This window comes from Pleurodeles waltl, chromosome 3_1 (assembly GCF_031143425.1).
Source record: "Pleurodeles waltl isolate 20211129_DDA chromosome 3_1, aPleWal1.hap1.20221129, whole genome shotgun sequence".
NCBI classification, from domain to species: Eukaryota; Metazoa; Chordata; class Amphibia; order Caudata; family Salamandridae; genus Pleurodeles; species Pleurodeles waltl.
The window spans coordinates 1,343,847,499-1,344,135,856 of NC_090440.1; the positions used below are offsets into that span (position 1 = coordinate 1,343,847,499).

The 288,358-nt window shown below is 47.6% G+C and overlaps 1 protein-coding gene across 2 annotated transcripts; it reads right to left on the bottom strand.

Moving 5' to 3' along the window:
* Positions 1-80,568: 80,568 nt before the first annotated feature.
* TREH (trehalase) lies at positions 80,569-212,205 on the bottom strand. Of its 2 annotated transcripts, none has more exons than XM_069224786.1 (16): positions 211,982-212,205; positions 207,718-207,902; positions 203,511-203,611; positions 200,117-200,264; positions 160,564-160,651; positions 154,199-154,299; positions 150,587-150,679; positions 140,049-140,165; positions 139,691-139,813; positions 131,629-131,678; positions 126,858-127,055; positions 126,244-126,461; positions 115,105-115,216; positions 112,763-112,875; positions 91,019-91,072; positions 80,569-81,039 (listed from the first exon to the last, which is right to left on the bottom strand). In XM_069224786.1, the coding sequence occupies exons 2-16, from the start codon at positions 207,807-207,809 to the stop codon at positions 80,893-80,895; spliced, it is 1,755 nt and encodes a 584-aa protein (XP_069080887.1). In that variant the 5' UTR covers positions 207,810-207,902; positions 211,982-212,205; the 3' UTR covers positions 80,569-80,892. The 2 variants fall into 2 exon arrangements, with proteins under 2 accessions (XP_069080887.1, XP_069080888.1); XM_069224787.1 differs by having other exon boundaries at positions 80,745-81,039; positions 115,105-115,213; positions 211,982-212,117.
* Between the last annotated feature and the right edge of the window lie 76,153 nt (positions 212,206-288,358).

The following is a 288,358-nucleotide window of genomic DNA, read 5'->3' on the forward strand; positions in this document are numbered from 1 at the left end:
TCTACCAAAACTGTATTTGCGTCATTTTTTTTGACGCACAGGAGTGAAAATTAGCCCGCATCCACATAATAATACATGGCCTGTACAAATATCTGGATGCGGGCTAATTTTCACTCCTGTGCGTCAAAACAAATGACGCAAATACAGTTTTGGTAGACAAAAAATGACGCATAACGCTAGGAACGTCTAAATTTCAGTGCATTAACTGGTTTTGGGCAATTTTTCTGTTTTTTTGTTATGTTACATTTGGGACACATCAGAGATAGGCTGATTGAACACACTATGGTGTTGATGGGGTATGTTCACATGTGTGACATCATACTGCAGCGGACCATGATCTGCTACTCCCTTCACAGTATTTTTACGGTTGGCTGATGCAATAGTTGGTCATAAGTGTGGCCTACATATATGTGTTGCACAAATTGTGCATGTTTGGCATAAGGAGAGGATAGCAATGTGACGCACATATGTACAATACCTAAATGCCTTAGTTGCCAAAGCACACACTTTGAGCCAAATGTATTTGTTGACCAAGTGTGTGTGTATCACATGAAGCATTATTGCACATATGCTTGTATGAATGTGACGTCCATGTGTCCCTTCCTTAGATGCAAGTCATTGTGGAAATGAGAGAGGGCATGTGTTAGTCATACATGTAGCAAAATCTGTAATGTGGACTTCCAAGATTTAGGGTAACGTAGACACCACATGTGACATAGCATGCACCAGATAGGATGTTGAAAATGTGGACCATTGACATGAACAAGCGTCTGCCATCTATGTCCTAGAGTATTGGTAACAGCTTCCTAGGCACTCGTTGGTGAATCCCACAGTGAGTCATACACATGCATTGAGGAAGTGGGTACCATGTTGTTTGCACAGACAGACAAGGGTGAATCTCAAATGTATGATGACACCACAGTTGAGGCCATAGAAGTGAGCCCCAACTATCAAGTGGCTGTGGTGGACCAGCATACAAGACAGCACGTGTCCACATATTTCCAGTGAACTATTGCACATAGGTGTCTTGTTCATGTGTGTGGTCCAATTATGATCCTGTATATTGTTTGGGGTTTAATTTGTCACAGTTCGGTCCAGGACTCATCATGAGTCAGTGGCAGCTATTCCTGTATCTACTGAGTATCCTTGGTTGATCAATGTGAGTAAAGTGGATGAGGACATGTGAACCTACATGGGGATGGTCCCACCCTGTCACTAAAGACATGTAATGAGACAGTCAACAGGGCAACCTTGGTGTGCTGAGTGAGATAATGTCTCAGGTGTCATGTTCCGGCAGGTGTCATTACAACATTTGTACACAGGTTAGCCTCTGCAATTCCCACTGCATCTGGGAACATCATAGCCTCTGTGCTGATTATTATCGCAGCTATTCACCACACATGGCCAATCAATATGTTGTGAGCACTGTGATTCTGTGTGTGAACTGTCATGGTCCTGACGTGTGTATTTTTCATGGCCATTATCAGAGGTTGCTGGTTCTGCTGAAAGCCCCGTACCCAATCCTTGCCTATGGCCCTGGGACATTGTCACACTTTGTTATTCATGCATAAATGAGACCCAGACAAGGGATGGGCCATGAATTTTGCTTTTCCCAGAGGATTTTACTAAAATGGTACAGTTAAAAGGCAGATGATGCTATACAATGTATTTGTGTATGCATTGAAGAAGCCCATGCCCAATACCCCCTGATGAATGAGAGGTTTGCTAACGCAAGTGTGGTACATATGTAGACACAGGGATACTTTAGTGTGATGCACAGACAGATGCCAGTCAGGCTGACAGAATGCAGGGTGATTCAGGATCCAGCAATTTGACAAGTTACATAATCAGTGGTCTGACTCAGACTGTTTGGAGGACAAACTAGACAGTTGACATGTCAAACTGTGTATGTCCTGTGTTTTTGAAGGTGACAAATGAACCCAAGGGCTGTGTTACACAGCTTAATTAGTATCAATGCTTAACGGTGTAATTGACTAAATGGCAACTCCTATGCTGTTCCAGGCATCAGCAGGGGCAGTGCTTTTTGAAATGGTTGGTGTGCATGGAGGTGATCACAGGTGTGGGCTGCATCTGTTTCTCCCAATCCTGTAGGTGAGATTTGCATTCTAAGGTCCAACAGACATTTTCACACGGGAAGCAATCTACAGGTGCCAACAGGGCTTTGAAACTAGAAGATAGTGTATAAATTAACCTGACGTCCATGCAGTCAGATGTTCTATGAGAATGGCATACCATAGGAAAGGGTGTAGCACACTGGATTGCTAATGTTGGTCTGTGTCGGTAGAGGAGGGAATATCAGGGTACACATCTTAGTATTCCAGGGACCTCTTCCGACAGGTGGGTTGTGACCAGGTGCATGGGTGTGTCAGGAGTTAGGAAATGGGCTGACATGTACATGGAATGTCATGTGTGCAATGCTGCTCATATGTGTGGCACTTGCGCTGTCTATGTTCTGCTTATATGGAACTCTGGTCACAGATAGTCCTTGCAAATATTGGATGCAGTTGGACTTACTGCTGTCAAGGGTCTGGTCAGACATTCCTGTTACTGATGCAAAAACAAATTGACTGCCTCATGTATGAGGCTTGTTTTCCCCTTATTGAGTGATGGTGTCTTAGTTGTGTGCCATATGCTGCGTTGGACCTTGATTTCAACATGTATGTCCTCTGCTATTGGCCTTCAAAGGAGAAATGTACATGATAGATGTCATTTACAGTGTGTGTGTATGTGACCACTGTATGTTAGGCATCACATTAGCTCTGGGATTTTCAGTGTCCTAATCAGTATCTCAGCAATGCTCCATGAGGCAACACTATTATTCTGATAGTTAGAGATGAAGGTGTGCAAAAATGAATAGCCAGACCATGATATGGTGATTATTATAGGTGTTTATTTAAATTAGTTAACTAAAGTGGTGAAGGTGATTATATTCAAAAGAAATTGTTGACGATATGTTGCCGCCTGCGTATACCAGCGGCCGTGTTCTGTAGTTCCCCCTCATGTTGCAGGCCACCATCCTCCTTTTCCTCCTCTTCAGGCATGTGTGGCTCTGGTTTCAGGAGGGGAATGTTCCTTTTGATGCAAATGTTGTGCAATATTGCACATGTTAGGATGATCTTACAGACTATCTCTGGGGAATATAGGAGGCTACCACCAGTGATGTCGAGGCACCGGAACCTTGACCTGAGAATGCCAAAGGTCCTCTCGACTATGGTGCGTGTCCTCCTATGTGCGTCGTTGTAGGCACGCTCTGCAGCAGTACTCGGGTTGCCAATAGGTGTCATAGTCCATGGCTGGATGCCATACCCCTGATCAGCTGCAAGAGAAAATGAATGGGATCATGTTGATGTAGCTGGCCCTATTGAAATTACCTTTCATGGCAGTAGTTGTCTTGTGTTGTCTGTGACTCTTTTGTGTTGTAATGTAGCATCCTAGGCTTGTAGGATGTACCATCTGCATTGTGTTGTTTCCTTGGGTGAACGAGTGTTTGTCTGCTAACCGGTTGTCAGCAGTATGTTTTGAGCTTTGCAGTACAGTGTGCCCTCCCTAGCATTGTGATTTGTGATACAGGTGTCCGTGTCTTCACTGGGGGTGAGATGATAGTTCCATACACAGGTTAAAATTGACAGTGTTGTTAACACGTTCATATCAATGTACCCTGGACATCCCATACCTTTAGACTTATGCAATGTGTAGGAAGTTGGCTCTGTATGTACTATTTCAAACTAAGAAAGAGCATGCACAGAGTCCAAGGGTTTCCCTTAGAGGTAAGATAGTGGCAAAAAGAGATAATTCTAATACTCTATTTTGTGGTAGTGTGGTTGAGCAGTAGGCTTATCAGAGGGTAGTGTTAAGCATTTGTTGTACACACACAGGCAATAAATGAGAGACACACACTCAAAGACAGTTCCAGGCCAATAGGTTTTTAAATAGAAAAATATATTTTCTTAGTTTATTTTAAGAACCACAGGTTCAGGATTTACAATCAATACTTCAAATGAAAGGTACTTCACTCAGGTATCATAGGAACTTTGATTCAGCAGAATAGCATGTACAGTTTTGTCAAAAATGGCAATAAGCTATTTTAAAACTAGACACCTGCAAAACTAACAAATACTTACCTCCCCCAGGGAACTGTTGACATTTGCACTAAGTAAACCACCTACAGGGTTCAAAGTTGGGTCCAAAGTAGCCCACTGTTGGGGGTTCAGGGCAACCCCAAAGTTACCACACCAGCAGCTCAGGGCCGGTCAGGTGCAGAGGTCAAAGTGGTGCCCAAAACGCATAGACTTCAATGGAGAAGGGGGGGCCCTGGTTCCAGTCTGCCAGCAGGTAAGTACCCGCGACTTCGGAGGGCAGACCAGGGGGGTTTTGTAGGGCACCGGGGGGACACAAGTCAGCACAGAAAGTACACCCTCAGCGGCACGGGGGCGGCCGGGTGCAGAGTGCAAACAGGCGTTAGGTTTGCAATAGGTTTCAATGGGAGACCAAGGGGTCTCTTCAGCGAAGCAGGCAGGCAAAGGGGGTGCCCTTCTGGGTAGCCACCACCTGGGCAAGGGAGAGGGCCACCTGGGGGTAGCTCCTGCACTGGAGGTCGGATCCTTCTGGTCCTGGGGGCTGCGGGTGCAGTGTCTTTACCAGGCGTCGGGTTCTTGGAAGCAGGCAGTCACGGTCAGGGGGAGTCTCTGGATTCCCTCTGCAGGCATCGCTGGGGGGGGTCAGGGGGGTCAACTCTGGCTACTCACAGGGTCGCAGTCAGCGGGGAGTCCTCCCTGTAGTGTTGTTTCTCCGCAGGTCGAGGCGGGGGCGTCGGGTGCAGAGTGGAAAGTCTAACGCTTCCGGCGGGAAACGTGGAGTCCTTTTAAAGTTGTTTCTTTGTTGCAAGTTTTGGGTTTTTTGGAACAGGGCCACTGTCCTCGGGAGTTCTTGGTCCTTTTAGATGCAGGGTAGTCCTCTGAGGCTTCAGAGGTCGCTGGACCCTGCGGAGTGCGCCGCTGTTGCAGTTTCTCTCGAAGTGGGGAGACAGGCCGGTAGGGCTGGGGCCACAGCAGTTGGTGTCTCCGTCTTCTCTGCTGGGCTTCAGGTCAGCAGTCCTTCTTCGTCTTAGGCTGCAGGAATCTAGTTTCCTAGGTTCTGGGGAGCCCCTAAATACTGAATTTAGGGGGGTGTTTAGGTCTGGGAGGGCAGTAGCCAATGGCTACTGCCTGGAGGCTGGCTACACCCTCTTTGTGCCTCCTCCCTGAGGGGAGGGGGGCACATCCCTATTCCTATTGGGGGAATCCTCCAAAATCAAGATGGAGGATTTCTAAAGGCAGGGGTAACCTCAGTTCAGGACACCTTAGGGGCTGTCCTGACTGGTGGGTGACTCCTCCTTGTTTTTCTCATTATCTCCCCTGGACTTTCTGCCAAAAGTGGGGGCTGTGTCCAGAGGGCGGGCATCTCCACTAGCTGGAGTGCCCTGGGGCATTGTAACACGAAGCCTGAGCCTTTGAGGCTCACTGCTAGGTGTTACAGTTCCTGCAGGGGGGAGGTGTGAAGCACCTCCACCCAGAGCAGGCTTTTCTTTCGGTCCTCAGAGAGCACAAAGGCCCTCACCACATGGGGTCAGAAACTTGTCTCTCAGCAGCAGGCTGGCACAGACCAGTCAGTCCTGCACTGAAGGATTGGTTAAAATACAGGGGGCATATCTAAGATGCCTTCTGTGTGCATTTTTTAATAAATCCAACACTGGCATCAGTGTGGGTTTATTATTCTGAGAAGTTTGATACCAAACTTCCTAGTATTCAGTGTAGCCATTATGGAGCTGTGGAGTTCGTTTTTGACAGACTCCCAGACCATATACTCTTATGGCTAACCTGCACTTACAATGTCTAAGGTTTTGCTTAGACACTGTAGGGGCATAGTGCTCATGCACCTATGCCCTCACCTGTGGTATAGAGCACCCTGCCTTAGGGCCGTAAGGCCTGCTAGAGGGGTGACTTACCTATGCCACAGGCAGTGTGAGGTTGGCATGGCACCCTGAGGGGAGTAGCATGTCGACTTAGCACAGACACACTGCTTGCCAGCTTGTGTGTGCTGGTGGGGAGAAAATGAATGAGTGAGGGGTCCCTAGGGTGGCATAAGACATGCTGCAGCCCTTAGAGACCTTCCCTGGCATCAGGGCCCTTGGTACCAGGGGTACCAGTTACAAGGGACTTACCTGGGTGCCAGGGTTGTGCCAATTGTGGCGACAATGGTACATTTTAGGTGAAAGAACACTGGTGCTGGGGCCTGGTTAGCAGGGTCCCAGCACACTTCTCAGTCAAGTCAGCATCAGTATCAGGCAAAAAGTGGGGGGTAACTGCAACAGGGAGCCATTTCCTTACACAATGGATTAATGTAAACGTCATTGGGACACTTACATTTTGCAAGGTGACATTTAGGCAACCCACTCCACACGTTGTGATCTTTGACATCTTAACATTAGGCTGTACAGTAATTTCAGATGTGTGACAGGTTCACTGCAGACCTAAGAAACATGGCTAGCGATGTCACGACCTCAGTGTGTTCCTGTTCACATGTTGCTGTTGTGGAGTATGTGTTGTGTGTCCTAGAGGGTTGCTGTGCAGTGTGTATATAAGTAGGTTTTTGTACTTACCAACAAGTAGTCCATTGCCATACCGTCCATCCTGGAAGTGTTCATTGATGGTGCAGTGACGGAAGATGAAGGAGTCATGTACACTCCCAGGATATTTTGCCACGATGTTGGTGATCAATAATGGCCTGCACGTTGATGGAATGTGTGTGCTTCCTGTTGCGGTAGAGGTGTTCAGTTGCAGCAGGTGGGACAAGGCGTACATGTGTGCAGTTGATTGCACCAAGGACATGTGGGAAGCCACTGATGTGGTAGAACCCCTGTTTTGTTTCCTGCTGCTTCTGCAGTGTGTTAGGGAAGCAGATGTGGCGGGGTGTCAGTCCAATGAAGGCATCCAGTACTTTGGGCAAAAAGGCAGAGAATGACGGTTGTGATATTCCGGCAACCAGGGCACCAGTTGTTTGAAAAGAGCCACTTGCCAACAAATGAAGTACGGCAAGCAGCTTGGTTTCTGTTGGGATGATGCGGGGTGTCAGCAAAGTGGGGGCCAACTGCGGTTCAATGTTGCGCAGCAGCTGCTGAATGGCCTGCCAGTTCAACCTGTACCTCTGGATGATGTCGTGTTCCCTGAGGCCCTGAAGGGTTGTTCTGGGGTGGAATATCCTCTCCTGCCTTCTGCGCTGCCTTTGGGTTGCCTGCTGGTGTTGTTGTAGCTGCTGTTGTTGCTGCTGGGCTCTGCGTCTGCGTGCACGCTGAATTAGAATCACCTCCATGTCTCCCTGTTGCTGCTCTGCTGTTTGTTGTGTGTGTTCTGATTAAATACAGGTGTGTTTGCCCCATTTTAATGCCTGCCCTGACCCAGGCATTAATTTGTGACGCAAATCGGGCTGTGTGTCATTTTCCAGCTCCGCCTCCCGGCCGTGTGTCATTTTTGCCCGAAAGCATAAATACAACGCACGGCTGTTTAAGTCATATTTTGGACGGGAACGCCTACCTTGCATATGATTGACGCAAGGCGGGTTGCCGCATCCAAAAAATGACGCACACGGCGAAATTTTGTCATCCACGGGCGTCAAAGTTTAAATACGGGGCAACGATTGCGCTGAATGTGCGTAAAAAAGTTTGACCCACATTCGGGGCAGATGGAGTATAAATATGCCCCTTAGTGTTTTGCTCACCGTTCCTGGCCCCATACACGGCGGGGGAGGTTCTTCAGTACCCACCACACCTGTTCCACACCCTCTACAGGATCATGGGGGCCCAGGATGCTGCTTTTCATCTTTGGGATGGTGCATGATGGGAATTAGCTGTCCAGAGCATGGAGAGGTTGAGTCTGCTTCATTGCCAGCTAGCCATGGCCCCCTGATGCACCCTAACTAGGGTGAAACCAGTCTTGGGCTGCTTGTTTTCCTGCTCATTGAGGACCTGGCATGGCAGTTTGAAATGGCCTGCTCCCACTGGGTTGGGTCAAGACTGATTTGCATGAGGCTGGGTCAAAACTGAGGTGGCTTGGGGGCATATTTATACTCCGTTTGCGCCAAATTTTCGACGCAAATTCGGCGCAAAACTAACGCCATATTTATACTTTGGCGCTAGATGCGTCTAGCGCCAAAGTATGAGTAAAGAGCGTCATTTTTTAGCGTGAACGCCTTCCTTGCGTTAATGAGATGCAAGGTAGGCGTTCCCGTCCAAAAAAATGACTGCGACGCAAATGCGTCGTATTTATACTCCCGGGCAAAAATCACGCCCGGGAGTTGGCGGGGCAGAAAACCCTGCATTTGCGCCACTTTTTAACGCCTGGGTCAGGGCAGGCGTTAAGGGACCTGTGGGCTCAAAATGAGCCCACAGCTGCCCTCCCATGCCCCCAGGGACCCCCCCTGCCACCCTTGCCCACCCCAGGAGGACACCCAAGGATGGAGGGACCCACCCCAGGGACATTCAGGTAAGTTCAGGTAAGTATAAATATTTTTTATTTTTATTTTTTTTGTGGCATAGGGGGGCCTGATTTGTGCCCCCCTACATGCCTCAATGCCCAATGACCATGCCCAGGGGACATAAGTCCCCTGGGCATGGCCATTGGGCAAGGGGGCATGACTCCTGTCTTTACTAAGACAGGAGTCATGTAAATGGCGTCTGGGCGTCGTTAAAAATGGCGCAAATCAGGTGGAGGCGATTTTTTGCGTCAACCTGACTTGCACCATTTTTAAGACGCCCTAGCGCCATTTTTCCCTACGCTGGCGCTGCCTGGTGTACGTGGTTTTTTTCCACGCACACCAGGCAGCGCCGGTCTGCTTGCGCCGGCTAACGCCATTCAATAAATACGGCGCCCGCATGGTGCTTCAGAATGGCGTTAGCCGGCGCAAAATTTTTTGACGCTAAACTGCGTTAGCGCAGTTTAGCGTCAAAAAGTATAAATACGGGCCTTGGTGTGCAAAAATTGATGGACTGGGATGTGACCTGAGTAACTACCAGTGGCTGAGATTAATTGAAGCATTTCATCCATCATTTTTTGTATGCTGAGGGACTTATTTATACTCCATTTTCGCCAAATTTGCGTAATTTTTTAAATCAGATTCAGCACAAAACTATACCCATTTTTATATTTTGATGTCAGACCCGTCTAACGTAAAAGAATTGGAGTTTGCACCATTTTTTAGATGCGTGAACCTACCTTGCGTCAATGAGATGCAAGGTAGGCGTTCCCATCTACAAAATGGTGCTAGCCCCATATTTATCTCCCGATGCTAAAATGACGCACAGGTGGGAGCAGGGGCTAAATAATGGTTCAAAGCTTGCTTTGAACCATTATTTAACGCCTGGGTCAGACCAGGCGTTAGGCGACCTGTGGACCCATTTCCATGGTTGAACACCATGGAATGGGTCCACAGGTGCCATCTTCAAGCCCCAAGAACACTCCCACCCACACCAGAGGGACATCTGAGGATGGGGGACCCCATCCCAGGTAAGAAGGGTAAGTAAAGGTAAGTATTTTTTTTCTTGAAATCAAAGTGCCATCGGGGGCCCGACTTGGCACCACCCTTTGCGCCTGCTTGCACCATTCCATAAATATGGCACCCGGCTGGGGCTCAGGAATGGCGCAAGCTGGTGCTAAACTTTTTGATCCAAACTGCGTTAGTGCAGTTTTGCATCAAAAAGTATAAATATGCCCCTTAAATCTTAAAAAATGCATGGCATCGCACCTCAGGAGAGAGATGATATAGTCTCAACTAATTCCACTATCACAGGAGAACAGGGTGGAGATCCAGCAGTGGTTGGATCAAATGGAATCTTGCAGTGGGAGAGCAATATTCAGGTTCTTCTTGGATCTGACCATAGAATCCAGTGCCAGCCGCTGGGGCCAGGGAGCCAAGTGTGAGACATCTCAGTGGATAGCAGATGGTCAGAGGAAAAGCTAAAACTTGACATACATTGTTTGGAACTACTGGCTGGTTCCTTCACCATCAGACCCATGACGAAGAACAAAGTATTCTGCTGTGTTCTCCTCAAAATAGACAATGTGTCAGCGACCCTGATCCTGGGACTGGAATTTGGAGAATTCAACCATGGTTCGTTCCGATAGCTTTACCGGTCATCTGAGACAAATAGGAGGAATGCTGCTGTAAATCCAGATTCTATGGTCCTATGGAGACGCCTGTATCTGAGGGCATGGAGGATTCCAGATGGACAAACAATGAACTCTCTGAATTTGCTGCAGATTTCATCGGGCACACTTGGGCAGAAGGCACATCAAAAGCTATAGATGAGCCTGGAGAGTTTTGGTCTCATTAGTGAAACACGTGGATCCGCTAGGGCAGGAATTGTCCACATTCTGAATGTCCTTTTGGATAAAGTGAATTCAGGCCTGGCGTACAGAACAGTCAGCACCTTCAGATCCTCTATCTCAGCGGGACACGTTCTACTCAATGATACAGCTGTACATGAACACCCTTAGGTGTATAAACTGATAAAAGGAATATGTCTGTCTAACTGGCCGCAGTCCAGGTATTCAAATCTAGGACTTGAATGTGGTATTGAACATTTTTTTCCTGGCAGGATAAGAAATTCCTTTCCAGAAATGAACTGTCTGCCAAACTGGCTATGCTATTATGCATGATACCTTGTAAAAGGGTCTTTGATGCCAGGGACTTCAACATTTCTGGTGGTGTGTTCACACCATATGGAGTAACCTTTACAATTGTCAGGAGGACAAACACAATACCAGATCTGTGTCATATTGAGCTTTCCACAACAAACCTATGCTGGGCATGGTTAGATGTCAGAAGACATACAAAAATGACGGCAGAAGTATGACCACCAGGGGAAAGACAATTGCTTATCACACTAAAGAAACCATTCAGGGGTGTGTCCAAGATGGCGGAACGCTAGGACGTGCCCGTCCTAGCTCCGCCGCCCTGGCCCGAAAAACTGCTGTTTGGCCCGGCAGGGGGATGCCTGGAGGCCCCCCCCCCGAAGTGAGGAGTGCCCTCGTGGGCTTTGTGCTGCCCGGTGATGGCTCTAAGGTGAGCCGCACTGCTCCAGTAGCGCCAGGAGCGGCCGGCCCCGACACTCGATTGGGGCCGCGGAGCGTCGTGGGCGGCGGCCTGCGCCACGAGGCTGGCCCCTCTCCGGCGGCATCCTGAGCTTGGCCCCGGGGGGGCTGAGGGCCTGAAGGGCTCGTTTTCGGCCCGAGAGCAGTGGGACCGCTACAGGGGTTCTGACCCCAAGATACTCGGGCGCAGGGGATGCCCCCGCATACAGGACGCGATCTGGGGCTGGAAATTGGTGCCCTGCACCCCGGCGCCCATACGCGGGGCAGATTAGAAGACTTTGGCCCTGTGTGAAGACGGGGGCTCCGCCGCTTTGCCCTAATATGGTTTCATTTACTCACCTGGAGGTCAAATAAGTGTGGGCCCATACATACAGAGGTAGAGGCTGTACAAGTGGCGCTCCACAGGCGTTGGCTGCTGGGTGTTGGGCCCAGGCGCGATCTCAGATACGGTGGCATCTGGTAATCGGTCTCAGAAGGAGATTCTGGAGAGACCTGAGGGGCTGATCTGGCGTACCGAGACTAGACTATGGAGACGTCTAAATCCAAACGAGAGCGCTCGGTGAGAGAAATGCTGACAGGGGCCTGTCTGACACCAGGGGCTATGGCTGAGGACTCATCTGCGGCGAAACCCCTGGAGGGTCGGGTGGAGACGGACCCAGATGAGGGTTCACCCGTTACGAAGGGCTTTTTGACCTCCCTGTTTGACTCGCTTCGGAGCGACATCCAAGAGCTACGTAGGGACATATCTCACGAGGTGAAGGAGCTGCGAGGAGAGGTTACCTCCTTGGGAAAGCGAGTCTCGCAGCTGGAAGATGGTGAGATCCCCTGTGGTGAAGAAGTAGCGGGCCTGCAACAGGAGGTAGTTCGCCTTCAGGAGCAGTAGGATTTCCTCCAGATAGCGGTAGAGGATTTGGAAAACCGCTTGAGGAGACAAAATATTCGCATTAGAGGGGCTCCGGTGGGTGCTGAAAAGGATGACATTGGGGACTATGTGGAGGGCCTGTTCCGCTCTCTTCTGGGCCCGGACGAGACACAGGAAGTAGTCCTGGATAGAGTTCATTGGGCTGGCTGCGCTGGTGGCCCTGGAGATCGCCCTCCGGATATCCTAGCCTGTCTCCATAACTTTGTTCTTAAAGAAAAGATCCTACAGGGGGCTCGCAACCTTCAGCAGGTACTTTTCGAGGGCATGAACTCCAGCTATTTCATGACCTCTCTGTGCGGACCCTGCAGAGGCGGAGAGAATTCAGACCGATCATGGATTACTTGCGAGCGCACAATGTGTCCTATTCTTGGGGCCACCCGTTCCGCCTGGTCTTTTGCTGGGAGGAGCAGCTCCGGCAGGTGAAATCCGTTTTGGAAGCAAGCTGTATCCTGGGTCCGGAGGAAATAGGCCAAGAGGCGACCCTGCCTGTGGGGGGTCATCCGCGCTGGCGGCGGAAGGAGAAAAGAAGGAAGCTGCAACGCCCAACGGCCTCGGAGCTGAGGTCGGAGAGGGAATCTGTTTTGAACAGCATGGCCGCCGGAACCTCAGCTTAGAGAAGGGGGTCGGGGTGCCCCGGTTTGCTTTTGGCCTTGCTGTTAACGGCTTGTCAGCCGTCGAAGAGGGTTGGGGCGGCGGGGGCGATTGACCTTGGTTACTAAACATGGTTGGATATGGTGCCCCATGGAGACTATACCTCGTGAAGATGGATGTTCGAGGACTTCTGTGTTCTATGCACCTGTTGGGTTTCCCTGCAATGCTGGCTTTTTGTAGAGATATTCTCAGGCCCTAGTGTTATAGGTGGTCTAGATTTTGATACAGGGGGTGGTCCTCTTGCGTGCTCCCTTCCTTCTTGCATGCTTCCCTCAATATAGGATATGATTATTAAATGAACTAGCTTGAATGTTCGGGTGCTCAATAACCCAACCAAGAGGCTAGCCATCCTGTCTGCACTGGAGAGATCGGGGAGTCATATATGCCTTCTGCAGGAGACACACCTTGTCTCGAAAGATACTTATTGCATGCGCTCTAAGTGGTTCCCGGGGCAGTTCTGGTCTTCGTCACCATCAAAGCATGCAGGGGTGGCGATACTTCTAGTGCGCTCATTCCCTGGGGAAGTGATATCAAAACTGCATGAGGTTCCAGGGAGGCTTCTAGCTATTAGACTGAGGCTGTTTTTTTTCCTTCACTATTGCTTCACTATACGCGCCTAACTCCCATCAGGAACTCTTCCTGAAACAGGCCTTGACCCCTCTGCTGCAATCCCCTGATGGTGCCGTCCTGGTGGGGGGCGATTTTAATCTGGTGATGGACGGGGACCTGGACCGTTCGGGTCACCGGTACGGCCAGACAGGGTCTATGACGGTGGCCGGTCATCAGTGGCTGAGTGATTAATTACCGATACAGAGGATGCCGCGGGGGGATTTCGACCGCGGTCGTTGCCTTTCTTGATGATGGCTACTTACGTATACGATAGGAAACGGTTCTTGAATACTTCATTTGCATCCTAATGTTGGATATTATATATATTTTACTCAGACTCTGGACGGTTCTTAATGATACTGGTTATACATGTAGATATAATTTGAGTTAAGCCCTGATGAAGTCCGTGAGAGTACTGTTCTCATAGGACGAAACACGTGTTGGCTGTGGCTGTATGTGCTACATGGATACTGACTTCAATACTGTGTTTACTACATGAACATGGATGTCAAAGGACAATTCTGTGGTTACTATGATGAACTTTTCTGTTGAAGAATAAATTGAGCTTGAAACTGGCTGTGGCTGTATGTGCTACATGGATACTGACTTCAATACTGTGTTTACTACATGAACATGGATGTCAAAGGACAATTCTGTGGTTACTATGATGAACTTTTCTGTTGAAGAATAAATTGAGCTTGAAACTCTCCATGGTATTAATGCCATTATACATTACATATTGATACATTACTTACTTGGAATTATATATTCATGGGTGCCCTGACAGCTGTGGTTTTATCAGTGGCTGAGTGAGTGTGGCCTGGTGGATGTGTGGAGGTGTGCGCACCCAACGTTAGGAGATTATTCCTTTTAATCGGCAGCGACTAAAACATACGCTAGATTGGACCTTTTCTTGGCCTCGCAGGAGCTTCTTCCCCGGGTTAGGGAATCAGTGATTGAGCCGCGATCCCTGTCAGATCATGCCCTGGTTACAGTTGAGATTCACATGAATATCAAGCGCGTAGGCGCATCGGGTTGGCGATTTAGGGCATGAGCACTATGCCCCTACAGTGTCTAAGCAAAACCTTAGACATTCTAAGTGCAGGGTAGCCATAAGAGTATATGGTCTGGGAGTCTGTCATGCACGAACTCCACAGCACCATAATGGCTACACTGAAAACTGTGAAGTTTGGTATCAAACTTCTCAGCACAATAAATGCACACTGATGCCAGTGTACACTTTATTGTAACATACACCCGAGAGGGCACCTTAGAGGTGCCCCCTGAAACCTTAACCGACGTCTGGTGTGTGGCAGGCTGCTAAAACTAGCCAGCCTACACTGGTAATGTTGCTGGCCACATGGGGAGAGTGCCTTTGTCACTCTGTGGCTAGTAACAAAGCTTCTCACCTCCCCCTGCAGGAACTGTAACACCTGGCGGTGACCCTCAAAGGCTCACCCCCTTTGTTACAGCACCCCAGGGCACTTCAGCTAGTGGAGTTGCCCGCACCCTCCGGCCACGGCCCCACTTTTGGCGGCAAGGCCGGAGGAGATAATGAGAAAAACAAGGGGGAGTCACTGGCCAGTCAGGACAGCCCCTAAGGTGTCCTGAGCTGAGGTGACTCTGACTTTTAGAAATCCTCCATCTTGCAGATGGAGGATTCCACCAATAGGATTAGGGATGTGCCCCCCTCCCCTCAGGGAGGAGGCACAAAGAGGGTGTAGCCACCCTCAGGGCTAGTAGCCATTGGCTACTAACCCCCCAGACCTAAACACACCCCTAATTGAGTATTTAGGGACTCCCAGAACACAGGTTGCAGGAATCTATCTTGCTAAGAAGAAGAAGGACTGCTGAGCTGAAAACCTGCAGAGAAGACGGAGACACCAACTGCTTTGGCCCCAGCTCTAACGGCCTGTCTTCCCACTTCTAAAGACACTGCTCCAGCGACGCGTTCCACAGGGTCAAGCCTCAGAGGACTACCCTGCATCTAGAAGGACCAAGAACTCCAGAGGACAGCGGCTCTGTTCCCCAAAGACTGCAACTTTGCAACAAAGAAGCAACTTTGAAACAACACACGTTTCCCGCCGGAAGCGTGAGACTTTGCACTCTGCACCTGACGCCCCCAGCTCGACTTGTGAAGAACAAACACCACAGGGAGGACTCCCCGGCGACTACGAGACCGTGAGTAGCCAGAGTTGACCCCCTTGAGCCCCCACAGCGACGCCTGCAGAGGGAATCCCGAGGCTCCCCCTGACCGCCTGCTTCAAAGACCCAACGCCTGGTAAAGACACTGCACCCGCAGCCCCCAGGACCTGAAGGATCCGACCTCCAGTGCAGGACCGACCCCCAGATGGCCCTCTCCCTTGCCCAGTTGGTGGCTACCCCGAGGAACCCCCCCCTTGCCTGCCTGCATCGCTGAAGTGACCCCTTGGTCTCCGACGCCTGTTTGCACACTGCACCCGGCCGCCCCCGTGCCACTGAGGGTGTACTTTTTGTGCTGACTTGTGTCCCCCCTACAAAACTCCCCTGGTCTGCCCTCCGAAGACGCGGGTACTTACCTGCTGGCAGACTGGAACCGGGGCAACCCCTTCTCCATTGAAGCCTATGCGTTTTGGGCACCACTTTGACCTCTGCTTCTGACCGGCCCTGAGCTGCTGGTGTGGTAACTTTGGGGTTGCTCTAAACCCCCAACAGTGGGCTACCTTGGACCCAACTTTGAACCCTGTAGGTGGTTTACTTACCTGCAAAACTAACAAACACTTACCTCCCCCAGGAACTGTTGAAAATTGCACTGTGTCTAGTTTTAAAATAGCTATTTGCCATTTGTGTGAAAACTGTATATGCTATTTTGCTAATTCAAAGTTCCTAAAGTTCCTAAATGAAATACCTTTCATTTAAAGTATTGTTTGTAAATCTTGAGCCTGTGGTTCTTAAAATAAACTAAGAAAAGATATTTGTCTATATAAAAACCTATTGGCCTGGAATTGTCTTTGAGTGTGTGTTCCTCATTTATTGCCTGTGTGTGTACAACAAATGCTTAACACTACCCTCTGATAAGCCTACTGCTCGACCACACTACCACAAAATTGAGCATTAGAATTATCTCTTTTTGCCACTATCTTACCTCTAAGGGGAACCCTTGGACTCTGTGCATGCTATTTCTTACTTTGAAATAGTGCATACAGAGCCAACTTCCTACATTGGTGGATCAGCGGTGGGGTACAAGACTTTGCATTTGCTGGACTACTCAGCCAATACCTGATCACACAACTAAATTCCAAAATTTGTCATTAGAAACTTAAAAATTTAGAAAAATAGCTCAAATTTCAAAAATCAAAGTCCTGCTAGGGCCTTGTGTTAGTCCCTGTTAGCATTTCTTTTAGAGTTCAAAAGTTTGAGTTAAGTTCTAGAGATAGTTTTAGATTCTTAAAAAGTATTCCAACTTTTAGAAACATAGGGGGTCATTACAAGCTTGGCGGGCGGCTACCGCCGCCCACCAAGCGGTAACCGCCGTGCGGCCGCCAATGCGGCCGCACTCCCACGGACCCCATTACGACATCCCCGCTGGGCCGGCGGGCGCAAACCAAGTTTACGCCCGCCAGCCCAGCGGGGATGAGGCCGCAACATAGGAGCCGGCTCCTAATGGAGCCGGCGGTGTTGCGCCCGTGCGACGGGTGCAGTAGCACCTGTCGCGCTTTTCACTGTCTGCTATGCAGACAGTGAAAACCTGGCCGGGGCCCTGTTAGATGGCCCCTGCACTGGCCATGCCATTGGCATGGGCAGTGCAGGGGCCCCCAGGGGCCCCAGGACACCCCTTACCGCCAGCCTCTTCCTGGCGGTGCAAACCGCCAGAAACAGGCTGGCGGTAGGGGGTTCATAATCCCCAGGGCAGCGCTGCTTGCAGCGCTGCCCTTGCGGATTATCACCGCCGGGGCTAAAACGGCAGGAAACCGCCGGCCCCGGCGGTGCGACCGCGGCGCTACCGCTGTGGTCGTAATACGGGTCTCCGTACCGCCAGCCTGTTGGCGGTACGGACGCCACATTACCCCTGGCGGTCTCTGACCGCCAGGGTCGTAATGACCCCCATAATGTCTAATGCAGAAGAGAATGTGATGGAACTCGACGTCACCCCTTACCTGAATCTTAGAATGTCAGAGTTAAGGTCTCTCCGCAAAACAAAAAAGATTAGAACTGGTTCAAACCCTACCAAAATACAGCTCCAGGAGCTTTTGGCAGAGTTTGCAAAGAACAACCCCTCTGAGGATGACCTCCCAGAGGGGGAAGCTAGTGATGTGGAGGAAGTCCCACCTCCAGTCCTAGTTAGGGAGGCCAGGGCTCCCCAAACCCTGACTCCAAATGTGATAGTTAGAGATGCTGCTTCTCTCACAGGAGAGTCCAGCACCTCTGGAATCACTGAGGATAGCCTCAGTGAAGATGACCTACTGTTAGCCAGGATCGTCAAAAGATTGGCTTTAGAGAGACAGCTCCTAGCCATAGAAAGGGAAAGACAAGAGATGGGTTTTGGTCCCATCCATGGTGGCAGCAACATAAATAGGGTCAGAGATTCTCCTGACATGTTGAAAATCGCTAAAGGGATTGTAACTAAATATGAAGATGGTGATGACATCACCAAATGGTTCACAGCTTTTGAGAGGGCTTGTGCAACCAGAAAAGTAAACAGATCTCACTGGGGTGCTCTCCTTTGGGAAATGTTCACTGGAAAGTGTAGGGATAGACTCCTCACACACTCTGGAAAAGATGCAGAATCCTATGACATGAAGGCTACCCTGATTGAGGGCTTTGGATTCTCCACTGAGGAGTATAGAATTAGGTTCAGGGGGGCTCAAAAATCGTCGAGCCAGATCTGGGTTGATTTTGTTGACTACTCAGTGAAAACACTGGATAGTTGGATTCAAGGCAGTGGTGTAAATGATTATGATGGGCTGTACAATTTATTTGTGAAAGAACACCTGTTAAGTAATTGTTTCAGTGATAAACTGCATCAGTATCTGGTAGACCTAAGACCAATTACTCCCCAAGAACTGGGAAAGAAGGCGGACCATTGGGTCAAGACTAGGGTGACCAAGACTTCCACAGGGGGTGACCAAAAGAAAGGGGTCACAAAGCCTCCCCAGGGTAAGAGTGTTGAGACATCCAAGGGAAAAAGTAGAGTCTTCTATAGGGCCCCAAAAACCTGCTCAGGAGGGAGGGTCCAAAGCCTCTTCACAACCCAATTTTGGGTACAAGGGTAAAAACTTTGATCCCAAAAAGGCCTGGTGTCGTAGCTGTAATCAGCCAGGACACCAAACTGGAGACAAGGCCTGTCCCAAGAAAGGTTCCACTTCTAACTCTACTCCAGCTAACACTGGAATGGCCAGTTTCCAAGTGGGATCAACAGTGTGCCCAGAGCAAATCAGGGTTCACACTGAAGCTACATTAGTCTCTGAGGGTGGGGTGGATTTAGCCACACTGGCTGCCTGGCCCCCTAATATGCAAAAATACAGGCAGCAACTCTTAATTAATGGGACAAGTGTAGAAGGCCTGAGGGATACAGGTGCCAGTGTCACCATGGTAACAGAGAAACTGGTTTCCCCTGGTCAATACCTGGCTGGACAAACTTATCCAGTCACCAACGCTGACAATCAGACTAAAGTACATCCCATGGCTATGGTAACTTTAGAGTGGGGAGAGGTCAATGGCCTGAAACAGGTGGTGGTCTCCTCAAATATCTTTGCAGACTGTTTGCTTGGAAATGACCTGGAGTCCTCAGCATGGGCTGAGGTAGAACTAAAGACCCATGCAGCCATGCTGGGTATCCCTGAACTGGTGTGTGTCAAGACAAGGGCACAGTGCGAGGCTCAGGGTGAAAAAGTTGTGTTGGAGCCTGGAAAAATGGCCCAACCCTCCAAGAGAAAAGGAAAGAAAACTGGGGAACCAGTTTCAACACAACAAGAAAAAGAGAACCTCTCTTCCCAGGAAGAAGTTCTGCCCTCTGAGGGAACTGAGCCCCTGGAGTTAGAACCTTATCAGGTTGAGCTCCTAGGCCCAGGGGGACCCTCAAGGGAACAGTTGTGTAAGGGACAAGAAACCTTTCCCTCTCTTGAAGGCCTTAGGCAGCAAGCTGCTGAAGAGTCCAAAGGAAAAATAACAGGAAAAATAACAGGAACACATAGAATTGGGAAAAATAACAGGAACACATTGGGAAGATGGACTCCTTTACACTGAGGCAAGAGATCCCAAACCTGGTGCCACTAGGAGAGTGGTAGTGCCTCAGGAGTTTAGGGAGTTCATTCTGACCTTAGCTCATGATATTCCTCTTGCTGGGCATTTGAGACAGACCAAGACGTGGGAGAGAATAGTCAACCACTTCTATTGGCCCAACATGTCCCAGGAGGTCAAGGAGTTTTGTGTCTCCTGTGACACCTGTCAAGACAGTGGTAAGACAGGTGGACACCCAAAGGCCCCCCTCATTCCACTTCCAGTGGTGGGGGTCCCCTTTGAAAGAGTGGGTGTGGACATAGTGGGTCCACTTGAACCTCCCACAGCCTCAGGGAACCAGTACATACTAGTAGTAGTGGATCATTCTACTAGATACCCTGAAGCAATTCCCCTTAGGTCAACTACTGCCCCTGCAGTAGCCAAAGCACTCATTGGTATTTTTACCAGAGTGAGATTTCCTAAGGAGGTGGTGTCTGACAGAGGTACCGACTTCATGACAGCATACCTGAAGCATATGTGGAATGAGTGTGGGGTGACTTAAAAATTCACCACACCATACCATCCACAAACCAATGGTCTTGCAGAAAGATTTAACAAGACATTGAAAGGCATGATCATGGGGCTCCTTGAAAAACTCAAAAGGAGATGGGATGTCCTCTTGCCATGTCTGCTTTTCGCCTACAGAGAAGTGCCTCAGAAGGGAGTAGGGTTTTCCCCCTTTGAACTTCTGTTTGGCCATCCTGTAAGGGGACCACTAGCTCTTGTAAAAGAAGGCTGGGAGATACCTCTTCATGAGCCTAAACAAGATATAGTGGACTATGTACTAGGCCTATGTTCAAGGATGGCAGAGTACATGGAAAAGGCAAGCAAAAACCTTGAGGCCAGCCAACAACTCCAGAAGATGTGGTATGACCAAAAGGCTGCTATGGCTGAGTTTCAGCCAGGGCAGAAAGTCTGGGTTCTGGAGCCTGTGGCTCCCATGGCACTTCAGGACAGATGGAGTGGCCCTTACCCAGTGCTAGAAAGGAAGAGTCAGGTCACCTACCTGGTAGACCTAAGCACTAGCAGGACCCCCAAAAGGGTGATCCATGTGAACCACCTCAAACTCTTTCATGACAGGGCAGATGTGAATCTGTTGATGGTAACAGATGAGGACCAGGAAGCTGAGAGTGAACCTCTCCCTGATCTCCTCTCCACAGACCCAAAAGATGGTTCAGTAGATGGAGTGATCTATTCAGACACCCTCTCTGGCCAACAGCAATCTGACTGTAGGAAAGTCCTGCAACAGTTTGCTGAGCTCTTTTCCCTAACCCCTGGTTAGACACACCTGTGTACCCATGATGTGGACACAGGAGACAGCATGCCTGTCAAAAACAAAATATTCAGACAGTCTGACCAAGTTAAGGAAAGCATCAAAGTGGAAGTCCACAAGATGCTGGAATTGGGAGTCATTGAGCACTCTGACAGCCCCTGGGCTCGCCCAGTGGTCTTAGTCCCCAAACCTCACACCAAAGATGGAAAGAGAGAGATGAGGTTTTGTGTGGACTACAGAGGACTTGATTCTGTCACCAAGACAGATGCCCATTCCATTCCAAGGGCAGATGAATTGATAGACAAACTAGGTGCTGTCAGATACTTAAGTACCTTTGACTTGACAGCAGGGTACTGGCAAATCAAAATGGCACCAGGAGAAAAAGAAAAGACAGCATTCTCCACACCTGATGAGCATTATCAGTTTACTGTTATGCCCTTTGGTTTAAAGAATGCCCCTGCCACCTTCCAAAGGTTGGTGAATCAAGTCCTTGCTGGCTTTGAGTCCTTTAGTGCAGCTTATCTTGACGATATTGCTGTCTTTAGCTCCAGCTGGCAGGATCACCTGGTCCACCTGAAGAAGGTTTTGAAGGCTCTGCAAGCAGCAGGCCTCTCTATCAAGGCATCCAAATGCCAGATAGGGCAGGGAACTGTGGTTTACTTGGGACACCTTGTAGGTGGAGGCCAAGTTCAGCCACTCCAGCCCAAGATCCAGACTATTCTGGACTGGGCAGCTCCAAAAACCCAGACTCAAGTCAGGGCATTCCTTGGCTTGACTGGGTACTACAGGAGGTTTGTGAAGGGATATGGATCTATAGTGACAGCCCTCACATCACTTACCTCCAAGAAAATGCCCAAGAAGGTAAACTGCACTGTAGAATGCCAACAGGCCTTTGACACCCTGAAACAAGCAATGTGCACAGCACCAGTTCTCAAAGCTCCAGATTACTCCAAGCAGTTCATTGTGCAGACTGATGCCTCTGAACATGGGATAGGGGCAGTTTTGTCCCAAACAAATGATGATGGCCTTGACCAGCCTGTTGCTTTCATTAGCAGGAGGTTACTCCCCAGGGAGCAGCGTTGGAGTGCCATTGAGAAGGAGGCCTTTGCTGTGGTTTGGTCCCTGAAGAAGCTGAGACCATACCTCTTTGGTATTCACTTTGTAGTTCAGAATGACCACAGACCTCTCAGATGGCTAATGCAAATGAAAGGTGAAAATCCAAAACTGTTGAGGTGGTCCATCTCCCTACAGGGAATGGACTTTATAGTGGAACACAGACCTGGGACTGCCCATGCCAATGCAGATGGCCTTTCCAGGTTCTTCCACTTAGAAAATGAAGACTCTCTTGGGAAAGGTTAGTCTCATCCTCTTTCGTTTGGAGGGGGTGTGGGGGGGGGGTTGTGTAAGGAAATGCCTCCTTGGCATGGTTACCCCCTGACTTTTTACCTTTGCTGATGCCAAGTTATGATTTGAAAGTGTGCTGAGGCCTGCTAATCAGGCCCCAGCACCAGTGTTCTTTCCGTAACCTGTACCTTTGTTTCCACAATTGGCACACCCTGGCATCCAGGTAAGTCCCTTGTAACTGGTACCCCTGGTACCAAGGGCCCTGATGCCAGGGAAGGTCTCTAAGGGCTGCAGCATATCTTATGCCACCCTGGGGACCCCTCACTCAGCACAGACACACTGCTTGCCAGCTTGTGTGTGCTAGTGGGGATAAAAAGACTAAGTCGACATGGCACTCCCCTCAGGGTGCCATGCCAACCTCACACTGCCTATAGGTATATATAAGTCACCCCTCTAGCAGGCCTTACAGCCCTAAGGCAGGGTGCACTATACCATAGGTGAGGGCATAAGTGCATGAGCACTATGCCCCTACAGTGTCTAAGCAAAATCTTAGACATTGTAAGTGCAGGGTAGCCATAAGAGTATATGGTCTGGGAGTCTGTCATGCACGAACTCCACAGCACCATAATGGCTACACTGAAAACTGTGAAGTTTGGTATCAAACTTCTCAGCACAATAAATGCACACTGATGCCAGTGTACACTTTATTGTAACATACACCCCAGAGGGCACCTTAGAGGTGCCCCCTGAAACCTTAACCGACTACCAGTGTAGGCTGGCTAGTTTTAGCAGCCTGCCACACACCAGACATGTTGCTGGCCACATGGGGAGAGTGCCTTTGTTACTAGCCACAGAGTGACAAAGCCTGTACTGGGTGGAGGTGCTTCTCACCTCCCCCTGCAGGAACTGTAACACCTGGCGGTGAGCCTCAAAGGCTCACCCCCTTTATTACAGCACCCCAGGGCACTCCAGCTAGTGGAGTTGCCTGCCCCCTCCGGCCACGGCCCCACTTTTGGTGGCAAGGCCGGAGGAGATAATGAGAAAAACAAGGAGGAGTCACTGGCCAGTCAGGACAGCCCCTAAGGTGTCCTGAGCTGAGGTGACTCTGACTTTTAAAAATCCTCCATCTTGCAGATGGAGGATTCCCCCAATAGGATTAGGGATGTGCCACCCCACAAAGAGGGTGTAGCCACCCTCAGGGCTAGTAGCCATTGGCTACTAACCCCCCAGACCTAAACACACCCCTAAATTGAGTATTTAGGGGCTCCCAGAACACAGCAAGATAGATTCCTGCAACCTAAGAAGAAGGACTGCTGAGCTGAAAACCTGCAGAGAAGACGGAGACACCAACTGCTTTGGCCCAGCTCTACCGGCCTGTCTCCCCACTTCTAAAGACACTGCTCCAGCGACGCGTTCTACAGGGTCCAGCGACCTCTGAATCCTCAGAGGACTACCCTGCATCTAGAAGGACCAAGAACTCCAGAGGACAGCGGCTCTGTTCCCCAAAGACTGCAACTTTGCAACAAAGAAGCAACCTTGAAACAACACACATTTCCCGCCGGAAGCGTGAGACTTTGTTCTCCACAAGTCGAGCCGGAGGCGTCAGGTGCAGAGTGCAAACACCACAGGGAGGACTCCCCGGCGACTACGAGACCGTGAGTAGCAAGAGTTGACCCCCCTGAGACCCCACAGTGACGCCTGCAGAGGGAATCCCGAGGCTCCCCCTGACCGCGACTGCCTGCTTCAAAGACCCGACGCCTGGTAAAGACACTGCACCCGCAGCCCCCATGACCTGAAGGATCCGACCTCCAGTGCAGGAGCGACCCCCAGATGGCCCTCTCCCTTGCCCAGGTGGTGGCTACCCCGAGGAGCCCTCCCCTTGCCTGCCTGCATCGCTGAAGAGACCCCTTGGTCTCCCATTGAAAGCTATTGCAAACCCGACGCCTGTTTGCACACTGCACCCGGCTGCCCCCGTGCCGCTGAGGGTGTACTTTTTGTGCTGACTTGTGTCTCCCCCCCACCCCGGTGCCCTACAAAACCCCCCTGGTCTGCCCTCCGAAGACGCGGGTACTTACCTGCTGGCAGATTGGAACCGGAGCACCCCCTTCTCCATTGAAGCCTATGTGTTTTGGGCACCAATCTGACCTCTGCACCTGACCGGCCCTGAGCTGCTGGTGTTGTTACTTTGGGGTTGCTCTGAACCTCCAACGGTGGGCTACCTTGGACCAAACTTTGAACCCTGTAGGTGGTTTACTTACCTGCAAAACTAACACTTACCTCCCCCAGGAACTGTTGAAAATTGCACTGTCTAGTTTTAAAATAGCTATATGCCATTTGTGTGAAAACTGTATATGCTATTTTGCTAATTCAAAGTTCCTAAAGTTCCTAAGTGAAATACCTTTCATTTAAAGTATTGTTAGTTTATTTTAAGAACCACATGTTCAAGATTTACAAAGAAAAGATATTTTTCTATACAAAAACCTATTGGCCTGGAATTGTCTCTGAGTGTGTTCCTCATTTCTTGTCTGTGTGTGTACAACAAATGCTTAACCCTACCCTCTGATAAGCCTACTGCTCGACCACACTACCACAAAATAGAGCATTAGAATTATCTCTTTTTGCCACTATCTTACCTCTAAGGGGAACCCTTGGACTCTGTGCATGCTATTTCTTACTTTGAAATAGTGCATACAGAGCCAACTTCCTACAGCATTCATAGACTATCTTAGCTTTAATGACGATGGGACAACAAGCATTGTGACGCTGTGGGAGGCACTGAAGGCTGTATTGAGGGGTGAGGTGATGTCGCTCTCTGCTAGGGATAATAAGGCAAGGAGACGACTCAGAGAAGATTTAGAGCAGCGAGTGAAGGTGTTGGAGCGTTCACATAAGCACACTGGTGCACCGAGAATATGGCGAGAGCTTGAGAAAGTGAGGAAGCAGCTGAGGAGGTTGGACTGGGACAGGGCAGAGTACGCGGTAGTCCGCCTTAAACATAAGTACTATGCGAGAAGTAATAAGTGTGGGAAGCTACTGGCACATAGGTTGAGAGCACAGCGCGCGGCGTCAATGATAAAATTGGTTCGCTCTCCCTCGGGAGCGGAATCGCGAACGAGCGATCAAATAGCGGAGGCCTTTGCGGAATTCTATCGGGGACTCTACCGGGCTGAGGAGCCCGGTAATTCAAATCCGGAGTCCTTCTTAGAGGGTATAGCAATTACTCCCTTGACTGAGAGGGAGGAGACGTCGTTAGATCAACCTATAAGGGCAGAGGAGGTCATATCAGCAATTGCGCAGTTGCAGACCGGGAAGTCACCTGGCCCGATGGTTTCTAAGCGCTTTTTTATAAGTCCTTCTGTATGGCACTTGTACCCATTTTAGTGCGACTCTTTAACTCCTTTCGATATACGGGGGCTCTCACGCCTAGCATGTTAGACGCTACTATTGTGGTTATCCCGAAGCCGGGGAAGAACCCAGAGGAATGCACCTCCTACAGGCCGATCTCCCTCTTGAACATTGATGCCAAATTGTTCACTGGCATTTTGGCACATCGTCTCAACTATTATATGCCGGGGCTTGTGGATCCCGACCAAGCGGGATTTATACCATATAGGCAGTGTAGTGATAATACCAAGTGACTGCTTCATCTATTGGATAAAACTGAACGCTCGCGTAGGGAGGAGCTCTTCCTCTCTATCGATGCTGAAAAGGCGTTCGATAGGGTTCATTGGCCATACCTGTTTAAGGTACTAAAGCGCTTCGGGCTGGGCCCGGGCTTTATGGCATGGATTCGCTGCATCTATCAGGCGCCTCGGGCAGCGGTCCAAGTTAATGGGACGCTTTCTTTACCATTCTCAATTCAAAGAGGGACCTGGCAGGGGTGTCCGCTTTCGCCCCTCTTGTTTGCGCTTTATATGGAGCCTATGGCGCAGAAGCTCTGGGATAACCCTCAGATCATGGGGGTGAGGTTTGGGGGAGATGAGCATATCATATCGTTATATGCGGATGACGCCATTCTTACTTTGGCGGAGCCTGCGACCTCACTCCCGGTTCTAATGGGTGTATTAGAGAAATTTGTACGGGTCTCGGGATTCCGGATAAACATGCTAAAGTTGCAGGTTATGGGTAAGTTTATCAGTGCTGAGCATGAAAGGGATCTGAGAGCCCGATTTCATTTGATATGGTCTTCCTCTGGGCTTCCGTACTTGGGGATCGAGCTGGGCTCTACGGTCGCTAGTATGGCGACACTGAACTATGCGAAACTAATCCGGGAGGTGCAGCGTGACTTAGAGACATGGGGGAGTCTTAAACTGTCCTGGTTGGGCAGGGTGGCGGCACTGAAGATGACCATCCTACCACGTATACTGTATGTGTTTCAGGCACTTCCAGTTGAGCCCCCGCCGCGAACGTTAGCAACCCTCCAAACAGCAGTTCTAAGATTTATATGGGAAGGGAAAGCGCCGCGGCTACCGCGAAGGGTGCTGTACCGTCCTAAGCAGGAGGTACTTTCAAGCAGCACAATTGCATTTCCTCCTGGAATGGAGCCGTCCGTCTTCAAAGAGGCATTGGTGCTTTATGGACCAGGCAGTGGTTGGTTCTCACATATGGAAGGAGCCCTGGCTTAGGTGCCGTCATAGAGCGCGGGTGTTGTATGTATCCCCGGCCACGAAGGTGTTGATGGGGGTGTGGGATCAGGTGGCTTGCAGGGCGGGCTTGACGACCTTCCCGTCCCCAATGACTCCCTTGGGTGCGAACCCTGATTTTGGTCCGGGTCTTCAGTCTGAGTCATTACGTTGATGGCACGAGTGGGGCTGTAAAAGAGTAGGATAGCTATTCGACGAGCAGGGGGTTCTCCCCTTTGACCAACTGAGGGAGACATACAGCCTAACTGAGGCTGACAGGATGATGTATTATCAAATACGACACTGGGCCTTGCTACCAGCCAATAGGGCACTAATAGATAGGCCTTTAACACCGTTTGAAAAATGGATTCTAATGAAAAAAGGACGATAAGGGGGTGATCTCGGAGCTTTACGCTCTCCTGCGGGGAGAGGCTCGTCCGTCTAAGATGAAGGGCCAATTGAGATGGGAGAGGGAACTGGAGAGAGAGCTCACAGACGAGGACTGGGAGAGCATTTTCTATAGGGCACACCAGGTACAGAGACAGCCTATAAAATGGCTTCCTCTTGGTACTACACCCCAGCAAGGATTCACGCTTGGGATCCAGCTAAGCCTAGCCTCTGTTGGAAAGGGTGCGGGGGGTCGCTTGTCCATCTACTATGGCACTGCCCTAAACTTCATCCGTACTGGGAGAATATAATAGACATTATCGACACAGCGTTTGATACTCAGATTCCTAGATTTCCTGCATACATTTTGCTCGGCCTTCCCAACCCTCTCACTTCCCCCCTGAGATCATTGAAGGGAAGGCAGATGGCCTTAGCCTTAAATGCGGCACTACAGCTGTTGTTAACTGTGTGGGGGACTGACCAGATCCCAACAGTAATTTCATGGCTACATAAGCTTTGGTTTATCCTCGCTATGGAAAAGCTCACTTTGACTTCACAGCAGCGGGGGGGACTTTAAGGAACTTTGGCAACCATTCTTACAAATACTGTCTGGGGAGTTTGCAGAATTGACATGTCCGACCTATTTGAGGGTTCTGAACTTGAATTGAGTGATTGGGGGCGAACCTGTATTAGAGATGTAAATACAGGGCCAGGATTGCACTGTAAAGGGGCCTGGGTCTGTTTGATCTTCGTTTTGTATGCCAGCTGCAGGGAAACAAAGTTGAATTTTGTATTAAGGTTTCTATCGCTGCGCAAGGAGTAAGCTCTCTATCAATGTAATTGTATTATGCTGTTGCGTTGTGTATGCAATGTTTTTATAATTGAAAAGCCAATAAACAGATTTGATCCATAAAGAAACCATTGAAAGCAACGGCGACCATGCAGGTGGGCCATAATTGACATGTCACAGTTCGGAGCTCATTCAACCAGAGGGGCTATGGCCTCTAAAGTGTTTGATATTAGAAGGAGGTTAGAGGACATCACAAATGATGCAGATTGGTCATCTGATTCAGATTTTAAGAGATTTTATGTTAAACTCATTTCTAAAGCAGCAACACTGGTGGTGGTTAGTAGACTTTTAGCATGCATAACCCTTGCCTCTGGTCCTGGTATGAAATATATCATTTCATAGCTACTGAGAATAAACATTCCAATTCTATTAAAGACACGGAGGCAAGAGTTATCCCACCAAGGAATATTTAAGAGAAAATGCAACCCTCCCTACAAAGAGCTATGGTTAAGAGTAAGAGAAGAGGTTTATTATTATGGTCAATAAAAGTTCACTGTTACACTGAATACGTTGTGTCACTGGTTTGAAGATGTTCTATTATGATGCTAGTGTTTTGGAAACTGAATTGCTTAGCTTATTAGCAGAGAAATATGTAAACTCATCAGAAATGCAAAACAATATAGTGTTATATATATATATATATAGATATATAGATATATATAGATATATATAATTTAATTTAATGTAAAAGAAATACCAGTTGAGATTGTCGCGTAAAGGAAGTGCAATGGATATCACACACAGTTATACTCTATTGGATTATGTGGTTGTTGGACCTATGGACACTTTGGGGCATATTTACAAGAAACTGGTGCATCAGTGCTGATGCACCAGTTTTCTTGTGTCGCCCCTGCCCCACCGAAAGACACCATGGGTGTGCTGTATTTACAATACGGCGCACAGTGGTGGTCATTAGGCCAATAGCGTCAAAATTTTTTACGCTATTGTGGCGCTTTGCTGCACTACCGTCAAAATTTTTGACACTAGTGAAGCAAAGTGCAAGGAGGTCCATAGGTTTCAATGGGTGCGCCATTTTAACTCCGGCTTTGAGCGGGCGTTAAAAATGATGCCAAAAATGGCACAGGGAAATCTTGTAAAGTTCACTGCGCTGTTTTTGTGGGCCTCTTAGCACCATAACACCCCCCTTGCTTACATAATGCTTGACACAGGCATAATGTGGCGCAAGGGGATGCAAAGTGGCACAATGCAAGCATTGCACCACTTTGTAAATACAGCGCAGCAAAAAAGCCTTTTGAACGCCACATTTTCGCTAATGTGACGCAGGAAGGCGCTAGAGGCTTGTAAATGTGCCCCTTTGTTTATTTTTCTTTCCCGGTATTTTCTGGAAAGGTATCTTTCATGTTGATTAAAAGAATGAACTTAGAAACAGTTGCTGTCGAACAAAGTGAAGACAGTGAATGCATAATCCTTGCCTCAGTGTCCTTAATAGAACTGAAAATTTCCTTCTCAATAGCTATGAATTTTCATCTTCATACTATCTTCCTCTGCCACGCGAGAATACAGTCTGACATTGTGAGTAACACATGTACTTCCAATAGCAGCAGTCTGTCAGTTGATTCCCCAGGGTTCTACCTGCAGTTTCCCACAGTGTTCTAATGAACAGCTAGAGCGCTAACATTTGGTATTTATGATAGAAGTGTGGCATACCTGTAGCCATCTTGACGGATTCAAAGCTGTAAAAATTAAAGCACTTCCTTTAGGTTTATTTTGTCATAGTAATTATGGTCAGTGCTCTAGCAAGCTAAAACGAGAATGCATTTTCTATGAGTTCTCAAATGTATTTCTCATCCATGTCAGTAAAACATTCCAACATGCAGATTTAAACATTGAGGTTTCAAAACCATCGGCAGTCTGTCAGTTAAGTCTCCAGTGTTCTAAAGCAGCTTCCCAAGGTGCTCTAATAAACAGCTAGAGTAATAACATTTATCTTTATGAGACAAATTCTAGCAAGAATGATTTCAGTGCAATCTTCTACCCTTAGGGTTTGTCAAAGGGTGTACCCAACACCAAATCTTTCTTACAAAGGTTATCTGTGAGATTTCATGTAATAAAATAATCTGACTGCAGGATAAAACATGGTGCAAAACAATCCCTGCTTAAATACCTGTAGGCTTTAATGTAAGCATTACAGAGTAAATAAATCAGGCCTAACTCCTTTGTCGTAACCTTTCATAATAAATAGACCTAGGCATCTGAAATACCTTTCCCCAGTGAACCAATCAGGCATATAAATGTTATCATTACCGTGTCACTATCACAAACTCAGGCTTACTGTATTGAGGTTAAGTGTTTGCACAAGACAACCATCAGGAATACGGTTGTAGGAAGTTGGCTCTGTATGCACTATTTCAAAGTAAGGAATAGTATGCACAGAGTCCAAGGGTTCCCCTTAGAGGTAAGATAGTGGCAAAAAGAGATAATACTAATGCTCTATTTTGTGGTAGTGTGGTCGAGCAGTAGGCTTATCAGAGGGCAGTGTTAAGCATTTGTTGTACACATACAGGCAATAAATGAGGAACACACGCTCAAAGACAATTCCAGGCCAATAGGTTTTTGTATAGAAAAATATATTTTCTTAGTTTATTCTAAGAACCACAGGTTCAAGATTTACAAACAATACTTTAAATAAAAGGTATTTCATTTAGGAACTTTGAATTAGCAAAATACCATATACAGTTTTCACACAAATGGCAAATAGCTATTTTAAAACTAGACAGTGCAATTTTCAACAGTTCCTGGGGGAGGTAAGTGTTTGTTAGTTTTGCAGGTAAGTAAACCACCTACGGGGTTCAAAGTTGGGTCCAAGGTAGCCCACCGTTGGGGGTTCAGAGCAACCCCGAAGTTACCACACCAGCAGCTCAGGGCCGGTCAGGTGCAGAGGTCAAAGTGGTGCCCAAAAGGCATAGGCTTCAATGGAGGCGGGGGTGCCCCGGTTCCAGTCTGCCAGCAGGTAAGTACCCGCGTCTTCGGAGGGCAGACCAAGGGGAGTTTGTAGGGCAGCGGGGGGGACACAAGTCAGCACAAAAAGTACACCCTCAGCGGCATGGGGGCGGCAGGGTGCAGTGTGCAAACAGGCGTCAGCTTTGCAATTAAATCCAATGGGAGACCAAGGGGTCTGTTCAGCGATTCAGGCAGGCAAGGGGAGGGCTCCTCGGGGTAGCCATCACCTGGGCAAGGGAGAGGGCCACCTGGGGGTCGCTCCTGCACTGGAGGTCGGATCCTTCAGGTCCTGGGGGCAGCGGATGCAGTGTCTTTACCAGGCGTCGGGTCTTTGAAGCAGGCAGTCGCGGTCAGGGGGAGCCTCGGGATTCCCTCTGCAGACGTCGCTGTGGGGGCTCCGGGGGGTCAACTCTGGCTAATCACGGGCTCGCAGTCGCCGGGGAGTCCTCCCTGTAGTGTTTGTTCTCCACAAGTCAAGCCGGGGGCGTCGGGTGCAGAGTGCAAAGTCTCACGCTTCCGGCGGGAAACGTGTGTTGTTTCAAAGTTGCTTCTTTGCTGCAAAGTTGCAGTCTTTGTGGAGCAGAGCCGCTGTCCTCTGGAGTTCTTGGTCCTTCTAGATGCAGGGTAGTCCTCTGAGGCTTCAGAGGTCGCTGGACCCTGTGGAACGCGCCGCTGGAGCAGTTTCTTTAGAAGTGGGGAGACAGGCCGGTAGAGCTGGGGCCAATGCAGTTGGTGTCTCCGTCTTCTCTGCAGGTTTTTCAGCTCAGCAGTCCTTCTTCTTCTTAGGTTGCAGGAATCTATCTTGCTGTGTTCTGGGAGCCCCTAAATACTCGATTTAGGGGTGTGTTTAGGTCTGGGGGGTTAGTAGCCAATGGCTACCAGCCCTGAGGGTGGCTACACCCTCTTTGTGCCTCCTCCCTGATGGGAGGGGGGCACATCCCTAATCCTATTGGGGGAATCCTCCATCTGCAAGATGGAGGATTTCTAAAAGTCAGAGTCACCTCAGCTCAGGACACCTTAGGGTCTGTCCTGACTGGCCAGTGACTCATCCTTGTTTTTCTCATTACCTCCTCCGGCCTTGCCGCCAAAAGTGGGGCCGTGGCCGGAGGGGGCGGGCAACTCCACTAGCTGGAGTGCCCTGGGGTGCTGTAACAAAGGGGGTGAGCCTTTGAGGCTCACTGCCAGGTGTTCCAGTTCCTGCAGGGGGAGGTGAGAAGCACCTCCACCCAGTACAGGCTTTGTTACTAGCCACAGAGTGACAAAGGCACTCTCCCCATGTGGCCAGCAACATGTCTGGTGTGTGGCAGGCTGCTAAAACTAGTCAGCCCACACTGGTAGTCGGTTAAGGTTTCAGGGGGCACCTCTAAGGTGCCCTCTGGGGTGTATGTTACAATAAAATGTACACTTGCATCAGTGTGCATTTATTGTGCTGAGAAGTTTGATACCAATCTTCACAGTTTTCAGTGTAGCCATTATGGTGCTGTGGAGTTCGTGTATGACAGACTCCCAGACCATATACTCTTATGGCTACCCTTCACTTACAATGTCCTAGGTTTTGCTTAGACACTGTAGGGGCATAGTGCTCATGCACTTATGCCCTCACCTATGGTATAGTGCACCCTGCCTTAGGGCTGTAAGGCCTAATAGAGGGGTGACTTATCTATACCTATAGGCAGTGTGAGGTTGGCATGGCACTCTGAGGGGAGTGCCATGTCGACTTAGTTGTTTTATCCCCACTAGCACACACAAGCTGGCAAGCAGTGTGTCTGTGCTGAGTGAGGGGTCCCCAGGGTGGCATAAGACATGCTGCAGCCCTTAGAGACATTCCCTGGCATCAGGGCCCTTGGTACCAGAGGTACCAGTTACAAGGGACTTACCTGGATGCCAGGGTGTGCCAATTGTGGAAACAAAGGTACAGGTTAGGGAAAGAACACTGGTGCTGGGCCCTGATTAGCAGGCCTCAGCACACTTTCAAATCATAACTTGGCATGAGCAAAGGCAAAAAGTCAGGGGGTAACCATGCCAAGGAGGCATTTCCTTACAACGGTGATACAATTACAAAACTACAGTTGACAAAACAAAGTACTAATTAATCTAAGAGAGTCTAACCGTACAAACCCGCTATACCCGAGAGGGTAACCAAAACCAAACACCTTGCCTTCAGTTGGAAAAGGCTATTCCTGTAGGGTTGTCCCCAGACTTTTCACCTTTGCCTCCTGCATTGTTGCTGTATCTTTTAGTTGGCCGTAAGACTCAAAGCACTTTACCACTGCTGATCAGTACTAAAGTACATGTGCTTCTCCCCTTAAACATGGTAATATTGATATATCCACAATTGGCATATTTAATTTACCTGTAAGGCCCTTGTAGAGTGGTATGCCATATCCAAACTGGATTATGTCAATGGCCTCTACCATGGATCATCTTTATCTAATATGAAAAACCCATAATGTATTCAGAACTCTGCTGCCAGGCTACTATTACATGTAAAGCCACAAGCCTACATCTCCCCTGCCTTGAGAGCACTACACTGGTTACCCCTTGCCAGAAGATCCACCTTCAAGCTGCTTTGTATCACCCACAAAGCTATACATGGAACAGGACCGCTTTTTATCAGAAACAAAATAACCAAATACATTCAACAAAGAAACCTCTGCTCAAGATTGGCACCCCGCCTTAGAACACCACCATACAAGAAAAAGACAAGGGGGTTATTACAACCCTGGCAGACGGTGTTAAAGCGGCGGTAAGACCGCAAACAGGCCGGTGAAAAAAAAAAGGGAATTATGACCGTGGCGGAAACCGCCAACAAAGACAGCCACTTTAACACTCGGACCGCCACAGCGGTACAGACAAACAGCGCGGCGGTCACCGCCAACACACAGGCGTGAGACAAAGTACCGCCCGCAGTATCACAATCTACCAATCCGCCACCTTTTCTGGGGCGAATTCACCGTGGATAAAAACACGGCGGAAACAGCCATTTCAATGGGAAAACGCTCACCTCTACACACTCCACGAGGAAGGAGGCCACCATGGAGCCGGAACTCCAAATACTCCCTGCGATAGTTTTCCTGCTCCTGTACGATCATCAGCAACGCCGGCGCCGAAGACAACAGTGAGTACTGCACCTACGACATAGGGAAGGGGGGAGGCAAAAGTCAGGGACACACACACGCAACACCCCCACCCCGACCCTCACACACTACAACACATACACCAATGCAGATCCAAACATAACAGTAACAACCCCAATACCCCCCGGAAGAATGCAAAGACAAAAGGAAATGAGTGGAACCATTGTAATATATCAAAATACAGTAAGCAAATATATACATATATATATACACATCCAACAAAATATACAAAAATGCATGGGCGAGGCCCACATCAGATACCTGAGCAAAACGGAGAGAACACTGCAGGGGCATCAGATAGAAATACAACAGGCACCTCAGGGGGAAGGGAAGGGGGGGCACCTCAGCCGGATGACAGCACCACGCCAGATCCACAAGGGGGCTCCATGCCCATTGATGTATCCTGGGGAGTGCAAAGCCACAGTCTCTCAAGTCTCTACAGTGGGTGGCTTGCCCACTGTACCATCCTGGGGAGTGCAAAGCCACAGTCTCTCAAGTCTCTACAGTGGGTGGCTTGCCCACTGTACCATCCTGGGAGTGCAAAGCCACAGTCTCTCAAGTCTCTACAGAGGGTGGGTTGCCCACTGCCATATCCTGGGGAGTGCAAAGCCACAGTCTCTCAAGTGGATAACAGTCTCCACCGGTTCTGGAGGGGGACTGGTGCCCAGAGTGCTTCATCCTGTGCAGGGCAGACGGAGTGGATGCTGTTCTCCACTGGTTCTGGAGGGGGACTGGTGCCCAGAGTGCTTCATCCTGTTAAGGACTGAGGTAGTGGATGCTGTTCTCCACTGGTTCTGGAGGGGGACTGGTGCCCAGAGTGCTTCATCCTGCCAAGGACTGAGGTAGTGGATGCTGTTCTCCACTGGTTCTGGAGGGGGACTGGTGCCCAGAGTGCATCACTCTCCCCGTGACGGTCCCAGTTCCACCACTGCCCCTGCCGCACATGGGCTAGCCGTGCTTGAGTTGGCGGTGCTTGCCCTGTTCAGCGGTGCTTGCAATGGTGGTCTTTGCCCTGTTCAGCGATCTTTGCCCTGTTCAGCGGTGCTTGCCATGGTGGTCTTTGCCCTGTTCAGCGGTCTTTGCCCTGTTCAGCGGTGCTTGCCATTGCAGTCTTTGCCCTGTTCAGCGGTGCTTGCCATGGCGGTCTTTGCCCTGTTCAGCGGTGCTTGACTTTGCTGTCTCTGACCTGTGCAGCGGTGTTTGCCATGGCGGTCCCTCATTGCCCAGCGGGGCTGTGGCTGCCAGGGCCCTCCTGGGAACTGACTCTGGCGGTGGCCTCCTGGCCACTGATGATGGGACTGCCCTCCTGGGCACTGACTCTGGCGGTGGCCTCCTGGCCACTGACGATGGGGCTGGCAGTGGCCTCCTGGGCAGCGGGGATGATGGCGGGCTTCTCCACGTGCTGCTCTTCCCAGACTTTGGCGCCGTCTTCTGCGCCTTCCCCACCTTGGGAGGAGTCACAGCTGAGTGGACAGTCCCCCCAGGACCCTTGTGAGCGGCTTTGCCGGCTGGAGTCTTCCCCCTATCCCGTCGGGCACTGTCCAACTTCTGGTGCTTCACGGGGGGGGACTGGCTGTGCTGTGGCTCCGTGTCACACTGGCTTCCCTGGTGCCCAGTGCACTCCACATACCTCTAACAGGCACCACTGGTACCGGAGACTTTTTGGCTGAGGTGCTAGTACGGGACCTATGAATTGAAGGGGGGGGTGGTGGGAAAGAGGTCAATGTTGCTCAGAAAAAGTTTCTGACCAACACTGGGACGGATAGCTGGAGGGGGTCTGGGAGTGGAGGAAGAGGAGGTGGTTGTAGGAGGTGTAACTTTTGTTGATTTGGGTGCAGGTGCATACGCTGGAGGCTGTCGTGAGGTGGATGGATGTTGGGTGGGTGTGTGCCTGCGTTTGTGTACTTTGGGAGGGGGCGTCACAGACACACTGGGAGAGGACACAGGGGACGTGTAAATGGTAGTGGGGGTGGTGGGTGCAGGTGAGCGGGTGTGGTGGTGGGTGTGCTGGTGCGGGACGTAGTGGCTGTAGTAGTAGTGCATGCAGGTGAGAGTGTAGACGATACGGGGAGGGAGGAGGGAGACGAGGAGGAGGGGGACACAGTGGAGGCAGTGGATGTTTCTGTGTCTGTATGTGGGTGATGCTTGCGTGAGTGCCTGTGGGATGTGTGGTGCTTATGTTTGCCTGAGCTTCCCTTGTGTGTTGACGTGTGTGCATGCTGGTCTGATGGTGTGCTTGGGATAGGCTGGGGTACAGGGGATTGGGTCTGGGTGGAGGAAGTTGGAGGGGGGAGGCTAGAGACAGGGACAATGGCTGCCATCAGTGCTGAGGCCAGAGATTGAAGGGTTCGATGATGGGCAGCCTGACCAGAATGAATGCCCTCCAGGAATGCATTAGTGTGTTGCAACTCCCTTTCTACACCCTGGATGGCATTCACAATGGTAGACTGCCCAACAGTGAGTGACCTGAGGAGGACAATGGCCTCCTCACTGAGGGCAGCAGAGGTGACAGGGGCAGGGGCTGAGGTGCCTGGGGCGAAGGTGATGCCCACCCTTGTGGTAGGGGGGGTGGCGGCTGTACCTGTAGAAGTGGGGGGCACAGATTTTGCCGCCACCACAAGGGAGCTCCCATCGGAGGATGAGTCCGTGTCGCTGGTTGCTGATCCTGTGACCGCCGTGAAGCTCCCCTCGCCCTCCGCCCCACTGGTGTATTCAGAGTCCGTGGTGTGGCCCTCCATGGCCATGTGGGATGCAGCTCCCTCGTGCTCTGGTGCCACTGTACCTCCGCCTGATGATGCTGATGCACAAAAGAACAGGGAGAGCACAAAAAGGGGGGGGGGGACACGACAGAAGAAAGACAGGTTAAGTGCATGGCTTACCGCTACCGTTGGCGGACAATACAGACACAGCAGCCCCCTGCACTACGCCGTGCTGTTGGGCTCTACTGATGCAGTTCCTGGGATATGTCCTACATGGCTATGGTGGACATCAGCACACATAGATGACACAGGGGCATGTATACCTGTACTTGGCACTCTACAGAGGTGAGGTGGGGTGGAGTGCCACATGGCCTGCATTACGGTGGGGCCTATCCTACGGAACTCGCCCTGGCCTAGGGAAACCCACAGCCGTCCTCCCCCACCCAGACACCTTCACTGCGCGCAAAGTCCGCTGCTTGAGAGTGTACTCACCCCCTTGAGTCTGCTGTGATGTCCTCAAGTGCCCATCCAACTCAGGGTAGGCCACCGCCAGGATCCGGAACATCAGGGGGGTCATGGTTCGACGGGCACCCCTCCCACGTTGGGAGGCCATCCCCAGCTGAGCCTCCGCTGTCTTCTTGCTCCAGGGGCGAATGTCCTCCCATCTTTTCCGGCAGTGGGTGCTCCGTCTCTGGTGGACCCCCAGGGTCCGGACGTCCTTGGCGATGGCACGCCAAATATCCTTCTTCTGGTGGGCGCTGACCTACATGAAATGTACAGGGGAAGAAGAGAAGTCATTACCAACTGCACCGTCGAAGTGAGTGGCCCACATCCCTACCCTTGCCATGTGGCACATGCATTCACAGTCCTTCATGCACGCAGAACTGTGCCCCCTTCCTTCTTACAATCTGCCCTCTCCACCCAGGCATAGCCCATACAACTTGCTCCTTGTGTACTCACCTGTTGGTCTGGAGGACCGTAGAGTAGCGTGTACTCGGGAAGGACCCCGTCAACAAGCTTCTCCAACTCCTGTGCAGTGAAGGCAGGGGCCCTTTCCCCAGATGCACGAGCCATTGTCTCTTCCAGACCGAGGTCACAGCAGCACTTGCAGTATAGGTCCTCACCTGTCGAAGATCAGGTATCGAGTGATTGAACAGATAGAAAATGGCGGTGACGTCCGCGGCGGTGCATACCATCACCGCCGGCGCACTTCGTCATTGGCTCCTGGGACCCATAGGGTCCAATGTTAACCAATGCAGCATTGCGCCGCGGTCTTCGACCGCCTACCGCGACGGTGTAAAACGCCAGCGCAGTTACGTCACATCCCATTGTCCCAGTTTAGAGGTCAGGCAGCCGCCATTTCAGGGGCCCACATGGCTTCATTTTCAACTGCGTCACACATTCCTAGGCCTGGACTCAACACACATACTGACAACATTTTGGATTATGTTTCGTGTTCTGTGTAGCTGTGGGTACATACCTCTGAGTTGTTTGACTCTGTGGTCGCTGTTGTCCTTCCTAGGCACCGTCAGCTTGGACATGTGAGGAGATGGCGGAATCCTCCGGTGTATCGACTGCTGGTGGACCTGTTGACAATGGAGGAGCGACATTTAATCATCACCTACAGGTTTGACCGTGCCACTATCCAGGAACTGTGTACCCAGTTGGAGCCTGATCTGATGTCAGCAATCCGCCATCCCACAGGAATCCCCCCTCAAGTGCAGGTGCTATCAGTGCTCCATTTCCTGGCAAGTGGGTCATTTCAAACAACAGTGGCCATGGCATCAGGGATGTCCCAGCCTATGTTTTCCAACGTGTTGTCTAGAGTGTTGTCTGCCCTGCTGAAACACATGAGGAGCTACATCATTTTCCCTTAGGTGGAGGATTTGGCTACTGTTAAAGGTGACTTCTATGCCCTTGGTCATATCCCCAACATCATAGGTGCCATTGATGGGACCCATGTGGCTTTGGTCCCTCCCCCAAAGGAGTGAACTGGTGTACAGGAACCGGAAGAGTTATCATTCCATGAATGTACAGATGGTATGTTTGGCAGACCAGTACATCTCCCAGGTAAATGCTGTGTTCCCTGGCTCAGTGCATGACGCCTACATCCTGCGGAATAGCAGCATCCCTTATGTGATGGGTCAACTCCAGATGCACCGTGTGTGGCTATTAGGGGACTCTGGTTACCCCAACCTGTCATGGCTACTGACCCCAGTGAGGAATCCCAGGACCAGGGCAGAGGAACGCTACAATGAGGCACACGGGCGGACTAGGAGGGTGATCGAACGCACCTTCGGCCTCCTGAAGGCCAGGTTCAGGTGCCTCCATATGACAGGTGGTTCCCTATTCTACTCACCAAGGAAGGTGTGCCAGATCATCATCGACTGCTGTATGCTTCACAATCTTGCTTTGCGACGCCAGGTGCCTTTTCTGCAGGAGGATGGTCCAGATGACGGTGTTGTGGCAGCTGTGGAGCCTGTGGACAGTGATGAGGAGGAAGCAGAGGAAGAAGACATTGACAACAGGGACTCAGTCATCCAGCAATATTTCCAGTGACACACAGGTGAGAACACTTTTTAGCCTACTACAAGTACTTTCACACTTCTACCTCTGTCCTGTCTGTCAATTTCAAGCAGTATTTGGTAACTAAGTTGTACATTTCCATTACGGTTTCACAGGTGTGGTTACCAACGTATGTCATCTGCTTGCATTCTTCATGGACTTGTGATGTGTGACATAGGTATGTTGACATTACATTTGAGTACGGATTTTGTCACTGTCATAGCTAATACACATTTTCAAAATCACAGACTGACTCCAGATTGTTTTGTGCTTCAAGGGTGTTTATTGAAGTGCTAATTATTGGAGGGGGTGGTAAAATGGTGAGGGGTGATGGTGGAGGAATGTCCATGGCAGAGTCCAGTCTATTAGCCTCACAGGTGCATTGCCCATATGGGCATAGGAAGTGGAGCTGGGGCAGTTCCAATATGGACAGGGTTACAAAGTGGGACAGTGGGATGACAATCAGGGTGGTCTCATTTCTTGGCCGGGGTCTTGGCATCGTGCTCTGTCCTGTTCCTGGATCTCAGGGACCGCTTGCGGGGTGGTTGTCCGTCTGCAGGGGGTGGGGTGCTGGTGTGGTGGTCCTGTGGCGGGGCGTCCTGTCCACTAGCGCCGGCGGAGGTGGTGGGCAGTTCATCGTCCATGCTAGTGTCAGGGGCCCCTTGGAGTGCCACGGTGTTCCTCATGGTGTTCTGTATGTCCTTCAGCACCCCAACGATGGTGCCCAGGGCGGAGCTGATGGTTCTGAGTTCCTCCCTGAACCCCATATACTGGTTCTCCTGCAGGCACTGGGTCTCCTGAAACTTGGCCAGGAACGTCGCCATCGTCTCCTGGGAGTGGTGGTATGCTCCCATGATGGAGGAGAGGACCTCGTGGAGAGTGGGTTCCCTTGGCCTGCCCGCCCCCTGTCGCACAGCAGCCCTCCCAGTTCCCCAGTGTTCCTGTGCCTCCGTCCCCTGGACCGTGTGCCCACTACCACTGCCCCCAGGTCCCTGTTGTTGTTGGGGTGGTGGGTTATCCTGGGTTCCCTGTAGTGGTGGACACACAGCTGATTGACGTGTCCTGGGTACGGAGGTATGGGACTGCTGGGTGGGTGCTGTGCTGGTGTTTCCAGAGGGGGGAAGGTCTGTGTTGGGCTGTGCTTGTGCAAGGAGAACCGACTGTCCCGAGGCCCACGATGGTCTGGGCTGGTCATCTGGATCCAGTTGGCCAGAGCTGCTGTCATCACTGTGGGCCTCTTCTGTGGGTGGGGTAGAGATGTCTGGACCCTCCTGTCTGGTGACATTGGGTAGTGGACCTGCAGGGGTGTAAAAGCATGATTATTGCATCTGTGTGTGTCATGGTGTGCAATGGGTGGGTGAGCGTGTACCCCAGTGCTAGCATTCCTGTGTGGGGGCTTGTGTGATGATGGGTGGGGGGGTGTTATGGGTATGTGCAGTGGGCATGCTTTCATGAGGGGTGTCCATGCTTTGTTGTGTCATGCAGGGCTTGGTGTTGAGATAGGTGGTTTGTGTTAGTAGTACATTAGTGAGGAGTTGGAGTGATAGGGGAGGGGGCGAGGGTGGGGGTATGTGATAGCATGCAGGTAGGGTGGGGGATATGATAGTTAAGATTTGACTTACCAGAGTCCATTCCTCCACCGACTCCTCCGAGGCCCTCAGGATGCATGATGGTCAAGACCTGCTCCTCCCATGTTGTTAGTTATGGGGGAGGAGGTGGAGGTCTGCCGCCGGTCCGCTGTACTGTGATATTGTGCCTGGAGACCACGGAACGCACATTACCCCGTAGGTCGTTCCAGCTCTTCCTGATGTCCTCCCTATTTCTTGGGTGCTGTCCCACTGCGTTGAACCTGTCGACTATTCTTCTCCATAGCTCCATCTTCCTAGCTATGGAGGTGTGCTGCACCTGTGATCTAAATAGCTGTGGCTCTGCCCGTACGATTTCCTCCACCATGATCCTGAGCTCCTACTCAGAGAACCTGGGGTGTCTTTGCCGTGCCATGGGGTTGTATAGGTGATGTGTGGGGTGGTGTATGTGGTGATGAGTGTGGTGATGTGTAGTGGTATGTGGTGTTTTGTGCGTGGATGTAGTGTGGGTGATGGTGTTGTGTGCCTCTGTGTGGTGGGGTTGTCTATGCTGTGCAGTCTCTCTGGCCTTCGTCAAAAAAATTTGGTCGTAGGGGTTTGTGGGTGATGTGGGTGTGTGTTTTATATTGTGTTGGGTGTGTGGGAGTGGTGTGTGTATGTGTATCAGGTATGTGTATTTTGAATTGTCCAATGTGGCGGTGTTCTGCAGATGTGTGTGTATTTTGAGCGCGGCGGTGTGTACCGCCAATGGAATACCGTGGTTGAAAGACCGCCGCGTGGATTCGTGGGTAATGATAGCATGGGCGTGTTTCTGTTGGCGTGACGGTGGAGGTTTTGTTTTCGCCAGTTTATCACTGACCTTTGGTGCGGCGGACTTGTGTGGGTGTCTGAGTTTCAGCGGATTCCGAGATGTGGGTCATAATAGCTGTGGCGGATTTCCGTGGCCGTGGCAGTGTATTGGCGGTCTTCTGCACGGTGGTAAGCAGCTTTTACCGCCAATGTTGTAATGACCCCCAATATGTGGTACATCCTTCTCTTTTCAAGCAGCCAAACTAGGGAATTCATTACCCCCAAATATAAGATAACTATTTTGTCTTCACAAGACTACTCAAGAGTTTTCTCTTTCCTTCATAACCACCATATTCAAATAGCAATGGACTACATATGCATGTGTTGATAAATATTTTTCATCTGATTATGTGTATATTCTAGATATGCATAGTTCTTTAGGAAAAATGTATTACTACTACGTCATAACAATAAATTATACACATACTCTTTAAACCGGTTTAACAAATGTATATTTACTCACGGATATAGATATATATATATATATATATATATATATATATATATATGTTCAATGGCATGTGTAGCTGCAGATACACATGCTGTGTATATACTTCTGCCATCTATGTTGGGCTCGGAGTGTTACAAGTTGTTTTTCTTCGAAGAAGTGTTTTCGAGTCACGGGATCGAGTGACTCCTCCTCTTTGGTTTCATTGTGCATGGGCATCGACTTCGTGTTAGATTGTTTTCTTTCCGCCGTCGGGTTCGGACGGGTTTCCTTTCGCTCCGATAGTTCGATTCGGAAAACGTTTAAAATGCTTGATTTTCATCTGTATCAAATCGATCGGGTTTACATCTTCTATCGACACATCGGTACCGTTGGAAAAGACAACTCTACTCGCCCTTTGGGGCGTGCGCTCCCAACTCGGGCCTGGTCCGGCCGACCGCGTGGAAGCCTCATGGATCGGACTCCATTCTGATTTTGTCCTCTGTACCATGCGAAATTCCATTATACAGACCAGCACCTTGTCTCTAATCTTTGCCTTTCCCCAGATCATCGGGAAGAAAATTGCGAGGCCTGCCGATCCTTCCGATCTAAAAAGACACTTAGAGACAGAGAGCACGAATGCTCGAGATGGCGTTCAAAAGCTCCGAACAGCTCGACGTTGAAGAGGAAGAGATCATGCAGACAGCAGTCTCCGTTTGAGGTTCTGACTCCGACCAGGAATCCGAGGAAGACAGACCGGTCACGGCAGGACAACACGTGAGTACGCCTGCCCCTATGCCATCACAAAGACCGAAACATAAGGCCTTGGGCACGCCACTGCCAGAAGGCCATGGCTCGACCCGAAAGAAGACATCCGGTGACCAAACTGCCAGTTCGGCACTGAAAAAAGCCACTCCTCCGAAACCATCGGAGTCGACGAAAGGCTCCGTATCCGACTCGGGCAAACACCATTTTTCCGAGTCGAAAATTCAGAAATCCCTTCCGGAGCCGAGAACATCCACTACACCATCTTTTTCGATACCGAAAAAGCTGGCTTCCGAGTCGAAAAGAGCAGGTTACACCGAGGAGCATAGACTTTCTAAGACAGTCAAAGAAAGCCACAAAACCTCCGAAGAGGACTCTCAAGTACAGCCAATACTTGAAGTAATGGACAAAAGGCAAGCCAGGATTCATATTCACAAAGAAACCGGCAGATTCCTAACAGCACCTCCTCTAAAACCTAAGAGGAAATTAGCCTTTCAGGAGGAATTGGAAACTACACAGCCTCCAGCTAAAGTGCCAAGGCCAAATGAGAGACCACCACCTCCTCAATTTTCTCCTCCTCATTCTCCTACTCACTCTCCACACCTGCATATCTCTCCTCCTACCAATCCCACACCAATGCAGTCACCATCACATTTGTTTGACTTGCAACAAGACAATGTAGACCCATGGGATCTTTATGATCCAGATCCCATTCCCGACAACGACCCAGACTGCTATCCCTCTAAGCCTTCACCACCTGAGGATAGTACAGGGTACAATCAAGTTTTAGCTAGGGCGGCAGCATACCATAGTGTCACAGTGCACACTGAACCGTTGGAGGACGATTTTTTGTTTAATACACTCTCCTCCACACATTCAACATACCAGTCGCTTCCTATACTCCTGGCATGCTAAAACACGCTGGTCAAATTTTTAGCGAGCCAGTTAAAGCAAGAATAATTACTCCCAGGATAGAGGAGAAATACAAGCCACCTCCCACGGATCCTGTCTACATAACTCAACAACTCCCTCCAGACTCAGTACTAGTAAGTGCCCCAAAAAGAGGGCAAACTCACAGTCATCCGGTGATGCACCCCCACCAAAGAGAGTAGGAAATTTGATGCTGCAGGGAATAGAGTTGCATCCCAGGCAGCCAATCAATGGAGAATAGCCAACTCACGGGCGTTGTTGGCTAGATACGACAGGGCCCATTGGGATGAGATGCAAGACATAATTCAGCATCTCCCCAAGGAACATCAAAAAAGGGCACAGTAAATAGTAGAGGAAGGGCAAGCCATCGCCAATACCAGATTAGGTCTGCCCTAGACTCAGCAGGCACAGCGGCCAGGATTGTCAACACTGTTGTAACAATAAGGAGGCATGCATGGCTCAGGTCCTCAGTTTTCAAACCCGAAATCCAACAAGCGGTATTGAATATGCCGTTCAATAAAAAACAGATTTTTGGCCCAGAAGTGGACACTGCAATTGAAAAATTGCGTAAGGATTCAGACACAGCAAAAGCTACGGGTGCACTATACACCACACCATACAGGGGATCCTTTCGGAAACCTCAGTTTAGAGGTGGATTTAGGCCTCAAAAAGCAGAGGCATCCACATTGCAGGCAAAACCAGCCTACCAACCTCAATACCAACGAGGTGGTTTTAAGGACACAAATAGAGGGCAGTATCCCAGGAGTAGAGGGAAATATCAACCCTCTAAACAAACCTCACAGCACACTAAACTGTGACTTGTTTCATCCCCTTCCTCTCCACATCTCCCCTGTGAGAGGAAGACTACAGAAGTTCCACACCAATGGGCAAAACATTACCACAGACAATTGGGTTCTATCAATTATCCGCAATGGTTATTGCCTAGAATGGATACAAACTCCCTCAATCATTCCACCAAAACCACACAAATTATCCACAGAACACATCAGTCTGTTACAGGAAGAAGTCAAATCTCTATTACTCAAACAAGCAATAGAACCTGTGCCACAAAATCAAAAAGGGACAGGAGTTTACTCACTATACTTCCTCATTCCCAAAAAGGATGGCACCCTAAGACCAATATTAGATCTCAGGAACTTCAACCTTTACATCCTGTCAGAACACTTTCACATGGTAACTCTCCAGGATGTTATCCCACTACTTCAAAAACACAATTTCATGGCAACATTAGATCTCAAGGATGCATATTTTCATATACCCATCCATCCGGCGCACAGAAAATATCTCAGGTTTGTCATTCAAGAAAAGCACTATCAGTTCAAGGTATTACCCTTCAGAATAACAATAGCTCCAAGGGTATTCACAAAGTGCCTAGCGGTAGTCGCAGCCTACCCAAGAAGACAACATATACATGTCTTTCCATGACGATTGGCTAATAAATTCAAACAGTCATACGCAGTGTCAAAACCATGCGCATTACATAATACAAACCCTGCACACGCTAGGGTTCTCAATAAATTACCAAAAGTCGCAACTACAACCTGCGCAAATACAACAGTATTTAGGTGCAATACTAAATACTCGAAAAACGATAGCAAGCCCAAATACACAAAGAATACAAGCATTCCAAAATATAATCGCACAGATACAGACAGGTCAACACTACACTGTCAGATTTGTCATTAAATTGTTAGGGATGATGGCATCATGTATTGCAATTGTTCCACATGCAAGACTAAACATGCAGCCATTACAACAGTGTCTTGCACAACAATGGTCACAGGCACACGGTCAACTTCAAGATCTAGTGTTGATAGACCGCCAAACATACATGTCCCTTCAGTGGTGGAATTCCACAAATCTAAACAAAGGGCAGCCATTTCAAGACCCTGTGCCTCAGACCATAATTACAACAGATGCATCAATGATTGCCTGGGGAGCTCACCTGAACAATCACAACATCCAAGGACAATGGGATGCCCAACACAAACAGCTACACATAAATCACTGAGAGTTGTTAGCTGTCTTCCTAGCACTCAAAGCTTTTCAGCCTCTTCTCACTCAGAAGAATGTCCTGATCAAAACAGACAACATGACCACCATGTATTACCTAAACAAGCAAGGAGGAACACATTCATCCCAACTCTCCCTCCTAGGTCAAAAAATTTGGAAATGGGCAATACACAATCAAATTCACCTGGTAACACAATACATTCCAGGGATTCACAACCAACTCGCAGATGTTCTCAGCAGAAATCATCAACAAGCACATGAGTGGGAGATTCACCCTCAAGTACTTCAAAAACACTTTCAACAATGGGGAACACCAAAAATAGATCTGTTTGCCACAAGCGAAAATGCAAAATGCCAAAGCTTCGCATCCAGACACCCACATCCCCTATCCAAGGGCAATGCTCTATGGATCAATTGGTCAGGGATATTTGCTTACGCTTTTCTCTCTCTCCCACTCATTCCATTTGTAGTCAACAAATTGCGTCAAAACACACTCAATATGATACTCATAGCACCAATGTGGGCCTGTCAACCGTGGTACACAACATTATTAGACCTATCAGTATTACCACCCTCCAAACTCCCAAACAGACCAGACCTGTTGACACAAAGCAAAGGGCCGATCAGACACCCAAATCCCAACACACTCAATCTGGCGATTTGGCTCCTGAGGTCATAGAGTTTGGGTATTGACAACTACCATCAGAATGTATGGAAGTGATTAAGCAAGCAAGAAAACCCACTACTAGACAGTGCTATGCTAACAAATGGAAATGTTTTGTATATTACTGTCAATCTAAACAGATTGCCCCTCTTATAGCATCAATACAAGATATTGTATGCTATTTACTTAATTTACAAAAATCACATTTAGCATTCTCTTCCATAAAAGTACATCTTACTGCAATTTCAGCATATTTACAAAATATACAGCACAGCTCTTTATTTAGAGTTCCTGTTATTAAAGCCTTCATGGAAGGCTTCAAACACATTATTCTACCCAGGACACCTCCAGTTCCTTCCTGGAATTTAAACATAGTGCTTACGCGACTTATGGGCACGCCATTTGAACCTATGCACTCATGTCAAATGCAGTTCTTAACACGGAAGGTTGCTTTCCTAGTCGCAATTACATAATTGCGAAGAGTCAGTGGAAGTCAAGCTTTTACTATTGAAGAACTGTTCATACTAGTACACAAACATAAATTATACTACGAACTAAGCTAAAATTTCTACCAAAAGTGGTATCACCTTTTCATATTAATCAAACAGTGGAACTACCAGTCTTCTTCCCACAGCCAGATTCTGTGGCAGAAAGAGCTCTACATACATTAGGCATTAAAAGAGCACTAATGTACTATATAGATAGAACAAAACCATTCAGGAAAACTAAACAGCTGTTTGTAGCCTTTCAAAAACCTCATACTGGTAACCCCATTTCAAAACAAGGATTAGCAAGATGGATAGTAAGATGCATCCAAACATGCTACGTTAAAGCCAAAAGACAACTCTTGGCACATTCCACAAGGAAAAAAGGTGCTAAATGGCTTTTTTGGGAAACATACCAATGGCTGAAATATGTAAAGCAGCTACTTGGTCAACACCACAAACATTTACTAAACACTATTGTGTAGATGTTTTAGCAACACAGCAAGCCACAGTAGGTCAAGCTCTACTCAGAACATTATTTCAAACAACTTCAACTCCAACAGGCTAACCACAGCTTTTATGGGAGGACAAACTGCTTTGTAGTCTATGCACAGCATGTGTATCTGCAGCTACACCTGCCATCGAACGGAAAATGTCACTTACCCAGTGTACATCTGTTTGTGGCATGTTCCGCTGCAGATTCACATGCACCCTCCCACCTCCCCAGCATCCTGTAGTAATTTAAGTTAACATTTGTACATATGTACATATATATATATATATATATATTTAACATTCCATTAGCATGGACATCTCTTTTCTTTATACTCTATCACTCCTACCTTACCCTCTGCAGGACAACAATCTAAGATGGAGTCGACGCCCATGCGCAATGGAGCTGAAGAGGAGGAGTCAATCGATCCTGTGAAAACACTTCTTCGAAGAAAAATAACTTGTAACACTCCGAGCCCAACACTAGATGGCAGAAGTATATGCACAGCATGTGAATCTGCAGTGGAACATGCCATGACAGATGTACACTGGGTAAATGACATTTTCTCTATATATATATACCTGTCCAAAAACGGAGAGAACACTGCTGCGGCATCAGATCGAAATACAACAGGCACCTCAGGGGGAAGGGAAGAGGAAGCACCTCAGCCGGATGACAGCACCACGCCAGATCCACGACAGGGCTCCATGCCCATTGATGTATCCTGGGGAGTGCAAAGCCACAGTCTCACAAGTCTTTGCAGTGGGTGGTTTGCCCACTGTACCATCCTGGGGAGTGCAAAGCCACAGTCTCACAAGTCTTTGCGGTGGGTGGTTTGCCCACTGCTTTATCCTGGGGAGTGCAAAGCCACAGTCTCACAAGTCTTTACAGTGGGTGGTTTGCCCACTGTACCATCTTGGGGAGTGCAAAGCCACAGTCTCACAAATCTTTGCAGTGGGTGGTTTGCCCACTGCTTTATCCTGGGGAGTGCAAAGCCACAGTCTCACAAGTCTTTACAGTGGGTGGTTTGCCCACTGTACCATCCTGGGGAGTGAAAAGCTGCAGTCTCACAAGTGGATAACAGTCTCCACTGGTTCTGGAGGGGGACTGGTGCTTAGAGTGCTTCATCCTGTTAAGGACTGAGGTAGTGGGTGCTGTTCTCCACTGGTTCTGGAGGGGGACTAGTGCCCAGAGTGCTTCATCCTGTTAAGGACTGAGGTAGTGGATGCTGTTCTCCACTGGTTCTGGAGGGGGACTGGTGCCCAGAATGCTTCATCCTGTTAAGGACTGAGGTAGTGGATGCTGTTCTCCACTGGTTCTGGAGGGGGACTGGTTCCCAGAGTGCATCAGTCTCCCCGTGACGGTCCCAGTTCCGTCACTGCCCCTGCCGCACATGGGCTACCGGTGCTTGAATTGGCGGTCTTTGCCCTGTTCAGCGGTGCTTGCCCTGTTCAGCGGTGCTTGACTTAGCAGTTTCTGACCTGTTCAGCGGTGCTTGCCATGGCGGTCTTTGCCCTGTTCAGCGGTGCTTGACTTAGCAGTTTCTGACCTGTTCAGCGGTGCTTGCCATGGCGGTCTTTGCCCTGTTCAGCAGTGCTTGCCCTGTTCAGCGGTGCTTGCCATGGCGGTCTTTGCTCTGTTCAGCGGTGCTTGCCCTGTTCAGCGGTGCTTGACTTAGCAGTTTCTGACCTGTTCAGCGGTGCTTGACTTTGCTGTCTCTGACCTGTGCAGCGGTGTTTGCCATGGCGGTCCCTCATTGCCCAGCGGGGCTGTGGTTGCCGGGCCCTCCTGGGCACTGACTCTGGCGGTGGTCTCCTGACCAGTGACGATTGGACTGACCTCCTGGGCACTGACTCTGGCGGTGGTCTCCTGACCAGTGACGATTGGGCTGCCCCCTCCTGGGTACTGACTCTGGCGGTGGTCTCCTGACCAGTGACGATGCGGCTGCCCTCCTGGGCACTGACTCTGGCAGTGGTCTCCTAACCAGTGACAATTGGACTGCCCTCCTGGGCACTGACTCTGGCGGTGGTATCCTGACCAGTGACGAATGGACTGCCCTCCTGGGCACTGACTCTGGCGGTGGTCTCCTGAAAATTGGATTGCCCTCCTGGGCACTGACTCTGGCGGTGGTCTCATGACCAGTGACGATTGGGCTGCCCTCCTGGGCACTGACTCTGGCGGTGGTCTCCTGACCAGTGACGATGGGGCTGGCGATGGCGTCCTGGGCAGCGGGGATGATGGCGGCCTCCTCCGCCGTGCTGCTCTTCCCAGACTTTGGCGCTTTCTTCTGCCCTTTCCCCACCTTGGGAGGAGTCACAGCTGACTCGACACTCCCACCGGGACCCTTGTGAGCGGCTTTGCCGGCAGGAGTATTCCCCCTCTCCCGTCGGGCACTGTCCAACTTCTGGTGCTTCACGGGGGGGACTGGCTGTGCTTTGGCTCCGTGTCACACTGGCTGCCCTGGTGCCTGGTGCACTCCACATACCTCTAACAGGCACCACTGGTACCGGAGATGTTTTGGCTGAGATGCTAGTATGGGACCTATGAATTGGAGGGGGGGTGGTGGGAAAGAGGTCAACGTTGCTCAGGAAAAGTTTCTGACAAACACTGGGACGGGTAGCAGGAGGTGGTCTGGGAGTGGAGGAAGAGGAGGTGGTTGTAGGAGGTGTAACTTTTGATGATTTGGGTGCAGGTGCATGTTCTGGAGGCTTTCGTGAGGTGGATGGATGTTGGGTATGCTATTTACTTCATTTACAAAAATCTAATTTAGCATTCTCTTCCATAAAAATACATCTTTCTGCAATTTCCGCATATTTGCAAAATGCACAGCACAGCTCTTTATTTAGAGTTCCTGTTATCAAAGCCTTCATGGAAGGCTTAAAACGCATCATTCCACCCAGGACACTTCCAGTTCCTTCTTGGAATTTAAACATAGTGCTTACGCGACTTATGGGCCCACCATTTGAACCTATGCACTCATGCCAAATGCAATTCTTAACATGAAAGGTTGCTTTCCTAGTCGCAATTACATCGTTGCGAAGAGTCAGTGAGATTCAAGCTTTCACAATTGAAGAACCGTTCATACAAGTAAACAAACATAAAGTTGTACTACGAACTAACCCCAAATTTCTTCCAAAAGTAGTTTCACCTTGTCATATCAATCAAACAGTGGAACTACAAGTCTGCTTCCCACAGCCAGATTCTGTGGCAGAAAGAGCTCTACATACATTAGACATTAAAAGAGCACTACTGTACTATATAGATAGAACAAAACCATTCAGAAAAACTAAACAGCTGTTTGTAGCCTTTCAAAAACCTCATACATGTAACCCGATTTCAAAACAAGAATTAGCAAGATGTATAGTAAGATGCATCCAAACATGCTATGTTAAAGCCAAAAGGCAACTCTTAGTTACTGCTAAAACACATTCCACAAGGAAGAAAGGTGCTACAATGGCTTTTTTAGGAAATATACCAATGGCTGAAATATGTAAAGCAGCTACTTGGTCAACACCACATACATTCACTAAAACACTATTGTGCAGGCATTTTAGCAACACAGCAAGCCACAGTAGGGCAAGCTCTACTCAGAACATTATTTCAAACAACTTCAACTCCTACAGCCTAACCACGGCTTTTATGGGAGGACCAACTGGTTTGTAGTCTATGCACAGCATGTGTATCTGCACCTACACATGCCATTGAACGGAAAATGTCACTTACCCAGTGTACATCTGTTCGTGGCATGTTCTGCTGCAGATTCACATGCACCCTCCCACCTCCCCGGCTGCCTGTAGTCATTTAAGTTAACAACATTTGTACATATGTGTATATATATATATATATATATATATATATATATATATATAAGTTCAATGGCATGTGTAGCTGCAGATACACATGCTGTGCATTATCCTGCCATCTAATGTTGGGCTCGGAGTGTTACAATTTTTTTTTCTTCAAAGAGGTGTTTTCTAGTCACGAGACCGAGGGACTCCTCCCTTTCGGCTCTTTTGCGCATGGGCGTCGACTCCATCTTAGATTGTTTTCTTTCCGCCATCGGGTTCGGACGTGTTCCTCTTCGCTCCGTATTTCGATTCGGGAAAGTTAGCTATTTATCGGAAAATTTTACGGTATTGTTTGCGCTCGGTACCGGTCTAGTGTTAGTACATCGACACCGAAACAAGAAGCTCTCTGGCGGCCGTTCGGGGCTTCCACTGTTCAGCGGGGTCTGGTCGGCCCGACCGCGTCCATCGTCGAAACACATGGACCGGACCCCCTTCCGCTTCTGCCCGAATTGCCATGCAAAGTATCCTTATACAGATCAACACTTGGTCTGTAATCTGTGTCTATCACCAGAACACATGGAGGATACTTGCGAGGCCTGCTGTGCATTTCGATCAAAGACGACCCTACGTGATCGAAGAGCCAGAAGACTTCAGATGGCGTCGACACAATGGCTTTTTTAGGAAATATACCAATGGCTGAAATATGTAAAGCAGCTACTTGGTCAACACCACATACATTCACTAAAACACTATTGTGTAGGCATTTTAGCAACACAGCAAGCCACAGTAGGGCAAGCTCTACTCAGAACATTATTTCAAACAACTTCAACTCCTACAGCCTAACCACGGCTTTTATGGGAGGACCAACTGGTTTGTAGTCTATGCACAGCATGTGTATCTGCACCTACACATGCCATTGAACGGAAAATGTCACTTACCCAGTGTACATCTGTTCGTGGCATGTTCTGCTGCAGATTCACATGCACCCTCCCACCTCCCCGGCTGCCTGTAGTCATTTAAGTTAACAACATTTGTACATATGTGTATATATATATATATATATATATATAAGTTCAATGGCATGTGTAGCTGCAGATACACATGCTGTGCATTATCCTGCCATCTAGTGTTGGGCTCGGAGTGTTACAATTTTTTTTTCTTCAAAGAGGTCTTTTCGAGTCACGAGACCGAGGGACTCCTCCCTTTCGGCTCTTTTGCGCATGGGCGTCGACTCCATCTTAGATTGTTTTCTTTCCGCTATCGGGTTCGGACGTGTTCCTCTTCGCTCCGTATTTCGATTCGGGAAAGTTAGCTATTTATCGGAAAATTTGACGGTATTGTTTGCGCTCGGTACCGGTCTAGTGTTAGTACATCGACACCGAAACAAGAAGCGCTCTGGCGGCCGTTCGGGGCTTCCACTCTTCAGCGGGGCCTGGTCGGCCCGACCGCGTCCATCGTCGAAACACATGGACCGGACCCCCTTCCGCTTCTGCCCGAATTGCCATGCAAAGTATCCTTATACAGATCAACACTTGGTCTGTAATCTGTGTCTATCACCAGAACACATGGAGGATACTTGCGAGGCCTGCTGTGCATTTCGATCAAAGACGACCCTACGTGATCGAAGAGCCAGAAGACTTCAGATGGCGTCGACACCGGCCGAACAGATCGACGTTGAGGAAGAGGAGAGATTCTCCATTCACGAATCGGACTCGGACGACCCTGAAACTGAGCAGCCAAGGGTGCAGCCAAAAACTGTGAGTAAATCTGCCCTGGCCAAGACTCACTCCAAAATTATAAAGGCCAAGGGGATGCCACCGCCAACAGGCCATGGCTTAACCCGAAAACACGGTGACCAAACATCAGCACCGAAAAAGGCCTGTCAAGAGCCGAAGACATCCGACTCCGGTCGAGATACCGGCTCCGAAACAACTCGGCGCCGAGAGTTCGACACCCTCAAAATTAAAAAGGTCTCCTCGGAGCCGAAACAGAGCGTACCGAAACCATCGGTGTCGAAACATGCAGCCTCAGAGCCGAAAACAGCCTCCTACACAGAAGAGCATGGACTTTCCAGCCAAATGCAAGGGCACAGATTTGAGCAGGAATTAGCAATGGGAGAGCCAGACCATACTCAAAGGAGGCTGCACATCCAGAAAGAGACTGGTTAAATTCAAACTCTCCCACCAATAAAAATAAAAAGGAAGCTAGCATTCCAGGAGGCGGAAATGCAGCCAAAAGCAAAAGTGGCAAGAGACAAAACACCACCAAGGTTTTCACCACAGCCTTCACCACTGCACTCACCACATCTGTCCCCGGTAGCAACACCCCCAATGCAGTCACCAACACACACGGGGAAGACACAAGATGACCCGGATGCATGGGACTTATATGATGCACCGGTCTCTGACAACAGTCCCGATTGCTACCCAGCAAGGCCGTCACCACCAGAGGACAGCACTGCATATATGCAGGTGGTATCAAGGGCAGCTACTTTCCATAATGTAGCAATGCATGCGGAGCCGATAGAAGACGACTTCTTATTGAATACACTGGCATCCACTCACAGCTCTTACCAAAGTTTGCCAATGCTCCCAGGCATGCTAAAGCACGCCAAATAGGTGTTCCAGGACCCAGTAAAAGGCAGAGCCATCACGCCTAGGGTGGAGAAGAAATATAAACCTCCCCAACGGACCCTGTGTTTATAACACAGCAACTAACACCAGATTCGGTGGTCGTGGGAGCAGCCAGAAAAAGGGCAAACTCCCAGTCGTCAGGAGACGCACCACCGCCCGACAAGGAAAGTCGGAAGTTCGATGCTGCAGGCAAGCGGGTGGCAGCACAGGCAGCCAATCAATGGTGGATTGCCAATTCGCAGGCTCTACTGGCTCGCTACGACAGGGCACACTGGGACGAGATGCAACATATAATACAGCACTTGCCCAAGGAATACCCTTGGGGCTGTTGTTATCCCGAATGGTAACACCTTGAATTGGTAATGCACTTCCTGTATTACAAACCTTAAGTATTTCCTGTGAGAAGGATGTATGGGTATATGGAAATATGCACCAAAAGCGTGCCCAACAGGTTGTTGAGGAAGGACAAGCGATTTCCAACAACCAAATAAGGTCTGCAGTGGACTCGGCAGACACAGCAGCACGGACAGTGAACACTGCGGTAACCATTCGTAGGTACGCATGGTTACGGAGCTCAGGTTTTAAACCGGAAATCCAGCAAGCTGTGCTAAATATGCCATTCAACCAGGAACCATTGTTTGGGTCGGAGGTGGATACGGCGATCGAAAAACTCAAAAAGGACACGGACATGGCTAAAGCCATGGGCGCGCTCTACTCCCCACAGAACAGAGGCACTTTTAGAAGGCCACAATCTAGAGGGTGGTTTCGTTCCCAAACCACAGAGCCTTCCACCTCACAAGCCAAACCCACATATCAGGGCCAGTACCAAAGAGGTGGCTTTCGAGGTTCATACAGGGTGGACAATTCCCAAAACCAAGGGGGAAATTCCAAAGCCCTAAAACCCCTCAAGCCAAACAGTGACTTCAATGTCACAAATCCCCACCACTCAACACCAGTGTGGGGGGAGACTTACCGCATACTACCACAATTGGGCAAACATAACTACAGATGCATGGGTCCTAGCCATTCTACAACATGGTTATTGCATAGAATTCATAAATTTCCCACCAGATGTGCCCCAAGAGCACACAATATGTCCAAACAACACTTAGACCTGTTACAGCTAGAAGTTCAAGCATTGTTACAAAAACAAGCAATAGAACTAGGCCCAAACATCAAAAAGGTACAGTACAGGTGTCTACTCCCTGTACTTCCTAATTCCAAAGAAAGACAAAACGTTGAGACCCATATTAGACCTCAGAACTCTGAATCTCTACATCAAATCAGATCACTTCAAGACATGATTCCCTTACTCAAAAAACAGGACTACATGTCAACGTTAAATCTAAAGGATGCATATTTCCATATACCCATACATCCTTCTCACAGGAAATACTTAAGGTTTGTAATACAGGAAGTGCATTACCAATTCAAGGTGTTACCATTCGGGATAACAACAGCCCCAAGGGTATTCACAAAATGCCTTTCAGTAGTAGCCGCTCATATAAGGAGTCAGCACATGCACGTATTCCCCTACTTAGACGACTGGTTAATAAAAACCAGCACTCAACAACAGTGTCTGCTTCACACACAATACGTTATAGAAACTCTACACAAACTAGGGTTCTCTATAAATTACCAAAAATCACATCTAGAACCCTCCCAAATACAACAATGCTTGGGAGCAACACTCGACACACAAAAGGCGATTGCCACTCCAAGTCCACAAAGAGTACAAGCCTTCCAAAATATAATATTAAACATGCACCCAAACCAACACTACCAAGTGAGGTTTGTAATGAAGCTTCTAGGCATGATGTCTTCATGCATAGCCATTGTCCCAAACTCAAGACTACACATGCGGCCCTTACAACAGTGCCTAGCAACACAATGGACACAAGCACAGGGTCAACGCCAAGATCTAGTGTTGATAGACCGCCAGACACTTCTCGCTTCAATGGTGGAACCCTATAAATTTAAACCAAGGGCGGCCATTCCAAGACCCAGTGCCTCAATACGTGATCACAACAGATGCTTCCATGATGGGGTGGGGAGCACACCTCAACCAGCACAGTATACAGGGACAATGGGACGTTCAACAAAAACAACTGCATATAAATCATTTAGAACTGCTGCCAGTGTTTCTAGCATTGAAAGCATTTCAACCACTGATAGCCCACAAACACATTCTTGTCAAAACAGACAACAGGACGACAATGTATTACCTAAACAAGCAAGGAGGGACTCACTCGTCACAACTGAGTCTCTTAGCACAAAAGATTTGGCATTGGGCGATTCACAATCACATTCGCCTAATAGCACAATACATCCTAGGGATTCAAAACCAGTTAGCCGACAATCCCAGTCGAGATCATCAACAGACACACGAATGGGAGATTCATCCCCAGATCCTACAAGATTACTTTCTACGTTGGGGAACACCAAAAATCGACCTATTCGCAACAAAAGAAAACGCAAAATGCCAAAACTTTGCGTCCAGGTACCCACACCCTCTGTCCAATGGCAATGCGTTATGGATGAGTTGGTCAGGGATATTTGCTTACGCTTTTCCACCTCTCCCACTCATTCCTTATCTGGTAAACAAACTGAGTCAAAACAGACTCAAACTAATACTCATAGCACCAACTTGGGCTCGCCAACCGTGGTACACAACACTGTTGGACCTATCAGTAGTACCTCACGTCAAACTACCAAACAGGCCAGATCTGTTAACTCAACACAAACAACAGATCAGACACCCGAATCCAGCATCGCTCAATCTAGCAATCTGGCTCCTGAAGTCTTAGAATTTGGACACTTAGGCGGTCATTCCAACCCTGGCCGTCGGTGATAAAGCGGCGGCCAACCCGCCAACAGGCAGGCGGTCAAAAAAATGGAATTCTGACCCTGGCGGGAACCGCCAACACAGGCCGCCACTTTAACACTCCGACCGCCACGGTGGGACAGACAAACAGCGCAGCGGTCACCGCCAACAGGCAGACGGCAGACAATGTACCGCCCACAGTATCACAACTCACCAATCCGCCACCTTTTCCGGGGCAGGAGCCCCGCCGATAAAAACACGGCGGAAACAGACTACGAACGGGAAAACGCTCACCTCTATGCACTCCACGAGGACGGAGGACAGCATGGAACCCGAATTAAACATCCTACCAGCTCTTGTCTACCTGCTCATCTACCACGAGTACGAACTCCGGCGCAGAAGACAACGGTGAGTACTGCACCTACGACACAGGGGAGGGGGGAGGACGAAAGGTTACGGGCACACACATACACCCCCCCCCAACTATCAACATACCAATGCAGAGCAACAACTGAGTGACACCCCCCAAACCCCCCTGAAAAATGCAAAGACACAATAAAATTTAAATTTAAATTTATGTATAAATTAGGTTCATTGAAGTCATGGAAAATTATCGTCATGAAATATCAAAGCAAAAATCATGAACAGTGCGAAAGCTATGTACATAGTCAATAAGTCCTGCTCAGTGTGTCAAATATCCACAGTCCGTGGGCCAATGTCTACCAAACACATGGGCAAAGCCCACACAGGAGACCTGAGTCCGTTGGAGAGAACACTGCTGGGGCATCAGATGACAAAACTACAGGCACCTCAGGGGGAAGGGAAGGGGGGGCACCTCAGCCACAGGAGTCCACGACGCCAGAACCACGAAGGGGCCACCATGCCCACTGTGCCATCCTGGGGAGTGCAAAGCCACAGTCCATCAGGTGGATTACAGACTCCACTGGTCATGGAGGAGGCAGGGTGCCCAGAGTGCAGCGTGAACACTAGCTCGACACAGAACCGGCACTGTCAATGGGCCAGCGGAGCGGTGCTTGAGACGGCGTGGCCCAGCGGAGCTGTGCTTGACAGGAAGGGCCCAGCGGAGCGGTGCTTGACAGGAAGGGCCCAGCGGAGCGGTGCTTGAGACGGCGGGGCCCAGCGGAGCGGTGCCTGACAGGAAGGGCCCAGCGGAGCGGTGCTTGAGACGGCGTGGCCGAGCGGAGCGGTGCTTGACAGGAAGGGCCCAGCGGAGCGGTGCTTGACAGGAAGGGCCCAGCGGAGCGGTGCTTGACAGGAAGGGCCCAGCGGAGCGGTGCTTGAGACGACGGGGCCCGGCGGGGCCCAGCGGAGCGGTGCCTGACAGGAAGGGCCCAGCGGAGCGGTGCTTGAGACGGCGTGGCCCAGCGGAGCGGTGCTTGACAGGAAGGGCCCAGCGGAGCGGTGCTTGACAGGAAGGGCCCAGCGGAGCGGTGCTTGAGACGGCGGGGCCCAGCGGAGCGGTGCTTGAGAGGAAGGGCCCAGCGGAGCGGGGCTTGAGACGGCGGGGCCCTGTTCAGCGGTGCCTGTCTTCACGGCGGGGCCCTGTTCAGCGGTGCCTTTCTTCTCGGCGGGGCCCTGTTCAGCGGTGCCTTTCTTCTCGGCGGGGCCCTGTTCAGCGGTGCCTGTCTTCTCGGCGGGGCCCTGTTCAGCGGTGTCTTTCTTCTCGGCGGGGCCCTGTTCAGCGGTGCCTGTCTTCACGGCGGGGCCCTGTTCAGCGGTGCCTGTCTTCACGGCGGGGCCCTGTTCAGCGGTGCCTGTCTTCACGGCGGGGCCCTGTTCAGCGGTGCCTGTCTTCACGGCGGGGCCCTGTTCAGCGGTGCCTGTCTTCACGGCGGGGCCCTGTTCAGCGGTGCCTTTCTTCTCGGCGGGGCCCTGTTCAGCGGTGCCTTTCTTCTCGGCGGGGCCCTGTTCAGCGGTGCCTTTCTTCTCGGCGGGGCCCTGTTCAGCGGTGCCTTTCTTCTCGGCGGGGCCCTGTTCAGCGGTGCCTGTCTTCACGGCGGGGCCCTGTTCAGCGGTGCCTGTCTTCACGGCGGGGCCCTATTCAGGGGTGCCTTTCTTCTCGGCGGGGCCCTGTTCAGCGGTGCCTTTCTTCTCGGCGGGGCCCTGTTCAGCGGTGCCTGTCTTCACGGCGGGGCCCTGTTCAGCAGTGCCTGTCTTCACGGCGGGGCCCTGTTCAGCGGTGCCTGTCTTCACGGCGGGGCCCTGTTCAGCGGTGCCTGTCTTCACGGCGGGGCCCTGTTCAGCGGTGCCTTTCTTCTCAGCGGGGCCCTGTTCAGCGGTGCCTGTCTTCACGGCGGGGCCCTGTTCAGCGGTGCCTGTCTTCACGGCGGGGCCCTGTTCAGCGGTGCCTTTCTTGTCTATCAAGGGAGCCAGACCTGGCCAGGACTCCCTGCTTAGTCGCCCTCCGACCGTGCAGTTGCTGGACCCTCCTGTGACGGAGTCCTGGGCCCGTGGGTGTCCTCCGTCACACCCGGGATGGGGCTTGTGGGGCCCTCCTGGTTCGCGCCCCTGCTGGCTGACTTCTCCGCCCTGCTGCCCTTTCCCTCCTTCGATGAGGCTCTCTGGCCCTTGCCTGCCCTTGATGTTGTGGCAGGTGACGGGCCACGACTTTGCTCCTTGGGGGCAGCCGTGTCAGCCTTCTCACGGCGGGCCTTGTTTTTACGGGTTCTCTTTCCGGGGGGGGGGGGCTGGCTGTTCCCTTGCTGCTGGCCGATGTATCTGTGCTGGGAAAGGGTGGACTCCAAAACCCGTGCACAATGGTCAGACTTGATGCAGGGCTGGTGATGGCTGAGGTGCTCTTCGGACTCTTACCAGATGGAGGGGGTGGGTCAGGTGGTGCAAAGAGGTCAAGTTTGGAGAGGAAAAGTTTTTTAGGAGCAATGGGAAGGGTAGGTGCAGTGGGTATGGGAGTGGAGGGAGAGGATGTGGTTGTAGGAGAGTCAGGTGTGCTGTCTATGGGTGCAGGTGCTTGTGACGTAGGCTGTCGTGTGGTGGTTGGCTGTTGTGTGGGTGGCTGCCTGCGTTTGTGTGTTTTGGAAGAGGGGGTGACAGACACAGTGGGAGAGGACACAGGGGACGTGTAAATGGCAGTGGGGGTGGTGACTGCACGTGTGCGGACTGTACTGGAAGGTGTGGTGGTGATGGAAGTACTGGCTGATGGTGGTGTGCATGCAGGTGTGAGTGGAGACGTCACAGGGAGGGGGGAGGGGGGAGGGAGACGAGGAGGAGGGGGACACAGAGGTGGTAGTGACTGTTGCCATGGCTGCATCTGGATGTTGCTTGGGTGAATGCTTGTGGGATCTGTGATGCTTATGTCTGGATGAGCTGCCCTTGGGTGTTGAGGTGTGTGCAGGCTGGTCTGATGTTGTGGATGGGATAGGCTGAGGAACAGGAGACTGGGAGACGGTGGAGGCAGTTAGAAGAGGGAGGCTGGAAACAGGGACAATGGCTGCCGTCAGTGCTGAGGCCAGAGCATTGAACGATCGTTGATGGGCAGCATGACCCGAATGAATGCCCTCCAGGTATGCATTGCTCCGATGCACCTCCCTCTCTACCCCCTGGATGGCATTCAAAAGGGTAGACTGCCCAACAATGATGGTCTGTAGGAGGTCAATGACCTCCTCACTGAGGGCAGCAGGGGTAACTGGGGCAGGGCCTGAGGTGCCTGGGGCGAAGGAGATGCCCGCCTTCTTGGGCGAGCGGGCACGGAGCGAAGGCTGAGGGGCTGCTGGGAGGGCGGAGCTGGTGCGCTGGGTGGCGGCTGTACCTGTTGAGGCGGGGGGCACGGATGTTGCCGCCACCGCTAGGGAGCTCCCTTCTGAGGACGTGTCAGTGTCGCTGGTGTCACCACGGGTCCCCGTTGTGGAGCTCCCCTCGCCCTCCGTATCACTGGTGACCTCGGTGTCTGTAGCATGGCCCACCGGGGCCTTGTGAGTTGCAGCTCCCTCGTGCTCCGATGCCAATTCTCCTGCGCCTGATGATGCTAATGCACACATGCACAAGAAGATAAAGAAAAAGGGTGGGGGGGAGAAATAAAGACAGGTTGAGTGCATGCATTGTCAACACCATTGTCGGAGAGGACAGACACAGGAGCCTCCAGCACTACGCCGCGCAATCGGGGTACACTACTCAGTACTTGTGACTAGGCCTACAGGTCTATGGACAACAAATGCACACATGGGTGATGCTGGACCATGGATTGCTGTACTTGGCACCCTACAGAGGTGGGGGGCGGGGGCACAGGGCCATGCCTAAAGGAGGGGACTACACTACAGAAAGCGCCCTGGCCTAATGTCACCCACAGCCCTCCTCCCCCACCCAGGCACCTCCACTGCGCGTAAAGATAGGAGAATGTGCTGGTACTCACCCCCTTGTGTCTGCTGTGATGTCCTCACGCGCCCATCCAAATCGGGGTAGGCCACCGCCAGGATCCGGGACATCAGGGGGGTCAAGGTACGACTGGCACCCCTCCTACGTTGGGAGGCCATCCCCAGCAGTGACTCGGCGGTCTTCCTGGTCCCACGGCGGATGTCCTCCCACCTCTTTCGGCAGTGGGTGCCCCGTCTGTTGTGGACCCCCAGGGCCCGGACTTTCTTGGCGATGGCACGCCAAATGTCAACTTTCTGATGGGCGCTGACCTATTTGACATGTACAGGGTGGGAAAGGAAATTTCAACATTTTTCTGCATGTTAGATGTGATTGCCCCCCCCTCCCCAACCCTGCCATGTGGCACATGCTCTCATCTGTCGTGCCTTGCACTCCTCATTCGCTCCCCACCCCACCATCTTACATCCACCATACACAACCCAGGCATAGCCCATTCAACGTGCACCCAGTGTACTTACCTGTTGGTCTGGAGGACCGTAGAGTAGCGCATACTGGGGCAGGACCCCATCCACAAGTTTCTCCAACTCTTCTGAAGTGAAGGCAGGGGCCCTTTCCCCAGTCGCAGCAGCCATTGTCTCTTCCAGACCGAGGTCAAAGCAGCACTTGCAGTATAGGTCCTCTCCTGTGGGTGATCAGGTCTCGAGTGATTAGGCAGATAGAAAATGGCGGTCACGCCCGCGGCGGTGCGTACCGGCGCGGTGCGCACCGCGACCGCCGGCGCACATCGTCATTGGCTCCTGAGACCCATAGGGTGCAATGTTAACCAATGCGCCTTCGCATTGCGGTCTTCGACCGCCTACCGCCACGGTGTGCCACGCCAGCGCGTTGACCTCACATCCCACTGTCACACTTCTCAGGTCAGGCAGCCGCCATTACAAGGGCCCACATGGCTTAATTGCTACTGCGTCACACAGGCCTAGGCCTTGCATTGCCACTCATACAAGCCTTTCAATGCATAGCGATTCGTGTACTGTGCAAGCTGGGTGAACGTACCTGTGGGTTGCTTGACTCTGTGCTCCATGTTGTCCTTCCTAGGCACCGTCCGCTGGGACTTGCGAGGAGAAGGATGAATCCTCCCGTGTACCGACCGCTGGTGGACCTGTCGACAATGGAAGAACGACATATTATACTTCGTTACCGACTTGACCGAGCCACTATACATGAACTGTGTGCCCAGCTGGAGCCAGACCTGATGTCCCCCATCCGCCAACCCACAGGGATTCCCCCTCTGGTGCAGGTTCTGTCAGTACTCCATTTTTTGGCAAGTGGGTCTTTTCAGACAACAGTGGCCATGTCATCAGGGATGTGTCAGCCTATGTTTTCTAAGGTTTTGTCCAGAGTGTTGTCTGCCCTGATGAAATACATGCAGAGATACATTGTTTTCCCTGAGGAGGGTGATTTGGCCACTGTGAAGGGTGATTTCTATGCCCTTGGACATATCCCCAACATCATTGGTGCCATTGATGGGACCCATGTGGCTTTAGTACCCCCAAAAGACAATGAGCAGGTGTACAGAAATAGAAAAAATGACCATTCGATGAATGTCCAGGTGGTCTGTTTGGCTGACCAGTACATCTCCCATCTAAATGCCAAGTTCCCTGGGTCAGTGCATGACGCGTATGTCATGCGAAATAGCAGCATCCCTTATGTGATGGAACAGCTACAGAGACACCGTGTGTGGCTAATAGGTGACTCTGGTTACCCCAACCTGCCTTGGCTATTGACCCCAGTGAGGAATCCCCGGACCAGGGCAGAGGAACGGTACAATGAGGCACATGGGCGAACTAGGAGGATTATAGAACGGACCTTCGGGGTCCTGAAGGCCAGGTTTAGGTGCCTGCATATGACAGGTGGATCCCTAATGTACTCACCAAAGAAGGTGTGTCATATCATCGTGGCCTGCTGTATGCTTCACAATCTTGCATTGCGACGCCAGGTGCCTTTCCTGCAGGAGGATGATCCATATGGTGGTGTTGTAGCAGCTGTGGAGCCTGTGGAGAGTGAAGAGGAGGAAGACGACGGGGACGACACGGACAACAGGGACACAGTTATACAACAGTATTTTCAGTAGCACACAGGTAAGAATCACCCACGCCATTTTACATTTACTTCTGGCCTCCTGCATCTCTACTTTCTTTGTTTCCCCCCAGTTCCTTTTCACTGATTTTTGACTTTCCCTTCCCTTTTCAGAGCTGTATGACCCACAGCGTGACTTCTGCTTTGTTTGCCCATGGACTAATGCTTATTGACATTGGTATGTTGTCATCACAATGTAACTGAACATTATTGCACCGTTATGTGTAATACATTTGTAAAGAATACAAGCAGACTCCTGAAATTTGAAGTGCAATTGGTGATTTATTTTAAGTGCTGCATATAGGTCCATGATAGTAAAACGGTGATGGGTGGGGGTGGAGTAATGTCCATGGCAGAGTGCAGTTCTCAGTAGCACAGGTGCATTGTCCATATGCCTGTGGAAGGATGGAGCAGGGGCAGTTCAAGGTTGGACAGGGTGACAATGTGGGACAGTGGGATGACATCAGGGGGTATCTTATGCTGGCGGGGGTCTTGGCATCCTACTCTGTCTTCTTGTGTGATCTCAGGTTCCGCTTGCGGGGTGGTTGATCTTCAGCAGGAGGTGGGGTTCTGGTGGCCTGTCGTTGTGTGGGGGCCTCCTGTCCACTAGCGCCGGCGGAGGTGGTAGGCTGTTCGTCGTCCGGGCTAGTGACAGGGGCCCTTTGGGGTGCCACATGGTCCCGCAATGAGGTGACTATCTGGTTGAGGGCCAGGACGATGGTCCCCATTGCGGTACCGATGTTCCTGAGTTCGTCTCTGAACCCCATGTACCGTTCCTCCTGCTGTGCCTGGATCTCCTGGAACCTGGCCAGTACCGTCGCCATCGTCTCCTGGGAGTGGTGGTATGCTCCCATGGTGGTGGTGAGGGCCTCTTGGAGAGTGGGTTCCCTGGGCCGGTCAACCCCCTCTCGCACAGCAGCCCTCCCAGTTCCCCTGTTTCCCCGGGCCTCTGTCCCCTGGACGGTGTGCCCACTACCACTGCCCCCAGGTCCCTGTTGTTGTTGGGGTGGTGGGTCAGCCTGGGTGCCCTGTAGTGGCGGACACACCGCTGATTGACGCGTCCTGGAGACAGAGGCATGGGCCCGCTGGGTGGGAGCTGTGCTGGTATTCCCAGAGGGGGTTGGGTCTGCTGTGGCCTGTGTCTGTGTGTGGGGAACCGACTGTCCAGAGGTCCCCGATGGTCCGGGCTGGTCATCATGTTCTAGGTCGACAGAGCTGCTGTCATCACTGGGGGCCTGTTCTGGGGGCGGGATGGACAAATCTGGACCCTCCTGGCCGGTGTGTTGGCGTTCGGGCCCTGCAGGGGTAAAAGAGTATGGTTATTGCTTCTGTGTGTGCCACGGCGTGCGATTTGTGGGTGCCCTTGTCCCCCAGTGCTGGCATTCCCTTGTGGGAGGAGTTGTGAGGGTGGTTTGTGGGGGGGGGGGTTATGTGCAGTGGTCATGCTTAGGTGATGGGTGTCCATGGTTTGTGTTGGCATTCAGGGATTGGTGTTGTGTTGGGTGGGTTGTGCTGGTGAGACATTGGCAGGGAGGATGTGTGCTGGGGGGTTGGGGGTGAAGGTGGGGGTGTGGGTTGGCATGCTGGTGGTTGGGGGGGTGAAGTAGTTGGGATTAGACTTACCAGAGTCCATTCCTCCGCCTACTCCAGCGAGGCCCGCAGGATGCAGGATGTTCAAGACCTCTTGCTCCCATGCTGTGAATTCGGGTGGAGTGGGTGGGGGTCCGCCGCCAGTCTTCTGCACAGCGATGTTGTGTCTTGACACCATCGACCGCACCTTCCCCCGTAGGTCGTTCCAGCGCTTTCGGATGTCTTCCCGGTTTCTGGGATGCTGTCCCACAGCGTTGACCCTGTCGACGATCCTTTGCCATAGCTCCGCCTTCCTGGCTATTGTGGTGTGCTGCACCTGTGTGCCGAATAGCTGGGGCTCTACCCTAATTATTTCCTCCACCATGACCCTGAGTTCTTGGTCCGAGAACCTGGGGTGTCTTTGGGGTGCCATGGGGTGGTGTTTGTGGTGATGAGTGTGGTGTGTGGTGTTTTGTGCGTGGATGTAGTGTGGGTGATGATGTTGTGTTCCTCTGTGTGTTGGGGTTTTTGATAGCGGTGCTCTCTCTCTCTCTCTCACCTTCTCTCCGAATTTCTAGTAGTGGGGGTTTGTGGGTGATGTGGGTGTGTGTTTTATAGTTGATTGGATGTGTGGGAGTGGTGTTTGTATGTGTATCAGGTGTGTGTATTTCAAATTGTCCAATGTGGCTGTGTTTTGGAGCTGGGTGTGTATTTTGACCGCGGCGGTGTGTAACGCCAATGGAATACCGCGGTTAAATGACCGCCGCGTGGATTCGTGGGTCGTAATGGCATGGGCGTGTTTGTGTTGGCGTGACGGTGGAGGTTTGGTCATCTCCAGTTTATCGCTGACCGCTGATGAGGCGGCCTTCCGTGGATGTCGGGTTTTTGGCGGTTTGGCAGTTGTGGGTCAGAATGACCGTGGCGGTTTACCGCGGCCGCGGCGGTAGAATGGCGGTGTTCTGACCGGCGGTAAGAGCCTTTTACCGCCGAGGTCAGAATGACCCCCTTAGACCTTACACAAGAATGTATGGAGGTCATTAAACAGGCTAGGAAACCTACTACAAAACATTGTTATGCAAACAAATGGAAAATATTTTTTTACTACTGCCACAATAATAAAATTCAACCACTACATGCTTCCGCAAAAAACATTGTAAGCTACCTGTTACACTTACAAAAATCTAACCTAGCATTCTCTTCTATTAAAATACATCTCACAGCAATCTCTGCCTATCTGCAGATTAAACATTCAACATCACTCTTTCGAATCCCAGTCATCAAAGCATTTATGGAAGGATTAAAAAGAATCATACCCCCGAGAACACCACCAGTCCCTTCATGTAACCTCAATATTGTATTAACATGACTCATGGGACCACCATTTGAACCCATGCACTCTTGTGAAATACAATACTTACCTTGGAAGGTCGTCTTCCTCATCGCTATCACTTCTCTTAGAAGAGTAAGCGAAATACAAGCATTTACTATACAAGAACCCTTTATACAAATACATAAACATAAAGTGGTTCTCTGTAAAAATCCAAAATTCTTACCAAAAGTTATATCACCATTCCACCTAAACCAAACAGTGGAACTCCCAGTCTTTTTTCCACAACCAGACTCAGTAGCAGAAAGAGCCTTACATACGTTAGACATCAAAAGAGCACTAATGTATTACATTGACAGAACAAAACAGTTTCGCAAAATAAAACAATTATTTGTAGCCTTCCAAAAACCTCATGCAGGGAATCCTATATCCAAGCAAGGCATTGCTAGATGGATAGTGAAATGTATGCAAACCTGCTATATTAAAGCAAAAAGGGATCTACCTATTACACCAAAGGCGCATTCCACTAGGAAAAAGGGCGCCACAATGGCTTTTTTAGGGAATATACCTATGACAGAAATTTGTAAGGCAGCCACATGGTCTACGCCTCATACATTCACAAAACATTACTGTGTAGATGTGTTAACAGCACAACAAGCCACAGTAGGACAGGCTGTATTACGAACATTATTTCAAACAACTTCAACTCCTACAGGCTAAGCCACCGCTTTTGGGGAGATTACTGTTTACTAGTCTATGCACAGCATGTGTATCTGCAGCTACACATGCCATTGAACGGAAAATGTCACTTACCCAGTGTACATCTGTTCGTGGCATGAGACGCTGCAGATTCACATGCGCCCTCCCGCCTCCCCGGGAGCCTGTAGCCGTTATAAGTTGAATAAAACTTGTAAATTTGTAAATATATACTATTCTTATACACATCATGTACATACATACTTACTCCTTTGCATGGGCACCTTTACTATATACACAACTCCTACCTCACCCTCTGCGGGGAAAACAATCTAAGATGGAGTCGACGCCCATGCGCAATGGAGCCGAAAGGGAGGAGTCCCTCGGTCTCGTGACTCGAAAAGACTTCTTAGAAGAAAAACAACTTGTAACACTCAGAGCCCAACACTAGATGGCAGGATAATGCACAGCATGTGAATCTGCAGCGTCTCATGCCACGAACAGATGTACACTGGGTAAGTGACATTTTCCATATTTAACATTCCATTAGCATGGATATCTCTTTTCTTTATACTCTATCACTCCTACCTTACCCTCTGTGGGAAAACAATCTAACATGGAATCGATGCCCATGCGCAATGGAACTGAAGAGGAGGAGTCACTCGATCCTATGACTCCAAAACACTTCTTCGAAGAAAAACAACTTGTAACACTCCGAGCCCAACACTAGATGGCAGAAGTATATGCACAGCATGTGAATCTGCAGCAGAACATGCCACGAACAGATGTACACTGGGTAAGTGACATTTTCCATATATATATATATATATATATATATATATATATATGCATATGTGTATGTATATATGTGTGTGTGTATACATATTTATGTGTATGTTATTCTATACTTAACATGTTCTCAGTCATTGTATAGCTCCTAGATAAGTTGTTATATTAGATACTTATGAATCCCTGCTCTCGTTTTTATATCACACTGATCAAATGTTTTATTATCATAAGCATTTCGCTATTCAAAAATTGAGGAAAGATAAATACATGTTAGAAAAGTACACTTATTAATTAACTTTTAATATTACAAATCTTGAAAGTCTGTGTTTATACAATACTACTTTTCTTCTCATATATTATACCCATTATTATATTCCTTGAACATATATTCCCTTACTATGTATTTACATAACTATTTATTACTCTGTTCCTACTGTACTAGAGAAAAATTAAATAAAAATAAATAAAATTAAATCTATAAATAAAATTCAAATTATAAATAATTTAATTAAAGTAAAAAATAATAATGATGAATAAAAGACAAATAAAAATAAAAATATATAATAATAAATACAAATAATATAAATATACTCACTTGTAATCTTTACTTTGTCTACCCATTACTCTGTGGCATGTCTCTATCAAGCTATCCTCCATCCCCACTCTGACTCATCCCAAACCCATTCTACTACTTTCATCTCCAAAATAACCCAGCCTAAGTTCTTCCCTCCTCTTTCACATCTTGCTCACCCCAAACCTCAGTTTACTACCATGATCTCTCAAACAACCCTACTAAATGCTTCCTCATTTATCTCATCTTTGACTCATCCAAAACCCCTCCTGCCACTGTGATCTCCCTAACCCTGTCCACAGACTCTTCCCTCCTCCATCTCTCCTTTACTCATCCCAAGCCTCATCCTATTACTATAAACTCCCAATTAACACTTCTGGATTCTTCCCTCCTGTATCTCTCCATTACTCTAGTCAATCCAACTAACAAACTCACATATCCTCTGCTCAAATTAACTCATAATAATACTTATACTGTACTCATATTTCATTATACTAACCCACCACTAATTCCTCTTGGGTTCCGGAGTAGCGTCCTACTCCCCAAAAAGCGATTTGACGCCTCGTCAGGGGAAGTAAGCGCTATATAAATACTATTACAATCACAACTTCAGTTACAATACATAGGGCCTGTAAATTAAAAGCTACTAGTTGGCCTGCAGCACTGATTGTGCCTATCACTTATGTAGCCCTGTAAACATGTCTCAGGCCCGCCACTGCAGAGCCTGTGTGCATTCTAACTGCCACCCTGACTTGACAATTGAAACCTTATGCCAAGCCCAGATATCCCATTTTCTTACATATAAGTCACCCCAACGGTAGGTCCTAGGTAGCCTATAGGGCAGGATGCCATGTAATTGAAAGGCAGGACATAAACATTTAAGTTCTGATGTCCTGGTAATAAAAAACTCCCCAAAGTCGTTATTCATTACTGTGAGGCCTGCCCCTGTCACAGACTGGACTTGGGAATTCCTTATAATACCTTTAAGCTGTAATTCTTGATCTGAGAGGAGTAGCTGCATCATGGGTAGTACCATTGGAATGGTAATAATAAATCCTCTTTACTGGTAAAGTCGGATTTATTAATACTATTTTAGAAATGCCACTTTTAGAAAGTAGGCAGTTCTCTGCACTCACTGCCCTATGTGCCCACAGCCTATCTCCATTACATGCCTGGATTGGGCTAGGTGACAGCTCCACTTGTGCATTTCCTTCAGACACCCACAACACAGGATACCTAACTGTATCTGCACACTGATAAGTCTTCCTGGGGAGAAAGTTGGGAAAGGCTCACACTTACACCTCAAAGTGTAGTGTCTAGAGTCCACACAAAGGGTCTGATTACTTCCCACTTGATAGTCTGTAGCCGAGGCTGACCTGAAAGGGGGACCTGTGCACTTCACACAAACTCTTTGTAGTCACCCCCCACATAAAGGACACTTTCTAGTATAAGTACTAGGTCCTTGACCCCCTAAAATCAGTACACTTCTGGACTCAAGAATATACTGCCGGAGTAAAGACTGCTGTGTGCCAGGATTGCCACTCTGCCAGGATTGACTGCTCTCAGGAACTGCTGCCCTGCTTCGCTGTGTCACCCTGCTACCTGCTGATCTCTGCCTGGTAGCCCAAGATTCGTCCTTCACACCGAGAGTGATTCTGAGCTTCCCTGCTTTCCTTTGGCATTCGCCTTCAATTGCAAAACGAGCGGCTTTTACTAACCTTCGCCGCTCACATCTGAAACCGGCCCAGAGGGGCCCTGCCTTCCTTTGCCGCTCACCTTCAATTTCAGCTTGAACAGCTTTTGCTAAACTTCACCACTCACATCTTAAATGTGCCCAGAGCAGCCCTGCTGTACTTTGCCGCTCGCCTTCAACTTCAACTCTAGCAACTTTTGGTAAACTTCACTACTCACATCTCAAACCTGCCCGGGAGTGGCCCTGCTTTCCTTTGCCTGCTCGCCTCCAATTTCAACTCTAGCGGTTTTTGCTAAACTTCGCCGCTTGCATTTGAAACCTGCCCCCTGCTTTCCCTTGCCGCACACCTTCAACTTCAATCTGAGCGACCCTTGCTAAACTTCACCAATCACACCTGAGATCTGTCCGAGCGGCCCTGCTTTCCTTTGCCGATCACCTTCAATTGCAAACCAAGCGACTTTTGCTAAACTTCACCGCTCGCATCTGAGATCTACACGGAGCGGCCCTGCTTTCCTTTGCCGCTCATCTTGAATTTCACCCCGAGCAACTTTTGCTAGCCTTTACTGCCTGCATCTGTGACCAACTGGAAGTGTCCCTGCTTTCCTTTGCTGCCATTTTCCTTTTCACTTTAACCTCCTCAGTCCTGTTGTACTGAGCATAAACTTTACCATGTGACAAAAAGTGCCGTGCAAGCCCTCTTTTTCATCAGGAAGGACACAACTTCTGCTCAATCAAAATATGTACTTAGTGGAATCAACATTTGGGTCGTGCCAAAACTGGTCACTCTATCATAAAATTACAAACATGTATCAATTTAAGGTTTACAATGATTCACAAATTGCAACTCTTTTACCCCGAATGTTTGTCAAGTGATAACCAAAAACCTTTCCTGCTATGTTAATTTGAGAATCTCTGTAACAAAATACCTTTTGACAAGCATTAGCACAGTGTAATTACAATCCACCCTTAAAGGTCTATGGCGTTTAACATATGTTTTTCACAGTAAATAGGCCAGGCCTACTGTCATAACTTTAATAATAATAAGTTTAGGCCTACAGCCTCGATCAATGGATTATCATCATTAACAAATCTGTCATGATGTGCTGAGCAAAGGCTTTCTACAAGGCAAAAAGTACTCTTTTTCAGCAGACGCACAAAACTTTTGCTTAATAAAAATCTTTGCTCAAGGTAATCAATATTTTGGTGGAGCCAGAGCCTCTCTGTCAATCGTACAGCTTTTTCTAATGATCACACCACACAAGGTACTGACCGCTACACCTTTAAGTCAGACATAAAAATCTGTTCACACTCAAAACATCTTTTATACAGTACCTATAGAATCAAGCCACACAACAAGCTCTCTCGTATGTGGCAGATTTATCATTATTTCACGCAGCGCAGCAAGCTTCGCTGCTGTGGTGTGCTACGTGAAAGGGAAAGGGCAGGAATGCGCCGTATTTAACATGATACAGCACATTCCGGTCCTTTCCTTGAACTGGTGCACGGTGCAAGGGTGCCTGTGTTGTAGGGACACCTTCCTGCTCAAAAACAATCCCCAGAGGCGTTGCTTTCCTCTTTATAAGGGGTGCTGCAGAATGCAGCACACTTAGAAAGAGTAAGCAATGAGGAGAAATAAAGATATTTCTCCTTGTTGCGCCTCCCCGGGGAAGGTGTAGAATTTGCTGCATTCCCAGGTTTACCAATGTTGGCAAATCTGGAAATGCACCAAAATACATGGGTGAATGCATGGGAAAAAGCACACTCCACCCATGGAACACCTCCATGGGGCAGAGTAATGCAAGTCAGCGATTTGCGCTGCCTTGCATTACTCCAGATTTATCAAGCCACTCAGCGTAACTTAATAAATCTGACTTAGGTTTTGCATCTCCCTTGTGCCCCCTTGGGTGGCGCATGGGCAACACAAATTTTGATAAATATGCCCCAATCTGTTTTAACTCACCTCCATGCCGCACATCCTAAATCGCCAAATTTCTCTCCTATTTTCCAACTCAGTCCCTTGAGACCTGATGCTATTAACTTCTGCTCCTCCAGGGCAAACTGTGCCCTCCATGCCTCACTTCAGCCTCCAAGGCTTGCAACAGCTCTCTGACCTCCCAGTTAATGCTCCCCGCAAAGAGTAGATACCTCACTTTAGGAACCCTTTTTTCCCCAAATCAAGACCAATGCTTCTGAAACTGCACAAGTGTTTGGCATTTCTCAGTCACTGTATTTAGCACCTCCATACTGCAAACATGACCCCTTAAGCTCCTCAGCCTACAGCAACAACCAGGCACCTGCCTTCTTTCACATCACACTTAAGGATCCTTGATGCCAAGTCGCACAAGTTGTGCTGCATCCCTACACAGATATGCTACATATTGTTTTCTTCCAGTTAATCCTTCATACCAGTTTAGTGTCTTAACCCACTGATAAATGGTATTGCTTTATGTCCCTGTGACCCTCCTAATGTTAACAACATGGGATTTAAGTCACCATACCTTATGTGTCCATACCACTACCGTCTGCCACATCCTTCTGCAAATGTGCACCTGATCCACCTCTGGAATGGATAAAGATTTACCTCGAAGTGTTCCCCCGCCCAGTACTTAATTTGTAAAGGAAGTGCAATTGTCCGAACCTTTTCTCAGAAGCCCAATGGCCGATGCAGCCAAGTGTTGAGGGTGCCAAATAGCAACACTCCGAAGTCTTGATTCCACCTCATTCTTCTTTCATCCACCACCATATACAAGCTGCCCCATTATTTGACTATTGTAGATAGGGGCTGGGGGTAGCAGGATGAGACCACGTTACCACTTAAGTGGCTACAGATTTTCGTCATTATACTACAAACATTGTCAAATCCACTAAAACGTTTGTTAAAATCATATTTGGTTCAATCAATGTATTTCAAATACACAACCTGTGCCTCTGTTTTCGTGTACTGGCTCTAAGAATAGCTCAACCTCTTTGTTTGAAGTGTCAGCTCTAACTTACCTGCTGAATTTTTCAGCCTATAAAATTGGGTTGGTTGTTTCGGCACACAGTAAACCTGGGCTCAGGAACCCTGGATCGTTTTTGATTGTCTGGAACGGATTTCCACATGGGAATTCTGCTTCACACAGTTTCCAATCAGGGTTCATGCATTTCATGGGCACCTTGCAGGTGGGAGGAAAAGACACCGGAAGATAGGAAAAGCAATGGAGTACTAAAAAAACCTCCTATTTGATGTAATCGGTTGTTGAAGTGGGTAGGATCTATTGGAAATAACATTCCCAATCTTTTTTTTAAATGTTTACAATAATAGTTTTTATGCTTTTATTTTTTTTTAAATAACATTGCAGACTTGAAAAGACCTTGAAGTGCCCCTGGTCGCAAGGAAGGCGTGAGTTATTTTCTGTGAAGCAAAATGAGAGGCAGACAGTAAAAGAAGAAACAGGCCATCTTGTTAGGGTGCCTGCTACCTGGAAGAAATGCAAATGTGTGCAAGGGCTGCGAAATTTAAGGCTGCTTTGAAGTCAGAGTATGGTTTTAATTCATTGACTCATGTGAGGCTTCTTGGTGAAAAAGGTTTATTCTTTTTGAGTGGTAATGTAAGGGTTTTATCAGCAGTGGTCTGGCGTGTGCCCTAATGGAAACTTTAAAAAAAAGCTCTGCAATAGGTTCAGTCATAATAGAAACTTATTAAAAAGGGTTTGCAGCAGATACAGACTGATTGCGTATTATTCAAAATATAACTTTCAAATGCCCTTTTTTAAATCTATGAAACCAGAAAAAAGATTGGTAGGTCCACCATAAATTCCAAATATAAGTTTAATGCGTTATGTAGTCAAGGTGTATATATATATATATATATATATATATATATATGCATTGAGTCAAGTCCATAAATTCAGCTCATTGTTTACTGTGACATACTTGAAAAAGCAAACAGCCGACACATGTTTTGCCCCCTGGGGTGCTTGCACCTGGGGCTTTCTCAAGGCTGAAAAGATGTAGGAAAGGAAGAACATCTTGTATTATATAAAAGTAAATGATATCAAAAAAATCAAGGAAGAAAAAGTGCCAAAAATACCCAAAATTCCCTCATTCAAAGTGCAGAGGAGAAAAAGAGAGTGAATTGATTAAAACATTTAAAAGAATACACCTCAAGTCAGAAAATAGTGATAAAATGAAAATAAAGCTAAAGTAATTTTAATGAATTACAGAAGTCAAATGAGTGAATTAGTTATAAGGCGGTGCTGGCAGTTGGGTTTCTATACAAGTTAAAAAATAAGATGGAATTTAAACATGAAGAAGTAAATAAATATAAATAATTAAAAATGAAAATCGAATATGCACTGACTGATGTAACTCAAGATACAGAATTGAATCAACTTAAGCCAAAATGATCTATAGCATCCTACTGAGCGGATCAAAAAGTGGTTTACCCGAAGAGATAATGATCGACTGCCTAAACCAAACCGGATCTCCTGGTTAAGTTATCATCAGAACGTTAAGTAGGGTATATGTAAGAGGCATAACAAGGTTTCTGCTCTCTGTGTGTGCTGCATTCTGCAGGACACAGAGAGGAAAAAGCCTCTCAGGATTGTTTTTGTACAAGAAGGTGCCCCTTCCTGCACAAAAACAATCCTGCATGCAACACCTGCACCTTTGCACCATAGGGCAAGGGTGCCTGCGTTGGTGCTAAGCAGGCCATTGTTCACCAGTGCAGGGGAAAGGGCAGGAATGTGCTATGTTGCCATATATATGGCACATTCCTGCCCTTTCCCAGTGACACAGTGCAGCACAGCAAGGTGACTTGCTGCACTGCGCCACTATTTCGTAAATATGTCCCATAATATTTTTTACTGAAAGGGTACCTTTCCTGTCCAAAACCTATGCTTGCCAGAACCGACATGCTTGCACTAGTGCAAGCGTTTGTGTGTTGATGTATGTCAGTCTAAAAGGTGCCAGCGCAGGGACAGAAGACATCACCATTATCTTAGTACATATGGCGCAGTTTGTCATATTTTAGTACATGTGGTGCAGATCTTCTCTCTGCTTTTCACGCAACGCAGCAACTTTCGTTGTTATGCTACTTGAAAAGTTAATAAATCTGTCCCTTAATCTCTGCACATTTTGCAGCAGCTTTTCTTATATGGAGTGTACTACAATTTTAAGATAATAACTAGCATATTCAGAGTGCTTTCAGTTGCAGGATGGGACCTCGTAGGCCTATAAATACCTGTCACTATTCTGTTGGTGCCCCAACCAGGATACATGTCACTGTTCTATTTGCGCCCCAACCAAGATTCTATTGTGCAACTACGTACACACACAAACATCTGCAGTGACGCCATTAACCAATTCAGCTTGAATAGCATAAAATAACCCATTTCCCCCCAATTATTTTGACATGTATTAATCTTTCGAGGTGTTTGCTTTAAATTTTGTATGAATTTGCCTGAAGATGAATGGCCTACAAAATAGCTGTAGAATATTTCGTTCTGTTTTTAGCCACATCTCAGGCTCCACCAACACTGCACTCAGGATGAGAGCAGAGGTTTTTTATTCACTTCAAATACTTTGGATATATCTTGTACGAGGCATTTACGGAGGCTCCCTCTCCTGCACCATCCAGCACCCACCAGCTGAGATCTGTGTGTTTCCTGGAAGCTGAGAAATCCTGGATTGAGACTCAGGACAGAGGTAAGCTTAAGCTCTTCTATCCCAATAGGCATTGGTTGCCACCCCCCTCCATGCACCGTATTTATGAAATACAGTGCATTCCTGTCCTTTCCCCCTGCACCAGCACACAATTGGCTGTCTATTGTCCTCACAGGCAACCTTGCACCATGGTGCAGGGGTGCCTGCATTGCATGCAGGATTGTTTTTGTGTAGTAAGGGACACCTTCCTGTACAAAAAACAATCAGGAGAGGTGTTTTCCTCTTTCTATGTGCACTGCAGAATGCAGCACACATAGAAAGGGGAAACAATGAGGAGAAATGAAAATATCTCTCCTCATTATGCCTGCTTTGGGAGGCATAACGTTTTGGCGCTGCCTCAGGTTTACGTGATTAAGTAAATCTGGGAACAGTGTCAGAATCCATGAGTGTTGCGTGGGAAAAACCAATGTAACACCTCTGAAATGCCTCCCAGGCGCAGAGTAAGGCAACCCAGTGACTTGCCATGCTTTGTCTTGCTCCATATCTATGAGGCCAGGCAAAGCCAACCAAAATGGCTTTGCATGGCCTCAGAGATATGTTTGAGGCTTGCGCCGCCGGAGCATAACAAACAGTGACGCTTCGCTGTGCAAGCCTCTCATAAATATGCCCCGCCATTTTTATTCCCTGCCTCACACTTCTTAATTACTCCCTCTTTTGAACTCCTCCTAACACAGCCATGCTAACTTCCCCAAAGATCGCCTGAATTTTAGATTGCGTATTCATATGCAGAAAGTAAGATACACCTCACATGGTGCATTTGCAGTCTTCTTTGCATAGTCCTGCTTGGCATGCCCTAGTCTCAACTGTCCAAGCCTGGACTGCCTGGCTACTTCTTATGCCCCCTTGTGCATCCCTTCATCACCATAAAATTCACTGTCCAAGACTTATCCGTATTGGTGGAGTGGCACCAAAAAGCAGTGATAATCGCCTTGTAAATCGTTTCTAGGGTGCACAACAGTTCTTTCATAACCAGCACCTCTCAGATCCAAGGTTGGGAACCCACCATGTAAGCTTACAGTGAGTACTTTTGTATTAAAACTGTATGCAACTGTATTTTTTTAAAAAATTAAAAAATGTTATTGTAAGCAAACTGCTTTCACAAGTAGAGAGAAGCAGGTTTCCCCTTTTTCTTTTTTTATGTTTGTGGCATAGGCTTGTAATAAAAAAATGGTATCCATTCTACCAGATTAACAAGGCAAGAACTATTGACTTTGCTGATGCTTCTGTTAAATATGCGAGGCTAGGGAAATTGCTAAAGCAGTCTCTAGGTCAGATGTTAAAAAAACAGGCCTTCTTCATATATGTACCCAGGAACTGGAGAAGCATCACTCCATCAATCAGGACCATTCCAATTCCATCCCAATGTAGGCCCCTCTTTAACCAACATTGCATGACGATGCAGTAACAGCCCACTTCCGGTCCCAGCAACCTTTTTAGTCACTGGATGGTGTATCTTTTCCTTACCTGTGCACCTGAACCACAACAAGGTTCGACTATAGAAATCAGTGCTGGCTGGCTTGTATTTACAGTGGGGACCAGGGGTGGATGGGGGTGGGGGGGTTGTACAATAGTAATAAATTTTTACCTTAGGACGATCTTCTTTCCTCTCGTCATCTCTCCTGGCTCCGATGTGCGACGGTACCCAGGATACTGCACAAGCCAATCCTGGTGCTGCTTTCATGCTGGTAACCAGCATGAAAGCAGCAGGATTGGTGTGAGCGGCCTCTCTCAACACTCACAAGAGCGCTGGAGGCCTGGGCTTTTTCTAACCCAGTCTTAATACAGCTGGGTTAGAGAAATTTAAAGTGTGCACGCCAGACTGGCCGTCGCAAGACGGCAGGCCAAAGTGATATGCGCACTTTAAACAAGTGCAGAGATCCCTGCTATCACTCAGCAGCAATTGCCCCGCCCCGTCCTGACACTCAGTTCAAGATGGGGTGCTGAAAACTAAAATGGTAATTAACAAAGTTTATTATCATTTTTTTTTTCCGTTCTGGAGACATAATTTTTTTGCGGGGCTGCGCTCCTCCGCTCTTATGGAGGGGCCGCCCCTGATAGAAATAGCACAAACATACATAATAAATCAACTAAACATAAATTATACTTTCGGTACATCGAATGAGACTGAATACTAATATATCACAGGTGCAATGAGACTTAAATTATTACACTGCATCGTTGGCTTACAGTTCCTATGAATTGTGCACACTTTCGTATAACTTCATATCCTAGTTAGTTTAATCATATGTTAACATTATCCTTTTCATTGATCCCACATTACAAACACCGAACACTTCAGACAATAAAAGTAGACTTTCAGTTCGGAGTTACGGCACTTTCTGCATCGGAGCCACTGCGTGAGCTCAGAATCATTTCGAATCTTCAATTTTCATTCCACTTGGCGAAAACAATCATAATTTTGCAACCGGCCCAATACTATGTTTGCAGATACAAGTGTTGTTTACTTTTGGGGAACAGACTCATTCTTAAGCCTCTGCTTTCTTTTTAAAAGTCTTAAATGTTTTCCCTGCCAAGAGGGGTGTGGACTGTTTAGGATTTCCATCAAATTAAACACCATCATAGTTCTAGCTTCCTTTTTGCCAGTCAATTGTCACTTATGTTCCCAAACTTTCTTGTGGCATCCTCTGTGCCATTCCTTATGGGGGGATTGTCTAAAACTTTGCACCGTGCTGGAATCACAAAAGGGATGCAGAACCAGTGCAAAGTGTTGTAGCAGGATTTACTTTCCAATGCAAATCCTAATTTCCTTTAGAAAGTAGGTTAAAGTAACACAGCGTAATGCTATGTGCTACTTTGCATTAAGGGGGCGTACCAAGGGTGGTCGATGGGCGTTCCCATCCAGCCTTGTGGGTATTAACACTGGTAGGCAGGGATTTGCGCCAATGAATTATGCCTCCTTGAGACAACTTTTAAACGTCTCCAGATGGTGCAAGTTTGCTGTACTGTACAGCATACGAACAAAACGGAAAAAGTACTAAAGCACAATTTTTTTACTGCAAAAGGTTGCCTTCCAGTTCAAAACCTGTGCTTGACAGAAAACACACACGCATGCATGCACACCCCCCTTCTAGGTTAGAGCAAGCCTTTTAATTAGACCACACTTCTTTAGGGCACCAGACATCCACCTCACTAGACTAACCCCTTATCAAATAGCACTCCTTTTCCTTTCTCCTGACCTCCTTGTCAGACCAGCCCATCTCATGAGGCCAAGCCTCCTCCTCCTCCTAACGGGATGAAACCTTCACTGTATTACATAAACTCCTGCCAGTCAGACTACAAGCCTTGGCTTACAGTTAGGATCACAAACCACATTAGACCAACACTTCACCTAGTCTGCCCCCTTCACCCTCCCTTTGGTTACTCTTGGGCCCATAGTTATACTCGGTTTGTGCTGAATTAGCGTCATTTTTTTTTTTACACGAATTCAGCGCAAACCTAACTCCATATTTATACTTTCGTTTTAGACACGTCTACCGCCAAAATTATGGAGTTAATGTTGTTTTCTGGACCTGGAAACCTACCTTGCATCAATGAGATGCAAGGTAGGCATTCCCATCCAGAAAAGGACGATATGGCCTTTGCGCCATATTTACCCCCGTGCTAAGATCCAGCACAGAGAGATGGGGACCTTAAATAATGGCGTTAAGCTTGCTTAGCGCCATTAATTAATGCCTGGGTATGGGCCGACGTAAGGGGACCTGTAGGCATAAGTGCCCACAAGTGCCCTTCCCTGGCCCCAGAGACACCCCCACCCACACCAGTGGGACACCACAGGATGGAGGACCCATCCCAGGTAAGTTCCGGTAAGTATTTCCCCCCCCCCTGCTCAGGGGCCCTGACTTGGGGCCCTCTGCACAGCTCTGGTTCCAGTGGCCATGAGGTGGGCATGGCTCCTGTCTTTCCTAAGACAGGAGCCATGTCCATGGGGGTTGTGTGCCAGAAAATGGTGCTAAACCGTTTAGAGGCATTTTTCTGCCTCTAAACAGTGTAGTGCCATAATTCGGCGCACAAGCCCCGGTTTCCCCTACATCTCCCCTGCCCGGTTAGCGTCCTTTCTAAGGATGATAACAGGGCATTAGTGCCGGCAAGCGCCATTCCATAAATATGGCACCCAGCCGGCATCTTGGAATGGCGCTAGCTGGCACTATACTTTTTCACGCAAAACTGCACTAACGCAGTTTTGCATGAAAAAGTATAAATCTGGCCTTTAGTGTCCACCCTTTCTAATTGAGCAACAATTTCTCTTCCAGGGTCTCCAGACCCACTCAAAAGGCCACATCCCCTCCAAATGTCTCCTCTCAATAGGTCACACTTCTTTCTCACTGGACCGCATCTACTCTTTAGACTACAACTCTCCTCACTGGACCACCCATTTTTGTAATGTCACACCTACACATAGAGCCACATTAGCGCACTATCCAGCGCATGGTAGGGGCCAAAACATAGTATATTACCGGTCACATCCTCAGTGGATTCCACGTGGCTTCATGTGCTGTTCCACGATGGCTTTCTCTGTAAGAGTCTGAGTATGGGATTCATAGTGTTTACTGTGCTCTACACACTTATAGCTGACTGAATACTAGAGTAGTGCCTCAAGAATGTGAGGAGGTCATGTATGTAGCGCTTAGTAGCTCCCTTGGGAAGCTCCTATAAACTTTCAAATTACAGAAGCCACAGACCAGGTCATTCAAACATGAGCCAACTTTACCTCAACCCTGCTGGTATTTGAGAGACCACAGTCTTGTAATGTTCCAGTAAATCTCCCTGCCCTGTATCTACAATTGTGGTGAACAATCACTCCATGAAAAGGTGCTTATTTATATACTGATTTATTTTCTCACAATACAATTATTCTATTAAATCAATGTGTGTTCCAAATAAAATAAGAATAAGTACGTTTTGGGGGCATTTACATTGCACATGATGGGCCAGATATTCACATACCTAATCAAAAGTAATCACATTTTTGAGTTAGATCTCTGATGATAGTAGGAGCCATGTTAATAGAAAAGGTGGGGCCAGATCTGGCATAATCGTTAATCCAAGATGATGTTTCAGGGGAACAGATCCTGGTGCTTGTAGACTATCCCAGCAGGCGGTGACTGTACTTAACTGGCTGTGGTCGGTATTTCCTCTATCAATGCGCCAGCGCTGACCAGATCAGGCCGGAGAGGACTAGGGTTATCCACATGAAGCACTGCTTGCCCTGCACGCCGGATGTCAGCTGGTTGCCATAAAGGTCCAAGAGCTGAAGGATCACACCATTGGTCCAGCCAAAGCCCTCCTACAAGAGAAGTGGTCCAAAGGTTATCCTGTTTGATGATGTTTCTATGCCTCTCCCCTTTGGCATGTACCAATAGTCACCAGACCCGTAAGTAAACAGCTTGTGCACGTGCAACTTATAAAAAAATACTAAGGAGTAACTATGATGCCTGCTTCTGCGCTCCCCCTCCTTTTTAGTAATTTCACTTTATTTATTTCCCAAATCTTTTATTTAAAAAAAATCTTCACATCATAATATTTACTATTGCCTTCAGTTTACTGATCTAGTAGTGCAACAACCACTTGGATACTTGTCTAGCTCCTAATACGTTAGCTGATAAAGTCAGTTTCACCTCATTTTATAACCACAGAAGGATAACATGTCACTAGTTTTCACCAGGATTAGAACAGCCACCATCACTCAGCCCTTGTGAGATTGACAAACTAAATACCATTAAACTGGCAAGCGGGCCACACTATAGTGACCCCTACCTGCAGTAATCATGTCACTGAAGTTGCACTTTACTGCATCAGTAAATGGAAGACACTGGTTGACCTATAATACAAGCTATTGGTATTATTTCGTTGGTGTATGGTAGCCAAAAATGTAAAACACTCTCAAAACCGCAATGTCCCAGCAGACTCGGGGAGAGCCCCGCCCCCAGAGTCCCACTTGTTATGTCCAGGGTGGTCTGCCTTAATGTTCTGCCATCCCTGTACCTCATCAAGCAGCTGGTTCATTGTGGAGTCGATGAACGTAAAGAGAAGACATGGTTTAGGTACACTTCTGGCATTTTATGTTCTGCCTTGGACTACTGATGTGGCAAAAGCTGTCTGTCTCTTTTGTGTATCAGATGATGTCAGTGTATTGTGCCTGTTGGTGTCCCCATGAGGGTGCTATTCCAATTCTTATTATACAAGGACCATATTCCAAAAGTGCATGAGGAAAACTGTGTGAGGAGTAGTTTGGGGGCATCCTGTCAGGACAAGTCAATGTTTGTAGGGGGATGTGGGAAATATCTGATCGAGTTCTACTTGTAAGATCAATTAGGTCGATGCTTAAACAAAGTGGAGCTAGTTGTCCATCAATGGATTTATTGATACTTTCTATCGCACTGGCATGCAAAAAAAAACTTACTGTGAGAAATGGCGTCCCACTTTAAAATTATGAGTGATCATCATTCCATGAATGTAGTTCAGCCAGACAACAGTTCCTCCGAGGGTCTGTCAGTGCAGAAAAGGATTGCTCAGTTTCCGCCCTCTGGCCTACTTCCAAAGAATGAGATGTCTATTGTGTGGGGGGTTGTGAATTTCAGGTCGATGAAATAGGCCTACTGGTTTGGCCGTGGCCAGTGCCCCAAAACAATTATTATTACAAAAGTTGCTTTTCTGAGTTTAACCAGAAAACAGCAAGATAATGGCAAGTAAGCGATTCTAGAATAGTGACAAATTTCCAAAAAGAAAACGTTACATATTTGCATGTATTGGTTTACACCTTGTAATACTCTATATTTCACATTGCTTTTCACACTCCTCCCAACTAGTATTGGGCACGGACTATGGGCGAGAGCAAGTAGGTGTAAAAATGTGAAGGCGGATTACCTCTCTATGTGTACTGGTGTATTGTTATTAACTATGCAAAACTTCCTTCTTCATACAAATGTCTTGCTGTGAGCTTGCATTTGTGCAGATGGGAGATAATTTGAGAACCTACAGCACTACAAGTTGTAAACCAGTGTTGCAAGTGGCATTTTACATTTGCAGAAGATGCTGTTGTAGATCACGTGTCTTGCATAGATTGAATAGCAGTGCCCTTCTACCTAAAGAGGTGGGATGGGACCAGGAGCAGAAGAGGACTGAACCAACATTTTAAGGACAGTTACCCAACGTGTGCTACTCGCCAAGCATGAATGTGCCCGCAATGATGTTTGGTGACAGCGGAGACATTTTAAGGCATTGAAAAAGTGGGCAATTGCAAAGGCCCCTCGCCTTCCAAGGGCCCCCCTGGAAAAGTGAACTTTCTCTCTTCCACCTCTGTCTATTCTATTTCTCGATCTAAACCTGTCTCCTTCCCTGACTCACCACGTCATCTTAAAGATTTTGGACGGCCCGGGTAAGACGGACATCAACTGTTTTTGTGATTATTAACAATAATGTAGTACTGTTTGGCATCATCCAGTCTTGAGTTAGCAAGAAATGGGTAAAAAAAATCAAATTTTGTGTTGCACCAGGACCCCCAAATATGCCTTGCCCATGGCCCTCCAAATCCTTCGGGTGACAGTGGGTGACAGTGTGGATAGCAGACCATGTTCAGCTTTATATATGTCTGTAAGGGGGGAGCTGGATAGGAGAGCCAAAGTAGCTTTCTTAATCGGAGTGAAATATGCTCTAGGCACTGAGTGTAGTGCACATTTTGCTTCAGCAGAGCAAACTTGAATACATTTAACAATTTATCAAGCAAGGCCCACTTTGAAAATGGGATTCCATAGCAGGCTGCCCAAAAGTTAATGAGTTGAGTAGTGTGTAAGATTCCATAACCAGTCGATGTGGGTGGAAAAAAAAAGCAAACAGTGGTTTGATTGACACAGAATGAAGAGGCAACCTCAGACAGAAAATGGTGGTTTGTGTCATGCACAAACTAATGTGTGCGCACTTTTCGTCCTCCACCCCTAAGGGCTTGAAGTTAACTAACTCATGAAGGGAAGTTCATCTTCCATGAAATCAAATGGACTGGACAAAAGTACAAAAGCTTAAATGGCGGTCCAATCAGCAGGGTAAGATTTATGCTGAGGTACCGTGAAGCGACTGGTGGCGTTCTCAAAAGGTTACTCGTGTTAGGCTTAAAACGCAGGCGTTAAAAACACGTTTTTTTAGTATTGACGGCTGGTCTTTATTTTGACAGGTGAGTGGATAAACATACAATTAGGAAAGAGTATTTTAAACCTGCCTTTTGGGGGTGCAGCACGTAACATGATGTATTTTACTGAGGCTGGTAAGGGCTGCTTATGTAGATTGGAACAATAGTGGACAAGTCTTTTCCATTAAGCCACATTGGAAATCCTTGTAGGGGGCTTGCAGGCCTCCTTTAGAATTTGCATGCATTCTTCTGGAAGTTGAAGATATACACACGCTTATTTGTTCAGGTGCTAAAAGCAAGATTGAGTGCCCTGATCTTGGAAGGTTGCAGCTGACCCTGATGTTGTTTGTGAAGGTTTGCATGGAGATGTAACATTTTATGGGGATGTATGAGCATTTTCACAAGTATTGAGTACCACAACTGCCTTACCTACATGGGCACTATGAGAATGAACCTCATTTGTATTTTCCATACTCTGTATTGTATCAGTAATAGTGGAGGAAATATATCTAACCATTTCATAAATAGAGCATTGCTTATGGACTTGGGATGAAGCTACTGATTTGTGCTTTTTAACGCATAGAAAAGAGGTCAACTGCTGTGGTCCGCCAGAGTACCTTTGTTTTTGGAAATGCGAAAGTACAGGGAATACACATTACAGGGAGTGCAGAATTATTAGGCAAATGAGTATTTTGACCACATCATCCTCTTTATGCATGTTGTCTTACTCCAAGCTGTATAGGCTCGAAAGCCTACTACCAATTAAGCATATTATGTGATGTGCATCTCTGTAATGAGAAGGGGTGTGGTCTAATGACATCAACACCCTATATCAGGTGTGCATAATTATTAGGCAACTTCCTTTCCTTTGGCAAAATGGGTCAAAAGAAGGACTTGACAGGCTCAGAAAAGTCAAAAATAGTGAGATATCTTGCAGAGGGATGCAGCACTCTTAAAATTGCAAAGCTTCTGAAGCGTGATCATCGAACAATCAAGCGTTTCATTCAAAATAGTCAACAGGGTCGCAAGAAGCGTGTGGAAAAACCAAGGCGCAAAATAACTGCCCATGAACTGAGAAAAGTCAAGCGTGCAGCTGCCACGATGCCACTTGCCACCAGTTTGGCCATATTTCAGAGCTGCAACATCACTGGAGTGCCCAAAAGCACAAGGTGTGCAATACTCAGAGACATGGCCAAGGTAAGAAAGGCTGAAAGACGACCACCACTGAACAAGACACACAAGCTGAAACGTCAAGACTGGGCCAAGAAATATCTCAAGACTGATTTTTCTAAGGTTTTATGGACTGATGAAATGATAGTGAGTCTTGATGGGCCAGATGGATGGGCCCGTGGCTGGATTGGTAAAGGGCAGAGAGCTCCAGTCCGACTCAGACGCCAGCAAGGTGGAGGTGGAGTACTGGTTTGGGCTGGTATCATCAAAGATGACTTGTGGGGCCTTTTCGGGTTGAGGATGGAGTCAAGCTCAACTCCCAGTCCTACTGCCAGTTCCTGGAAGACACCTTCTTCAAGCAGTGGTACAGGAAGAAGTCTGCATCCTTCAAGAAAAACATGATTTTCATGCAGGACAATGCTCCATCAGACGCGTCCAAGTACTCCACAGCGTGGCTGGCAAGAAAGGGTATAAAAGAAGGAAATCTAATGACATGGCCTCCTTGTTCACCTGATCTGAACCCCATTGAGAACCTGTGGTCCATCATCAAATGTGAGATTTACAAGGAGGGAAAACAGTACACCTCTCTGAACAGTGTCTGGGAGGCTGTGGTTGCTGCTGCACGCAATGTTGATGGTGAACAGATCAAAACACTGACAGAATCCATGGATGGCAGGCTTTTGAGTGTCCTTGCAAAGAAAGGTGGCTATATCGGTCACTGATTTGTTTTTGTTTTGTTTTTGAATGTCAGAAATGTATATTTGTGAATGTTGAGATGTTATATTGGTTTCACTGGTAATAATAAATAATTGAAATGGGTATATATTTGTTTTTTTGTTAAGTTGCCTAATAATTATGCACAGTAATAGTCACCTGCACACACAGATATCCCCCTAACATAGCTAAAACTAAAAACAAACTAAAAACTACTTCCAAAAATATTCAGCTTTGATATTAATGAGTTTTTTGGGTTCATTGAGAACATGGTTGTTGTTCAATAATAAAATTAATCCTCAAAAATACAACTTGCCTAATAATTCTGCACTCCCTGTATTTCCAGCAGACTGGAGAAACCAGATTTAGTGGTCCCTTTTAGAGCTGTACCTGCACTTTTTCCTGCATTAGCATTTGGTGGTTTGGATGATGCTGTGGTGGCCTGATGAGATATTGGGTAGTGTTGTATGAAACTCCAGGTAATATCCGTGGGCAACGATGAAAAGTACCCATTCATTCAAGGTTACTGCCTCCCACTGGAGAAGATATAACCATTTATATGTCCATTGATAGGTGGTGAATGATCAGGGGCTGGGATCTATAGAAGGTCATTGCTTAGAAGTAGGGGTGACATTACTCTCATCACCTCCGACCTTCTAAAGGCTATTGCCAAATAAACTTTCCCTAGAGTAGGACTTGCCTAGCACTCTTGAAATGAATTTTATGGCAGGGGATTGTGAGGTGGCCGCTGACTTGGTTACAGCTCATGCTTGTCGCTGAATCATGATGTTGTATCTTGAGTTTGGGATGCCACATAGCTTTAGTTGTCTCTGAGTCCTTTTTTCTTTTCTACAAGATTGAGTCCACTTGAAGGCCCATAAGGTGTCCTCAATCAAAGCGTGCAATGAGTTGGTGTCGCTGGACTTCTGGTCACAATCTGGAGACTCAGACCAGACATGCCATCATAGGAGATTGCTGGCGTTGGTTAATGTGAAGGCAGTCTCACACCTGATGTTTGCATTGGAGATTATTTTTACTTCCAGATGAGCTCCCTTATGAGCTTCCTGTAGGCTTCGAAAAGGTGTCTACTAACTGCTGCACTGACTCCCAGTGGTAAGTCACAACTTGACAGAAGTCGTTCAGCGTTGGCTATACGCCACTGTGCGGCAATCCCCACAGCTACCCTTTTGCCAGAAGCTTCAGGCGATTTGCATTCCTTGTCAGAGGAGTGTCTTCACTAACCTGTGTGAAAGCCATCTTCCAAGCAGTGTGTACCACCAACAAATTAGTGACATGTCCCCTAATATGTATGGGGTCCTCTGATGCTATCTTTTTTTCGAACATTCAGCAGGACAACCCTGGTACTGATAGGATTTTGAAAGTTTAAAGCCAAGCATTCATGCATTGGCAGATATTTACCAACTGCTCCCTTTTAGACAGTATTTCAGTCAGGGACTCGTCCTCTTGCTCTCCCACATGGAGTTTCACCTTTTGAGTGTCCACTGCACTCCAGGTGACTGCACGGTGTAGGAAAGTATCCTATTTTTGGGATGATTATCCCCACTTTTTGCCTGCTGTCAGTGTGCTTTGACTGTTTTCGCTGGGATCCTGCTAACCAGGACCTCAGTGATTGTGCTTTCTCTCCCTACATTTGGTTGCTTAGGCCATTTTACCCCTGTACTTGAAACCGGTCACTACCCGTGTCCAGCTACATAATGGTACCTCTGAACCTTGTCATGTTTGGCATCAAATATGTCAGAAGCATACCCCAATACTGTTACCAGTATTGGTTGTATGATTCCATGTACTCTGGGGGCTCCTTAGACGACCCCCAGCATTGCTCCTACCAGTCTTCTGGGGTTTTCCGGGCAGCCTGCGCTGCGGCCGCCCCTCAGACAGGTTTCTGCCCTCCTGCTGTTTGACCAGCTCAGGCAGAGGAAGGCAGAACAAAGGATTTCCTGTGGGAGAGGGAGTTAACACCCTCTCTCTTGGAAATAGGTGTTACATGGCTTGGGAGGGGTAGCCTCCCCAAGCCACCAGTATGCTTTGAAGGGCACATTTGCTTCCCTCCTTGCATAAACCGGTTTGCACCAGTCCACTCCGCTGTCCATCACCACCCCAGGGGTGGTGCCCAGAGCTCCTCCAGGTGGCCACTTGATTCTGCCATCTTAAATCCAAGGTGGGCTGAGGCCCTCAGGAGCATCTGAGTGGCCAGGTCAGGCAGGTGATATCACAGCCCCTTCCTGATAGGTGGTCACCCTGCTATGTGACCAATCCCCCTTCCTGGGCTATTTGGCGTCTCCCTCTTGGGTGGCTCTTGAGATTCGATGTGCAAGATTCCAGAAGGACTCCTCTGCATCGTTTTCTTCATCTTTCGGCCAATGGGACTGCAACTGGACCCTCCAGGAACCGACAATCTGCAAATACAGTGACGACTCCGCTCTGCCACATTGTTTCTCTGGCTCCTTCTAGCAACTCTGAAGGGCATATTTACAAAGAACTGGCGCAGCGCTATGCTGCACCAAAATTGCCAGCGCTGCACTGCATCAGTTCTGAAACGCAGGGATGCACCACATCCCTGTGTTTCCCTCAGCGCCGGTGCTAAGTTAGCTGCCGAGCACCAAGGCAGTCACCCTTGCGCCATGGTGCAAGGATGGCTGCGTTGCGGGGAGATTGTTTTTGTGCAGGATGGGACTCCTTCCTGCACAGAATCAATCTTCAATGGTGAATGCAGCACCCATGGAAGGAGCAAAAAATGAGGAGAAATGAAAGCATTTCTCCTTGTTGTGCCTTGCTACCGCCACCCATGGGGTGGTGTTAGATTTCGGCGCTGCCACAGATTTATGATTTGTTGTAAATCTGGGGCAAAATTAAAATGCAATGGGTGTTGCTGTGAAACGCCCACAGCAACACCCATTGCATGCCCGTCCATGCAAAGTGTTGTATGTGAAGGGGCCATATTTACAAGGTGGTGTTAAGCCACAAAAATGGGCTTATTGCCAGCTTGTAAATATGGCGCAGTGCACAGCGCCACCAGAGCGTCACAAAAAGTGAAGCTCCGGGGGCATTAGGGGCTCGCAGATATGCCCTAAAGTGTCTAGAATACAGCAAATGTATAGGTGACTGTGCAGGTGGTGGGCTTGACTCCCTAGGCCTAGACTTTTTGTGGATAATAAATCATCTCAGCTTTTCCGAGAATGCTACCTTAAATGTAAGTCTGGGTGTATAAAAAAATTTCGGTCGCCTCACATCAGGCTGCTCTCCTTGTTCTTCTTGTAGTGTCGGGTCACTCGGTGCCGGGGCTGATGGCAGTTTTGAGGTCAACTTTGCTTGGTTCTGAGAATTCCATTCTATGCTCTCAGGGGCTGGGATGGAGTCTCTCAGCATTGAGGTTCCAGGTTTTCTGGAGCAAAGGCTGTCTTTTGGAGACAAGATGTCTCTGGAACAGTGATCGGAGCAAACTGCTGAGGCCTTTTCATAGCAGGTCGGGGCTTGAGGCTTTGTCAAGGCCATTTCTTGCCCTGGAGTGAGGCTCCAATCGAGGTTGCACCTCAGAGGGAGGTTTCTTGAAAGGCGTTAGCTGGGAAAACCAGGCCCAGATTTGCTAACATTTTGCGTAATGGTTGTGCCATTTTTTGGGGCAGTCAGAACTCAAATGTTAGTTTGTATTTACATGCAAGGGCTGATTTGCATTGCCTTGTGCGACTAAGTAAAGAAAATGTAAAAAAACGCAACCCTTGAGCTGCATTGTATTACACTGTGCCTTGGAAGCATTCCGTGGGTCGAGCATGAGCATTCCCATACATCCACTCCTGGATTTTGGTGCATTCCCAAATCTACCATGTTAGTTAACCTGGTAATGTGTCAAAATGCTATGCCTTCCCCAGTAAGGCATAACGAGGATAAATATCTTTATTTCTCCTTGTTATTTGGTCTTTCTTTAGTATGATGCAGAGTGCATTATGTATATGAGTGATGAAGCTGCATTGCAATTTGGAGCTGTGTATCACACGGTGCATTTCACAGTTTGTGTTCTATAGGACAGTTTCATTGTGATATAAAAGCTTCCTTTTTAGGTCTCGGCTTTGACAGTGCATGCACTGTATAGATATTGTATACAAGATATGACTTGCAGCACACCAATTGCTTAACCTTCACTGACTTCATTGTCACTCTTATTTGCTGCCTTCTATTTGGCTAGAGAGTGCTGGCTTCACATCCTCTTTTTTCGACTGGAGCATGGACCAATTACTGATTGCTTCAGCTTGATTGCTGTCCTTGCTCTGATCACGCTGTGATTGAGATACTACTATTAATGTTTCTTCTTCCCTGTTGTCATTCTTTAACCTCTTTCTATTTGTAGCTATGTTTTACTATGTCATCTGTACTTCAAAGAAGTCCTTTTATTCATTCAAATGGAGGTTTGTTGTGACAACAGATGTTATCTGCTTTTATTGCGACAACAGATGTAATCTGGTTCCAAATGTATTTTCAGTAAGACGTGGACTTGGTTGCACTAGTTTTCTTAATGTGATAGGATTGTTTGCCAAATTACATATTTTTTTTCTTTTTTAAGGATGGTGAGATCAACTGATATGCTAAGATTCACAGGAGTGTTGTGTCAAGACTTAACAAGCTTTGGAAAAGCCAACAGGTCTATCCTTTGAGACTATTGCTTCTGCCATTGCCTTATATTCCTGCTGTACAGCATGAGCACTGATAACTTTGGAAATGATTTGTAGCCAATCAGCATAGCAGTGGCTGCTGTGCAACATGGCTTAAAACAATAAAAATAATAATAAAAGGATTATGATGAACTCGGCACTAATTCACTTTTGAAGAGAAGTACATTAGCCTTGGCTGTGTTTTTTTAATTAGTTTTGGTCACACTGCAAACCACCCATGCTGCTGGACAGCATGGCTACAAAACATTGGCAGTAGCTCTCATAGGCGAGACCTATTGGCTTTGCCAATGTTTGTTCAATGGGAGGACACTGGAGAAGATGTAGAGGTGATAAACCCTCTTACCCAACTCTGAGCCTCAACCATGTTTGATGTGTGAAAGCTCCAAAGACTGCACATCACAGAGACTCAATTAGGACTGTGGCCAATAGTTGTTTTGTCATGGTTAGGATTTTTAAGAGCTTGGCTGTGGGGACTTTTTGACCTTTGAACCTTGATATGTTTAGAGATTGCCCTCTTACCGCCCCCCCTTGTCATTTCCTATTATATTTAAATAAATATTAAGGGAACTCCTCACCTGCACCTCGTACTCTCCACCTCCTCCAGGCCTTCCATCACCACTCACATCATACTGCAGAAATACAGAGAAGGAAAACGATATGTGACAAACAGGCTCCTTTGTACACAGCAAATTGACGAAAGTGTTTGTACTATGTCAGTGACAATGCATTTGCAAGAGTGCACCTTTTGGCTAGCCAGTTACAATACATGTTTGCAGTAACTAGTGCTGGATCAAGTCATTCTACAGCCATGTGATATTTGCCTCCCACCAAACACCTTGACAAATTTACAGCTCTCCCTATTACTGCACAAGGCGCGCTTGAATGATTTTACAGAACTACCAATTTTCACATGCGCGCACAGGGGAAGTTTTACAAGACTTGTCTATAATCTTTGTAGGCCTGCATGCCTGACTGTGACCTTGGGCTGCCTTTAACTAAAACACACCTGTAAATGACCATTTTATCAGTTTTCTGTTGCTTCGTGCCATATAGCTAGCATTTACGTTGGTTTCCTTCAACCAGGGCACTCCTATAAGTAACGTTTGGGCTCACCCTATTAGGTATTTAGGACACCTATAACTAGCATGACAATTGCCCATCGTCTGTTGCCCCTGGATAGACCCTTAGAGCCAGTGCTTAATTTGGGAAAGAATACATGCCAGTGGTCAAAGCTCTGCTCAGAAGCCTATGGACGGGTCCCGCACGCTGAATACCAGGCTGTGTCTTTTCAAATCCACCTCATGACTCTTTAACCCACTACCAGACACTCTCTGCCCTTTGATCTCACTCTTGCAGGTTCTTACTTTCTCCATTTGTGCCGGTTGGTCTTTCTCTTTTACAGTGGCAGCTTGTGGCAGGGAAAAGGGAGAGGCGGCGTGTGGCGGGGGTGAATAAAATATACTAATAATAAATATATTTTTAAAAAACTTACCTTGCTCCTAGCCGCGCTGCGCTGCTCCGCTTCTCTGCTGTCGAATGCAGGCACAGGCTCCCAGCCTGCCCTGCGGACAATCCTGACGCTGCTCAGAGCAACGTCAGGATTGGCTGGGAGCACCCAGCCAGGGCGCTCCCATACAGACTGGGAGCCTGTGCAGGCTCTCTCCAGCCCGGCAACACAGTGCCGGGCTGGAGACAGCCTACTGCACATGTGTGTTTGGCCGGCCCGAGTCACTGGCCAAACACACATGCGCTCTGGGGGTAGTGCACAATGCACTCCCCTCAGTTTGTGTCACAGTCCATGGCCCGCCCCATTTAACCCCTAGGGTGCCCTGGACGAGCTGGTCTCGCCCTCGGCACCGGTTGCCTGGTGCCGAGGACGAAACCAGCTCTTCCTGCTATGGGCCCCCGGGGGAGTGCTAGCACTCCCCCAGATGGCCGAGCAGCCCCCTCCCCTGGGCAGAAGGGAAGGCTTCCCCTTCCATCCCTGCCCCACCCGACCCTCCTATGGCATCTGAGGCCTTCCAGCGCCGATCAAAGGAGAAAAGCAAAAGCATTTATCCTCCGATCACGTGAAGGGGGCAGTGAGGCATGAAAGGAGAGAAAAGGCCTTTCCTCTCCCTTTATGTCTCTCTGAGCATTTCTGCTGCCCGATCGCAGAAATGTCCACTAGACACCAGGGATTTATTTAGTTTTTTATATGAAATAAGGGGAGTGGCCCCTTGGGCAAGGGCCGCTCCTCGGGAGGCAAATTATTTCTAGGCCATTTCTGCCTCCCCCTGGGGGCAGATCGGCCTAATGTTATTAGGCCGATCTGCCCCCAGGGGGAGGCAGAAATCCACTAGACACCAGGGATAATTTTTTTACATTTTTTTTTTTATGCTTGGGGAGCGACCCCCTGGGCAAGGGCCGCTCCCCAGGGGGGCAAATGATTTTTAGGCCATTTGGGCAGAAACCACAAGGCACCAGGGAATTTTTATTTTTTTATACTAACCCATTAGGGGAGCGGCCCCTTTGGCAAGGGCCACTCCCCGGGGGTAAGGGGGAAAATGTTTAAGTTTTTTCTGACCCCCTGGAGGCAGATCGGCCAAATATATTCAGACAGGGCAGAAACCTCTAGACACCAGGGATATATATATTTTTTTATTTAATTTATGTTTTTATGTATGGGGAGTGACCCCTTAGACAAGGGTCGCTCCCCTGGGAGGCAAATTGTATTTAGCCCATTTCCATTTCCATTTTTGTTAGGCCAATCTGCCCCCAAGGGGGGCAGAAACCTCTAGACACCATGGATTGGTGTGTGCGTATGTGTGTGTTTTGTTGGGGGGGTCAGCCCCTCGGGCTGGGGTCGCTCCCCATGGGGACACATTACTGTTGGCCATGATTGCCCCCCTTGGCCTATTTTGGGAAGGCCCATCTGCCCCCAAGGGGGGCAGAAAGCCCACCAGAGACCAGGGAAGATTTTTTTTTCAAAATAGGAGGTGAAGATGGCCACACCCCCCACCCCAAATAAATGGGGGGTTTTGTTTTACATTTGGGCCATGAGAGCTTAGTAACTCTCAAAAACGTCCCACTTGGAATGGTGAGGGCTGCACTTTTTTTTACTTTGGGACGCTGCCATGTGGAAAAAGCCACAAGACCTAGACACATCTGAAAACTAAACATCTAGTTGATTCCAGGGTGGTGTGCTTCACATTCACCCCGCACCATTTCCTTACCCACAATGCCCTGCAAACCTGCAACTTTGCTGGAAAGCACACATTTTTCCCACATTTATGTGATGGAACCTTCCGGAATCTGCAGGAATCCACAAAATTCCTACCACCCAGCATTGTCTCATCTATATCGATAACATTTCTGCTGCACTTGTCAGCCTAAAAATTAGTTTTTTCAAACTGCCTTTTTGGAACCACTTTGGCTCCCCCTCAATTTCAACGTGTTTTTGCCTCTTCCCTGTCACAAAAACTTGGCCCACCTCCACAAGTGAGGTATAATTTTTACCAGGAGACTGAGGGGAACGTTGGGTGGTAGGAAATGTGTCCCGGTGCGGTGATTTCACACAGAAATGTGGGAAAAAAGTGATTTTTTTAGCTAAATTTGAGATTTTCTGAGGATTCTGGGTAAGAAAACATTGGGGGATCCACGCAAGTCACACCTCCCTTGACTCCCTCGTGTGTCTAGTTTTCAGAAATGTCTGGGTTTGGTAGGTATCCCTAGATGGCTGCTGAGCCCAGGACGAAAAACGCAGGTCCCCCACACTGAAGAAAGATCTGTCCCCCCCGATAACACCCAGAGAGGTGAGGGAGGATTTGGAAGCACAGGAAGAAAAGTATGGGTGAACCATCCAGGGAAAAAGCCAGAGTCAGGAGAGCTATTGAGTCAAGGGGTGGGGAGTACGTATATTGTACTTTTAAAGAACTCTAATGTACCTGTATTTGTACCTACAGTGAGACTTACCCCACGGTCATAAACAATCACATCTGCGTTGATGATAGCAGAGAATGCCATTACGGACCTTCATGCCACTTGTGCACCTCAAGCCGCTAACGTAACTGATGACCAGGGAAATGTTTCATTTTGCAACGTGGAGGTACCTGGAGGCAAGTGGATGGCTGCCAAAGCTGTGACCTGGAAGGTAACTGGACAGCAAATCCGACATGCCAGCGGACTGAACGAGGTGCAGGGGACGCCAGCAATAGTACAGGCTTTAAGTTATATGCTAAACATGATATGTAAATATTGTGATACCAGGACACATGGTGGTCGTTACAATGAACTATGAAACCAAAGGAGTTCGATACTCCAAACCACCAGCCTTCATGTTTTATGTAACCGAAAGACGCATGATTAGCAACTTAAGCAATGTTTCTATAGTTCGATATAGAATAGGATGTAAGCAAGCTCTGCATGCAAACATAATTAATCGTATTGTGTTACAGATAAATATTGCCAAGGGGAATGTCTTAAAGTATGATCCATTATGTGCACCATGGACACCACAGTTATGGCCCTTGCCAAAGTTACGCATTAGAAGCAATCTAGGGTCCTTGATAGCTGGGGCCACCGGAATCCGGGGTAGGGGCCCTGAATTCTTTTGATGTTGAAGCCATTAGGAATAAGCTATCTTCTACAGGATATAGTACAGGAGAGGGCATAAAGGTAATTTCTCAATGGGGGCCCACACACTGACAAGAAGTATGGAAAGTCCTGCGTGGGTTGTATCGCAATTGGCAATGGCATAATTTCACTTGTGAACAATTCGAAAAAAAAAAAAAAGCTTTTAAAACACACAAGCAGTATCCAAGGGCATCCAGTGCATACTATGGCAAAGCATTGTTAATCAACAGTATGCAGACTTTAAAGCAGAATGGGGACAGCTTCAGGGTGAATATTGGAGACAACAATTGCATTTGCCTAAAGAAATATGGGTAAAGCCCATACAATTTCACTGTGAGGAAGAAATGTGTTGTGCTCTTTTTGATATAGCAAGAAGGGATCTTCCTCCTGACATATGGTGCCCCTTTATATTGCTCTCCGTAGAGATAAGTAAAAGAATGGTGGACACTGACAAAAAGTGGATTGATTAAACAAATCACACTTTATATCCCACTAGATGTGCAGATTGGTCTAAGGGGTGGGTATGTACCCACACTGGACGGGTGCTAGATTCATGTCTTCACACAGTACCTGTAGAATGTGAATGGTTACCTTATCCTATTGAATGGCACAGACTTATATCAGATAGGGACAGAGAGCATATGTTATGTCATTAATCATCCCTTACTTATTAACGGATTTATACAAACCACCGGAGAGCAAGTAATGTGTATGCGCAATATTACCAGCATTATTGACATAAGCACTCACATCTTGTATCGACCGACTAAGTTCACCATAACCACATTACAGACGCAAATGCGTGTGCATTTAGAGTGGAACATCTCACTTGTTGTTAAGCTACCCAGATTAGAGGCAATCAGGCACTACGCAAAAGTTACCTTTGCTAAATTTGATATGGCAGCTAAATACACCAAGGATACAGCCATACTGATGACCATAAACGCTAAACAGCTTATGCACACTGCTTCATGCATCCAGCAAATAACTGAGCATCATTGGTATGACATCTTCTTAGGCTGGGCACTAGGAGCTATGAAGACGCTAAATATGGTGTTACAACAGCTAATTTGGTTATTGATTGTTTGTGTTACGCTAATGACTATACTATGTAGACTATGGGGGTCATTACAACCCTGGCGGACGGTGTTAAAGCGGCGGTAAGACCGCCAACAGGCCGGCGGTAAAAAAATGGGAATTATGACCGTGGCGGAAACCGCCAACAAAGACAGCCACTTTAACACTCCGACCGCCATGGCGGTACAAACAAACATCGCGGAGGTCACCGCCAACAGACAGGCGGGAGACAAAGTACCGCCCACAGTATCACAACCTACCAATCCGCCACCTTTTCCGGGGCGGATTCACCGTGGATAAAAACACGGCGGAAACAGCCATTTCAAAGGGAAAACGCTCACCTCTACACACTCCACGAGGAACTACGACACCATGGAGCCTGAACTCCATATTCTTCCTGCACTAGTCTTCCAGCTCCTATACGACGATCATCAAAGCTGGCAGCAAAGACAACGGTGAGTACTGCACCTACGACATAGGGGAGGGGGAGGCAAAAGACAGGGACACACACACGCAACACCCCCACCCCCACCCCCACCCTCACCCACTACAACACACACACCAATGTATATCCAAACATTACAGTAACAACCCCCAAACCCCCCGGAAGAATGCAAAGACCAAAGGAAATGAGTGGAACCATTGTAATATATCAAAATACAGTAACCAAATATCTACATATATATATATATATATATGTACACATTAAACAAAATATACACCACGATTAGTAGTGCAGGTAATGCACAAGTCATTGTCCGTGGACCACTGGGCCCAAAATCCATGGGCGAGGCCCACAACATATACCTGATCAAAACGGAGAGAACACTGCTGGGGCATCAGATACAAATACAACAGGCACCTCGGGGAAGGGAAGGGGGGGCACCTCAGCCGGATGAGTGCACCACGCCAGATCCACGAGGGGGCTCCATGCCCATTGATGTATCCTGGGGAGTGCAAAGCCACAGTCTCTCAAGTCTCTAGTGGGTGGTTTGCCCACTGTACCATCCTGGGGAGTGCAAAGCCACAGTCTCTCAAGTCTCTACAGTGGGTGGTTTGCCAACTGTACCATCCTGGGGAGTGCAAAGCCACAGTCTCTCAAGTGGATAACAGTCTCCACTGGTTCTGGAGGGGGACTGGTGCCCAGAGTGCTTCATCCTGTGCAGGACAGACGGAGTGGATGCATGTCTCCACTGGTTCTGGAGGGGGACTGGTGCCCAGAGTGCATCACTCTCCTCGTGACGGTCCCAGTTGCGTCACTGCCCCTGCCGCTCATGGGCTAGCGGTGCTTGAGTTGGCGGTCCTTGCCCTGTTCGGCAGTCTTTGCCCTGTTCCGCGGTGCTTGAGTTTGCAGTTTCTGACCTGTTCAGCGGTGCTTGCCATGGCGGTCTTTGCCCTGTTAAGCGGTGCTTGCCATGGCGGTCTTTGCCCTGTCACCGGTGCTTGCCATGGCGGTCTTTGCCCTGTTCAGCAGTGCTTGCCCTGTTCAGCGGAGCTTGCCATGGCGGTCTTTGCCCTGTTCAGCGGTGCTTGAGTTTGCAGTTTCTGACCTGTTCAGCGGTGCTTGCCATGGCGGTCCTTCATTGCCCAGCTGGGCTGGGGCTGGCGGTCCTTCATTGGGCAGCTGGGCTGTGGCTGCCGGGGCCCTCCTGGGCAGCTGGGCTGTGGCTGGCGGTGGCCTCCTGGGCACTGAATCTGGTGGTGGCCTCCTGGCCACTGATGATCGGTCTGCCCTCCTGGGCACTGACTCTGGCGGTGGCCTCCTGGCCAGTGACGATCGGGCTGCCCTCCTGGGCACTGACTCTGGTGGTGGCCTCCTGGCCAGTGACGATTGGGCTGGCGGTGGCCTCCTGGGGAGCGGGGATGATGGCGGTCTTCTACACCGTGCTGCTCCTCCCAGACTTTGGCGATTTCTTCTGCCCCTTCCCACCTTGGGAGGAGTCACAGCTGAGTGGACACTCCCCCCGGGAGCCTTGTGAGCGGCTTTGCTGGCTGGAGTCTTCCCCCTCTCCCGCTGGGCACTGTCCAACTTCTGGTGCTTCACAAGGGGGGGGGGAGGACTGGCTGTGCTGTGGCTCCATGTCACACTGGCTGCCCTGGTGCCTGGTGCACTCCACATACCTCTAACAACAGGCACCACTGGTCCTGGAGATTTTTTGGCTGCTGTGCTAGTACGGGACCTAAGAATTGGAGGGGGGGGGGAAAGAGGTCAAGCTTGGTCAGGAAAAAGTTTCTTAGGAACACTGGGACGGGTAGCTGGAGGGGGTCTGGGAGTGGAGGAAGAGGAGGTGGTTGTAGGAGGTGTAACTTTTGTGGCTTTGGGTGCAGGTGCCTGCGATGGAGGCTATCGTGAGGTGGATGTATGTTGGGTGGGTGTGTGCCTTCGTTTGTGTACTTTGGGAGGGGGTGTCACAGACACACTGGGAGAGGACACAGGGGACGTGTAAGTGGTAGTGGGGGTGGTGACTGCACGTGAGCGGGGTGTGGTGGTGTGTGTGCTGGTGCGGGACCTAGTGGCTGTAGTGGTAATGCATGCAGGTGAGAGTGTAGACGAGACTGGGAGGGAGGAGGGAGACGACGAGGAGGGGGGCACAGTGGAGGCAGTGGATGTTGGTGTGTCTGTATGTTTGTGATGCTTGCGTGAGTGCCTGTGGGATGTGTGGTGCTTATGTTTGCCTGAGCTTCCCTTGTGTGGTGAGGTGTGTGCATGCTGGTCTGATGGTGTGCTTGGGATAGGCTGGGGTACAGGGGATTGCGTCTGGGTGGAGGAAGTTGGAGGGGGGAGGCTAGACACAGGGACAATGGCTGCCATCAGTGCTGAGGCCAGAGTTTGCAGGGTTCGATGGAGGGCAGCCTGACCAGAATGAATGCCCTCCAGGAATGCATTTGTGGGTTGCAATTCCCTTTCTACACCCTGGATGGCATTCAAAATGGTAGACTGCCCAACAGTGAGGGGCCTGAGGAGGTCAATGGCCTCCTCACTGAGGTCAGCAGAGGTGACAGGGGCTGAGGTGCCTGGGGCGAAGGTGATGCCCAACCTCCTGGGTGAGCGGGCACGGGGCGAAGGCTGAGGGGCTGCTGGGAGGGCGGTGCTGGTAGGGGGGGTGGCGGCTGTACCTGTAGAAGTGGGGGGCACAGATTTTGCCGCCACCACAAGGGAGCTCCCATCGGAGGACGAGTCCGTGTCGCTGGTTGCAGATCCTGTGATCGCCGTGAAGCTCCCCTCGCCCTCCGTCCTACTGGTTAATTCAGAGTCCGTGGTGTGGCCCTCCATGGCCAAGTGGCATGCAGCTCCCTCGTGCTCCGGTGCCACTGTACCTCCGCCTGATGATGCTGATGCACACAAGAACAGGGAGACCACAAAAGGGGGGGGGGGAAACAGAAGAAGACAGGTTGAGTGCATGGCTTACCGCTACAGTTGGTGGACAATACAGACACAGCAGCCCCCTGCACTACGCCGCGCTGTTGGGCTCTACAGATGCTGTGCCTGGGATATGGCCTACATGGCTATGGTCGACATCTACACACATAGATGACACAGGGGCATGTATACCTGTACTTGGCACTCTACAGGGGCCAAGCCTACGGAACTCGCCCTGGCCTAGAGGAACCCAGAGCCCTCCTCCCCCACCCAGACACCTTCACTGCGCACAAAGTCCGCAGAATGATGTTGTACTCACCCCCTTGTGTCTGCTGTGATGCCCTCAAGTGCCCATCCAACTCAGGGTAGGCCACCGCCAGGATCCGGAACATCAGGGGGGTCATGGTGCGACGGACACCCCTCCCACGTTGGGAGGCCATCCTCAGCTGAGCCTCCGCCGTCTTCTTGCTCCAGCGGCGAATGTCCTCCCATCTTTTACAGCAGTGGGTGCTCCGTCTGTGGTGGACCCCCAGGGTCCGGACATCCTTGGCGATGGCACGCCAAATATCCTTCTTCTGGTGGGCGCTGACCTAAATGAAATGAAGAAGAGACGTCATTAGCAACTGCACCGTCGAAGTGAGTGGCCCACATCCCTACCCTTGACATGTGGCACATGCATTCACAGTCCTTCATGCACGCAGAACTGCCCCCTTCATTCTTATAACCAGCCCTCTCCACTCAGGCATAGCCCATACAACGTGCTCCCTGTGTACTTACCTGTTGGTCTGGAGGACCGTAGAGTAGCGTGTACTGGGGGAGGACCCCGTCCACGAGTTTCTCCAACTCCTGTGCAGTGAAGGCTGGGGCCCTTTCCCCAGACGCACAAGCCATTGTCTCTTCCAGACCGTAGGTCCTCTCCTGTCGAAGATCAGGTATCGAGTGATTGAACTGATAATAAATGGCGGTGACGTCCGCGGCGGTGCGTACCATCACCGCCGGCGCACTTCATCATTGGCTCCTGGGACCCATAGGGTCCAATGTTAACCAATGCAGCATTGCGCCGCGGTCTTTGACCGCCTACCGCGACGGTGTACAACACCAGCGCAGTTACCTCACATCCCATTGTCCCAATTTAGAGGTCAGGCAGCCGCCATTTCAGGGGCCCACATGGGTTCATTTTTAAGTGCGTCACACATACCTAGGCCTAGATTCAACACACATACAGGCAACTTTTTGGATTATGATTCGTGTTCTGTGTAGACTGTGGGTACATACCTCTGAGTTGTTTGACTCTGTGGTCGCTGTTGTCCTTCCTAGGCACTATCCGCTGGGACATGTGAGGAGATGGCGGAATCCTCCGATGTACCGACCGCTGGTGGACCTGTTGACAATGGAGGAGCGACATTTAATCATCACCTACAGGTTTGACCGTGCCACAATCCAGGAACTGTGTACCCAGTTGGAGCCTGTCCTGATGTCAGCAATCCGCCATCCCACAGGAATCCCCCCTCAAGTGCAGGTGCTATCAGTGCTCCATTTCCTTGCAAGTGGGTCATTTCAAACAACAGTGGCCATGGCATCAGGGATGTCCCAGCCTATGTTTTCGAACGTGTTGGCCAGAGTGTTGTCTGCCCTGCTGAAACACATGCAGAGCTACATCGTTTTCCCTCAGGTGGAGGATTTGCCCACAGTGAAAGGTGACTTCTATGCCCTTGGACATATCCCCAACATCATAGGTGCCATTGATGGGACCCATGTAGCTCTGGTCCCCCCCCACAGAAGTGAACAGGTGTACAGGAACCGGAAGAGTTATCATTCCATGAATGTACAGATGGTATGTTTGGCAGACCAGTACATCTCCCAGGTAAATGCTGTGTTCCCTGACTCTGTGCATGACGCCTACATCCTGTGATGGGTCAACTCCAGAGGCACCGCGTGTGGCTATTAGGGGACTCTGGTTACCCCAACCTGTAATGGCTACTGACCCCAGTGAGGAATCCCAGGACCAGGGCAGAGGAACGCTACAATGAGGCCCATGGGCGGACTAGGAGGGTCATCGAACGCACCTTCGGCCTCCTGAAGGCCAGGTTCAGGTGCCGCCATATGACAGGTGGTTCCCTATTCTGCTCACCAAGGAAGGTGTGCCAGATCATCGTGGCCTGCTGTATACTTCACAATTTGGCTTTGCGACAACAGGTGCCTTTTCTGCAGGAGGATGGTCCATATGACGGTGTTGTGGCAGCTGTGGAGCCTGTGACAGTGATGAGGAGGAAGCAGAGGAAGAAGACATTGACAACAGGGACTCCGTTATCCAGCAATATTTCCAGTGACACACAGGTGAGAATACATTCCTGCCTACTACAAGTACTTTCACACTTCTACCTCTATCCTGTCTGTTGATTTCAACCAGTATATGGTAACTGAGTTGTACATTTCCATTTCGGTTTCACAGGTGTGGTTTCCAACGTGTGTCTGCTTAGATTCCTCATGGACTGTGTGACATAGGTATGTTGACATTACATTTGAGAACGCATTTTGTCACTGTCATTGCTAATACACATTTGCAAAATCACAGACTGACTCCAGGTTGTTTTGTGCTTCAAGGGTGTTTATTACAGTGCTAAATATTGGAGGGGGGTTGTAAAATGGTGAGGGGTGATGGTGGTGGAATGTCCATGGCAGAGTCCAGTCTATTTGTCTCACAGGTGCATTGCCCATATGGGCATAGGAAGTGGAGCTGGGGCAGTTCCAATATGGACAGGGTTACAAAGTGGGACAGTAGGATGACAATCAGGGTGGTCTTATTTCTTGGCGTGGGTCTTGGCATCCTGCTCCGTCTTGTACCTGGTTCTCAGGGACCGCTTGCGGGGTGGTTCTCCGTCTGCAGGGGGTGGAATGCTGGTGTGGTGGTCCTGTGGCGGTGCCTCCTGTCCACTAGCGCCGGCGGAGGTGGAGGGCAGTTCATCGTCCAGGCTAGTGTCAGGGGCCCCTTGGAGTGCCACAGTGTCCCTCCTGGTGTTCAGTATCTCCTTCAGCACCCTACGATGGTGCCCAGGGCGGTGCGGATGGTTCTGAGTTCCTCCCTGAAGCCCAAATACTGTTCCTCCTGCAGGCGCTGGGTCCTCTGAAACTTGGCCAGTACCGTTGCAATCGGCTCCTGGGAGTGGTGGTATGCTCCCATGATGGAGGAGAGGGCCTCGTGGAGAGTGGGTTCCCTAGGCCTGTCCGCCCCCTGTCGCACAGCAGCCCTCCCAGTTCCCCTGTGTTCCTGTGCCTCCGTCCCCTGGACCGTGTGCCCACTGCCACTGCCCCCAGGTCCCTGTTGTTGTTGGGGTGGTGGGTTATCCTGGGTTCCCTGTAGTGGTGGACACACAGCTGATTGACGTGTCCTGGGGACGGAGGTATGGGCCGGCTGGTTGGGTGCTCTGCTGGTGTTACCAGAGGGTGGAAGGTCTGTGGTGGGCTGTGCCTGTGTGAGGGGAACCGACTGTCCCGAGGCCCACGATGGTCTGGGCTGGTCATCTAGATCCAGGTGGACAGAGCTGCTGTCATCCCTGTGGGCCTCTTCTGTGGGTGGGGTGGAGATGTCTGGACCCTCCTGTCTGGTGACATTGGGTAGTGGTCCTGCAGGGGTGGAAAGGCATGACTATTGCATCTGTGTGTTTCATGGTGTGCAATGGGTGGGTGACCATGTACCCCAGTGCTAGCATTCCTGTGGGTGGGCTTGTGTGATGATGGTTGAGGGGGGTGTTATGGGTATGTGCAGTGGGCATGGTTTAGTGATGGGTGTCCATGCTTTGTTTATGCATGCAGGGCTTGGTGATGGGATGGGTGGTTTGTGATATTGGTACATTTGTGAGGAGTTGGAGTGATAGGGGTGGGGGCGAGGGTGGGGGTATGTGATAGCATGCAGGTAGGGTGGGGGATATGATTGGTAAGTCAAATCTTAACTGAGTCCATTCCTCCACCGACTCCTGCGAGGCCCTCAGGATGCAGAATAGTCAAGACCTGCTCCTCCCATGTTGTTAGTTGTGGGGGAGGAGGTGGGGGTCCGCCGCCAGTCCGCTGTACCGCGATGTTGTGTCTGGAGACCACAGAACGCACCTTCCTCCGTAGGTTGTTCCACCTCTTCCTAATGTCGTCCCTATTTCTTGGGTGCTGTCCCACTGCGTTGACCCTGTCGACTATTCTTCGCCATAGCTCCATCTTCCTAGCTATGGAGGTGTGCTTCACCTGTGAGCCAAATAGCTGTGGCTCTACCCGTACGATTTCCTCCACCATGACCCTGAGCTCCTCCTCAGAGAACCTGGGGTGTCTTTGCCGTGCCATGGGGTGGTGTAGGTGATGTGTGGGGTGGTGTATGTGGTGATAAGTGTGGTGATATGTAGTGGTGTGTGGTGTTTTGTGCGTGGAAGCTGTGTGGGTGATGGTGTTGAGTGTCTGTGGCTGCTAGTTTGTGGATGGTGGTGTCTCTCTCTCTCTGCTTCGTTCTCAATTGTTGTCGTAGGGGTTTGTGGGTGATGTGGGTGTGTGTTTTATATAGTATTGAGTGTGTGGGTGTGGTGTGTGTATGTGTCTCAGGTGTGTGTCTTTCGAATTGTCCAATGTGGTGGTGTTTTGGAGATGTGTGTGTATTTTGAGCGCGGCGGTGTGTACCGCCAATGGAATACCACGGTTGAAAGACCGCCGCGTGGATTCGTGGGTTGTGATAGCATGGGAGTATTTCTGTTGGCGTGACGGTGTCGGTTTTGTTTTCACCAGTTTATCACTGACCTTTGGTGTGGCGGACTTGTGTGGGTGTCCGAATTTTGTCAGATTTCGGGATGTGGGTCATAATAGCTGTGGCGGATTTCCGCGGCCATGGCGGTGTGTTGGCGGTCTTCTGCACGGCGGTAAGCGGCTTTTACCGCCAATGTTGTAATGACCCCCTATATGTATGCACAAAACAGCTTTATACTAAAGATGCAGGCGCTTAGAATAATGCTGACCAGTATTAGTAGCAACCTAGCTTGCGGAATGTCAAAGTAAATGATATCCGTTTCAGCATGCATCGCGCTCATCTAAGGGGTGGAGTGATCAGTGTAGGGAAAGGTGCGGAAGACATTGGGATGCAAAGGGTTAATTAGCTTGAGCAGTGTAGATGAGTGTGATGCCTGCTGAAACCCCCCACCCCAAAACAACGTGGAAAAGTTCATGATATTATTTTCAATCTTGTTTGTTTAGAAGACTCCGTCTCAACCTTAAGAACGAGAGTACAGGGAGAAGATGGAATGAAAACAAAGGCTGGAGAAGGGCAGAGCAGCCAAGTACTGATAACATAGCTAGAAAATGCCAGAAAGAGATAGAATCCAAGCTTTGAGTTATTTAAGCACTGAAGTGTGGGTGAGGGACTGGAAGCTTGCAGATGGAGTTGTGAAAGCTGCCATGGCCCAGCGCTGCTTCCCTGTTTTGCTGACCGTGATGCTTGAGGGGGAGAGAGGTCCAAGCAGGCGGTAGAGGGCTTCCCAGCATTTCGTGGACTAAGTTAAGTTCCACACAGGGATGAAAGGCCTTTGTTTCTCTGCTCTATTATTATGACTGATTATTTATGCTTGCACTGTGTTTATAACCTGAAGTATTCAGCTCGTTAATATTTTGCTTTCTAAACCTCGTAGTGTGAACCTGCTACAGTAACTGAAACATGCATTTTGGTGTGCAGTAAATCAAAGCTTATCTGAAGTATTCAGTTTGTTTATATTTTGCTTCCTGGACATCGTAGTGAGAGCCTGCTGCAGTAATTGAAACATGCATTTTGGTGAGCAGTGAATCAAAGCTTATCTGAAGTATTCAACTCATTTATATTCTGCTTCCTGAACATCGTAGTGTGATGCATTTTGGTATGCAGTTAATCAAAACGTATATCTGTCAATGAACTCTTTGCTTATATATATGCATAGATGCTCTTTGTAGTGTACTTATATATAAATAGATGCTTTTCATTGCTATTCTTATTCTACTATTGTTAATGTGCTAAATGACTACATTTACCTGCAATTCTAGTAAAGCTAAATTGTATTTATAATTGGCGTGTGGTCCTTCATTGCGCGTCCTTATTGACTTATACTGAACAGGTGTCAACCAGTCACCTGGATAAGACAGTAGGTTTCCCTAGGTGCCGGCTGAGCTAGAGGCCAAATTCCACAGGTAGGCACGTTGCAGAAAACACCTCTGTTTTCTTTGAAAAAATGTGATGTGTCCACGTTGTGTTTTGGGGCATTTCCTGTCGCGGGCACTAGGCCTACCCACACAAGTGAGGTACCATTGTTATCTGGAGACTTGGGGGAATGCTGGGTGGAAGGAAATGTGTGGCTCCTCTCAGATTCCAGAACTTTCTGTCACCGAAATGTGAGGAAAAAGTGTTTTTAGCCAAATTTTGAGGTTTGCAAGGATTCTAGGTAACAGTACCTGGTGAGAGCCCCACAAGTCACCCCGCCTTGGATTCCCCTAGGTCTCTAGGTTTCAAAAATACACAGGTTCGGTAGGTTTCCCTAGGTGCTGGTTGAGCTAGAGGCCAAAATCCACAGGTAGGCACTTTGCAAAAAACACCTGTTTCCTTTGAGGAAATGTGATGTGTCCATGTTGTGTTTTGGGGCATTTCCTGCTGCGGGCACTAGGCCTACCCACACAAGTAAGGTACCATTTTTATCGGGAGACTTGGGGGAACATAGAATAGCAAAACAAGTGTTATTGCCCCTTGTCTTTCTCTACAATTTTTCCTTCCAAATATAAGAAGGTGTAAACAAGACGTGTATTTGAGAAATGCCCTGTAATTCACATGCTAGTATGGGCACCCCAAAATTCCGAGATCTGCAAATAACCACTGGTGCTCAACACCGTATCTTGTGCCCATTTTTTAAATACAAAGGTTTACTTGATACCTATTTTTCACTCTTTATATTTCAGCAAATGAATTGCTGTATACCAGGTAGAGAATGAAAACCCACTGCAAGGTGCAGCTCATTTATTGGCTCTGAGTACCTAGGGTTCTTGATGAACCTACAAGGCCTGTATATCCCCGCAACCAGAAGAGTCCAGCAGACATAACAGTATATTGCTTTAAAAAATCTGACATTGCAGGAAAAAGTTACAGAGTAAAACGTAGAGAAAGATGCCTGTTTTTATCACCTCAAGCTCAATATTTTTTTATTTCAGTTGTTACTTTCTGTAGGAAACCCTTGTAGGATCTACACAATTTACCCATTGCTGGATTCAGAATTTTGTCTACTTTTCAGAAATGTTTAGGTTTCTGGGATCCATCTTTAGTTTCACACCCATTTCTGTCACTCACTGGAAGGAGGGTAAAAGCACAAAAAATTCATAAAAATAGGGTATGACCCAGTAAAATGCCAAAATTGTTTAGAAAAATTGTGTTTTCTGATTCAAGTCTGCCTGTTCCTAAAAGCTGGGAAGCTGATGATTTTAGCACTGCAAACCCTTTGTTGGTGCCAGTTTCAGGGAAAAAAAAATCACAAGCCTTCTTCTGCAGCCCTTTTTTCCCATTTAAAAAAAAAAAAAAGAAATGTTCACTTGATTTTGGCTAATTTCTTGGTCTCCTTCAGGGGAACCCACAAAGTCTGGGCACCTCTAGAATCCCTAGGATGTTTGAAAAAAGGACGCAAATTTGGCGTGGGAAGCTTATGTGGACAAAAAGTTATGAGGGCCTAAGCGAGCCCTGCCCCAAATAGGAAAAAAAGGCCTGCCACCTGAGAGGATAAGGACTGGCAGCGAAGGGGTTAATACAAAACAATAATAAACACAGTTTATTATCATTTTGTATTAAAGGGTTTGCAGCTGCTACTGCTGGCGGGGCGACTCCCCTCTGCCCTAGCAGAGGAGCCGCCCCTGGTTGTTTTTCTGTTTCCATATATTTTCCTGATGCAGCATCGCGTGAGCAATCCATGCCAGCCATGGTTGTTTGTTTGAATACATCCAGCAGCAAAGAGTAACCAGAACGCAGGCAACAAAGAATTAAAACCATTAATAATGCTGATTGTGGGCAACCCAAAAGCAGCAAAGAGCAACCCACAGCAGTGCCATAGTTATAGGGAGTCAGGGTAAAGGTTCTATGCAGTACTTAACTTGAGCCGGTGGTTCCCTTTGGGCCCAGCAGTACTGATTTTTGTGGACCGGTACTTGTTTTTTTTCCTCAATGGACATATCCTGAGAGCAAGAGAGGGAAAAACGCACAAAGGGGAAAGAAGGTAACAGAGCAGGGACGGCTCCTCCGCCCTCTCCAGCCCGGCAACAAGTTGCCAATCCTAGCCGCAGGGCAGGCTGGGAACCTGTGCCTGCAGTTGACATTAGAGGAGCGGCACAGCGAGGAAAGCTTTAAAAAAAATATTTATATTTATTATCATTTTATTTAATCTGCTCCCCCCCCCAACCAAGCAACAGATTTTATATATGCCCAGATAACACCCAATTGATCTCTGGGATTTCCTGGGGCTATCGAATTAAACTACTGGATGTCATAAAGTGTTATGAAACTTAACCCTACAAAACATGTGCTACTGATTTCTCAGTGCAGTGCAATAGCTCTGTGGCCCATTTCTGACAACCCGTGATGGGTCCTTGTTCTGCCCCTTCTTCAGGGGTGCGCAACCGAGGCAAATGTGTTGATCCCAATCTCTTAAGTCACAGGTAGCAGAGGTGGCAAGATCCGTGCTTTCCAACTAAACACACAGCACCATATGCTTCCATCCATTCCAAAGAGAATCCATGTTCCAATAATAAATGCCCGTCCAATCTTCTATCCATCTATCTATGCCATCTATCTCTCTGCTCCTGAAAAAAATATACAATATCTTCATTGATCCAAAATACAGCTGCTCCCTAATTTGTGAAGTGCAAAGTTGCATTCTCTATCTCTCCCATTTTCAAACAGTTGCACTGTTGCCCATACAAAGTAGAGTAAAATTCAAGGCAAAAGTTAGTGCACAGACCCATCTACCAAGGCTATCTATTTTTATTTCATCCAAACTCAGGCCCAGATTTATCATTTTTCACACAGCGCAACACAGCAAGCCACCTTGCTGCACTTCGTAAAAGAGCAGGAATGCGGCGTATTTAACATATGGCGCATGCATGTTCTTTCCTAGTGCTGGCACACTTTTGCCTGCGAAGAGCCAATGCAGGCACCCTTGCGTAGTGGTGCAATGGAGCCAGCATTGTTGGCAGGATTGTTTTTGTGCAGGAAGGGGTACATCTTCCTGCACAAAAACAATCCTGAGAGGCATTTTCTTCTTTCTACGTGTGCTGCCGAATGCAGCACACGTATAAAGAGGAAGAAACAAAGAGAAATAAAAATAATTTATCCTTTTCATGCCTCACTTGGGGAGGCATAGCTTTTTTATTCATTCCTAGGTCTACCACTAATGGTAAATCCGTGAATGTGCCAAACTCCATAGTTGTATGTGTGGGAACACCCACGCTCCATCCATGGGACGCCTCCCTGGGGCAGGGTAATGCAAGGCAGGGTTTTGCGCTGCTTGCCCTACTCTAATTTTATCAAATCATGCAGGACCACACAAGGTGGCCTTATGTTGCTTGATAAAGCTCACTTTTGCGCCTCCCTTCGCCCCTTAGCCTGGTGCAAGGGCGACGCAAAAATAAATCTGGCCCCAGATGTATAAGCCTTCTTGAGCTTTAAGATCTACTTGTCAATGCCTATTGGTTGTACTCGGAGCAAAAATTTTGACTTTTGCTGTTAGTTCTTTTTCAACTGCTAGTGCCGAAACATGGAATTCTCTGCCTCTGCATTTGAATTCGGAATCATCGCTACTTTTAGGAAACTTTTAATAATCCACCTTTTCAATGACTACTGGTTAGAGGTATACGTAAGTGATAGGTTTGCGGGTGCCATTAAACTTTGGTGTAGGTGCACTCTACAAATGACCAATAACATAACATCAAGCACAGCAATAAATTGTGAATTGCATATATTTTATTTCTAATTCCTTTTACCAGTGCAGTTTACCTACATGCTGCGACCCACGACCAGACTAGAGCACCACTATGGTCATTTATGAATGGCACCAAAAAGCTTCCCACTTAGGAAGGACTGCAATTCAACATTCTTCCAACCACCTACTCCCACCATGTTCTCGGTGTTACCTGTCCATTATTGCACTTCGGCAGCCAGGCGCAGATTAATATAAATGCACATAAAACGAGTTTACAATGTAATCTAGAAATAGGGTTTCCCCCAAAATCCCTACTCTTAATCTCAACTAAATCTCACTCATGAAATCACGTGAAAGTAGATAGTTTTAAAAACAGCCGCTACCCCACTTTTTTATTTTTTTTATACAGTGGAAGGCCCTCTACCAGGAGCAGAAACATGAAGTAAATCAAATAAAACACAGAAGTTAATCTTCAGTGTGAAAAGCGTAAAAGAATACAAAAAAATAGTTCACTTTAATCAGATGAACAAGCTGGCTATGTAGTTACATCTCTCAACAAATTTAAAGAAGACAGAGTTGATCCTGTTTAAAATGTGCTTGACTTTTTTTTTTTTAAAGGTGCGCTTCACCCTACCTTAAAGAAACAGGAATAAGAGCCTTAAATATCGGGGGCCTCGTTTACAAAGATTACGCCAAATCAGAAGGGCAGAAATGTACTGCATTTACGGGGTATGGTTCATTCCTGCCTTTTCACCCAGTGCACAATTTGGTGCCTAGCGCTAACACAGGCACCCCTGCACCATGGTGCAAGGGTGTATGCGTTGTAGCACGATTGTTTTTGTGCAGGAAGGGACACCTTCCTGCACAAAAACAATCCATGTAGGTGTTTTCCTTGTTCGAGGAAAAATGAAAATGTTTCTACTAGTTACACCTGCTCTGGGGAGGCATAAGGTTTTGGCGCTGCCCCAGATTTACATGATTTTGTAAGTCTGGGGAAGCGTAAAAACTCCACGGGTGTTGTGTGAGAACAACTACCGCAATGCCTCCTTGATGCAGCGTAAGGCAACGCAGCGCCTTGCGCTGCCTTGCTCCATATCTATGAGGCTATGCAAAGCCGCGCCGTGTGGCTTTCCATCACCTCATAGATATCATTTCAAAGACCTGCACCAACGGAGCGTCTAAAAAAAGTAATCAGCCAGTGGTGCAGGCTTCTTGTAAATAACACCTAGGTTCTTTAGTGGCAGATGTAAGGGGAGACAAAAATAATTCTAACTGGGATTATGAGCTTATTTTGTACTGCTGCGTCTTCCCCCTGCCGTTAAACATAAGGGTAAGGCACTGCCACGTCTTCCTGACACTGAGGGAGGACGCGCTACCTGCTTCTTGCAGCCTCCTGAGACAGACCCTTTGTGAGGGAAATGCATTGACTCAGCACAGCATGTCTGCCTTTATTATTTTTTTGCAGTACTATATAGCGGAAACTAGACCCAAAGGTATTGAAGCGGCATGCTTTACATGAGCACCAGTTACATTCCACAAGGACACGTGATTTAAAAAAAATGTTTATTCTTTGTTAGGTATGGAGAGGTTAAGAGTCTAATTATGAGTATGCAGTGGCAGTCAAACCACCACAATCCTGGTGGTCAGGCCACCAGATTACAATGCTGGAGGTCGGACTGCCAGGAGACCACTGCCACCACCAGGATCATGGATCCCAAAGGTTTGACGGCAGAGCAAGTCGTGGTCAAGCATGGCGAGCCTGGTTCCCCTCCCCAGGTCCAAATTCAGCAGCTTTGGGCTGGCCTTAACGCTACATTCTAGCGCTCGCATCTTCCACCAAACACTTTCCAGTTGAGACAGGCGGTCTGGATCAGCCAAGCCCAATAAAAATAAAAATAACAATTGACGCTTTAAAAATAAGACAACTGAGAAAACTAGCGTTTTTAACGACAGCCTGGAATTCTAACACTGAAGATGCACTGAGTGCGGTTTTCAATATACCTTCAATATATTTAAGTAAATAAATATAAAAGTGTCTCAAGTCCAAAAATCAGCATTTATAGGAATATAGACACTAACAGCTTGGGAGCACATATCTCTTCAGGCACAAAAGAAATAAGGAGTTGGAGGAGGCTTAGTAACTCATTTACGTAACTCAAAACAACAAGCATTTGCAATGCAACCAGTCTCGCGTTTGCCTGAGTTAGAGCAATTAGCATTGTAAACTCCTAACCAGACTTTTCTTGCCACATAAATTGAAAATGAAAATAAAACATTTTCACATAACTAACTGGACTTTTCTTGCCATATAAACTGAAAAGTAAAAGTTTCACATAAGCAAGCTGACGAATGCCATCAGTGCAAAGCAGAGACACAAAGGGAAATAAAAGTTCACTCGTAGTGAAACTTATCGGCAAAAGTGCAATTATCCATGTAACCGGCAAAAGTGCAATTAACTATGTACCAGGATCGATGTCATGCAAAGCGATCGACTTCTGCCCAGCGATATCGCGCTGCGAAAAAAGAGAAAAAGTAGTCCAGAAACCAGACGGAAAACGTGGAGCCTTGTATGTTTTCAGTACTTGGTGGCAGCGCTTGAGGAGGGCTAAACACCAGAAAAGGCATGACTTATGCATGCCTTTCACTAATGAAAGCAAGCAGATTTTAAAAGGCAAGATCATGAACCAATGAAAGAAACTGACGTGACATGGGTTTGGTTTGAAGCCCAAAGAGAGATTACAACACGAGATGGAGCGATTTGTGCTCGCTTGTAATTAGCTAGGGCTATGCAAAAGATTTTGAAAGCAAAGTTGGCACCATGGATTCACAGTACTCGACACTGAAAAGCACCACTGCCCCACAATGAATCAAGCAAAGGGCATTCGTACTCCAGTGTGAAGACATTGGTTTTCTGGTTTGGGTGGGGTCTGTTGACAGGGACTTAGCTTAAGGGGCTGGGGGTGTTACACCACCCCCCCATATAAATGTATTTTGTGATAAATACTTGAGTGCAGGTGCTTTTAGTCGGGTATGGTGATGTGTCTGTCATAAACTCTCTCCCTTTCTCTGTATGGAAAGACTTAACATTTTTTGGTTATTTCACTAAATGCACATTCTCTCACTTAGTACACCTATCAATACACATTCATCTCCCTTTTCCCCTGCCCCTTAACAGCCTCTTGTGTGTCCTGCTTGTTGTACTATGTATTTTAACATCATTTGCCAGCGTGATGGTCAGATACCTGAAGCTAACACCTCCACCCCCACCACCAATCATACTGATACCAAGCTACGCCCCTGTACATTGACGAGACAGGTTGCCTTACCTTCTCAAACATGGCATTGTATTTCTCATATGCTGCATAGTTGCTCCTGACCCACTCCTGGGCAAGCTTCAATGCGATGTCCCGTCCCTTCTGAGAGCTCGACTTGGCTAGACCTGGTTCAGAAAGAAGAAGCTCTGTTTTACTGACAATGTAAATAGAGGGCTTTGCGTCAGCCCCTTCATCCATTGGCTTATTTAAATCAGCCCGGTTCTACCAATGGCTATAAAAATTGGCAATAACACTCTAGATCAGCCCAGAGATGTTTTCCCTCTCACCTTCATGCTATTGGGAGGTCTGGCATATCATTCTGCCTCCTATGGAGTGCGTGCATTCCAATACATGAGGGATTATTTTATGTATCCAAAGTAGTCTCAGCCATTATATGTTTTGCCATATTCTGTTTTTTTGTCTCAATCATGAATTCTATACTAAACATTTGTTTCCCTTCTAGTTTCTGCAGTAGGCATTTTTTTAATGTTTTCATTTTGGGTCACGGTGAGCCTGACCCTAATTTGGCCCCGTTTGTTTTTTGTTTATCACACCGGATAACGTTTTGGCGTTAACCTATTTCAAAATGATAATGGAAAAGCGTCATTTTTTTTTCCATAAATCTGTCTATTCGCTTTTTTTAACTTTACATTTTGTCATAGTTTGGCATTCGTTTCAGTGCAACATATTTTAGTGTGCAATGCTCACAGCGTTAAGTAGTGTTTAGTACATCGGCAACACAGTTTTACGGCATATGTTACATCATGTTTTTGCAACTGTTCAATTGTTAATGGAAAAGCATCATGATGACATGGTTATATGTGGATGCTTCAGCAAAGCCACCAATACTGCTAATATCAAACTTCCACCACCAAAGCTGCAACCCTAGAAACCACCAATACACCACCAATGACACACTATCTGAAGCACCACCATTACCAAATACTGGAAATCCAGGGTTTTATTTCCAAATCCCAGTGTGCCACAGGAGTGTTACTTTTATGACACTCCTGTGGCGCACACTCCAGGGCCAGATCTACAAGGCCACATAATGCCACTCTGAGTGGCTTTTCATGGCCTTGGAGACACAGAATGAGGCAACACAGCTCAAGTCACTGCATTGCCTCATACTGTGATGGGAGGCGTGCCATGGATGTTATGGTGGGTGTTCCCACGTAACTCCTATGACATTTGACATTCCCAGATTTGCAACAAGGTGCAAATCTGGGAATGCATCAAAAGCCTACTCCTCCCCAGAGGAGGTGTAAGAGAGGCACAATGAGGAGAAATAGCATATTTCTACTCGTTTTTCCTCTAAGTGTGCTGCATATAGATATGTAGTAGCTAACCCAAATTGCAATTCTGTAAAGTGTTACCAAACCACTAACTGGTTTTCTGATATGCCAAAAGGTTATTTTTGTGGTGAATCTGACTTTTTGAAAGCGGCAAAAGGATTCATACATATGGCCCCATATGTGGTCTGAGACCAATTGCTACATCAGTAATATGGTCCCTCAGCATGTCTTAATGTGAAAAACAGAGGTTTATGTTACCTCTTCTGAATGTTACTCGTTTTGAGTCCTCTGAATAATGGAAGATGGAGTCAGTCTTTGGTACAATTGAACAGGGGCAGCTCCTCCATTAGGGCGGAGAGTCGCCCCCTCGCCAGCAGCAGAAGCTACAATCCTTTCATCTCGAAGGGATAATAAACTAAGTTTATTATCCCTTTGTGGTGAAAGGGGCGGGCATTGGGGATTACAGCCACGGAGGAGAGTGCACAGAGCACTCCCCTCAGAGCGCATGTGTGTTTGGCCGGCCATCTCGGGCAAGCCAAACACACATGTGCAGTAGGCTCTCTCCAGCCCGGCAACAAGATGCCAATCCTGACGCTGCTCTGAGCAGCGTCAGGGTTGGCCGCAGGGCAGGCTGGGAGTCTGTGCTTGCAGCTGGAGCAAGAGGTAAGTGTTTTCTTTCTTTCTTTCTTTCTTTCTTTCTTTCTTTCTTTCTTAATTAAATGTTCTACACCCCCGGCTTCCCCCACCCCGCATGCCGCACGTCAACCCCCCACCTCACCCCTTTAAATAGTAGCGAGCCATGAGTGCGATTGAATCTGTGATCTTCTGGTTATTTGCAGCTCTCTGCTGGGAATACCTGAGCGAAATGCTGATAGGCTCTGTTTGTTTAGGCACAGGGTACTGGGGTATTGAATCTGAGTAAAGTGGCTGCATTAAATGTAATGACTCATATTCCTAATTTAAAAGTAACACTACCACCACTGTACTACACTGCTCACCAAGTGGAAGACCGTGGTGAACTAGCGCCTCCTCATGGCAAATGAGGAGTAGCAGTCTTACCCTCAATGACCATGTGCTGGAGGGGCGGCCAGGCATTCGGTAAGTCCCACTGCTGCCCAGATTCTTCCAATGAGGTGGGAAGACCATTCTTGTAGGACAGTGCATTGGTCTTCTATTGGAGAAAACGAGGGTCATTAATCTGTGAACTTGTCAAAGACAGATGAGCACATTTTAGGTTGAGTCAATAACATATAAAACATTGTGTCATATCCCCTCAGGTCCTACCCCTTTGGCAATCCTCCCGCAGAAAGTATATCTCTACCCTCTGATTGCGAGACATGGTCTCTGATGAAGGTTTCTAACCTCCCTGGTCTCAAAGGTAGTTTCCGTGTTAGTCAGCAAACAGAAGTAGCCACTCCTGTGACCAATTTGGTTCTTTCATAGATTAATACTGCCATTACAGACTAATTAGAGATCTAGCAAAACATCTTTGGATCATGGCCAGTTCTTGCCGCTGAACTGTAAAATATCTGCCTGCTCTAGGTTTAAACATCCACTTCAAAATGGCAGCATTTTTGTCTCCTTCGCTCACCAGTTGAGCCTAGCTGCAGAGCCAGCATGATTTTGTGGCCTGGACTGTCCTGGTCTTAAGACCCTTGGGTATCATCCAGCCACCGTACCCCGAATATCATATTAAAACCGCCTCCCATGGGATGTACATGGGCACCCTGTGGTTTTGGTAGAGCAAAAGATGTAACCCACCAGGCTTATGCCGTGGTTGTGTGTATTCTTTCCTGTTGGTGATTTACTCTCCTTGACATTCTCTTAACGAGAACTGGGAGTACAAACCACACTTAGTCCATATTTATACTTTTTTAGCGCCGCATTTGCGTCGATTATTGACCCAAAAGCAGCGCAAACTTCCAAAATATAATGGAATTTGGGAAGATTGTGCCGATTTTGAGTCAAAAAACGACGCAAATTCGGCGCTAAAAAAGTATAAATATAGGCCTTTGTATCCAGAAAGTACGGATAGCAGGTTTACTCTGCAGACGGGGGCAAGTCTCTATTGAAAAGAATTACCCAATTCCTGATGTAAGAAGCAACCAAGCCCCATGATTGCACTGCGTGTTTATAGCAGGTCCTGAACACGAAGGTGGAACTGGGGTAAGGGGTGTATGCAGGTTTCTGAGCTGAAGTGCCTTTGAATTCACAGCATACTTCTTTCAAAAGATACTCTGGAAGCAAGAACTGTTTCAGAACGCGGTACGCTATTACGAAGCTGCAGATGTCTGAGGTAGTTCCGTCTAACACAGAAGGCTTCTTACCCAGCTCATACACCACAGCCCCTCCCATCCCCATCGCTCTAGGAATTTAAATGTGGGGTTGTAGTAAAAAATGTGATATTTGAGCCTTAAACAAAGAAGTGGAGACAGCAGATACGGTGCACAATGTATCTATGCGTTATTTATACGAAAGCAACGAGGTACACTGTTACGTAATATGGGGTCCTACTATTTATACAGGACCACCCTAGTGAAAAAGCAGCGGAGAACTTTTCATGGTCAAAGGCGAAGACACAGTCAGTTATCTGAGAAGGGGGGGACTGGTTTGTGGACATGAGGTAGTGTTCTTTAAAGTGATGAGACAGGCGTGGCAAAAGTCCGAGAAGGCAATGGTGGTGAAGTTACAGAGCTCCTTCTTCGACGCGGGTAATAGCGCCCGCCCCACCCTAGGCGGTGTTAGCAGGGGCGTTCCAGCCCACAGATGAAGTCCAGGTGCCCCTGAGTGAGTCCTTAGGCAGTCGGGGGTTGCCCGAACCAAAGTGAGGAGCAGCCTGACACGGAGAGAGGCTGAACTGCCGGAGGAGCAGCCAGGGCAGACGGTGCACAGACAGCCCTCGTTTAGGTAGGGACAGGAAGACAGTCTGAGCCTGCAGGACAGGTGGGCGGAGGGGACTCGTCGATCCCCCTACAGCTGACACCTTAGAACCAGGCACCTGGGGCCCGTGAACTATAGAGCATTCACCGACCCGGGAAGAGTCCCAGAGTACACTGGCCCGAGACCCATGACATTCAGCGGGGGGCAGCTCGCCACACTGGCCCACCCAATGTGTGCTCTCTGGATGACGGGAGACGCAAAGGTGCTGCGGATCCTGCTATTCCCTGGCACCACAAGAGGCGACACCGGAACATATCAATGGGCTGCTTTGTGGCTCTCTAAAATAGAGGGTGAGGAAGCGTACAGGTGGTGACAGCGAGGCACAAGGTGGAGGCTGATTGGGACAGTCTTCTTTAGAGGAGGCCTGCACTGTCAGCCACAGGACAATGTTCACACGCTTCTAGAAACAGCAGCTGTAAGCGTGCACCTTTTCATCCCTGAGAATCTAGAGATATTCTCTCTGCCTGCTAACCGTAGAACACAGCCAGGGAGCATTGGGTCGAGGATCAAATTCTATAAGGCCCTCCATCATCTGAAATACAGTAGGAGTGCTATTAGACTCTTGAGTTCTCCCACCACCTCCGGCTGAGAATGCATCAAAGGAGCTGAGGCCCTGCCACCAGTGGGGTTAGATGCTGAGACTCATCATGGCCTCCAACAGATAAAAAAGGGATGGCACAATTAAAGAGCGCCTCCAAGCCACAACAAACAAGCATGAGGGCGGCAGAGTGAAAGCATAAAAAATGCAACTAAATGAGGGCCAGGACAACACTGAATACCCACTCAGCAAGGATGAGAAGCTCACCAAGAGCTTTATGACCCAAATGTTCACAGACGCCATGAAGGAAATTGTCTCTGTGCTGACTGACCTGAAGCAGAGCCTTGCCGAAGTCCGTAGAGACCTGGATGACGTGGACCAGAGTCAACTTCATGGAATCAGCTCAGGATGAGAGATGTCTAGACCTCGAAGAATACTGCGCTCAATTGATCGACCTATTGGACCAAGTTGTTCTACAGATGCAAGAAAAACAGGAAGACCTAGAAAACCAATCCAGGTGCGCCAGCTATCGAACGGGGAGTACCCCCGGGGAGAGTAGGTAATGACATCAAGCAATATATCCAGGGTCTTGCTGCAATGCACTTGGATGAACATGACTCAGAACCTCTCTGCATCCATCGAGCACATAGAGCAGGCCTGCTGTCCCAGAATTCACAGACTGGCCCAGACACCCTTGTGTGTTTTCATCATTATGGAAGCAGAAGGGGGGTGGACACTTGATGAGCTACAATGGGGAATCTCTCCAAAAATTCCAAGATCTGTCTGCAGTCGTGTTAGCTAAGCGAAGGGCCTTCCGCTCCGTCACCACCTTTCTTAAAGAACACATAAGACAGAATAATGGAGGGGAAAGCGTCAAACAATTAAATTGCTTAAAGAAGCCTGCCGACTCCTCGAAATTCTATAGCTGGATGACAATCAAGGTAGGCCGGATGAGCTCCTGCGGCCCCATATTCCGGTATGGAGGTTGAAAGCAAGCAAAACCAGATGGATGTCCACGAGCAGAGAAGACCACCTGGCAGAATGCAAGGTGGCCCTCGCACAGTACAGAGAGTGAGCGGGGGCTCCTTCTCCTCGGATGTGCCTGAAGCACACTCCACTGAACCTCACTAGTGATACAGCAGGGTGCCTTCCGAACACCCAGTACTGACATTGTCACTGACAGTGCAGGAAATGGACTTCTAGGTGGGGAACTTTCCAACACAGACAAGAAACATCGCTTCATGTAAAGGGAGAGAGGAGACTAAGCCGGAGCTGACAGAGGCCTTTCACTCGCTACCCAGATAGAGGTAATCCAGCCCATATGTGGCTTGGGAATGGACACGGTTGAACACCCTGAGCTGGGTGGGTTTATCAGTTTGTTTGATTTTGTTTTCATGTTCTGTTGTGGGTGGGATGGGGAGGGCGGAGGGAATTAGGGTCGTATCCACACTGGTAACTAGAGCTATGGAGACACACGCTGCTATACAGACATAATAGACCTAGGCCGATATTTACTACCTATGTAACTGCATATTATGTGAGGTACCTTAAAAACCCCTGCAAGAGATGATCTGTGTTACAGAAGCTGATTACTCTCCAAAATGATATAGCATTCCTCCAGAAGACCCACCTCCTGTGACATGATTGGCCATGCATGTGGTCCAAACGCTTTTGCCTACAATACCTTTCCTCTGGTGAAAAGCCAGGAGAGGAGGGAATACTGGTACATTCATGATGCCCATTGATAGTAGGATCAGTCTGTTGAGATAAAGCGGGACGCTAGGTAGACTTGCTGGGCTCGCTCTGAGGGTCACCCCTAATGCTGGGGTCAGTCTATCGCCCCAACCAGGGGCAGGAACACTTCCTAACTGACATATACACTTTGACAGCATGGTCACCAGCTCTGATCCTATAAGGGATTGGGATAGCAAAATGGACACAGATGGCACGAGCTGTGGAAGGTCAGTGCTACTATCTCTGTAAGACAGATCCCGGATAGAGGAAGTGGGCCTTATAGATGCCTGGCGGCATACACACTCACTGGAGTGGAATTATTCTCACTTCTCCAGGGCACACATGACTCTTGCATTAGGTATAAATGGAAATGATACAGAAGGGGTGAGCTGGGGAAGACCCAAGTAACTGCATTTCTTACCGCCCTTTATCCTCATTTAATGTTGACGTACAAATATTCACTACATTTGCATCCCTATGCCTTTGAAAATGATAAGAGGAGCTCATCCATCCGACTAAAGCAGCCTTTATCTTGGGACACCAAGCAAGTGATAATACCAAGAAAGCATTACATCTTATTGATATAGGAAAAACAGGAGTCAAAACACTCACACAGCACTGCTCTCTCCCATCACTCGCACAGCTCTACTTGCACTCACACTGCTCTCAAAAGAGGACACTGCACAGCATACACTTATAACACTGACAGCAGCACACTGTTTGCCCTGCTCTCACAGGGGCAGTCCGGTCACCAGTCACTCTCACAGCTCAGACTTCACTCTCACTGTTTACCCAGCACTCACATATGCACAATCGTCTGCCCGAACTCACATGGGCACACTGTTGACCCGCACTCAAACCGGTACATCAATTATCCTGTACTCACAACACAAGAAAATTAAAATAAAGTGAGGATGAGTGACAGAGAGAGAGAGAGAGAGAGAGAGAGTGTGTGTGTGTGTGTGTGTGAGAGACAGACTGAACAAGTGTACCACAGACAGCAGGATATATATTGAGAGAATGTGTGTGCGAGATTGTGTGAAACTGAGTGAGTGAGTAAAACAATGAGTGTGTCTGTGAGTGTGAGAATGCAAGAGTGTACGTGTGATATGCTTGCAATTGTGTAGTGGGAAGCACTGCCTTATGAAAGATGACACTAATGGCTTATAAATGGGAGATTTTAAGCATGGCAAAATGCTGACCTTGATGCGCTGCTTGCAACTCTTGGTATATGGGGTGCACCATAGCAAAATGGTGATACTGACATATTAATTGCAATTTTTGGCATAAGAGACCTAGCAGTCATGGTATGGAGGGTATGCTGGCCACTGCATGAGGTTCTCCGGAGGTGAAGTCGCACTATCACCGAAAACATCTAGAAGTCGTCTGTTTACTCACTTAGCTTTCTGGAATTCGGGGGGAAATATCATACCCCGCCACTTTCAAAGATCTTTAGCTACCACTGGTGAGGAAAATTGGCAGATTGCAAAGGGGGCAGCGTAAGCTCAGAGCTGGCACTGTAGGCTAAGAATCACAACATGGTCTGTCCTCTAGTTAATGAGCATTGAGAGCATGTCATGATGCTTGTACCAGTTATACTGCTGCTGGTTAATGGAGCAATATTCTTAGCCAATACTATTCCAGCATAGTGGCAGGGCCTTTATCTTGCAAACGTATAAATATTTACATTTTGTTGGGTGAACACACCAAGGACCTAACAGAAGTGCAACAAGCACTATTTCGTGGTAGCAGCACACAACATCTGCCAACTTACATGCTGAACTCAAGTTAAACAATGTGTGGGTGGAGCTAAAGCCCCTCTCTACTGTATTTCTTAAAGCTATTTTTCTGTTGACCACATAAGGTCCAGCAACAGCTGGGCTGTGAAACCAGACCTAAAAAAGTAAATCTCTAAGACCCATATTTATACTTTTTTAGTACCTCATTTGCGTCATTTTTTTAACGCAAAAGCAACACAAACTTACAAAATACAATTACATTTTGTAAGTTTGCACCGCTTTTGCATAAAAAAATTACATAAATGCGGCGCAAAAAAAGTATAAATCTGGCCCTAAGTATCAAAGGTTCTGAAGCAAATGAGTTAACAAAGGCGCTTTAATGCAGAGTACAATCGATCAAAAGATGGTCCCCTTCTGCACAGGCTTGCCCTATTTCACTCCAGTAAACTTGATAAAAAGCTGACTGTCCACCCACTGGTCTTTAGTAGAAGCAATGTAAAAAGAGTGAGCTCTCTTTGGTTCCAGGTGATGCAGTCTCTCCTCCAGATGGAGTGATGCTCTCACCAACATGAAATGGGGTGACAAATTTTGGCACGAAAGAGGCACACGCCCAAATAATCAGTCTGTCAGGAAAACAACTGGTGTATGGAGAGTGAACCGAGAGAGCGTAAAGCTCATGTAACCTCTTGCTCGATTGAATGGTCACTATGAAAACAATTTTAATATTCAAGAGCCTTGGAGAAAAGTGTTGTAGTGGCTTGAAAGATAAACACATGAGAAAATTGAGCACACAATTGAGGTCCCACTGGGGCATCACGAAAGGGGTAAAAGGGAACAAGTGTTGAAACCTTTCAGAAAACAGGTCACTACAGGTGACTTGAGCTAGGAGGGATGATCCGGCAACTGCTAGAAAGCCAAAATGGCCATCAGATAACAAGGATCCTCCTAAAGGGTCAGCCTGATCAGAGGACCGATACTCATAATCAGGAGGCCATGATACCATACCCTCTGTGCCCAATCTGGAGCCATTAGAATGTCTTGGGCCCGGTTGGTCCAGATCTTCTTTAGAACTGGGGGAAGAAATGGTATCTGCAGAAAGACGTACTGGAGTCCCGAAGTCCACTTGAGTCAGAATGTGTCTCAGAGCAGGAGCCACTTTGGAAACTCCAATGCACAGAAGTGCTGATATTGCACATTCTTGGTGGTGGCAAACAGATCATGTCAAGGTTCTCCCCATAAGTGGAAGATACCTTGTCCCACAGTGTTCAGAGAGCCTGCCAGGTACTGCACAACCAGGAAAATGTCCTGTTCCTCCAGCCAAGTCCAGACGCGCAGAGCTTCCTGGTACAGGCTCCACCTCCTTAGCCCACCTTGTTTGTTGCAATACCACATGGTGGTGGTGCTGTCTGTGAACTCCTGAACCAACTTTCCTTTGAGGGATGGAAGGAAGGCCTTCAATGCCAAATGAATCGCCCTCAGCTCCATCAGGCTGATGTGGAGCTGGGACTCTGTCGGAGACCATAGACCTCTGGTCTGCACCTCCCCCTCGTGGCCTCCTCAACTCAGAAGTGATGCGTCAGGAATCACTGTCAGTTTCGGGTGGGGAAGGGACAAGGGTCTGCGGTTTGACCAATCACAGTTTGTCAGCCATCAATGCAGATCTTGTGCAATCCCCTCCAATATCTGTATCAAATCAGAAAGATTTCCCTGATGCCACATTTCCTCATACCATTTCTTTTCTGGCTCACGGTCTTTCTATAGGGGACCAAACCCTTCCTCCTCATCCCCCTCTTCAGGAAGAAAGGACTTATGGACAGTGGTGGCATTGAAGTTGAACAGCGCAGGGGTGGTGCAGGCTAGCTCGTTGTCAAGTGGCACCGGTGGTGTCAGGGATGGAGATGGATGGGAAGGGACCGGGGTGGAAGAAGGTACTTATGACAACGTCAGTCCGAATCCAGGGGTGGATCCAGAGGACCCTGCTGGTGTTGAGGGCGGACCAACCAGGGATTAACCCAGCCAAGGAACCTCTCAGCTCCATGGGGGCGGAAGGCACACTGAAGGGAGTCGGTGGCCCAAAAGTGGTGTGAATAGTGTAGTAACATTCTTTTAGTTTGGCGACCATCAGTCCAGGAAACTGGAAGTAATGTGGAATGGGCCCGGACGCCCACTCCACAGGTGGCGTGCCGGAACAGGGCCTAGAAGCACAGCATTTAGATGGGGAAGCTGAAGAAAACTTCAACAACGTCTTGTGCTTCATGGTCTTACTCAACTTGGAAAAAGGGGACTTGGAACATGAAGACAATCGACCATGGGAATGGCTCTGAGAGCAGCCCCACAATCTACCCCTAGAAACAGGACCGGGAATGCCACAGAGCTTTCTTCTGCTGCACCGCCAGGAATTTAAATGCCCACGCGTGAATTGCTTTGCTGTGCATCGACTTGAACTTGACACAGGCCTTTGGATCATGACCTGACCCGAGGCACCAGAGACAGACCAAGTGGGGATCAGACGTTCATCTGTGACATTCTTCACAAGGTTTAAACCCTGTCGATTTTGCAGGGTCCTGTCCATTGCACGCTGGGAGCAATAGCTCAAAACAGTCAACATAAATGTTTAAAAAGTTGGTAAAAAAAGACCAAAGTAGCTCCCTGGATATGTACTTTTGGCACAGAAAGAAAGGAAGTGATGTGAGCGCACGGGGTGATGCTTATATGGGCACTGAGACATCACTTTCGACTGATGATTCTGACCCGGAGCTGATCGATATGCCACCTACTGGCAAACTGAATCTGCAAAATCTTGAGCAGTACCTCTGTCTGAAGCCTAGAGAATATTCTAAGGTGAGGAATCTGTGGTTAGAAGTATCTATCAATGCATCAGTACTAAACTAATGTACGTTTTTTCTCTAAATGTATAATCATTGGACTAAATATATATATTCCTCCCAATCACTGACCATGTCTATTCCTGTAGGTGTGCGATGTATAGTCACAGCTCACTCTACAAATGGTAAGCGCCGTGGATGTTTAATTTCGTTTTCTTTTGAAGAACAAAACAGGATTAAGAAGGAAGAAAAGCTGACTGGAGCAAGGAAAGCCCACAATACCTGATACCTAACTTGCTTGAGTGAGACCTGCCATATCTCCTGAAGAGCTGACCTGCACCTGAACATGAGACAATACCTGAGCTAGGAGAGCTGTCAAAGGATCTTGAGATCAGAAACAACAGTCCCCCCTAAAGGAGTTCAGAAGAAAAAGGGTCATCACGCCACAGTACCCGAAGTGCTAGTATCTTATCACATTCTGATGCCTTGACAGCACAACAGAGGGCGTGCCACTGACCCTTGCAGTATGTATGGCACACCTGCTTTACTTTAACCCTTCGGGCAGTTTGAGCCCCCTTCCATCTCCACTGCTCAGTCACAATTCCAGCAGTGCAGCACAGTCCAGTAGAAAATGAAACATTAAAACAGTCACAGTTACTCACCTTTTACCTCATGAGCACACAAGACCTCATCAAGGGTGCAATATCTTGCAGGCCACAGTGATCACCAGCAGAGCCATGTCCTGCTCATATATTCAAGAACATACTCTGAGCTAGTCCTGTCAGAACTATCAACAACTCCTTAGATAAAGCCATTTTACCAAATGAATGTTAAATGTCTTACATAATCCCTCCCTCAAACAAACAACTCTTCAACCAACAGCTCCTTCTATCAGCCAGCCAATAACCCACTGCTTCTAGGTAAAAAGATTGACAACTTGCCTCAAGACATAGTTCTCCATTCATTGAAGAAAATAATCCTGTCTCAGAATACCAAAAGAGATTCTGGTATGGTTGTGTCACTGAGGCAGCACTGGTTTCCACACTGGACGATTTGAAAACTACAAATTGGATTCAAATGGATTACGGGTCCAGCTATTACTTGAACTCTTCTTTCAATTTGATTGTGTTCTTCAGTCCAAACTTCCATGGAGACTTGGCATTGGAAACTTTCCCAAAAATAATTGCATATGCTGTCCAGCTAGACCTCCACATTTTAGGCTGGCACCTCTGCTGATAACATCTCCTACAAAAGATAGCTCAAGGTAGATAGTTTTTGATAGCTCTTCCCTAACAATGTGGTACATTTTTACCCAGATCTACCTCAATTATGCTAGATAAATGAGAACTGCTCAAAGCGGCTTGCTAACAATAATTTCATTTTAGGTAAAGCACAGATATGGCAAATTTCAAGCAGCAATATTAGTAACTCACTGGCAAACGTTTAATCTCAGGAGGCTGGAAGGTTATTTCAGGCGTTGAACCTGTGACTTGCCAGCCACGCCCCTTCAACTTAACATATGATTACCCACCAAGCCTAACACTGTAAGACCTGCACATAAGGACAGCCTCAAACATAAATATTTTGCAGAATCCCAATGTGTAAACTAGAGATGCACCTTCAGTCAACAATCTGTTAGGAGTGTTTTACTTCTGAAATATTTAGCATTGCAAACCTAGCGAAACTGTTCTTTCACAGAAGGAATCGGAGAATTAGCTGAAAGGGTTGTTGTCTTGAAATAACTCATCTGTGCTAGGCATTAAAAGCTGTAAAAGCTGCTTTTAACTTGTCAGTGCAATCAAGCTCCTTTTCACAGATCACTAGCCTACGAACAGTGTAAAATCCACAAAAGCATGCTTGTTGTAATTGTATTGGATATGTCTAATGTGTGTAAATGGCACAGTCGTAATTTATTTCTCTTAAATTATTTATGAGGATAGCTCCTCCTAAATTGCTTGGAATACTTGTCCCGCTCATTGCTTGAAGTGTTAGCACCCACCGCCTGAAGTTCGGATTTACTTGCCTCATTACTCAGCATTACTATACTTTCTGAGCACTCATCTTGTAAAATTTGTAATCTGAGGCACAGTGCTCAGCACCATGTAGGACTTGCATGACGTACCTCCAAGGTCTATGCAGTGTGATGGACAGGTCTACTGTCTAAGATCTGTAAGATATATGTAACCTGAGTGAAAACTGCTAAATAAAACCCTGAATTAGAGTTTTTAGAAATCCTGCCAATGGGAGCAGAGCTGTTCCACAACCAGGAGTCACATTTCCCTTGGGATAGCTACCACATGAGAGGGGCTTGCTTGACAAGAGGCATTCAGACTCCCACCCTGTGACATCCAGCAGCACATCCTGTGTATGTTCCGCTAGTCACATGACGCAATATTCAGGGTTGTGGAAAGAGCTGTCTGACCTCCAAGTATTGCACCACTCTCTCAACAAAGCTTGGGTCGGGCATGCAGTCTGCCCACAGCGGAGACAGATTACTGGGGTAAAACGCATTCCTCCTTGTTCGGGTCTTCAGATCGAAGTCTAGCCAGGAACCCACAGAGTCGTCCCAGAGAATGGCATGGATGGCTTCCTTGCGTTGGCTCACAATATTCTTAAACTTCTCTGCTCTCTCTGTGTTGCCTAGGTTCAAAACAAGATAAGCAAAAAGTCAAAGATGGAGAAAGGAGCTGAGAGCCTGCGTTTCATGCACCGCAGGTCTCAAGAATTCACTAGTTGTGATTAACTGTAGTGTTAGCAGGTGACTCCATAACACTAATCACTGTTTACTGGAGCTTAACTATCACAGTTTAAGCCAGATGGGACTAAGAGCCAGATGTAGCAAAGGGTTTTACCAATTCTGTCCTTATGGGAAAATGTGTTCGTACATATGGCCCTAAGACTCTCTGCTGTTATTTGAAGAATGTAATGTCTAGGGTTTCATTGTTTTTTAACAAAGGAGGCAGTCTGAGTTGGCCCCGTGACACATGCACAATATCTGCAGGAAGTCTGGAAGAAGGTCAAAGGCCAGGCACTTACCCAGCATGCCATGGAAGGTAGCCAACAGCTGCTCGACCCGACACAGAATGGCATTGAGATCGACAGGTACTATGGTACTGGTCCGTGTGTCGGTGAGTGTGGCTCGGCCTGCACTTGAGCCTACGAACCACCGGGAGGAAAAGTCCCAACCAGACTCAGCAGCTCCCTTAAGCTCTGCAAAGAGGGTCTGCCTGGGACCTGTAAGGGTTATAGTGTGCTCAGACTTTTACAAAGATGGACAGCCCAACCAAAACAGAGTAGTAAAAAAGAAGACATAAGGCAATCCTGAACAATAAGGTCATATTCATATATGCGAGTGTCACAATGTGTACAGACTGCTAGACAAAAGGACTGCCAGAGTAAGAGAAGAGAGATACAAAGGCTAGAAGGTGAACCTGAAGGACAGAGTCTGCCTGAAACATGCACGTTTTATGGAGTGTGGAGACCCTAAGGACGATGGACAGACTGGCCAACCGAGAGTATAACGAAAAACAGACTGAAAAAATAGGACAGATTAAGGAGAGATGGGAGCTGAGCTCAACAAACATGTAACATGAGAAAGGGGTAGAAGAGAAGCTAGGAGGAAAAATGAACAGCAGCGCCTGCCTGGAATCTGTGTGGGTGACAGTGTGTACAGAATGTCAGCCAGACAGACAAAAGAAGGACAACCCAGGACGACCAGACAAAATGTCAATGTTAGTTGAGCAGGCCCAGGGGTGAGGAATATAGACCCACAGTTTACTTTAATAAAAAATGAACTGTTAAAAGACTTTAATGCAGATTTTAGTAAAAGGCCTATAAATTACTTAAAAAAAATATATACAGATGGATTTAGGCCCGTAGATGGCTTCACTAGAGTCCTGTGGAGCGTTTAATGCCGGCCCATAAATGGTTTTATTAAAAAAAATATGAAGATAAAGTTAATACAGGCATGTGGGACTTGTTAATGCAGCCCTAGAGATGCCTTTAATACACGCATAGAGGCACCTGTAATAGTGGTTTGCAGATTAAAGAATATATTTAGATGACATTACCACTGGCCTATAGATGGTTTTGAGACTCATCTATGAGGTTTGCTATATAGCAATAGATGTTTCTGATAGAGACGTACAGGTGCCTTTCATGTAGCTGTACACACAACTTTAAAACAGGTCACTGGGCGGCGTTAAAGCAGAACTCTAGGTGGCTTTAAACTATGTATATATTTGTTTAACACAGACAAAGCCCTATAGTGCCTTCAAAACTGGGCTGTAAATTAATGTAAAAGTGATCTATTTAAATCTGAAATGGGGTCCCATTATGGCTTCAATAGATTTAATGCTGGTCTATAGATGGCATGAAGTACAGAGCTATCGTTCACAATTAATAAAGACACTTAGATTACTTTAATTACCATTTTATGATTTTAACATAAACCTATATATGGCTTTAACATAGGGTTCTGGATTGCCTTGACACAGATATTTAATTGTGTTGAAGAAAGTCCTATAGATTTGCTTGTATTGTGCAGGCTATAACACATAAATTTATACGAAAGCCAGCCAAGGTATTTTATTACCATCCTTTATATGCATGTCATAAAATGGATCAATGCTGGCTTTTATTTAGCTGTAATGCAGACCTAATGATGGCTTAATACAGATTTATAGGCGGCTTTAAAAGTTTGTTGTAGATGGCCTGAATATAGGCATATAGACTACCATAAAACAGGTGCATAGTTTACTTTAACGTAAATCTTTAGGTTACTTTATGCAGCTCACTAAATGGCTCTAATGCAAGCCTTTATCGTGTTAACAAACACCTTCAGATGACTTTAATCGAGACCTACAGGTGACGTTAAATGGAGACTAGTAGATTTCTTTAATAGAGGACTTAAGAAGAATTAATTAGAGATCTACAGGTGGCTTAAATACGTTTAATGCGTTCCTACTTTAAATGCCTTTAATACAGGCCTAGAGTTAACTCTCATAAAACATTTAGATGACTTAATTATAGACCTGTAGACAGCTTGAAAGATCTCTAGATTGCCTCAAACCACACTTATAAATGGTGTGTATGTAAATCACATATATGCCTTCAGTTTAGCCATCTTTGGGTGTATATTAAAGTTGTATATAAGCCATTAAGGGGCAATCCATAGCTCTATATAAATAACTTCTGAAAGCATCTATTAAAACAATATATGGGCTTATAATAAAGGCATCTGTTATGCCTTTAAGAGTGACCTAGAGGTAGATTTAATGCAGATCTATAGCTGACTTTATAACGGACATATAGATGCTTTTATTACAGACAGACATATATCTTTAATACAAGACTGAAGATGACATTAATACAGCTCTATAGGTGATTTTTATTAAGGCCAAATATAGGCGTGTAAAAATCACAGATTACTTTAATGCCAGTGTATTGATGGCTTAAATACTTGCATCTAAAATGACTATGGATTAATTTAAAATAAAAACATGCAAAAACTTTTATACACACCTATTTATGGCTTTATTACACACCTTTAAATGGTACACATTCCTAAAGATGTCTTTTAATACAGGTCCACAGATGACTTTACCACCATAAAATGCCAATAATACATATCTATAATGGTTTTACTACAGGCTTTGAGATGACCTAATCAGGTACCTATTGAGTGCAGTAATAGTGATCCATAGAAGCCTTTAATATATATCTGTACTTTGCTTTCACACGGGCCTACGGCTGACTTTAATACAGATGATCCATATGCAACTAAAAGTGAAGGTTAAAAAGACATATAGTTGGCATTAACTTAGACCTCCACAGAGCTTTAGGCCCGTATTTATACTTTTGAAGCGCCGCTTTTGCGTCAAAAAGCGGCGCAAATGCAGTGCTAAAAAAGTATAAATACGGGTCTTAATATTTAATACAGACCACTAGGAGATTTCAAGAAATACATTTAAAAATGTTAAATTACTTGAATACACACCTATTGGTGGCACCACATGATTTATACATTACTTTAATGCAGATCTATAGATGGCTTTAAAACAGGTTCTGAGTTACCTGTGCATGGCTTTCGCAAAGCCTATAGACTTTAATGAAAGCCATGGATGCCTTTCATTATGAACTACAGATGTTTTAATACAGGCTAATGGATGCCTTAAATGTATGTCTGTAGATGGCTTTAACATAGGTATTTAGAGAGATGGCTTTAATACAGGCATCTGGAGGTCCTTAATACTGACATATAGACAGATATAATAAAGAGCTATAGGTGACGTTAATAGACACTTATAGACTTCTTTAATGAAGGTTTATATATGTAACTACAGGCTTGTGGATGACTTTAACACATAGATGGTTTGAATACCTGATTATATATGGACTTGATGCAGGCCTGCGGGCAGACTCCACACAGCACGTGACCTTCTCTGGGTAGAAGTGTAAGGGACTGCCCACTATGACACTGTGACCCTAGATCCAGCAAGAGTCTAAGACTCCACCTAAAATCCACTGGACACAAAAAGTGGCTAAAGTCCACCACCACTGTGCCATGGTAATGCCTATCAATAGCCTAGAACTGTGTGAAGGCTTTGTGTGGGCCCAGCTTGTTGAGGGGATAATGCATGGTCAGATTCACCACACACACCTTCCCCCACCATACTCTGCCCCATCCGCTCAGGAAAGGAGCATTAAAGTTGCTGACAAACCTAAAGCACTGAAAAAAAAGAATATAAGAAATATCCTGTTGCAACACACAAACAATGCGAGCAGTGGCAAAACTAACAGGTTGATGTTTGATTTGCTAACTCATGCAGTGTTCGCATACTAGAGCGATACAGCGAAGAGGAAGCCTGAAGAGCAGACTGAGTTCTGCAGTTGTAAGGTAGCACCTCATGCAGGTCAATGCAAGCACTCACTTGGAGGGAGAAGAATGTATCCCAACCAGCCAATAGCATTAGGCGTGAGGCAAATACTCCACTGGGCTGAGCCAAAACATAGTTTGGCAAAGTATGAAGCCAAAGTTTGAAATAGGGTGGTAAAAGAAAGCCAGTGGTTCAAAAGGGCAGACCTAAAGCCCTCTTTATGTATATTGGGAGCAACAGGTCAGAACGACAGCTGTGATGTGAAAACCCAGACCTAAAAAGGAAAGCACACTGTGATAACTGAAAACAACATCTAATGACAAAGTGCAGAAAATATGCACAACATGTAGGACAGGACAGCAACATGACAGTAAAACAGAATGATATGGCACTTGCATGAAGTAATAGGATAACATAGCGTAGCACGCCAGAAACACAGCACATGACAACACAGGATAGCATAACATAAGACAGGGGTGCATGCAAAATATACCTTTAGTAGATAATTGTGTGACATGCAATACAAGAACAGAACATGATTTAGCATACCATAACATACAATACTTTAGAATAGAATCGAAAATCATAACATATAAAATAGCAAACGTTACATAACAATAGATGAAAAGCGATGCATAGTATAACCTTAATAAACATTTGAGGCAACATAGTTGAAAGTAATAGGTACAGTATGGCTCAGCACAGAATAAACTAAAACCTAGACTTGCAAAACATACTACATAATATAGAGGAAAGTAAATATATTACATAACAAACGTTTCTTTTAATAAATTAGCCAGGGCAGAGTGAGAGCTACAGATCATGAGATGCAGAGAAAATATGTTTTAGAAGAGAGGCATCCAGAATAAAATACCTCCCTACAGGGCACATGGGACAGTGAAGGCGTATCTGGTAAACAGTCTGCTTACCCTCTGCCAATGGTGTGGCTAGTTCCACATCATGCGTGTAAGACTCTGGTCTGTGAAAATAAGAGAGAATGAAGAAAAAGGTGGAGCAAGTAAACAAGAAAAATTGGCCTAATAGCACCTGAATCTTCAGAATTAAATAATAATCCTATCGTGCTTCCGCCCTCTGAGATGCACAGAGAGCAGACAGGCATTGTTTCTTCCTCCTTGTTGAGGCATGGTTATTATTAGAGATGGACGGAACTAACAGAGTTTCACTCCACATAATTCCGTGAGTTACATAAAGACTCTGTGAGATTCCATGGAGTTCCAGGAGCAGGTGGGATTCAAGCACGTTGAGCTATTTTTCAGCACAGTGAACTTGTTCTACGCTGTAAAATCGCACGAATGGCACTACGTGGCAGCCAGAGGACCCTGCTTCTTTCTGTCGTTCGAGTAGATTCTCTACTCGAGCGACAGCTTTCTCAACTCGAACGGTCACGATCTGCGGCAACCACCCGCATTGAGAAATCTTGCCAGAAGGCATTCTAGAACTCAAATATAATGCTAGGGGATGGACATTCTCACTTTTGCTTGCCAACTTAATGTTGGCAAGCTGCACACTAGAAAAAACTCCACCACACAGTAGTTGGGCGAGATTTGCTAGAACTCTACTCTCCAAAGCATAACGTGGAGAGGACAAAACTCCATGAACTCCGCCAGTGTAGTGGAATTTTTCACCCACCCCTAGTTATTATTTAACTTTTGCTCACTTCTGGGTGAGGTGTGGTATGTTTGTCCTTCCAATGCGAGTTGTGGCTTGCTGCTAACTTTCTGCTTCCCGTGTAAGGAATGGTTGATGGTTATCTTTTCTACCTTGGGTAATATGTGTAAATATAACTCTTTCTTCCCACTGTGAGAAGCAGGTAAGGTGGCCAAGAAGGACTGTTAGCCTTAACAACTTAGTACTCCAGCCTGTGATGCTGGGCGCATCATTCATCCCTAACAATAGATACCTTTCCTTCAAAGCTTGATGAATTGGCAGTGATCAAACTGTAGTGACACTTTATGTGGCATGAATGGTGGTCATATTGCCCTTCATGTGTGAGGTATGAATGGTAGATCTTGTTTTACCTTGTGTAAAGAAGGTGCTAATCTTTTCTCTCATTGTTAGCTGCATGAGCAGAAAGGAAAATGTTACTTACCTTTCAGACATCTGTTCGTGGTGTGCAGTACTTTAGATTCACATGCTGTGCATGCTCCTGACATCTAGTTTTAGGTTTGGAGTGGTACAACTTGTTTTTCTTCAATTTTTGAGTCACAGGATCGAGTGGCTCCTCCTTCTCAATGATATTGCGCATGGGCAACAAGCCCTTTGTTAGACTGTTTTCTCGTAGGTGGGTGAGAGGGATAGAGTAAGAGAAGTATAGGTAGAAAAAATGCCCATGGAAGTGTATGTACATATATATTCTATTATATACAAGTATAAGGTAACTGAAATGGCCACAGGCTTCTGGGGAGGACGGAAGGCGCATGTGAATCCACAGCACTATATGGCACGAACAGATGTCTACTGGGTAAGTAACATTTTCTGTTCAATAGCATGTGTGGCTGTAGATACACATACTGTGCATAGACTGTAAAGCAGTCACTCCATAAAGCACTGGCTAGCCTGTGGGAGTTGCAGTTGTCTGAAAAAGTATTCTTAGGAAAGCCTGTCTTACATTAGCTTGCTGACATGCTAGTATAGCTACACAGTAATGCTTAGTGAATGTATGTGGTGTAGACCAAGTTGCAGAATTTCAAATGTCAGCTAACGGAATGTTTCCAAAAAATGCCATTGTGTCACCTTTTTTCCTAGTATAATGTGCTCTTAGCTTTAGCGGTAATTGTCTTTTTGCTTTAGCATAACAGGTCTGTATGCATTTAACAATCCACCGACCTGTGCTATTCTTTGAGATTGCATTTCTCTTGTGTGGCATTATTGAAAAAGCTACAAAAAGCTGTTTAGTTTTCCTAAATTCTTTAGTCCTGTCAATGTAGTACATGAGTGCCATTTCAACATCTAGAGTGTGGAGTGCTCTTTCTGCAACTGAGTCAGGCTGCAGAAAGAAAACTGGCAACTGAATGGTTTGATTGATATAGAATTGAGAAACCACCTAAGTAGGAACCTAGAAGTTGTCCAAAGGACTACCTTATCTTTGTGTATTTGAAAGAAAGGTTCTTCCAATGTTAAAGCCTGAAGCTCACTTACACATCCGGGTGAAGTAATAGCAATTAAAAATGCCACTTTCCAAGATAGGAACTGAATAGGACATGAATGAAGTGGCTCAAAAGGAGGCCCCATGAGCCTAGTGAGCACAATATTAAGGTTCCAGGACGGTACTGGGGATAGCTAAGGCGTCTTTACTCTTTTAAGGCCTTCTGTGAAGGCTTTAATTACTGGTATTTTGAATAAAGAAGTATGTTGTGTGTTTTGTAAGTATGCAGCTATAGCTACAAGATGTAAACTGATGAAAGTGTAAGCTAAGTTTGCTTTTTGTAAGTGAAGCAAATAGCAAATAATGTCTTGCACAGAAGGTTTGATGGGGTCAATGTCTTTAGATTTACAGTAGCAAACAAAACATTTCCATTTGGCTGCATAAACAGGCTCTAGTTGTGGGTCTACAAGGTTCCTTAAGAATGTCCATACATTCAGTGGGTAATTTAAGGTAACCCAACTATATGACTTCAGGAGCCATATTGCAAGGTTGAGTGATTTGGGATCTGGATGTCTAATCTGACCTTGTAGTTGTGTGAGAAGGTCCAGTCTGTTGGGGAGTTTCTCGTGAGGAACTTGTGAAAGGTCCAGAAGTGTAGTGAACCATGGCTGACGTGCCCAAGTGGGAACTACTAATACCTTGGTTAGTAAGGTCTGTCTGAGTTTCTGAACCAGGAATGAAATGAGAGGGAGAGGTGCAATAGTGTAGGCAAATATCCCTGACCAATTTCACCCATAGAGCATTGCCTTTGAATAGAGGGTGAGGGTGTTTGGATGTGAAGCTTAGGCATTTTGCGTTTTCTGCTGTTGCAAAAAGGTCTATTTGTGGCTGACCCCACTTTTGGAAGTACTTTTGGAGAAATTGTGGGTGGGGTTCCTATTCGTGTACTTATTGGTGCATCGTGCTGGGCAGGTCTGCAAAGTCGTTGTCTGTCCCTGGGAGATATTCTGCCACTAAGTGAATATGATGGTGAAGTGCCCATTTCCATATTATTTGAGCTAGTTGTGATAACTGAGATGGCCGTGTCCCCCGTTTTTGTAGATAATACATTACTGTCATGATGTACGTCCTGACTAAGACAACTTTATGCAATAGATGAGGTAGGAAAGATTTCAGAGCTAGAAATACTGCTTGAAGCTCTAGGTAACTCATGTGCATGGATTGGTGACTGAGATCGCAGAGGCCTTGCACTCTAAGGTCCTGGAGGTGAGCACCCCATCCTGTTAGGAATGCGTCTGTGGTTAGAATGATTTGAGGCACAGGGTCTCGAAAAGGCCGACCTTTTAATAGGTTGTTAGAGTTCCACCATTGCAGAGAACAGAATGTATGACGGTATAACAACACTAGATCTTGAAGCTGACCGTGTGAGTGCGACCACAGGCGAGATAGACATTCCTGTAGTGCACGCAAGTGAAGTCTGGCATGTGGTACAGTGGCAATACAGGATGCCATCATCCCAAAGAAATGCACATTAGCCCTTACTATGTTCTTGTGATTTTCCTGAAACTGTGGAAGAAGTTAGTGGAAAGTCTGAATATGAGCTGGATTGGGACATGCTATCCCCTGCTTTGCTTTGAGTACGGCCCCTAGATATGGTTGCACATGAAGAGATTGTAAGTGGGATATGAGAAAATTGATGGCGAATCATAATTTGTGAAGGTTTACTATGATTTGAGTGTAGGCCTGACACAGGTATAGCGTGCTGGCTTTGATCAGCCAGTCGTCCAGGTAAGGAAATACATATATTTTATGTCTTCTGAGTTGCGCTGTCACGAAGGCTAAGCCCTTGGTAAATACCCTGGGTGCGGTTGTGACTCCAAAAGGGAACACTTTGAATTGATAATGTGTTCCTACCACTAAAAATCTTAGGTATTTGCGGTGTGCAGGGTGGAGGGGTATGTGAAAGTAAGCGTCCTTTAAATTAAAGCTGTCATGAAGCTTCCCAGTTGTAAAAGTGGGATGACATCCTGAAGAGTGACAATATGGAGGTGTCCTGATGTATGTAGTGGTTTAAAGGTCGCAGATCTAGTATAGGTCTTAAAGACCCGTCCTTTTTTGGAATAAGAAAGTATAGGGAATATGCTCCTGTCCCTTGATATTGTAACAGTACTTCTTCAACGGCACCCTTGAGAAGAAGAGATTGTACCTCTTCTTTTAGAAGAGCGAGATGATCTTGAGATAAGCTGGGTGTGCGAGGTGGATTGCATGGAGGTGGGAAGTGAGCTCCAGACAGTAACTTTGTTAGATAATGGATAGGACTCAAAGGTCCATTGTTATATCTGTCCATTCTTTGAAAAACTGTTGAAGGCAGCCCCCTATTGGAGTGGTCTGGGATTTGGGGAGGTGCATATAGTCAGTGTTTTCCTGACATTGGTGATACTCTAGGGGCAGTGCTTTTCCTCCTGCCTTTGCTATTGGTACTTCTGTCTGATCCTCTGAATGAGCCTCTTGAATAAGAGGTTTTGGCATGTTTAGCTTGTGTGGTAGAGGTCTCAGTGGTAGCTGATGATCTATATCCTCCTCTATATTTTGGGTGGCGAAAAAAGCCCCAGTGTGCCTGGGACTGAAGAGCCCCCATAGCCTTTGTAGCTTCTGTGTCCTTTTTTAATTTGCCTAGAGTGGAATAAACTTCAGGACCGAAAAGGTGTTCCCTATCAAATGGCATGTTAAGTACTGTTTGCTGGATTTCTGGCTTGAAGCCAGAGCATCGAAGCCATGTATGCGTTTTTAATATGGCACTGGTTTTATCCCCCCGAGCTGCTGTATCCTCGGCGTCTAATGCGCAACATATTGAATTGTTGGCAATGGTTTAGCCTTCATATACAATTTGCTGGCCTCTTTTCCAGTGCTCGTTTGGGAGATATTGGAGAAGCTCCTCCATTTCATCAAAGTGAGTGCGGTTATATCTTGCCAGTAAGGTCTGCAAAATGGCAATGCGCCAACGATTGGCAGCTTGTGCACCCACTCTCTTGCCAGCTGCATCAAGTTTCTTGCTCTCCTTATCAGGTGGAGGAGACTCACCAGTTGCCTGGCTATTAGCTCATTTTCTCGCAGTGGTAGCCACTATAGAGTCTGGTGGTACTTGGGATCAAATAAAGAGCGGATCAGAAGGAGCGGGTTTGTATGTTTTGTCCACCCTTGGTGTAATAATTCTTGAGGAGAAAGGCTCTTTAAAGATGTTATCTGCATGACGAAGCATCCCTGGTAACGTGGGGAGATATTGGATGTCTTTGTGTTGGTGGTAAGAGTATCTATTAAAAAGTCCTACTCTATAGGATGTTTGTGTAACTAGGCATTGTGATATTCAGCAGGTCTAGTATTAAGCTGCTGATATCCAGTTGTGCCTTCAGGGGGTCAGCGACATACAGGCTATAGATATAGCTCTGTAAATATAATTGGATCTGGGTCATATGAGTCCCATGGGTCTTGGTCTTGTAGTGTGTCCCTTAAATATTCTCTGTGAAATAGTGGTGAACCCTGAGGGGTAAGGTCTCCTGTAGCAGGGGAGACAGGAGAAAGTGGAGGAGATGGAGGTGGAGGGAAAGTGGGGAGAAGAGGTTGTGAAGAAGTTGGTTCTAGAGGTGGAGGAGAAGGAGGAGGAAGGGGCCTGATTACGGAAGTGCTGCCCTTCTCCTTTTGAAATTTCTTCTGAGGCAGTGAGGTGTCAAAGGCTTCTTGGAAAGTTAGCTTCCTTTTGAGGGTAACAGGAGGGGAAGCCACAATGCATCCTGTACCTTCCTGTATGTGTATTATGCACTGTTTAGCATCCATTGTTTCTAATATTTGCTCAATTGGAGTTAGTGTTGCTGAGGAATGGCTCGAGTGCATTTGCTCTGAGGGAGTAAGGTCTTGATTTTTCGGTGCCAAATGTTTCGAGGTGTGTACCTTTTTCAGTGTCGCACCTGATGTTTTGCTGATTCTGGTTGGTGGTGAGACAGTCAGTGCAGAGTGTTTGCTTACAGTCTTTCGAGCCAGATGTTTGAGGTCGAGGCCAAAGACATGGTAACCTCGTTTGGGCCTTTTGGTGCTGAGCCAAGAGGAAGGGCAGCCATAATAATTTTCTGTGACCAACCATGGCTTGATAGCAGTGGTGATAAGTTGACCTTATGGTGTGTTATTTTAGAGCTTTGGTGTGGGTAAAAGCGGTTTCTCTACTCACTTTGTGCTGGCATCACCTCCTGGCTCTCGATGTCTGACTGTATTTTGAAGTACGAATCCTGCATAGTGCAAATCTCCTCGTGTTCGGGCTCTTGAGCATGTTACTCCCCAAGGAGATCGGGGGTGTTTTCTGGGGATTTCTGTGCCATCTCTAACCTGGGCGCTCTTCGATCCCGAAGAGGTTTCTTCCATCTGAATAATTGGCACACATTGCAGGTAGCCTCCTGGTGATCTGGCGAAAGACAAAAATTACATACCTGATGGTGGTCCCTGTGGGGGAACTTCGAATGGAAAGGAGGGCAAAATCTAAATGGTGTCTGTTCCATTAATCTTTCAGTGCCGCTAGGAGGTAGGTCCGAAGTCGGGTGGAGATAGGCCTCGTTCAGACAGGCCGGTGGCTGCCCGCCCCGAACGGCACGCAGTTGTTCCTCGATTTGACAAGGTGAACCCGGTCACTACTATTAGAACGCGAACAAAAAAATAATACCGACAAATGGAAAGCAAACGGAAGGAAAGTTTCTGACCAAAGCAAGTCGAAGACGCAGCGAGCCGAAAATACGTCCAAATCTGAGGAGGGAAAACAATGTAACAAAAGACTTAATGCCCATGCACATTATCACCGAGAAGGAGGAGCCACTCAATCCTATGACTCAAAAATACTTTTTTTTAAAAACAACAAATTGTACCTCTCCAAACCCAGCACTAGATGGCAGGAGCATGCACAGCATGTGTATCTACAGCCACACATGCCATCAAACATATTGCTTCCTTTTTTAGGTGATATGTGGAAAGAATTGATTTATTCTCCCCTGTGTAAAGCATTGAAGGCCACCACATGTGATGCATGATTGTCAGCATCATCTCCTCTTATGTGATGCACAGGCAGAAGGTACCTTTTTCCTGCTACAAAATGCTTGATGGCCACTGGCTCCCTAGCGCCTGATATATGAAGGGATGAAGGCCACCTTGCCTTTGGGATGCATCGATGACAGCCATGTTTCATCCTGGTGATACATAAACAAAATCTATCTATCCTTCCAGTTTTATATAAAAAGTGTCATTAGTCTCTCCTCCCTTGTGGAATACTTGGATAGTGACCACCTTATTTCTCTTGTGTGATGTACTGGTAACAGCAATTTTTCTTTCCAAGTGGAATGCATGGTCGAAGGTCATCCAACTCTTCAACCACTTGTCCCTCTAATGAATGTCAGTCCTTTTTATTGACATCTTATGAGTTATTGCTAATGGTCATCATTCCTCCCTCTCTTGGTGCAAAGTTTATGCCAATATTTTTTCCCCAGTGTGATGCATGGAGGGCAGTGATTTTGTCTCCCCATTTTGTCTGTGTGGTCAACATTAATCTTTTTGCATTCTTGGTGATGCATAAAGAACAAGCAGACACCTTTTTGGCCCCATTCCTGCATGTGGACACCAGCCATCTTTTCAAGGTGCATGGTTAACAGCCTTCCTTTTGTCTGTAGGATGCCACGATTTGTGACATAAAGACTGTAACCTCAAAGGACTTTCAGTGGAAACTACTTGTCTATGCAGAATATTTCCAAATTTCCATAGAGCCTAGTAATTGTCTGCAAACATGAATCCTACCCAAGTAGAGATTTATGGAGCAGCATTAAATGCAAGCAGGAGGAGAAAGACACGCAGCATACCTAGGCTCCCCCACTTGAACGCTGTACCGATTCAGAGTGTAATTTCTTCTGTTGATTTCAATCTCGAAGCTTCGGTTTGTCACCCAGAACTCGTACTCCTTCTCCAGAAGATGGATGTTTTTCCTGGGTGAGGAAACAAGAGAATGCATGTTAAGAGTACCTCAGATACATATGTGCATCAACATAAACCAGTAAGGTGGTCATTCAGCAACATATTGAGGTGTGGAAGCAACACAGAAGCTGTTAGGCATGCCTGCAAGGCCTAATGAGTACTACTGGCATGTTTGAGTAGAAATCGTGAAGTCTCAATGCTGCCAATCACACAAATAATCAACTTGCTCATTCCTCTGATACTCACTGGAGGAACGTTTTGTTCTTCTGATCGTCTATATAGCTCTCCATCATCAGGGTGAGAAAGGGAGGCTGACTTCTGCGCAGATAGTAGACACGCCCACCATTCGGGACAAACCCATATCTAGTGTTAAAAAGAGGCAGTTACTAGCATCTCATAAAATAACATGCATCACAGGCTTGCACATAGCCCACGCAACAAATCTTACACTGCTTTTGTGCAACTGACTCAGCTACAAAGCCTGCAATGGGAAGGAAACAAAAATACCTCAGGACTAGTTATAGTGTGGCATTAGTCACCATTTCCCATTATATTCTATAAATGAGCGCTTGGTGAAACCAGAGGAGGCCTGCGTTCATGTTACTGTATTATAAGAAGCACTGGCAAAGCCAACAGGTCTCACCTAAGCAAGAGCTTTTGGCATTGCCAATGTGTTTCAGCCATGATGTACACTAGCATGGCTGCTGTTCACCATGGCTGAAAATTAGTGGCATAGAGGAGACTGGCATGGTAAAGAGTGGAGGGTTGTATAACGGAGTGTCATGGCGTGGCTTAGTGTTGGGAAATGGAAAAGAGTGCAGTGGAGTAGCATAGAGTGTAGTGGAGGAGCGTAGATTGGAGCAGCATAGAGCGGTGTGGTGTAGAATGTTACAGAGGGAGTAGAGTGGAAGGGCCTAGAGTGGAGGAGCATAGAGCAGAGTGGTGCAGAGCAGCGGTTCCCAACCTGGGGTCTGTGGCCCCCGGGGATCTGTGACACATTCCCAAGGGGTCGGCAGGCCTTGGCCGGCAGAAAAGGCACTTCTCCAGCTGGGGCCTTTGACAGAAAAGTGTGTGTTTTTATATTTATTACTTCCTTTGTGAGTAGTTTTAAAAGTTCTGCAAAGTTCCTGGCTGTCCGGGCATAAATAAAAGCATCAAGATAACTCTGGTGATTAATATACCTGCTGGAGAGTGTAGGAAAGTACCATCTTGCCTGGCATGTTACCCCCATTTTTCACTGTATATATGTTGTTTTAGTTGTATGTGTCACTGGGACCCTGTCACCCAGGGCCCCAGTGCTCATAAGTGTGCCTGAATGTGTTACCTGTGTGGTGACTAACTGTCTCACTGAGGCTCTGCTAATCAGAACCTCAGTGGTTATGCTCTCTCATTTCTTTCAAATTGTCACTAACAGGCTAGTGACCAATTTTACCAATTTACATTGGCTTACTGGAACACCCTTATAATTCCCTAGTATATGGTACTGAAGTACCCAGGGTATTGGGGTTCCAGGAGATCCCTATGGGCTGCAGCATTTCTTTTGCCACCCATAGGGAGCTCTGACAATTCTTACACAGGCCTGCCACTGCAGCCTGAGTGAAATAACATCCACGTTATTTCACAGCCATTTTACACTGCACTTAAGTAACTTATAAGTCACCTATATGTCTAACCTTTACCTGGTAAAGGTTAGGTGCAAAGTTACTTAGTGTGAGGGCACCCTGGCACTAGCCAAGGTGCCCCCACATTGTTCAGGGCCAATTCCCCGGACTTTGTGAGTGCGGGGACACCATTACACGCGTGCACTACATATAGGTCACTACCTATATGTAGCTTCACAATGGTAACTCCGAATATGGCCATGTAACATGTCTATGATCATGGAATTGCCCCCTCTATACCATCCTGGCATAGTTGGCACAATCCCATGATCCCAGTGGTCTGTAGCACAGACCCTGGTACTGCCAAACTGCCTTTTCAGGGGGTTCACTGCAGCTGCTGCCAACCCCTCAGACAGGCTTCTGCCCTCCTGGGGTCCAGCCAGGCCTGGCCCAGGATGGCAGAACAAAGGACTTCCTCTGAGAGAGGGTGTTACACCCTCTCCCTTTGGAAAATGGTGTGAAGGCAGGGGAGGAGTAGCCTCCCCCAGCCTCTGGAAATGCTTTCTTGGGCACAGATGTGCCCAATTCTGCATAAGCCAGTCTACACCGGTTCAGGGGACCCCTTAGCCCTGCTCTGGCGCGAAACTGGACAAAGGAAAGGGGAGTGACCACTCCCCTGACCTGCACCTCCCCTGGGAGGTGTCCAGAGCTCCTCCAGTGTGCTCCAGACCTCTGCCATCTTGGAAACAGAGGTGCTGCTGGCACACTGGACTGCTCTGAGTGGCCAGTGCCACCAGGTGACGTCAGAGACTCCTTCTGATAGGCTCCTTCAGGTGTTGCTAGCCTATCCTCTCTCCTAGGTAGCCAAACCCTCTTTTCTGGCTATTTAGGGTCTCTGTCTCTGGGGAAACTTTAGATAACGAATGCAAGAGCTCATCCGAGTTCCTCTGCATCTCTCTCTTCACCTTCTGCCAAGGAATCGACTGCTGACCGCGCTGGAAGCCTGCAAAACTGCAAAATAGTAGCAAAGACGACTACTGCAACTCTGTAACGCTGATCCTGCCACCTTCTCGACTGTTTTCCTGGTGGTGCATGCTGTGAGGGTAGTCTGCCTCCTCTCTGCACTAGAAGCTCTGAAGAAATCTCCCGTGGGTCGACGGAATCTTCCCTCTGCAACCGCAGGCACCAAAGAACTGCATCACCGGTACCTTGGGTCTCCTCTCAGCACGACGAGCGAGGTCCCTTGGATCCAGCAACTCTGTCCAAGTGACTCCCACAGTCCAGTGACTCTTCAGTCCAAGTTTGGTGGAGGTAAGTCCTTGCCTCCCCACGCCAGACTGCATTGCTGGTAACCGCGACTTTTGCAGCTACTCCGGCCCCTGTGCACTTCCGGCGGAAATCCTTTGTGCACAGCCAAGCCTGGGTCCACGGCACTCTAACCTGCATTGCACGACTTTCTAAGTTGGTCTCCGGCGACGTGGGACTCCTTTGCGCAACTTCCGGTGAGCACCGTTTCACGCATCCTCGTAGTGCCTGTTTCTGGCACTTCTCCGGGTGCTACCTGCTGCTGAGAGGGCTCCTTGTCTTGCTCGACGTCCCCTCTGTCTCCTGACGCAATTTGCGACATCCTGGTTCCTCCTGGGCCACAGCAGTATCCAAAAACCCTTACCGCACGATTTGCAGTTAGCAAGGCTTTTTGGCGGTCTTTCGGTGGGAAAATACTTCTGCACGACTCTCCACGGCTTGAGGGATCCGTCCTCCAAAGGGAAAGTCTCTAGCCCTTGTCGTTCCTGCAGAAACCTCAGCTTCTTCTGTCCAGTAGAAGCTTCTTTGCACCCACAGCTGGCATTTCCTGGGCATCTGCCCATCTCCGACTTGCTTGTGACTTTTGGACTTGGTCCCCTTGTTCCACAGGTACCCTCGACTGGAAATCCATCGTTGTTGCATTGCTGGTTTGTGTCTTTCCTGCAGTATTCCTCTATCACGACTTCTATGTCCTTGGGGGAACTTTAGTGCACTTTGCACTCACTTTTCAGGGTCTTGGGGTGGGCTATTTTTCTAACCCTCACTATTTTCTAATAGTCCCAGCGACCCTCTACAAGGTCACATAGGTTTGGGGTCCATTCGTGGTTCGCATTCCACTTTTGGAGTATATGGTTTGTGTTGCCCCTATCCCTATGTGTCCCCATTGCATCCTATTGTAACTATACATTGTTTGCACTGTTTTCTAAGACTATACTGCATATTTTTGGTATTGTGTACATATATCTTGTGTATATTTCCTATCCTCTCACTGAGGGTACACTCTGAGATACTTTGGCATAATGTCATAAAAATAAAGTACCTTTATTTTTAGTATAACTGTGTATTGTGTTTTCTTATGATAGTGTGCATATGACACTAAGTGGTACTGTAGGAGCTTCACTCGTCTCCTAGTTCAGCCTAAGCTGCTCTGCTAAGCTACCATTATCTATCAGCCTATGCTGCTAGACACCCTATACACTAATAAGGGATAACTGGGCCTGGTGCAAGGTGCAAGTACCCCTTGGTACTCACTACAAGCCAGTCCAGCCTCCTACAGAGAGAGATTGGAGTTTTGTCTAGTAGCAGTTTTGAATCATCTAAGGTAGCACATATCATTAGTATGCCTGCTGCAAAGATGATGTATCATGCAAAGAACAGTATTTTATGTGCATAGAACAGTGGGTAACTGCTTTTGTTGCAGTGATTATTTTGTTACTGAGCAGTCCATAAATTGCAATTGTAATCTAGCACAGTGAGCTATAAACTGCCATCAAAGAGCTGCATGCAAACTGCATGGCACAAGTCAGAAGGTTATGTTTTTTTCTCCGTCTTTCATTTTCCTTATGCTGCTAAGAAAGGCTTGCTTGTGTAGCAATACATTCTTATTATTAAAGTCAGCACTAACCACTGTTATGTTCTGACTCCTGAGTTTGCGCTTCTCCAGACCAAGCACTCTAAGTAAATGCCTGCCAGCGTGGATGACGTGTGAATCCTACACCTTGTATTCCCCTGTAAAGTGCTCCGACGCCCTACACTGGTATTAGAGATGCTATAAAACTAAAGAATTACATGTGATAGAGAGGGTATGGGGACATGAGAGGCCCTTATGGTTTTACTTCCTTTCCTCACCACATATTTATGTGAAAAAGCTTTCTCGGATCTTATGTACCTAAAAAAACTGAAATCTCTTTGGAAATGTAGGCTCTAATATGAGGATTCAGTTTGCCTAAATAAAACCAAACACTGAAAGTCGTGGAGCTGAAGTGCCAACCTTCCCATTAAAAGGTTTCGATTTTTGCATATTTTTTCAATATAAAATAAATATATCTTTAGAAATTAAAGTATTTGTTTGGTCATGTATTTTTTGTGAATGACTGTTTTAATGTTTGAAATTTAAATCCTACAAATTGCTTGTGGTTCCCTGGCTTCCAGAAATGATTCAGTGGGGGTCCTCAGGAGTCAAAAAGTTGTTAACCACTGGCATAGATTGTCGTAGAGTGGAGTGACAGTGTCATAGAGTAGAGTGGGGTAGAGTGGAGTAGAGTATCGTAGAGTACAGTGGAGTGGTTTAGAGTGTCACAGAGAATCGTGGAGGGAGTAGAGTGTTGTAGAGTGGAGTGGTGTGGAGTGGCATACAGTGGAGTGAAATAGAGTGTCATACAGTGGACTTCAGTGTCATAGAATAGTGTGAAGTGGCGTAAAGTGGCATGGAGAGGCATAGAGGGAGTTGCATAGAGTGGAGTAGAGTGTTGTGATGTAGATGGGAGTGCCATAGAATGCAGTGGAGTGCCATCGACTGGAGTGTCGTAAAGTGGAGTGGAGTGGCAGAGTATAGTAGAGTGTTGTGTAGTGGAGCAGAGTGTCAGAGAGGACTGGCACAGAGTGGAGTACAGTGGACTAGTGCGTCAGAGAGTAGAGCAGAATAAAGTGGAGTAGAGTAGCATAGAGGGAGTTGCGTAGAGGGAGTTGCGTAGAGTGGAGTGGCATAGAGTGGAGAGGAGTGGAGTAAAGTGGAGTACAGTGTTGTGTCAGAGTGAAATGGCATAGAGCGGGGGCGTACAGTGAAGGGATGTGTCATGCAGTGGCATAGAGTGAAGTGGCCTAAAGTGGTTTAGCATAGAGTGGAGTGGCATTTCGTAGAGTAGAGTGGATGGTGTGTCATACAATGGCATGTTGCTGAATGTTTTTGAGTGGAGAGGTGTGGAGTGGCCTAGGGTGGGTTGAAGGGGTGTAACATAGAGAAGAGTGGAGCGGCACAGAGTGGAATTGAGTGTTGTAAAATGTAGTAGAGTGCTGTAAAGTGGAGTGGATTAGAGAGGCACAGAGTGGTATCGTGGAGTAGAGTAGACTAGTGTGTCAGAATGGAGTGGAGTAAAGTGATGGAGAGTGGCTTAGAGCGTTGCATAGCGTGTCAGAGTAGAGTGTCATAGAGTGGAGTGTTGTAGTGTGGTGCAGAGTGGAGTAAAGTGTTATAGAGTGGAGTGAGATGGAGTAGAGTAGAATGGCAAAGTGTAGAGTGGTGTAAAGTGTCAGAGTGGAGTAGGGTAGAGTGGAGTGGAGTGTCATAGAGTGTTATGTCCTAGAGTGACATGTCATGGAGTGGCATAGAATGTCATGTCGTAGAGTGGTGAGGCATAGAGCAGATGTGAATGTCAAAGAGTGGTATAGAGTGGAATAGTATAGAGTGGAGTGACGTACAGCGGAGGTGAGAGGAGTGGAGTAGCGTGTCAGAGTAGAGTGGGTTGTAATGTCATAGAGTGGCATGTCGTAGAGTGGAGGGAAGGGGAGTGGCATAGAGTGGAGTAAAGTGTCAGAGCAGAGTGGAGTATTGTAGAGTGATGCAGAGTGGAGTAAAATGTGGGATGGCAAAGTGTAGTGTGGTGTAAATTGTCAGAGTGGAATGGGGTAGAGTGGAGTAGAGTGGAGTGAAGACTTGTAGAGTGTTATATCTTAGAGTGTCATGTCGTAAAGAGGTATGGCGTAGAGTGGAGGTGCATGTCATAGAGTGGCATAGAGTGGAGTGGCGTAGAGTAGAGTGGAATGTCGTGGAGTGAAGTGACGTGTCAGAGTAGAGTGGGTTGGCGTGTCGTAGAGTAGCATGGCAGGGTGGAGGTGTGTATAGTGGAGTGGCATGTTGTAGAGTAGACTGGAGTGGGGTTCTGCAGAGTGGCGTGAAGTGTTGTGGTAGGAAATGTCATGGAGTAAGTAGAGTGTCATAGAGTGAAGGGGAGTGGCATGTGGTAGAGTGGAGTAGAGTGGAATGTCATGGAGTGAAGTGGCGTGTCGAGGGAATAGGCTGGTGTGTCGTAGAGTACCATGTCATAGACTGGAGGGGTGTAGAGTGGAGTGGCATCTTGTAGAGTAGGGTGTGGGGTCTGTAGAGCGGATTGGAGTGTTGTGGTATGAAGTGTCATGGAGTAGAATGTCATAGATTGAAGGGGAGTAGCGTGTGGTGGAGTGTAGTAGAGTGGAGTGTCCCAAACGGAGCAGCATGCCATACAGTCGCCCAGAGTGGCGAAGAGTGGTGGGGCATAGAGTGTAGTAGAGTGTTGTAGAAGCGCAGAGTGGAAAGGCAGAGTGGAGTGGCATAGAAAGAGGTGGTGTAGATTGGCACATAGAGTGGAGTGGCATGTCATAGAGTGGAGTGGTGTGTCGTAAAGTGTCTTAGATTGGAGGGGCATACAGTGGTGTGGTGTAGAGTGGAGTGGCATAGAAACCTGTGGCATAAAGTGGAGTGGCATGTCCAAGAGTGGAGTGGAGTGGAGTGGAGTAGAGTGGTGTTTTGTAGAGTAGAGTGGCATGTTGTAGAGTGTCACAGAGTAGAGTGTTGTGTTGTAGAGTGAAGTGGAAGAGTGGAGCAGAGTGGCATGTCGTGGAGTGGAGTGTCAGAGAATGGAGTGGGGTGTCGTAGAGTGTTGTAGAGTAGAGTGTTGTAGAGTTCCATTGGAGGGACAAACTCAGGCTAGACAGCCTAAAACAGATAAAGCCAGCAATTAGAAAGCAAGCAAATGTGAGTTACAAAACACAAAGCCAATGGTAAGCAATGGGGGAAGGGAAGCTTCCAGAATGTTCTCAAAATGTCATCAGCAAACCAGACAGCTGGGCGGTCTGGTAAACTTCAACTTTTAAAATTTAATTTTGAAGTTTTAGGAATGTTTTATGTTTAAGGAATTCAAATAAAGCAGGAATATCTAAACACTTATTTGCGGAAGAGGAACATAAGGCACCAGTCCAGATAAGCCAAAAGATTCTAAAAAAGCATTGCATTGTGCCCCAGCCAACTGAAGACATCCTATACATCCTATACTTAAGATTATAGAGTAGTCACGCATTCAGTTTGGAGTGACAATTCCAATATAAATCAGCCATTACTTATGAAATGATTACCCGTCGAAGGCCTCCTAAACATACATGGATCCACCACTGTAGGAAGCTGGCTCTTTACATGGTATACCAAAATAAGGTATACTGTGCAAGGAGTCCAGGGGTTCCCTTACAAGTGGACAAGGGCTTGCTCTAGCAATCGCAATGTGCTCCTTTAGGGGTAGTGTAATCAAGCAGCTTTAGCCTTATTAGAGAAGAGTGTTAGACATTTACCATAGGCACACAGTCGATAAATGAGACACGCGACTAAATAAGGAAATCCACACCATCTTACTAAAAACAGAAGTATCTTTAAATAGATCTAGGCACCAGAATCAATACAATCAGATAAGTACGTTTTTCAGTTTTCAAAAGTCGACATTTAGTGCGTTTTTCAGACGCGGCAATGTTATACTATGGAGAAAAACAAATACTGCATACAGGTATAATACAGCGACTGACAGGACTAATCTCCTGGACGTAAGGTAGGTATGGGGCAAGGACTAACGCAGCACCAACAGGTCACCTCGGGCAGCACTGGGGCGGTCAGGTGCAGAGGTGCTTTTTAGCATCAGGTGCCCAATGTTAGTCTTTGGGGATCGGTCCAGGTACAAAGAGGCTGCAGACTTGGATTGGGAGGCCAACCTGGCTGAACCAGCATGTGTGCCCAGCTCTCACGATGCTCTGGGATGTGGGCAAACCTTAAGTCCTCTTCTCCACTGGTCAGGGGTGAGTGGTGCAGGAGTGTCTTGAGGTGTTGGGTTTTTGTCACCTGGAGAACTCACAGTCGAGGCCTGCAAACATTCTGCAGGTGGCGTTGGTGAGTCCACAGTGGGCAAGACCAAGGTGGGCATTGTCTCTGGACGGCTGGGTAACACCGCTGGAACCATTGGCCCACTTCAGTGCAGACTAGGTGGAATGGATGCAGTGGTGTTTTCTGGTGTCTGGTTATCGACAGTCCAGCGTCCTCACAGTTCTCTTGGGGTACATGCAAAATGTAGGGAAGCAGCTCATCTGCTCCACTGGAGATCCTGAGTCTTCGTTGAAGGTGGGCAATGCTCCCAGGCTTTTGGGTGCATAAAAGCTACCAGGACAAGACAACTTTGGTGCAATTTGGAGGGAACAGCAGACAAGCCAGCAGGACTGGTGCCAAGTCAGCTACTTCTTACTCAGTCTTTGCTTTTGCAGCTCTTCGGTGTCCTTCTTCATAGGTCAGTAGAACTCTGATGCCAGGGGCTCCCCTAAATACTGAATTTAGGTGCATTAAGGAGAGTGTGCAGTAGTAGCCAATGGGCTACTTACCCCTGGGGTCACTACAACCCCTATATGACCACTTCCTGTGGGAGGTGGGAATAACCCTGTCCCAGAGTTCCTACTTCTGCCATCACCAAGATGGCAGACTTTCTAAAGTTGTGTCCACATCAGGCAGCTCACCTTAGGGGTGGGACTGACCTGAGAGGTGGGCACGCCTCTCTGACTACTAATTTTCCCACCTGTCCAGGTGCTAAAAGGGCCCTAGGGTGGGGGTGGGGGGCAGCAGCCGCTTCTTTGAGGGAAGCCAGATCTACTTAACCAAATGTGGTGGGCTTATTTGAAGCCCCCCACTTTGGAAAGCAGATTTGCAGATCATTATGTTGGGAGGGGTGTGCTAAAACCCCGGCCAGACAGATTTTGTTCCTGTCTGCCCAATAGCAAAGACTCTCACCCTTGGGGGGTCAGAAACATGTCTGGTGGTGGCAGCTAGCTAGAACTAGTCTGCCAGCACACAGGTAAATAGAAGGTTTTTAAGGGGACACCTCCAAGGTACCCTCTGGCTGCATGTATTAATAAATCCATCACTGACATCAGTGAGGGTTTAATAATACGAGATGTATGATACCAACCATACCTATTTGCAGTGAAGCCATCTTGTAGCTGGGGAACTCGTGTTACCATGTGTCTTGTTCATGTACTTAAAATGGCTTCCCTATTCACTCACGATATTTAAGAATCGAAAAAGACACAGCAGGTTCATATCTGCGCTTGCAGATCTGTCCTCAAATGTAATATAATGCACCCTGCCTTAGGGCTGTAAGGCCTACTGGAGGGGTGACTTACATAAATTGCATGTAGTGTTAGGGGACATGGCACACAGGCTGTGTGGCATGTTGTGTTTTCATTTTTAGCTGCACCAAGACATGCAGCCTACAATGGGAGGCTGCATGTGCTAGGTGATGGGGAACCTGAGGTTGGCACAATACATGCTGCAGCCATTGGGTCCCTCTTTGGTACTCATGCCCTATGGACCAGGGGTACCATTTACTAGGGACATACAGGGGTGCTAAAAGTATTGCCAATTGGGTAACAATTGCACAGATTTAGGGAAGAGATCTAGTACTGGGGACCTGGACAGCAGGCATCCAGTGCAATTGCATCAATTACCAGGCAAAAAGTGGGGGAGACCATGTCACAAAGGGGCATTTCCAACAACTATGTAGGAATCTTCTTAACATGAAATATGAGATGTTGATGGGCAGTGTGGACAAAAATATAACATCTATAATTGGGATCTGGCCAGTCTTCCTTTTCTTTGAGAAGGGTTATGTGATGAGACAATTTTTGTTTTCGCTATATAGCATTCTTCAATCTACAAACGTGTGTAGAGCAAAACTGAGGACTTACCTCACAATTTGCAGCCAAAACAATTATTCCTTCATTAACTAGACCTCAGTAGAGTTTTTTAACAGATGTCTCTATTTTGACCATCAATCAGCAAAGAATTAACTATTCATCAGCAAAGAACTGTAAAGATCTCACCTGTCTACCAAGTCCAGGAAGTTTTCAATCATACCCTTGGCAGTGTTTGGCATTTCGGAGAGCAGAAGGCCATTGATCACCCAGTAGGAATCCCTGTTAAAGAAGATGGAGTCAGCATTCAGCTTGGAATATTAGGTTTAGGCTAACAGAGGTCATGGGGCCTGTGTGTGATGGCGGTCTAATCTTAGGTGACTTGGTGGGCAAAAATAAATTATAGACTGGAATGCGGTCTTCATACCTACCAGTGGCTGAGATTAATTAAAACATCCCACTATCTCTTTTTTGTTTTCTTCATTGTGAGGCCCTAATCATGACAGCGATGTCCAGATGAGGGACCCATGCTCACTGTGTCACTGGAACCAAGCTGACCTGACGAGCCCCAACTAGGTCAAAATTGGTCTTCTATCACTTGTGGTCCTGGTTAGAGAGGACCTGGCTTGGCAGTTTGGGCTGCACATTTCTTATTGGAACAGGATCAAGGCTGATTTGCATATGTCTGGGTCTAATCTAAAGTGGCATGGTGGGCAAAAAAATGATGAACTGGGATGCGGCCTGAGTTATTACCAGTGGCTGAGATTAATTCAAGCACCCCATCTGTCTTTTATTTGTTTTCTTCAGTGGGAGAGAAGGTGGGGTGCAGGAACAAGATGAATGCCAGTGCCATCAATACGTACTGTATTTAACAACTGCAAGATGTTAATGTTATGAATATGAAAACTGAGTAAATGTTGAAATGCTATTCTACCATGTTTAATGCTTGCTTTTTCAAAAAAGAGAAGTTCACAAGATGGCTGCAGATTTATAGATGGTGGATGTTGCAGCCACAGACAAGACATTGGCCCTCATTATGACTTTGGCGGTCTTCCAAGAAGCCCGCCAAAGCCACAGGTGCCAGAAGACCGCCAGTGCCGCCCACCATATCATGGGTACTGCTGGATTTCCACCACACTTTTGGGCAGAAATCCAGCAGTAGTTGTGCTGGTGGGCAGAGGCGCTTAGGTGGTTCTACCACCAGCCTCGCCCTGCCAGTAGGACACCGCCTGCCATAGTATGTGCAATAATGAGGCCTGGCGGTGTCCTGCTGGCAGGGCACTGCCAGAAGTGGAGCGCCCGTTCCCGTTCCCTGGCGGACGACCTTCTCCCCGGACCAGGTAAGTTGATCGTCAGACAGGGGAGGGTGGGGGGTGTTCTGTGTGCGTGTGTGGGTGTGTGGTGTCTGCATGTGTGCATGTATGTGTGTATGCGTGGTTGTATGCGTGTCTGAGTGTAGAAGTGAGTGCGTGTATACATGTAAGTGTGTAAGCATGTGTGTATGCAAGCATGAGTACTGTGGTGAATGCATGTTTGTCTGCGTGTGAATGTGCGTGTTTGGGTGGGTGTGAGTATATGTGTTTGGATGGGTGTGAGTATGAGTGGTTGAATGCGTGTATGAGTGCAGAGGTGAATGCGAGTATGGATGCGTGTGAGTGAATGCGTGTATGTAAGTGTAAGTGATTGAGTGTATGCGTGGTGCGTGTGTGTGTCTGTGTGCATGTGCATGTATGCGGGGGAGGAGGGGGCTGTGTGTAGAGGGTGCAAGGGGAGGAGGAGGGAGGTGCTGTGTACCCTGGCGGTCTTAATGACCCTCTTGGGAAATGTCATTTTCAACAGAAAAATAAGTTTGTTTGGCAAATTCCATGCACTATTTCTTTGGAACAAGCAGTGTTCTTTCCAGTGGATAGGACCATCATACATCATTAGATTTTTTTTATCTAACCAAGGACAATAAGGTATAACTGGGAGTTATGTCCATCTGGCAGTTGATCTTCAATTAGGCTCTGTGGCACTCGATCCAATGGGGCTAGTCCTGCTTTAATTTAAAACACTATGGGGCATATTTATGACTTTTGTAACGCAGGGCAGTGCAGCAAGTGTGCTGCTCTGCATCACAGTAAAAGGGCAGGAAAGAACCATATTTATAGCATTCCTGTCCTTGTCCTTTGCTCTGGTGCCATTTTGGCAGCCTAAAGCCAACTCAGGCATGCCTTGCACCATGGTGCAAGGGTGCCTGTGTTGCAAACAAGATTGTTTTTGTGCAGGAATGGGCACCTTCCTGTACAAAAACTATCATGAGTGGCTTTTTCTTCTTTCCATCTCTGCTGCAGAATTCAGTACACTCACAAAGAGGAAAAAACGAGGAGAAATAAAGATATTTCTCCTCTTTATGCCTCTCCTGGGGAGGCATATCTTTTTGGCCTATTTCCAGGGTTACCAGGTTTGGTAAATATGGGAATGCGTCAAAAACCATCGGAGTTGCATGGGAACACCCACGCAAACCCCATGGACGCCTCCCTTGCGCAGAGTAATGCAACACAGCGATTTGTGCTGTGCTGCATTACTACAGATGTTTGAAGCCATTCGAAGCCCCGCAAAGTGGCTTTGCCTGACTTAAAAAACCTGTCTTAAGGTTTTCGTTGCTCTTTCACTACCACAACCACATTCACACTTCCTGCCTGTAGAATGCGTAATAAACGTGCATTCTTAGATCTTTTGTCTATTACCGCTGGCTTCCCAGCGTGCGGATTTGGGTTGCGTTCCTGTCATCGAGCACTCCTCAGTGCTTTAAAGCAGCATTTTTTAAATCTTTTTTACTGTACGCTATACTCCACTTCTAAACCCAGCTCCCACCTCTGAACTGAAATGCCATAGGTGAAAATGATACCACTTTTACCGGAGTATGTTGCTGCAGCGCACGTCAACCACACCATTTGGGGTAGATTACTTCAGTACTTAATTTAGTATCTAAAGAATAAACGGCTGGTTTTATCAGTTAATGGCCCATCAGGAAGGCAAGATCCTGTAGTTTCTAGACTTTGCCTTCACATTTCTAAGACTGACGCGTTATCAACGATTGGCACCTGTTATCGAGCGGTTTCAGGTACTGCAATTTCTTGCTAAGGGTCTGTCTGCTCAGCTGTCTTTTATCTCAAGTGTTAGCTGCCTCTTGCACTTTGATTAGTTGTGCCACAGCTCCAGGCCAGTCTGCTCCAGTCACCAAAGCTCTTTGCACCTGCTTTATGATATTGCTGCAACCTTTACAAGGCAGGTAGTGTCACAGAATATCCTGATATAAAGGGTCTAGGCACCAGACACCCAAGCATAGGCAGTTGTACTGCTCATTACAGGAACCGTCCATAGGGCACGGGAAGCATTGGGTGTTGCTCCATAGGGGTGCCTTTCTCTGCTGCTGTAAACAGTAATGACATTAGGAGTCAGCATACCACCATCCTTGCCATTGATGATATCACGAGTGCTACTCATTCAACAATGAGTAGCACTCGTGATATCATCAATGAGTCATTCATTTATCATTCTCACTTCCCATATTCATACATTGCCCCTCACTCAACATCCTTTCCCCCATGATGCCATAAACCTTTTTTGTAATCTGATCTCCAAAAGACACAACAGTGTGCCCCAGCTATTCACCCTTGCTAATGTCTTCATCACTCTCTTGTTGTGATTACATTACTGAACACGCTTGCTCAATGTTGTCAAGTTTTAGCCCAATTTACTCATCTTGTGATCACATGAGATTACGTACAGCCACAACTGAAGCCCAGTGTCACTTACCAGTAGTAGAACTCCCTGAATCTTCCACCAGGCACCACCACAGGGTTAGGCACATATATTTGGGAATGTCGCTCCGGATTCGTTTTTACTTCCTCTTTGATCTAAGAAAGATAGGAGGCATTGCAAAGAGCTGGATGTCTCAAAAGCACAGCCGTCTAGAATGAATCCATGGACCTACAAAATTTAGCCACCAGTCCACTGATTTCCGTGAGCATCTGATCAGGTCAGGGACCAGCCAGAATTTAACAACTGTAGCACAAAGCTGTATGATTCATCCATCTTACTACTGATCTGCTGGAATTCGGCCACTATACCTCAGATTAGCTCAAATTCTGCCACTACACCAATGATTTCCTGTCATTCACCCAACATTTCACTAATCCTTTGAACTCCAGTCACCATACCATTGATCTTCTCTAATCCAGCCACCATACCACTGATCCTTTGTAATGGATCTACCATACCACTGATCACCCAGAACTATTCAACCGTTCTACTGATTTTCTAAGATTCATCATACCCTTGTAAGCCTAGAAATCAGCAAGTACGCCAGTGTCTCCTGTAATCCAGGCACCATAGAACTGGGAAAGCTGAAATTAAGCCACCACATCACTGAATACGTTAATGCAGCAACCATATACATGATCTGTTAAAATGCAACCATCATACTGATCTTCTCCTGGAAATCACCACTTCACCGCCGACTTCCTAAAACTCAGCCAACATAGCACTGATCACCTAGAATTCAACCAGCGCACTACTGGAATTCAGCCACTATACTGTCGGTGCTTAATTTGTATAAGTGCCTGTGTCCAAAGTCTTTCTCAAAAGTTCACCAGTGCTACTGCAGAATTTCGCACTTGCCAAATACCAAAGGCATCTAGTATCATTTTCACCTCATGCCTATTTTATCCACTCCCATACTCTGCCAGAGCTTTTCCCATATCCTTGCAGGTTTTCATTGAAACTCTCTTCCTTTCTCATTTTTTCAGTTTTTCTCTTCCTCCTCTTTTCCCACTTTGTTGTCTTTATATCTTTTGTTATAGGACAAAGACTGATGATGAAAAATAAGTCCTGGTCCCCAAAAAGGGTGGCGGTGGGCCCCACCTGCAACCACCGGCTCAAATTAAGAATTATATATAGGGGGTTCCATAGACTTCAACAGCCATATCGAAGACATTGTGGCTTTCAGCCATCATAGCTCTAATCTCTTTAGCCACCACACCAATGATCTTCAGGAATTCAGCAACATCAACATTGGCCATGCAACTACACTTGTGTATCACTATTTAAAGTATATTAACTGAAGTAGAACATTAACAGATAAAGAGATCATAATAGCAAATATCCTGCAGGATCCTTTGAAGTCCCTCGACGAAGGTAATCAGAGGACACTGATGCTGCTTGGTCGATAACTAAAGGTTTCCAAATAAAAAACAAAAGGGGCAGATGAGAATCTCAGGAGCAAATTAGAGTGTATCCAATCATTGCTTCTACAAGCCCCTCATCAGGTACGAGGAGGCAGGAGAGGTTCTAAGAGTGCTACAGGAAGACAACACTGTGACGACCTCAGAGTCAAAGTGTATGCAGTCCTACTTCCAATACCCCTGTCTTGTTGGTAAATCCAGGTTCGTCTAGGCTCCTCCCTTCCACCTTTAAAAAGTAACTTCTTTATGCACTTACAGATGTTAAATGATAATGGTCATGCAGCATAACATCAATTTCTAAAGTATGCCCACAATTCATTTTTCCTATCATCTGCAAAGTTACAAGCGGAGAATGCTGAACAATTTCTATTTCTGGATGAAGTAAGGCACCCAATGAATGTCATTAACCAGAGGTCTTGGTGGTGGGAGGTGCCCTGGCTGAGATTGTCCAGTCTGAGTTGTCTTTGCCCCTTGGAACTACCTCACTCAATTAAAAAAACACAAATAACTGGGGCATTATGTACTTTCACCACAAATATATAAATTGGTCAAAGGTATTCATTTTCAACTCTCCATGCCCGGCAGGAACCCGATCATCCAACAAAAAGACTAATGTGTGAAAATGAAGAAAGCCTTAGTAATGAAAGAATTAGACTTTAGAAACATGACCTACGGACCCTATCATAACAAAGTAAGAAAGATTGTGTGTCCAAATCTAAAGGGCCATGGGGAGCCCTCATGATAAATGTTGCTATCAAATAATGGCCACCTTAGAAACACTGTGTTGGCTTCTGGTAAAGGACAGAAACAAACTCAAAATAATCTGTTCCATGGCAGAGTCTATGGGGGCAATGGCTTAGGATTTCCACACTGCCTTATGAGCTGACCAAGAATCCCTGTCTAAGCAGCAAAACATAAGCCCAAGACAGAAGCACAAGCCTCTGGAACTTGTTGAAGGGATTCTAAACACCTTGAAAAATAATTTAACCTGACTGTAGAGACATGAGATGAAGGTCACATAAAGAACCTGCTTTACTTTAGGATTGAACATTGACTACTCTGCAACTTTAACATTGATCTTCTTCGCCCCTTACCAAATGCTTTCTTTTTTCCAAAAAGCAACAGAGCAAATTGACTATAGGACAGTTATTTTCAATGACATTCACAAGTATGTTTGTCGCTCAAATGTGAGCAAGGTACTAAACCCTTCAATATATCAATACAAAATCAAGCACTTGTGAGTAACTACAGTCCCACATCCGAGCTCTAAATATACACTGTATATCGATCAACATGAATGAAAGTGAGTGAGCAAAATGCAAAACTTATCTTGGGACAAATAGCCAGAAAAATGTAATAACTGAGGAAAGTGCAACATAATATTGAACCCTGAAGATAAACCCATCATCAGGTACGAGGAGGCAGGAGAGGTTCTAATAGGGTCATATTGTTTATTTCTGCAGCAAAAGTAAATATATCATCAAAGATAACTTCATTGTTGGTCTTGTTGGGTGTTCTCAACTAAAGGGGAAAACATTGTATTTAGTTTGAGATAAAGAAACATATCTGATAACATATAGGGTGTCATTATGACCCTGGCAGTCCTGCCCGCCACAGCGGTGTAGGCAGCCAGACCGCCAAATTATGACCATTGCAGTGAATTGGCCGTATCGCAGCCAGTTTACTGCCTGTCCTGCCAGGGTATTGGGACCGCTTGGCCGAAAGCTGACCACCTTCGGCCCGACGGTCCACCTAAAATGCCTGCGGTATAATAAGTATCCTTACCGTCAGGGATTCCGTGGTGGCAGCCCTGCCACAAAATCTCTGGCGGTAAGGATACTGCTGACAGGAATACAAATTCCTGTTGCCACTACAGGACTCCCCAACCCCTACTCCCTGTAGGAGCCCCCCACCCCCTGACCCCATCAGGAAACCCCACCCCCCCAAGCAGCGACACCCCCCTTCCCCTGATCTACGTACTGACCCCCCGATCTCTGTACTGACTCCCCCACCCGATCCCCGTACTGCCCCGATCCACTCACACACACACCACACACATACATACACGCACAACATCCATGTTCACTCATTCACACACACATGCACACATGGCCACAACACTGCCCCCACCCCCGCATACACGCATTCACACAAGCACACAGACACTTGCACACACACAACACCCCCACCCTTCTCCATTCACACACACACCCCCCATTCATGCACACAACAATCAACACTCCCCCTCCCCTGTCGGTCGATCACCTTACCTTACCTGGTGGTCATCCGGGAGGGAACAGGGTCCATTGGGCCTGCCCCGCCCCGTCACCACAACACCACCATGCCAATTACAAAGTTGTAATACGGCGGGCAGTGTTGTGATGACGTGGCGGTGCCAGCGGACCAACCTCCATTAGACCGCCGATTGCCAGTATGGCTGCTGGTGCCTGTCCGCCCTGTGTATGGTGGAGAGCTGCTAGGAGTCATAATATGGCAGTCTCAAGACCGCCATCACTGGCGGTCTCCTGGCGGGGGTGACTTCAGCGGTCAAAAAAGTCATAATGAGGGCCTTCATTTTACTAATAAATGTACTAGTGTTGACACAATGACACTTGTTCTTGTGCAAAACCTAGGCACAGTTCTCAGGGGATCTGGTGACAGAGGCACAGCACGGTTTGCTCCTGACTACACTCTCTGTGGTACTCAACTTTCTATGGGTGTTCACAACGTGGGGTTTTGACAGTCTACCTTCCTGCAGAGCCCGACACACTCCTTCCCTCTTTCAGCAGGCAGTCATGCTTCCAGGCACTTTTAGGCAGACTCTCAGCCCCTCCATCAAAAGTGATGACTTTAGGTGATGTCCCCTTATCTCTGGGGTACTGGCTGTCTGGCAGACACCAGTCCTGCTCATGGAGCAGCATTCTTTGAGCAGTCTGTGGAGCACTATCTCTCTTGGTCAAGAAGAATTTGCAACTGAAACAAAGTGGAATGGTTTGAATCCCCCTTTAATATTCATTTCCCAGACAGGGTGATGTGGAACCACTGTCTACAGATTCAGAGCCAATTTGGGTTGGTTCTCATCCAAATTTTCTGGCTATTCCTCAACCTTTGGGCAAAGGGATGCTCTCATGGCAGCTGGCAATGGAGCTGGATCCAGACAAGAGTATCTAAAACATGAGCACAATGAAATGGGAGATCTTTGCACCTAGCTGACATCCTGAAGCAGCAATCAGAGGCATAACTAGAAGTGTCCTCACCTTGAACAACAAAAACTGCAGTCCCACCCTCATCCGTATCATCTACCAAAAAGCAGTGTGCAGGAAGAATTAATCAGCAGCCCTTTGCTAAAAAAGCCCTCATTGAATTTGTCACAGAAGCCCCTGGTTCCGAGCGTCCAAATAACAGCAGAACTTTAAACGAGGGGGCAGTGGACAAACACACACTCCTACACAGAGATCAAGATCTAATCATCCAAAAGAGTCACAAAACACAATCTGCTGTCACCTCCACTTTGTCTTACCATAAATATAAACCACGTTGTCCACTAAGAAGGCATACTTTGTGTGCTTCTCCAGGTCAAAGAAAAGGTTTTGTATTTTGCATTACCAGACACAAGCCTATACCTCTGTACACATGCTAGATTAACATGATGCTAGGGCCAAACAAAAGGGTACCGGTGTTACATGCATTTGGACACAAACTGCATTCGGGCACAAACAGCATGGACAAGCACATTTATAACACAGGGGACATTCCCGTCCCAACACATTTGCAGATTTTTTTCATAATTTCAGAAAATTCAAATACCGATTGTAGTGTCACCAACGATAGTGTCAGAATGGAGAAATGTAAATCTTATAGTTATTGGCAGAGGGGCTGAAGAAGTGCTTAACACACGAGCAGCTTCTCAGCACTGAAATACAACAGTGACATTTGGAATTAGAACACTCGAATGTCAACACAATTTTAAGTACTCTGATATGGCCTCAACATCACTGGATAAGAATACATTTTGAAATGAATACAGTCATGGAGGCTCAACTCATGACCACAACAGGGGTGAAGTGTAAACAGCAGGATAGGTGAACCCATAATTGTCTCCTGCCTCTCTTCACACATGGAATGGGGGGAGCATAACAAGTGTGTTTCTGTCCCTGTGTTGCTAGAGTTGTTGGAAGCCAGAACACTACTTTAAAATGTAAAACAACTTTCTAAAAAGGCAGTCATGTAAAGGCAATGAACATTTAGACAGGTTTGGGGCACAAAAGATAGCGCATACTTTTCACCCTACACTTTATGCTGCACTTTGTCATATCTATTGCCAGACCCAAGATTACCATATGAGCGAAGTGGAGGTGGAAAGGATTTCTTCCAACTCTGTCCACTATCCTCCAGTGGTGACAGCTTACCTTCATATTTACAATTTGGTTATTATACAGTGCGCAACACAAAGGAATACCAGGATAAATAGATCAGAATGGAGACAAAGATGAATGTATGGACATGGATCGGGTAGGAATAAGGGCTTTGAGGGCCAAATTAGCTCAAAGGACATAAAACAGGGACTGGTGCATGATGAAATAGGAAGGGGCAGCGGTGTGGCTAGAGGGAAAGGGCAATATAACAATGCGACTATAGGAATTATGCTGATCTGCAGGAATAAACCAACCATACTACTTAGCAATCATGTTGCGCAGAACACATGCCAGATCACCTGCCAGATGTGTGCAGGACAGGTGTGAATATTTAGTTAGATGGCACTGGCAAATGAAGATCATCCTCAGTTTATGGGTCTTGCTGCTCTTCATTGAAGAAGCACTGCTCAGGTAGGAGGCCCAACCCAACATTTACCAATTCTGCCCACTTACTGCGCAAAGCCCTAGGTTTGCTTCACACATCCTATGTAACACATGCCAAAAACTAACCCACACCCCTTACCTTCCTCCCAAGACTTTTCCACAGCAGGTGTAGCTTGGCGGCCCAGCTCTGCAAATTACCATCACTAATCCTGGATAGTATTTTGGGACTAGAAGAAACAAACAAAGGACAATGAAACAAAGCAGCACCCTGTGCAGAATGGACCGATCACAGAGCAGTGAAGCTACCTGAAGAATCTAAAAACATTTCAACACAAGACATTGGAAAGGTCCAATACATTTTAACATAACTTATTCAATAGATCTAGACACATTTCAGCAGCCCTGCGCTCTAATCATCGTTAAATACTTAGGCCCTCATTCTGACCCTGGCGGTCGGCGGAGAGACGGCGGTCGGACCGCGAACAGACCGGCGGTATTAAAAATGGCATTCTGACCGCGGCGGTCCCCGCCGCGACCGACCGCTACTTCTCCGCTCCGACCGCCGCGGCGGTCATGACCGCGGGGCTGGAGTTTGCGCACTCCGGCCCCGCGGTCGTCCCAAGACCGCCAAGGGTATTATGACCCTGCCTACCGCCGCGGTTTCTTGCGGGCGGGAACCGCCGTGCGAACCATGGCGGTAAGCACTATCGGGGCCAGGGAATTCCTTCCCTGGCACTGATAGGGGTCTCCCCCACCCCCCACTACCCACCCGAGTCCTCCCCCCACACCCTCCACCCCCCTGCCACCCCCCAGAGGTGGTACGAACCCCCTCCCCACCCCCACCCCGACATGCACATACATGTACCCCGACATGCACACACCCCCAACATGCACATATACACACCCCCTACACACACATACACAACGGGGACACATACCCGCACACATACATGCCGACATGCGCACCTGCCGAACAGCACACATTACCCATAGACACAACAGCACCCCTCTACACAACCACACGCACACCCCCATGCACGCACACATCACACAACACCCCCCCACCCCCTCCCCTCACGGACGATCAACTTACCTTGTGCGTTGGTCCTCCGGGAGGCGACGGGAGCCATAGGGACGTGACCGCCAACAGAAGACCGCCAACAGAAGACCGCCACACAGAAATGTGGGTCGTAATTCTGGGGGCGGTGTTCTGCTGGCGCGGCGGTGGAGGTTGACCAGTCTCCACTTTCCCGCCGACCGCCAGTGTGGCTGCTGGCGGTTTTCCGGCGGAACGCTCCCAGCGGTCAGAATGCGCACAGCGGCACACCGCCGCGGTCGGCGGTCTTCACCGCGGCGGTAACTCGGCGGTCTTGCGAAAAGACCGCCAAGGTCAGAATGAGGGCCTTAGTTAATTCTGATATTCACTTTCATAAATATAAGACTTGAATTACCACTAATGGAGCCTGCAAGATGAGATAGGGTGTTTGCAACCAAGTTCATCCACAGGCCTGTACAATGTGTATGTATCACAAGTCTGAGAGCCTCCCATCAATCAGGACCTTACCCTGGTTGTGGATTGTGTAGTTCATTATCTCTCAGAATTCTTATGCTCTTGACCTGGGCCCCTACAGTGGTGACTGAGGTCATTTGCCATTAGTATCCTGAGATCCATCCTCCCATGGCTCTGCTAACTGGGACAAGTACAGACTTTCCACACTTGACTCTTAGGCCCCGATTTATACTTTTTGGTGCAAAACTGCACTAATGTAGTTTTGCACCAAAAAGTTTAGCACTGGCTTGCACCATTTCTGTGCACCAGCCGGGCACCATATTTATGGAATAGTGCAAGCCGGTGCAAAGGGTAGGCTAGCTAAAAAAAAAATGACGCTAGTCAACTGGGGCTGGCGGTATGGAAGAAGGGGGTTGTGCACCAAAAAATGACGTTAGGCAGGTTAGAGTAAAAAAAATGACTCTAACCTGCCTAGAGTCATTTTCTGACGCAATACCATCCATAACATGACTCCTGTCTTAGGAAAGACAGGAGTCATGCCCACCCCCACAATGGCCAGCGCAGGGGACCAGGGTCCCCTGGGCATGGCCATTGCACTAAGTGCCATGTAGGGTGGGCAATTTCAGGGCCCCCAATGGCACATTAAAAAAAATATATATATATGTATATATATATATATATATATATATATATATATATATACTTAAGTGTACTTACCTATACTTACCTCGGATGGGGTACCCCATCCTCCACTGTCCCTCTAGTGTGGGTGTGGCTGTCCCTGGGGCCTGGGGAGGGCACCTGTGGGCTTATTCAATGGTGTTCCACCATGGAAATAGGCCCACAGGTCCCCTAAAGCCTGCCCTGACCCACGCGTTATAAAATGGTGCAAAGCAAGCTTTGCACCATTTGTTTACCCCTTCTCCCCGTGCGTGATTTTAGCAATGGGGGATAAATATGGCGCTAAGGCCATAGAGTCATTGTTTGCACAGGAACGCCTACTTTGCATCTCATTGACCTAAAGTAGGTTTACACATCCCAAAAATGACTAACTCCATAAATTTGGCGCTGGACAGGTCTAGTGCCAAAGGATAAATATGGAGTTAGGTTTGCACCGAATTTGCGTAAAAACAAATGCCGCAAATTCGGCGCAAAGCAAGTATAAATATGCCCCTTACTGATGGCAAGCAGTCAAAGTGATAATATAAGGAAAAAGTGCTCAGAATTCCACAGTCAAACAACAAACTCAATAACGCATGTTCCCGAACAGTGTTTCACTTTAGTTTTAAAAAGTACCTTAATTTTACAGCAAAACAAAATACCACAACCTAGTGAAATGTTTTTACTCCGAACAGTGTTCCCTAACCACCCCGCTAGCATGAAGTTCCCAACATCTATGGTAACTTAGGCAAAGCTATGTGTGCAGGCACTGATTAGCAGTGTTGGACAAGGGTGCATACCTCTGCCAAACAGAGAACCAATTTCTAAGTATAGACCACAATTCTAGTCAGGGTAAGTCACAACACAGTCAAACTTATCCTGTGCTCACCCTGTGGTAATTTGGCACAGAGAAGGCAGGCTTAACTTAGAAGGCAATGTGTAAAGTATTTGTGCAATAACTCTTACACAATGAAAACACCCAAAAAAGTACTCCACACTGGTGTAGAACAATAGATAATATTTATCTGAATAAAATAAGATACAAATGTCAAAAATCCAATATTCACAAGTCGAGACATCATTTTTTAAAGGTTTAAAAGAGTCTCAATCCTTAAGAATCAGTGGTTGTATCCTTGTAACACACAGTACCTGGGATATGTAAAAGATAATGACCCACAGGGGCCGCAGAGGAGGAGATGCATTGAAAAATAAGGCGCTGTGTTGGACTTTCCAGCAAGCCACAGATGATGGGTCGTTTCTTTCCACGCTGCAAGGTGATGCGTCGATTTCCAGGAGTGCAGCTTTGATTCCTCACTGCGATGCAGGGATATTTTGACGCCCAGGGACGATGCACTGAAAATCCTTGACGCCCTGGTAAGAAAGAGCAGGCACTTCATCGATCCGGTAGGCAAAGTAGCGAATTTTCAGTCGTGAGGCAGGTGCTGTGTCAATTTCTGCAGGTGTTGCATCGATTTTCGGACGCACTGGGATTTTCTTCTCTGGGGTAAAGCCTTTGTGCCCCTGAGACTTCAGAACAGGAGGCAAGCTCAATACAAGCCCTTGGAGAGCACTTGTGGGGAAGACAGAGTCCTTCCAGCAGAGTCAGAGGCCAGCAGACAACAGGGCAACAAGCAGGGCAGCAGTCCTTCTCAACAAAGCAGCCCAGATGAGTCCTTTGGACAGCCAGGCAGTCCCTCTGACAGAGTCTAGATGTAGTTTCAGAAGTGTCTGCTTTGGTGGGCTTAGAGGCCCAGTATATATACACCCAAAAGTGCCTTTGGTTTTGGGGGGGGGGACTTCAAAGAGTGGTTTTGAAGTGCACAAGTTCACCCTGCAGCCCAGTCCTGTCTGCCTGGATCCCCATGGGGGGGTAACAGTCCTTTGTGTGAGGGTAGGCCACTGGCCTTTGAAGTGTAAGAGAGAGTCCCTCCTAAAACCAGCAAAACAGGGTCACAGAAATGGAGGGAGGCAGGCAAAAAGGTGGGTGATGACCACCCTAAGTCTGTCAGGTCTAACAACTATCAATTACCCCAATGGATAGTTAGTATGCTCATACTAGCAAAGGTTAGCATTCTAGCAGCAGAATTTCCCTTATATGGACTGGGCGTAGTTTCTCACTTCTTGTGAGTTGAGCAGCTTGTTACTTGCACAAGGGTGTTCAGTTGTGCTGGTAGATGTGGTTGTGAATCTGCACTCTCGATGACGTGTCAGAGAAGGAGGATTACAGATGGAAATCACATTCTTCTCTGAGCCACTGGTGTTGAACAGAGCATTAGGCTTGCTCGGCAGACATCCATCTTCGAAAGTTTCATCCTCCAGGCCAGCACAGGCAGGTGCTCATCTTTTGCAGTTGGTGCCTCTTAGTCGAGAAAGACGGATGCTGGTCTTTGGCACCACTCCCTTTTTTAGCAGGCTGGAGATGAGTAAGTCTATAATTTCGAGTAACTTTACACTCAGATGTTGTGAATAGCCAAACGTAGTAGAGTTGCGTAAAAGTGTAAGATTAAACTAACACATGTGAATTACTCACAAGTGTAATTTACCATTGTGAATAGTCCCGACAATCTCTGATATTCATCCTTCTCTTAAAGGCAAAGAGGGGTTTGGTGGACACACCCAGCCGTTCTGGTACAAGGTTCCAGTGCTTACTAATGATCTTTTTTTTATCAATTTACGTTGGTTAAAAATGTTGTCATGCTTTCTATGCTAACGTCAGTTATTATGCTTTCCTTAGGCGTAAGCAGTTTCTCCTGTGCCAATACGAGGTGCCCTCTTAAGAAGGCTCATCGGGGGTCCATGGTCTTTCAGATTGGCAACCAATATTTTGATTCTTAAACATTTTACATTTTGAGTTTCTTCTTATCTTCGGAAGTTGCCAAAAGAGCACTTTAACCCTTAAGGTATACGGGTAAATGCTGTAGTAACATAGTAGGTTGTTGTACTCAGTGGGTTTCCCAAAGATTATGGTGTATAGTTTCTCTTCCTCCACCTTGGTAGTAATGTCAAGGAAGTTAATTTCACAATTACCATGTGACATAGTGAATTGTATGTCATGGGATCATGCTTTGAGCCAAACATGGAATGATCAAAGTGTTGCAAGATAATCCGTCCACAGAAGTAAAACGTCATTTAAATATCTATGCTACTTCGTCAGTTTCTCTCTGTGGGGATTACTATCATTATTATTATATATATATATGTATGGATGTAGACTTTCATAGTGATCCATAATACGGATTTGTAGGGTCAGGGATGAAGCCAGCTCTCATTGTGACTCCAATAACTTGATACAAATACTCATTATTGAATTTGAAGATATTCTCAGTGAGGGCTATTTCCAGTAGTATCACAGTAAATTCAGTGGGAACCAAACATTGGAAAATACTCTTGTCCAATGTAATTTCTATAGCTTAAAGTGCCTCTTAGTGTACAGGATCTGTATATCAATAGTCACCAGTAATTGCTGTTCAGTGTCAAAATACAGTCCTTGATTATTCTGATAACATTTGTAGTGTCTCCAATTCACTTCTCACTGGCCTACCAAAAGTTCCTTACCCCACCATTAGACCAGTTCTACATGCTATTGATTCACCCAGAAGAGGTTTTTCCACTTGTTCAGCCAGATATTTGTCAGAAGAGGTTTATCCACTTGTCCAGCCAGGTATTTGCCACCCTGCAGTCATTTTCCAACACCTTCAGTCTGCCCTTCAGAGTTCTAATGGAGTCAGTTGTACTTGTCTGAAAGTGGGAATCAACAGAATTAGTATCCTGCTGTAAGGCTTCTGAAGACCTGATTGCTTGCATTTGCTCTCTAAGGTAGGGGTGGCTAATTCTGTTCCAGTGGTCTTATTGACAACAGAGTCTGACACGTACTAAGAACCAGAGTCAATTCTTTGCTGCTATTGGCACTGGAATGCCCTCTGCATGGTAATATGCCTCTGCCCTGAGTGCCTGACCGTATGTGAAACTGGCATCCTGCCTTTGTTTGGCCCTGCTAACATACTGATTTACTATGTCTGCAGAAGCCTGGGCCTATCGACGGTAGGTCACAGAACAGGTTCTGGACTTTGCATTAAGTCAGTGCCCCAAGCATGCCCTTGTAGCTGCCATTGGACTGTCATGTTTGTCACATGCAGCTGCGGTGGCAGCATACCAAGTTTTGTGAAACATTAGTTATGATAAGACCTTTCTTGTGTCAGGTCAGAGTGTGGTCTACTGATCCCACTCCTGTAAAGTTCAACTGAGTGTGAGCCCCTCCACCCTGCACTGACCTTCTGTGCCAAATGCATGAAAGTGCATGTGTAATTCATGTTTGGTAGTAGGACTGTGTGTGTGGCAAGAGTGAGTAATAGGACCAGTGAGATCCATTTTGAATACTTTTGGTTTAGCATGGCATAGGATGAATGATAGATACAGCTTGCAAGGCAACAAAAGTGCATTGCCTTCTTTCTTGTGGCTGGATGCTGGAGACCCAGACACTGAAGTAAGGGATGATGGTGACATTGCTGTCCTAATATATTAAAAAAGGACCTTGTTAACTAAAGGCTTCTGATTAGTTCTCCCTTAGCCTCACCATTTGGTAGAGAGTAAGCACAAGGAGTTGGAGTACAGTTTCTGTTGTGTTGTTCAAGGTAAGAAGGTTTCTATGCAGACCCTACCCTTTTGCTTGCCTCTTATTACTGCTTCAACATGACTGATGGAGGCCCAATGCAGAAATCTCACACCTGACTGTCTCTTTGTTTTAGATACTCCAGCTTGGAACATTGTTATCTGCTGTGAGAGGCATCACCTTGTACAAAGGATGCACCTGTAGAACAGCTAGAAAGTGACAGAACATGACAGTTAAAAGCTGACAGAAAATTACACATTTGATAGTGAATTATAATCCCATCTGGAAACTTTTGTTTAAAAGTGGGATCCAAACCACCCCACTTTGTTTCAATGTCAAGTTCTTCTTGACCAAGGAAGAATGAGCTCTGTAGGATACTTGATGGGTGTCTGTGTGACTAGTGCTGGTGTCTGCACAACAGCCAATCTCCAGATGGTGAAGGGACACCACCTGATGTCTGCAACTTGACGGGAGAATCAGGTGGTCTTTTTAGAGCTTAGAAGCCAGCCTGCTTCCTTGTCTGCTCCATAAGGGAAGAAGGGTTCCTGGCCCTGCAGGGAAGTAGCAGTCCCGGCCTCGTCACAGAGTGGGATGGGGTCAGTGAGACTGCTGACTCCACCCCACTCTGTGACAAAGTGTCACTGATTGACACTCGCCCTGGGCGCTTCAGGGCTTAAACCTGAAGCGCCCAGGTCGAAGTCAATGGGTGACGCTTTCCTCGTCACCCAGAGGAAGGCCTCGAGGCACCTTTGCTGAGCCGAGGAGGTCAAGCCCATAGGAGCTGTGACCTCCTCAGCCCAGCAAAGTTCAGCTCAGGCAGCCAGGAGTCTGCGCAAATCGCGCATGTCTCACTCCTGGCTGTCTGAGCTGAAAATGAGGAGTGTCCGTCAGGCTGAACTTAGTTCAGCCTGACAGACACGCTTCATGAGGGGCAAAAGGTGTGGGGGTGTGTGGCCGGCCCCTCCGCCCTAAAGGACGGGCCATGCCTGGTGGTGATTGTACAAATATGTTCACCTCTTTTATAAGAAATTGTATTTAGGACTTTACTAACTGTAATGCTGTAAATGGCGTTTGCAATATAGTCGACCTCTAATCTACTCTAAATAGGACAAATGAGACAGGCGGTGAAGATTTGCATTCCACAACACTGTACCAGAATAAGGTGTGGCACTAAAGGAGTACCTTTGAGGGATCACTTCAAGACCCACAATGATTCTCCGGAGAACTTAGGTTAGGTGATAGCGAAAGTCCAACTGAATCTTCAGGGAGGAGATCTGTCAGGCCTGCAAATGGATGTACATCTTAGAGACTGTTAAAAATGGGTTTACAGAATATGAAGAATGGGTCAAGTTTTTGGGGGAACGCTCAACAAGGTTAAAAGGTGTTGTTCGGTCAATGTGCTTTGTCGCTAATGTGCAAGTTTGCTATGTACATTGTTGATACACTATTCTAAAATCATATTATGATTACCTCCGCATTTGTATCTTGTTTACAAAGCAACCCATACAAGTTGAAAAGTTTTTATCATTACTCCCTAGAGCCTTTCATTGCATCATTAGTGCCAGTGATTGAGCACACTCATTTAATTTAATATATATATATTCAATGGCATGTGTAACTGCAGATACACATGCTGTGCATATACTTCTGCCATCTAGTATTGGGTTCGGAGTATTACAAGTTGTTTTTCTTCGAAGAAGTGTTTTCGAGTCACGGGATCGAGTGACTCCTCCTCTGCAGCTCGATTGCGCATGGGCATCGACTCCATGTTAGATTGTTTTCTTTCCCCCATCGGGGTCGGACGTGTTTCCTTTCGCTCCGATAGTTCGATTCAGAAAACTTTGAAAAAGCTTCATTTTTCGGTGGTATTGTATCGATTGCGTTACATCTTCTATCGACACTTCGGTGCCGTTGGAACAGACATCTCTACTCACCCTTCGGGGCGCAGGTGCCCAACTAGGGCCTGGTCAGGCCGACCGCGTGGAAGCCTCATGGATCGGACTCCATTCTGATTCTGTCCTCGGTGCCACGCCAAATTCCCTTATACAGACCAACACCTTGTCTGTAATCTTTGCCTTTCCCCAGGTCAAAAAGCTCCGAACATCTCGACGTCGAGGAGGAAGAGATCATGCAGACCGCAGTCTCCGTTCGAGGATCCGACTCCGACCAGGAATCTGAGGAAGACAGACCGGTCACGGCAGGACAGCACGTGAGTACGCCTGCCCCTGTACCATCTAAACCTAAATATAAGGCCTTGGGGATGCCACTTCCGGAAGGCCATGGCTCGACCCGAAAGAAAACACCCGGTGGCCAAACCCCCGGTTTGGCACGAAGAAGGCCACTCCTCCGAAGCCATCGGAGTCGACCAAAAGCTCCGTCTCCGACTCGAGCAAACACCGCTCTTCCGAGTCGAAATTTCGGAAATCCCTTTCGGAGCCGAGACCATCCACAACACCATCTTTTTTGATACCGAAAAAGCCAGCTTTGGAGCCAAAAAAGAACAGGGTACACCAAGGAGCATGGACTTTCTAAAACACTCAAAGAAAGCCATAAGACTTCTGAGGAGGACTCCCAAATACAGCCAATACTGGAAGTAATGGACAAAAGGCAAGCCAGGATTCATATCCATAAAGAAACTGGCAGAATCTTAACAGCACCTCCTCTAAAACCTAAGAGGAAATTAGCCTTTCAGGAGGAATTGGACACGGCACAGCCTCCAACTAAAGTGCCAAAGACAAAGGAAAGACCACCACCTCCTCAATACATTTTCTCCTCCTCATACTCCTCCTCACTCTCCACACCTGCATATCTCTCCTCCTACCAGTCCTACACTAGTGCAGTCACCATCACATTCCTTTGACTCGCAACAAGATAATGTAGACCCATGGGATCTTTATGATCCAGATCTCATTCCCGATAACGACCCAGACTGCTTGCCCTCTAAACCTTCACCACCTGAGGATAGTACAGGATACAATCAAGTGCTAGATAGGGCTGCAGCATACCATAGTGTCACCATGCACACTGAACCATTGGAGGACGATTTTTTGTTTAATACCCTCTCCTCCACGCACACAACATACCAGTCGCTCCCTATGCTCCCGGGCATGCTAAAACATGCTGATCAAATATTTAGCAAGCCTGTCAAGCAAGAATAATAACTCCCAGGGTAGAGAAAAAATACAAGCCACCCCCCTCTCATCCTGTGTATATAACTCAGCAACTCCCTCCAGACTCAGTAGTGATAAGCGCTGCCAGGAACAGGGCAAACTGCAGTCGTCAGGTGATGCACCCCCACCAGACAAAGAGAGTAGAAAATGTTATGCTGCAAGGAAGAGAGTGGCATCCCAGGCAGCTAACCAATGGAGAATAGCCAACTCACAGGTGTTGTTGGCTAGATATGACAGGGCTCATTGGGCTGAGATGAAAGATATAATTCAGCATCTCCCCAAGGAACACGAAAAGAGGGCACAGCAAACCCGAAATCCAACAAGCGGTGTTGAATATGTCATTCAACAATAAACAGCTTTTCGGCCCAGAGGTGGACACTGCAATTGAGAAATTGCATAAGGATTCAGACACCGCAAAGGTGATGGGTGCACTATACACCACACAATACAGGGGATCCTTTCAGAAACCCCAGTTTAGAGGTGGATTTAGGGCGCAAACTGCAGAGGCATCCACATCGCAGCCAAAACCGGCATGCCAACCTCAATACCAACGAGGTGGTTTTAAGAGCACATATAGAGGCTAGTACCCCAGAGGTAGAGGGAAATATCAAACACCTAAACAAGCCTCGCAACACAGTAAACAGTGACTTGTTTCATTCCCTTCCACTCCACACTTCCCCTGTGGGAGGGAGACTGCAAAGGTTCCACACCAATTGGCAAAACATTACCACAGACAATTGGGTATTATCAATTATCCGCAATGGTTATTGCCTAGAATTGATACAAACTCCACCAAACATTCCACCAAACATTCCACCAAAACCACATAAACTATCCACAGAACACATCAGTCTGTTACAGGAAGAAGTCAAATCTCTATTACTCAAACAAGCAATAGAACCTGTGCCACAAAATCAACTAGGGACGGGAGTTTACTCACTGTATTTCCTCATTCCCAAAAAGGATGGCACCCTAAGGCCAATATTAGATCTCAGGACCCTCAATCTTTACATCCTGTCAGAACACTTTCACATGGTAACTCTCCAGGATGTTATACCACTACTTCAAAAACACGATTTCACAGCAACATTAGACCTCAAGGATGCGTATTTTCATATACCCTTCCATCCGGCGCACAGAAAATATCTCCGGTTTGTCAAGAAAAGCACTATCAGTTCAAAGTGCTACCCTTTGGAATAACAACAGCTCCAAGGCTATTCACAAAGTGCCTAGCAGTAGTCGCAGCCTACCTAAGAAGACATATACATGTCTTTCCATATCTAGACGATTAGCTGATAAAATAAAACAGTCATACGCAGTGTCAAAACCATGCGCATTACGTAATACAAACCCTGCACACGCTAGGGTTCTCAATAAATTACCAAAAGTCGCAACTACAACCTGCGCAAATACAACAGTATTTAGGGACAATGCTAAATACTCAAAAAGCGCTAGCAAGTTCAAATACGCAGAGAATACAAGCATTCCAAAATATAATTGCACAGATACAGACAGGTCAATAGTACACTGTCAGATTTGTCATGAAAATGTTAGGAATGATGGCATCTTGTATTGCAATTGTTTCACATGTAAGACTAAACATGTGGCCCTTACAACAGTGCCTTGAACAACAATGGTCACAGGCACAGGGTTAACTTCAAGATCTAGTGTTGATAGACTGCCAAACATACATGTCCCTTCAGTGGTGGTATTCCACAAATCTAAACAAAGGGCGGCCATTTCAAGACCCTGTGCCTCAGACCATAATTACAACAGATGCATCAATGATTGGCTGGGGAGTTCATCTCAACAATCACAACATCCAAGGACAATGGGATGCCCAACACAAACAGCTACACATAAATCACTTAGAGTTGTTAGCTGTCTTCCTAGCACTCAAATCTTTTCAGCCTCTTCTCACTCACAAGAATGTCCTGATCAAAACAGACAACATAACCACCATGTATTACTTAAACAAGCAGGGAGGGACACATTCGTCCCAACTCTCCCTCCTAGCTCAAAAAATGTGGAAATGAGCAATACAGAACTAAATTCACCTGGTAGCACAGTACATTCCAGGGATACACAACCAATTGGCAGATGTTCTCAGCAGAAATTGTCAACAAACACACGAGTGGGAGATTCACTCTCAAGTACTTCAAAAATACTTTCAACAATGGGGAACACCAAACCTAGATCTGTTCGCCACAAGCGAAAACGCAAAATGCCAAAACTTTGCATCCAGACACCCACATCCCCTATCCAAGGGCAATGCTCTATGAATTAATTGGTCAGGGATATTTGCTTACGCTTTTCCCCCTCATTCCATTTCTAGTCAACAAATTGCGTCAAAACACACTCAATATGATACTCATAGCACCAACGTGGGCACTTCAACCGTGGTACACAACTTTGTTAGACCTGTCAGTAGTACCACACTCCAAGCTCCCAAAACAGGCCATACCTGTTGACACAAAACAAAGGGCAGATCAGGCACCCAAATCCTAACACACTCAATCTGGCGATTTGGCTCCTGAAGTCATAGAATTTGGGAATTTACAACTACCATCAGAATGTATGGAAGTGATTAAGCAAGCAAGAAAACCCACTACTAGACAGTGCTATGCTAACAAATGGAAAATATTTGTATATTACTGTCAATCTAAATAGACTGCCCCTCTTACAGCATCAATACAAGATATTGTATGCTATTTACTTAATTTACAAAAATCTAATTTAGCATTCTCTTCCATAAAAATACATCTTTCTGCAATTTCCGCATATTTGCAAAATGTACAGCACAGCTCTTTATTTAGAGTTCCTGTTATCAAAGCCTTCATGAAAGGCTTAAAACGCATCATTCCACCCAGGACACTTCCAGTTCCTTCTTGGAATTTAAACATAGTGCTTACGCGACTTATGGGCACGCCATTTGAACCTATGCACTCATGTCAAATGCAGTTCTTAACATGGAAGTTTGCTTTCCTAGTCGCAATTACATAATTGCGAAGAGTCAGTGGAATTCAAGCTTTTACTATTGAAGAACTGTTCATACTAGTACACAAACATAAATTATACTACGAACTAACCTAAAATTTCTACCAAAAGTGGTATCACCTTTTCATATTAATCACACAGTGGAACTACCAGTCTTCTTCCCACAGCCAGATTCTGTGGCAGAAAGAGCTCTACATACATTAGGCATTAAAAGAGCACTAATGTACTATATAGATAGAACAAAACCATTCAGGAAAACTAAACAGCTGTTTGTAGCCTTTCAAAAACCTCATACTGGTAACCCCATTTCAAAACAAGGATTAGCAAGATGGATAGTAAGATGCATCCAAACATGCTATGTTAAAGCCAAAAGACAACTCTTGGCACATTCCACAAGGAAAAAAGGGGCTAAATGGCTTTTTGGGGAAACATACCAATGGCTGAAATATGTAAAGCAGCTACTTGGTCAACACCACAAACATTTACTAAACACTATTGTGTAGATGTTTTAGCAACACAGCAAGCCACAGTAGGTCAAGCTCTACTCAGAACATTATTTCAAACAACTTCAACTCCTACAGGCTAACCACCGCTTTTATGGGAGGACAAACTGCTTTGTAGTCTATGCACAGCATGTGTATCTGCAGCTACACCTGCCATCGAACGGAAAATGTCACTTACCCAGTGTACATCTGTTCGTGGCATGTTCCGCTGCAGATTCACATGCACCCTCCCACCTCCCCAGCAGCCTGTAGTCATTTAAGTTAACAACATATGTACATATATATATATATTTAACATTCTATTAGCATGGACATCTCTTTTCTTTATACTCTATCACTCCTACCTTACCCTCTGCAGGACAACAATCTAAGATGGAGTCGACGCCCATGCGCAATGGAGCCGAAGAGGAGGAGTCACTCGATCCTGTGAAAACACTTCTTCGAAGAAAAACAACTTGTAACACTCCAAGCCCAACACTAGATGGCAGAAGTATATGCACAGCATGTGAATCTGCAGTGGAACATGCCATGAACAGATGTACACTGGGTAAGTGACATTTTCTCTATATATATACCTGTCCAAAAACGAGAACACTGCTGGGGCATCAGATCGAAATACAACAGGCACCTCAGGGGGAAGGGAAGGGGAGGCACCTCAGCCGGATGACAGCACCACGCCAGATCCACGACGGGGCTCCATGCTCATTGATGTATCCTGGGGAGTGCAAAGCAACAGTCTCACAAGTCTTTGCAGTGGGTGGTTTGCCTACTGTACCATCCTGGGGAGTGCAAAGCCACAGTCTCACAAGTCTTTGTAGTGGGTGGTTTGCCCACTGCTTTATCCTGGGGAGTGCAAAGCCACAGTCTCACAAGTCTTTGCGGTGGGTGGTTTGCCCACTGCTTTATCCTGGGGAGTGCAAAGCCACAGTCTCACAAGTCTTTACAGTGGGTGGTTTGCCCACTGCACCATCCTGGGGAGTGCAAAGCCACAGTCTCACAAGTCCTTGCAGTGAGTGGTTTGCCCACTGCTTTATCCTGGGGAGTGCAAAGCCACAGTCTCACAAGTGGATAACAGTCTCCACTGGTTCTGGAGGGGGACTGGTGCCCAGAGTGCTTCATCCTGTTAAGGACTGAGGTAGTGGATGCTGTTCTCCACTGGTTCTGGAGGGGGACTGGTGCCCAGAATGCTTCATCCTGTTAAGGACTGAGGTAGTGGATGCTGTTCTCCACTGGTTCTGGAGGGGGACTGGTGCCCAGAATGCTTCATCCTGTTAAGGACTGAGGCAGTGGATGCTGTTCTCCACTGGTTCTGGAGGGGGATTGGTTCCCAGAGTGCATCAGTCTCCCTGTGACGGTCCCAGTTCCGTCACTGCCCCTGCCGCACATGGGCTACCGGTGCTTGAGTTGGCGGTCTTTGCCCTGTTCAGCGGTGCTTGCCCTGTTCAGCGGTGCTTGACTTAGCAGTTTCTGACCTGTTCAGCGGTGCTTGCCATGGCGGTCTTTGCCCTGTTCAGCGGTGCCTGCCCTGTTCAGCGGTGCTTGACTTAGCAGTTTCTGACCTGTGCAGCGGTGTTTGCCATGGCGGTCCCTCATTGCCCAGCGGGGCTATGGTTGCCGGGCCCTCCTGGGCACTGACTCTGGCGGTGGTCTCCTGACCAGTGACGATTGGACTGCCCTCCTGGGCACTGACTCTGGCGGTGTTCTCCTGAAGATTGGACTGCCCTCCTGGGCACTGACTCTGGCGGTGGTCTCCTGACCAGTGACGATTGGGCTGCCCCCCTGGGCACTGACTCTGGCGGTGGTCTCCTGACCAGTGACGATGGGGCTGGCGGTGGCGTCCTGGGCAGCGGGGATGATGGCGGCCTCCTCCGCCGTGCTGCTCTTCCCAGACTTTGGCGCTTTCTTCTGCCCCTTCCCCACCTTGGGAGGAGTCACAGCTGACTCGACACTCCCCCCGGGACCCTTGTGAGCGGCTTTGCCGGCAGGAGTCTTCCCCCTCTCCCGTCGGGCACTGTCCAACTTCTGGTGCTTCACAGGGGGGGGACTGGCTGTGCTTTGGCTCTGTGTCACACTGGCTGCCCTGGTGCCCGGTGCACTCCACATACCTCTAACAGGCACCACTGGTACCGGAGATTTTTTGGCTGAGGTGCTAGTACGGGACCTATGAATTGGAGGGGGGTGTGGTGGGAAAGAGGTCAACGTTGCTCAGGAAAAGTTTCTGACAAACACTGGGACGGGTAGCTGGAGGTGGTCTGGGAGTGGAGGAAGAGGAGGTGGTTGTAGGAGGTGTAACTTTTGATGATTTGGGTGCAGGTGCATGTTCTGGAGGCTGTCGTGAGGTGGATGGATGTTGGGTGTGTGTGTGCCCGTGTTTGTGTACTTTGGGAGGGGGCGTCACAGACACACTGGGAGAGGACACAGGGGACATGTAAATGGTAGTGGGGGTGGTGAGTGCAGGTGAGCGGGGTGTGGTGGTGGGTGTTCTGGTGCGAGTCCTAGTGGCTGTAGTGGTAGTGCATGCAGGTGAGAGTGTAGACGACACTGGGAGGGAGGAGGGAGATGACGAGGAGGGGGACACACAGTGGAGGCAGTGGATGTTGCTGTGTCTGTATGTGGGTGATGCTTGTGTGAGTGCCTGTGGGATGTGTGGTGCCTATGTTTGCCTGAGCTGCCCTTGTGTGTTGAGGTGTGTGCAGGCTGGTCTGATGGTGTGCTTGGGATAGGCAGAGGTACAGGGGATTGGGCCTGGGTGGAGGAAGTTGGAGGGGGGAGGCTAGACACAGGGACAATGACTGCCATCAGTGCGGAGGCCAAAGATTGCAGGGTTCGATGATGGGCAGCCTGAATAGAATGAATGCCCTCCAGGAATGCATTAATGTGTTGCAACTCCCTTTCTACACCCTGGATGGCATTCACAACGGTAGACTGCCCAACAGTGAGTGACCTGAGGAGGTCAATGGCCTCCTCACTGAGGGCAGCAGAGGTGACAGGAGCAGGGCCTGAGGTGCCTAGGGCAAAGGTGATGCCCACCCTCCTGGGTGAGCGGGCACGGGGCGAAGGCTGAGGGGTTGCTGGGAGGGCGGTGCTGGTAGGGGGGGTGGCGGCTGTACCTGTAGAAGTGGGGGGCACAGATGTTGCCGCCACCACAAGGGAGCTCCCATCGGAGGACGAGTCCGTGTCGCTGGTTGCTGATCCGGTGACCGCCATGAAACTCCCCTCGCCCTTCGTCCCACTGGTGTATTCTGAGTCCGTGGTGTGGCCCTCCATGGCCATGTGGGATGCAGCCCCCTCGTGCTCCGGTGCCACTGTACCTCCGCCTGATGATGCTGACGCACAAAAGAACAGGGAGAGCACAAAAAGGGGGTGGGGAAACAGAAGGCGGAAAATAGAGACACAGCAGCCCCCTGCACTACGCCGCGCTGTTGGGTTCTACAGATGCAGTTCCTGGGATATGGCCTACATGGCTATGGTGGACATCTGCACACAGATGACACAGGGGCATGTATACCTGTACTTGGCATTCTACAGGGGTGGAGTGGCACATGGCCTGCATTACGGAGGGGCCTAGCCTACGGAACTTGCCCTGGCCTAGGGAAACCCACAGCCCTCCTCCCCCACCCAGACCCCTCCACTGCGCGCAAAGTCAGCTGAATGATAGTGTACTCAACCCCTTGTGTCTGCTGTGATGCCCTCATGCGCCCATCCAACTCAGGATAGGCCACCGCTAAGATCCGGAACATCAGGGTGGTCATGGTGCGACGGGCACCCGTCCCACGTTGGGAGGCCATCCCCAGCTGAGCCTCCGCCGTCTTCTTGCTCCAGCGGCTAATGTCCTCCCATCTTTTACGGCAGTGGGTGCTCCGTCTCTGGTGGACCCCCAGGGTCCGGACGTCCTTGGCGATGGCACGCCAAATATCCTTCTTCTGGTGGGCGCTGACCTACATGACATGTTTAGGGGAAGAAGAGAAGTCATTACCAACTGCACCATCGAAGTGAGTGGCCGACATCCCTACCCTTGCCATGTGGCACAAGCATTCACAGTCCTTCATGCTCGCAGAACTCTGCCCCCTTCCTTCTTACATCCAGTCCTCTCCACCCAGGCATAGCCTATACAACTTGCACCCTATATACTCACCTGTTGGTCTGGAGGACCGTAGAGTAGCGTGTACTGGGGGAGGACCCCGTCCACGAGTTTCTCCAACTCCTGTGCAGTGAAGGCAGGGGCCCTTTCCCCAGACGCACGTGCCATTGTCTCTTCCAGACCGAGGTCACAGCAGCACTTGTAGTGTAGGTCCTCTCCTGTCGAAGATCAGGTATCGAGTGATTGAACAGATAGAAAATGGCGGTCACGTCCGCAGCGGTGCGTATCATCACCGCCGGCGCACTTCGTCATTGGCTCCTGGGATCCATAGGGTCCAATGTTAACCAATGCAGCAGTGCGCAGCGGTCTTCGACCGCCTACCGTGACGGTGTACAACGCCAGCGCAGTTACCTCACATCCCATTGTCCCAGTTTAGAGGTCAGGCAGCCGCCATTTCAGGGGCCAACATGGCTTCATTTTCACCTGCGTCACACATACCTAGGCCTGGACTTAACACACATACAGACAACTTTTTGGATTTTGTTTCGTGTTCTGTGTAGCTGTGGGTACATACCTCTGAGTTGCTTGACTCTGTGGTCGCTGTTGTCCTTCCTAGGCACCGTCAGCTGGGACATGTGAGTAGATGGCAGAATCCTCCGGTGTACCGACCGCTGGTGGACCTGTTGACAATGGAGGAGTGACATTTAATCATCACCTACAGGTTTGACCGTGCCACAATCCAGGAACTGTGTACCCAGTTGGAGCCAGACCTTATGTCACCAATCCGCCATCCCACAGGAATCCACCCTCAAGTGCAGGTGCTATCAGTGCTCCATTTCCTAACAAGTGGGTCATTTTAAACAACAGTGGCCATGGCATCAGGGATGTCCCAGCCTATGTTTTCCAACGTGTTGTCCAGAGTGTTGTCTGCCCTGCTGAAACACATGAGGAGCTACATCGTTTTCCCTCAGGTGGAGGATTTGGCTACTGTTAAAGGTGACTTCTATGCCCTGGGACATATCCCTAACATCATAGGTGCCATTGATGGGACCCATGTAGCTCTGGTCCCTCCCCCACAGGAGTGAACAGGTGTACAGGAACCGGAAGAGTTATCATTCCATGAATGTACAGATGGTATGTTTGGCAGACCAGTACATCTCGCTGGTAAATGCTATGTTCCCTGGCTCAGTGCATGACGCCTACATCCTGTGGAATAGCAGCATCCCTTATGTGATGGGTCAACTCCAGAGGCACCGGGTGTGGCTATTAGGGGACTCTGGTTACCCCAACCTGTCATGGCTATTGACCTCAGTGAGGAATCCCAGGACCAGGGCAGAGGAACGCTACAATGAGGCCCATGGGCGGACTAGGAGGGTGATTGAACGCACCTTCGGCCTCCTAAAGGCCAGGTTCAGGTGTCTCCATATGACAGGTGGTTCCTGGAAGGAAATGCCTCCTTGGCATGGTTGCCCCCTGACTTTTTGCCTTTGCTGATGCTATGTTTACAATTGAAAGTGTGCTGAGGCCTGCTAACCAGGCCCCAGCACCAGTGTTCTTTCCCTAACCTGTACTTTTGTATCCACAATTGGCAGACCCTGGCATCCAGATAAGTCCCGTGTAACTGGTACTTCTAGTACCAAGGGCCCTGATGCCAAGGAAGGTCTCTAAGGGCTGCAGCATGTCTTATGCCACCCTGGAGACCTCTCACTCAGCACAGACACACTGCTTGCCAGCTTGTGTGTGCTAGTGAGAACAAAACGAGTAAGTCGACATGGCACTCCCCTCAGGGTGCCATGCCAGCCTCTCACTGCCTATGCAAGTATAGGTCAGTCACCCCTCTAGCAGGCCTTACAGCCCTAAGGCAGGGTGCACTATACCATAGGTGAGGGTACCAGTGCATGAGCATGGTACCCCTACAGTGTCTAAACAAAACCTTAGACATTGTAAGTGCAGGGTAGCCATAAGAGTATATGGTCTGGGAGTTTGTCAAACACGAACTCCACAGCACCATAATGGCTACACTGAAAACTGGGAAGTTTGGTATCAAACTTCTCAGCACAATAAATGCACACTGATGCCAGTGTACATTTTATTGCAAAATACACCCCAGAGGGCACCTTAGAGGTGCCCCCTGAAACTTAACCGACTGTCTGTGTAGGCTGACTAGTTCCAGCAGCCTGCCACACTAGAGACATATTGCTGGCCCCATGGGGAGAGTGCCTTTGTCACTCTGAGGCCAGTAACAAAGCCTGCACTGGGTGAAGATGCTAACACCTCCCCCAGGCAGGAGCTGTAACACCTCGCGGTGAGCCTCAAAGGCTCACCCCTTTGTCACAGCCCAGCAGGGCACTCCAGCTTAGTGGAGTTGCCCGCCCCCTCTGGCCACGGCCCCCACTTTTGGCGGCAAGGCTGGAGGGAACAAAGAAAGCAACAAGGAGGAGTCACTGGCCAGTCAGGACAGCCCCTAAGGTGTCCTGAGCTGAGGTGACTCTAACTTTTAGAAATCCTCCATCTTGCAGATGGAGGATTCCCCCAATAGGGTTAGGATTGTGACCCCCTCCCCTTGGGAGGAGGCACAAAGAGGGTGTACCCACCCTCAGGGCTAGTAGCCATTGGCTACTAACCCCCCAGACCTAAACACACCCTTAAATTTAGTATTTAAGGGCTACCCTGAACCCTAGAAAATTAGATTCCTGCAACAACAAGAAGAAGGACTGCCTAGCTGAAAACCCCTGCAGAGGAAGACCAGAAGACCACAACTGCCTTGGCTCCAGAAACTCACCGGCCTGTCTCCTGCCTTCCAAAGAACTCTGCTCCAGCGACGCCTTCCAAAGGGACCAGCGACCTCTGAATCCTCTGAGGACTGCCCTGCTTCGACGACGACAAGAAACTCCCGAGGACAGCGGACCTGCTCCAAAATGACTGCAACTTTGTTTCAAGAAGCAGCTTTAAAGAACCCTGCAACTCCCCGCAAGAAGCGTGAGACTTGCAACACTGCACCCGGCGACCCCGACTCGGCTGGTGGAGAACCAACACCTCAGGGAGGACCCCCGGACTACTCTACGACTGTGAGTACCAAAACCTGTCCCCCCTGAACCCCCACAGCGCCGCCTGCAGAGGGAATCCCGAGGCTTCCCCTGACCGCTACTCTCTGAAACCTAAGTCCCGACGCCTGGAAAAGACCCTGCACCCGCAGCCCCCAGGACCTGAAGGACCGGACTTTCACTGCAGAAGTGACCCCCAGGAGTCCCTCTCCCTTGCCCAAGTGGAGGTTTCCCCGAGGAAGCCCCCCCTTGCCTGCCTGCAGCGCTAAAGAGATCCCTTGATCTCTCATTGACTTACACTGCGAACCCGACGCTTGTTCTAACACTGCACCCGGCCGCCCCCGCGCCGCTGAGGGTGAAATCTCTGTGTGGGCTTGTGTCCCCCCCGGTGCCCTACAAAACCCCCCTGGTCTGCCCTCCGAAGACGCGGGTACTTACCTGCTGGCAGACTGGAACCGGGGCACCCCCTTCTCTCCATTGAAGCCTATGCGTTTTGGGCACCACTTTGAACTCTGCACCTGACCGGCCCTGAGCTGCTGGTGTGGTGACTTTGGGGTTGCTCTGAACCCCCAACGGTGGGCTACCTTGGACCAAGAACTGAACCCTGTAAGTGTCTTACTTACCTGGTAAAACTAACAAAAACTTACCTCCCCCAGGAACTGTGAAAATTGCACTGTGTCCACTTTTGAAATAGCTATTTGTGAATAACTTGAAAAGTATACATGCAATTGAAATGATTCAAAGTTCCTAATGTACTTACCTGCAATACCTTTCAAACAAGATATTACATGTTAAATTTGAACCTGTGGTTCTTAAAATAAACTAAGAAAAGATATTTTTCTATAACAAAACCTATTGGCTGGATTTGTCTCTGAGTGTGTGTACCTCATTTATTGTCTATGTGTATGTACAACAAATGCTTAACACTACTCCTTGGATAAGCCTACTGCTCGACCACACTACCACAAAATAGAGCATTAGTATTATCTATTTTTACCACTATTTTACCTCTAAGGGGAACCCTTGGACTCTGTGCATGCTATTCCTTACTTTGAAATAGCACATACAGAGCCAACTTCCTACAGTTCCCTATTCTACTCACCAAGGAAGGTGTGCCAGATCATCATCGCCTGCTCTATGCTTCCCAATCTTGTTTTTCGGACGCCAGGAGCCTTTTCTGCAGGAGGATGGTCCAGATGACGGTGTTGTGGCAGCTGTGGAGCCTGTGGACAGTGATGAGGAGGAAGCAGGGGACGAAGACATTGACAACAGGGACTCAGTCATACAGCAATATTTCCAGTGACACACAGGTGAGAACACTTTCTTTACAAATACATTTACTTTCACACTTTTACCTCTATCCTGTCTGTCAATTTCAAGCAGTATTTGGTAACTGAGTTGTACATTTCCATTACGGTTTCACAGGTGTGGTTACCAACATGTGTCATCTGCTTGCATCCTTCATGGACTTGTGATGTGTGACATAGGTATGTTGACATTACATTTTCAAACTGATTTTGTCATTGTCATAGCTAATACACATTTTCAAAATCACAGACTGACTCCAGATTGTTTTGTGCTTCAAGGGTGTTTATTGAAGTGCTAATTATTGGGTGGTAAAATGGTGATGGGTGATGGTGGAGGAATGTCCATGGCAGAGTCCAGTCTATTAGTCTTACAGGTTCATTGCCCATATGGGCATAGGAAGTGGAGCTGGGGCAGTTCCAATATGGACAGGGTTACAAAGTGAGACAGTGGGATGACAATCAGGGTGGTCTAATTTCTTGGTGGGGGTCTTGCCATCGTGCTCTGTCCTGTTCCTGTATCTCAGGGACCGCTTGCGGGGTGGTTCTCCATCTGCAGGGGGTGGGGTGATGGTGTGGTGGTCCTGTGGCAGGGCGTCCTGTCCACTAGCACCGGCGGAGGTGGTGGGCAGTTCATCATCCAGGCTAGTGTCAGGCGCCCCTTGTAGTGCCACGGTGTCCCTCATGGTGTTCTGTATGTCCTTCAGCACCCCTACGATGGTGCCCAGGGCGGAGCTGATGGTTCTGAGTTCCTCCCTGAAGCCCAAATACTGTTCCTCCTGCAGGCGCTGGGTCTCCTAAAACTTGGCCAGGACCGTAGCCATCGTCTCCTGGGAGTGGTGGTATGCTCCCATGATGGATGAGAGGGCCTCTTGGAGAGTGGGTTCCCTTGGCCTGTCCGCCCCCTGTCGCACAGCAGCCCTCCCAGTTCCCCTGTGTTCCTGGGCCTCCGTCCCCTGGACTGTGTGCCCACTACCACTGCCCCCAGGTCCCTGTTGTTGTTGGGGTGGTGGGTTATCCTGGGTTCCCTGTAGTGGTGGACACACAGCTGATTGACGTGTCCTGGGGACGGAGGTATGGGCCCACTGGGTGGGTGCTGTACTGGTGTTTCCAGAGGGTGGAAGGTCAGTTTTGGGCTGTGCCTGTGCGAGGGGAACCGACTGTCCCGAGGCCCACGATGGTCCGGGCTGGTCATCTGGATCCAGTTGGCCAGAGCTGCTGTCATCACTGTGGGCCTCTTCTGTGGGTGGGGTAGAGCTGTCTGGACCCTCCTGTCTGGTGACGTTAGGTAGTGGTCCTGCAGGGGTGTAAAAGCATGATTATTGCATCTGTGTGTGTCAAGGTGTGCAATGGGTGGGTGACCGTGTACCCCAGGGCTAGCATTCCTGTGTGGGGGCTTGTGTGATGATGGTTAGGGGGTGTTATGGGTATGTGGAGTGGACATGCTTTAGTGATGGGTGTCCATGCTTTGTTGTGTCATGCAGGGCTTGGTGTTGGGATGGGTGGTTTGTGTTATTAGTACATTAGTGAGGAGTTGGAGCGATAGAGGAGGGGGTGAGGGTGGGGGTGTGTGATAGCATGCAGGTAGGGTGGGGATATGATAGTTAAGATTTGACTTACCAGTGTCCATTCCTCCACCGACTCCTCCGAGGCCCTCTGGATGCATAATGGTCAAGACCTGCTCCTCCTATGTTGTTAGTTGTGGGGGAGGAGGTGGGGGTCCGCCGCCAGTCCGCTGAACCGCGATGTTGTGCCTGGAGACCACGGAACGCACCTTCCCCCGTAGGCCGTTCCACCTCTTCCTGATGTCCTCCCGATTTCTTGGGTGCTGTCCCACTGCGTTGACCCTGTCGACTATTCTTCGCCATAGCTCCATCTTCCATGCAATGGAGGTGTGGTGCACCTGTGATCCAAATAGCTGTGGCAACACCCGTACGATTTCCTCCACCATGACCCTGAGCTCCTCCTCCGAAAACTTGGGGTGTCTTTGCCGTGCCATGGGGTGGTGTAGGTGATGTGTGGGGTGGTGTATGTGGTGATGTGTAGTGGTGTGTGGTGTTTTGTGCATGGATGTTGTGTGGGTGATGGTGTTGTGTGCCTCTGTGTGGTGGGGTTGTCGATGCTGTGCTCTCTCTCTCGCCTTCGTCTATAATTTTTGGTCGTAGGGGTTTGTGGGTGATGTGGGTGTGTGTTTCATATTGTGTTGGGTGTTTGGGAGTGGTGTTTGTATTTGTATGAGGTGTATGTATTTTGAATTGTCCAATGTGGCGATGTTTTGGAGATGTGTGTGTATTTTGAGCGCGGCGGTGTGTACGGCCAATGGAATACCGCGGTTGAAAGACCGCTGCGTGGATTCGTGGGTCGTAATAGCATGGGCGTGTTTCTGTTGGTGTGACGGTGGAGGTTTTGTTTTTGCCAGTTTATCACTGACCTTTGTTGCGGTGTACTTGTGTGGGTGTCTGAATTTCGGCGGATTCCGAGATGTGGGTCATAATAGCTGTGGTGGAATTCCACGGCCGCAGCGGTGTATTGGCGGTCTTCTGCACGGCAGTAAGCGGCTTTTACCGCCAATGTTGTAATGACCCCCTATATTCCATTCCATCCTGAGATCAGAGCTGGATTATTATCAAACTCCACCACTTAACAGCATTTCTGCCTCTCTTCAGATTTAGATTTTTTTTTACAAAACAGACCTTTCTTTTAAATTTGGGTCATTTTGGATACTTTATATTTTTCCCCCTTTCCAGCCCAGTTTTAATATATGTTGTTTCTTTTTAGGTAATAGTGGCACACCCTCTGCTGGTAGGGAGGTTAGATTTTGCAAGATTTTTTTCTGTACACCATTCTGAAATGTAATTATTCTATTTTTATTTTTCAGAGTGCATCCTAAACATAGTCTGAAAACACTGTACAAAACAAGAATAGAGGGTGGAAACGTCGACAAACCTGTTTAAATTGAAACGTTAACTAAATGTTGTTCAACAAGGATAAATATACACAGTGATCCTACTATGCTATGTGATTCTATCTATGATTGGCAGCAGTGCCAGTGTTAGGCATGGGCAGCGTGGGAAGCTACCCAGGGCCCCGCACTCAGTCCACCAGCTTGGGGCCCCGCAATGATGCAACACAGCTAGGCCACGGCACAAAAGGTATCTCCTTACAATTGGGCCAACGATTGGGCCCCCATGTCCTGCCCTCGCTCCATCATCAGCGACAGTAATGGTTTAATAGTGATAGTAAATCAAAGTGGATTATTATAGGTGAACTCTGCACACCACCTCCCTTCTACACACCCATGTAAACATGGGTTGGGTTTTTTGTGACTTTTGAAACTGGGAGGAATCTGCCTCCGACCCAGGATGCTGGCATCACACCAACCCAACCGCATCTCGTTAGTGCCTTCAAAGTGACAACTGCTAGTTTGGCAGCAAATGTCCAGACTTAATCCTGGGAGTCAGTTAATTACAAGGCAGTCCGTCCAAGAAGTGCATGTGACGCACAGAGTGGTGGTTTAAGAAAGGAGCCTGAGTATTGTGTATACATAATGGATGACGAGGGAGCCTTGCTATCCAAAAACCTATGCTCTACCTCATTCTGGAGAGCTCCACAAATGAGGTTAGGCACTGGAAACCCCTGCCCCTGTCTCTGCTCGGCCTGGCTCACCCTGCCCTAACTCCTTTACGCGTTCTAAAATACTCCGAAAAGGATCCGGGGGACTTCTTCCAGAAACTCGAGGGGGAAAGTAGACGGCTGTTATTGGATGGTGTGGGGGCATGAATAGCACTATCAACACTTAAGAGGGGAGTATATGATGACAGCATTGCACTGTTGGGCAGTCGAAAATATTACTGACCCTCGCAGCTAGAGAACACCACGGAAAGAACCATCCCTGAGAGCAGATCATGTGGCTACAGGAGAGAAGAAGAAGGGATACCCAGCGGCCCTGTATTGATCCACGAAGGGGAAGAGACTTGCCTGCCTACACTGAGTCAGAAATAGGAGCCTGGCAAGAGGCCACCAGATACGTGGAGTGGGACAATACATTTAAACTGACTGAGATGGGAGAAACACAGGGGTCTCAGGGATGAGACAGAGTAGGTATAAACAGCCTGGGGCACCTATGCAAGATAGGTGGATGATACAGTTGAGAGCCCTTTGAGGGGGGTATCAGATTGTAGAGACAGGTCCTCACCACCCTCCAGATACGACATTACCTGTCTCCCCACATGGAGCTGGGAGAGGAGGTTGTGGGTGTGTTCCCACTGGAGGCTCACCTACTCTCATAAGTCCTCAACAACAAAGCCATCCTGCTGACCTATAGCAAAACAACCATCAACTCCCTGAACGTCCTGGAAAAACTAAAGAAGGACTGGGACCGTGATCTGAGAGACATTGAGAAAGGGGAGCGGGAAGACGCCCTCAGAGCACCCAGAGAGACTGAGATCCAAGCCGGTGTCCAATTGATCCAAATATACAAAAACACAGGTTGCTTATGATAGGGGGAAAAAAGCCTCGGATCTCTGTGCCAGGCAAGGCAACGAACGGGGAACCTTTGTTCATAATCTACGGGGCTGCCCGAGGCTAGCTAACTACTGAGAGGTGGTATGGGCTTTCCTCCATACTGACTGTGATTTTATTTTTAATAAAATCTTCCAAAAAAACGAAAGAGAAGTGAGTACCTTCATGCGAGGGGCATAAGTACATGGTTTAGATATGTAAAGATTTATCACTCATTTTTCAGGGAACTTTTCGTTTCCTTTTTTTGAGGTTTCAGGGCGTTCTCAGGTCTAACTCGGGGTGGCAAGTATATTGGAGACTATTTCCACTCCACTGGGGGAGCAAGGAGGGAAAGAGTCCATCCAAGATAATAAGCCTGGATCTGAAACTTTCGAAACCCCAAGGTGAACCGTGCATGTCTGGCTGAAACCAAAGCCATGGAGCCATTAGTGGTCCTGTAATTATCCACTGAGTGGTAAAAATTGATTACTCTATTGCCAAGTCATCAACCAAGCAGCAGAATGATTTTAACTGAGGAAGACACTTGTAGTTAACAGACATGGGGAAGTAACACTGTATGGGTCGATGAGTGCCCAGGAGCTGAGGGGGCACAATTAATACAGGTCTGAAACTGCTTTGCCCAACATGGTCCTGTTGATATCACGCTGTCAATAATGCCCACATCTATCTGCACCCACATAGCTCTCAACTAAAAGAATGAGCAGGAAGCTACAAGACTCAGTAGGCTAGCGGCACATGCATTGTATGGATGACCTGACACAAACACCATGTAGGACTCAGATAACAGAGAGAGACATATCGAGTGAAGAAAGCAAAAACTTTTTTTTAACGTTGTTACATATTTTATGCGATGCAGCTGAGGTCTTTGCACATACGGAATGCCACAGACTGAAAATTAAGTTATCATAAAACACTGAAAATACCCAAACCACATCAAAATACAATCAGCAAATTAATGAACAATACAAAGCAAAATCTCTCGTTTTCCAGCTCAAAAAGGGTGTGGATGCTGAAGAGTCACTTAGCTAAAAAACAGGAATTTGTGTGGGGCCATTGGTGACTGGCGGAAAGGGGCAAGTACAGTATTTGAAGGCACGCAAAATTATATATTTATTTTTCACACTGTTTTTCTTAGTGCTGCTTCGTCAAGTGGTATTAGAGCACTGTACAGTATAATACATCTGCATACTGGGGAATAAATATGCGTATAGAAAATATCACACAAAACAGTTGGGAAGAACCCAGTTAGCTGACAGGTAAGGTGTAACTGGAAGGACAGACAGGTAGATAATAACATCAGTTAATGACTGATGGCCTGATTGACAAACTCAGACAGTAAATTTACTACAAGTGTTACTAACATGTATCCACTCCCTGAGTTTTGCAACTGGCTTACCCTTGTGTGGGTGGGTGACGTCCCTCAATAAATCCTACCTCACCCATCCAAAAAGCCCTCTTACTCCTCCCGAATCCAGCCACCTTTTATAGCTTTTGTGCCCCTTCTTAAAGCCATTTCCCTGTGTCCCTCCTAAATTAACTGGTAGATCCAATACTTAACGTGCGCAGAGTCTCCTCAGTCAAAGTAGAGAGCTCAACACACAAACGTAGAAGTAATGCAGAGGTGTAGTTTGTGAATTGCAATTTGTAGCACGTGATACAGTACTACAAAACGTACTACATAGTGCGGTTTGTAAATCACAACCTGAATATTTTGACAACAAGCATGTCTAACAGAGAGGAATTCATGCACCATTCTTAATTGGATGGGAAGATAGTTCCAGATGATTATTATTTAATTATTTGTATCCTCCCCACTTTAACTGGTGCTATCGGCATGACCTCTTTAATGCTGGGCCTTAAATCTGGCATTCCGGTGCATCTGTGCTGCCATTTGGTCTCACGTACCTGATGCAGGAGAAATCCTGTTGGGTCTGGTCTCCCTCTTTTCATCCGCATTTGCGACTTGCAAGGTGGTGCTTAACCCCCATATATGTTCCTTGTGTGGTGCATGCACCGAATTAAGGAGCTGCCTGGATCCTTCTAGCAGTGCCCTACTTGTGGTACCACTGCAGGCACTTTTAGTGCATTTTTAACTGATTTTATGTTTTCTCTTCTCACTATTCTTTCAGTTTATCTTGTTTTGCCTCCACAGTGAAGGGATGCCTCCATTGTAGATAGGAGTTGCAGGACTCTATTATTTGTTTTCCCTTCACTTTAACTGCAGCTATCTTCGGTCTGTAGCCATGCCCCCTTTTAGGTTGGGCCTTAAATGTGGCAAGCTAGCATGTCTGCACCCAACAGGCGTGTCACAGGTTCACCAAAGGCCCACCAAAGGCAATCTATCTATGCCCGGATGATACCAGGCAACAGGGAAGCTGCCAGTTTTGAGCCACAATGCACCATCACAAGGGTAAGATGCCACTCCTAAGCTCAACTCATGAATCTTCATTTTACAGGTATTAAAGGGATTTATACGACTAAGATTAATCTGCAATTTCAATTTTAACCCACAGAGGGCTCACATAGCACCCCTACCGAGCCAAAGGGGAGAACAAGAATATAAAGTTGCAGGGAAGGGTGTAAAAAGATCTGTGGTGCATTAATTAACGCCTGCTCACTTATTAAACATGAAACCGAAATTCATGATTTGATTCTATCTTTGTGTCTTGACTGTTCATCAGTGAAATCTGGGCCAGAGATGACTCGGGTTCCTTTCTGATGGAAGTGGTGCCTTCAGGTTATGTTATTTCCAGACTCTGCGACTTGGGCTTAGGGGTGGCAGGCTAACTATTATAGCGCATGAGGCATTTAACTGCATGTTGGACTTAGTGGCTAAGAGTGCAGAAGATTCCTCTGAAGTAGCCTTTTTTAGGCTCAAACCCTCTGCCATTAACCCATCTCTCGTCTTCTGGTGTACCGTCCTCATGACTCCCGAGTGAATATTCCAGAGGCTTGGTGCCAGATTCTGGAACATTTCCTTCTGCACACTAACTTTACTATCATTGTAGATTTTAATTTTGGTGATCCCTCTTGTAAAGACTCAGCCTCCCTACTTGATCTTATCTCTAATTTTGGTTTGTCCCAGCTGGCTAAATCTCCTACCCACTCAGCGGGTCATACCATGGATGGTATATTTATCAATTATCTTGATTTGCCCACTAATAATGTTTTCCCATCATTTGGATGGACCATCAGGCGATCGTATTTAAAGTCCATTTCTCGCATCCTACTGCTGATGTGGGTCCTGCTTCGGCTAAATACACTACCTGCAGAAACCTAAGTAAGCCTGCAGAAACCTAAGTAAGATCACCTCAGAAGGCCTGGAAAAGGCACTTAACATCTCTAAAGCTAGATCTGATTGTTCCTGTGCTCATACTGCAGAGGGCTTTCAAGACTGGATCAATGCAGCCTTTGATACTGTGGCACCTCTAAAAGTCAAAATCTTTACCAGAAGCAAACCCTCAGAACCCTGGTTTTCCACATAGCTCAATAGCTTAAGACAGGAATGCCACAGAAAAGAGTGGAAATGGCAGGCTAGTCTAGCCCCTGCGGAAAAAGAGAAGCATAAGGCCCTGCTACACTGCTATGAACAAACCACTGGCTTGGCTAAAGTGTCCTTCTTCACTAAGAATATGAGGTCCGCAAACAACTCTTCCAAACATCTTTTTAAAATAATGAAGGAATTGTCTGATCCTCCTACTGAATGCGCTCTTAACTTGTCTCAAGAGTTCTGTGATAGAGTAGCACTCTATTTCTGGGATGAAATTCTCAGCATCCGTTCTGAATTCAACTTGCTTATGGTAGTCGACCTTGTTCCTGAACACCTAATTACCTCCTCTTACTCTTCTCAGTTTTCTGATTTCCCCCCATCTTTCGTTAGCAAATTTATGACTTGCTGCTCAGCATAAAATCTGGATCCCGTTCTGACTCCTCCTCGCCCAAAATGTTACAGATTATATTTCTGATTTTCTTCAAAATGAGCTCAGTTCCACACTACAATCAGGAATCTTTCCTACTTTATGGAAGAAGCAATTGTCACGCCAATACTTGCAGTCCCTGATGACCTGAAAAATCTCCGCCCATATCTCTGTTGCTTGTCCCCGTCAACATGCTAGAGAAATGAATCAATCAGGAACTGGTCAAATTTATTGATACCAATTTTATCCTTGATACATCTCAAAATGGGTTTAGGCGTGACAACAGTACGGACACTGCCCTTATTGTGGCTGCAGATAGTATTCGTCGCCGGGTTGATCATGGCAGGCAGCTATCCTGGTAATGCTTGACCTGGCCGCATCATTTGATACCGTCTCTCCCTTGCGCATGGTCCAATGACTATAGCAAGCTGGGGTCAGTGGTACTGCCCTTAATCTTCCACACTCTTTTTCTATCTAACATAGCACTAATTATCAGCTGTGGTGGTTTTAAGGCATAGGTTTTCAGCCTCTCATGTGGGGTGCCCCACGGCTCATCCCTGAGCCCAATTCTTTTTAATGTGTATGTGGTCCCATTGGCTGAACTAGTGTGCTCCTCTGGGTTCCAAGTTTTATCCTATGTAGATGACACACAAATCATTGTGTCTATCTCTGACAACTTGGCCTTTGTGGCAGAGATGTTCAACCAGTGCATGTCTAGCATTAGTAGCTTGATGAGAGAAAACGTTTTGAAACTTAATGATGACAAAACTGAGGTCTTATTGTTAGAAACTCAGAATTTCATCCGATCCAACATCTGTTGGCCAGAAGCATGCAGGCCTCTACCCACTCCAGTCAAGTCAGCTAAAACCTGGGTGTCACATTTTGATAACATTCTGAGCTTTGACACACAGCTAAGTGGTACTATCAGCACATGTTTCCTTATCATTAGGAAAAATATGTCCTTTCATTCCCTTGGAACTAAGTCAATCAGTTATCATGGCTCTTGTCACCTTGCGTTTGGACTATTGTAACACACTGTTGTGGCCCTCATTCCGACATTGGCCGGCGGCGGTCGCCGCCGGCCTGTCGGGGGCCGCCAGAATACCGTTCCGCGGTCGAAAGACCGCGGCGGTGATTCTGACTTTCCCGCTGGGCTGGCGGGCGGCCGCCTTCAGGCCGCCCGCCAGCCCAGCGGGAAAGAGGCTTCCACGATGAAGCCGGCTCGGAATCGAGCCGGCGGAGTGCAAGTTGTGCGACGGGTGCAGTTGCACCCGTCGCGTATTTCACTGTCTGCGAAGCAGACAGTGAAATACATTTAGGGGCCCTCTTACGGGGGCCCCTGCAGTGCCCATGCCAGTGGCATGGGCACTGCAGGGGCCCCCAGGGGCCCCGCGACCCCCCCTACCGCCATCCGATTCCCGGCGGGAGAACCGCCGGGAACTGGATGGCGGTAGGGGGGGTCGGAATCCCCTCGGCGGCGCAGCTAGCTGCGCCGCCTTGGAGGATTCCTATGGGCGGCGGTACACTGGCGGGAGACCGCCAGTGTTGCCGGTCCGACCGCGGCTTTACCGCTGCGGTCGGAATGCCCATTGGAGCACCGCCGGCCTGTCGGCGGTGCTCCCGCGGTCCTCCACCCTGGCGGTTTGAAACCGCCAGGGTCGGAATGAGGGCCTGTATCTTAACATTAATAGCTCTGAACAAACTTCAAGTTGCTCAGAATGCGGGTGCCCGCTTCATTCTTAACATCCCCAAACACCTCTCAGTCACAGACTGGATTCGTTCCCTCCATTGGCTCATAGTCCTAAAGTAGATTTTTTTCACAGTTCTCTGCTATGGTTTTTCTTGCCTTGCACCTCAAAAGCCCCAGTAAACTGCACTGTCTTTTTCCTGGTATATTCCTTCCAGACCTCTTAGATCATCTGTCAGTAAGAAAGTGAGGATTCCAAGATACTGGAAAGACAGATCGGTTGCTGCTGCCAAACTCTGAAACACCTTGCCATCTCACATCTCAAAAGTTGATTCCTTTAAGGCATTTAAAAAGCATCTGAAAACACGGCTCTTCTCTTCATAGATTCCATTTTGCTTTCTGCTCTGTTTCAGATTGGATTGAGATCATTTTGGCCCAGTGCTTTCACATTTCCGGTTTAGTGCGCTATATAAAACCCTTTTTGCACTTTATTTCATTAGTGGGTGCGACACCACAAAAAAGATTGTCTTTGAGCATAGATGTTCTGAATTTCAGGGGTTCAAACAAGAGGGATTCTTTGCTGCGGAAGTCGAGAGCCACAGTAGATTTTTAGCGATTTGGTGAAAGAGCTAGGTCTGCCAATGTGAATCGGTTTGAAGGTGATGTACTCAATTTTAAATTTGACTCAAGCCTCCAAGGGAAACTCATGTAGGTCTTTAAGTATGGGAGTGATGCAAACAAAAGTACTTTTGTCCCAGATCAGACGAGCTGCGTGAGTGCACGATCGCTTTAAGTAGAAGAGGCCATGAGGCCTGTGAGTATGTTTTTTTCCCCATCAATCCTGGATATATCTGATGCTTGCGCTGCAGTCTTAAACTGTTTGATGGAGAGAAGGAAGTTTATTCTTTTTAGTTGGCGTAGATGAAAATTTGCTGTATGAGCTGCCTTGCAGATGTGATGTTTTAGAGCGAGACTGCCGTCCATAAAGAATAAAAAGGACCTAACAGATGCCGCTGGTGACGACGAGCATCCACAATTCGTTAGCAAGGTTATTAGTGACAGTTCAACTTTATTGCTGGCTTTGCGAGATAGAAGTATCAGTTCCATTTTTGAGGGCTCAGTTTCAAAGAGTTTGTAGATGCCCATTTGAAGAGTGAATCAAGATCGTCTTGAGGAATTTGAGAACGTTACATGAGGGGATTTTTAGACAGATTTGAGTATTGTCTGCATATTGATGTAGCTTGATGTTAGAGATTTTTTTACAGAAGTATGCTGAGTAGTTCAACATACAGGTTATAAAAGAACAGCTGAAAGAACTGATCCTTGCGGGATGCCACAGGTAACCTGTTCCAGTATAGTAAGAGGTATGGTCTTCTCTACTGTTTCTAGCATCAACATTTTTAATGCACAGGTCCCATACAGCAGCTGGGTTCCCAACCCATTGTAAATGTGGGACACCAAGATGGCAAAGCAACAAAAATACTCACATGATGTTGGGTTGGAAAAAAATCTCACGCATCACTTGGAAGATCACACACCCCTGCCTTGAGTTCCCACCATCGGTCTTCTTAATTTGTCAGTCAAGGGACACAACAGTCATGCTGAGAGCCTGCTTATATATTGTGACCCAGAGCTTGGCTCTGTGGTCTTTTGCGGGCACAACACATCCACCTTCCTTAATTGAGCATGACTACTGTCACTTCACCAGGATCTAGTGGACTGAAATTGGTGGAATGGACTGATCATAACAGCAGGGCAGGGCGTTTTACCTATTGCTTGCAAAAGGAGATTTGCCTATGGGCCTTTCCTGGTTAAATCTGTCTGTCAGTCCTCTGCAACCGGGTCCTTCGAGCCATCTGTGTTGGACCTGGATGTCACATCTATGTTTACATTAAATTTGGTAGTAGGATGAGTATGGAAATAATAACTCTGTTTGACTGATACAGCCAGAAATCCATTTTGGATCCCATGTATGTGCATTGTACATAAGATGAAAGATGGAGCGAGTCTACCAGGCACCAATGCGAATTGCAGTACTTGCCCAAAGTATTCCTGGTGCCCTTTGAAGCAAGACCAAACCCACGGGAGGCCAGCATGCAGAAAAATAGACACAGCACCTGCTCCGCAACTGGAAAATCAACACAGCATCGGTGAAATTGGCACATTGCCGGCTCAGCACGGATTAATTGCTGCTGTGCGTCCGGACTGTCCACGCATCGTCCCTGGGAGCCAAAATCTTCACCATCACCGCAGAGACCTGAAGCTGCTTATCTGGAATTCGATGCATCCCTTCCCTGGGAGGAAAGCATCAATGCATCGCTTGCTTTTCCAACTCAAGCTCACCCATGCAAATTTATTTTTGACGCATACCTGGTATTTTGCGCTTAAACCGCGCTTCCATTGATTTCAATGGATTAAGACTCTTTAATATTGGCTGTTATTCTAAACTGGCGTGGAGTCCTCTTGTGATGTTTTCACAATGTTACTTGGTGTGTTGGTACAAATACTTTACACATTGTCCCTGAGATAAGCCTGAAAGCTTGTGCCAAGCTACGAAGGGGGGAAGAGGGAGTTATCTGAGCTGTGTATCTCCCTTACCCTGACTAGAGTGAGGGTCCCTACTTTGACAGGGTGCAAGCTGACTGGCAACTAGAGACCCCATTTCTAACAATATGTATATATGTACATATATATATATATGTATGTATTCACTTACAAAACCCAAAGGTTACAGGGACATTATAGTTAGGCTCACATTTTAAACGTACAAAACTATAGAAATTTAGCTGTTAGAGTTACGTCAAGTACTACAACTCATGCCCCAAGGTATCTATGACTCACGCATCTTCATGCAGTTTTTCAGCCAAACTGTTACTGTAAATATTACATTGATATTATCAGTGATGTTATCAAACATATACGTTAATCCAACCACTGCTGCGCATGACCTTTGGCTGTGCACAGCAGAGGTTGGCTGGCCACACATGGCCTTCAGCCGTGTCTGGCAGGGATTGGCCGCAGGTCTTGGCCTGCAGCCAGGCATCATGGCCAGGCCTTGCAGCCAACCTCCTATAACCACCCAACCCTGCACCATGCTGGGCTTTTGGAGGTACGTGTTGAGGGTTGGCCGTAGGGCCAGCAGTCAACCCACTGTAACCACCCAACCCTGCACCGTGCATGGCCTTCGTCCGTGTGCAGAGGGGGGTTGGCAGCAGGGCCTGGCTTGCGGCCAGGCCCTGCCCCCAAACCCTATAATCACCCAACCCCATAGTAGGCACGCCTTTCTTCCATGGAAAATAGGGGGGGAGTTGCATCTCACTAATGCATTTGGGACAATGCTTAAAGGGTGGGGCTTCTAGGCCTTTTCACATACTTGTATTTTTAGAAAGGAATAACACGATAACTGGACTCATCAGCAGTTGATAAGAAAGAACCCACTCGTCACAGTCACTGCATGAGATATTGCGCTAAAAGAAAAAAGCAAGGATGCAAACACCTCCATCAAGGTTTACAGATAACTTTTCAAGGTCGAAATGCAGAGAAAAAACACTTGCTTTGTCTTCAGCATGCGTAAGAAATTTGGATGATTAGTACTTTACAGAATTGAAGCTTCATCTTGAGATTCTGCTTTATTTTTATCTGTAAATGTTTCCTGTTGAGGTTTTATATCTGTTAAATAAGCTTTGCACCAGAATGAATCCTGCCCTACGTATTTATGCAAGAAGATGCCAGCATTTTGTGAAAAGTGGCTACCCAACTAGAGTACTTTCTACCGGCTAATTAGTAAGTGCTACCTCGTTGGGTAAATGTATAGTGCATCTCCTACACTACATCTAGGCAAATTGTTCCCCACGTGTCTTCATCCAAAAATTTTACAGGGTGGAACTGCATAGAAAACACACTTGGATTAATTGTACTTTACAGAAGCAAGTGCTTCTGTTTCTCTTTTTGATGAAAGGGACCGCAAGGGCAGCCTCAAGGCCCCCGAAGTCCCAGCCAGCTCCCTGCCTCCTGTGGGAGTCGGCACTGCTCCCGCATACAGGGAACTGCTGTAAATGCAGCTTCCCTGTGTGTAGGAGCAATACTTTCATCTATTTCCCTGCCTGCAAGCATGTGGGCAGGGAAAGGGATGAAATTGCAGCTTTCAGCAAGCGGGCTATTTTTTGTGAGCTCCGGCTTTCTGAAAGAGAAGTGTTTGGTTTTGCTTGGTGGGAGATGTCACAGCTCCCGCCAAGCAAAAGCAAACAGCTACTGCCCGTGGGTGAGCACCTCAGGAGGTAGCAGGAGCCCGCCCTGGGGGTGGCAGTCCCCATGGCCATTTATGGCTCCAGGAGGGGGGCCTGCTCTCCTTTGATCTTCACAGGCTGGCACTCGGGAGGTGGGGGTCCCTGGGGCCGTATATGGCCAAGGAGGGGGGCCACGTAGCCCCCCCTCTTATATTCAAAATAAATGTATTGGTCCCAGGGAGATGGTGGTCCCTCAGGCCACCGGGTCCACGCAGACCCCCCACATCTTATTTGAATTTCAGCCCTGAGAAGGTGGTGGTCCAGTAGGGTGGGGGAATCCGCACAGCACCCCAGCTTTATTAGGTCTAGTACAGCAGCGTGCAAGTGCTGCTTTTCCGACGTGGTGATACGTTCATGGGCTTGCCTTTCGAAAAATCCTTTATTTTAGTTGGTAAATGCTTTACATTTGTTCCTCCTTTGGACATTTTAGTCACCACCTTGGACATTGCCCCTGTTACATGGCTAATTGCGCTTTTGCCGATACGTTTGACTGCCAGCGAACTTCTTTTTCCTTTTGTGTCTCTCCTTTGCGCTCACACTCATGGCAGCAGCAGCACTTTGAATCGGCTTGCTAATGTGAAACTGTATTACTTTTCATTTTCAATTTATGTGGCAAGAAAAGTCTGGTTAGGAGTTTACAATGCTAATAGCTCTCACTCGAGCAAATGCGAGACCCAATGCATTGTAAATGCTTGTTTTGTTATTGTGGCCCCAGGTAGGTAGTGGCTCCTGGAGCTTCAATTAGCTCCTGGAGGGGAGGGCCAAGTGCGCCCCCTCCATTTTTTTTTTAAAGGGTGCAATGTCAACAGGCCCACTTGAGGGCAAAATGTATAGCAAGCGTTAGAGACCGTGCTTGCTTTTTTTTTCAGTGCAAAATACCCATATATTTGCAAATTTCACTGAATTTAAAAAAAGAAATTCCCTGGCGGAGTCCCAGGGGGAACCCTGGACCAAGGCTAGGGGGTCAGGGTAAATATTCCCTTTTCTTTTCTTTTTTTTGGGACTCAGCTGACGTTGAGTTCCAAATTGGCTGCCAACACTTCCTGGCTGAAGTGCTGACAGCCAATCTGATCTCTGCACAAGATCGGGAGTATTCGCGAAGTTGTCGCATCCCTAAATACACAAATTTGGATTTGCTTTCATTTCTCTTAAATTCCGGAATGGATTTACACCAAAGTATAACTATAACCTCTGAACTTCTATGGTTTTATATGGGTAAAACATCAACCTAACTGTAATGTCTCTGAAACCATTGTTTTTTTCAGGTAATCTGTATGCTTTATTTTAACTTAAAGTAATATTTAACTGCTGTGCATGGTCTTTGGCTGCGCGCAGCGGGGTTTGGTTGCAGGGCCTGCGGCCAGCCCCCCCACATGCATCCATCCCCAGCACAACCTTTGGCCATGGGCAGCGGGTTCTGGTGTGTGAGTGAGGGTTTTTTTTTCATTCTTTTTCGGATCTGTGCACCCTGCTCAAGTTTACACGAGGACACCTGAGTGCTATGGTGAATTTTTGAGTCGCCTAAAAAAAATGGGCAATTTCTGCCTATGAGGGGTCCCTCAAGGACTCCTCCATCTCTCCTTTGGGGCCAGGATACCTGTATCCTGAACCCTTATGTTAGTTTTTTATTGTTTTTTTCCTTTCCTGGTCCAACGCGAGAAAGAATCAATGGGTGAATCCACGAAGGATCCGCATCCCTAGATAACTATATTTATTTTTCCTTTAATAACTTCAAAACTACTGAACAGATTTACGTCAAATCACAAAAAGTGATCTTTCTGGACCAAGATCTAGCTTTCTGCCAAATTTAGTGTAATTGCGTTCAACGATTCGTCTGTAGTTATGTCTAAAATCCCTATGGGAAACTGGATGCTATCACTGTTCAATTTTTCTGATTGAAAAATTAATGGGGAAACATTGTTTTGGGAGCCCCCCCTTTTTCTTTGCCCCACCACAGACAGATCACCCCGAACTTTCCAGACAGCAGCTGATGTGACTGGCAACTTTTTTGGGGAAAGTTTCGTGAAGATTCATCAATAGGCGCCAAAGATATAGGCAACTACAAAAACACTTTTTATATAGAAACTAAAAGGTGCCTTCTGTGGATCCACTAAAAAGTAAATCCAGGACACAAAGAAAAGGCTTTTTGTTGAGGTTGCCTGTTGCTTTGAAAGTGCAGCTTCACCCGATGCCCCTTACTCCAGTGCAATGCTCTACTCCATTAGGAGCAGTGGATCTGTTTAATACAGCAAGGCAACGTGGAATTAAACTACGGTGCATGCTTCAACGGCTTGCTTGACTGGTCTACAGCTTACGTACACTACCTTTTCTGGCTATGGGTGGTAGATTTCTATACAGCTACATGTAGACATCAAAATGGTTTCTTTGACTCCCTCCGCTAGGGCTACTAGGCCATAGTTTCTTTAAGAAAACAACTTACAGAGACAAGGCTACTACCAGAAATTAATTCTTTGCTGCCAGCAACAGTAGCACATGGCAGTGGCTTTTCGATCCAGAGGCATAGACATGGTCAAATTCCCAAACTGAACTCTACAACAATAGTTCTTAAACTTTAAACGTGTATGAATACCCCTGAATCATTACTGAGATTCAGAGACCTCCGATGAGTCATTATGCGAATAATACACAAAAATACAGAAACACGTAAACAAACAAATGCTGAAATGTTTTATTTAGCTCACAAATATAGAAAAATATAAAAATTTAATTGTAATGAGAAGCTTGCACATTTTATGAATTCAGTATTTAATTCTAAAAGACCAAGAAATGTGCTAGACTTTAGCATATTATATTATGTACCTGCCCCTTTTTTGTCAGCGCCTTAATTGAGGCCACTCATTGCCTCTACTATATTTTGTTTACTGTACTTGCCCTGCTGCCACAGATCAAGCTAAGGATAACAACTTATTTTTTACCCTCCTATTTCAAATTCCTTCACATTTACAGAACTTTTGATTATTTTCAATTTTGCTTCTTAATTTGTATATTCTTTATTAATCCAATAATATTATTTCAATTTCTAAACAGTCTTGGCTCCCTGAATAGGCGTCTCGGACCACCGGAGGTCCGCGGATCACAGGTTAGGGACCACTGCTCTAGGAGTCAAAACATGTTTAGCATGGAATAGAAGCTAGTGGATTCCAGCCGATGTGCTGTTTGAGAGCCGGGTGCCTCTGGAGTTCCTACTACAACCCAATGTGTAATTTGTATGAAAATATAATCTAACACTGTGATAAGGGGGTGAACTCACCCTCCAAGGATATACATTCCAAGCAAGGTGCAGCTGTCAGGCCATAAAGAACAACGAAGTACCTATTTTAAGATACGATTAAAGGAGGACATGTTTTACACACACACACATCACAAGAAAATGTATCCTTACTTGGAGTGCCAGTCTAGTGGGGTCCACGGCTCGAACTCCTGACCGGGTGGATTAAAGGATTTGTTCACAAACTGCCAAATCTGTTCTTTGGGCACCTGCCCTCCTGGTGCCGAGGTCATCAACTTTGAAAACTGCTCCAGAATGACATCTTAGGGAACAGAGAGAACAGGAAGCTGCTAGAAAGTAGCAAGTACCGGTCCCACACGCGACAGGCTGTTCGGACTATGACGGTTTACTGCAAGAGGCCGCGTGCACAACTCAGACAGCATGTTTGCAATTGGACATTCGTCTTATTTAAATCTCATAAAGAGACTACGTATATGAGTCTAACTCATAGTTACATCAGAAACAGAATCGTTTTAAGGCACTGGCAATAAATAGCTGAGGACCCCAACCTTCCAAGGGGCCACTGGGGAAAGTCAACTTTTTCTAGCTCACTTCTGTATATTTTTACATCTTATTCTTTAAAATATAATTCTAAATTGTTAGGAAAGATAAGGCTTGAATTATCAAAAATTGGTAATAAAATGCAAAGTTGTTACAAACAGGGATACAAAATATTTCTTGCCTGGGGCCCCCAAAATCTTTAGGGATGACACTGACCAGAAGTATTTTTGTTTGTTCTCACTGTCACAAGAAGGTGTCTTCCAAGAGCTATGGTGGTCTGCTACAAATCCCCATTTTTCAAGGTAAAATAATATAACACACAGAACATGTAAGTGTCCAATGCTTTATATAGCTCCTAATATTGATGTTAAGTCTGTTTCTGGGTGGTCCCAGGATACCAAAACATAGGGAAATTAAGGCACAGAGAGATCAGATATCGGAATTTCCCCAGCATTACACAACTCAGGGCTCCAGGTTCTACTGTAGTCAGTTTAACCACTACATATGGTCTAAGCCAGGGGTCTCCAACCTTTTCTGTAGCGAGAGCTACTTCTAATCAGTGAAAATTATTGTGAGCTATTGAAGGCTAAACAACTTGTGCATTGTTATCAGACACCCCCACGGACAGCTTCACTAACTTTAAGCCAATTGTCCATAGAGCCATATACTATGGTTTGAATATAATAATTTAACTAGGGGCCCTATGACAAGGCTGCCTTGTGATTCAGTGAGAGCACTGTCCTTGGGAATATATGAACATGTGTGCGTATGAATGGGATATCTGTGTACAGTTAACCGTGTCACTGTGTCATATGTACTTGTGGCACAGGACATACCTTTTGCTACAAGTGGCACCGTTACATGTATAATACAAACATACAACCATTTTTTTTAATGGGAGACATTTAAAGTGCAGAAAAATGTTCTGCAAAAATGTTCAGAATAGGGAACAGTCTTCTGCACTTTAAATTCCTCGCATTTAAAATAATGGCTGTATTTTTCACTTATAAATATATGGCACTGTCTTAGGAAAAATAAACTGAAGAGTTAGCTTTGTTTATATGGATTCCATAAAAATCATCATTTAAATGTTCTCCCATTTCCAAGTGCCACGTTTATTAAAAGAGTATTCATCTTGCTCCCAATGGCCTGTAGACATGGTACCATATTAATAACAGAAAATACATTTGTTTGAATGGGAGGAATTTTAAGTGACGAAACATGCTTCGTAAAACATTATGACATAATTGGCTTAGTTAAAATTTGAGAAAGACATTGAGGCTTAAAGTTTCGTTGAAAACGTTTTCTTCACTTTAAATTTCTCCCATTTAAAAAATGACTATTTTTCACTTAGAAACATGGCGCAGTGTCTACTGGCCTTAAGGAGCAAAAGGCCTGCTGTTTGTAAATGTGACACTCTGAAATGGGAGAAAATTAAAATGAAGGGTTAGTCATTAAGATAAGTTTTCATTTTCATGTTCTCGCATTGAAAAGCATTAAAAAACATAATTTTATCACACTCCAATACTGAGTCAAAAAGGACATATTATTTAAGAGTTAAATACCTCAGTGTATCAGTTATTTGCCTCTCTGCCCTAGCCTGGCCCATAAATATGACTGAACACTGCTCATTGTCAGGTCCTGCTAGCTGCAGCCTGGTGATAATAATGTAAAGTAAACAAAGCATTCCCTTAACTTTACAAGAAAAATGTGACCCTGTGCTTAATTAAAAATTAACTCAAGGTTGGAAGCTACTGTGAAGGTGTCTAGGAGCTTCCGGTAGCTCGCATCCACTGGCTGGAGACACCTGCTCTAGGTCTTGGTGAGTCGGTTAACACAACTGACAGGTATTTTCCTATGATGAGTTCAATTAGTTTTCTCCTGCCAAGAGCACACAGCATGGCCATACAACCGAATAACACTACAGCACCTATGAGGCTAAGGAGGCCACATGGGTGATATCACAGCCTGGGCATGAACTTTTTTACAAAAGACAACAAACAGAAACAAGGGAGAGACTGACATGGCTGAGAAGCAGAAATATAGACCAATGGAAAGAACCTCTAGATTCAAGGAGTGAGCGAGAAACAGAAAAGCTCAAGGACTGGAGGTTGGGACAGAGACAAAGAAGGTAAAGTACAAGCATAAATAGCTAAAAGTGAGATAGTTACAGAGAAACAAAGAAATACACAATCAGACAGATATAGAAAAAGAGATTGAGTGAAAAATCACTCCTTCATGTTTTCTTCCTTATGTCCCTGGGCACACTGAGTGGCATGGCAAGTGTGTACTAATTGGGTATACACGTGTGAGTATGCACACAGTGTGTTGCTGTTTTGTATTTCTGCCTTTGCCATTTGACCTTATCTTGTATTTCTTCTTTCTTCTGTCATTAAACTTCACCTTCCAGAAGTAGGTTGACTAGTAGCATCAAGGCTGTGTGTACACTATGAAGCCTAAAGGTTGGTGTGCCAAAAGCTACTGACTGAATGGAAACTTCTACACCAGTTCTCATTTTAGCAGATGACTCTGAAGATAGAACCTCTGCTTCCATCGTTTGCTGGACAAAGAACACCACAAAGGGAGGGAGTAGAGGGGCCACAGAGGAACTGGAGGAAAATGTGACCTGAGATACCGAGAAAGAAAACTAAACTTGAGGGAAACCGTGGCACCCAATTTTGTAGGGCACTCGCTACACTTTTTACAGTTACCAGGAGGTTTGTGAGAGGCCCTGTATGTGTGCTGAAGTTTCTTTTGGAAGTTGTAATATATTTGAGCTAAAGTGAGACTAAAGAACACTTTCTGTAATCCTCATTAAAGCAAATGAAAAGGAAATATTTCCATCTTACGCAAGTTCTATCGGACTGCAACCTTTGAGGGTTATGGAGCAAGATTTAACCACTTTCTATCCTCCTTAGAAAATACAGAAATAGGAAATTGATGGATGAATGGATGGATGTAGAACGTCAGAGAAGATTTTAGATCCATAGCTCTGTGTATTTCTCACCAGGTGAGCGCTGCATGTCCATGTCAACAAAATGTTTGTCATCGGTGAACAGTTTGGCGCTTTGCACCTGTTTCAACAGCTCTCCTGTGCAGTATATCTGGCTGTAGAGAGAGAGATAATGAAATAAGTGAAAGGTGTGATTTGGTCATATGCTCCGTCACGCGCACGTATTTTCACAGGATTACCCCCCCCACACACACACAAACACACACACACCTCTGCAGTAGAACTCTGTCAACCTAAAAAAAACATATTTGCCCCATATACCCTGCAGACCTCCACTTCTTAGACCCCAATGGAACAACAGAGGTTTACAGTCTTGTTCCTCTCAAACCCTCCCCTGTAAATGTATCGCTCAACCACACATCCCCAACTGTCCCCATTAAAACTTAGAGTTATCTGTATTTGTTATGATATACTGACTGTTCTTGCTCTTGAAATTTCGTTCTGTCCAGTATGTGTTAACGGGGTGAGGCAGCCGAGCCTGTGACGCCTCCACATTTATTCAGTGACTGCTGTACATCCTCAGTTGTTTAATTCATTCCCGCTTGCAGATTTTAGCACTTGACTACAAACAATTAAGCAGCATTGAGGGAGCACTAGCCTATGAAAAAGCTTTGCTCTTGGTAACGTTGTTGAAAAGACAAGCTTGTACCAAACAACTGTTTTAGGTTGAGATACATAGGAGGACTGCTACCAGAAAGTGTGGGGAGTAAGCCAAATGGCCGCTCTAGAGATCTTAACTACAAGAATTTGACCCTGGAATGTCGCAGTTGCCTCGCTCTTGTGAGATGAGTACCAGCACCACTGCAAAACAGTACTTCATGGATGTCAAAGCAGCTTTCAGATGAAGATGCTTTTGCACCAACATGTGAGCTCAGCCAGTAAAGGTTCCTCTTTCGGTGATAGAAACATGAGAGGCAGACATCTCAAAAGGCAGACAACATTGATTCCTAATAAATATAGAGATCGGACCCATCAATTATATTCAACTTCCCAGACACTCCATGTCCAGTATTCTTCCCCTAGGTAAACACTACAAAAAGTCGTTACAAAGACCTAGAAGATCGCTCAAATGGGGAGCACTGATAGTGCACCTCGGTACTGAAGACACTAATGGCTAATCTGAAGGTCTTCTCCAACCATCGGCCTGACGCTAACATTTCTTACCACAGCAAAAGCTTAGACAGACAAGATGGAAAAAATTGCAAGTGTTGTACAGTTCCAAAAGCTATTTTACCACCAGTTATCAACTTAAATGCCCCACAAGAAGCAGCGGCAATCCTAAACAAGTAAAAAAGATCTCTATACATCATCTCAGTATAGATCCCTGGGTGATCACTCCCCACACGGCTTGATCGAACTAGACTTAAAAGTGGTCAGGCAGTAGCCCTGGATAGATAGGAGGTGTCCGTGAAGGTAACTTGTCGAGAAGTTAACCTGGGTCGATCACCACTTGCAAGTCTATCCTCTGCATACATGTCTGGTGCAGACATGCATGTATCCAATGCATACATGCAACCCATTAGCAGAGGTGTAAAAGCCAGGTCTGAATTCAAATGTACCAGAACAGCAGAGAAATCTGTCTTCAGTTGGACTAAGCAAGCAAATAGTAGAAAGGTAACTCAATGAAGAGCATGTGGACGTGGCAACAGCCTGACATTTCTGGTGCTGGGAGATGCAGCCTGGACCACAGAACTGTACCCCAAGAGCCTGTAGAAGTCTCAAGCACATCAAATAAAGTAAATTATTTCAGGTTCTTGTGCAAAGCAGGTCTCTGCCGCAATTTCTGATATTGACATTTTTGTCGAAAAAAAACACATTTCTGATGAAACCAATGAATTTAGACACACTTGTTCGAATGTATCATCAAGTTAAAAGTACCTTTGCAAGGGATCCAACTTCAGTGAACTATTATAACTGCCTATGCAGAAAACAAAAAGAGATCTGAAAAGTACTGTGGACTGAAAATCAGTCTGATGGACTCTGCCGAACTCTGCCAGAATAATGATCAAGTAGCTCCTCTGTGACAGAAATCACACCATTGGTTCCAGGCAGGGCAGAGAAACAAATTAAACACATGTAACCTTCTTTCCTGCGGACCCAGGACCTCCCGAGCAATCAGAACTGGCCACAACACCAGAGAGGCAGCACCCAGAATAGGACACTATACTAACGATCTGTCACCCAGGACTAGTCACAAATCCTATAGATGCGGCTTCCCAAAATGAAAAGAATACTCAGATGAGCTTTACAAAACTAAACACAATATGATTGCTTGAACTGGACACAGTACTTGAGAAGGGGGTCCTCATTTACTAAAGCTTAGTGCGGGTGCTCGCAAGAAGCAAAGCACGGTGTCAATTTACTACTTTAAGGGTCCCTGGGTGCAACATTAATTGTGTTGCCTGGCACAAGTGCTAGTGCAGACTTTAGAAAATAAGGTTCAAGGCATCCAGAAATAAACAAATACTCAGATGTGGCCTCCAGAACTGGAAACAATATTCCAGATTTGACATCCAGACCTAGAAACAGTACTCTAGAAAAGGCTCCCAGAACAGAAGATAATATTGCAGGCCAAGTGTCTATAACTGAGTGAAATAGCTCTGCTGAGGTCAGCCTAAAAATCACCCCACAAGTTACAACTAGTCCTTCACTGCTAGCAATACATCTCCAACAGCCCATGATCTCTTCTCTACATCATTAAAGTTTGACATTTTTGAGGTTTTCTTGTATCCACCTCCAATGCAGTCCTATGTATCAGAGAAAACTCATTAGGGGCACTTGTTATCCAGCCAGTGACAAAACACAGAAACCCACCGGGACGTTTGCTTTCTCAATATGGAAGCCTGGTTTGAAGCCAGGAAACTGCACTTGACTAAAAGATGGTAATTTTGGTCAGACCACACTCTAGAGTCCCAGGTCATAAGTATATAGGCACCAGTTGTACAGTGTTCTCTCTCATTTACATCAGTCAGCAGCATCCTACTCCCATCACCTAGTTTGTAACAGTCTAAAGGCCCTTATTTAGAGTATGGGGACAAGATACTCCATCAATATGCGGTGGATATTCCGTAAGCTGTGTTACAAGTGCCATAGACTACAATGCTCTAGTAATGCAGCTGACATTTGTGACGGAGTAACTTGTCTGCCTAACTCATAAGACCCTACATCTGACCCCACACACCAAACTGCTCATGAACAGCATGTCATGCTCCAGAGGCTGCAGCCCTGCTACAACAAAAATGCCAGCGGTAGAGTGCCACCTGCTCTTCGAGTGCTTTAAATGGGCAGGCACATTCAGGTATTGAGTGCACATTCAGGTATTGAGTACCTGTACTTCTCAAACTTGCAAGGGTGCATTCCAGCTGGTATTAGTAGGGATGTTATACCGATAATTGAAGAGTAGGAAACGGGTACTCAGTTTTAATGAGCACCTGCCCTTTTAAATGTCGGTTTCAAGCACAGGCGTGGTTTCTGTTATTTTGGACGCATAAAACTGTGAAAAAAGTTTGGAAGGACACACCCTTAAACCTCAACTATTTACTACCAGTGAGGTAACTAAGCAGAAGCGTACTTACTAGTGGTGCAGCGGGTGCTGTGGCGCCAGTTCCTATAGCCCTGGAGCCCAATACATCTCGATAAGTGCTATAATTTACCACCCCAACAGCAGAGGGATAATGTTCCTATTTTGTACCAGGGCCAACGGCACCCTTGCTACGTTACTGCGACAAATGCGCTGCGTGACCCCCCCTCCCCCCCAATCTGATGATGGGACAATCGAAAACTCTACGTGAAATTGGCCACCGAAATCACTGCACTATCCACAGAGTTGAACTACTGCAGCATTTTTTAAATAAAATCCCATAACACACGACATTTGGTCCGTACCTGGAGACACCGTTAAACACTTACACAGACACCCCATTCTTGGCAATTCGGGGCGTTACATTTTAAGTCAAGTCCAAAAACGGTTTTAAGTTACATTTCATGCCGCCAATGTCTGCCAGTAGCCCACTGGTCGGAAACCCGAGCCCCATCCCCTGGATTAGTGACCACAATGAATGGATACTGCGATCAGGACAGCGGCTTCTGCGCGCGCCCACTCTGACGCTGTGCGCTGGTGCCCTGCAAACCTGGCCCTGAGATGTGAGGCAACTGTGAAACCCTTATTAATGGGCCACGCGCCCGGTGTTAGGTGACCTACCTGTCGCAGGGAGGCGGAAGCACGGAGGCAAGGGTCACCATTACCAGCCCGCCGAGCACGAGGGCCAGGACTGGCCACTGAGAGGCCTTCATGGTCGAGCGGGGACCAGGCGGGCAGCTTGACCTCGGTCGCCGTCACCAACTGCAGCTGCCCTCGGTCAGCTCTGTCCAAGGTCCCAGCGGGGCCTAAAGAGGAAAGTGCGGAGATGGTATTAATAATATTGTATTATTCACTGTTAGTGCAATAAAAGAAATGGAGCACATTTGACTGGAACGGGAGCTTATGGGGGCAGATGTGGTACAAAATTGTTTTAAATGTATTGTGTGTGCATGTTCCGGGGTGAATGTGAGAGAGAGCATGTGTCTGTGTTTAAAATGTGTGCGTCACTGAAGGTGAGTGAGAGTCAGTGACAGGTAGTGAGTGACATATAGTCCCAGATTTACTATTTTTTGACGCAAGGCGACCTGCACCAAAGTTGCTGCGCTGTCTTAGTTTGCGGAGACAGAAAAAAGATACATCAGATCTATTAAGATATGGTATATTTTTCTCTCACTGTGCGGTGGTGCACTTTTGGAAGCCATGCACCAACACACACACCCTTGCGTCATAGTGCAGGGGTTTGTGTAATCTCTGAAGCATAGATTTTGTACTGGAAAGGGTCACTTCCAAAGAGACATGAAACAATTTTTCTTCGTTACCCTTTCTTGAGGAGTCATAAGATTCTGGTGCAAATTCCTGGCTCTCAATGTTTGTATATTGGAATTTGTGTCAGGTCCCATGTGTGGCTACATGGGAACTCCTATGCACCACCCATGGATTGCACCCTTGACACAAAATAACGCAAAGCAGAACAAAACGTAATTTTGCCTTACTTTAGGATACTATCCAACGCAAATATGGATTCACGTTGGATAATAAAATCCCTCCTAAACCCTTTGCGCAAGGTTTGCATCACGAAGGTGATGCAAAAAAGCTGGAAACCTTTAGTAACAATACGTAAGAGAATCAGTGAGAATGAGAGTGAATGCAAGTGAATGAAAATTAATAAGAATGTTAAGGGGCTGTGGGAGAGTGAGTGTGATGATAGGGTCATACGACATGCCTTTCTGGGAAAAAAATCACGGTCAAGGGTCATATGGTGTCACTTTCTCTGATATCATTAAGGCCAAAAAGTATGTGACGTCACTTCCGCTATCCCTGGCCTTTAGGCCCTGCCCATGGGTGTGTGGAGCATTCTGTAGAGTCAGAAGAAGCCCTGGCAGAGCAGCACGACTGGTAACCCTCACAGCTCTACAGGGCACCGCAGGGCGTACAGCGACTTCCGAGGCAGTGCCCAGTTCTGCTGGAACTATGGTTACCACCTGTCGATATCTTCCACGGGCTGCACTGAACCTGGGTGCCTTGTCTGCGAGAGCATGCACGGTTCGTTGGGGATGCCTTTTGTCCGTAATATTACTGCAGCCTTTAGCCCGAGGGTGGTCTTCACAAGAGGGGTGTCAGCACAGTGTTTCTCCATTATGCGTCTCTTAGGACCGCTTTAGTGGGTGCTTCCCCTTCTCAGGTAGATATTTAGTTGTACCAGGAGTGGCAAGGGCAGGCTATTAGCAGTGAGGTGATGACATTTGTGTTTAAAAGACTATCTCTGTCCCCTATGCCACGTGTTTAGCAGTCGACCGCCTGAGCAGCATTGCTAAAAAGAAAAAGGGTTATGATGTGGCCGGCGTTTATTCACTTTTGAGTTATTAAAAACACAAATGGGCAGTGGCGGAGCACACGAACAGAAGAGGCTAGGTTGAAGGGGCTGGGGAGGCAAACTGCCAGCGGTGGGTGGGCGGGGTGGGCTGAGGAAGCAAAAGGACAACAGTGTGGGAGCGATGGGGAGGCAGCAAGCTGACAACAGGGGGTCGATGGGGGGTCAGGAAGCTGACAACAGAGGGAGGACAGGAACAGCTGGTGAAGTACATGGACAACGCAGGTTGGCAGGAGGGGCCGGGGAAGCAAGCTGACAACAGAGGGTGAGCAGAGGGGCTGGAAGGGCAGGCTGATCTAGGAGGATAGGAGGGTGGGCCGGAGGGGCTGGGGCGCAAGCTGGCAGACAACGTAGGGTGTGCGGGAGCAAGTGGACAACAAAGTGTGGGTGAGCAATGAATGCGGGAGCACACAGAAAATGGAGGATGGGCAGGAGGGGCTAGGGATTTTTATTCTCTGTTATATTGCTGCCTGATTTACACAGGTGTGTCTGAAAAAATGACATTTTGTCCAGAAGTTTTCACCTGAATTTCGAACCTTTGTGCTGAATTTTTAAAGTCCCTGGCAAGAATCCGCCTCTATGACAGATGGTCGCCCTAGCTGGAAAGGGTAGATAAGGAGTCTGCATGCATCTAAACGGGGAAAGTGGTGATGATCACCAGTCACCGATGCAGGCCCGAAATCGAAAGTAAAAGACTTCAAACGGAAAACAAACTGAAACTAGCACTACAGAAAGGAAGTCTACAGCTCAGGTCACTGCATGTGTCATGCAATGTGCATTTTTAGTTCAACGTGAAAGCAAACAGTCTTAACATGCAATGCGGAGTGCAGCTTAAAGGGAGAGAAATAAAACGACACATATCATACAGTGCTGGTGGCCAAGGCTACCAGAAAGCTGTAGGTCAGTGGTTCCCAACCTTTTGACTTCTGTGGACCCCCATTTTGTCAATACTGCAGCCCGAGGACCCCCACTGAATCATTATTGGAATCCGGGGACCCCCACTGAGTCATTACTGATAGTTGGAACCTAATATTATTAAATTTTCTAAGCAGTTGCGGACCCCCTGGGGAGGCTTCGCGGACCCCCAGGGGTCCCCGGCCCACAGGTTGGGAACCACTGCTGTAGGTTATGCATTCATGTATGTGTTTAGTTTAAGCGTAAAGTAATGTAACAGCTTCATATATCAGTAAGTTAACGTGCTGACCTTAAAAAAAGCAAACGTTTATAATCGCTTGCTTCACACAATGTAAGTGGTCACTTTAAAATGAGTAAACATCAATCGATTTAAGTGTTGTTATACATGTGCAAAGCTCAACCATACATGACAATAGACCCATTTCAGACGAGACTCCCGATGTTTAAAGCAAAAAAAAGACTTTTTATTTTGTCTGTCTCCCGCCTGGATTTGCCTCTGCTTCAATATGAGTCAACCGGGCAAACACATTCTGCCAATTTTTTTTTAAATAACTCTTCCACGTTCCTCTTCTAAAATGTTGCCACGCATGAAATCAAAACAAAATCGTTGAACACGTCATGGACGCTGTCTGTTACAAAGAACAGAAAAGTGAGGGAAAATAATGGCACGTCTTGGACTGTGGAGTTGCTTTCAGAAGAGAAGTAAACATTTAACATTGCGGTATCATAGGCTCCTACATGCTCCAATGCCCCAGCAGGAGCACACGTGTTAAAGACAGCTGGCGCTTAATTACCGCAGATCTCCAGTAACAGCATGTTTGGGCTGGGTTGCCTGTATGCTGCTGATTGGCTTAATGTGCTCCATGGTGTTTGATAGTTCCTCGTGTGCTGTGGTGGAGAGCGCTGTTCTGAGCACCGCTATGCCCCTCATGACCTCCTCCTCCACGAATTCCCTCACTACCACTCACCAACAGCGCCCCTCACCTCTCCATAGCCCCTCTCTGACATGCATTTCCTTTTCTTTTTTAAAGCGCTACTCATAGCTCACTCACAGTTTTGTGAGCTGCATGGTACACGTACTTTGCAGTAGGTACATTATCCCTCTCTGCTACTCTATGAGTAAAAACTGCCACTAGACAAAATTGGGATCTCTCATCAGCAGTAACATTAATCACCAGAGTTATCAGGACATTTTTATTGTTGCCGTAAAACTGTTGGATGCACAAGCTAGTTCAGCGATTCTAAACCCGAGAGTTATTTTTAAACACAGCGCCCACACCAAAGTCAGTGCACCGGTCGCACCACCCTACAGCCTGCCCCCACGTTCGGACCAAGTGCACGGGTCTTGTATATGCTAGTGAGGAGTCACTGATGTTTGCATAACATTAATAGCTTTTCTGCCCCCCCCCCCCCCCCCCAAAAGATCGACACCCTGGGCTGGTTTGAGGCTCAAAACTCAGGGTAAAAGTGATAGCAGATAACAAACGTCCAACCACTGCTTACCATGAGCACAATTATACACATATGAAACATAGACCAAGATAGTTGCACTTTTATTAAGGGGCACTTACAGGGAATGGCTAGCAGTGGCAAACTCACCTCCACCCTGTGCAGTCCCCCCTCTCTTCTGCCTTCCCTATAGTGCACCAGTGCACTCTGGGAGTTACAGTCCGGACAGCACCTCTTCTGGAATAAGAGCTCTCAGTGGACCACCTTAGTTGCTGTCACTACTCCGAGTGGCTCCAAGTCAGATATCTATGCAGTTGTCAGCCTGTGTTCAGCCTTCTTCGCTCTCACTGCCTCCTCAGCCGCGCCGCTCCGATGCCAGGGCGTGTGGAGTGACGTTTAACGCAGAAGTAAACAGGGGCGTAGCTTGATCAGAAATCCGGGTGAAGGGGGTGGGGGCGTTGGGCGGTCGGAGCTACAAATTTCCCATCAACCACGCTAAGGTATCTTTTTAAAATACATTTTCCGCGCAGCAGGACATGAGGAGGGTTTAAGAAGTGAAAAGAGCGAGGAATGGGCATTGTTTACTTAAAACACAATATTTTTCAAACTAATCATTTTAAGGTGTTCAAAACAGAAACACAAGTGTGTGTGTGTGTATTGTTTTTTTGCTAGTGTGGGCATGTAAAAATCCCAGGTGAATTCCGACAGACACCTGACTATACCCTACTGAAAGCAGTTGTACCCAACTATTCACTGTATGATACATTTTTAGGGAGGTGTAACACCCCTCTACACACTACCTTAAGCGACGCCCCTGCAAGTAAACATGTATAATTGCGTATTATCGCCGAGCACACACAGGGGCATATTTATACTCTGTTTGCGCCGGATTTGCGTTGTTTTTTTTTACGCAAATCCGACGCAAAACTAACTCCATATTTATACTTTGGCGTTAGACCCGTCTAGCGCCAAAGATCTTGGAGTTTGCGTCATTTTTTAGCGTGGACACCTTCCTTGCGTTAATGATATGCAAGGTAGGCGTTCCCTTCTAAAAACTGACTCCGAGGCATGTGCGCCATATTTATACTCCCGGGCAAAAATGACGCCCGGGAGTGGGCGGGTCCAAAAAAATGACGTCCAGCCGCTTTTGCGTCATTTCTTAACGCCTGGTCAGGGCAGGCGTTAAGGGACCTGTGGGCTCGGAAGGAGCCCAGAGGTGCCCTCCCATGCCCCCAGGGACACCCCCTGCCACCCTTGCCCACCCCAGGAGGACGCCCAAGGATGGAGGGACCCATCCCAGGGAACTTAAGGTAAGTTCAGGTAAGTATTTTTTTTCTTCTTTTTTTGTGGCATAGGGGGGCCTGATTTGTGCCCCCCTACATGCCACTATGCCCAATGGCCATGCCCAGGGGACAGAAGTCCCCTGGGCATGGCCATTGGGCAAGGGGGCATGACTCCTGTCTTTGCTAAGACAGGAGTCATGTCAATGGAGGGTGGGAGTAAAAAAAAATGGCGCTAATCGGGTTGAGGCAGATTTTTTGCCTCAGACCGACTTGCCCCATTCTTTGACGCCCAAGCTCCATTTTCCCCTACGCCGGCGCTGCCTGGTGTGGGTCATTTTTTTTGACGCACACCAGTCAGCTCCGCCGGCTAACGTCATTCCATAAATAAGGCGCCCGCATGGCGCTTTGGAATAGCGTTAGCCGGCGTTAAATTTTTTGACGTACAACTGCGTTGGCGCAGTTGTGCGCCAAAAAGTATAAATACGTCCCACAGTGCTTAAACGGAAATGTCAAAGTGCAGGTACTCACTCTTTTAAGTACCTGTTTGCTCTTGGAAGGTGCCGGTACTCTCCCATTAATGTATTGCGGCAGTGCTCAGAAGTGCAGGTACTCTCCCTTCCAAATGAAAGAAGTGCAGGTACTCAGTACCGGACAGTATCTGCCCATTTAAAGCACTGAATACACGCCCCAACTGCCCAGCAGAGGTACACAAGTTAGCGACAGTTGGCGGTGGCACGTGCTCTTGGGTACTGAAAAACACAATTACTAGCATGTTTGGGCTGGGTTGCATGTATGCTGTTGTTCTTTCTTAATATTGCTTGATATTTTGTCACATTCCATGGTGGAGAGAGCACTGGAGACAGAGAGAGCTCTGGAGACAGAGAGAGAACGTGGAGAGAGAGAGAGAGAGAGCGGGGAGAGAGCGGGGAGATAGCGGAGAGAGCGGAGAGAGAGAGAGAGAGAGAGAGAGAGAGAGAGGAAAAAAAGAAAAAAAAAAAATGGGAACCAAAATCGTGTCTCTCAGGACTTCTATCAATATTCATATCCGGGCACACTTGACCCTTGTTCGTATACACACTCTTGATTATCGAGGTTTCATTAAATCGCTCTTAAACTAGAGCCCAATGGGAGCACCTCCCTGTAGTCAAACACTCGTCAAGGGACCAGTGGAGCTGGAGATTGCATGAGAGGAGGTAGAGTGTGTATACGAACAAGGGTCAAGTGTGCCCAGATATGCATATTGATAGAAGTCTTGATTAATGACAGGCAGGGGTTCAAAAGGAACATGGGATCAATAGGTCCTGATGAAGGCCGATTGACCCTTATGGGCTATGGAAACGGCCAAAAAATGTTGACTGGAGAACAGAGGCTGGGGTGAATGGGTAATTGTGCCCTAAATATCACCACCACATACCTATGTTTAACCCTATCCATGGGGTCCCTTAATAAACAAGAGGAGTGGACACCCATGAGATAGTTTTAATGTATATCTGTGTGTCTAGATCCCCGTTTGTTTTTGGTTTGTTGTGTATTGTTTTGTGTTCCCCACCCCTACGGGTACACGTAGGAATGTGTTAGCAGATGCCCAATTATGACGCATGCCACAAATAGTGGGTGAGGTCAGTTTTCAAACAACTATGGTGTGTTCATGATCTAGTAGCAGCCCATTTTAGTAGGTTTGGGTTTTTCTACTATTGTTCTTGTCCTTTTTTGTGAAAGTGTATGTCAACCAATAAACAAATACATTAGACAAGAAGAAAGACATCACATAAAATCTGATTGCCATTATGTAGCTATAGTTAGTATTCCAAAACATGGGAATTCCTCGGATATTACCTCCCTAATAATTTTCCTGTTTGACGAATCACCACAAACTTTCCAGACCAATTGCATTTTCTACATTTTGAGATGATGGAACTTTTTGTGGTGAATCATTAAGGGGGTGCAAAGATAAAAGGGGATACCAAAACAAGTTTTTCCACCAATGCAATTTGAAGAGACTATTGTATTTGACATTGCACAAAAACAGCTGAATGGACTCACATGACATTTGTCAGGATTATATATTATGGTGCAGAGATGATGATGTTTGGCTACTGCAGCTAAGTAGGGTAAGTTTTTTTTTAAGTTATAAGGCATTTAAACTAGTGATATCTGTCACACAGCCAAAGTTTAGTAAAAGCAATATGGCTACCGTTCAATTCTAAAAAAAAAAACAGACATTACCTAATTATACCCTGGCTTGACATCACAGTACACCATGGCCCTAAATATAACTAAGGCCTAACTGTATTATTGGATTGCGATACCCTTGCGTCACTCATGTTGTCACATGGGCAATGCAATACTTAAGTTAGGTTTACAAAGGAATGCAATGCCACCATGCATAGCCCTGCATTGACTTGTTAATCTGGAGAAATGCAAGGCAGCACAATTCGCTGTTTTGCAGTACTCTGCACATTATCTAAATTGCTGCTAAACTTCACATACATTTGTATGCCTCCCCACTTTAGCCACTCCACTATACGCAAGTCTTCTCTATGCCACTCCACTTTTTGACTCACAACTGTATGAGGCTCCACTGTATGAGACTCCACTCTACGCCACTCCATTCTACGATATTAAACAATGCCACTGTACGCCACTCCCCTGGATGCTACTCCAATATATGCTATTCCACTCCACGCCATTCTACTGTACATCACTCCACTCTATTCTATTCCACTGTATGCTATTCCACTCTACAACACTCCACTGTACACTATTCAACTGTATGCCACTCCACAGTACACTACTCCACTCTACACTAATCTAGTGTACGGCACATCACTCTATGCCACTTTATTCTACGTTATTCAATTGAAGCTCACTGTAATGTACATCACTCTACTGTATGCTGTTACACTCTACCCCACCCCATTGTATGCTCCTCCAGTATACACCACCACATTATAAGCCACTCCTCTGTACACTACTCCAATATACACTATTACACACTACACCATTCCACTGTACAACACCCCACTCTATGCCACTACACTATAAGCTATTACACTGTATACATCTCCACTCTACGCTAGTCTACTCTACACTATTACACTGTATGCAACTTCACTCTAGGTCTCTTCAGTGACCACTCCAGTGTATGCTACTCTGCTATCAACTACTCCAGTATATGCTATTCCACTCTATGCCTCTCCACTCTCTGCTATTTCACTGTATGCCACTCCAGTGTATGCCACTCCACTCTACCCCACTCCATTCTACACTATCCCATTGGACTCCACTCTGCTGTACGCCACACCACTGCATGCTATTCCACTCTACCCCATTCCAGTGTACGCCATTCCAGTGTACACCATTCGAGTCTACACCAATTCACTGTATGCTACTCAACCATATGCTATTTTAGTCGATGCCACTCAACTGTATATCACTCCACTCTACGCTATTCCACTCTATGCCACTCTACTATACTCTACTCCACGTCACTACAGAGTACACAACCTGCTCTACTTCACTCCATTTTATGCTAGTCTATTGGACACCACTCCACTATATGCTATTTCACTCTATCCACTCCACTGTACACTACTGTAGCCTACAATACTCCAGGATCTGCCATTCTACTCTGCGCTATTCTACTGTATTCTATTCCACTCTACGCTATACTACTCTACACAACTCCACTGTACTCCACTCTACACTATTCCACTTTACGCCACTCCATTCTGTGCTATTACACTGTACGCAACTTCAATCTTTGCTCTTCTACTGTATGGCATTCCACTCTACCCCACTCCTCTGTACGCCACTCCACTGTATGCTATTACACTCTACCTCACAAAGTACCACTCCAGTCTAAACAATTTTGCTGTATTCCACTCCACTGTACACTACTTCACTATAAGCTATTCACTTTTCGCCACTCCACTGTACGCTACTATGCTGTACACTGACACTCTATTCCACTCCACTGTACGCCACTCCAGTCTACGCTATTTCACTTTATGCCACTCCACAGTATGCAGTACTCTCAACCACTCTACATAACTCCACTCTACAAACCTCTAATACACTATATGCCACTCTACTAGACTCTTCTCCACTCTGTCCACTCAATTTCCATATACTCCATTGTCCAAATTTGACTGTACACTCTATTGTATAACACTCCACTCCATGACAGCTTCCAGCACTGCACAAACCAGCATTCCATTCTACTGTATGATACATCACTCCTATTTATAACCATTTCCTCAATCCTACACTACATCACTTCAATGTAGGCCATCCCACTCTATGCTAATCCACTATACCCTACTCCACTGTTCACAACTCCACTCTATGCTATTTCACTCTGTGCACTCTCCTTTTCTGCACTCCACTGTACAGTAGTCCACTGTATGCTACCTCACTTTATAGTAATCCACTCTTCGCCACTACACTACAGTGTACGCCACTCCACTCTACTTCGCTCCACTGTATGACACTCTCCTCCAGTCTATGTAACTCCACAATATAAAAGTCTACCACACTTCATGGCACTCTATGACATTCTACTTTATTCTATCCTTGTACACTCCGCTGTCCAACTCCATACTCCACTCTATGTCCGTACTCTCCAATGAACAACGCTCTATTCCACTACACAACACCTTTTTATACGACACAGCAGTCCACTCCACTGAACGAGGTGCCACTCCAATTTATAACAGTTTACATACCTACATAACACAAGTACGCGCACACTTTATGCCACTCTACATCATGCCAATACACTCTATTGAACTTTACTCCAAACTATGTTATACCACTCTACTCTACTCCACTGTACAAGACTTTACCTCACTCTACTATACAACAATTCACTCTGCGCAGCTCCACTGAGTCACACAATACTGCACTCTAGCCAACTCCACTCTACTACACTGTATGCCACTTTCCGACACTTTACTCCTGTCTAGACCCCTTCACTCCACTGTACAATACTGTACTATACTTGATGCCACTGTACAACACTCTAATCTACGATAATCTAGTCCACTATATGACACTGTACGCAACTCTTTGTATGCCACTGCACTCCACTTTACTCCACTCTACTCTGAAACAGCACCCCACTCTAATCCATGACTCCACTGTAGGCCACTCCACTCTACACCCCTCAATGCCATTGTGCTCTATAACACTGTATCTTAATCTATGCTACCGCAGTCGACAACACTGTACACCACTCCACAAAAATAATTTAGACCCTATGAAATCTACATCACTTACCAATACTGTACAATACCCAATTACACTTTACTGTACAACATTGTACTTCAATTTATGGCACTTTACTTGACTGTATAATATGCCACTCTACTCTACTGCACTCCATGCCACAATGGTCTATGACCGCAACTCCACTCTGACACTTTACTCCACTCTACACTACCCCACTCCAGTGTACTCCAATCCACTATACTACACTCTATGACACTTTATCCCACGCTACACTACTGTCCTACACTCTGCTCTATGCAGCTCCACTGTCCAACACTCTACTCCACTGTATGTAACTCCACTGAACAACCTTTACAATACTGTATGCCACTCACTGACATGCCACTCAAGTTCGCTCTACGATACGTCACAACACTATCTGACACAGCACTCCACTTTACTACACTCTCCTCCACTGTACTCTACGACACTCCACTTGATGATACTCCACTCTGACACTCTATTTCACCCTACTGTAAAACATTATACTCCACTCCATGACTGTCTACAACACCCTACTCCAATACTTGACATGCCATTCCACTATACAACTCGCTGCTCCAGTCTACGATACTTGACTCCACTATGTGAGACACTGTGCCACTCTGCAATATAACACTTGGACTATACTGTATGATACACTACTACACTATGCTCTACTGGATTCCAATCTACAATAGTCCAGTCTATGAGAACAGACTTTACAACACTCTCCTTCACTGTACTGTACAACACTCCACATAACCTTAGAAAGTTGTCAGTTATATAGTTAGAGTTATCTCAACTAACTATAACTCCCGCCCCACCATATACGTTTTTTTCATGAAAAATATTACTGCAAGTATTACATTGTTTTTATCAATGATGTAATCAAACATGTCATAAGTGCCATAATTTGCTGATAATTACCAGTGCATGTTGAAGGCGTGAGTTATAGTTACCTTAGGTTAAGATAACTCTAACAAGAACTGGCACATTTCTAAGGTTTTGCACGTTTAAAATGTGAGCCTAACTATAATGTCCCTGTAAGCTTTGTTTTTTTCATTGATTTTCAAAAAAATTTTTAGTTCTATTTCCTAGCTATAAAGTCCCTGTAACCTTTGTTTTTTTCTGTGAATTTCTATTTTTTTTTAACATATAGTAATTTTCATTACTATACGTTAATCCAACTGTTGCCATGCACAGCCTTTGGCAGTGCGTGGCGGCGGTTGGCCACAGGGCTTGGCCTGCAGCCAGGCCCTGTGGCCAACCCCCTATAAGCACCTAACCTTACACCATGCACAGCCTTCATCCATGTGCAGAGGAGGTTGCCCACAAGACCTGGCCTACAGCCAGACCCTGCGGCCAACCTCCCTAACCACCCAACCCCATGCTGTGCATTGCCCTTTGGCTATGCGAGGCGTAAGTTGTCCGCAGCCTCTCTGGTGTAAAAATAGGTGTGAGAGGGCGCATCTGGCGGTGAGAGTGGCTTTCAGATAGGCTGTCTGGGTGTGAGAGTGCATACTTCAGTGTTTTAGTGGGTGCATCAGTCTGTGTGCGGGGGTCTGTGAGTGGGTGCATAAGGGTGTCAGTGGGTCTGTGAGTGGGTGTGTGACAGAGTGAGTGGGTGTGTGAGTGTGTGTGTGTAACTGTCTGAGTGTCTGTGAGTGGGTGCGTGAAGGTCTGACTGGAGCTGTGAGTGAGTGCATGAGGGTCTGAGTGGGTCTATGAGTGGGTGCAGGAGTGTCTGAGTGGGTCCTTGAGTGGATGCGTAAGTGTCTGTGTGGATGTGTGAGTAGGAGAAATTGACTTGAAGAGAGAAAAAGGGAGGGAGACAGCTTTTAGGATTTGATGTTTGATATACTTACAATGACACATTTGTGTACAATTTAAATTGAAAAATATGTTAATTATAAAAATATATAATTAACATTATATATATACACAAACAGACACACACATATATATATATACATATATATATGTACATATTTTTAAATTATTTTTTACAAGAGTCTGGCAGACAATAAAACCTGTCAGGCCTTCTAAAGAGATTCTATCATCTAGAATTACCACAAATCATATCTTGAAAACCTAGGGTTTATTAGAGTGGGTAATCAACACCAAACCTGTTTCCTATAAACTAACTGTAATCTGTGAGATTTCAAGTAATAAAATACATCTGCAAGCATTAACAGGGTGCCATAACAATCCACCCATTAAGGCCTATTGGCGTTAACAGGTGTTTCATTATAAATAAATAAGGTCTACTGCCTTTGTTTCACACAAGACAGATTAGACCTATCGCATTAACAGGGTGCCATAACAATCCACCCATTAAGGCCTATTGGCGTTAACAGGTGTTTCATTATAAATAAATCAGGTCTACTGCCTTTGTTTCACACAAGACAGATTAGACCTATCGCATCTGACATAACTCTTCCCACTGAACTGATCAGGTCCAAATAAATTGTCATTGGCTAGTCACTGTAATACAAGGCAAACATGTATACTCCAATAAAATTACAAACATATCCAAATTTATAGTTGTCTAGACAAATGCCAGATTTAATTAACTATGCATTATTTCTTTATAATTTTCCCCTAAATTTGAGTAGCTACGTGAATTTTTCACAATCCTTAATTTTATTGCATTATTTTTTAGGATGTCATATTTTTGTATTACGTTTTTGAGGTGGGTAGGGAGTTTGCTGCAGAATGCATTAACCAAACGTTCCCAATCCAAAATATGTGTCAGTAAACGAGTAAAGGGAGGGTGTTCCTAGACAATTATGGTTTATTCTTCTCTGAAGGATATTCTGAGTCATATTTTGTGGTTGGGGGAGAGGTCGGGCAGTCTGGCTATGGGATTTACTGTTTAGCCTCCCTTCTGCAGAATGATTTATTTTAACTCACTGATTTTATGCATCACTCAAATACTTCTGCATTAACTCACTTCTCATTCCCTCTCTTGGTTGTCGTGTTGTGCTGCACGATGTTAGATATTGTGCCACATCGTTAATAAAGAACCCACACTGTGCGCTTATGGACGCTGGCACAACGGTCGTGTTTATCGCTTCACCACATTTCCGTCTCACTAACCACTCCCATTTTCCACACCCCATTTATTACTTAATTACACATGACCCACGGGCCACACCATAGTACAAAATAAGGAGGGGTTGCATCCGCAACACCCCTTTCAGCCGTAACAACATGGTAGTGCACACGTCCCCGTTCCATCACAGGCGCAACATTACATCCCTTCCAAAACTGCCAAACAAAATAAACAGTTCTGAACCAACAGCCAAAACCCAGGTCATCACTTATTTATACTAAATAATCTCGCAGTCTCGTCGAAGGTGTGGGGTTGCTTCTTAAACGGTATTGTGACTCAGGCACCCACCCAGCAGGTGACATCAACCCACCAGGGCCGATGAATGGGGCACTGTCCTGCCCAGAGAGTGCCCGGCCACTGCCAACAGAGTCATCATTAGGCAGAGGCTTCTCGGGTCCAATGTCCTCCGAAGCTTCTTCAGACTCTGTTGTACAGGGATCATTTTCAATGTCGTCATCAGGTACCAGCCAAGGAGGTTGAAACTTTTTAAACCAGGAGACATTGTGAGCAATCTGTTCAGATCCCCTTTTCGCCACCACAAGGGATCCTTGGCGCGTAGTAACAGTCCAGGGTCGGTCCTCAAACGGCAGCCGAAACTTGCTGCCAGGGAATCTATCTCGTACAAGAACACAGTCTCTGACTCACACGTTCGACTGACGTGATCTCCGGTGATGGCTCGCCATATCATTAGATCGCTTCCTCTTGGAATATTCTCGGTCTTCATTCATAGGTATGGGCTTCCAGGACTCATGATGTGGGATGACATCTGTCACCACGTGACCCACTGAGAGGTGACTAGGCGCTACTCCAGTTGTGGAGTGTGCAGTCTGACGATAATCACAGAAAGAAGAATACACTGCCCGCTCCGGTGTTTCGCTCTTAGCCACTGCAATATGGACCACTTTGTTCAAAGTCCTCATAAATCTTTCAACCTCTCCATTGGCTTGAGGCCATCAGGTGTGATCTTTCGGTGTTTTCTGCCCAGGGAACATAAGTACTCTGCAAATTAATTCCCTTGAAACAGGGTACCATTGTCAGTCTGTAGGACGTTGGCTCTGTATGTACTATTTCAAGGTAAGAAATAGCATGCACAGAGTCATAGGTTTCGCCTTAGAGGTAAGATAGTGGCAAAAAGAGATAATTCTAATGCTCTATTTTGTGGTAGTGTGGTCGAGCAGTAGGCTTATCAGAGGGTAGTGTTAAGCATTTGTTGTACACACACAGGCAATAAATGAGGAACACACACTCAAAGACAATTCCAGGCCAATAGTTTTTTACATAGACAAATATCTTTTCTTAGTTTATTTTAAGAACCACAGGTTCAAGATTTACAAACAATACTTTAGTCCTCCCTGTAGTATTGGTTCTCCACAAGTCGAGCCGGGGGCGTCGGGTGCAGAGTGCAAAGTCTCACGCTTCCGGTGGGAAACGTGTATTCTTTCAAAGTTGCTTCTTTGTTGCAAAGATGTTTCTTCTTTGGAGCAGAGCCGCTGTCCTCTGGAGTTCTTGGTCCTTTTAGATTCAGGGTAGTCCTCTGAGGCTACAGAGGTCGCTGGACCCTGTGGGACGCGTTGCTGTTGCAGTTTTTCTCGAAGTGGGAGACAGGCCGGTAGAGCTGGGGCCAAAGCAGTTGGTGTCTCCGTCTTCTCTACAGGATTTTCAGCTCAGCAGTCCTTCTTCGTCTTAGGTTGCAGGAATCTATCTTGCTGGGTTCTGGGAGCCCCTAAATACCCGATTTAGGGGTGTGTTTAGGTCTGGGGGGTTAGTAGCCAATGGCTACTAGCCCTGAGGGTGGCTACACCCTCTTTGTGCCTTCTCCCGGAAGGGAGGGGGGCACATCCCTAATCCTATTGGGGGAATCCTCCATCTGCAAGATGGAGGATTTCTAAAAGTCAGAGTCACCTCAGGACACCTTAGGGGCTATCCTGACTGGCCAGTGACTCCTCTTTGTTTTTCTCTTATCTCCTCCGGCCTTGCCGCCAAAAGTGGGGCCGTGGCCGGAGGGGGCGGGCAACTCCACTAGCTGGAGTGCCCTGGGGTGCTGTAACAAAGGGGGTGAGCCTTTGAGGCTCACCGCCAGGTGTTACAGTGCCTGCAGGGGGAGGTGAGAGGCACCTCCACCCAGTACAGGATTTGTTACTAGCCACAGAGTGACATAGGCACTCTCCCCATGTGGCCAGCAACATGTCTGGTGTGTGGCAGGCTGCTAAAACTAGTCAGCCCACACTGGTAGTCGGGTATGGTTTCAGGGGGCATCTCTAAGATGCCCTCTGGGGTGTATTTCACAATAAAATGTACACTGGCATCAGTGTGTATTTATTGTGCTGAAAAGTTTGATACCAAACTTCACAGTTTTCCGTGTAGCCATTATGGAACTGTGGAGTTCGTGCATGACAGACTCCCAGACCATATACTCTTATGGCTACCCTGCACTTACAATGTCTAAGGTTTTGCTTAGACACTGTAGGGGCATAGTGCTCATGCACTTATGCCCTCACCTATGGTATAGTGCACCCTGCCTTAGGGCTTTAAGGCCTACTAGAAGGGTGACGTATCTATGCCATAGGCAGTGTGAGGTTGGCATGGCACCCTGAGGGGAGTGCCATGTCGACTTAGTCATTTTATCCCCACCAGCACACTCAATCTGGCAAGCAGTGTGTCTGTGCTGAGTGAGGGGTCTCAAGGGTGGCATAAGACATGCTGCAGCCCTTAGAGACCTTCCCTGGCATCAGGGCCCTTGGTACCAGGGGTACCAGTTACAAGGGACGTACCTGGATGCCAGGGTGTGCCAATTGTGGAAACAAAGGTACAGGTTAGGGAAAGAACACTTGTGCTGGGGCCTGGTTAGCAGGCCTCAGCACACTTTCAAATCATAACGTGGCATCAGCAAAGGCAAAAAGTCAGGGGGTAACCATGCCAAGGAGGCATTTCCTTACACAGTCTTTATCTCTTTGACCAGTCTATGGGTGGCAAATATCTTCTCCAGCTTCAGGATCACTTCAACTGCTGTCAGAGCTCTGACTAGTTTCACCTCAGGGTAGCAAGAGTAATCATCAATCATTACATCATATAATTGCCATTAGGTAAGCTCCCAAAATCAAGACTGACTGATACCCAGGGTTTGTGAAGTCGTTTCTCTCTCTCTATCGGGACAGGCGCACTGAGCTCTTCGGTTGCTTGACACCAATGGCAGGAACGTACCAGCTCTTCGACTTTCTCATCTATCATTGGAAACCACACTTTGGTTTTCAATCTGCTCTTGGTTTTCACCATCCCTTGGTGACCAGCATGAGCTAATTGGACTGCTCAGTTAGCGAGGCTGGATGGAATCACTAACCGGTGCCCTTGAAGAAGGCACCCATCATCACTGACTGTCAATTCTTTTCGAACACGCTGCAGCCCTTCCATTGTCATCCGCGCTTCGGGGGTGAGAAACCGCCACTGTTTCTGTCAAGTGTGCCAAGTGTTAGTCTTTACGGCTTGCAATGCTCGCTGGAGGTTGTCATCCGCTTGAGTGGCTTGCCTTATAGCTTCCATCGAGATGGGCAGGGGTCGGGACCTCTCCGCCACATACCTCACATACTCTTCTGTCTCTAGAGCCTCACCTTCTTCAGCGGGGGTGGCGGGCCTAGGGAGTCTTGAGAGGTAATCCGCAGGGTTATTTGTGCCAGGGCGATATTCCACCTTGCAATTATATTCTTGCATCTGTAGCATCCATTTTTCGATGCGGGGGCGTCTTGGAGGCTGTGCCATGAAGTAACCGAATGAGCGGTTTATGATCAGTGATGACAATGAACGGGTGTCCATACACATACAGATGAAGGTGCTTGCACTCCCAATGAATAGCAATCGCTTCTCGTTCAGTCTGGGAACACCTTCTTCTCAGTCTCCATCAATGACCTGCTCGTGTATGCTACCGGGCCCATTCTTCTGCTTGAACTTTCTGTAGGAGAACTGCCCACAGCCCCGTCGGGCTGGCATTCACGGCTATTATGGTTTATCGTTGGGGGTTGAAGTATTGCAGTGTGGTATCTGCCGACAACGGCTCTTTTGTCGCTTTGAATGCAATTTCCTGGGCCGGACCCCAGGACCACACCGTAGAGGCTTTGGTGAGATCTCTCAAGGGTTGGGTTAATGACCTGAGATCTTTGATGAACCGGCCACAGAAATTCAACATGCCTAAGAAGCTTCAGACCTCTGTAACATTCGTCGGGGGAGAGCGTTTTTTATGTCTGCAACTTTATCGGGGTCAGGAGCAACTCCTTCTGACGAAAATGTGTACCCACATTTTTTTATTTTTTATTTCAAAAACTCACATTTCTCCTTGGGAAAGGTGAGGCAAGAATCATGGATACGCTGAAGAACTTTCTTGAGCAGGGTGTGATGTTCTTGAATGGTCTTGGCATAGTTCAAGATAACGTCACAGACGTTGATGATGCCTGACAGGTCTTTCAGTAGCTCCTGTATGGTATTTTGAAAAACTTCTGCCACACTAGAGATCCCAAAGTTCAACCTTTTGTATCGGCGAAGTCCGAAATGGGTGGAGAAGGTAATAATATATCTAGACTCCTCCGCCAGGACTAACTGGTGGTATCCAGATCTTAAATCAAGTTTCAAAAACCACTTCGCTTCACTCAACTCTCCAATAAAATCATCAATTGTTGGAGTAAGGTGTTGTTCCCTTTTCATGGCAGCATTAGGTAGCCTCATATCAACACACATCCTGATCTCCCCCAGTTGGTTAGGTTTCTTGGCCACTACAATCGGGGATACCCATGGTGTGGGGCCATTTACTTTTTCAATGATACCCGCAGCTTCCAATTTTCTTTAGTTCCCTTTCAACAAGGGGTCTGAGGTGGAACGCTATCTGTCGATGTCTTAGAGCCACTGGTTGGATTGACCTTATATGCAGGGTGATTTCCTTGTTCTTTAGACACCCTATGCCTTCAAAGTCTTGGGAGAAGGACTCTAAAATGTCCCTGAGAGACTCAATGTAGACTCCAAATGTGAATGTTACAATGCCTAGGGCTTCAGCCGTGTAACACCCTAGAAGGGTGTGTTGACCTTCTTCAGCAACGTATACGTACGCTTCAGTTTCATGAGACCCATGTGATATGGTAGTTCGGAATCTCCCTTTCATGGTGAGTGGTTGTATTTGTCCATATGCGAATACTTTGATGTGTGTCGGCGTCAGGGGCGGTAGCGGTTTCAGAGTTTGGTAAGTCACCTGTGACATGACGAGGAGAAAAAGGAACCATGGCACATCCACATGTTCATAATGACGTTCTTTTATTCTTCTAAGTGAATCATATATTCGTTCACAGCAGGTATGAAGTCATCATGGTCACAAATCAAGTCGATACACTACTATACTATTCAATGCATAGACAGCCAACACGTGTTTCGTCGTTCGCGACTTTATCAAGGCTTTTTAACAATTGATAGGAAGACCATGAATGAAATTAAGTCTCTTATGGACAAATCTAAGGATACGTTTTGGTATTGGTTTCCAAAATAATATCAGGACCATGATAAGTCCGATATGGAGAGGTGCGGCAGTATCAGATTAAACGGCGTGTAATGTAACTGACTGTGGACCATCTGGGTTCAAAGCACATACACCTTGTGGCTAGGTATAGAACCATTCTGGCACTCCTGGAACGGAAACTTTGCTACTTTGGATTCTGTACATCAACATTGTGTAGTTAATCTTCAAGCAATAAACCTGGAAGTGCGCACCAGTGTTATACACAGCCGCAGATCATTAATTCCAGATATACCTGTGACATGACGTTCATGGACGCACCAGTGTCCACTATGACCACCACCGGACACACTGCTACTTGCACCTTGCACTTGGGCAACCTTTTGTTCCTCTGTGTAGCAGTGCTGACAATGAAGAGTGAATGAACTACTTGTGTCTCATCTTCATCATCGTCCATGTCACTCCCACAAGACTGTACTTCAATTGCAGTATTTACTGTGGTTTGGGTCACTACTCCCTTTGCTGAGCGGCACACTTTGACAAAGTGATTGAGTTTTCTGCATCCTGCATACTTCTTACCCTTGGCTGGGCAGTTAGACATGGGATGAGTCGATCCTCTGCATCTCCCATATGTTCTCCGTGGTGGTGTTGGTGTCTAATTTCATTGTTTTCGTTGTGGAACTCACACAAAGTAGCGAGTTATTTTATCCTCATATGGAATATATCAATGTACTCTTCTGTGTGTTGGCGAGCTTGCCTAAATATGAACCTCTCACAGTCGACGTCGACCATTGGCGCAAAATGTGTTTGCAACTCTGCGATGAGTGTTAAGTGCATCTTCGTCTCTGTTTCAACTATCGTTTTGGATATGCGATGTATATGATTTCCACCTAAGTGCACCAGCATGGCTCTTTTCTGTGCATCTTCAGTCTTTGTGACATCGAAGAAAAACATTAAGTGCTCCACCCAGTCATTCAACCTGGAGGCTTGTGCAGACGGGGCACACTCCACTATGAATGGCTCAATAGGGGGGTAAGGAGTTCATTGTGTGGCCGCTGTGTGCCTGGTGGCTGACGGTCCCTTTCTGGTGTGGCTAAAAGTCTTTTCAGTGGCCCCTCGTATTGCTAACAGTCCTTTTCTGGTGTGGCCAAAAGTCTTTTCAGTGGCCCCTCTTATTGCTAACAGTCCTTTTCTGGTGTGGCCAAAAGTCTTTTCAGTGATCTCTCATCGTTTTGAGGGTACTGCAGCATAAGGGTATGTATCTGGTGGCCTGTGAGGGGGGACCAGCCTGACAGGGCTCCCTACAATTATGTGCCAGTGCCTCTGGTGCAATGATGCACTGTGCCTTTAAGACAGGGCATGGCATTTCAGAGTTGAAATGCCTTTGGGCCTTTAAGACAGGACAGGGGGAGTGGCCAGCCAGTGTTCAGTGTACATGGGGCGCGGCCAGCCACTATTCAGTGTTGGACTGCCTTCGTTTGTGAACACGAGGCAGAACGAGGAGGGGGGCATGGCCAGCAGAGGCACTCCGTGGTGACAGCTGTTGACTGGGAGCCGGCGGCAGCGGAGGCCCAGGCACGAGCACCACGCGCTACGTAGTGCAGCGAGCCAGCCGCCTTGCCGATTGGCGACAAGGTTGTTCATCCACCCACCTGCAGTGTTATGCCGTGCTGCACGATGTTAGATATTGTGCCACATCATTAATAAAGAACCTACACAGTGCGCTTATGGTTATGGACGCTGGCACAACGGTCGTGGTTATCGCTTCACCAGGTTTCCGTCTCACTAACCACTCCCATTGTCCACACCCCATTTATTACTTTATTACACTGACCCATGGGCCACACCATAGTACAAAATAAGGAAGGGGTGCGTCCGCAACACCCCTTTCAGTCGTAACAACATGGTAGTGCACGCGTCCCCGTTCAGTCATGGGCGCGACACTACAGTGGTCACTGATGAACAGATTTTCCCATTCATCACTTCAACTTCTTTGAAATCATTTGTCACTCATTCAATGTTTCACTCACTTATTCACTCGCTTATAAACTCACCAAGCCACTATCGCGTACACCCACTTACTCATTTACTCACTCCTTCACTCACCTCAATCACTTATATAATCATGCAATCACTTACTGGCATCCTCTTTCACTTGCTTTCCTATTCACTTACTTGCTGCTCACCCTTTCACTGATTTTTCACTTGCTTACTCACTCACCATTTACACACTCCCATTCTCACTGCTTCATTCACATACTCACTCATCACCACATTCAGTTGCTTTCCCACTTACTTGCTCAATCACTTGTACATTTACTCCTCACGCAACCACTATTTTACTTACCTGCTAATTTGTTCATTTTCTACTCGCTTGACCAGTCAAATGCTCTTTAAGAATCTCACAAGTACACCAAACCACTTATTCATTCAATCCATTTATCTTTTTTTACTCACTCGCTATTTCACCTGCATACTCGCTAATTCATTCATCCAAACCAAGCTACTGTATAGAAATTATAATTATTTAAACTATTTTGATTTGCAAGGTTTCTGGGGGAAAGGATGAATACAGTGTTTATTTATCTTTAGCACTTAATTTTCATCCTTGACGAGCATGAGAATAATGTAAAGGGCGGGGGGTCAGCTGCCAGGCTCACATTACAAGGTACTTGAGGTCTTGTTATTATAATCAGCTATATTATATTACGCAATAACTCCCCACATGCCTGATGACCTTTCAAATACTCAGCCACTGGGCATGTATTTTTAGTCGCCACTTAAAGACTACTCTGCCACTAACACCAGAAGGACCTGCCGCCGGAGAGGCTAATCACCACCTGAAACTAACGTTATACACGAGCAGTACAGACATAATGGATGTGCTCTGCATAGTCAAATTATCAAGTCTGAACAATTTTGTATCTGCTTATCCTAACACAAGTGAGAACTACTTGCTCGTAATGCTACCCTGTATGTCCCAAAGTTGGTGCACACTGATCTCAAACCTTACACACCCTCCAGTCAACCACTGCCCAAAGAAAACCTAAAGCTGGGCCCAGGGAGGCAGGCGCTACAAAAAGCACAATCCGAGTGAGCGATGAAACCACTACATTGTGCCTTGTTGTTCTCTAGGGGTGGCGGGCTTTAGGCTTCAGGGAAAGCTTTGGCGATTCCTTCCTGTTCCTTCAGGACTGCCCTCTGTTATCATTTCTAAAGACAAATACACGACTTTACAAATGCATGTAGCAGCACCGCAGCTTCTACACCGTCAGTGGCACTTCAGAGGCTCCAATGAAGCATTGAATGAATGTATCCTTTGTAGTGCACGCTGATTGTAGGTCTCTGTGCGGAGGGAAACCAAGGTGAAATAATAAATACAACACACTAGTTTATAATCAATGTGAGGGTTTCAGCAGTGATGATCATATTCTACATGCGATAAAACAACAAGAATGACGAAATGAGTGACACTAGTCAGTGTGACTTCACCTCAATCAGTTTCTCAACACTCTGGGGCTTACTGCAGCAATTGCAGCAGAGCATGTCTGGCTACCAAAAACAGCCCAGGGTCCTGCTTTCCGTGTTAGGTAGCACCGGCTATTAGGCTGGTAGCCATGCCTCCTCCTACTTTGCATCACATAAAGAAATGAAGAATTTCTGAGGTTGTAGGATAATTTCCAATCATGTTTCCAGAGGAATGGATTGGCCTGCCTACCACACACATCTGACTCAGTGCTTAATTTGTAAAAGAATAAGAGCCAGTGCCCAAAGCTCTGCCAAGAAGGCAGCGGTTGGAGCTATTAAAAGTCTGCACGCCGAATACCAAGGCGGTGGTAGTCTTTAATTCACCTCAGGCCTTTTTAATCCACTTCTAGAGACTCATGCAGCTTTCTGCTATCTCGCTTGGTGAGGTTGTTTCTCATCTTTCCTTCTCTGTCATTCCTCTTTGTGTGTTATTCCCTCTCTGTAAATGTCTTGTAGAAAGATAAGTGCCAGTCCCCAAAAATGAGTGCCGGTCGCCCCAGCTGCAACCACCAGCTAAAAGTAAGCGCTGCATCTGATGAGTTGCTAGAGCGCTGGAGGAGGTAGCCAATTCCACTGCGAATGGTCTTGGACTTATAACTACACAACTGGTAGCTCATAGAACTGGTATCTCTAAAAAAACAACGGCTCTAGGCTTCGCGATGGCTACTACAAGTGCCTAGGCTTCAAATGTAACTGCTTATTGTGTCTTCATTCCTGATACAGGGTACCTCAGTTGACACACACAAGCAGATTAGCAACATTTGAGAAAGTGTTAAACTATTGACAATGAAGTGTAATGGTACACCTGGAAAGCGTAGAAAGTATATATTTTTTAAATATTTTGATTGCTGCCATTGTCCTTCTCCTGATTTGTGTGTTAGTCCAAGTTTGAATAACATCAATAAAGATTCTTATAAGAGACCAGGGAACCTCCCCTGCCTATCCCTTAATAAACTCTGATGATTAATTTACTGAAGGTGACTTATATGAGGAGATAAAGAAGGAGAAGTGTTTCATTTGATGAACATTAAATTGTTGTTGTATCTACGAACTGTAAACACTCAATAAAAACTGTTTTAAAAATGTGAAGAGCCCAAGTCACCATGACGAGGATTTTAGATTTTTCTTGTTCATTTGGAGCAGTGTACCAATAATAATAATTTCTGAAGATCTTGCTTCCATGAGTTTATGGTTGCATCTTGCTTGTATGTGGTGAAATTCCAGACATGTCACCAAATCTAGAATTCTCCATAGTAGAGTACAAATGTGCCTTTTAGTCTGTGATTTCAGACCCTTTCACTTTTTAAAATAAATACAGTTTAAGGTGCATGCAAAACCAGAAGCTTGAGATTTCCTCCATAAAGTTAGTGGAAAAAGTAAACTCCTACAGTTTAAAATCGTCTCTCGCAATTGTTTTCACATGTTGACATGCATGCCCACATGACTCCATTACAAATTACCCAAGAGGGGAAATGGCACTGAAAGCCAACCAACACAAACCTGACCCTCAAAGCTCGAGCACGGGCAATCTTGTAGGAACCAGAGATCTAATAAACCCATTTTGAAATGCAGACTACTGATCAAACATTTTTGTCTTGGAGACCTGACGCCCATCAGCTTAGTGATCAATGCAAACATCAGAAACCACAAGGGCACATTAAGGATTTAAGCTCAACCACACATCAAGATATTATGAGAAAGGACGAACAGAAAATATCTACTTTCATACGAAAATGCATCCCCACCTCAGGAACGAAGAATGGATTTGGGCAAAGAATACTTGTTAATTTGTATCAGTTGGTGCAGGTGGCTCCACCAGCACATATTTATGGATATCGGATGTCTCTTGGTTCCCAACCGCAGGCAGCAGTCTGCATACCTATTGCAAGATATTTCTGGGCTGGCCCAGATACCTGCCCTACCACTGAACCCGCCCAAGCCCAGGCAGATTTGAACATTTTTACTGCATAAAAAAGGAAATTTCGCAGTACACACTTGCATTTATTGTGGCATTTTTGCAGCAAAGTTAGTGATTAGAATGATTCTGTCTTTCTGGTAAATCGTTGAAGTGGCTTATTTCATAAAACAGAGTCTGACTGCAAATGGCCTATTAAACGTGCCGTCTGTTAAATTGCAATATTTATGCAAACATGTTTTTGCGCAGTGATTGCAATTACAAGTGGCTTGATTTGTATCACACATAATAATTAAAAGGTGCAATAAAATTCGACACTTTGTTAAATTTTGGCAGGACAAGATCCAGTATTTATGTGAACATGTGGATTTTGGTGCATCAAGCACCAAAATCCACGTTATTCCCCAAAAAGTCAGAACAGACAATAATTAACATAGCAGAACATTTTTGAGTTGGATTTTATCGGATGTGATAACTATTGCATTCTACCCAACACTTCTAATCAGCTCTATGGTCTCTGACTTTATCAGACCTGTGCAGGATCAGAATTCTATAACTGTTAAGGAAGAAAACTGTTATATTGCCTCTGGTACCCATCCTGAAACATCGCTATAGAGCATGGGTGCTCGCAAACATTTCCCCGGGGGCCACAAAATACTGTCTTTGGCATGCCCGAGGGCCACACTGATGCCAGCAGGCCGAGAGTCAGGGTGATGAAAACTGGGCATAGGAAGCGGGGGGGGGGGAGCAGATACATGGTGTGAATAACAAACTGTGAGAGAAAAAGAGACACTCATCTGGTGGCTGAATTGCAAAATGTGATACCAGAAAACTATGCATCAGTCCCTGCTTCTTCATTTGACCTAACTGTGTGATCCTAGGCAATTGGTTGATTTCATTTGCCTCCTTTTACTTCAATACCACGAGACCCCCTTGAAATATACAGGTTTAGGATGTGTGTCATACAAAACACTCTCTTGTGTTTTATTTAATAAACTATGATGTTGTTCCAATTCTATAACAACCAAGGATACACACAAGGTGCACCTGACAAATTACTTGCCTCTGGGATCACTGATGGCATTGTTTTCAGAATGGGGGCGGCCTGGATGTTTCCAAGATCATGTTTGAAAGTATTACTTATAATAAATGCCTCTCAATGCAGTGACATAATCTGATTCTAGTAAGGTAAAACGTTCATGTATTTTAAGAAAATGCACTTTTTTGAAGTTTGCAGACAGTTTATCACATTTTTACTTTTAGTGCAATATATTTTAAAAACTAAATGTGTTCCTACAAATAAGTTGTCTAGGCCACTTAATGTGTAAATAAAGTATGCCCGTTTCTGAATTTTTCTGCTTTGTCAAGGGAACAGCAGCCAAGTGCTGCTGTTCACCAGGGGGCCACAATTAGAGGCCAGGGGGCTGCATGCGGCCCCCGGGCCGTACTTTGAGTATCCATGCTATAGAGCTTAGATTTTCAAAGGCTTGGCCACTGCTACCAAGGCTGTGCTGTCATAGTCATCAGGGGTGTAGCTTGGTCAGTAAGATTTGGGGGTGTGAACTTCAGAATTTCCGACAATCAAGCTGGCATATAGGCGGTCATTCTGACCGCGGCGGTCGGCGGTCGCCACCCGCCAAGCGGTTCCCGACGAAAGACCGCTCCGCGGTCAAAAGACCGCGGCGGCCATTCCGGCTTTCCCGCTGGGCCGGCGGGCGACCGCCAGAAGACCGCCGGCCGGCCCAGCGGGACAGCCCCTTCAACAGTGAAGCCGGCTCGGAATGGAGCCAGCGGAGTTGAAGGGGTGCGACGGGTGCAGTGGCACCCGTCGCGATTTTCACTGTCTGCACAGCAGACAGTGAAAATCTTTGTGGGGCCCTGTTAGGGGGCCCCTGCACTGCCCATGCCAGTGGCATGGGCAGTGCAGGGGCCCCCAGGGCCCCACGGCAGCCGTTCCCGCCATCCTGGACACCGCCAGAAACAGGCTGGCGGGAATGCGCTCGGAATCCCCATGGCGGTGCTGCAAGCAGCGCCGCCATGGCGGATTCCCTGGGCCAGCGGGAAACCGCCGGCTCCCCTTTTCTGACCGCGGCTTTACCGCCGCGGTCAGAATCGCCCAGGAAGCACCGCCAGCCTGTTGGCGGTGCTTCCGCTGCCCTCCGCCAAGGCGGTCATGGACCGCCAAGGTCAGAATGACCCCCATAATGTTGAAATACATTGTATGACACGCAGGGCACACAAGAGATGCCTAAGGGGCATTCGAAAGGTAGAGGAATGTGGTTTGGTAGCAGTAGTAAGAGAGAAAAGTAACACAATATTCTGTACAAGAATCAACATTTTTGAGGACTTTCAAACTGAGTTTTTTTGCCTGAGTGTATGTAAAAATTCCTGCTGAAATCCAACTGACGTCTCACAATAATCGACTGAAAGCACCTGTACCCAACTATTTATAAGAAAATACATTTACTAGGGGGGGTGTAACACCCCAAACACCCCCCTAAACCTACGCCCCTGATAGTTAGAGTCTATTCTTGGCATACATAAAACTAGCACATCAACCAATATGGATCGCATCTAGAACAACCTGTGAGATATTTTGACACGAACATCAGACTTTCACAAGAATTAAGTAATATTACACACATTTCTAACACTCCTACTACACATTGCAGGATGGAAAGCTAAGAAGGGCCTCTTGTAATTGCGATTGCATTTATATAGCTCTTACACCGCATGATGAAGGCATTTAAGTGCATCACGCAGGGCAGCATGGGTCTACAGAACCCAGTTAGTGGTTAGTCCAGAGTTATTTGTATTGTTGACCACTGAGATTAGTCTTTCTTTTGAGAAAGAAAAAAACTGAATTTATTAGTATTTGCATAAGCCAACAGTATTGTTATCACATAATTCTTCTTGGAGTTTTACATTGCAAAGCAGTATGGGCCAGAGGTATGAAAAAAGCCTTTTGCGATTCGGAAATAGCGATTTTTAAGAAATCGCTATTTCTGATTAGCAAAATGCAATGTATCTTATTTGTGATTCAGTAGTAGCGATTTCTTAAAAATTGCAAATGCTATTACCGAATCGCAAATTGCGATACCGGCCCCCATTCGCATCTATGGGCCTGTCGGCCCATATTTGCGAATATTTTGCATGTCCCAAATTGCGAATTACTAACTGGAATTCGCAATTTTGGGAAATGCAAAGTCCAGGGTGCTGGGGGCCTAAGGCCCCCCTGCTGCACCCCAAAACATTTTTTAACAACATGTAAGGTGCACGCATGCCAAAAGGGCATGTGTGCTTTACATGTACATTTTAAAGATGCATTTTAAATACATTTTTAAAATTTGCACATGGTTACAACCAATTTCAACTTGGTGGTAATAGCGATTCCTTAATGCCCAATTCGCATGCTTCATACATGTGCTTTAGAAATCGCAAATAAGGATTCCTTATTTGCGATTTCTTAATTAGAGAGTCGCAATTTGCGACTCTCTAAACAGAGTTGCAATTTTAAGGAATCGCTATTTTAGCGATTCCTTAAAATTGCATTCAGAATGCCTTTGATACATTCTGAAAGGGCTTTCTGTATTCGAAAACGGGCATTCGCACCGTTTGCGAATGCAAAAAGCTTTGATACATCTGGCCCTATATCTTTTACAATGCTTGCAATCCCAAACTCTCCTCTCCCATCCGTTTCCCTTCCTGGGTCCCTTTGTGGTGCTATAAGGTGAAAAATTTGACTCTGTACGTTATGTAATGTAGTGCATGGTTTGAATATTAGTGACTATAAGGAAATGCCTCCTCAGCATGGTTACCCTCTAACTTTTTGCCTTTGCTGATGCTAAGTTATGATTTGAAAGTGTGCTGGGACCCTGCTAACCAGGCCCCAGCACCAGTGTTCTTTCCCTAAACTGTACCTTTGTCTCCACAATTGGCACAACCCTGGAACTCAGGTAAGTCCCTTGTAACTGGTACCCCTGGTACCAAGGGCCCTGATGCCAGGGAAGGTCTCTAAGGGCTGCAGCATATCGTATGCCACCCTGGGGGCCCCTCACTCAGCACATGCACACTGCCTCACAGCTTGTGTGTGCTGGTGGGAGAAAATGACTAAGTAGACATGGCACTCCCCTCAGAGTGCCATGCCAACCTCACTCTGCCTGTGGCATAGGTAAGTCACCCCTCTAGCAGGCCGTACAGCCCTAAGGCAGGGTGCACTATACCACAGGTGAGAGCATATGTGCATGAGCACTATGCCCCTACAGCGTTTAAACAAAACCTTAGACATTGTAAGTGCAGGGTAGCCATAATAGTATATGGTCTGGGAGTTTGTCAAACACGAACTCCACAGTTCCATAATGGCTACACTGAAAAATGGGAAGTTTGGTATCAAACTTCTCAGCACAATAAATGCACACTGATGCCAGTGTGCAATTTATTTTAATATACACCCAGAGGGCATCTTAGAGATGCCCCCTGAATAACTACCTGACTTCTAGTGTAGGCTGACCAGTTTCTGCCAGCCTGCCACACACCAGACATGTTGCTGGCCACATGGGGAGAGTGCCTTTGTCACTCTGTGGCCAGGAACAAAGCCTGTACTGGGTGGAAGTGCTTCTCACCTCCCCCTGCAGGAACTGTAACACCTGGCGGTGAGCCTCTAAGGCTCACCCCTTTTGTTACAGCGGCCCAGGGAATCCCAGCTAGTGGAAATGCCCGATCCTCCGGCCACTGCCTCCACTTTTGTCGGCAAGGCTGGAGGAGATAATGAGAAAAACAAGGAGGAGTCACCCACCAGTCAGGACAGCCCCTAAGGTGTCCTGAGCTGAGGTGACCCTTCCTTGAGAAATCCTCCATCTTGAGTTTGGAGGATTCCCCCAATAGGATTAGGGATGTGCCCCCCTCCCCACAGGGAGGAGGCACAAAGAGGGTGTAGCCACCCTCAACGACAGTAGCTATTGGCTACTGCTCTCCCAGACCTAAACACACCCCTAAATTCAGTATTTAGGGGCTCCCCACATCCCAGGAAATCAGATTCCTGCAACCTGAAGAAAGAAGAAGGACTGCTGACCTACAAGCCTGCAGAGAAGGAGGAAGAGGACAACTGATTTGGCCCCAGCCCTACCGGCCTGTCTCCAACTTCGAAAACCTGCTCCAGCGACGCATCTGACAGGGACCAGCGACCTCTGAAGCCTCAGAGGACTGCCCTGGACTACAGGACCAAGAAACCCCAGTGAACAGAGACCCTGTTCAAAACCAGCTACTTTTTGCAACAAAGAAGCAACTTCCAAGGACTTCACATTTCCTGCCAGAAGCATGAGACTCTACACTCTGCACCCGACGCCCCCAGCTCGACCTGCAGAAAACCAACACCTCAGGGACTGCAAACCCGTGAGTAACCAGAGACGACCCCCCTGAGCCCCCACAGCGATGCCTGCAGAGAGAATCCAGAGGCTCCCCCTGACCTCGACTGCCTGTAACAAGGGACCCGACGCCTGGAACCAACACTGCACCTGCCGCCCCCAGGACCTGAAGGAACCGAACTTTGATGCAGGAGTGACCCCCAGGCGACCCTCTGCCTTGCCCAGGTGGTGGCTGTCCCGAGAGAAGCCCCCCCCTGTGCCTGCCTGCACCGCTAGAGTGATCCCCGGGTACCTCCATTGAAACCTATACAAAACCCGACGCCTGCTTTGCACACTGCACCCGGCCGCCCCTGTGCCGCTGAGGGTGTGTTTTGTGCGCCTACTTGTGTCCCCCCCAGTGCTCTACAAAACCTCTCTGGTCTGCCCCTGAGGATGCAGGTACTTACCTGCTGGCAGACTGGAACCGGAGCACCCCTGTTCTCCATAGGCGCCTATGTGTTTTGGGTACCTCTTTGACCTCTGCACCTGACCGGCCCTGAACTGCTGGTGTGGTAACTTTGGGGTTGCCTTGGACCCCCAACGGTGGGCTGCCTATGCCCCAGGACTGAGACTTGTAAGTGTTACTTACCTCCCCCAAGAACTGTTGATTTTTGCACAGTGTCTACTTTGAAAATAGCTTATTGCCATTTTTACAAAGACTGTGCATGATATTGTTTTCATTCAAAGTCCCTAAAGTATCTAAGTGAATTACCTTACATTTAAAATATTAACTGTAAATCGTGAACCTGTGGTTCTTAAAATAAACTAAGAAAAGATATTTTTCAATATAAAAACCTATTGGCCTGGAGTAAGTCTTTGAGTGTGTGTTCCTCATTTATTGCCTGTGTGTGTACAACAAATGCTTAACACTACCCTCTGATAAGCCTATTGCTCGATCACACTACCACAAAATAGAGCATTAGAATGATCTACTTTTGCCACTATCTTACCTCTAAGGGGAACCCATGGACTCTGTGCACACTATTTCTTACTTTGAAATAGCATATACAGAGCCAACTTCCTACAGTGACCATACTGATGTGGGTAAGTATCAACCAGAGGAATTTGTTCTACAGGGTGCTGCCAGTGTCAAATCAGAACTCAGCCATTGGTGTTCGAGGTGTGCCCTATGGGGACTTCCTCTGTGGGGTATCAATATGTTTGGATTCCTCTACTAGGCCCTAATATGCACTGACTATATCTAGTGGTGATCTTGGCAGGCCTCACAAAGCAGTGCTTTGCCCTCATAGCCATCCCATTTCACTAGTTCACTCCTCCTAGTGGTTAGTTTAGGTCCACCCGCTGATTTCCAATTATGAGTTATTTCCCTTTCGGCCAGGATGAACGCCAGGTCTAGGAACTTACTGGTTATTGTTGTCATGGATGTATGTGGAAGTCCTGTGTGCGTAGGCAATACGCAGGATCATAGGGCACTTCTCTCTCCACTACCTCAGTCAAATTATCTATGATCCCTTGTCAGTAGTGGTTAGGGGTCAGGCAAGACCATATCATGTGGGAAAAACTCAGCCCTTATCAGACCACGTCGTGGGCATTTTGCATCAGTCAAGCTAAAGATTTTATTGATACGGCCTGGTGTAAGGGAGACCCCAAGTAAGATATAGAAATTGATTAGTGGAAATCTTGCATTGCTGGATACTGTGGGTGTACGTTCCAAAATGGTCATCCAGCTTTTATCCTCAATTGGAGACCCTAATTCTTCTTCCCACTTATTTTGGTGATACGTTAGTGGATGGTGGATAGCTTCCTGTATTCGTCTGAATAGGCTGGTGACTGCTTTGAATGTCCCGGATGCTGTCACTATATTAGACCATCTGGTGTGTGTGGGTAGCTCGAGCAGACCCGATCCCCAGTGTTTCCTCACTGCAGCCGTTGATGCTCTGTGTAGGAGGAAGTGTTGTGGGTGTAAGTCGTATTCGGCCATAAGGTCTTCAAATGAGAGAAGTGTGCCTTCCCTATAAAGGTCCCCAACCTTGGTGACTCATGCTTCTTTCCAGTTCCCAATCCTTCTCCAGTTTCCCCCATGTGGGAGGACTGTAAGAAACTCTATTGGTAAATCTGGGATGTATGGGGTTTTTACTATTTTTTTTGTAGGAATCTGTGCTAGCAATAACTTTGTATTCTATTATTAGCTGACATCTCTGTCTTTTCAAGCTAAGTAAAGCTTACTGTTGGTCTGCCCGGGGTTCCCAGGCGCAGCACATGATCAGGGCACTGTTGTTCCCTTATCCACTGTGTAAAGTATTGTAATTTGGCTGTTATGAAATCCGTAGCTGCAAGTCTTCCAGACCCTGTGGGTCTTTGTAAGGTAGATAGTGACACTCATCTGCAGCCAGAGCCCCATAGATAGGCAATGGACATTGATTCAAGCTCTCTAAAAAATGTTCGTGGAGTTTTGATGGGCAAAATCGTTAAGTAATCGGGGTAAGGTGATCATTTTAAGTAAAGCGACTCCACCCATGACCGATAGCAGGAGAGTACTCCAGAAAGCCATGTTTTGTTGTAAGTTACTGGTCGTTTGACTGATATTACCATCCAGGAGGGCAGGAGCAGTGTGGTAAATGCTAGTTCCGAGATGGATTATGCAGTTAGGTTCCAACATAAAGGTACCCAGTGTTGGGGGGTTCATGTCGTCTGTGGAACAAACTAGATTTCGACCAATTAACTTTTAAATCCAAGATTGATCAAAATCCCTCCAAGAGCTTCTGGGCACCTATAACCTCTGTTGCTCTTTGGCACTTTCTCTGTGGTTAGCGCTCAAACCACGCCTTTTGTGGGGTGGTAAAAAAGTGGGTGTCATCTTGTGTTGCTAGTCTGAGGCGAACCAGAAAGAGCATAGCATAAGCTAGTCCAGTTTGCCAGAGTTGACGTTCTATTGCCATGAAGGAGCTTCTCTGTCTTTGTACTTCCCTAGTGTAGTCGGGAGAAATCACATATCTGCTGTTTTCTATTATGATATCTTCTTTTTTGTGAGCTTGAGTCAGTATAGCATCTCTGTCCCTATAATGCAGTAATTTCGCCACCACAGGTCAAGAGTGACCCCAGGCTAGAGTAGATGAGTGGGGTCTCTGTGTGCCCATTCTACGGCATAGAAAGGTGAAAGGTCTGTTAGTGGAAGTTCATGTTTAATTCATTTTTCCAGGAAGGCTACCACATCTTGACCCTTTATCTTCTTAGGGAGTCCGACTACGCATAAATTATTTCTTCTAGAGAGATTTTTTGCATCCTCTGCGTGCTATTCAAGGATATGTACTTTATTTTCCATGGTTATTACCCACTCTTTGGCATCACTTAGTTCAGGAGGAATCTCTGAGATCGTCCTTTCCACAGTTGTGACTCCCAAATTTGGCATCAAGGTGTTGATCTTGGTCTCTAGAATTTCTCTTGTTGTAGTAATTGCCTGTAGGATATCCCGTAGTGTCAGGCGATTTGGCTCAGTGTTCAATTCCCCAGCCATTAGAGTATCTTTCTCTACTCGGTTGGGTGGGGGGGCGCTGAAACACTGGTTCTCTTTTCATAGACAGTTTCCCCATGTCATCTATCTTTTTTAGAAAGTAAGCATTGGCATAGCTGGCCCCAGTGAGAGTGGTGTGCTTGGGTGTTTCAGTGATTTCTCCTTCGCATGCAGTTCCCCTCTACTAGTTATTTGCTCCTGAAGGTAGCTGGATGCTACAGCCCAAATATCTCTGTATTATAAGCCCTAGTGTAGGCAATGAGTCCTGGGTCGCTGGGGAGTCTAACGCCAGAGCAGTCCCATATTGGCATGCACTGCAGTGCTGTGCCTTGGGAAGGACCAGAGGGAAAAAGCTTGCCATCACCGGGCGTCTATATACTGTTGACTTAGGAGCTTTCATATACAGCAATGGGAATATCAATGCGTACCCTCCGGTGTCTAAAGTTCATGCATGGGCCAGAGAAGGCCAGCAGGTAGTTTGAGCCACTCCTGATCTGGTTCTCTTAGGAGGGGGTGGGGGTGTGCACTCAGCAACTCACGGGTCAGTGCAGTCAGTCCGGCTTTTTCTCACCTTCTTTTTTGGGACTTGCGTGTCTGCAGCAGTTAGCAGATCCCCGCTCTCGGCTGGCAGTCCCTGCCTCCAACATGTCTAATACGGCGTCTGCCCTCACAGTGCGCATCGCTGAACCTTGACTTACGGGCCACACAACGATGACTGGAATAATTTGCAATCAAAATGCCCGCAATCGGCTCTTGCCCTGCACAGCTCCCCCTCCGGTTCCGGGATCTGAACCACCTCCGCTGCCCCAACTGGCGGCCACCGCACAGTGGGTAAGGTGCCCAGACCCCGGCCTCCTGTTTGTAATGGCTGCTCCGCTCTTCTGATCAGGCTAGTGCCTCGAGGTGCACTGGTCCTACTAATGACAGCTGGCTTGGACTTTCAGCTCCAATTATGTGTAATATATGCTGGGAGGGCTGTAGGAGGTCATATACGGCATCCCCAACACAGGATGCCCAGGGTATTTGTAGTTTATGAGCGGGCCGCGACGGAGCTGCGATTTACTCATCTGCACTCTCCACCATCTTGGCCACGCCTCGCTACTCAAATTAGTCTTGTGTGCTCAGGCTCCTGGACACAAACCTCTGAAAGTTTCACTCAGGTTTCTTCACCAAGTGAAATAATGCTGCCATCAACCACCCAGTGTAGAAGTTAAGGTGAAGTAGGGGCTAGGTGGAGTATTGGACCGAGTTGTCAAGAAAACTATTGCCAGTGTTGTTAAGTTATTCCCTCAGCGAAAATTATTCCCCTTTTCCTTGTACCCACATTGGTTGCAGCGGCGTCCTCAGTCTTGGTGGCTCTTGAGGAGGCTGTTCTTAGAACTAGCTTCTTCAGGTTTAAGTGCCACTCAAGATGTTGGCCGCAAATCTTTGTGAGGTCAGCGCTCTAGTGTTTCTACCTTAGTCTTGTGCTGAAGCTTCCCTCCAGCTGTTTCTCTCTGGGAGTTGTGCACTGTCATCCAGAGGAGAATGAGCAGTGCTCCTGGGGTGCTTTGTGTCCTAGAGAATTCTTCCAGTTTTGAGTAATTAATTCTTTTTCTTGTTACGGTGTGCACACCAGCTACTTTTTCCCTTCGGGAGAAGCTGAATTTCTTCCTTCTTCCAACTACTGGCTATCGGCTTTCTGAGGAGAGTTCGTTTTGGCTTAACAGAACTTTAAGCAACTGCAGTAAGGAATCCTTTTGTATGATTTCCAGACTTGCCAATATATATATATGTACATATATATTCAAAAACTCATCGCCTTGCAGACTTGCCAGTTGTAGAGACAAACCTCAGTGCTCAGGCTAATTCCTAGAGACTGTGATTGAGAAAACTGAACCTTGAGAAGGAGTTTTCGTTTCCTGTAAAATACATTAGTAGATTGTACATTTGTAAACCTTTGAACTGTTCTCCATTGAACCTTGGATACCTTTGACTCCTGGAGAAAAGAAGATATTAAGTTAACATTGTTCTCTCAGAGAGAGGCTGGTCTCTTAAAAGATCCAGGTTAGGAGAACAATAGAATTGGGTGAATGTGAATGGCTGAACAGTTGAATGCACAGTAGGAATGTACTTATCTATGCTCTTATTACCCAACTGCAGGTCCTTCCTTTAAAGAAATGCCAATAAGAAGAAAGGTGCAGGTTATAGAAGCACACACTGAATATCCTATCTTCAAGTGGGAAACACAGGCTGGAACTGGTTCTGGAGGCGGTCTCTCTTTTTCTATCCCCTTTCCCCTTTCCCCCTAGTGGATGCAGAGTTCAGATAATGAGTAAAGTCTGAGCACGCATCTATTGGGGGGAGTTGGAAAAAGGCATCTGCTCCTGTGGAAGTTTGATTTAATGGGTAATCTCCTGACAGGACATGAAGCTCGCCAAACCGAGAAATGACTGCCAAACAGGAGGTCATTTCTTAAAGCACTGACAGGTACTGCCGTCATGGTGGCTCCTCTCAATGCTTTGTGAGGTTTGTTGCACAGGTTCGTCATGGCAAGGGAAGCATTTAGCAGTTTTCACTGCCCTTTACTGCCAGGTTTTCCTGGCAGAAATGCACTGTGAAAACTGACGTTTAATTCCGCTCATTTAAATCAGGTGGGTGGATTTATAGTCTGCCTCCGACTTCCCTTACTGCACAGGGCCAGGACCACATTCTTGGAGATAAAGATACTCTGTCACCACTGCAATGGAGGATCCTTGCTGCCAAGAATTAAAGCAGGCCCTTAGTCTATTAAATGGAAGTCGAAATCCTCCAGTAGAGCAAGACTGTAGACTGTATCAAAGGAAGTCATGTACAGGAAGTTCTGTACAGTGCTTAGGGATCAGGGCCACAAACAGGGTTCAGTCACAACTATTCTGTTTGGCACTCCAGGAAAAAAAGGCTTCTTGTAGCGTGTTGTGTCCCTGTAGCCACACAGGAGGCAGACCCTTGGCATCAAATTCATGTTTGGTATTAGCTAGTTATTGGGAACTAGCCATTGCTTCTCCATAACCAATGTGGTACAAGTTCCCAGGAGAAACCCTGTCCACTTTTTCAGTAGTTCCTGTTTGTCTTACAGCAGACAATCCACTGTGCATCCTTCTCCTAAACTCCAAGATGGGAAAACCCTTTCTCCCTTAAGCAGAGCCTATATGCCCAGCCGGGAGGTGTGTCCTGGAAAATAAGCAGCCACCTCCTTTGTGGTCATTCAAAACTGGTTATGGGAGTAGTTGCCTCCCACTTGGTCAGGGGGACAAATGTATGCTTTTTCCATGTTTTACCTTATTTTTAGTTGTGAAATTTCAGGCCCTTTCCAAGTTAATGAAGTTCCTGGGTCTACCCTAACTAGTTTTCCTGTAGGGGTAAGATAAATACCTCTCCACAACCAAGCCATTGTTTATGATCTGGGAGCTGTTTTCACTCCAAAGTGGGGACAAGCACTGGCTTCACTGCAGGAGCAACATCACAAAACAAAATAAAATGATAGACGGAGTGTTGAAACTTTTCAAACACTCAACCCAGTCACAGATCTGGGATGAATCCATTGTTGTTTTGCTCACCACGTCACCCCAGTTTGGACCCACCCATATGCAAATCAGTCTTGACCCTGTTCACCATGGGAACAGTCCAGCCCGAACTGCAAGGCCAGGTCTTCCCCGGACAGGAAACAAGCATCCTGGGACCGGTTTCAGGGTATCACCCTTCATCAGCCAGGCTAGCTTGAATCCTGTGGCTCAGCGAGCAAGGGACCCACATCTGGGCATACCCCTGCCACTTACGGCGCAGAGAGCAACATCACAAAACAAAACAAAATGATGGACGGAGTGTTGAAACTTTTCAAACACTCACCTCCAGTCACAGATCTGGGATTAATCCATTGTTATTTTGCTCGCCACGTCACCCCAGTTTGGACCCACCCATATGCAAATCAGTCTTGACCCTGTTCCCCATGGGAACAATCCAGCCCGAACTGCAAGGCCAGGTCCTCCCCGGACAGGAAACAAGCATCCTGGGACCGGTTTCAGGGTATCACCCTTCATCAGCCAGGCTAGCTTGAATCCAGTGGTGCAGCAAGCAAGGGACCCACGTCTGGGCGTACCCCTGCCACTTACGGTGCACAAAGCAACATCACAAACAAAATAAAATGATTGAAAAGTTTCAACGCTGTCCAACACTCACCCCCAGTCACAAATCAGATGAAGGAGCTTCAGGCAGGGAAAAGATTGCTGTCTAAAAGGTACTTATTTGCTAAATATTTATAAAAAATTGAACTTCTACTTTGAATGTAGCTTTTAATAAATATGAAAATAGTGGGTGAACTATTTTTCTAGTTTGTCCCAAACTACAGGTAGCAGAATTAATATTTTAACCTGTGCTCTAGTCTTCTAATAGGACAGCCACGGCCTTCCACAGTGAAAATAGTTTTGGGGTAACTTGTCAATGCAGTGACTAAACATTACATTTCTACATGTCCCATTTTCAGATACATGCACTGTACCTTGTGGGCTACAAGGTCTACATAGAGGTGACTTAATATTATTTAAAAGGAATGTTTTTCTCCCCTATCCAAAGGATTATGTTGACAGGCCAGACTACATGTTTAAACTGCAGCAATCAGGCTACACTGGTAGGCCTTAAGCCATGCTTTCCCTGTCACACTGGTGATTGGCACTGTAAATGCTACAGTCCACATGTGAAAATTAACTTTGTATGCCATGGGCGTAGTTTTTACACCGCACAATATGGCCCTGGAGAGTTAAATATGCCCTTCTGGATTTAGAAATTTTTACTTGTTTTAGGGTCAGAGCATGTACACTGGACAGCTGTACCATAGTGCTTAGCATATAAAGCAGCAATACAATCAGTAACAAAAAGGAGAGGTATGCAAAAGAGGCTTTTTCTCGCACTCTCCCAGGATGGCATTCAACACTGCCATCAGCCCCACAGAGAGGTTCCTAAGAACCTCCAGTGCATCCTCTGACATCAGTGTTGGCAGGATGAGATCAGGGGGAGTGGTGCTCAAGGTGACAGACCACAGACTATTTTAGAACTGGGAGATGACTTGGGGCCAGATGTAGGAAGCACTTTGCGAGTCGCAAACGGCAAAATTTGCCGTTTGCGACTCGCAAATGCGTGTTTCCTATGCAGAAATGCATTTTGCGAGTCGTTACGGACTCGCAAAATGCATTTCCGAATCGCAAATAGGAAGGGGTGTTCCCTTCCTATTTGCGATTCGCAATGGTATGCAATTCCATTTGTGACCGCTTATGCGGTCGCAAATGGAGTCGCAGTTACCATCCACTTGAAGTGGATGGTAACCCATTCGCAAACGGGAAGGGGTCCCCATGGGACCCCTTCCCCTTTGTGAATGGACCCCAAAATATTTTTTCAGGGCAGGGAGTGGTCCAAGGGACCACTCCCTGCCCTGAAAAAACCGAAACAAAAGGTTTCGGATTTTTTGAAATGCAGCTCGTTTTCCCTTAGGGAAAACGGGCTACATTTAAAAAAAAAAAAAAACTGCTTTATTGAAAAGCAGGTCGCTAACATGGAGGCCTGCTGACTACAGCAGGCCTCCATGTTAGCGAGTGCCTATACTCGCTATGGGGCCGCAATTTGCGACCCACCTCATGAATATTCATGAGGTGGGTCATTGCGACCCCATAGCGAGTTGCAGTCGGTGTCTGAGACACCGTACTGCATAGCAATTTGCGAGTTGCAAATTGCGAGTCGGAAGGACTCGCAATTTGCAACTCGCAAATTGCTTCCTTCCTACATCTGGCCCCTAGGTCTTTTGAGTTTGGGGGACATAAAAGCGAAGTTGGTGCTGGTGGTAGTGGCCACTGGGGCATATGTTTTTATCTCAGATGCTTCTACTGTTACCGTGAGGGGCTGGGGCTGGCAAGAGTCAGAGGCCTCAGTGAGATAGAGGTGCAACCTCCTGGCCAACCCCCTCACCCTCATTGTACTTTCAGGATCAGTGCCTCCAACTTCTCTTCCACAGTGACCCTCCAGCAGTTCTTTTGAAGAGTGGCCAGGGTCTCCCTCAATTGCTTCTGATGAAGATGAAAGCAGATACCTGCACACATCTGTTACCCAGTGCACAATGCAATATCAAATTGTACACACGAATAACATGTTGTGAATACTTTCGCTCAGTAGGAATATTTTGAAGAAATGGCACCTAAAGTGATGTCACAAAATATGTATAATCACAGTCAAGATAACATTGACAGTTTTAGCAGAACTGTTCTGGACACAAAACACTGTGGCCCATCTTCAGAATTTGACAGATGGCATACACTATCACAAATGTGGCATGATTCCCTTCTGCCATATTACATGTGCCATAGGATATAATACACTTGTAATATGGAAGATGGGATATCCCTTGCATTGTGGACGGAGTAAACTATCTGCTTAACCATAAATCAGGCTCTTAATGTTGAATTAATATTGATTAGTTTATAGATCGGAACATCCCTTGGAAGGTGTAGATTCCTAGCCTACATCCTGCATTGATAATTGTAAGCATCTGCTATCACACTTCATGGACTATATGGATCATCCAACAAACAAAATCTAGGTGTGTGTGAACGCCTAGGCCAACTTTAATTCAGTACTCTGGTCATACAATTGCCCAGGTCTTAGATGCCAAAACGAGAATGCCCTGAAGTACTGGCCAAGGGTCCCTGACCATGTTACAGTGTAGTACTGTCTTTTGCATGTTATAGCCTAGACACAATGTTTTGTAGAGATCTAAACATGTCCATCACTTTATCCCTCCAACAGAAGAGTGTAAGCGTCATGGATGTTAATTCACCAAAATGGCAGGAGAAGCGGAAGTGACATCACATGCCCTTTCACCTCAATGACCACACAGGAAGTGGCATAATTCAACCTTTGACCCTCATCATGTCACAGGAAGTGATGTCACACAATCATTAACCCTGTTTTTATTAACACAATGATCTCACTGATTTGTTTTAAAAAAACTGCAACAGATGAAAACAACAAAACAATACTAACGTAGATAAAAATGAGCATACGCTACCAGTCACATATCGACTAGACTGTTGTGATGATGTTCCAGGTTTGCAGCCACAAAACACCATCAGCATTTGCCAGGAATGCAGACGGCATGGATCAGCCATAGCCATCTTCCTCTTAAACAAGGTTTCATATGCCCAGGCACAGACTTATACATGGGCTCAGCCACTGTATGCCAACCATGTTTTGCTTAGGCACAACCATAACATACCAAGACAGAGCCTCAACAATCAAAATACAGCGATAAAACCCCAGGCAGAAATACTAAATGTCAAGGCAAAACCAGTAGCTGTCTAGGCATCATCCAATATGCTGGTGCTGGCTCATAATCCCTTGAGTACTAATCAATGGTTGACCCTGGGTGGTAGATATGTGCAAGCTTTCTTTATAGAAGCCACTTTCCACACAGAAAGCATTTAGTCAGCCGCATGTACAAAAACACCCTCCAAAAATAGTCACTCTCCTCCCACAAAATTTCTCATCCTTTGTCATTTTTTCAATAACAATTGACTGCATACACAGGAAATCTGTGTGCCTATTCTGGGAATACCATTTTAGTGCCATCCCTTATTTTTGTAGTATATATCTTTATTTGAATGCTACAAGTCTCATCTTTACACAAAATCCAACATAAGTCAACATTTTCTTGATAACCACGGATTCTGTAGCAGAGTGGCATTTAGATTTATTCCTTTTGCATGGTGCAGGTCTTTCTGGCCCTACTATGGACTCCATGAAATACATGAATTATGTTAACCATATAGTGCACCCCTCAAACTGAATTGTCTCTTGAAACCTTATTAATGTGTTACCCTACAGAACATGCTTTAAATTTTAAGCCTTTGTGCACCTTGCTACTTCTTACTTGTGTGTGTATCATCATGTGTACATGTAGACACTTCGCTGGTGTGCAGCTAGTGTTTGTAGTGTCTAGCGAGTTTTATGAAGGAACCCTTTTGGCTTCAAACGGACTCCGTAGAGCGGAATGCAATGAAAGCTTGGTTTAGAATGTTGAGTTCGCAGTTACATGCAGAAGAAGAAAGACGTATAATATTTAGCTCCATGTGTGGCATGGTCATTAGTGAGTACACAGGCTGGGGAGGATGCTACACTGGCAACAAGATGGGGGATAAGTAACCCAAAGAACAATCATGCTCTCCCAGAGAGTGTGCTGTGGTCCAAGCAAACTGTTTGTGCGTGCACATGTCACTATAGAAGTAAGTAATTGACGCTTCATGCATTGTGGAGTCAAAGCGCAGCACCAGCTGATGTGAAGCAGTTGAAGACAATAAAAGCATTGTAAAGAATCTATAAGTCATTAGCCAACAGCCTGGTATTCAGGCCATACATAAAGGTTCAACGCTCCTGTGCAAGATCAAATTGTACATTATACGGAGAGCTTCTGCAAAAGGCGGTTACGTACACATACAGAAAAGAGCTAAGAAGTGCTGTAGTCAAATACTAACAAAATATATAGAAACACTGGCTGACAGAACAAGTACGAAGGAAGCATACTGTACTTACTCTTACCAGAGTCTTGATAAGTACATCTTTACTACCTCAGCATCGGGCAAAGATACCCAAGAAGAAGCACAAGGTTGTGCTTACCGAGCTATCAAATACTTGAAGCGGCATACCACCAAAGCTGCCAAGTGGCAGCTGTGAGAAAGTAGCCTCTTTCTAGCATGGTTACCCCCATTTTTGGCCTGTTTGTCAGTGTGTTTGATTGTGTCACTGGGAACCTGCTAACCAGGACCCCAGTGCTTATTCTCTCTCCCCTTTAAATCTGGTTGTTTGATACTGCTAACAAAGTATTCCATTCATAATTGGCATACTGGTGCCCCCTTATAAGTCTCTAGTATATGGTACCTAGGTACCCAGGGCATTGGGGTTCCAGGGGATCCCTATGGACTGCAGCATTTCTTTTGCCACCCACAGAAAGCCCAGGAAAAGGCTTCTACATGACTGCCATTGCAGCCTGTGTGAAATGGTGCATGCACCATTTCACAGCCATTTACACTGCACCAGGTCACTTATAAGTCACCTATATGTCAGGCCTTCCAGCCCTGAAGACTAGGTGCAAAGTACCTGTGTGTGAGGGCACCCCTGCACTCGCAGAGGTGCCCCCACGTCATCCAGGACCATTTTCCCAGACTGTGTGAGTGAGGGTACACCATTTTACACGTGCACTGGACATAGGTCAATACCTACGTCCAGCTTCACAATGGTAACTTTGAATATGGTCATGTAAGGTGTCTACCATTGTGGAATTATACCCCAATGCTGTAGTATTGGTTGTATAATTCCATGCACTCTGGGGGCTCCACAGTGGACCCCCAGTACTGCCATTCCAGCCTTCTGAGGTTTTCCAGGCAGCCCCAGCTGCTGCCACCTCACAGATAGGTTTCTGCCCTCCTGTTGCTCATGCAGCTCAAGCTCAGGAAGGCAGAAACAAAGGATTTCCTTTGGGAGAAGGGTGTTACACCCTCTAACTTTAGAAATAGGTGTTACGGACATGGGAGGGGTAGCCGCCCAGATCCTCTGGAAATGCTTTGAAGGGCACAGATGGTGCCCTCCTTGCATAATCCGATCTACATCGGTTCAGGGACCCCAGTCACTGCCCTGGCATGAAACTGGACAAAGGAAAGGGAAGTGACCACTCCCCTGTTCATCACCACCCCAGGGGTGGTGCTTAGAGCTCATCCAGAGGGTCCCTGGGTTCTACCATCTTGTTTTCAAGATGGGCAGGGAACTCTGGGAACATCTGAGTAGCCAGTGCCAGCAGGTGACATCAGAGCCTTCCCCTGATAGGTGCTTACCTGGTTAGGTGACCAATCCCCCTTTCAGGGCTATTTATGGTCTCTACTTTGGGTGGTTCTTCAGATACGGATTGCAAGACTCCAGCAGGAATCCTCTGCGTCCTTTACTTCACCTTCTTACCGAAGAAACTGCATCTGGACCCTCCAGGAACTCTACAAATTGCAACAAAGAAAACAAGACCACTTCTGCTACATTGTATCTTCAGCTCCTGCCAGCAACTGCAACTGTTTCCCGGTCGTGCATCCTCAGAGGACAGCCTGTTTTCAGCCTGCACCAGAAGAGTGAAGGAATCTCCCTTGAAGTGAAGGAGTCACTTCCCTGCTTCAGCAGACACCCCTCTGCAGCGAAGACCGGTGGCTTGGGTCCCCTCTCCTGAAGAAGTGCGTGGATCCAGCATCACAGGTGGTGGACTGAAGTGGTCCAGATGGTCCTGAAGTCCAGATTTGATAGAGGTAAGGGATTGCCTCCCCACGCAAGACGGTACCCTCATGCACTGCATGATTTTCAGTATTGTGTGCAACCTTCCGCAAAGTTCTTTGTGCACAGCACAGCTCCGACACAGCTCTGGCCCCCAGCACTCCTTTCTGTGATGCACAGCTCCCTGAGTGGTTCTCCGGCGGCGTGGGATCCCTTTGTGTCATGCTGCATGGGCCTCCATTTGCACCTTTTTTGTCCCTGTGCTGTGGGACTCCTGTGCGTGCTGCCTGGTCTTCCATGGGCTCTCTGGACTGCTAAGAACCCCCTCTGTCTTCCTCTCCTGGGTAGAGTAGTCCTGGTCCTTTCTGGGCCCAGGCAGGGTCATTTACCGCTAACCGCGAGCTTTGCGTTTACCAAGGCTTGTTGCAGGATCCAGTGGCGCAAACCAGACTGCAATCATCCATCGGGTATGGGATATCATCCTCACCAACCAGGAACCCGCATCCGTCTTCTTGGGTGCAGTACTGACTGTTGTTCTTCACCGGTGGTTCTTCTTTTGCACCTTCATCCGGGTTAGCAGGGGCTCCTGTTCTTCCTGGACTCTTCTGTGCTTCTTGGTCTTGGTCCCCTTCTTCCACAGGTCTTCAGGTCCAGTAATCTACTATTGGTGTCTTGAAATCTCTTCTGGTTCTTGCAATATCTTCTTTTTAGTTTGCTTGTGTGTTCTAGGAACATTCCAGTGATGTACTCCTACATTCCTGGGTTCTGGGGTGGGTTCTGTTACTTACCTTTGGAGTTTTCTAATACTCCCAGTGCCCCTCTACACACTACACTTGCCTAGGTGGGAAACCGACGTTCGCATTCCATTTGTTTAGTGTATGGTTTATGTTCCCCATAGGCCCATTTCTTCGTATTGTGATTTTCACTATTTGCACTGTTTTCTAACTGTTTACTCAGTTGTTTTCGGATACTAGTGTAAATAGTGTATATTTTACTTAACTCCTAAGAGAGTATAGTCTCTATGGTATTTTTGGCAAGTGTGTCACCAAAATAAAGTAACTTTATTTTTGTACCACTGAGTATTTTCTTTCATGTGTGTAAGTACTGTATGACTATAGTGATATTGCATGAACTTTGCATGTCTCCTAGTTAGACCTTGGCTGCTCATCCACACTACCAATAGAGAGCGTAGCTTCTAGACACTGACTACATACACTAATAAGGGATAACTGGACACACCAATACAGCATGATACATTACAGTTACACCCCCAGCCCCCCCCCGGAAGAATGCAAAGACAAAAGGAAATGAGTGTAACCATTGTAATATTTTAAAATCAAGTACGCAAATATATATATATATACACCATAAACAAAATATACACCAAGCTTAGTAGTCCAGGTAGTGCTCCAATGAAGTCCGTGGAACACTGGGCCTACACGGTATGGGCGAGGCCCACACAAGATCCCCAACCATGACGAAGAGAACACTGCAGGGGCATCAGAGAGCAAGAAAACAGGCACCTCAGGGGGAGGGAAAGGGGGAGCACCTCAGCTGGTTGAGTGCACGACGCCAAATCCACGAGAGGGCCACATGCCCACTGTTCAATCCTGGGGAGTGCAAAGCCACAGTCTCTCAAGTCTATACAGTGGGTGGGTTGCCCACTGTTCCATCCTGGGAGTGCAAAGCCACAGCCTCTCAAGTCTGTACAGTGGGTGGGTTGCCCACTGTTCAATCCTGGGGAGTGCAAAGCTACAGTCTCTCAAGTCTATACAGTGGGTGGGTAGCACACTGTTCCATCCTGGGGAGTGCAAAGCCACAGTCTCTCAAGTCTATACAGTGGGTGGGTAGCCCACTGTTTAATCCTGGGGAGTGTAAAGCCACAGTTTCTCAAGTGGATAACAGTCTCCACTGGTTCTGAAGGGGGCATGGTGCCCAGAGTGCTTCATCCTGCTAAGGACAGAGGTAGTGGATGACAGTCTCCACTGGTTCTGGAGGGGGCATGGTGCCCAGAGTGCTTCATCCTGCTTGTGACGGACTCAGTAGCATCAGTGCCCTTGGCGCTCATGGGCCAGCGGTGATTGTAGCGGCGGTGCCCTGTTCAGCAGTGCTTGTAGCGGCGGTGCCCTATTCAGTGGTGCTTGAGGCGGCGATGCCCTGTTCAGTGGTGCTTGAGGTGGCGGTGCCCTGTTCAGCGGTGCTTGAGGCGGCGGTACCCAGTTCAGCGGTGCTTGAGGCGGCGGTGCCCTGTTCAGCGGTGCTTGTAGCGGCGGTGCCCTGTTCAGCGGTGCTTGTGGCGGCGGTGCCCTGTTCAGCGGTGCTTGAGGGGGCGGTGCCCTGTTCAGCGGTGCTTGAGGGGGCGGTGCCCTGTTCAGCGGTGCTTGAGGTGGCAGTGCCCTGTTCAGCGGTGCTTGAGGTGGCAGTGCTCTGTTCAGCAGTGCTTGAGGCGGCGGTGCCCTGTTCAGCGGTGCTTGAGGCGGCGGTGCCCTGTTCAGCGGTGCTTGAGGCGGCGGGCTCCTTTGCAGTGACTCCGCTGCTGGCGGTCCTCTCTAGCCCAGCGGGGCTTGTGCTGGCGGTCCTCTCTAGCCCAGCGGGCTTGTGCTGGCAGTTCTCTCTAGCCCAGCGGGGCTTGTGCTGGCGGTCCTCTTTAGCTCAGCGGGGCTTGTGCTGGCAGTGGCTTCCTGGGCAGCGGGGATGATGGCAGTGGCCTCCTGGGCAGCGGGGATGATGGCAGTGGCCTCCTGGGCAGCGGGGATGATGGCAATGGCCTCCTGGGCAGCGGGGATGATGGCAGTGGCCTGCTGGGCAGCGGGGATGATTTTGGTGGCCTCCTGGGCAGCGGGGATTATGGCGGTGGCCTCTTGGGCAGCAAGGCAGATACTGGCGGTGGCCTCCTGGGCAGCGGGGATGATGGCGGTGGCCTCTTGGGCAGCAAGGCAGATACTGGCCGGGGCCTCCTGGGCAGCGGGGATGATGGCGGTGGCCTCCTGGGCAGCAGGGCAGGTGCTTGCGGTGGCCTGTTGGGCAGCAGGGCAGGTACTGGCCTCCTGGGCAGCAGGGATGATGGCGGTCTTCTCCACCGTGCTGCTCTTCCCAGACTTGCCGGGTTTCTTGTGGCCCTTCCCCACCTTGGAAGGTGTCGCAGCTGACGCCACACTCCCACCGGACCCCTGGGAGCAGCTTTGGTGGCTGGTGTCTTCCCCCTCTCCCACGGGGCACAGGCCAACTTTTGATACTTGACTGGTGGGGGAATGTCTGTGCTGTGGCTCCGTGCCACACTGGCTGCCCTGGTGGCCGGTGCACTCCAGATTCCGTTGACTACAGGCACCACTGGTCCCAGAGATGTTGTGGCTGAGGTGCTAGGTTGGGACCTGGAGAGTCGTGCCCTAGGAGACGGACGGGGTGGGGGAGGTGTGGGAAAGAGGTCAAGGTTGGACAGGAAAACTTTTTTGGAGACACTGGGACGGGTAGCTGGAGGGGTTTTGGGAGTGGAGGAAGAGTTTGTGGTTGTAGGAGGTGTTCGTTTGGTGACTTTGGGTGAAGGTGCATGCGCTGGAGGCTGTTGTGAGGTGGATGGCTGTTGGGTGGGTGTGTGCTTGCGTTTGTGTATCTTGGGAGGTGGCATCACAGAGACACTGGGAGAGGACACAGGCGGACGTGTGAATGGTAGTGGGGGTGGTGACTGCACGTGAGCGGGGTGTGGTGGTGTGTGTGCTGGTGATGGCAGTAGTGGCTGTAGATGTAGTGCATGCAGGTGTAAGAGTAGACGAGATTGGGAGGGAGGAGGGAGACAAGGAGAAGGGGGACACAGTGGAGGCAGTGGATGTTGGTGTGTCTGCATGTGTGTGATGTTTGCGTGAGTGCCTGTGGGATGTGTGGTGCTTATGTTTGCCTGAGCTTCCCTTGTGTGTTGAGGTGTGTGCATGCTGGTCTGAAGGTGTGCTTGGGATAGGCTGAGGTACAGGGGATTGGGTCTGGGTGGAGGAAGTTGGAGGGGGGAGGCTAGAAACAGGGACAATGGCTGCCATCAGTGCTGAGGCCGGAGACTGAAAAGCTCGCTTTAGTGCTGCCTGACCAGAATGAATGCCCTCCAGGAATGCATTTGTTTGTTGCAACTGCCTTTCTACACCCTGGATGACATTCAAAATGGTAGAATGCCCAACAGTGAGAGACCTGAGGAGGTCAATGGCCTCCTCACTGAGGGCAGCAGGGGTGACTGGGGCAGGGCCTGACGTGCCTGGGGCTAAGGTGATGCCCACCCTCCTGGGTGAGTGGGCACAGGGCAAAGGCCAAGGGGCTGCTGGGAGGGCGGTGCTGGTAGGGGGGGTGGCAGCTGTACCTGTAGATGTGGGGGGCACAGATTTTGCCACCACCACAAGGGAGCTCCCATCAGAGGACGAGTCCATGTCGCTGGTGTCAGCTCCTGTCCCCGCCGTGGAGCTCCCCTCGCCCTCCATCCCACTGGTGAACTCCGAGTCCGTAGTGTCACCCTCCAGGGCCATGTGGGATGCAGCTCCCTCGTGGTCCGGTGCCACTGCTCCTCCGCCTGATGATGCTAATGCACACAAGAACAGGGAGACCTCAAAAAGGGGGGGGGGGGATGACAGAAGAAAGACAGGTTGAGTGCATGCATTACCGCTACCGTTGGCGGACACGACAGACACAGAAGCCCCCTGCACTATGCCGCGCTCTTGGGCTCCACTGTTCAATCCCTGGGAAATGGCCTACAAGGCTATGGACGACATCTCCACACATGGATGACACAGGGGCATGACTTGGTGTACTTGGCACTCTACAGAGGTGGGGTGCCACATGGCCTGCCTTACGGAGGGACCTTGCCTACTAAACTCGCCCTGGCCTAGGGAAACCCACAGCCCACCTCCTCCACCCAGACACCTCCACTGCGTGCAAAATCAGCAGGATGAGAGTGTACTCACCCCCTTGTGGCTGCTGTGATGCCCTCAAGCGCCCATCCAACTCCGGGTACGCCACCGCCAAGATCCTGAACATCAGGGGGGTCATGGTACGACGGTTACCCCTCCCACGTTGGGAGGCCGTCCCCAGCTGAGCCTCCGCCATCTTCTTGCTCCAGCTGCGAATGTCCTCCCATCTTTTCCATCAGTGGGTGCTCCGTCTGTGGTAGACCCCCAGGGTCCAGACGTCCTTGGCGATGGCACGCCAAATATCTTTTTTCTGGTGGGCGCTGACCTACATGAATTGTACAAAGGGAAGAGAAACTTTATTACCAACTGCACCGTCACAGTCATTGGCCCCACCCCTACCCTGGCCATGTGGCACATGCATTCATCGTCGTTTCATGCACGCCTCAATCTCCCCCCCCCCATCTTTCATCCACCCTACTCCACTCAGGTATAGCCCATACAGCATGCTCCTAGTGTACTTACCTGTTTGTCTGGAGGACCATAGAGTAGTGTGTACTGGGGGAGGACCCCATCCACGGGTTTCTCCAACTCTTCCGATGTGAAGGCAGGGGCCCTTTCCCCGGACACTCGAGCCATTGTCTCTTCCAGACCGAGGTCACAGCAGCACTTGCAGTGTAGGTCCTCTCCTGTCGAAGATCAGGTATCGAGTGATTGAACAGATAGAAAATGGCGGTCACGTCCGCGGCGGTGCGCACCGTCACCGCCGGCGTACATCATCATCGGCTCCTGGGACCCATAGGGTCCAATGTTAACCAATGCAGCATTGCGCCTACCGCGACGGTGTACAACGCCAGCGCAGTTACCTCACATCCCATTGTCCCACTTTAGAGGTCAGGCAGCCGCCATTTCAGGGGCCCACATGGCTTAATTTTTAACTGCATCACACATACCTAGGCCTAGACTCAACACACATACAGGCCACTTTTCGGATTAGGATCCGTATTCTGTGTAAACTGTGGGTACGTACCTCTGAGTTGGTTGACTCTGTGCTCGATTTTGTCCTTCATAGGCACCGTCCGCTGGGACCTGTGAGGAGATGGCGACATCCTCCGGTGTACAGACCGCTGGTGGACCTGTTGACAATGGAGGAAAGACATGTGATCACCACCTACAGGCTTGACTGTGCCACAATCCAGGAACTGTGTACCCAGCTGGAGCCAGACCTGATGTCAGCTATCCGCCATCCCACAGGAATCCCCCCTCAAGTGCAGGTGCTGTCAGTGCTCCATTCCTTTGCAAGTGGGTCATTTCAAACAACAGTGGCCATAGCATCAGGGATGTCCCAGCCTATGTTTTCCAACGTGTTGTCCAGAGTGTTGTCTGCCCTGCTGAAACACATGCGGAGCTACATCGTTTTCCCTCAGGTGGAGGATTTGCCTACAGTGAAAGGTGATTTCTATGCCCTGGGACATATCCCCAACATCATAGGTGCCATTGATGGGACACATGTGGCTTTGGTACCCCCCCCCGCAGGAGTGAACAGGTGTACAGAAACCGGAAGAGTTATCATTCCATGAATGTGCAGATGGTGTGTTTGGCAGACCAGTACATCTCCCATGTGAATGCCAAGTTCCCTGGCTCAGTGCATGACGCCTACATCCTGTGGAATAGCAGCATCCCTTATGTGATGGGGCAACTCCAGAGGCACCGTGTGTGGCTATTAGGTGAGCACCTGGAAGCAAGACAGTGGGAATGGTTGTCTGGGTCTGGGGATATCCCTACAGGTTAGTGTGTGTCTAACAGTTATCCCTCGCCATTTGCAGGTGACTCTAGTTACCCCAACCTGTCATGGCTACTGACTCCAGTGAGGAATCCCAGGACAAGGGCAGAGGAACGCTACAATGAGGCCCATGGGCGAACTCGGTGGATTATCGAACGGACCTTCGGCCTCCTGAAGGCCAGGTTCAGGTGCCTCCATATGACAGGCGGATCCCTATTCTACTCACCAAAGAAAGTGTGCCAGATCATCGTGGCCTGCTGTATGTTTCACAACTTAGCTTTGCGACGACAGGTGCCTTTTCTGCAGGAAGATGGTCCAGATTGTGGTGTTGTTGCAGTTGTGGAGCCTGTGGACAGTGAAGACGAGGAAGCAGAAGAAGAGGAAATGGACAACAGGAACTCGGTGATCCTGCAATATTTCCAGTGAGACACAGGTAAGGGTACAGACTTGCCTACTACATGTACTTTAACACTACTACCTCTCTACTGTCTGTCGTTTTCACCCAGTGTATGGTCACTGAGTTGTCACTTTCCCTTACGATTTCACAGATGTGGGTCCCACTGTGTGACATCTGCTTTGTTCCCTCATGGACTAGAGCTGTGTGACTTAGGTATGTTGACATTACAATTGTAAGAGCACTTTGTCACTGTAATTGCTAATACACTATTTCGAAATCACAGACTGACTCCAGATTGTTTTGTGCTTCAAGGGTGTTTATTTAAGTGCTAAATATTGGAGGGGGTTGTAAAATGGTGAGGGGTGATGGTGGAGGAATGTCTATGGCAGAGTCCAGTCTATTAGTCTCACAGGTGCATTGCCCAAATAGGCATAGGAAGTGGAGCTGAGGCAGTTTGAGGATGGACAGGGTGACAAAGTGGGACAGAAAGATGACATTCAGGGTGGGCTCATTTCTTGGCAGGGGTCTTGGCATCGTTCTCTGTCTTTGTTCTGGATCTCAGGGACCATTTGCAGGGTGGTTCTCCCTCTGCAGGGGGTGGGGTGCTGGTGTGGTGGTCCTGTGGCGGGCGTCCTGTCCACTAGCGCCGGCGGAGGTGGTGGGCAGTTCATCGTCCATGCTAGTGTCAGGGGCCCCTTGTTGTGCCACAGTGTCCCTCCTGCTGTTGAGTACTTCCTTCAGTACCCCTACGATGGTGCCCAGGGTGGAGTTGATGGTTCTGAGTTCTCTCCCTGAAGCCCAAATACTATTCCTCCTGCAGGCACTGGGTCTCCTGAAACTTGGCCAGTACCATTGCCATCGTCTCCTCGGAGTGGTGGTAGGCTCCCATGATGGAGAAGAGGGCCTTGTGGAGAGTGGGTTCCCTTGGCCTGTCCTCCCCCTGTCGCACAGCAGCCCTCCCAGTTCCCCTGTGTTCCCGGGCCTCTGTCCCCTCGACCGTGTGCCCACTACCACTGCCCCCAGGTCCCTGTTGTTGTTGGGGTGGTGGGTTAGCCTGGGTTCCATGTAGTGGTGGACACACTGCTGCTTGACGTGTCCTGGGGACAGAGGTATGGGCCCGCTGGGTGGGTGCTGTGCTGGTGTTTCCAGAGGGTGGAAGCTCTGTAGTGGCCTGTGACTGTGTGATGGGAACCGACTATCCCGAGTTCCCCGATGGGCCGGGCTGGTCATCTAGATCCAGTTGGACAGAGCTGCTGTCATCACTGTGGGCCTCTTCTGTTGGTGGTGTGGACATGTGTGGACCCTCCTGTCCGGTGACGTTGGGTAGGGGTCCTGCAGGGGTATAAAAGGATATTATATTACATCTGTGTGTGCCATGGTGTGCAATGGGTGGGTGACCGTGTACCCCAGTGCTTGCATTCCTGTGTGGGACCTTGTGTGATGATGGTTTAGGGGGGTGCATGGGTATGTGCAGTGGGCATGCTTTGGTGATGGGTGTCCATGCTTTGGTGTTGCAGGCAGGGCTTGGTGTTGGGATGGGTGGTTTGTGAAATTGGGACATTGTGAGGAGTTGGAGTGATGGGGTGAGGGTGGGGTTATGTGATGGCATGCAGGTAGGGTGGGGGATGTAATAGTTAAGATTTGACTTACCAGAGTCCATTCCTCCATCTACTCCTGCGAGGCCCTCAGGATGCAGAATCGCCAAGACCTGCTCCTCCCATGTTGTTAGTTGTGGGAGAGGAGGTGGGGGTCCGCCGCCAGTCCGCTGAACCGCAAGGTGGTGTCTTGAAACCACGGAACGCACCTCCCCCCGTAGGTCGTGCCACCTCTTCCTGATGTCATCCCGATTTCTTGGGTGCTGTCCCACTGCGTTAACCCTGTCCACTATTCTACGCCATAGCTCCATCTTCCTAGCTATGGAGGTGTGCTGCACCTGTGATCCAAATAGCTGTGGCTCTATCCGGACGATTTCCTCCACCATGACCCTGAGCTCCTCCTCCGAGAACCTGGGGTGTCTTTGCCGTGCCATGGGGTGGTGTGGATGATGTGTGGGGTGGTGTGTGTGGTGATAAGTGTGCTGATATGTAGTGGTGTGTTGTGTGAGGTACGTGGAAGTTATGTGGGTGATGGTGTTGTGTGCCTGTGGATGCTTGGTAGTAGTTTGTAGTGTCTCTCTCTGGCGGTGTGTTGGCGGTCTTCTGCACGGCGGTATGCAGCTTTTACCGCCAATGTTGTAATGAGGGCCTGAATCTCAAATTCAATCCAGTACCAAACGTTGATTATGAAAGATACATTTTCAGTCAAGAACGCCAAAACGATGGTGAAACCATCAATTCATTTTCAGAGACTCAATACACTAATCAAACACTGTAAGTTCAATGAATTTAATGATGAAGAAGCTATGGCCCTCATTACAACCTTGGCTGTCGGTGATAAAGCGGCGGTAATACCGCCAACAAGCCGGTGGTAAAAAAACAATGGAATTATGACCACGGCGAAAAGCGCACAGACAGACAGCCACTTTAACACACTGACCGCCACGGCGGTAGCAACAAGCACCGCAGCGGTAACCGCCAACAGCCAGGCGGAAGACAATGTACCGCCCACACTATTACAACTGGCCTATCAGCCAACTTTTCCGGGGTGGTATCAACGACAACAAAAGCACGGCGGAAACAGTACACAGAAGGCAAAGGACTCACCTCTAGAGACTCAAGGAAGAACGCCATGGAGCCTGAACTGCAGATCTTCCCCATGCTGGTCTACCTCTTCCTACACCAGGACTACCAATGCCGGCGACGATGACCACAGTGAGTACTGCCGCTTAGCACACAGGGGAGGGGGAGGAAAAAGAGAGTGACACACACATGCAACACCCCCACCCCCAACACCATACACACAAACTGATTCAACAACAATACACATCCACCCCATATCCCTCAGGAATAATGCAAGGACAAAAGGAAGTGATTTAAGTGAGTCTAATAAGATAAAAAACTAGAAATATGTCCTCAAAATTCATAACAGTATTTACAGATATACAAATGGAGGGACAGTGCCCAGTCCATAATGTCCGTGGGCCACAGTGCCATATCACATAGGCCAAGGCCCCACTTGACTATTGCATCAATATGGAGAGAACACTGCTGAGGCATCAGGTCGAAAATACACAGGCACCTCAGGGGGAAGGGGAATGGGGGGGCACCTCAGCCGGAAGATGGTACAACACCACTGGTCCTGGAGGGGGCTACATGCCCATTACTCTGTCCTAGGGAGTGCAAGGCCACAGTCTCTCTAGTGGGTGGTTTGCCCACTGCTTGGTCCTGGGGAGCGCAAGGCCACAGTTGCTCTAGTGGGTGGTTTGCCCACTGCTTGGTCCTGGGGAGTGCAAGGCCACAGTCTTTCTAGTGGGTGGTTTGCCCACTGCTTGGTCCTGGGGAGTGCAAGGCCACAGTCTCTCAAGTGGGTGGTTTGCCCACTGCTTGGTTCTGGGGAGTGCAAAGCCACAGTCTCTCAAGAAGATGCCTTCTTCCACTGGTTCATCCTGGCAAGGAGGGGGTGAGTGGATGCCTTCTTCCACTGGTTCTGGAGGGGGCCTTGTGCCCAGTGTGCTTCATCCTGGCAAGGAGGGGATGAGTGGATGCCTTCTTCCACTGGTTCTGGAGGGGACCTTGTGCCCAGTGTGCTTCACCCTGGCAAGGAGGGGGTGAGTGGATGCCTTCTTCCACTGGTTCTGGAGGGGGCTTTGTGCCCTGTGATGCAGCACTTTGGGAGTGCAAGGTCACAGTCTCTCACCTGTGTGTCATACCCACAAGATTTGCAGTGGGCAGGATGCATAACACTCCATGGAGGCTAGACTACAGTCCATCCGCCGGCAGCAAAAGCTGCACAGTGGTAGCAGTGCTGGTGCTGGTGTTGGTGCTGCCAGTGGTGGGGGGAGGCTCCAGCCCTTCCCCTGCAGCCTCGAACGGCTGCCCACTGGGGCTGCTGTTGGTGCCAGTGGTGCTGGTAGCGGTGCAGGCAGTGATGGGGGAGGCTTCAGCCCTTCCCCTGCAGCCTCGGACGGCTGCCCACTGGGGCTGCTGCTGGTGCCAGTGGTGCTGGTGGCGGTGCAGGCAGTGGTGGGGGAGGCACCAGCCCTTCCCCTGCAGCCTCGGACGGCTGCCCAATGGGGCTGCTGCTGCTGCCAGTGGTGGTGCATGTGGTGGTGCTGATAGTGGTGCAGGTGGTGGTGCAGCCAGTGGTGGTGGGAGGCTCCAGCCCTTCCCCTGCAGCCTCGGATGGCTGAAGCACCATGGTTGGTGGTGGGGTCTTAGATCCTGTCACAGCACCAGGCCTCCTGTCCCTCCTGCCTGAAGGGGCAGGCCCTTTGCCCTTGGCAGCTGGTGGTGCCTCCTTGCCCTTGCCGTGGGGTGGTGCCTCGTTGTCTTTGCCCTTACTGTGTGGTGGTGCCTCCTTGCCCTTCCCCTTGCCGTGTGGTGGTGCCTACTTGCCCTTGGCAGCTGGTGGGGCCTCCTTGCCCTTCCCCTTGGCAGCTGGTGCACGCACACTGCCAGTGCTGATGGGTGTCTCCTTGGAGCCTCTCACACCTGCAGTAGCTGCCAAAACTACAGTGGCTGTGGACTGGGTGACTGAGGTCCTGGCCTGGGTTCTGCCCACCCTGCCCCGAAGTAAAGGACGGAGGCGGAGTAGGAAGAGGTAAAGGGTGGAGAGGAAAAGCTTCTTAGGGACACTGGGGCAGGAAGAGGGTGAAGATTTGGGAGTGAAGGAAGGGGGAGTGGCTGTAGGAGGTGTCTGTCTGCTGTGTTTGGGTGCAGGTGCATGGGCTGGATGCTGTTGTGAGGTGGATGGCTGTTGGGTGTCTGAGTGCTTGCTTTTGGGTACTTTGGGAGGAGGGGGCACAGACTCAGTGGGAGAGGAGACAGGGGACGTGTGCATGGATGTGGGGGTGGTGACTGCCAGTGAGGGGCGTGTACTGATAGGTGTGATGGTGATGGAGGCAGTGGGTATGGATGTAGTGCATGCGGGTGTGAGTGTAGACGCTACTGGGAGGGAGGTGGACGAGGAGGAGGAGGGGGACACAGTGGAGGCAGTGGATGTTGGTATTTCTGCATCTGGATGGTGTTTGTGTGAGCGCCTGTGGGATGATGTGTGGTGTTTGTGTTTGCCTGAGCCACTCCTGTGTGTTGTCTTGGGTGCATGCTGGTCTGAATGTGTGCTTGGGATAGGTTGGGGTTCAGGGGTATGGGACTGGGTACAGGAAGTTGCAGGGGGGAGGCTAGAGACAGGGACAATGGCTGCCATCAGGGAGGAGGCCAGAGCATGGAATGATCTAAGTTGGGCCGCCACGCCAGAGTGAATGCCCCCCAGGAATGCATTTGTATGTTGCAAATGTCCTGCCAGGCCCTGGATAGCATTCACTATGGTTGACTGCCCAATAGAGATGGATCACAGGAGGTCAATAGCCTCCTCACTCAGGGCAGCAGGGCTAACTGGGGCAGGGCCTGAGGTGTCTGGGGCGAAGGAGATGCTCACCCTCCTGGGTGAGTGGGCACGGGAAACAAGCTGAGGGGCTGCTGGGAGGATGGTGCTGGTATGGGGGTGGCGGCTATACCTGTAGTTGGGGTGGCCACAGAGGTGTCTGCCACCACCAGGATGCTTTCATCGGAGGAGGAATCACTTTCAGAACTGTCCCCTCCAGTCTCCGCCGTGATGCTCCCCCCCACCCTCCGTCCCACTGGTGACCTCACCATCAGTGGATTCGGCCTCCTGGGCCCTGTGGGATGCAGCTCCCTCCGTCGACGGTGCCTCTGCTCCGCCGCCAGATGATGCTAATGCACAGAAGGACAGGGTAACAAAACAAAAAAGGGGGGGAGAGACAGAGGATACACTTGGTCAATGCCAGCAACAACACCACTGTTGGCGTACACAACACACAGGGGACAACCCTATGCACTAGGTGTTGCACTACCAGTCACAATGCTAGTCACCAGGCCATGGACAGTAATACCTAACGCCAGTTGCAGCATACCTGAGACCCACAGAGCCCTGCCCAGTAGTGGATGCCCACTAGCTTGTTCGGAGGTGGAGTGCATCAGCCCCTGCCCAACATGGAACCTACCCTGCAATGTCCGGCCTGGCCTAGGGGCACCAACGGGCGCACAACCCCCACCCAGAGACCACCCCTCCACACGCAAGTAGTATATTGGGAACTGTACTCACTCCCTTGTGGCTGCTGTGATGGCCTCAAGCGCTCATCCAGCTCCGGATAGGCCACCGCCAGTATGCAGAACATCAGGGGGGTCAGGGTTTGACAAGCACCCCTTCCTTGTTGGGAGGCCATGCCCAGGTGGGCCTCTGTCGTCTTCCTTGCCCAGTATCTCAGGTCCTCCCACCGTTTGAGACACTGGGTGCTCCGCCTGCCGTAGACCCCCAGGGTCTGCACCTTCTTGGTGATGGCACGCCATATACCCTTTTTCTGATGGGTGCTGACCTGCAGAAAAATAAAATTAGAAAATGGTATCAGTCATACCGTCCGCCTTGTTACACTCATGGCCCACCGTATCCCTCCCATCCCCTTACGCACATACATTGCCCACCATACATGAAGCATGCTGCCTAGGAACGCTCAACCCCCCCCCCACCCCCGTACACGAGGCCTTCACACACAGCACTCCATGCATTCATGCCCCATGCATCGTACTCACAGTGTACTCACCTGTTGGTCTGGAGGCCCATACAGCAGTCAGTACTGGGGTAGGACCCCATCCACCAGTCTCTCCAACTCTGCAGCGGTGAAGGCAGGGGCCCTTTCCCCAGTGACTCGAGCCCTGGTTGGTTCCAGACACAGGTCACAGCTGCACTTGCAGTGTAGGTTCTCTCCTGTTGAAGGTCAGGTAGCAAGTGAGTGAACAGATAGAAAATGGCAGTCACGTCCTCGGCGGTGCGTACCGTCACCGCTGCCGTACATCACCATTGGCTACTGTAACCCATAGGGCCCTATGATAACCAATGAGGAGTTGCACGGCAGTACTCAACTGCCTCTCGCAAAGGCGCAAAACGTCAGCGGCATTACCTAATTTCCACCTGTCCATCCACATAGGACAGGCGTCCGCCATTTGGGGGGGGGCAGGCCATGGCACCTAATTGCGTCACAGCAGACATAAGCACATTTTGGGACTAAACATCAACATACTGTTTCTGTCACAACATGCAATGCATTGTACATTGAGGAAATGTTGGGAACTGACCAGTTGCTCATCGTTTTGCCCCCTAGATTACAACTGCTGAGGATGATTAAGAGATGGAGACATCCCCCGTATACAGGCCCCTGGTGGACTTGGCAACAATGGAGAACAGGCACATTATCCTCACCTACAGACTTGATAGGGCCACAACCACAGAGCTATGTGCCCAATTGGAGCCAGACCTGATCTCAGCTATCCATCAGCCCACTGGGATGCCCCCTCTTGTGCAAGTCCTATCTGTGCGCCATTTCTTGGCAACTGGCTCCTTCCAAGTGACAGTGGCCTTGGCAGCAGGAATGTCACAGCCAATGTTCTCAAACGTGCTGACCAGAGGGTTGTCTGCCCTGATGAAACATATGCACAGCTACATTGTATTCCCCCAGGTCGAGGATTTGGCCACAGTGAAAGATGAGTTCTATGCAATGGGACATATCCCCAACATTGTTGGGGCTATTGATGGTACACATATTGCCTTTGTCCCCACCGGAAAAATGAACAGGTGTTCAGAAATCGAAAGAGCTTTCACTCAATGAATGTTCAGATAGTGTGCCTGGCGGACCAGTACATCTCTCATGTGAATGCAAAGTATCCTGGGTCTGTGCATGATGCCTTTATCCTGAGGAATAGCAGCATCCCATATGTGATGACTCAACCCCAGAGGCACCGGGTGTGACTAATAGGTGAGCCCATGGTCCCCACCCAGTGTAGGTTGGTATATGGGTGTGGGTTGGCCCTAAGGGTGAGTGTCTGGCTAACAGGTATCCCTCGATATTTGCAGAAGACTCTGGTTACCCCAACCTCTCATGGCTACTGACCCCAGTGAGGAATCCCAGGACAAGGGCAGAGGAACATTACAATGAGGCACATGGGCGAACAAAAAGAATTCTAGAGCGAACCTTTGGCCTCCGAAAGGCCAGGTTTTGGTGCCTCCATCTAACTGGTGGATCCCTGTGCTACTCACCCAAGAAGGTGTGCCAGATCATAGTGGCATGTTGCATGTTGAACAACCTTGCCTTGAGACGCCAGGTGCCTTTTCTGCAGGAGGATGAGGGTGGAGATGGGCGTGTGGCAGCGGTGGAGCCTGTGGACAGTGACGAAGAGGAGGCAGAGGATGAGGATGTGGACAACAGAACATCTATCATTTGACAGTACTTACAGTGACACACAGGTAATACACTGTAACTTCATCTTCCATTGCAGTTTTGTGTTGTAAATTTCCACTGGCAGGCTGCTGTTCCCACTACTATGGCATCTTACTGTACCCTTTGACATGTCTATTCACAGATATCTGTGCCCTACTCTGGCTCCTGGTGTATTGATTGCAGCACAATATAGGTCATACCTATATATACATTACTGTACAGTCTAATTTAAATGTCTACAGATTGTTAAAGGAATACATACTTAAATCATTTGACATACCACATCCTTGTATTTTTTCAAAGGGTGTTTATTTAATTGCCGAAAAGTAAATGGGGATGTGCAATGGGCTTGGGTGATGGTGGAGGAGAGTCCAGAATAGAGTCCATTCTATTTGTATCACAGGTGCATTGTCCAAGGGGGCATAGGAAGTGGAGCAATGGCAGTTCAAGGTGGACAGGGTGACAGAGTGGGACACAAGGGTGACTATCAGGAGAGTCTTATTTCCTGGCGGGGGTCTTGGCAATGTTCTCTGGCTTCTGCCTGGATCGCAGGGGCCTTTTGCGGGTTGGTTCTCCTTCTGCAGGGGGAAGGGTGCTAGTGGCCTGTTGTTCCTGTGGCGGAGCCTCCTGTCTATTAGCGTCAGTGGAGGTGGAGGGCTGTTCATCGTGTGACTAGTGTCAGGAGCCTGTTGGTGTGCCACTGCCTCCCTCATGATGTTGGCCATGTCTGCCAGCACCCCTGCAATGGTGACCAGGGTGGTGTAGATATCCCTCAGGTCCTCCCTGATCCCCAGGTACTGTCCCTCCTGCAGCTGCTGGGTCTCCTGCAACTTGCTCAGTATCTCGCCCATCGTCTCCTGGGAATGGTGGTATGCTCCCAGGATGTTGGTGAGTGCCTCATGGAGAGTCGGTTCCCTGGGCCTGTCCTCCCCCTGTCGCACAGCAGTCTTCCCAGTTTCCCTGTTGTCCTGTGCCTCTGTCCCCTGAACCATATGCCCACTACCACTGACCCCAGGTCCCTGATCGTCCTGTGTTTGTGGGGTGTCTTGGGGTCCCTATAGTGGTGGACACACTGCTGATTGACGTGTCCTGGGAACAGAGGTATGGGCCCGCTGGGTGGGTGCTGTGGTGGTGTTTCCTGAGGGGGGAGGCTCTGTTGTGGTATGGGACTGTGGCTGGGTAACCGACTGTCCAGAGGTTCCTGATGGGCCAGGTTGGTCATCCAGATCGAGGCGAGCAGAGCTGCTGTCATCACTGTGGACCTCTTCTGGGGGGGGGGGAACTGGTTGTTGCTGGCACCTCCTCTCCAGTGACGTTGGGTGTGGGACCTGTGGGGATGTAAATGCAGTGTTATTGTTTCTGTGTGTGACATCTTGTGCATGGGTGTGTTGCCCTGTATGGTTGTGACTGCCCTGTCAGCTTTGCCTTGTGTGAGTAGTTATTTTGTGGGCTAGGTGACTCTCTCTAGTGTGCATGCTGTGGTGATGGGTGTCCATGCATGGCTGTGACTCATGCATTAGTAGTGCATGCAGTGCTGGGTATTGGAATGGGTGGGTTGTGATGGTGGGGTGTATGTGAGGTGGTTGGGTGATTAGAGTGGGGGTATGTGATGGCATGCAGGGGGGGTGATACTAATAGAGATTTGACTTACCAGTGTCCAGTCCTCCTGCTACTCCTGCCAGGACCTCAGGATGCAGTATTGCCAAGACTTGCTTCTCCCATGTTGTTAGTTGTGGGGGAGGAGGTGGGGGTCCACCGCCAGTCCTCTGTACAGCTATCTGGTGTCTTGCAACCACGGAACATACCTTCCCCTGTAGGTCGTTCCACCTCTTCCTGATGTCATCCCTTGTTCTTGGGTGCTGTCCCACGGCATTGACTCTGTACACGATTCTCCGCCATAGCTCCATCTTCCTTGCAATGGATGTCTGCTACACCTGTGATCCGAATAGCTGTGGCTCTACCCGAATGATTCCCTCCTCCATGACCCTTAGCTCCTCCTCTGAGAACCTGGGGTGTCTTTGTGGTGCCATGGGTGTAGTGTGAGTGGAGTGTGTGTGGGGTGATGTTTTGGGGTGTGTCCTGTGAGGTGCGTGGATGGTGTATGGGTGATGGTGTTCTGTGCCTCTGGTTCTGTGGGTGCTTTTTATGTCTCTGTCGTCAAAATGTTTGAGTCGTAAAGGGTTGTGAGTAATGTGTATGTGTGTTTTATAGTGTTGTGGTGTGTGGGTGTGGTGTGTGTATGAGTGTCAGGTGAGTGTATTTTTAATTGTCTAATGTGGTGTTGTTTTATATGTGTGTGTGTGTATTTTGAGCGCAGCAGTATGTACCGCCAATGGTTTAACGAGGTTGAATGTCCGCTGCGGTGATTCTTGGGTCATAATGTTGGGGGTGTGGTTCTGTTGGCGTAACGGTGTGGGTTTTTCTACCGCCATTTTACCACTGACCTTTGGGATGGCGGACATGTGTATGTGTCTGTATAGTGACGGATTGCTATGTGTGGGTCATAATATGGGTAGCGGTATACCGCTGCGATCGCAGTATGTTGGCGGCAGTCGGCATGGCGGTAAGCGGGACTTACCACCAATGTCATAATGAGGGCTTATGTGTCTTAGAGTTATTGATGGATGCTTCTCAGATTTGTTCAGAAGACTAATGCTGAGAGAGACCTTTAGTCTGGAGCAAGTGTTAATGGCAGCGAGAGCTGAAAAGCGTGCTGAAAGACAAGCTGCTGACATGGAGGCCGGAGGTTCCCAGAGTGAATTAGTCATGAGTGTGAAAAGTAAGCCAAAGAAAAAGATTGAAAGACACAAAGGGCTGTCTACACACAAAAATAACTTATGTTTTATATGTGGATTTTAATTTCCACACACAGGTAAATGTGCCTCCATTGGACAGTTACGTGAAGGCTGTGGGAAAGAGAACACAATGCCTGAAGAGAAACTATTTCCACTATCACGGCTTACGCCATTGAAAACCAAAGTGCATTTATGGGCTGTATCGAAGCCCATAAAAAGTCAAGGTTCATTTGTAGCGACAATGGAACATAAGAAAACTGAGGTGCAAGCACCCATCCATGTGCTTCAAGATACACCGTCAAGTGTCTGTCTACTCAGTTTCTGTACAGCTACTGATACAGGACTCATTTCTGTGAATACAAACATGAATGCTCATCATAAAATAGTAAGACAATCCCCTACATTGTTTAATGGTTTAGGAAAGCTTAAGACTACGAAAGTAAATCTCTATATTATTGAGGATGTCCGTCCTTTTGCTCAGAGACATTGACAAATTACTTTATATTTACAATAAGCTGTTGAAGAAGAACTTGAATTATTACTCAAGCATGAAAAATATTGAGCGTTCTACTGGTCCAATGCCATGGGTTTCTCCCAAAGTGGTACTGCCCAAAAAGGACAGTAAAGGAGCTGTACACATATGCGTTGATATGCGTTAGGCAAACAAGGCAATTGAACGAGAATGACATCCAGGTCCACACACTGCTGACATGAAAACACAATTAAATAGTGCAAAGGTCTTCTCTCACCTTGATATTAATCAAGGTTATCATCAGTTAGAACTCAAAGAAAATTGCAGGTACCTTACAACCTTTTCTACACATGTTGGTCTGTTTCAATACAACAGACTTAAGGGGAGATTTACAAACATTTTGCGCTGGGTACAACACAAAATGCTTTTTTCCTAATTTACTTTCTAGTGCAAAACTTACTTTGCGATGGAAAGTACTCTAAAGTAACACAAAACAGCGTGAAACACTGCCTTGCGTTATTTAGCGCCAAAGGGGCATTACATGGGTGGTACATGGGCATTCCCATGCAACCACCCATGCCTTCTGATGCAAAACCCTACCTGAAAACAATAGTAGACAGGGTTTAAGTTTAAAGGTTAAAAGTTGAGCCTTTTGAAAGCAGGCATTAAAGCAGAAATGTTTTCATTTCTCCTTTCTGTTCAGACTTTGCATGCGTGCCGCACTGTGCAGCACACATACAATGTGGGAAAAGTTTAAAAGGGTGTCTAAGTATGGTATTTTGTACTGGAAGGCTAACCTTCCAGTACAAAACCTATGCTAGACTCGCGCATACCCCCTTGCACTATGGCGCAAAGGTGTGTGAGTGGCACACAGCAGATAAACTCAGTTCTGGCGCTAGGGAGAGGGGAGTAGAGCGCCATATCACTGGAGATATGGTGCTCTCCTGCTCCCTCCCTGTCATGCAGCACAGTGCAGCATTTTTCGCTGTACACTGCGCTACATGACTATTTGGTAAATCTGGGCCTTAGGTTTGGTGTGTCATCGGCTACAGGACGTTTTCAAGACGTCATTCGACATATCATACAGCTTGTTGTGAATGCGTTCAGCTATAGAGATGACATTCATTTTCAAAGATACACAGAAGGAGTATGATAGAGCTCTCACAAAAGTATGTTGTTTACTTACTGATGCAGGATTGAATTTGAATGCAGACAAGTGTGAGTTCCACAAGACAAGGCTAAAATTATTTGGACATATATTTTCTGATGGGGGTAAGACACCTAACCCTGCAAAAGTACATGCTCTGTTAAATGCTGAACCCCCACAAGATGTTTCTATGGTACGTTTATTTCTTGGCACTATAAGTGCTCCTTTACGAGAGCTGACAAAGAAAAATGTTTCGCTTCAATGGTCACAAGAATGTGAGAAAAGTTTCAAGAGAATTAAACAAGCCATTGAAAATGCTGCTGAAATGACATACTTCAATCTGAATTTTCATATAGATGTTGTTGACACTAGCCAAGTCGGGTTAGGCTCTATCCTTGCACAGCACAGTGGACACCTAAATGCTCAAAAGCATATTGTGGCATATGCTAGTAGAGGTTTTTCACAAACAGAACATTCTTACACACAATCTGAGAAAGAAAGTTTAGCTGTAGAATGGGCTTGTGAACATCTCCATATATTCCTGTGCAGAAAGCCTTTTAAGCTGGTAACTGATCATCAAGCTTTACTGACTAAGGCGATCCAAAGGCCAAGATGCCTCCTCACATTGAACAATGGGGACTACGATTGCAAGAGTACAATTATACCATTGTGCATCGTCTAGGAAAGGATCAAACCCTTGCTGACTAGTTTTTCAGAGTGCTACACAAGGTCAAGGTACTCCACCCAAAAACACCTGAAGCATATATTAATTTAATTTTAAAATCAAATACACCAGTTGCTATCTTGTTATCCCAGGTTATCACTGCCACAAGCCATGATAGTGACATGCTGAAGTTGAAAGACATAGGCCCTCATTACGACCCTGCCGGTTGGTGTTAAAGTGGCGGTAATACTGCCAACAGGCTGACAGTAACTACTGCCAAATTATGACCATGGCAGAAAGATCTCCGATAGACAGCCAATGTACCACACTGACCGCCAGGGTGGAAACAACAGCCACCATGGCGGTAGCCGCCTACAGCCAGGCGTAAGTCAATGGTCCGCCCATCATACGATGACCCCGGAAACCGCCACCTTTTACGGAGTGGTACCAACGACATCAAAAGCTTTGCGGAAACAGACCTCAGAAGGGAAAGGACTCACCATTGGAGATATAGGGAACAACCATGCCGTAATGGAACCAGAACTGCATGTCTTCCCTATGATCTTCTACGTTCTGCTCCACCATGAACACCAATGCTGGCGAAGACGACAATGATGATTACAGCCGCCTAGCACACAAGTGAGCCGGGGGAAGAGAGTGACATAAACACACACAACAACTCCCCCCACCACCATACACACAACCAGATGAATTATAAAAACAATTTTACCCCGCATCTCGGATGAATAATGCAAGGACAAAACAATTTTGCAAAAGTGTTTGTAATAAGATCAACACAGTAGAGACAATAAGTTAGGCAAGATAAAAGATGTATACATACGTACAGAAAAAGGGACAAAGCCCAGTCCACTATTTGCGCAGTCCACATGGCCACAGGCCAAAGTCCAAGGCCACACGTGTCACCTGCTTCAGCATGGAAAGAACACTGCAGGAGCATGAGTTGGTAAATAGGCAGGCACCTCAAGGGGACAGGGGACGGCAGGGTACCTCAGCCTGGAGATGTTCCAAGACCACTGGTTCTGGAGGGGGCAACATGCCCTGTGCTTGATCCTGGAGAGTGATGGGCCACAGTCTCTCAGGTGGGTGTCTTACCTACTGGTTCTGGAGGGGGCATCGTGCCCTGTGCTTGATCCTGGGGAGTGTTGGGCATGTGGGTGTCTTATCCACTGGTTCTGGAGGGGCTATCATGCCCTGTGCTTGATCCTGGTGAGTTTTGGGCATGTGGGTGTCTTACCCACTGGTTCTGGAGGCGCCAACATGCCCTGTGCTTGATCCTGGGGAGTGCAAGATCACAGTCTCTCGAGTGGGTGTCTTCCCACTGGTTCTGGAGGGGGCATCATGCCCTGTGCTTGATCCTGTGGAGTTTTGGGCATGTGGGTGTCTTACCCGCTGGTTCTGGAGGGGGCTTCGTGCCTTGTGTTCTTGGTCCTGGGGAGTGCACGGTCACAGTCTCTTAGGTGGGTGTCATCCCCACTGGCTTTGCAGCGGGCAGGCCGCACAGCAGTCCATGGAGGCAGGTTAACATACCGTCCGCTGGCAGTGACAGCTGCACAGTGGTCGTGGTGCTGCTGCTGGTGAGGGGAGGCTCCTGCCCATCCCCTGCAACCTCGGACGGCTGCACAGTGGTTGTGGTGCTGCTGGTGGGGAGGGGGGGAGGCTCCGGCCCATCCCCTGCAACCTCGGACGGCTGCACAACCATGGCTGGTGGTGGGGGCTCCATCACAATTCCTGCCCCAGGCCCCTTGGTCTTCCTGCCTGCTGGGGCAGGGTCCTTTGTCTTCCTGGCAGCTGGGGCATGCTCCTTTCCCTTCTTGCCTGCTGGGGCAGGCTCCTTTGTCTTCCTGGCCGCTGGGGCACGCTACTTTCCCTTCTTGCTGACAGGGGCAGGCTCCTTTGTCTTCCTGGCAGCTGGGCAGGCTCCTTTCCCTTCTTGCCAGCTGGGGCAGGCTCCTTGGTCTTTCTCGCAGCTGGGACAGGCTCCTTTCCCTTGAGGCTGCCTGGTGCAGGCTTCTTCATCTTCAGGACATGTGGCCTGGATCCTTTTCCACCACGAGTGGGAGTGGTGATGACTGGGCCCGTGGGACTGTGTGGCTGAGGTGCTTGGCTGGGTTCTTCCTACCCTGCCCATACGTGCAGGACGGGGGGAGGGAGGTAGGGGTAGGGAAGAAGTAAATGGTGGATATGAACAGTTTTTTAGGGACATTGGGGCGGGAAGAGGGAGAAGGAATGGGAGTGGAGAATGAGGGAGTGGTTGTTGGAGGTGTCTGTCTGCTGCTTTTAGGTGCATGGGCTGTATGCTGTTGTGAGGTAGATGGCTGTTGGGTGTCTGAGTGCTTGCGTTTGTGTACTTTAGGAGGGGGGGACAGACACAGTAGGAGAGGACACAGGGGACGTATGCATGGTTGTTATGGAGGTGTCTGCCAGTGAGGTGTGTGTTCTGCTTGGTGTGGTGATGCTGGTAGTGGATGATGATGTAGTGCATGCAGGTGTGAGTGTGGATGGAACTGGGTGGGAGGCAGTGGAGGACGAGGAGGGGGAGACAGTGGAAATATTGGATGCTGGTGTATCTGCAACTGGATGGTGTTTGTATGAGTGCCTGTGGGATGAAGTGTGGTGCTTGTGTTTGCCTGTGACACTCTTGGCTGTTGTTTTGTGTGCATGCTCGTCTGCCTGTGTGCTTGGGGTTGAGGAGAATGGGACTGGGCAGTGGAAGTTGGAGGGGGGAGGGTAGAAACAGAGGCAATGGCTGTCATCAGAGAGGAGGCCTGGGCCTGGGCCTGGATCGATCTCTGTTGGGCCACCAATCCAGTGTGAATGCCCTCCAGGAATGCATTAGATTGTTGCATCTGGGCTGCCGGCCCCTGGATGGCATTCACAATGGTTGACTGCCCTACAGAGATGGATCTCAGGAGGTCAATAGCCTTCTCACTCAGGGAAGCAGGGCAGTGGGGCAGGGCCTGAGGTGCCTGGGGCAAAGGAGATGCCCACCCTCCTGGGTGTGCGGGCATAGGCATCTCAAAGAGGGGCTGCTGGGAGGGTGGTGATGGTACGGGGTGGCGGCTGTAGCTGGGGTGGTCACAGAAGTGTCTGCCACCACCAGGGAGCTTCCATCGGAGGAGGTATCTGTGTCTGAACTGTCCCCTCCAGTCTCTGCCGTGGTGCTCCCGTGGTGCTCTGCCTCCGTCCCACTGGTGCCCTCAGCGTCGGTGGAATCAGCCTCCTGGGTCCTGTGGGATGCAGCTCCCTCCGTCAGATGATGCTAATGCACATAAGGACAGGATGACAAAACAAAAAGGGGGGGGAAGAGATGAAGAATACACTTGGTCAATGGCTGCACCAACACCACCGTTGGCGTACACAGCACCCTCACACACAGGGAACAGGCCTACGCAATATGCCATAGAACTACCAGAGAATTAGTTAGCAGCCAAGGCATGGGGATGGGCACACACTGCCAAATGTAGCACACCTGGGAGCCACGCAGCCCTGACCAGTTGTGGATGCCTTCAAGCTAGTTAGGATAATCCCTTCAGAACCCTAGCCACCAGGGAACCTACGCTACAATGTCAGGCCTGGCCTAAGGGCACCCATTGACACACATCCCCCACACGGATACCACCCTACTTGTAATGATGAGCACTGTACTCAGCCCATTGTGGCTGTTGTGATGCCCGCAAGCGCCCATCCAGCTCAGGATAGGCCACAGCCAGAATGCGGGCTATCAGAGGGGTCAGGGTTCGAAAGGCACCCCTTCCTTGTTGGGAGGCCATTCCCAGCTGGACCTCCGCCGTCTTCCTTGCCCAGCATCTCAGGTCCTCCCACCGTTTGCGACAGTTGGTGCTCTGCCTGCCATAGACCCCCAGGGTCCGCACCTCCTTGGCGACGGCACGCCATATACCCTTCTTTTGATGGGCGCTGACCTGCAGAGGCACCATACTCGTTTCCATCACCATTGGCAAACACATGGCCCAGTACACAACCTACAAGCCGCCCAGAGGACATCCACCCACCTCCCTTACGAGGCCTTCACACACACCACTCCACGCATTCATGCCACATGCATCGTGCCCACAGTGTACTCACCTGTTGGTCTGGAGGCCCATACAGCAGTCTGTACTGGAGCAGGACCCCATCCACTGGTCCCTCCATCTCCTCCGAAGTGAAGGCTGGAGCCCTTCCTCCAGTCACACGGGCCATGGTAGGTTCCAGACACAGGTCACAGCAGCACATGCAGTGTAGGTCCTCTCCTGTGGAAGAGCAAGTAGCAAGTGAGGAATATGATATGAAATGGAGGTCACGTCCGTGGAGGTGCATACCGTCACTGCCGGCGTAGAACACCATTGGCCACTGTAACCCATAGGGCCCAATTATAACCAATGAGGAGTTGCACGCCGGTTCCCGACCGCCTCCCGCAACGGCACCCCAACGTCAGCGGAATTACCACACCTCGACCTGTCCCTCCACACAGGCCAGGCAGACGCCATTTTAAGGGGGGCAGGCCCTAGAAAATTGCTGCTTCATTGGTGAAATTAGGACATACTGGACAAATCACAGTGACCCATTACAAGTTAACAGCATGCAAAGTTCTGCTGTAGCTCCATTGTTCAGTTTGTGACCGGCTCCTCATTCTTTTGCCCCATAGATTCCTACTGCTGTGGATGAATAGGAGATGGAGACATACCCCCATGTATGGGTCCCTGGTGGACTTGGAAACACAGGAGAACAAGCACATTATCCTCACCTACAGACTTGACAGGGTCACAATCACTGAGCTGTGTGCCCAATTGGAGCCTGACCTGATATCTGCTATCCGTCACCCCACTGGGATCCCCCCCCCCCTTGTGCAAGTGCTATCAGTGCTCCATTTCCTGGCAACTGGTTCTTTCCAAGTGACAGTGGGCTTGGCAACAGGGATATCACAGCCAATGTTCTCAATAGTGCTGACCAGAGTGTTGTCTGCCCTGATTAAAAAGATATGCAGCTACATTGGTTTCCCCCAGGTTGAAGATTTGGCCACAGTGCAGGCCGATTTCTATGCAATGGGACATATTTCCAACATAATTGGGGTGCTTGATGGAACACATATTGCATATGTCCCCTCCGCCAGAATGAACAGGTGTTCAGAAATCGGAAGAGTTTCCACTCTATGAATGTACAGATAGGTCATTAATATATGCCCATTTACTGTACAGTTGATTTGCAATGTTTGTACCTGTTTTAATGAATACATAATTGATATACATGACATACTTCAAACTTCAATTTTTTCCAAGGGTGTTTATTAAAGTGTTAAAATATAGAGGGGCAACTGCAATTGGATGGGGTGATGATGGAGGAAAGTCCAGGGTATTGTTCCAGTCTGTTTGTAGCACAGGTGCTTTGTCCAAGGGAACATAGGAAGGGGAGCAATGGCAGCTCAAAGTGGACAGGGTGACATAGTGGGACACAAGGATGACAATCAGGAGAGTCTCATTTCCTGGTGGGGGTCTTGGTAAGTGTCTCTGGCTTCTATCTGGATCGCAGGGAACTTTTGCAGGGTGGTTCCCCTTCTGCAGGGGGAGGGGTGCTGGTGGCCTGTGAGCCCTGTGGTGGTGCCTCCTGGCCACTCCCGGAGGCGGAAGGCTGTTCAGATGTCTCGCTAGTGGCAGGGGCCCGCTGTTGTGTGACTGTCTCACTCATAATATTGGCCATGTCTGCCAGCACCCCTGCTATGGAGATCAGGGTGTTGTTGATGGCCTGCAAGCCCTCCCGGATCCCCTGGTACTGTCTCTCCTACAGCCGCCTGTTCTCCTGCACATTGTCCAAGATCTGGCCCACTGTGTCATGGGAATGTTGATAAGCTCCCAGGATCTCTGCAAGTGCCTCCTGTAGAGTCGGATCCCTGGGCCTGTCCTCCCACTGGCGCACAGCACTCCTCCCAGTTTCCCTTTTGGCCTGTGCCTCTGTCCCCCGAACCTGTGCCCACTGCCACTGACCCCAGGTCCCTGTTTGTCTTGGGTATGAGGTGTGGCCTGGGGTCCCTGTAGCGGTGGACACACTGCTGATTGACGTGTCCTGGGGACCGAGGTGTGGGTTCGCAGGGTGGGTGCTGTGGTGGTGTTTCCTGATGGGGAAGGCTCTGTGGTGGTGTGTGACTGGGCCTGGTAACCGGCTTTCCAGAGGTCCCTGATGGGCCAGGTAGGTCATCCAGATCCTGAACACCAGAGTTACTGTCATCCCTGTGGGCCTCTTCTGTTGGGGGACTGAATATTGCTGGCACCTCCTCTCAGCTGACATTGGCTGGGGTACCTGTGTGGATGTAAATGATGTGTTATGTTTTCAGTGTCTCACATATTATGCATCCGTGGCTTGCCCTTTTTGATTGGATTTGCCCTGGCAGCTTTCACTTGTGTATGTTAGTGGATGGTGGGATTGTTAGTTCTCTATGGTGTGCATGCTTTAGTGATGAGTGTCCATGCAGGGCTGTGAGGGGTGTTCATGCATTGGTAGAGCATGCAAGGCTTAGCATTGGGATGAGTGAGATGTGATGGTGGGGTGTGTGGGAAGTGGTGGAGTGATGGGAGTGAGGGTGAGGGTGGGGGTATGTGATGGCAAGCAGGTAGGGAGGTGAAAGTAGTAGAGAGTTGACTTACTAGAGTCCAGTACCACTCCTACTCTGACAAGGCCCTCAGGATGCAGGATTGCCAAGACTTGCTCCTCCCATGCTGTTAGTTGTGGGGGAGGAGGTGGGGGTCCACCGCCAGTCCTCTGTGCAGCTAGCTGGTGTCTTGCTGCAATGGAACGCACCTTCCCCAATAGGTCGTTCCACCTCTTCCTGATGTCATCCCTAGTTCTTGGGTGCTGTCCCATGGCGTTGACTCTGTCCACGATTCTCCGCCATAGCTCCATCTTCCTAGCTATTGATATCTGCTGCACCTGTGCTCCAAATAACTGTGGCTCTACCCTGATGATTTCCTCCACCATGACCCTTAGCTCCTCCTCTGTGAAACAGGGTGTCTTTGCGGTGCCATGGGTGTTGTGTGAGGTGTGTAGGTGAGGGTGTGTTGGGTAATGTGTTGGAGTGTGGGTAGCGTGAGAGGTGTATAGGTGTGTATAGTGTGTGTCTCTGGTTGTGTGAGTGGTCTTGATGTCTCTCTGCTGGCAATGGTTTGTAATGGTAAAGGGTTGTGGGTAATGTGGGTGGGTGTTTTATAGTGGTGTGGGTGTGGTTTGGGTATGGGTGTCACGTGTGTTGTTTGAATTGGCCAATGTGGTGTTATTTTGTCTGTGGGTGTCCATTTTGAGTGGGCGGTATGTACCGCCAATGGTTTACCGCCATTGAATGTCCGCTGTGGTGATTCGTGGGTCATAATATGATGGGCTTTGTTCTGTTGGCGTAGCAGTGTGGGTTTTGATACCACCACTTTATCACTGACCTTTGGGCTGGCGGATTTGTGTGTGTGGCTGAATACTGACGGATTGGTGTGTGTCTGTCATAATATGGTTTTCCGCCGCCATGGCGGTATGTTGGCGGCAGTCAACGTGGCGGTAAGTGGGATTTACTGCCAATGTCATAATGAGGGCCATAATTACACATCAGTCATGGAACCAACAATCTCGACTTCTCACCAATGATGGTAAAAAATTAAAAGTACAGAAATGTCAAAGATTAACTGTCCATATTCAGGAGGGAGTTATACTTCGATGGTTGAGAATCCTCATTCTGGAGAGTTTGTGACAGAAAATAATTGAAGTGCCTCAAGAAGGACATTGTGGTATCATTGCCACAAAAAGAGCTCTACGCGACTGAGTTTGGCTTCCGTATATAGATGAGAGGGTTGAAAAAGAACATAGGGCCTGTCATCTATGCAACTGCCTCTCTACAAATGTTACTCAACATACTCTTAACATGTCAGAACTCCCTAAACATGTAGGGGAGAAAATAGCAGTTTACTTTTTTGGTCAACTCGATAATGGACATCACCTGATGGTGATTATGGACGAAAACTCATGTTTTCATTAGTCCAAGATCTCTCATCTACAGCTCACGAATGAGTCATTGAGAGACTAAATGGCATCTTTGGGACATGGGGTATTCAAGCCATTATGAAGTCCGATAATGGCCTGCTTTTTAACAGTCAAGAATTCAAAGAATTCTTGGAGTATCTGAATATAAATCATCAAAAGAATATACCTTTGTCACCACAGGCCAACTGATTAGTTGAGCTTTTTATGATACGCTAAAGAAAGCAATACAGAGTGCAACTCTTGAAACGCTCAGTTTGAAAACTTTATTGAATTCTACCTTACAAGCTTATCATTCAATGACTCACTCGACTACAGGTGAAAGTCCTTCAACTCTGATGTTCGGGAGAGCAATGATAACCAAGTTAACTCAATGGACCAACAAGAGAGAAAGAAATGAGAACACAATTTGTACAAGGGACTTGGCTAATAAGCTGAAACTGAAAGCCTCTATGGACAAGCAGCAACATGCAAAGAATATCACTTTAAAGTGAGTAGACTTAGGGGGTTATTCTAACTTTGGAGGAGTGTTAATCCGTCCCAAAAGTGACGGTAAAGTGACGGATATACCACCAGCCGTATTACGAGTTCCATAGGATATAATGGACTCGTAATACGGCTGGTGGTAAATCCGTCACTTTTCCGTCACTTTTGGGACGGATTAACACCTCCTCCAAAGTTAGAATAACCCCCTTAGTGATCGCCTGACAGATGTGAAGAAGGAAACCTGATGCTTCATATGATGTTGAACCTTTCCATATGTTGTCTCCGAAGAGAAACATGGTGACTGCCCAGTGCCATGGGAAGCCTGTTACCAGAGACTATTCTCAATTTAGGCCTTTGATTCATCAGTCTTCAATTTGAGATGGTGAAGGAAAGACTGAACCTGAGAACACAGTGACTGCTGTTACCTCTTCACCGTCTTCACAAATCTCTGACATTGAAGATAACAGGTTCCAGTAGCTGTAATGTTTTATTTAATAGAGGGGGAGATGTGGTGTCTTCTGTGTTTTATAAAGGAACCCTTTTGGCTCCGAACGGACACCGCAGAAGTGTGTGACGTAGTTATTAGAGCATAATGCAATGAAAGCTTAGTTTAGAATGTTGAGTTCATAGTTACACGCAGAAGAATAAAGACATGCAATGTTCAGCTCTGTCTGTGGTGTAGTCACTGATGTGGGTACCTAAGCTGGGGAGGATGCTATAGTGCTCTAGCACCTTTCTTCACTAAGTCATATGTCACCTGTCTGCATGTACAACCTACATCTCCTGTGTGTGTGGGCACAGGGGCCACTCATCTGTTGGCACCTAGCAACATCTTTCCTGTGTGCACATAGTCACAATATATGTATATATTATTTCTATAGGGCACAACGTCCTTATGTACAGTTTGACCTATTAACTGTATACACATATTCATATCACCTGCATCTACATGGCACCTATCATCTGTGGGCACACAGCAAACCTTGCATTTTGTGTGCCTATTTTGCTTCAGTTGGGTTTTTAGGCCTTCTTTCCTGTGTGTATATAGTCCTGTAATCTGTATGCACTAATTTCTCTCTAACTCATTTCACCTCATCCTTTACTTGTGTGCCTACACCCTTTTATATATTTGAAAAGCAAGCCCACCAGTTAGGTGCACATAACACTCAACCTGCCACACACAGTGCCCCACTCACATTTATGCACCTCGTCCTCATTAATTGGTGAGGTCAAAGCCTCCTCTATCCTGCATCCTGCATCCCTTTCCTCCCCTGTATTTGAAGATTGCTCTCTCTGTTGTGTCCACACCCTCACCTGTTTGAATCTTGACTCCTCTCACTCTTAGGCACTCAACACCAACTCACATTTTTACACATTTTATTGATGACAGACAATGGCAGTTTTGTGTTCATAACATGTTCACAGTCATACACATATTCTTAGCACACCCAACTTAGCACAGATGCCTAAAACACATACACACACAAACATTCCTAACAGTTACAACCAGACACTCATTCCTAAAACATGCAGCAAAGCACACATTAAAAAACTCACATGATCACAATTCAACGCATGTCCCATAAAGAGTAAGACACATAAACAGGGTCAGACACAAATATGTCTGTCTTCTTTGAGCTCTATAACACATATGAAACCAGAGTTCTGGGTTATATGAGGGTAGGAGGTGTCACCTGGGATGTCACATCTGGAGATAAGGTAACCTAGCACCAACCTCATGCAGCTTAGCTCTCTCTGAATATCTTTATAAGTTAGATATGGAGAGGATGGGGCCGTGGCTTGGCGCCGCAAGATGGTGTGCGGGAAGTGAGGGAGCTCCTGCCGCCTGGCCCGCGTATAAGCACAGTGCACGGCCATCTCAGCTGTTGTTGGATGGCTGCACGGGGTCCTGAACCGGGGGGCAGCCGGAGACCACTTCGTGGAGGCGCGGATTCCCCCGCTGTGGCGAGGAGGACCTCCCGTCCACGGGACCCAGAGCGGCTGAGGCGGCCGCAAGTGACTTCTTCCGGCCGAGGACCTCGCACACAGGAGGGAGGACGCTGTGACTGGAGGTGCGTCCTCTCTCCCTGCTCCTCCGGTGCCTGGAGGCTGAGGCCCAGAACGCGAGGCAGCAGCTCAGGAAGGGCCCCTCGCTCGGAGCGGATATTCAACAGAAGAGGATGCCGGGGGAAGACTAGCAGCTCCTCTCCCCTCTGTCTGAGCGGAGGACCATGTGGCCCCACCTTTTTTTTCTCTTTCTCCTTCCCTTGCGGCATGGGCCAAGGAGGAGGATTGATGTGAGGGATGGGCTCTACCACCCTCAGGGACTGAAGCATGGCACTGGCAGAAGACGCAAGCGGAGAAGCGATCCTCCCTTCGTCCCTGTGCACAGGGGCTGTGGGGCTGTTCATCAGGGAGCGGCGCATAACGGAAGGTGAGCCCAGCGCTGACACAGAGTCCGGCAAGTGGTTGAAGAGGGCGGTGAAGGGTGTGCCCCTCGCCCCCCCCATTGCCTGGGGGCCGGGAGGTTGGTGCTACTGCTGTGTGGGCTGCGACATGGACTGGTGGCTGATGGAGTGGTGCTACATGGGGGGCCCATCCCTGGAACATAGACTAACATGAAAGGGGAAGTGCGACCTGGCTGGCAGTGGTGAGTGTACCTGCCCTAGGAAGACGATGATGATGATGTGTGCAAACAGGCCCTATTAGAGACTACTTGATTGAAGCACTGAGCAGCGCTGCTGCGGAATAGGCTCAGTGAGGACCATGGAGGAAAGTGGCGAATAGTCGACTTGGGTGTTAATGTGAAGCAGGGCACCGGCTTCATCTCGTTGGTCTGACTCCAATAGTCCTATCGCCTACACCTCACAGGGCTGAGCTGAGTGGAGGGGTCCTGCTGATTCACAACCTACTGCCAGATCATATACATTGCTCTCCTTTGTTTATAGACTATTCCTATCACAGCACTGGAGGCGAATGGTTTTCATTGGTGGTCTGGTCTGAGTTGCGGGGGCCCACCCCACCACCTTTGTGCACCTTGCTGATTAAGGTTAACTGCCCGAGACAACCACCTGGTTTCCTTGCGTGGGAGAGGAGGCTCAACTTCCGAGTGGCCGGCTGTCATCTGTGCTTCCCCCCCGGCCACTGCTGCTTGCTGCTTGGGTGCCACCGGTAGGAGAGGAGGCCACGTCGCTGGCTCAACAGAACGCTGGATGGAGGGTACAGTGGCCGCACCTCTGGAGGCACAGCATGATCAGGGGACCCCAATGCCCAATTCCATAGATGTGAAGCTCGACCAGATCCTAGAAACCATAGCAGCAACACAGCAGGATCTGTGTAGCCGTGTAGATGCGGTCACAGTGGAAATGGGCCTATTGCGGGTAGACCAGAAATATTGTCTGCTAGGGTGACAATAAAGGAGTGTGAGCTTAAAGACTTACGGCCATAGCTTAAGGAACTGGAGGAACAGGTTGAGGTCCTCAACATCAAGGTCCGGGAGCTGGAGCATCGAGTGGAGGATGCAGAAGGCCGATATCAATAGAATAACCTTCAAATAGTGGAATTTCCAGAGGCGCCGAAGGCTTGGAGCCGGTTTTTTTTTTTCAAGGAATGGTGGGCCCGAACAGCGGGAACAGACTGCCTATCCTCATAATATTAAGTAGAGCAAGCGCATAGGGTGCCGGCATGGAGCGCCTCCTAGAGCGGTGTTGATTGACCTTCTAAACTACAGAGACAAAGAAATTATATTACAAGACATAGAGAGTGGCGGCATTACAATACGAGAATGCTCACATTTATTTGTTCCCTGATTATACAGCTGCAGTCCAGCAGCAGAGGGCCTCCTTTACCAGTGTCAAGAAACAAATACGCCAGGTTGGGCTAAAGTACTTGCTGCTGTTTCCAGCTATGCTCAAGGTCATAGCTAACGACATCAGCTTCTTTAAAAATGTGTCCACAGATGCTTGGGACTGGGTGAAACAGCGCAGACATGAGGCTTCTGCATCGTCTTCGCCACAAGTGCGCACTCACCGGCCATGAGGAAAGAAGAGAGGAAAGAACATTCTCAACGAATCTAGTCCGGACAAAACGACCAGCACCCTCACCCCGGCTCAGGTGCGTGTGGAGCAAAAGCCGGCCCTGTTGGCAGCGTCTGTGCTGTGGCTGGTGGGGGGGGGTCTGCTCCCGTCGCAGGACAGTGGAGGGTGCCTCTTGGAGTCAGATTCAGAGGTCCTGACCAGCAGGCCCCTTCTGAAATACTACCGGAGGTCAGCCCGCAAACAGCAGACTCATTGATTTAGCAAGGTCTTGATTGCATGAACGTGTGTTCCCGTCCTTCTTTGGCCTCCCTGTTTCGCTGGCTGGGTGAGATGACTGGGGTGGTGCCCCTCATATTCAAGATGGGGTGCTACAGTATGCAAGTGGTTAATTATAGAAGGCCGTGTGGCGCGCACGCCACCTTTATAAAATCTAATTGGGTCAATGTGTGGACCATCCACCCACCACCCTACTCCAGGGTGATCAAGGCACTTACCGGTGAGCTAAAAGGAGATCCCATAGGCTGGGATGTTACGTTAAAGGTTTGGGCATACCTCGAAGTTCGATGATGCCCTGGGATGGGAGTTGGTGGGTAATAGTTCTAGTTATAAACTGGTTTATGGAGGATACATAGCATGTGCAAGCACTGGTTTAACCATGGACTCACAACGAACAGCAGACATTCTTCTCCCTTAGGGTAATTAAATGGCGGATATTAAGATAATTACTTTGAATGCCCGAGGAATGAGCACAGTCCGTAAGAGACACACAATACAGCAGTATATCTGGCGTCGCAGGGCACAAATAGCACTATTGTAGGAGACGCACATAGCAGGAGGAGAGGACACTAAGTTGCAACATAGATGGTGTGGACAATGCTATTGCACAACATACTCGGGGTTTGCACATGGGTCCATGATCTGGGTCCGTATAGGGGTCCTATTCCACTCTATTAACACAGAAGTACACCCTGATGGCCAATATGTAGTTGTGGAGGGATTGCTGGATGGCCAGCAGGTGTTGCTAGGTAGCGTCTACAGCCCTAATGTCTCTCAGATAGCCTTTTCCTCACGCGCCTATCTGCAGTCCTAGTGCAATGGGCACATCTTCTATGGATAGTGGGTGATGATTTCAACAGTCTACTCAATATTGACTGTGATCGGTCATGTCCCCCTTTGCCTACGTCACCTGTGGTGCCCGCGGCAGCGCACTTTTCTCAGTGGGTGCGGCAGTGGGCACTACAGGATTACTGGCACACGCTACACCCTGAATATCTGGGGAAAACGTTCTCTGACCATAACCCCTTGGTTGTTAAATCCAGTGGGGGCCTTTGAGACCTCCAGTGCCCACATGGAGGTTGCAACCTCTTGCGCTAGAGGACCAGGGATTTAGAGAGGCCACGCATGAGACTCTGAGACACTATCTGACGGATACCTGGGGAACCGCTACCCCTCACCTAGTTGACTGGGAGGCATTGAAAGCAGTGGTACGAGGACATTGCATCCGTACACTGGTCGGTGCTCGAGCAGCAATACATAAGGAGTTAACACAATTAGAAAATACATTGAGGGAGGTAGAACTCCTACAACAGCCCCATAGGAGGAACCACCAGCTTACTGATGCAGCCGAGGCACATGCCCGACTAGTTGAGCAGCTCCGTTGCTTGGTTTTTAAAGCATACCAGGCCCGGATGCATGAGGAGGGGAACAAATCAGGCCTCCTGCTGGTTTGGTTTTTGCTCTGTTCAGACCCTGTGTCTCCCATCACCGCAATCAGGACATCCCCCACTTGCTTAAACACTAACCAAGCAGATATATACGAGGCCTTCACCGCCAATTACAGGGATCTCTATGACCTCCCGCCACTAAACGGAACTCGTGACATAAATGCCCTCTTTCAAGGTCACAATGCCGATGCTCCCTTCCTCTGCTATACAGGCTCGTACAGAGATAGACATAAATGAGGTGGTAAAAGTGCTAGCGGCAAGCAAGACCCCGGGGTTGGACGGATACCCAGTCAAATTTTATAAAATCTATTTTCCAATCTTGGCTCCCAAGTTACTAGAGGCTTACTGCGCTGCGGGAGGGTAGATTTCCCCCGTCCATGAGAGAGTCCTTGCTGGTGTCCCTTCCTAAACCGGGCAGGGACTCACAGATTATGGCTTCATATCGCCCACTTTCAAAGCTAGGTACAGATTACCAAACCATGAGTAAAATTATTGCCTCCAGGTTGCTGGGCTAGCTGCCTCAACTGATACACATAGACTAGAATGGTTTGGTCCGTGAAGATCCACAACACTTAATATTTGTAGACTGCATAGGGTTATGGAGAGGGCGCCAGCCAAAGGGCCACTTGCTGCATGCCTGGTCATAGACCTCGAGAAAGCATTTGATATGCTGGACTGGGAATATATGTTTTTCACTCTCACAGCTTTTGGCATTACTCGCTATATACAACGCCTTGTCCGTCTCCTGTATGCTGATCCTCTTGCTCGGGTGAAAGTGGGACGGAACATTTCTTCCTTCTTCCCAGTGAGAAGGGGCACTTGGCAGGGGTGTCCTTTGTACCCCTTGCAGTTTGCCTTAGCCATGGAGCCATTGGCCTAGAGGCTGCAACAGCAGGGCAGAGAGCGGGGAATTCCCTTTGACAGAACTCTACATACCGCCTCCCTGTATGCAAACCATGTGCTGATTTACATTTGTGATATCCGTATGGGTATAACTGCTATAACTAAAGCTGCTTCAGGTGTTGGAGTTAATTGGTCTAAATCCTGCCTATACCCCCTTTATCCACAGTGTCCACCACAGCAGCTACATGCAAATTGCAGGAGATCCGTTGGGAGACTACTTCCTTCCGGTATCTTGGCATACACATAAATCATTTCACCTCAGACTTACTAGATGGGAATCTTATGAGAGCCATAACTGCTGTACGTTCTGAAACGGCTTTCTGGAGCACGCTCCCTCTTACAGTACAGGGTAGAATTGCACTGTCCAAAATGGTTATACTTCTGTGCTTGCTATACTTCTTTCATAACTTCCCATTGATTGTCCCTAGAAGAGTCTTCCACATGCTTCACGATATAGTGGGTACATTTCTCTGGAACAAGGGTAAGCGTAGAGTAGCATTGTGCAAACTGCAGCTCCCCATTGTGAAGGGAGGACCTGGCGCTCCTAATTTTGAGCACTATTGTCTTGCAGTCCAGCTACAATGACCGGTGCGATGGTTGGCAGGCGGCAACTGGAAGAACTAGGGCAGGGCACCAATGGTGATGCCGTACAAATTGCCCAAAAAACATTTCTCCCATCTCCTGCACCGCCCTCTCAGTGTAGCATACTTTTATTAACAGCTCACGCAAGTAATAAGCGAGGTTCAAGCTCATGCCCCCGCTTTCACAATATTCCCCGGAAATTAAACTATTGGCCTTACGGCTGCTCCGAGCACTACTGGGACAGAGAGGTTTGCGGTGCTGGGAGGCGGTGGGAATTGCCACAATGGGATCATTATTCTGAGCTAAGGTATTGTAACCCTTTGACTTTCTACACATAGATGAGGATAGACCGAGGCAGATAATGGAATTGTAACCAGACCCTCACCCTCTAGTACACACTCTACATGTTATAGGAGGTGGCCAGTTACATGGCTTGTCAGAGCACTAGAGCACATGACTCGGGACCCACTTTGGCGACTCGCCGACTC

Excerpts from the sequence above, each read along its gene's own strand:
- TREH (XM_069224786.1), bottom strand. The coding sequence starts at position 207,809 with ATGAAGGCCTCTCAGTGGCCAGTCCTGGCCCTCGTGCTCGGCGGGCTG. Across the intron at positions 127,056-131,628 it reads AGCCACACCATTGGCAGAGG|GTCCCAGGCAGACCCTCTTT; the intron begins GTAAGCAGACTG and ends TAACCCTTACAG. Across the intron at positions 91,073-112,762 it reads ACAATGCCATGTTTGAGAAG|TATGATGTGAGTGGTGATGG; the intron begins GTAAGGCAACCT and ends GTATTTCTGCAG.